At 41.8% G+C, this 288,358-nt stretch overlaps 1 protein-coding gene across 2 annotated transcripts; it reads right to left on the reverse strand.

Moving 5' to 3' along the window:
* Positions 1–19,282: 19,282 nt before the first annotated feature.
* CARMIL1 (capping protein regulator and myosin 1 linker 1) lies at positions 19,283–162,228 on the reverse strand. Of its 2 annotated transcripts, none has more exons than XM_065398768.1 (33): positions 162,125–162,228; positions 159,122–159,219; positions 158,708–158,778; positions 158,514–158,587; positions 151,214–151,289; positions 147,261–147,349; positions 143,209–143,303; positions 137,625–137,711; positions 133,203–133,306; positions 129,579–129,656; positions 129,409–129,485; positions 126,019–126,123; positions 119,367–119,436; positions 113,675–113,756; positions 112,782–112,881; positions 112,638–112,692; positions 101,399–101,571; positions 100,132–100,200; positions 96,280–96,373; positions 91,889–91,987; positions 89,365–89,493; positions 88,934–89,065; positions 83,404–83,579; positions 78,231–78,318; positions 72,383–72,532; positions 48,131–48,197; positions 47,610–47,806; positions 42,379–42,485; positions 40,303–40,732; positions 34,264–34,342; positions 30,622–30,852; positions 27,581–27,721; positions 19,283–19,419 (listed from the first exon to the last, which is right to left on the reverse strand). In XM_065398768.1, exons 1-33 carry the CDS (start codon positions 162,211–162,213, stop codon positions 19,283–19,285), a joined length of 3,849 nt encoding a protein of 1,282 aa, XP_065254840.1. In that variant the 5' UTR covers positions 162,214–162,228. The 2 variants fall into 2 exon arrangements, with proteins under 2 accessions (XP_065254840.1, XP_065254841.1); XM_065398769.1 differs by having other exon boundaries at positions 30,622–30,835; positions 34,259–34,342.
* Between the last annotated feature and the right edge of the window lie 126,130 nt (positions 162,229–288,358).

Below are 288,358 nucleotides of genomic sequence, written 5' to 3' on the forward strand. Positions count from 1 at the left end.
ACCATATAGTCAACGATGTTTTCTAACTCAATGGTCATTTGAACCTTGGCACAGTCTGTACAGTTTGAGGATGGATGGTACTCACTCTTCAGCAACATCCACCCACCCACCCTAGAGTATTATCAGTGATCTGCCTGTGGAGGAGAAAGAATGTGGACTCCCCCACCCCTTCCACATCGGGACAGACAATATTAGTATAGGAAAAACAAAGTAGTAGAGGGTAAGCTCCCTTTCCCAGTCCCCACAGCTCAGTTTGGCTCAAAGATTCAGGACTGCAATTATTCCCTCCATCTCTTAAGTCTCCTCTGTATTGCCAGGATGCTATGTTAAACGTAGGAGTAGGACTCAATTAAAAGAACATATTTCCTTGTTGTTTTCAATGTTATCCAATAGCTTTATCAGTTTCCACACCCCAGTTATCTGATCATAACATCAATTCATCACAGCTCTTGCTTGCCCCTCTCCTCCAACTTCTGAAAAATTACCTTTCTTTAGCTGTGCTCGAGGGCCCCATCCAGGATGCCACCTGGCTGGAGACCATGAGAGCAATGAGCTGGGATCTGGAAGAATAAGTCCTCTGCTGAGGGTAAGAAATGAGAGGGAGAGGTTATGACTTTTCTCCAGATTTCATAGCCCTCCTGAGACCTAGCTCAGGAGCTGCATGGTCAGTGCTACCTGTGCGCCTTGCCTTCCATTCCTGCTTGACCATCTGTTCTGCTTCCCACCCCCACAAAGTCTAACCCCTCCACCCCGGGGCTGGTCCCCTCCCGCCACCTCAGAACCATGCTTCCCTTAGCTCCTGTTGACTGGCCCAGCCCACTGCCTGAGCAGTCTGCCTGCCCCTATTCCCATTGTCAAAACTTCGATCCACACACCTGTCCATTGGTCTCACTTTTGTCTGAGATTTCAGCCTCTCTACTCAATCTGGCCAGCCATACTTGCAGCCACCCCATCCCCTTGCACTTGCAGCCACTGGAGAAGGATGTGTGGTGGGTTGGCCAACATGGAGAGAGGAGGAAGTGGGGTAGAGGCTGGCCAGGTTCATTGTACCTCAAAGAAAAGAATGGGAACGTGCCACCACACAGTAGTGGAGAGAGATGCCGTTATTCCCACCTGGAGGGAGAAGAAGCTGCAGCTGGGCACAGCTTCTAGTAAGTATAATGAAGAATAATGAAGATTTGCTGCTTCAGACCCCGTCTTTCCTCCCACTCCCCAGGCACCCTGGTGTTTAATCATTAAGAAAGAGGGGGTGGGTGGTAATTTGGCATATGTGCACACACCATCCCCAGGGCCAGTGCTGTCTCTGTGTATAGGTGGCTAATATGGTGCGTCCTTTCTTTTCCATCTCTCACTTCACAGGACCTTCCTGATCTCACCTCTGGCTGTAGCACCGGCTCTTTTACTCCATGCACTCTAGCTTCAGGTGCCATCACAACAGCATGCATGAAGTTGCTCTCCTGGGAGAGGAGCGCACCCTTGCATTTGTTACACCTCCCACATCTGCTGACTCAGCTGGTTAGTCTGTACAACCTCCCCCTAAAATATTGTCCATAAAAACTGAAAAACATGATGAAGGCTCTAGGAATATCTGAGGCTGCACCTCAAAGAAACTAATTCAAGAGAAACTAACTAAAATTGAATGGACCCATAATCCTTAAAAGCATAAACAAATCCTAATATACTGTGCAGTGCCATCAGGAGATAATTTTGTTGGCCTCGTATTTGCCCTCACATATAATGACGACACCATGCACACTGGTAAAGTAGTTAAAACTTTCCTGAACACCAAAGAGGAGGTGGCAACCCTTAAAATCAAGGCTTGCTCTGTGAAATGAGCTTGGCAGTTTTAGGGCCTGATCCAAAGCCATCTGGAGTTTTTTCAGTAACTTTCAATGAGCTTTGCTTCAGTCCCTTGGTTCAATTCCCAGTGTGAAAGCTTCCACATCACAACCCCCCCCCCCCCCCACCACCACTACAACTGGCCCTACGTGGCAGCCTCATCTCAAAGAGTACGAATGAGTTCTCAATATGAACTAACCTCTCTCTCGGGGAGATAGCCCCTCTGGATCAGAGCTCAGGCCCATTGGCAGGGCAGTAGGAGGATGCTGGCGCTGCCACTCACTCTGCTGTACCTGTTCAGTGGTAAATACGGGATACCAGTCTCCAGAGCTGTCAAACAGAAGCAGTAAAGTAACAAATACACACACAAAGGATCATCATTTGGACAGCCTGCACTCCAGACACAATCGTACCTAGGCACGCAAAGATGACAAAGACACTCCAGGAAGGTTGAGAGGGTAAAGGGAAGCAGGGGTGGCTCTATGTTTTTTGCTGCCTCAAGCACGGCAGTCAGGCGGCCTTTGGCGGCACGCCTGCGGGCGGTCCGCCGGTCACGTGGATTCGGCGGCGTTTCTGCGGGTGATCTGCCGGTCCCGTGCCTTCAGCGTACCCGCCGCCGAATTGCCACCGCGGCTTGCCACCCCAGGCATGCACTTGCTGGAGCCGCCCCTGAAGGGAAGATACACAAGAGATTTGGGAAAATATCCCACAGCAATTTCTTAAGATCTGTAATATCATGGAAGACCACATGTCAGTCATTGCAAAAACCCAAGTACTAAAGATGCTGAACAATGTATAGTGATATCAACTATAAAACTATGCTCATCATTTAAGGTGTAATTGTACAATGATTAATCCATTTGGTATAGGCTACTCAATAAGGTATGGAGTTGGAGGCCTGAAGTATTTCTTTGGGGCCAGATTCTGATATCCTTTCTCATGATGAGTAGCCACCTATTACCTGAGTAGTCTCATTGATGTCAATGGGGAGGGGAGTACTTGTGGAGTAAGTTACTACTTGCTGCAAGGAAGGCTCTCAGAATGTGGCTCTTCATTTATAGCACTATTAAACACGTATTCTAAGAGGTATGCAGTAAGGCCCAAATGCTCTTCTTACCACTCTGCCAGGATAATGCTGGTGGGCACCAGGGAATTCAATGTTGCCCCATTGAAGTGTCTTCCCTGTAACCAATGGAGTTGACTCTGTGTCCTTACCTATTGGGAAGGAAGCAGCTGAAGCAGGGCCGGCTCTGGCTTTTTTGCCGCCCCAGGCAAAAAAGCCTCCGGCCGCCCCCCCGCCCCAGCATGGCAGGGGAGGGCGCGGGGGGAGGGCGGCCGGAGCCCCGGGGGGAGGGCGGAGTGCCCGGCCAGGGCTCCGCTCTCCCTGGCGGCCAGAGCGCCGGGGGGAGGGCGGCGAGCCCCGGCCGGGGCTCCGCTCTCCCCGGCGGCCAGAGCGCCGGGGGGAGGGCGGCGAGCCCTGGCCGGGGCTCCGGTCTCCCCGGCGGCGGGAGCCGGAGTGCCGCGCCGCCCCCCTCCAGGTGCCGCCCCAAGCACAAGCTTGGTGGGCTGGTGCCTGGAGCCAGCCCTGAGCTGAAGGGTCAGAGGGTGTGTATAGGAGCAGATCTGCCAGCCATCCCCTGGCCCCAGCCCCAAAGAGCCTTAGCATTCAGGAGTGGGGGACCTTTCACGTAGGCTTTTAACATCGTGCCCTAAAACTTACACAGCAGAACACCAGTGGTTCTAAAGTGTGTGGAGTTATATGGACCAAAATAGAGGGACTCCCAACTAGTTGCATTATTTCAGCAGGGTGCTCCTCAGAATACAGTATTTTTGAAGAATAAATTGAAATGTGGATTTACCACCACCAGACTTAAAACAACAGGAGTACATCTGCCGTATATTCTGTTTCTTAATAAAGCAGGTTTTTCTTGGAGTGATTGTTTCTATGTGCAAAGCACTTCAGGTTGTGCATTCACTCCATGTACTCAGGCCCAGAGAACCTCTTTAGTAGTGTCTGTGTGGTATGCACATGTGCCCTTGCCCTGCCCGAGGGAATACAAGGGGCTGCTGGACAACCATGGTCAGCTTCAGTGCTTGTATTGACTGTCTCAGCTTCTCTCTGTAAATAGTTTTAAAACATTTTATAGGTGGCTTTAGGGATTTGTTTCATATCACTTCCATATCAGCCAAAGTATCCATCTACCTATGATTTACCATATGCCTCAATGTAGCTGGGAAGATTCGGTGTGGCATTCGCTTGACATGTGTAAGTCTCTTGCCTTTAACCTGCAAAGAATGAAATCATTTCAGAAGTTCCCTAGGCTCTGTCTCATTCATGGAACATACAAAAGGAGAGGCCATCTCCTCACAGAGGCTATTGAAATGCGTTTCAGTGTGCATCCTACTTCTGCTACAAGATGAACAATGTCTCTTTGATAGCCACGTGCAAATGCAGTCAACTTTTGCTCAAGCAGCATGGGTAGCTTCCCTTAGAGAGGTCTCTATTACGGACATCTGCAGAGCAGCAACTTGGAGTTCCATACATGCCTATACTAGATACTATGCACTAGTGCAAGCGGCTGCTTCTGATGCCTCTCTATGCAGGGCAATTCTGCAATCTGTTGTGTCATAGGACTCCAGGCACCTGCTTCCTTCAAGAAACACCACTCATGAGTCATGCACAACACAGGGACAATCACTCCTCAAAGAACGAAAGGTTACTCACCTTGTAGTAAAGTGAGTTCTTCAAGATGTGTTGCCCCTATATGTCCACTACCCATTCTCCTTTCCCCACTGCCTGGTTTCCCCTTGCTGGGAACTGCAGTAGAGAAGGAATTAAGATAGTGGCAGTCTGCAGCCCCTTTTTTCCCCCCTCAGTGGGGAGCACAAGGAGAGTGGGGGTATAGACAGATACTGCTAAGGAAAATTCTCTGTTCCAGGGTGCATGCGCATCCTGAAGTACACTACACATAGGGACAACACATCTTAAAGAACTCCAGTCACTGTAAGGTGAGTAACCCATCCTTTTTGTTTTACATTTATTTTAGACATTAACTGAAGCCATAGGATTAAAGATTTACAGCTTCTGAAACAAAACTAGGATTATTTTAGATTAAAATATTGCTCCTATAAACCTTTTTTGTGTGGTGCCATAATCTTAAAACAAAAAGGTCGTGTCCTGTCTGTGGATTACATCATAGTTGTAGAGATAAAGGATTTCAAAATAGTTGTTACTAAAACTAAGCCCAAAGGACTTGAAATAACTACATTTCATCCCATTGCATCATACTGATATATTTCTAATATTTTGAAATCTACACCATTTTTTTTACCCTTTTTTATTCAGAAATAGATGGAAAGATAATCTAATAATATTTAGCAGTATGAGATTTTTCCATTAAGTCTTCATGAGGGCAGATTGTTAGTTCAGATGTTTCTTTTATTGGTTTATTTTCAAATTATGGCAATTAAACTTCAAATCACAAAGAGCCTTTTTGGTTCTTACATAGTTCTGGGATCTAGTCTCATTTTGACCATATAGAGCAAAAGTATTTTTATGTAACCACAATTATCATTAACTTTGGAAGACCACTGCAAAAACATATGTCAATATCTGTTTTACTTAAAACTGTGAATATAAATTAATTATAAATTAATTAATAAAAAAAATTAATGACCGGGGTAATGAAACAATTAACTAAGGTGACAGCTTCCTCTGAATTGCCTATCTTGTTTTGTAGTCAAAACTGTAAACTCTCCATAACAGACTCTCTTGACCTTGTGGACTGCAAATGTTTTGTTCGCAACCATGTTTGCAAGAAGAGAAAGTGCCTCAAATACACAGTGACATCAGTAGGGTTTGGATCAGGCCCCATGCATGAGTAATTATGCTGGAAGTGTTTGCCTAGCTGTCTTGAAATCTCTTTGTGGGTATGGGAGTCTTCCAATCAGGGAACAGAAGCAATACCATGTAACTTAGGTGACCAGTCACAAAGCGCAATAGTGAATTACCAATAGCAAATTGTCAGAGTAATAATTACACTAAATAATTTGTGAACAACCCATAGGCTAAAATGTGTCTATTTAAAGGATTCATCAAGTAATTGCAGAAGACAAAATGTGCATAAAAATCCAGGTCTGTCTGTGGATAATTTTCAAACAGAATAAGGAGCTACATTTAAATAAATTGTTATTGGGCAATAGGACCCCCAGCTGTAACTATCAGCTTCATATTTTTGTGTCTCCAGAAGGAGAATTAGGGTCATCTTCAGCACATAGATTTGAGGCCAGAATTTGGCCCTTTGCTTTGCACAGAGTATCTGAAAAAGAGTAAAAGTTGCAGAGGTATGAATGAGATTAGCTTCCCAAACAAATAATTTCAGCAGCTACCCTCAGTCTTGCAGTGGTTAAAGACAATAATGATGATGCTAGCATAGGTACTCCTCAGCATAGTTGATTTTGCCTCCCCAATGAGCGTGGAGTGATTGCTGGTAATTTTTGTCAAGTGCACGTCTACCTACTTTGTGTGTATTAATAACATAAGGAGCATGAGTTTTAATTCCCAGCACTAATCGCCTCACATCATATGATTTAAATTAGAGCAGTCAGAAGTGTTTATGCCAAATGGACTGTTCCAAGCAGCTGGAGTTCGAGATGGTATGAACAAAGCATTGCAGCCAGGTAAGGGGTCTTCGAGAGTTGCAGAAAAGTAAATGCTGGCGAAGCAGATAAAAGACATCCTGAAAGGGGAACTAAATCAAAACAACAGATGAAATGCACCCCCCATGAAAATCAATTTGGAGAGAAAGCTCTATCCTGAAAAAAAGATGCTCTTTCCCCACCCCACTCTCCCCAAAAATCTAAGATGGGCACAAGCTTATTTGCAATCCTTGAGTCCCACCCTGATTCCTGTTGTGCCCCTCCAGCACAGCTCCCAATAATACAGCTAGGGTGGGCATTTTGTTTGTTTGTTTGTTTAAATGTATTATATTGAAGGTAGCAGCCGTGTTAGTCTGTGTCCGCAAAAAGAACAGGAGTACTTGTGGCACCTTAGAGACTAACAAATTTATTAGAGCATAAGCTTTCATGAGCTACAACCCACATCCGAAGAAGTGGGTTGTAGCCCACGAAAGCTTATGCTCTAATAAATTTGTTAGTCTCTAAGGTGCCACAAGTACTCCTGTTCTTTATATTGAAGGTAGACATCCAGGTACTTGGGGATGGTGACCAATACAAACCTCTAAATCATGTGCATTGAAGGGTGGAATGGAAGGGGTGATAGGGCTAATTAGTAAAAGAAATGATGATCCCATTTTGACTGTAGCCACAACTTGAGTTCCAGCAAAGGATCAACCACATATCATGTGCAGTCAACAGCATTTCCAGACATCAATTTTCATCCGCTCCACTAGGCTTTTGGACCTTCCATCCATTGGATTGTGTTACACCTTTCTCTGATAGATTAAAAAGCCCTTTATTAAATATTTGTTCCCCACGTAGACATTTATAGCCTATAATCAAGCCATCCCTTAACCTTCTCTTTGTTAAACTCTATCGATCGAGCTTTTTGATTCTATCACTATAAGGCATGTTTTATAATCCTTTAATCTTTCTCATGGTTCTTTTCTGAACCCTCTCCAATTTATCAACAACCTTCTTGAATTGTGGGCACTAGAACTGGACACAGGATTCCAGCAGTGGTCGCACCAGTGCCAAATATGAGGTACAATAACCTCTCTATTTCTACTCGTGATTCCCCTGTTTATGCGTCCCAGGATCGCATTAGCTCTTTTGATCACAGTGGGAGCTCACAATCAACACTTCAGGTTAAAGTATGGGCGATCTCCCCTCCCTCTCACTGGCTTGTGGTTAGCAGCAACCCCCTCTCGTCCTGGTTAGTGTGGGGAGGGCTCACCAGGCAGGGAAACCTGCAGAGAGAGAGAGCCAGGGCCGTCCCTAGCCATTTGGGTGCCCTACGCAGCCCCCCTGCGGGGGGTGGGGGGGCTGTGTGGGGCCCCAGGCCTCCATCCCCCGAGTCTGGGAGGCAGGAGCTGTGGGGGGCCATGTTTGGGGGCCCCACAGGCCCATGGGATTAGCGGGGGGCTGGGAGCAGCCCGCTCCGCTTCCCTCACCCCGGCCCCAGCCGAGTTGCTCGGGGTAGGAGGCTTGGGGGAAGGGCTCCACACCCCCCACCACCACGCAGCGGCGGAAAGCGGAGCAGCCTGGCCCCAGCCCGCTCTACTCCACCAGCTCCCAGCCGTGGCGCTCCGCTTCCCGCCGCCGGTGAAAGCCGGTCCTTTCCCCAACCCGAGCGAAATGGCTGGGGCTAGGGCAAGGGAAGCAGAGTAGGCTGGGGCCACGTCTCTCCGCTTCCCGCTGCCGGTGAGTGCGGGAGACGATCCTTTCCCCCAACCTCCCTGCACTCACCGGCGGCGGGAAGTGAAGTGCCGCGGCTGGGAGCTGGCGGAGTAGAGCGGGCTGGGACTGGGTTGCTCCGCTTCCCGCCGCTGCCGGGAAGAGGTGCAATGGGGGTGGGCTGGGGGAAGAGCAGGGGGGGGAAGGTAAGAAGCAGTTCGGAGGGAGTTGTCTGGGGCCCCACATCCCCCTAGGGACGGCCCTGCCCCTTGCAGGGGGGGCCGGCCGAGGGATAGGGCTGGTCACCGGGGCTGGTGCTGCCGTGTATGCAGCACGCAGTTGCCTAGGGCACCATGAAATTTGGGGCAATTTGGTGCCCCAAATTTCATGGTGCCCTACATAGCTGCGTATGCCTAAGGATGGCCCTGGAGAGAGCAGAAGGAGAAGCTTGTCTCTGACTGAGGATTTTCTGGGACTCCCAGTTTTGTACCTGAACCGTGAGCAGCACCTGACGAGGAAGTATAGGCAGCCCAACTGAGAGTCTCCTAAGTCACCTCCTTTTCTATATTGGAAAAATCTGTCCCCTATCCCCAACCATCTACCCTGGGGGAGGAGTTCCCTCCCATCACCAACAGCTCCCCCTCCCCTGATTACTTTCTGCCCAGGTTCTTGAACTTTTTGCTGTTACACTTAGGCAACTTGCAAAGCTGCAGAAAGTTGTGGGCAGTTAAGGGAAGAAAAGTCAAAAATCTTTTTGCTGACCATATGCTGATTTTTGTTACTCAGCCAAGGGCTGCCATCACAGTTATTCTTAATGACATTAATTATTTCAGCAATCTGCTAGGCTTTAACATTAATTTTAATAAGGTGGAAGCTGAAAACTTTCCATATGGTTCTCCTGCATCAACCTCCAAGTCTGTTCCATTTAAACAAGCTAAAAAAATTAAATAAAAGCCTTTAATGTTTGGCCTCTCTGTAACATCGTCTTTCAGCAGAGATTAGAGAGTTAACTTTACTCCTCTTCTAAATTAAAGCAAATTGGATTTGGCTAGGCAGCAGTCCTTTCCTGGGCAGTATCAATCTAATTAAAATGATCATTCTCCCATGCAGCTTTTATCCTCTTCAACTCAACTTGCCAAGGGGGAAAAAAAAAAAAGACTATAAAGATTTAGTGGCTGGGGTCAGGTGTTAGGGTTCATCAGATAGGAGTAAAACTCTACACTATCATTTAGGTAATATCATCTCTGCTAAGGAGAAAGGGAAGACTGGAGTGCCTAATCTTTACTGTCTTAGTTGGGTTTATCAAATGCATACACTCATAATAAGGTCCCCAGGATATTTGATGTAGAGATGTCAAAGTTGACCCCTCTGTTACTTTATTGACAAAAATTCCTTTCATGTTGGAATACAGTTCTTGTATTTGCTGGCACATCTGACTCTCTTTGCTGTAGGATATGGAATGAGACACAAGAGTAGAAGGAGCTCAGGTCCTGCTACCTTGCCTAAAAGGTGCATCTTTCCTTAGTTCCCGTAAGAGGTGACCTGGAGTTGTCTTCCCCCTGTTGGAAATGTAGGGGGATGGTATTGGTGGCACAGCCCTTTGGTGAAAATTGATGGTTGTTCCTGGAGCGCGCACAGAAAAAAATTAGTGGGTGCTTAGCACCCACTGGCAGCTAAGCTCCCACCCTCCCCCCAGAGCCCCCTGTTCACTGACAGTCCTGCTGATCAACTCCTCCCCCTCCCTCCCAGTGCCTCCTGCATGCTGCAGAACAGCTGTCCCATGGCATGCAGGAGATGCTGGGAGGGAGGGGGAGGCACGGGTACGGGGCACGCTTGGGGGATGGGGTGGGAAGAGATGGGGCAGGGGTAGAGTGGGGGCACGGCCAGGGGTGGAGCAGGGGCAGGAAGAGGCAGGGTGAAGTCTTGGGGGAAGGGGTGGAGTGGGGGCAGGGCTAGGGCAGAGCAGGGGCGGGAATAGGTGGGGCAGGGGGGCTTGGAGGAAGGGGTGGAGTGGGGAGGGGTCGAAGTCGGCACCTGCTAGAGCCCTACAGTGCTAGGTGTTGTACATCCAAATGGAGAGTCCCTGCCTAGGAACACTTACAATTTAGACAAGACAGATCAAAGACGGGACATTTTACAGCTGGGGAACTGAGGCACAGTTAGATTAAGTGACTTGCCCAAGGTCACATTCTGTGGCACAGCAGGACAGCTCACATGAGTCCAGGCCAGTGTTTTAACCCTCAGACCATCCTTCCTCTATTATTAAGCACTGGACACAGAAAACAACATGCTCTCTGGCTGTTGGAATTTTACATTGAGACTGACAGAAAACACAAAGCACAGGGAGACTCAGATGAAGGTGGATTTCCCACCCTCCCCCAATTTTGTCTCTCCCTTTGCTTTAATATTATGGGTGGTGATGGTCAGCATTTGATTACTTTGTGGAAGAAGGGACCTTTGTGGATGGATGTGGATGAAGAGAAGCCAGTGCCTGAAACACTGGGATTGAGAAGAGATCCCCATGTAGACTCCTTTAGTGACAAAAGAAATATAACATTCCCCCAAGCCCACATTTCTTTGCCTTTTCTACAGTGCAGGGATTTCTGAAATGGAAGAAGCCTCCCATTCATTTGTCCCATTGATCAGCCTCTCTCTACTGAGAATAAGTCAGCTTCATAGTTTATGTGGGGTGTCAGAGTTCTCCAGGAAACCGCTGAAGCAAAATCTAAGGCTTGGGAAAAGGACCATCATGTTAATTAATCTATATATGACTGAAGAGGTAGGCACATAGGTGTTGCTCAGACCAGTATCTTGTGATAAATGACAGCACCAGCTATTCAGGGGAAAGTGAAGAAACCCCAGAATTGGCAATTTTACACTAACCTCTGTCCATGGTAGTAGCTATTTCTGAACTGCCATAAATTGACTGACCTATGCCCGGAAGTATGAGTGTTTATATCCTTTATAGAAAAATATTCCATGCCACCTGCTTACTTTGCTGTGCATTTCAAAAAGCACAATATGAATATATAGATAAGGGCCCAACTTTTCCCTCATGCAACCCCAATAAGTCAATGAAGATAATACTGAGAGTGGCTAGGCTCATGCCCACCAGATGTCTCTAACCACTGCAGTTACATAGTGTGAGCCAGTCTTCTTTCATAAGCCATCAATCTCAGTGAAGCCATGAACCACCATTCTCATGATTCTCAAATACTCTGCTATCATTAAATGGAAAAAGTCTCTCTGGAGTAGAGCTGGGTGGGAATTTTTTGACAAAATGTATTTTCATCAGAAAATGCTGATTAATTAAAACTGATATTGTTCACGGGAAAGGGTCTGTTTTCACAAATTTCCTGTTTCAGAAAAAAATTGGAAAAAGTTGCAAAATTGACAACACATCATATTCTGATATTTTCAAAACGAAAAAAACTTCTGTTTTCCAAGGTAAACAACTTTTCATTTCCAATTTTAAGTTCATTTACTGGTTAAAAATGTAAAAAAGGAGGCAAAACATTTTTTTTTTAATTATAGGAATGAAATCTTTTGATTGACTCCTCCTCCCCCTTTCCCCCCCTTCACTTTTTGGTTTGTCAAAATTTGAGATTTTGACTTTTTGTCTCAATTCAGGATGGGAAATTTTTTTGAAATCTCAAATTCTCATGGGACAGGATAACTGTTTCCCATCCAGCTCTCTCTTGAGCTGCTGCTACAGCAAGCAGGACTAGCAGAATATGGGCAGGCAGAAAGTAGAAACCATGAGTCCAATAACAAGGTCCCAGATGAGGAATCTGATTTGGGTTGGGTAAGAAAGGAAGGAAGAACAAAGAGAGAGAGAGCAAACTCAGGCTCCACCTCCATTTCTATTATTTTTATTAAAATATATGCATACAGCAGTGTAATTGTACATGCTCTTTACAAACAGAGTAAGACACATTCCCTGCTCCAAAGAGCTTACTAAGAAAGAGGCAGAAGACAATATAGAGGAAAATAGTTCAAGTTATTAAGTGGCTGGAAAGATTGTTGGTGAAAACAAGCTAAGGAAGATTCCTTGAAGAACAGAGTTCTAAGAGATGTATGTTCAAATGCTGCTGTGACAGTCTCCATCTCAGCCAAACACATGGGGTTTGAACTGGGGACCTCCAAAGCTAAAAACTTGAGCTCAAGGGCAGGGCCGGCTCCAGGGTTTTGGCCGCCCCAAGCAGCCAAAAAAAAAAAAAAAAAAAAGCCACGATCGCGATCTGCGGCGGCAATTTGGCGGGAGGTCCTTCGCTCTGAGCGGGAGTGAGGGACCGTCCGCCGAATTGCCACTGAATAGCTGGACGTGCCGCCCCAAGCACCTGCTTGCCAGGCTGGTGCCTGGAGCCGGCGCTGCTCAAGGGCCACAGCTTTCCAGTTGGAGTGGTAAATTCTCATGTTCTGCTGATCAGGCTCAGAGGGAGACCCATCTCACACACTCACCAGTGGGTTATGCTACCCGACAGCGACACAATACATCTGAGAGACGCAGTGTAGTAATAAAACATTTAGCACTCACCTTCTTCCTAAACCCTATAGAAGCAATGGTGGCCTGAGCATAATATTAGGATCCAGGATCTCATAGACTCTAAGGCCAGAAAGGACCATCGTGATCATCTAGTCTGACCTCCTGCACATTGCAGGCCACAGAACCTCACCCACCCACTCCTGTAACAGACCCTTAACCTCTGGCAGAGTTACTGAAGTCCTCAAATCATGATTTAAAGACTTTATGTTATAGACAATCCACCGTTCACACTAGTTTAAACCTGCAAGTGACTCTGTGCAGGATGGGGCATGGAAGGCCAAAAAACTAAACAGAACTCCTCACTGAAGTCCCTGCAGGTTAAGACTCCACAGAAACTACTTTAAATTAATGGAGATATCCTATCTTCTAGAACTGGAAGGGACCTTGAAAGGTCATTGAGTCCAGCCCCCTGCCTTCACTAGCAGGACCAAGTACTGATTTTTGCCCCAGATCCCTAAGTGGCCCTCTCAAGGATTGAACTCACAACCCTGGGTTTAACAGGCCAATGCTCAAACCACTGAGCTATCCCCGCCCCCCCTCAACATGATCTTTAACATCTGCAGAAGAGTGCTGACAATAAACCTTTGAATACTGCACAAAATAACCCTAAGCATGCTCTCTGACACAAACCACCTGATTTTCACCTTGTTATAACATCACTCTAGCTGCAGGAGGAACTGCAAGCCAAAAAGTTAGCCTTCAAGTATTTTACCAGACCAGCTAAGGTTAGGTTCTGGTGCCATTCTTTTCCAGATCTGGGTCAGCCTTTCAACCACTGCCTATAACAAACTACCAATGATGAGTTTGCCAGCTGCAGATGTATACATCTACACTCCCTGCTCAATCCTGTTTCTGCTCTGTTCTCATATGCAGGAAGCCATGTGAAAATTTGCCAAACTTCTGCACTGTAAGCTGGCCTGGAGACCACAGGATATTCTCTGCACTATCATGCAGGAGAATGCATTCAGCAACTGCTGGTTTCTTGTTCTCATAAGGAGGAGAGAGGGTTGCCACGTATTGCACAGCCAAAGCCATCAACAAAACTGACCTGCTCAGAAGAGTGCTACACTACAAATAGGTTTGGAAGGATCAGATTTGTCAGCAAATGTTTTTTCATTGGTTTGTGAGTATACGATAAAATCATTTCCCTCTATAATAATAAGAATGTACAGATACACAAAGTAAGAAAAATGCTTGAGAACTTGCTAGAGTTTGATTTAAGGATATTTACCATGTACTCTTTGACATGTGATATTGACAGTTTTGGGTTTTAATAGTTGGAAAGCTTTAACGTTTTGAATCACAACATCTGTCATTAAATAATTGTCCGACCCCCATCATTTTCCAGAACACTGAAAATGTACAATCAGTAAAAAATGAAAAAAGCATACAACCTAGAGCTTTGCACAACTATGAACACTTAATACATGGAAATAAAAAATTGCTTAAAAATATTATCCATAAAAATGTTTAAAAAATAAAAAATGAATTTTGTCAGGCCTAACTATACCCCATCCTTGGCTGGAGAGTGCACTGAAGGAGTTAAAGATTTTACTAGAGGAAAAGAAGATTCCTACCAGCAGCGAGCACAGTGTTTTAACCTGCCAGTATCTAACAGTGCCTACTTAAGTAACAATGCATAAATGGCCTTAGGGGCAGGAATGCCTGGCTGCTTTGATGAGCTTATACTTCTTGGCTAGAAATAACTTACTGCATCCCCTCTCCGGTAATTCACTGTGGGAAGTTAGCTACAGGTTAGGTGTTTCTTCTGGAGGTTCAGACGTATTGCGACTAGTGAGAAGGGCAGGAGGTGGCAATGAGATGGAGAGAGAGAGAAAAGAGTAAGGGGGAAAAGAAGCACAGGGATGCAGAAAGATGGGGTTTCCAATAATAAGAGGTGAGATGAGGAAAATCATAAAAAGGAGAGGAGGACTTTTCATCTACTGAAATATGGGTTAAAATGCTGAAGTGACCATAAAAGCAAAGTTAGTGGGTGTTAATGGATACACACACACACACACACACAGGTGAAGGTATTATAAGCAATTATCCAAGTATTGTGGCCTACAAATTTGTCATCCTGCAAACCCACTGGCAACACCATTTGGGCATTTAACTGGGCTTAGGTTGCTTTTATTCAGACATAGCCATACTGTACCTCCCGGGCTCTGTTGTACTTAATCTCAGCCCAGAAGTTTGCGATTTCTTTTTTTCATATAAATGGTACAATTTAAAATGGTATTACGACTGAAGAACAACTGCATGAAGTAAATAGTCAAGGGCATTGTTTTTGACAATATTTACATTCTAAGCAAAGAGAAAGAGCTATTATCCAATTTGTACAGAAATTTTCATCCAGAAGAAACCCAAATAATTTAGCAGACTCTTCATAGGGAGCATTCAATTACCATATCACTGAAATACAGCTGTTTTCTGTGGGGTGTAAAGGACTGTCAATCCAACACCGTATATAAGCATGAGAGACTGAAGTCTTCTGTCCAGCCACATAATGGCAATGGCAGTGCAAGTTTTCCCGCCCTGCCTCACCCCTGAACAACAGGGGTTCACTCACCAGGGACAAGATGGGTTCTTTGGTCTTCATGCCCATTCAATCTTTGGCCAGTCTATTGAGACTGCTAGCAAGAGTGTAATTAGCCTGTTGCATTGGTGGTTTGTGACCTCTCAAGTTATTGGCCACTGAACCACTGTTAGCTGGTGACAACTTCTGGTCACTACTCACCTGGGCTGTATTTGTCAGTAACAATCTGTGCCACAAGTTTTTCCTTTAGGAGAAGGGAAGAACAGCTTCGCTATTTAAAAGCACAGGATACATTTTAGATAGGCAGAGTGTAATTACCAATGCCGGACTATGGTATCCCAGGGTTAACACTTCTGGTCATGTGAAAAATATTATGGAAGTTTTAATGACCAGAACTGGTCAGGACCACACTTTTATGCCTCATCTGAAAAACATTCCCAGTCTAGCAGAACTTTTGTAATGTTTTCTTGCAAAATTCTATTCAGTAGGTACTGTGCATGTAACAGGAAACAAAAATTGGATAATCTCATCAGCATTATTCAATTAATGGAGAAATAAAACAGCTCTCAGTGACAGCAAGGGCTTGTGATGTGAAAGGGGCACTCAGGCAAAGTAGAAGATTTATGTCTAATGGGCCAAATTAATCTCTGGTTCATTCTGGGATAGTGGTTTTGTGGGTCAACCAGCCTAAAAATAGGATTTCCAAATGGTCGCAGTTCTCCTTTTAGAAAGCAGATATTCACCACCGAGATCCCATCCTACATATGGGAATGTTTTAAAACACTAACAATTTATCATCTAACCTCTAACCTACTGTTTTGGGGGGCAGATCATTGAGAAAATGGTGTTGAAGCAATTCAAGTCACATCTTGATCTGATAAGTATGTTTGATCCCTCTCTGTTTTCAGATAGGGAGATGTTCTTGTTATCTGTGATCTCCGTCTAGTGATGGACACATGAATGGTGTCATTGCTGATGGTTAGACCAATCAGCAGCTTTTGCTAGCATTGACAATATGTTTTTGTTGACTTTTTTATAGAGCCTTTAAAGAATGGATTTTGGGGAGGGATCCGTAATTGGGCTCAGTCCATCCACTTTGACAGGTCTACTCAAATCATAAATGCTAAGATCACCCCTACTAATTCTATCCACTGGCTCCCTCCTTCTCTACCACATCAAAGATGAGCTTCTTGGGCTTATCTTTAAAGCCTTTCACAACTTACCCGTTCCCTACTTGTCTGCCTCTATCCTAGCATGTCACCCTCTCCCCTTTTCTACTCCGCCAGATTCCAGCATCCATCACCTACCTGTTTCCACTCACACCTTCTCCCTTTCTTCCATGTCCCCACTTATGCAGAGAACACCCTCCCAAAATCCCTCTGTAGAGCCTCTGCCCTCTTGAAGACCCACTTGTACTTCTATTATATTTTCACAATAAATCACCAGCTCTTCATTATTTCTGAATTATAGTTTAAAAAATTCTTTTGCCTTGAAATGCACACAGTCACGTTGCAACCACATGCTCCAATCACTGTGACCCTCATCTATGGTCAATCTCCCCTCCAGCTATTTATTACATCTTTATGTTGCATATTGGGTTAGATTGTAAACTCTTCAGGACCAGAACTTTCTTTTAATAGGTGTCTATACAGCATCCAGCATGATTCTTATTAGGACCTCTGCACACTTTTTAATAGTTGAGAGGCAGTGTGGCCTAGTGGATAGGGTACTGGACTTGGAGTCAGGAAACTTGAGTTCTAATTCTGGGTCTGCCACTAACCTATTGTGCAACCTAGGGCACATCATAGAGCAGGGGTGGGCAAACTATGGCCCGCGGGGCACATCTGGCCCTCCAGCCGATTTAATCCGGCCCTCAAGCTCCTGCTGCTGCGCTCCAGCCAGGAGTGGGGTCAGGGGCCACTCCGCGTGCATGTGCCCCGGCTCCCGGTAGCAGCAGCATGTCCCCCCTCTAGCTCCTACATTTAGGGGAAGCCAGGGGGCTCCACACGCTGCCCCTGCAGCTCCCATTAGCCAGGAACTGCGGCCAATGAGAGCTGCAGGCGCGGCGCCTGCGGATAGGGCAGTGCAGAGCCACCTGGTCGCGCCTCCATGTAGGAGCTGGAGGGGGGACATGCTGCTGCTTCCGGGAGCTGCTTGAGGTAAGCGCCACCCGGATCCTGCACCCCTGACCCCCTCCCATGCCCCAGCCCTGATCCCCCTCCTGCCCTCCGAACCTCTCAGTCCCAGCCCGGTGCACCCTCCTGCAGCCCAAACCCCTCATCCCCAGCCCCACCCCAGAGCCTGCACCCCCAATTGGAGCCCTCACCGCCCCCCGTGCCCCAACCCCCAGCCCTGATCCCCCTCCTGCACCCTGAACTCCTCATTTCTGGCCCCACCTCAGAGCCTGCACCTCCAGCCAGAGCCCTCAGCCGCTCCTGCACCCAACCCCAATTTTGTGTGCATTCCTGGCCACCCATACAATTTCCAAACTCAGACGTGGCCCTCAGGCCAAAAAGTTTGCCTATCCTGTTATAGAGTCATAGAAATTGAAGGTCAGAAGGGACCACTTGATCAACCAGTCTGACCTCCTGTGTACCACAGGCCACAAACATCACCCAGCACCTGCACACTAATCCAGGGCCATGGAGAATCAGACCCCCTGGAAATACAAAATATGGGCCCGATCTTACAAACACACAGGTGAGTGACTTTACTCATTGAAGCAGCCACAGGGAAGTCAGTGGAATTACTCATGTGAGTAAAGTTGCTCACATGCTTAATTCTTTGTAGAATTCAGGCCCTCTGCTTGTAATGCAGTTCAGAGTACACAAACTCGATGTAACTGGTGGCTATTTGCCTGTGTGAAAGATGATTTACCTGAAGGTCATGAGCAAAGCCATCAATGTATGTGTCCTCAAACAGTTTTATAAAGAAAACTATGAAGCATTTCATGTCCATCCTCAACAGGAAGATATCTGTTACTATGGACATTTTAAAGCATTTTTTTAAAATTGTAAGCCTGTCTATAATGACACACTAACATCATTCAAACATATGAACCGAAATATGATAAATAAAATAGCTTTATACCTAAAAACAGAGACTGATATTTCAGTTGTAAAATCATTTTTATTGGTACAAATATACATATGAATAAAATCGCTTCAACCTGTAATGCAAGTGAATGTCTGTGAAATATGCAAAAACAAGCAGAATTGTTTTTACAGGCATCAAATTATCTCTCTCTTAGAATTACACATTAAAAGTAAGCTAATATGCAGACAGAACTTAAGAAGGCCTCTAGAAAACACCAATATTAATAAAATGTCAATTGCTCTCATTCCAATCAACTATATACATTAATGTATGAATGCGGAAGCATAAGATTTCATTCAGACTCTTCTGTGTTGTGCTTTCTGACAGTACACAAATGTAAGCATTTGAGTTTTATGTACAACACAACAGGAAGAAAGAAGGTCCCTAGGGGAGAATTTAAAAACCATACTCAAGCATCTAATATATATAATTTATACAAATTATTTGATTAGTGTGCTCTGTTAATATAAATTACAATGTGCAATTTCATACCGCAAGAATATATTTATAGGTAAGTCACGTGCAGATTTGACACATTTACATTCAGCAGTACAACACATTACCTGCTGTACAGTGTATTAGTGTAAGACAGTGTCCAGTTATTTGCTTTGCTTCTAAAGGCCCTAATGCAGGGTGTTCTTTATAGCTGCTTCAGAGAAATTCAAGTAGAGTACATGATATAATTGCTGGCTTTAGCAAAGGCATGGAAGGGGAGGTCTGAAATCATACATAACAGAAGTTAAAGACCAAATCAATGCATACTGAGTGTACTGTAAATCATGATCATTTAGGTGTATACACGAAAATGCATCCAGGGTTAAACAATGGCTGGTAAGTAGAAGGGTCATTGATTGTTGTACCCAGATTGTTATGAAGGATCTTGCACTACCAAGCATTTGTAATGATAACTAAACAAAAATAAATTCTTTATCTGCTTCTTCTCCAGAGTCACTGGACTTGCTTCCCTGCTGGCCATCTTTACTTAAGGACCTCTGTTTTAGTTCTTGGTATTCATGGGTCTGGTGTCCGGGGCTTCTTTTTGGAGCTGTATAAAATATGGAAGCAGGTCTTACTAATGATTTCACAAGGGGAAAAAAACATTAGCACACTTGGGTCCTGCTCCTGCTCCCCGTGAACTCAATAGAAGCTTTACCATTTCCCTCCAGTGTGACTGGTGTGCGCCCTTTGTTATTAAAACTAGAAAGGGGAGGGAGGAAGAAAAGGAAAGGAACTTCGTACCAGTGTCAGTCTGCAAACAGGGAAGGTTTTGGTTTGAGATCTAAAACAAAGCACTATGCTGTATACAATTAAAATGATGATTTGGATAAAAGTTTCCTAAAATTTATAATTGAAACACTTAACAAGTCAATGCCATTTCAAGATTAGCACTTTCTCCAGGTGTACATGTGTCTGGCACGATGTACCCACAAGTTCTCAGGGACACTCACAATAGCCCCCAAATCAGTAGTTTGCATTATCTATCTATCTATCTATCTACACACACACACACACACACACATATATAAATTTGCCCTTCCGTTGTGTCATTGGATGACTGCATTTGCTTTCCAGTGATTCAACAGCATGAATGCATCCGAGAACAGAATTTGGCCATTAGCACTGAAGTTTAAATATCATACCATACCCAATGGAAAATATGAAGGACAAAGTTGGAGTGAAAAAAGAAGAGTGGTAAAACGAGCATACTAGATCTAGCAAAATTAGATTGAAAAGTACAACTGCTGAACTACAGCATATTGTCAATTAAGTGGTAGTGAAATCACCACATATTTAAATGGGCACTAAATGACCTCAGCTCAGCATTCTAACATCTCAAGGAGTCGGAAGTATTTCTCATAATGTATAAACAGTGAAACTGATTTGAAAAGAACTTTTTTAATGCTAGTGAAGATTTCTGATCTGACCATTAACTAAAATGGCTGTTGAAATGAATGGGAGTTTTACCATTGACCTTAAGGGGAGTGGAACTGGGGCAATGCTGAGCACTTGAAGAAAATGCCACACTTCACTTTCAAATGACATTTTAAACATTTAGGAGACCCATGGGGATGACTCCCTTTGTTGCAAGTCATCTCCTCCCACCCTATTAAACAAAACATTTTAGTTAAAATAGCTTCTACTCTTAGCATCATCAAATCTGTACATCTTGCTTATCATTTAGGCTGCTTACATTTGGTGTGAAATGTACCAAGGTACTATTATCTAGCATAACCAGAAGTCTTCCCACATATTATTCATCTAAAGCCTTATCTGAAAAATTGCCCACTTTGTCTGTACCGGTGCAGTCCCATCTGTAGTAGAGCTAGTGTAGACAAGGCACTGGTAGCTGTTCGAGTCTCCCACTCCTATGTTGTACAGACCTGCTGTGAGTAGATTTGGCCAACATAGTGCTTAAAATGCCAACAGCTGCCTGCCTACACTAGTTTTGCCAGCACTGCTAGTGGGGACGGAGCTGTATAGCCATTAGCAGCAGTGGAGAAGTTTTCAGAAAGAAGCCTAGTGTAGACAGGATGACACATGCAGAAGTGTTGTTCCAACTCCATTCAAAGGTTGTATTCTCTCCAAAGCTTTCCATGAATACCTTCCACATGATCAAACTGACCATAACAATTTGTACTCCTATTGTTTGAATGGCACCTAGGGCATGGAATCTGGGCCTGATTCACCACACTGTCCAAGCTTCATTTGGAACAGGAGTGTACAGGGGGCAAAGGTGCCTTTTAAGCAATGTTTTGCCTCCCCGTATTTTGAGGTTATCTGGGACCGGTTCACCCCTGGTGTAGCCTCAAGTCTGCTCTAAATTGTGCCAGTTTTTAAACGGCTACACTGGTTTGCTACACTGACCAATAACACCTACAGTGCAACGTGCTCCTCTCCAGTGGGACTAGGTGGTACAGAGCTGTCCTGCTAACCCCAGCAGAGGTATTCCCTGAGGTATGATTCTGCTAGAGAATACAGCCCCTTTACACTGCCACCAAGGTGCAAAGGGGTAACAGCACAACACAGAAGCTGGCCTCATGTCCTTATTCTCTCTATAAAGTTCCATGCTATAGGGTTATAAAAAATGCTAACAAATAATGACATTATTGCTTCTGTACAAGTTTATTTAGACCACCAATAGCACATTTCTGGATCTCTAGTGTGAGGGAAATTTAAAAAAAAAAAACAACCCTGCACCACTAGGTACAACTGCACGTATCTCACACAATTCCACTTACACATGCAGTGCATCTTGCCTGCCCCGCTATCAGTGTGACACTCCAAACGATGCTAGCCAAAATATGGAAATAAAAGTAAGTAGCAATTATGCAGCAATTTTCATCCACAGGGCAAACATCGTCATCCCAAGTTTGCAGATGGGGAAAGTGAGGCAAAAAGAGGGTAAGTGCCTTGCACATGGTCACACAGTGAGTCGGTGGCAGAGTTGTTATAAAATCCAAGCCTCCAACTCCCAGACTCATGATCAATCCACTAGTGCGCAGACTTCAGTAGCTGAAAAAGTCTGTTATAAAGAAATGGGCACTATGTCCCTTATTACTGTATTTCTTTTAAGACTCCAAGAACTGTCAGACTGCAAACATAAAAGTATCTCTTGATTTGCCACATCTTGCAACAACATCCTGCTCTCTCATGTAGCAAATGTCATGATAAACTGATATATAACAGTGGCTAAGTCCCATTTTCAAAAGCAACTTAAATGAGACTTATGCTTCTAAGTTTCTTTTGAAAATGGGACTTAGGCACTGTTGAAAGTTTTACCCAGACATATCCTCTCTCCTACTGTGCACTCACACCTTTGCCAAAGGCTGAAACTCAGCTTACCATAGCAGCTATTTTATTCTGTGCCATAACATTATGGGACTGGAAAATTTATCCAGAATGGTGCTGACATATTGCACCGGACATGTAAACCCGGATTCTGCAATCAGATTTGTGCAGGCAGATCCCTGCACCCTTGCAGAGTGCCACTGAAGTCAAGTCAATGTGGCTCTGCAGTGACACCGGGATACACTTGCACAGATCCCATTGCATGACTGGGCCTTGGATATTCACCATCTAAGATAACGATCTTAAAGCTGGACCTAATATCAAGAATGTGGAGAATGAAAGTTTGATTATGATGGGGACAAAAAAATATGACTCACCTAAAGGGAAAGTCTCAAATTCAAGTACATTAAGTTTGATTCCTCCCAAGAGAAAAGATCAATTTGCATGGTAAGAAAGAAAAAAAGTCTATTTTCTTTAAAGAAAAAGAAAATAGCACAAGTAGTGAAAGAAACACAGACAGGGTATGAAACGATCACACGAGATGTAGCTAAAAAAATGTAGATGAATGAAATTGTACATTAGTGTCAAAATACCTTCTTAAACCAAGTCATTTTGAATCACTTATATTAATCAGTTATGAAAGGTAATGAGAAGCACACATTTTGAGAACAATAATTACTATAAGGTATTTTAGAAATAAACTATTTTCATAACTTGCTTGAAAGCATGTATTTCAATAATTTTACAGTAAATTAAAGCTACTCCTCAGTAAAATCTTAAGCACGGAGCAGAGTTTGCTTTTCAGTTTAAGAACCAATACTCCAGTAATTCTAGTAAGGTTCTGTATCCAAATAAACAGACTACGCTCTCAAAAGGTTCAGTGAGTGATGTGCTAAAACTGGCACTAACAACATTCAATCTAAAATGGGCACAGCCATGGCTAGCCTGGGTCAGCTGATTTGGGATTGCAGGGCTCGGGCTGCGGGAGTATAAAATAGCAGTGTAAATTTTCAGGCTTGGGCTACAGCTCAGGCTGAGACCATGCAAAGGGGCAGGGACTCAGAGCCCGAACCTGAATGTCTACTCTGCTACTTTTACTCCACAGCCTGAGCCCTGCAAGCCCGAGTCAGCTGAGCAAGGCTTTGATGCTTGGTGCTGTGGGTTTTTTAATGGCAGCGTAATCCTCTCAGTCAGAGAACTTCAATGTGCATTGTGATAGCTTTCAGTGCTTGTCAATGTGGAGAGAGAATGCACACACTTTGGATAACATCTGCCTTTAGAGAAAGAGGTTCCAGTGGGAGCACAGAAATGATGGATGTCCCATTAGATTTAGCCCTCTCATTTTTTGGTGGCAAACCAAAACACCTATCAGTTTCCCTGCTGTTATTTTCTATATGCATCTTTACCTTTGTTAGTGCCAGTTGTTAAACACTGTGCCAGTGAAAAATGAGAATGGAAGGTTCTAACCAGTTGTTGGCTGTGACTTCTTGTGCCCAAGTGCATTCACTTCCTCTTCTGCACTTGTAGAGTACTGCCTTGAAGCTCTTTCCCCTCCACTGGCTGGCTTGTCAGAGTCATGATCTGTATCTCTTTTGTTATACTCTCCTGTTTGCTCTAGCAGGGAAAAGGGATTAATTTATATCCCCCAAACGTTATGTATAAGCCACATATGGAAGGTAATGGTTAATAAAAAGACAATTTTATCTTATCCACTCCATATAATCAGTAACATGCTCTGTAGTATGTTACTCCAGGGTAGTAGTCTACAGAGTCTGATGCATGTTTAACTTAATTGGCACAGTTATCTGCATTTGTTGATATTACAGAATTCAGCAGCTAATCTATGGAAATGCAATGTAAAAAGAGGTGTATTTTGTGATTACCCCAAATAGTGTAGTTGTATTCATTAACATAAGAGGATTTTATAATCTAAGTAATTTCCACCTGCCTTCTCAATGGATATAATCATGTTTACCAAGCAACAATTTGGGCAGATTTGCAGCGATTTACCAGTTTAAGGAATTAGTTAAGCATGCTAGTCTGAAAAGAGGCACAGAATAAAGAAACAGGAGTAACTGACATGAACAAGTACCGTAGTAATAAATGAAAAAGATAACTGGATAAAAAAACCAAACAGAAGCATAATTTTCTATTTTCCCCAGGCAATTCTAATTTAAATAACCGATAAATGGTCTATTTTGTGTGAGAGATAAATCACAGACTCAAGGACCGGGAAATCCTATTTTTGCAATCACAAATTATTTGTGAACAATGTTCTCTGTCTTCCATAGTTGCAATCAAAACCATCTATTAGATCATGTCTCTTGTGGAGTCAAGATCTAAGACAGCAAGGAGTGGCGAAATCATCAGCATGGCTGACTCCCTTTAAGAACAAGAATTTGTGGACTATTTTAAATAACCCTACTTATTGAAATACACAAACATACAGTAATTCAAAAACTTGACAACTGCCTTAGATAACTAAACTTTATTTAATAGTTGTAATCCTCTAGGTCTTCACTATACAGGAGTAAGTAAATACTGGGGTAACTGTATCTATTTATCTGAAGCAGAACTGGTGAGATTTTAAGGGGCACCACTGTATCTCTCAATGTTAACTTCTCTTTCTCCATATCCAAAGCCCACCGAAGTTAAAGGAAAGAGTCTCATTGACTCCATCAGGACCCATATGCATATTCCAGCACTATCAAAATGGTCAACTCAGATCCCGCTGGGTTGAGAGAAGCAGTACCTTACAATTGCCTGCTGATGTAGATAGCCAGGCACTTCTGGAGTGCAGGAGCACTCCAGACACAATTGCTTCTCTTCACTTCTCTAATGTGCCCCCTTTGCTGAGTGGGGTTGGCAAAGGAGCAGGGTATTCAGACTTCACACGAGCTGGGAGCTGTCCCACATCTTCTTACCCGATGTTATTGCTACATATATGTGGTAACAAGCTAGGGTTACATTTTCTGGCCACTTTCTCATCAATTTGTAAGCTAAAGCCTCTGTTTTATCAGGAAGTAACGCAGAGACTATCCCTACTTTCCAGTGTGAGGCAGGGACTATGATAAGCATTTCCAGGTCCCAATCCTTGGGTCCAGCGAAACTGGTCTCAGTGCAAGACCCATGGGGTATGGGGGTAGGAAGGAAGGTTTTACTATGCTACCTTTGCAATCTCCCAATTCCCAGAGCTGATGGGGGCCGATTTGGCCCTGGAGCCAGTTAGAGCAGCTCCCTAGGGTCCATTACACTACTCATGGATTGTTGCATGCTCTGGCCATGCTCCCAGCATGATGCCAACATAGAAGGAGCGCAGGGTAGGGGATGTAAAGCTAACTATGCCAGCTTTACACAACTCAGGGACTCCCCAGTTGCCCCACTGGGACAGCTTTATGGTTCCTTTGGGCTGCCAGTGTGGTACATAAGGGCTCAAGTGTGAGTCAAGATCTGGATAGAGACCCTTTATACTGGTGATGTTCTGTTTTCCTGAGCAGTGCAATATTGTGTTTAGTCCACGAGCCTCCACAAGCTATGACTGACACAAGAACATCCAGACCGCCTGGGCTGCACCTCTAGGAGGCACAACACAGAACTTACAGCCCAGGGGGATGGCGGGGAGTGGAAAAGTGATTTTAAGCCACCTTTATGTCCTCCTGATCCTGCGCTGCTTCTGGGGTTGAAACAGCACCTGGAGTATTTCAGACAGCCCTGGGGGCCTAAGCTATGGGCATTGTTCACAATCTCCATAGTACTGCCATGCCCCCTCCGGCACAACCTCTATGCCAGGATTTGTAAGGGGGTCCTTGGAAGACAGCCTGGCTGTCTTCTGCAGTGCCTGTGCCAGAGGAATTCTCTCTTAGCTGGAACTCTTGAGCCCTTTTACACTGCTCTGGCCCTTTTATCTGGTTTAAAGGTATGACTTCTGCACTGTTTCAAAGACCCTGGTTTGTATTAGCTGGTGATCTCCACAAAGATAATGAGAGTTACATGCAATTTACTGTGCTGAGCTGGATTTCTATGGATATGTTTACACTGAGACGTAAGCCAGTGCTTGAGTGCAGCTCAAACCCAACAGCCCTTGCATCTACACTGCAACTGCACTAACTCAGGTCTCAGATCCAGGGTCCCAGTAACCTGCAGGGCTGAAGAGTCCAAGCTCAAATTAAGCCAGGAGCGAGGGTCTGACCCTATCACTTTGCAGTGTAGACACAGCCCCTCTTGATTAGAGTCCTGGAAGTCAGCCAGAAGTATCACACAATTCCCTGGGAAAACTTCCTTAGTCCTGTCTCAACAACATGCAATCTACTCTGCTGAAAATGGCAGCCAACCCCCTTTTGCGAACAGCAGCAGTTCAGGTCAATGTTAACCCATTCTCTTCTGATCACCGATCTGCAAGCACACTATCAGAGAACCTTCTGGGCTTGGAACGGAGAGCAAACCAACCAAGCCTTTTGCAAAGTGAACGTGCAGGACTGGCAGTAAAGTTTTCCCACAGTGCACCATGGGCTAGAGCAGCCACATTTCAGGGGTGTGGTGGGGAGTGTTAGGGACTCTGGGATATGATTACTTTGACTCAGATCTGTGCACTGCAGTGTGGACACCAAAGCCCTAAGTTCGAGCACAGGTTAGAAAAGGCTTAATATAGGGTTAAAATATAATGTACTCAAGCCCAGGGTTCTCTAACACGGATCAGTTCTCCAACACAGTTCTCGAACGCTGCCCCATGGCTTACATTGCAGTGCAGACATACCCTGTAACTCCCTTGTCTGCCTACTCCCAGCTCCTCTAAGAGGAAGCCAATTCAGTGTGAGACACACAGCACAGCACAGCAGCAACAGCTGGAATCCAAAAAGTGAGGCAAAGAGAAGAAAGTGGTTTACGGAATCCTCTAGAAACTCTAAATGTTCAGAGTGCTTGCCCAAGCACCCTGGCATACTGAGCATGTGTTTGACATGAACTCAACAGAGTGCAATGATCCCAGAGGGGAGACAGAGCCACCAAGCAGACTAGAAAAAGAAATTTAACCACTCCAACCAGCTCACCAAGGTAGCCACATTTACCTTTTTGTGAGCAGTACACAGCCCCAGCCTGATTGTAACTGACCAAAATATAATGTAGATGACACAAGTGTCACTTACTTCATGTTTCTATTGCTGTGGTTTCACTGTGAAATGGCTACATTATATTATATTAATATTGACATTGGATTTATTTCTTCTCTTTTGATAAAACTGTATGAAATAAGACAGGAGGGGAAATACTGACCCATGAGTTATCACATACCATTTTCCTGTTTCCTATCCCAAAGTACAAGAAACCAGGAAATCATGTTTGGTTTATTTTGAAGAGGTACTCATTAACCGAGTCAGGCCAGGCAAAGAATATTGGGACAGTGACTATATCAACAATCTTACCGTCTTGAGAAAATGATCTGATAGCGGGCTGGGGGCTGCTTTGACCATCTTTTTCTTTCTCAGAAGGAACTTTCTTTAGCACAGGTGGAAGCAGAGCAACTTTAGGGGAACCAGGGCCTGATGGAGACTCTGGGATGTCCTCTGTGGAAATACCACACACACAAGCAGATACATTATATTTCTTGCTAGACAGCTTTCAAGAATACCATCCCCATAGCAGACAATTCTAATGAACGATTTAAAAAAACAATACACAACTAACATGCAGGATATATTCAGTGTTTTAGCTATGCTAGAATTTGGGGCAAACAGGAAGAAATGTTCAGGAAGTCTAAGACTCATAGATTCTAAGACCAGAAGGGACCATCTTACAAGGATAAGAGAGAATCCTTGATGGTACTCAACCCTTCTGGAAGAATTTTACTAGCTAGCAAGTTTAATCAGGAGGTATAAATTAGTGAAACTATCCACTAATATACTGTAGTTAATTGTTTTGCTACAGCTGTTGATTATCTTGTAGACCTGAATTTCAACTCCTAATGTGTTGATTTATTATTGAAGCACAAATAAAAATCTGAAAAGACCAACCTAATTTTATTGTAGGGCTAGAAGAGAATTATGCAATTAATAAAGAAAAGTTAAAGAAAATTATTCAGAAATTTCTTTCAAAACTGTTTTGTCACACTGATATTTTTAATCATCTTGACAATGTGACAAACTAATGAAGTTTAAATTATAAAAATAAAAGCAAACTGAACTTTCATAAGTAGTCTACAGAATTCTATAGTTTTGAAGGGAATACTATAGCTTCTTCAATAGACCTCTTTTTCTAAAAAAAAAAAAATCATTTCTGTTTTGAACTTTGAAGAAATCTCCATGTATTTTTAATTTTTTTAAGCGATTGGATAACTGACAGACACTCTCTCAGTGGTTTGATGTGCATTATACATGCCATATAAATACAACAGTGATGTTTTGTATGTAGACCCCGTACAGATACAATGTCTGTCATGAACTAGGTACCTTTCATTTGCATGGTAGTGAAGTACTATATACCGGCACTGTTTAGAGTCAGTATGCTTATGAAAAACACCTAATGAAGGAAATGGTGCATTGGTGGAGGTGGGAGAAGTAAGTTCTTAGGAAACATTGACTGATATTATGTGTATGTTTAGAACATGAGTTTACTGAAACAAGTATTGGAAAAGAATGGGGTTTTGTCTTACCAATGAGTGGCCATCACAAAGGAAACTGCAATTTTGGTCTAGACTAAGGAATGAGATAATCCTCCAAATGCTACTTAACATTTGAACTGACAAAGCTCGTGGGCTGTAGGTATCCCAGGGCCTTCTCTACACTAACATTTCTAGGCAAAAATTGACCCAGCCTCACCAGTGGTAGCGATGGTCGAGCACGAGTGTAAACAAGGCTCTGGTTATTGCATTACCACAACGGGGTGGTAAAAATGCCAGGAATTGCTGAAGCCTGCTGTACATTAACTTTCACATTTCTGCTATCACTAGAGGATCTGAAATAGTGGTAGCAAAGATGGGGAATATCTGCCTCTCCTTCAGGGCACAGCCTGGGACATACATCTTTTGTAGGAAACATGAGCTAGGAGGAACAGACAGCTTTGGAGCTGCAGGTAGGTTCAGACCTTCCTCCTTTGTAGGCTTTTCAGATATCTTAAACTCTACTTTAAACTTAAGCCGAAGGCTACACAAGTGATGCCTTCCTGTTGTACACATCTAGTGGTGTTTACTTGAAGGCATATCTTATTTTATGGCTGACTATAAAATAACCAATACAAATATATTAAGACAACCTAAAGGCTGGATTCAAAGTAGCAGCCGTGTTAGTCTGTATCCGTAAAAAGAACAGGAGTATTTGTGGCACCTTAGAGACTAACAAATTTATTTGAGCATAAGCTTTTGTGGCTGTAGAAAGTAAGTTCTAACCACTGGTGAGGCAGGAACAGGACTAGGCAGGTAATGGACAGAGTACACAATCAAGGGCAAGGAAGAGGCTGCAATTTCCCTCTGCAAATGGTTCTTCTCTAGGGCCAGCAGGTACCAATGCGAGCATGGGAAGAGTCTAAAGATTTGAAAGGCATTAGGGGTGGTTACAAACATGCTTTTTAGGCATTAGTAAAAAGAGTGTTTGTCATAGCTGCCAGGCGAGTCAGAGTTTCCACAGTTTAATTCTTCTCACTCTCAATGTCCATAACTTTTTGGGCAGTTGCATGCTAGTGGATAGGCAGGTAAACGTGTAGGAGACCAGCTGAATCATTAAACTTTATCTCCATTTATAGTCTTGAGATAATACCTGAACAGGAGGTTAGCAGAGAGCAGACATTATCAGAGGCTCAAGGAGCAACTCTTCATGATTATAAAAGACCAAACCAATGGATTTGGAATGAGAATAATAATTCCTCCAGTCAATAGAGGGCAAGAAAGGAAAAAGAGATAGTGGCATACGGCTTCGTAACATTTAGGAAAATAATCCAAAGACAAAAATGAAGAATCTAAGTACAGAAGAGGTTTATGTATATTATATGGTGTGATGGCTAATTGCTGAAAGGGCTGAGAGAAGCCTACAAAAGATCAAAGAATTAAACATTTTGGTATTTAGAGTCAGGGGTTTTGAGTTTAGAGAAAATACCAAGGTAATTGGTTTAGTCAGCGCCTAACACAATGGGGCTTCCATCCCCAAGTAGGGTCTCTGGATACTTTTATAATAAAATAATATCTAGCATAAAACAGCTCTATGACTTTCTGTAATCTGTCATTATTTCTATTATTTCTTCTCAGAATTTACCATTACAAATCACAGTTCTGGTCATTAAAAAAAAAAAAGTAGTTAGGATTAGAAGGGGGCGGGGGAGGGGAAAGCAATTCAAGAGCAAATGACAGAAAAATCTCTCTCTTTGTGTCCAATTTCTCTCCAGGATTTAGTTATTAGCATTTCCTTTATACTTCACACACAAACCCTGTTCACACATTTTCTTCCAATGGGATTAACGAGCCAGAACAGCTCCTCACCGTTGCGAGAGGCAGAGCGTGGCTTCTGTGGAACTGTGGGACGTCCCGTCGGGCTGGGCTTTGACTGCACTGGGGGTTTTGGACTCGTGGGCGTATTGGAAGAACATCTAGCCCTTGCACCAGCTTCAGCCTTTGGTTCAGTTTTTGGATTTTTTTCCAAGGACGCCATGACAGAGTCACCTTTACTCAAGGCAAAACGATTCTCTGGGAGGGTCTGGTGGAGTTTAGGCACTAAAATAAATAATAATAATAGTAACAACAACAACAATAATAAATAAAATGTCCTACACAAAGCAGAAAGCATGCTGTGGCAGTACCCCCACAGGGCAAAGCCTATCGTTGGCAGAAATGCACACAGTAGAAAGGCAGTGATGGGAGAACTCTCAAGACCTGGCGTTCAGCAGTGATTCAATGAGCAGCCAACAATGTGTTTGTCAGGCTGTACAACTCACTCATGAACAGGCCTGCTGTCACCACCCTCTTGGGGTATTGGGGAGGTGGCTAGCTCGCCCCACTGTCCCTCCATTGTCGGCAGGAGCTGGTGATATGGGTTGCTTCCCAGCTCCACTTTCATGGGATATTTTCTCACACTTTCTAATCCAAAGGTTTTCTCCTTCCAGTCCTTCTCTTTGGTATCCCCCATTCCTCTCTGGCAGCTATCAAATCTTCCCCTTTCCCCAGGTATCTTGCCCGCTCCTGTGGTCCCTTTCTTTTGCTCCCTTGGATGTCTCTGTCTCTCTTTCCCCCTTCTCTGTTGCCCTAAGGGTGGAATAAAGCCACGGGCCAGTGGGGGGTGGGTGGGGACTGAGGCTACCATCTCTTTCCGTGACTCTTTCTTGCACTGACATGCAGAGATGGGATTTCAGCAGGGCATCATTGCACAACAGAAGAGGAGCAGCAAAACAGGCAGTCTCTGGCTGTCCAGCATCATTGAGAACAGCGCTTCTAAGGGCCAAAGCTGAAAATCACTGCCAGGTGTTTTTTTTCCTGCTAAAGACTAACAGTGGAATCCAGGACACAGAAAAAAAATCCTGAACTGATGGTGAGTATATGTGCATGTTGCTGGTTTTTTGTTTTTAGCCCTTTTAGATCAGATTTGAAATCTGTTAGCAATGGCAACCCTATTTATACGACTCTTTATTTAGTAACTCTGCATATAGAATACACTGTTACACATTTATTAGCAAGCTTGCCAGCACATTATTTATACCAAGCAAAGACTGAATGCATTTGCACACAAATCTCACTTGCTTCCCAGGATTTAAATCGAATACAGCTAGAGCCAGCTGTGCAAGCTGGTATAAGGCTTGCAGGACACTAGTTTGCAAATAAGCAAACTGCCTGCCCTAATTTCCTTCCTTCCTCCAAACCGTGGGAGGACTCCAGGAGGCTTATATGCACATGGTTGTGCAATCAATCTTTGGATTTGTATGCGTACTGGGTGACAGCATTCTTCACCTTTAGTGATTAACAATTTGTATGCTAGGGTTGCACATAATTCTTGTTTCACCTAAATTTAGGCTGCCTTGGCTTTCTGACAAGGCAAAACATGTGCCCACAGATGCTGACTTGGCCTAGCTAACTGCTATTCCAGTTCAGAAAACTGACTTGTTACAGTAGTGCTGAGCACAGGAATTCTAAGTGCAGTGTGTGGGGAGGAAGAATGTTGATATAGTCAGTTGCAGGCCAATCTCCAAAATGTTTTTCCAGCTTACGTAGTTGTTTTTCAGCTCCGTTGGATCTGAGTTGTGGGCTAACCAAAAGGATTGCGGTGCATGCATGTGTGTGCAATAAATCTTTGCACTGTAAGCAAAACAGCAGAAGGGTTTCCACACTTTTATCCCCACACTTGTATGCGTGTGTGTGAGAAAGGGAGAGACTGGCTAACACTCAGACAGCAGTTTCTTACATGAACTAAGAGAGGAAAATATTCCGTCTCTGAATCATACACGGTCTTCTGTTTTCTCAGTAACATCCAGCAATTTCCCTTTAACTCCATTACTTGCCTTTCTAACCTCAGGCCTGTTAATATTATTAGAACACAGTAAGTTGATATAAATTAAGCAAAACAATGACAAACTGTAACTGCAACAGGAGCAGCCGGAGGGAGTTCCTTACAGTGGTGAAATGAGAACTGACAGTTAGAGGCAGGAGGGGCTGCTGTGCACACACTGCACTGGGGTTGGGGAGGGGGAAATGTGTCATTTACAGGAGTGAGCAGCAAGGAAAAATAGAGATCAACCACCCGTTAGCTCTCAGTGTGCCCACTTTCCATGGTCCTCTAACCTCAGATCTGTCTATCTTACTGGAACAGAGATAGCAAAAAAGGTTCCTCCTCCAAAAGATATTAGACTGTGATGCCAGGATGATTTAAAAGCATTGTTTCATGGGGCTCTCTCGTACAATCTCTCTCTACACTAGCTTCTAAACCACATTTAGGAATGGTTTGGAAACCATCAACTGGTTTTCAACATGACTGGTCAGCCAATGTTTTTTCGAACATGGTTTGTGAATTCTTTTCACACACTTTGGCAACACTGTATTTTATACACCTGAAATTCCCAGAATCACTGTCCAAGAATTAAAACTGGATTCTTTAGCATACGCAGAGACTTCTTCAATATTGGTTTCAGTCCAGTTCCTAGCAGTCTCTTCACATCACCTAAAACACCATCAAAACTGGCACCAGCTGGCACCCATTTTAACAGACTCAGCAGAAAGTCCAAGAACTGTACAAGTGTGGAGACTAAATTATCCTCCTCTCCCATGGTGACCAGGCATGTTTCAGGCACGGTGGCAGAGCTGTGTGGGGAACCTTGAACCGCCGCTGCCTGTGATGGATCTGCTCAGTGGATTAAGCACTTTGCTTGCATGGCTATCAATCCAGCACTTTCTTGTGAGCACTATAAACCAGTGGTTCTCAACCAGAGGTAGAAGTCTTCCAGGGGGTATGTCAACTCAGTTAGATCAGGGTTTCTCAACCTAGGGTCCATGGGTCCTAGGGGAGTCGCAGGATGGGATTAAGGGGGTTGCTAGTGCAGGGCTGGTGTTAGGGGGTGGCAAGCAGGGCAACTGCCCAGGGCCTCATGCCGGGGGGGCCCCATGAGACTAAGTGACCTGCTTGAGCCCTGAGTGGCGGGGCTCAGGTTTCCGACTCCTGAAAGGGGTAACAATAGTCTGGAAAGATGAACCACTGCCATAAACTCTGCAAAATGAACTCCTGGTTTATGACAGGAGAAAACATCCTTTTCTCTCTGTGCACATTGTACTTGCTGCCTCCTGATCTTCAGTTTCAGCTTTGCTGCCACGGTTACCAGTGAACACCCTCTTAAAGGGCCTGGGGAAGAACATGTACACGAGTTGTCGCCCCACCCGCACAGAGCAGTGTCTGAGTGAAACAACTGGCCATCAACCCAGCACTGAAACTGACTATACATGAAGTGCTGTCAAATGCAGACAGTAAATGAACTAGAAAAATGGCTCTCTCCTCTAATCACTTTTCAGTTATGCTAATCTTAACGGGTTGCTTATAAAATAGTAGGCACACAACATGCAGCTGGAAGTGTGATTTCAGGCTGAGAGTGTTCAATTTATTGGCATTACAGGAAGTGCTGTACGCAAGGAAACTCAAAAAAACTGTACCTGTACCACTGCCATCCAGCCGTTCAGAGCTCACTGTGGTATCGTGAGAATCCCTGGGAGCCACTTCGTTCCCGAGTCTCTAAAATAGAGAAAGAGAATCCCTCAAAATTATTATCTATAAATCACAAAATTCAGTGGTTCATTACAAAGAAGCTTATATCCAGAAGTTAAAAATTGCAGAAAGAAGCTCTAGTAATTATGCCTGGATGTGTTTTTATGTTTCTGGTTGCAGTTTTGGAAATCTCCTATGTGGGAAGGAGACCACAGCGATTTTGGTTACCAGTAAGGCCATAGAGCTGGCTGAGGCATGACAACATGCTCATTAAGTGACAAACCTGCCAAGGAATAATGAGAGTTGGAATCGGACAGTCCAGTTAGAAACTGTTCTTTTCTACTCAAGATGACCAAATGTATTATTGGCGTTAAATGAAATAAAATGCTGGATAAAATTAGAGAGTTTATCTGCTCTGGGCAGAAACAGAGACACCTTTCTAAAGATCCAAATTTTGAAGCAAAGATTGCTGAACTGGTCTTAGTTTAGTTAATATGAAAACCTATGTGCACTTGGGGAAATGTCTTGGAAATCTGAGCTGAATCCAAGAAGTGCCAGTTCCTTCAATATTTACAGACTGAGGTTTTTAAAAAGTTAGACTTCATAAGAGCTGCTGGGTGCTCAAAACCTTTGAAATATCAGATCACTTATTTAGGTGCCAAAGTATGGATCCTGAACCTAACTTCATGCACACATTATTAAAAATCTTAACCATGATATCTTTGCCTCAAGGGGAAAAAAGTTATAAGAGATAAATCTGTAAATTATTTGACCCATATTGTCGTCTAGAGGCCAAGTGCACTAGGAATATGCATATATCCCTTTTCAAGAGGATCCTGTTTATACAGTGGTACAAGAATCAGTCTCTGGGATTATACTGTTCCTTTCAATACCCTCCTCGCTCATATGAATAGAGCAAAGAGACCAGAAGAACCATACAGAGCACACAAGTTACCTGCAAACCAGCACCAAATAGGAAGGCTGGTACGCAGAAGACTAGGCATAAAGTGTGAATCTTAAATTCAAAAATAAAATACATTTTGCAGGTAGCTCTGATCTTGGTTTAAATTTGCCATTTGAAGACAGATCTCTAACTCTGAAAAGCAAACAAATGCTTTGCATAGTTATTACTATTTTCAGCATTATAAAACTGCCACATTCATGACATCCTATTGTCATCAGGACACCAATGTGGTATGACTGGCACTGTGCGATTATCCTGTCTTTACAGTAGCATCCAGAGGTCCCAACCAGACACTGTACAAACACATACTGAAGACAAACACTGTCCCAAAGAAATCACAATCTAAATGAAGGCCTGATGCATCATTTAGGTAGGAGAGACATAGGAGGAAAACGGAGGAAGGAAGACAAGGGTAACAGTGATAAGAACAGATAGGGAGGCTTATACTAGCTATATGAAAATTAATGGGTTTAAAGTAAACAACAAACCAAAACACAGTATTTTAGGTATAAATAAACAAACAAAAACTATTAATATCAGTTATCCCTGAAGGCCACCCTGTCTAGCCATTGTCAGGTGCAACTTACCATAGGTATCATGCTAGACGTGGCTGCTTAGGAGAGCTATAAAAGACAGTACAGTGGGCTTCATGGATTAATTGGTACTTCCATTTTGCTGATGCTCGAATCTAATGGCTCCCAAAACATTTTAATGAGGAAGTGTCTCTCATATATCGTATACAAAGGAATGGAATTATTCAACATTTACTCCACCTATTTAAGAACTGGCATGGTCATTGCATTTCCCCACATTTCCACAGAGGGCTTGCCAACACACAGTTTTTGGTTTAGAAACTGATCTAGTTAAAGCAGCACAATCCCTTAGTGAGGATACGATATATCAGTACAACTGCATCCACAATAGGGGGTTTTACGCTGCAACTATATCAGTATAAATTCACTCCCTGGCTGAAATAGTTAAATCAGTTAAAAAATTGTGCGTAGAGCAGGCCTAACCATGGACTGGTTCCAAGTGCACAAGTCCCATATAAGCTAAAAGGTCATTCAAAAAAAAGCGAAAGCCAGCCCACTGATGTAGAAGTGTTGTGCTTTGTAGCACTGTATAAGAGATCCAGATTCATTTTCCACTCCTAGTTCTCTTGATCCATGGTCTATTTTGACTAAATTCTTCCCCAAGCCACATTCTTCTTCTGTCAACGAGCCCTAAGGGTGTCTCTCTCTCTCTCTCTTTTTAAAAGGGAAAAAAACTCACCAAATTTGTGGGGAAAATTAATTTTCTTAATGTAGGCAAAGTCACTTTGCGTTCAAGAATATAATTTGCTTTTTCACCATGGATTGTGAATTTTCATTCATACTTACAAAAATATTCATTTTCCTTTGCAAGTATTGATGAAGTAAAAAAAATTGTGCATAGCTGTGTAAATGTATTATTAGATTTTGTTTTACCCTTTAGATTGACGTTTGGAGTTCACAAAGAAATCCACTTTTATGTCTTGAAATAATGCATAGATTTATTAACCTAACAAATACAAATATTTCCAAGTGGTCATTTTAATGTGTTGGTGGTCTCATTGTTTATCACCGTTTCTATGGTAACAGCACCATTTGACAGGTCCACATTATAGCTCATATTAAAGTAGACATAATAATCTTTCAAATGATGTATCATGTGCATGTGTGTAGAGAGGGTACATTAAGTTGACCAAATCAGCAGCATCTGTCTGGTGCTTACTAGGAGGGGCCGACAAATACATGAAGCATCATTTGCACCAGAGCTATGCTAGTCTTGCTGCAATCTAGGTCTGTCCAAGACTAATTACATGAATATGTCATATGTAAAATATCTACTGCACTACACACACAAATATTTATTTGGCTCCATAAAAAAGGAGGGCAAGACAGGGAAATGTAGCACTTGCACCTGAGAGTGCAAGAATTCTAATAAAAGCCTTGATAAATAAACAGGGCTGTTAAGGAGCTTGGTTGCCTGCATATCTTGCTAAAAGATATTTAAATATTCAGTTCTGCAAACACTAGATGGAGCTAGATGATCTTTATATCTGGAGAAAACCTGGAAAAAACACTGATTTCAACTCATTTATCTTGTGGCATTAGTGCCAATTCACACATCAAATTCACAGCAAAAGAAAACAAAAAAGCTTTTGCCATCTTTTCATCTACTGTGCACCTGCTCATCATTTGTAACTGTAATAAGACTGTAGAAGGTCATGAATGAAGTAGTAAATTCCTTATGGCTTTGTTTTTACTTTGGATAGATCTGAATTTAAAAAACCATCTGTATCTTTAAGAAAAAATTAATTCACTAACATCAGAATCCTGATAAATCTGAAAACTTTAAGGGAACTGGTGATCCATCATTTAAGTTATGAATAAAAATGAAAGATGGATTCTCCCATAACAAAACTAGTAGAGATCTCCTGGATTACTCCGAGTATTCAACTTTTGGTCAAAATGAAAACAAAGCTATTACATATTTCAATCCTGCATGATATACATGAACATTAACCTTCTAAACATTAACTGTTCCTTTTTTGTGCAACACAGTACAAAGACTTATTAATCTTAAACAAAGATAACTGAATTTCTTTTTTTGTACAGAAATCCTATTTTAATTCAGCTTTCTGACCACCACTTAAATTGCAGTGTGGACTTCAAGTTCATGGGCTGGTGCCTGGGCTCTAGGTGGGAGGGTCCCAGAGCTCAAGGAAGTTTACACGGCAAAGAGACAGCCCTGTAGCCCAACCCCTGGAAGTCCTAGTCAGCTGGCACCGGCTAGTCACAGGTTTTTATTTGCAGTGTAGACATACAAAATGTAAAGGTGGTAAAACCCTAGCTTTTACAAAAATCTAAAACCAATAAAAAAGTTTCAGCATTTTTTTTTTTTTGAAAATTCCAATGTAAATATTCCCTCCTACTCCCCAACGTCTCTCTGCAGTATTTACACCATTGGGCAAGTGAATGGAAACTAGAAATTAATTACAAACAAACTGAGTTGTCTATTTTCTTTTCCAAGCTGAGAGAAATACAAAGAGTAAAGAAGCAGCATAGTTGAAAGTAAATAAAAATGTTAGTACAAAAGGTGATGACCTACTCTTTGTTCAATTTTTCAACCAATGCTACCTGTGTTAACCCACTGACATGAGAAGTGCTGTTACCCAACAATTTTTCAAAAAATTACAACATGCTGGTATTCCATGACTATAATCTTTAGATTATAAAACCACTGAAGCAAGGATTCTGTTTTCAACAGCACCAAGCACACTGCTGAATTGAACATTTAACGAATAGCACCGTGGGTTATGAAAGGTTAAGGGCCAGAATGTGATACTCTGACTCACATTCTATAGTACCTTACTCCTCAAACAGTCCCTCAGAAATCAATGGAACTAGTCACAGTACAGTAAACCCTTATATAACGAACATTTATACAGCGCATTTTTGACATAACGCGGTTTTCCTTTAGTGACCCATTTTTATGTTGTGCGCACTATTCTTATATAGTGTGCGCGCTCACGGGAGGGAGTTTGGGCACGGGAGGGTGCTCGGGGTGCCGGATCCAGAGGGCGCTCACCTCAGTTGGCTCCCCGTGCCTGCTGTTCCTGGCAGAGGTGGAGGCGTGGCCAGGTGCCGCCCCCACAGTCAGCGCTCGGGGAGGGACGGGGGCAGCACACGGAGCCTCCTACCTGTGCATCCGCCAGGAACAGCAGGCACGGGAAGCTGCTTGTGGGGAGGCGCCCAAGGTGAGTGCCCCCCGGATCCGGCACCCCGAGCCTCCTCCCACGCCCCAACCCTCTGCCCTGAGCACCCTCCAACATGTACAACTTTGATGTCTGGGAACTTAACCCTATTTTTCCCATTCATTCTTCAGTTCATATAACGTTTTTTATATTACACACGATTTTCTAGGGACATAACTACTGTGTTATATAAGGGTTTACTGTACTACTCAATATGAGTCAGGATGGCAGGATCTGGACCTAGATGGGAAAGGAAATTTCTTTTGTAAAAAAATATAAGATTTTTAACTTGAGTGTCCCTTTAACAGCCCTTGGCTATTAGTGCTACAGGAATGCCTATAGATTAATGCAGAATGGCCTCATCTGACAGGCTAAGAAGATTGTTCAATGCATTACAGTTTAAATCCTAAGAAGAAAGGCAGTTTTAAAACTATTGCGCTCAGTGACAAAACTAGGTTTATATGGGACATACTTATAGGAAGGTTACATGTTAAGCTATACAAAGACACTGCTCCCTGAACAGTACTGAGAGCAGGGTTCTTTGTTCAATTCAATATACTGTGCTATTTGCTCACTAAAAAATAGAGCTGAAATCCACATTGTGACCAAATAGGTAGTTTCCATCTCTCATTTCTATTTGTATTTTAAGGGCATAAAGATAGAATAGGAATGATTAGATGTGGTACAAAAGGGTTTGTAATAGGAGTAAAGGGATGCAATTAAACAAAAGAAAATTGAAACTGAATGTCAGCAAATATTCTGAAAGGGAGAATTATTCCCCTGCACAAAGTAATTCATTTATAGTACAGTGCACATGGTGGAAGAACCATTCCTTAATAGACCCATCCCCCCTAAACAGAGGGGGCCCACCCATTTACCAACCTGGCTAACTCGTAAACTCACTCCTGACTGTAGGAAACAATCCTGCATAGGCAGGGGATAGGGACTAACTGATCTTTCCCAGCTTTAATTCTATGATACAGATTTCATTTACGTGCCAGTGAGTCACCCATCACATATAACATATGACACCTGAAGAAGAGCTCTGTGTAAGCGCAAAAGCTTACTTTCTCACCAACAGAAATTGGTCCAATAAAAGTTATCTCACCCACATTGTCTTTCTAATATAACATAGCTGATATGTTAAATGTTAACCTCTTACCCTTGTGTGCCTTTATGGGGCACAGTTCTTTCCTACTTTTCATCAATTAGAGTCACCACAAATCAAAAATAAGTCACCCTTACCTTCTGTGAAGAAGCTGCTCTCCTTTCCTGCTTGGCTTTCATTTCTGCTAGGAGTCCACTGCCCATCACTTGCACCCCATACCTACGCCCTCCCTGTGGGCTGCCCTTGTTGTCACCCCTCTCCGCTCTTGCAGCATCCTCTGGTTGTATCTCCTCTAGAGAGTCTGGTGTTTTTAGTTCCTCGGCTCGCTCTGTGCTGCCGTTCTGTTCAGCTGATTTTAGCTCCTTCTTAGTAGTGTCCACAGCTGGACTTTTGACAGCACCCTTGGGTGACGAGGGCTCTTCTGCCACCAATACAGTCTGAGGACGTTCAGATTTGGATCGAGATTTGATTAAGTTGAGAAACCCACTTTTCCGAGAATCTCTTTTTTTCCTTTCATCACCCACTTCACTGGACTCATTGGTGTCTGAACGTTTCATTGACGATCTCCTAATAAAACAGACACACAGACAAATGTTCATATGTTCTTTGTTTTTTTCCTGGAAAAATACCTGTTTTTAATAGTTTCAAAGATTTCTCTTGGGCAAAGCTAACCGTTTGCATCATCAGGAAGTTGCTCTGTGCCCAGTTATTATCCACAGCTTATAAATTAGAGATTAGTTACTATGATTGATGCTATTGGCCAAACTCCATTAAGGTCACTAAGAACTGTAGGGCTAGCATTACTCATTGTGCCACAGAGGCAGGTCAGCCACTTAGGACACATATTTCATTCATTTATTTTTAGGGATATCTCTGGCCTGACTACTCCTACCCCTAAACTGCAAGTCGCACCAGAGTGGCTCTAATTCAGTCATTCCTCCAAGCATAATTTCAATGTGTCTGCTCTTTTAAGGATATCCTCACCCCAACGAATAGCTTGTAGCTACTGCATCGTGACCCAGGTACTGGACAAAACACAGCTTTTGGGGAGCTGCCCCTTTTAGAACTCCAGAACTCTGCACCAACAACCAATGCAATTCTGATCAGCCATGCTCCCAAACCTACCCAATTCACAGCTTTTCTGGGAGAATGGTACTTCAGGTGGCAACATATGCTTGCCCTGAAAAACTGTAAAATACTGATATGTTGCTGCCCTCCATAAAACGAAATCACTGGTAACACAAGAAAAGTTGAAAGGTATACATAATTTGTATAAAAATCCCATAAATACTGCGGATAGCAGTTTTTCAAAACATTTCTTTTTTTAGCTAACATGATTTCACAGCTACTTACTGGATGTCATGTATGGTTTCATATTTGCAATCGTGAATTACTGCCATCTGCTTGTCATTTTTTATATTTATCATTCACACTTAATTTTAACACTTCCTTTCCCTCTCTCCTCCAGCCATTTACCAATTTACACTTACTATTTACTTAAACATTTTACTTTTATTTACTTAATGTCAAATATAGCAAATAGGTCATTTTAGGTAGTCTCGAACTAGCTTTTGTTTGTACATTCACACTAAAAAAATCAGAACGTCTTACTGTTGGCTCTATAAAATATCCATCTAGTTTACACCCTTGTAGGCTGGATTTCTTGCGACGTGAGATGTAGAAGGCAGACCTTTCGGATTGAGTCATACACATAAACACAGAACATTGCAATTTTGTAAAGCAAGTGTTTAATTTATATGTATCAATAAACATAAATCACTTCCCCATGTAATTTATGGAGGACAACAGTCTTGACTAAACACACAATAAAAATTCAGAGCCAGAGCCTGAGCCAGTGTGAATTGGTATAGCTCCAGTGATGTCATAATAAGTGATGTAATGAGTGATGTCATTTAAGGGTATGAAGAAGTCAGTGGAGCTATGTTAACATACATCAGATGATAATCTGGTTCATAGTGTATATTAAAAGCAATTTATTTCAAAGTAAGCTTTTTAAAATGAGTAATCAAATTCACTGATATACTGGGCTATTATGATATAGTCTGGTTTTGACAGTAGCTATGCAAATTGGAGACCTGAATATTAGAAAAAGAAGTCAAATACAATGTATTAGCTATAAATATTCTACCCTCACAAACTATCAGTAAGAAAATATGGTCTTTACCTTGACTCATTAGAGGATTTGAACTTACTTTGAATCCATTTTTGTCACTTTCTTGGTGAAAAATTCATCAACACCTTCATCCACTCTACCCATGAGGCCATTCTGTTCTCCTTCCTGAGGTGTTGCCCCACACACCTGATAAAACAAACGTAACATAAGCAACACAGCATGGCAGTAAGAAATCTCACTTTTCAAAGATGCTGTAAGGCATGAGGATAAACATGAAATTAAAGAATAGAGTTATCTTAACAGTGGTTAAGGAAATATATAAGTTGTAAAGAAAGGCCCTGACTAACAAGGAGAAGGAAGGCCTTGAAAATAATAAATTATAAGGCCATAAGGAATGAAGAAGTGAGGATGTCTGGTTCAAAAGATTAACTAATGAGATAAGGGAAAGTTTCTAAAAAAGAAGGCTTCTGACCAATACGGGTGATTGCAGATGGTTTTAAGAGAACCAGTCTTAGAATGAGCCAACCTGGCCCTTCCCAACCCATACATCAGAGTTAAAACCTTTGTGAACTCAAGTGCAATGGAAAAAACTGAGACAGCAAGAAGGAGGGGAGGAAAGGCCTTGGGAAGAAAGGAGGTTGTAAATCTTCCCTGGATTAAGACTGGAAATAAGGGTGAACTGTCTCCAATTGGTTTTTAGCTCAAGTCAGTAATTGGCAATGACATCACTTGTTTGTTCAAGGGTATGAAAAAGTAAAACTCTTAAAGGGTTCATTGCTAATACCTGCCTGATCATGTTGGAGCCAACCAATGTGGATCTAAGCACCCCTGGGTTTAGCTCATTTGTAAGTATCTTGATCAAAAACTTACACATGTTTTGTTAGTGTTTGGATGTAGTAAGTTGCTTTTTAGGCATGTTTGGAGCAATTGTACAGATATCATTTGGCCTTTGGATTTAATAAAGACATTTATGGTTAAATTAGTGTCTGGTGGCTTCCCATATTAATAATTTCACATATTATTAATAATTCCAACAAGGTCAAAGCTCAAATGCCTTTAAATTGTGTAAAAAGAGCAGTTATTTAGTATTCAAGCACACTTTTTTGTTAGCAGTTTGTCAAAATGGAACTCCTGATTTGTGTATTTACTGTAGATACTGGCAGAGACAGAATCTTTGTCAGCTGTTGTTCACCTGGTTTAGAGAGAGGTGAGAGTTCTAGTGGTCTGAACACAAAATTAGGAGCCAGAACTCTAGTGTACTAATTATGCCTCTAACAGACTGCCTCTGTGGCCTTAGGCAAGGCACTTTAGGCCAAAACTTCCAAACTGAGTGCCAGATTTAGGTGACTAACGTTAGGCACCCAGCACTGACTTTCATTGAGAGCTGAGGTCTAACTCTTCTTTGTGCCTTTGAAAAGTAGACCTTAAAGCCAAAGACAAAAGGGAGAGATTATCCAACTTGGGTGACTCTCTCACTGGAGTATTGTACAGATCAGTTAGTGTTTGTACAGCTCTCTGAAGATGAAATAAATATTATGGGAGGGATTCTCTCCCTGGCCTGGCCCCTGTATGTGCTCTTCCGTAATCCCTTTCTGCTGCCAAAGTTCCTTATGCAGGAGGGGGAGAATACCCCCAATTTAAATACTGCATAAAGCCTCTTTAGATGGCTGTAAAGAGGACCCTGAAACAGCCCCAGTATAGGGTGTGTTCTTGGCAGTGCCACCACCCACAAGGCAGCGCCTTAATTTAGATGGTCTCCCTAAGATGTCTAAATTACATCAGGGAATGCTCCGGCCCCAAAATCTGGAAAATATAAAAGGTGGCATAAAGCCACCTTAGCCCCTCTGCACCTGAGATCCAGGTTCTGTGCTTCTAAGAGGCCAGGACAGATTCTCATTGTACGGGTATGAGAGAACAATTACTGTTAATATCAAACCCTTCCTTATTAAGACAAATAAGACAGCAGCCTGAATATGAATTAATGTATTGACACATACATGAAACTTTCTGGTTCCTGAGTTGCTGAGTCATGTGATGAGCTTATTGTTCAGCTTATTAGATTACAAAAAGACAGTAACTAAAGCACTTGTATATCTCTGCTGTGGCACTGTATTCCTCATTTGAAAATATAAGTCCTTTTGGTGAAATTGCATTGTTTCCACTTAAAACAGAATGTGTTCTTTTTTAATAAGGGAAACATCTTTTTCAAAGTAGCACAGTGATGACTGTTCTTTTTCTGAGAAGGATTTGTCTAATTGGAAATGTCAGAATGTATGTAACAATACATATACTGACATCTGTTTTTGGACAACATCAATTTTTATTGTCTCTGGATGTAAATATTTACCTCATCGGTCAAAAAAAATCTTGATAGTGACTTCAAGGGAAGTCAGAATCCATTTAATGTTGGCACTGAAACTCTCCAGAGAATAAGAACAAATATTTAAGTATCAAAGCCAAGAGCGTTTCCTGAAGGAGGCAGGGATGTAACATTCTGAAAAAGAGGTAATTAATGTAGGGGGCTGGCTCTATCTGACATTGAGTCTGTCTGGTAAACTGCCAGCAGAAGATGCACACGAAACCCCCCCAAACCACAAGCCTGCAGGTGTGCACTGAAAGACAGTGAAGTGCTCAAAACAGCTCGTTATATGGCAACAAAAGTCATGGCAGAGGTAAACAAACAGAAGCGGAGGATTTAGCAGGGAAATTAGAGGGCAATTATTGGGCCCTGATCAAGACGAGAACTGCCCACCTAGGAAGGGAAGGGCTGATGATTACAATAAAGGGGAAACGCAAAAGGATTTCGATGCTCACTTCTCAGGATGTGGGGGAGGGAATGAGTGTGGTACAGCTATGCTTCTGCAGGGTGTAGTTGAGCTTCTGCTACAATAAACAGACAACTGTAACTGAAGACTCCAGTCTCCATGTATTCCTGTGTGTCCGTTGGTCGTGTCTGAAGACATAGGATACCCTAATGCATGTCCATCTGTCGTGTCTGAAGGCATGCCCCAACAACTAAAATTCCACTGAATACACTGACTGGATCACTAACAATGTACAAACCACAGGGCCTAATCACCATCAAAATAACCAAGGCACAGAACGATTTTACAGATGCATACTGTAATGCCAGTTATTGTTCAATACTGCAATAATACATTGATTTCTGCATATTTTATACTTTACTCATCTAATGCTGAGAAAATTGCATCCAATATGTAAAATATGTTCAGCAGAGAAAGTGGTCTTAGACTTGTTGGCTTGTTCTTTGTTAACACCTATAACGGGGGGGGGGGGGGGAAACGGAGGGATAGCTCAGTGGTTTGAGCATTGGCCTGCTAAACCCAGGGTTGTGAGTTCAATCCTTGAGGAGGCCACTTAGGGATCTGGGGTAAAATCAGTACTTGGTCCTGCTAGTGAAGGCAGGGGGCTGGACTCGATGACCTTTCGAGGTCCCTTCCAGTTCTAGGAGATAGGATATCTCTACAATGCCTCAGAAAAACTTGGGAGAAAAGAAGTTTTTGTTAAAAATTTAGCACTCTCACCCTTTCAGGTAAGGGGGAGGGACTGCTTACACATACGAGGCTTCAGATTCTTCTAGTAAAACCAGGGAAACGCAGACCTGTCACTCCTAATATAACTGGGGTAAACAAGCAGGAAACAGAAAACCACACTTTTCTCTAAGAACACACCTGAAAGGTGTGATGTGTCTGTCCCCACCCTCTAATAAATAATGGCAACAAAGTATCCCCTCCTCTTTTGCCAGGTTTGCGCAAGTAAGAAAAAACAAATGCCTGGTCATCCAAATGTGGTCACTGTTCCCAGAAATACCGTATTGACATAAGGAATAACACTTTCTTGTTCTTCATACATAGTGATCAAAGCTTTTCAAATACAAGATACTATCTATGCTGCGTTTCACATTTCCATGGGTAACACTGCACTAAAAAACCTCAATCCATCCTTCTCCCCTTCCCCCCCCGACTAGACAGCAGGGTCCTCCAATTCTGAAAATATATGACTTTACGGAAGCAGAAGATAATGGAACTTGACTCGGCCTGGAAATAGTGTCTGTGCTTAGTTTTCCATAACAGCAGGTATATTCTCAGTACCAGATGACCTCAATTACCCAGATGTCACAGGACACATTAAATAAGTTAAGACGACTGGTGGAAGTTTAGCAAGTGGGAGAATATGACTCAGTTTAGTATGACAGATTTGGAAAAACAAGGCTGTAGTGTACTACAGTCGAAGGGCCAGCTAAGTCTCTGTCCCCTCTGCACTGCTCTGTCAATGCAAAAGAGATGGCAAGTTGGCTTAAAAAAGACCCAAACAGCTGGCTGGGGTCTCTTTTGGCACAGGGGAACTCCTGAGTGGCATAAAACTCTACACTATCCACTCTTGGCCCTTCCCAGCATAGGGAGTATTTGGCCACAGTGATTTCTGCTCTGGCAATCCCAGAAAAAGCAGGAGGGTCTCTAGGAGCCTGTGACCAGCTAGTATAATTTGGAGCAGCAATGAGGCTGCTCCAAGTTGCAGCAGGGGCCAAATTGGCCCCTGGGCTGCCTCTTGGGTAAGGGGTGCTGACAAGTGGTATAACACCATCTCTGCCCTCCTCAAGAATCTAGCCGTATAGCTTTAGATGCAAATTCTGTCTGTAGAGGCACATGCCGGAGAAAAAGCAGAACTGTGGTTGTTTACTGAGCAAAAAGACCCACAGAGACCCCACGTGTGTGTTTAACTGTGCTCCACAGGAGCTCTATCTGCAGCAGTGAAGTATGTTGTATTTTTAGGTGCGGGCAATGCCACAGAGCGTGATCTGTTATTATTCAGATCCACTGGCTCAACCTCCGTCTCGAGTACCGGGTCACAAGTGGCTGCAGAGGTTATGGAATGGTTCTACTGAGAGCTGCTGGAGACAGGAATACATGCCAGTTTACTCAGGCTTTGTGCAGAAAAAGAAGGATTTCAGTGTCACCAAGTCTCACGATATTTAGTGTTTTTCCTGAAGTAATGTGATTATGTGAGAATCTCAGCTTTCACTTAAAAATCAAAATAAGATTTTATCCCTCATGTTACAGAGAAAAGCTTGAAAAGGTAACCTGAGTGCACCCTAAAGGCTAAAAAAACAGAGGCGAAGAAAAAATATATTTTTAAATCTCAAGATTTTAAAGACAATCTGATAATTGGGGGGGGGGGGGGGCTGACATGCTTTTTGAGTGCTTGGGGTTGGCAAAAGTGGGATTTAATCTTTATTGTAAGAAACAGCCAAGTACTTAGATCCTCAGCAATCTTTTAATTGTCACTCACTGATGCTTGGCTGGGCTGTTGTTTTTTATTCCTTTTAGGCCTTAATTTTGTAAAGTGCTCCAGTTTTCTCCCTTCCTCGGATGGCAGCTCTGAGATGAATCCAGAAGTTCGTTTATCCGGTCTGCTGGAAAGGAATGGTGGGTCTTCTATATGGATAGGTACTTCTTCCAGTGCTTTATCCAGGTCAAATTCCATTTCTAAGAGCAATCAAAACCTTTAATGAGGACTTAATATGGTATTTTAAACAGAAAGTAATGACATCATTTGCTTTAGGGCGGTAGCATGTTTGTGAAAAAGGTGGACTATACCTAATAAATGTTTATTTCTGAAGTGTCTCACCATAGAAACTTCAAAAAACAAAATAAATTCGTGGGACCACAAACTGCAGTCCAGAGTGAGAGTCTTCTGCATTTTCAAATACAGGAACACTTTTCTCACCTTCTGAATGTAAGGAAGTGGTTTTAGTAAATTATAAAAAAAAAAAGAAGGAAAAAAAAAGAAAAGAAAAGAAACCCACTTACCAAAAGCCCTAGATACAGGCCGGAGCATTCTACTGTGGATGCTTTTCCTTTTAGACTTAGGAGTCATCTATGAATAAAATAAATAAAGAGGTGCTTATTTGGATAGAAGAAATAGTTCAGTGTAATTCTTACCTTTAAAACCAACAAATCAGTTCACAAGGCATGTTTGCCTTGTAAATACAGGGAGGAACAAATTTTTTTCCTTCCTAAATACTTAAAAAAAAAAATCTGACATTTCACTGATATGAACTGATTGTACACCAATGAGGCAGGGCTAGAACTGAGCCTAAAACATCCAATTGATTTCAAGCTTGACATATAAGTATCCCTAAACTTTACAAACATTAGTAAAGTGATCCTCGGCACAAGTGAGGCAACTTTATCTCAGTTTTACATTTTGGGAAAGTGAAGTATAAGGAGTTAATTGAGTTGTCCACTACTCCACAGTAAGTCAGTGGCAAAGCCAGAAATAGATTCCAGTTGTTCTGACTTCTGTTGCAACCACAAAACCATGCTTTCGCAGTTCATTTATCAATGATACCTTATTGAAACCAATCAAAAAATTTAGGCATATAGGTCTTTTGTCACCACCCTAAGGTTCTCCATGTCCCTTACTACCACAAAAGAGTGTCTCTTTTAAAGCCAATTTCACTTCCTCGTCAGCCAGATGAATTGCTGAGTGTACTGCAGTTTTTTGTTTAGTTTGTTAAAAGCAATTATTTTTTCCTGATAGCTAAATGCTCTATTTGCACACAGCACTTTTGACATTCAGTTGCTTAATTACTACTCTGGATTATACACATGCTTGGCAGAATTCAATTTTTGTTTTTCTAATTTCAGTGATTAATCTTGATTTTTGTTTTTATTGTTACAGTTGCTGGAAACTGAGGAGTGTTGTAGGGTTGGGGTTAAGGCTGCACTGAAAGCAAGGCTGCAAGGGGCTCCCAGAACTGACATGGGGGCTGCTGCATGGCTCAGGGGCCCAAGACACTGGGGCCCAAGATGCAGGAGAAGCTGCATTCCTGGCCCCGCAGAGCGGAGACCCCCAGCCAGGACTGCGAGGACAATGACGAGCCCCATCCATGGGGTGCTGCTGAACAGTTTCGGCCCAGGGATGGCTCCCATACTCCTGGCTAATAAGGGAGCACGGCTGTAAGAGTGGGGATGCAGAGGAGACCCCCGGCTAGGACTATGAGGAGAACAATGAGCACCCTGCAGCAGGGAGTAGGGGGCACCCACAGCTGAATGTCTCCTGCTTAGGGATGGAATCAGTCAGAAGCATGGTGGCCTCCCTCACAGCCAGGGACTTGTTCTCCTCCTCACAGCTCTGGCCAGGGGTCTCTGCTCTGCCCTGACAGGACTGCAGCCTTTCCCACACCTTGTGCCTGCAGGGATTGGGTGTCACCGGCCCTGCAGCAGCAGTACAGGGTGCTCTCTCCAACCCTGCTGGTCACAAACCCACTTCTTCATTCACCATCCAGGAGCGTGGAAGACATCCCTGGGCAGGAGCCATTCAGCACTGGGGTGGCCTCCCCCGTGGCCAGGGACTTGACTGCCTTGTGGCCCTTGCCAGGCATCTCTGCTCCACTGGGCCAGGACCACAGCCTTCCCCACACCTACCGGGATTAGGTGTCACCTGCCCTGTGGCAGCACAGGGAGCTCTCTGCAGCTCTGCTGTCACGGACCTGCTCTCTTTCTCACTCCAGTGACAGCAGGACTGCAGTGGGCTCCCTGTGTTGCTGCAGGGCTGGTGGTACCTGATCCCGGCAGGTGCAGGTGGGTAGGGAGAGGCTGCGCTCTTACCAATTATATATTTTTTCCTGTCGATTTCAGTGGGTCAGGAAATTGAATCCTGCCAAGCCCAGTTCCGGATTCCCCAAGAATATGTAGTACTATTAGAAGATATAACGCCGGGACTTCTTTAAAAAGTGGAAACCTGCTTTTATCAGCTATATCTCTGGCGATGTCATGGTTTCCACAAGTATGGGTTATAGTCACAGAATATAAATTCAAAAATTTATTTATTGAATGTATACATTATTATTAGATGACTTCTTCACTCCTGGATTAAAGAAAATGTTGTGTTAAGGAAACAACTGCCAGACTTAACACTTCATGTTGTTCATTGAAAGAAAGCCACATTTATTTTGCTCTATGAAGTATCCTGAAAGTTCATATGGTAAGAAAGGCTTTTTGCAATGGATAAGGCATGTATCAGCAATTCTGAGCCTCTCATGTAATTTAATGTGGATAAAGAAACTAAACTATAAAGTGTGCTTATCTTCTGAGAAGTCACTAAAAAAATGACAACTTCTTACTCACAAATCTGTTTTCATTGAGTGTCATCTGCTTGCTTTAGTGGCATACATACATTTCTTCTACTTTTTACTCCTGTGAATAGTAGAATATCTACACAGCTGAGAGTGAGTCAGCAAGCTGGATTCTATTCTGGCTCACGCACAATCAACAGAATTGTTAATGAATTGTTAATCAGGTTCTAGCTTCAGAAATCTTTAGACGATGCTTGAGCCAGAAAGGGTGTTACCTAGGCACCAAGACTTCAGAATGAGTTTGCAACTCTTTAAAAAAAGTTTTCTAGCTTTTTAATTATAGGAAATTTAGTGAAAAATATAATTAGATAAAATAAGGACAATTCAAATGATTTATAGATGTGTGCATGCAATATATATGCACACACATACTTCAGTTGTCTGCATTAGTATTTCCATTTGAACGGCTGTAACTTTGTACTATTCAGACCTGGACAAAATTATGAGAGATTTTCATATTAGCATTAAGTGGTTTACCTACCTCCACTTGATCAAAAAATAAAAGGAGAGGCCAGAGTATATAGTAGTCTGATTGTATCTTTTGAGCAATAGAGATGTTTTCCCACTATTATTATATAAAGTATTGTCTGAAGCCAACATGCCTTTATGTGGCAGGGAGTTTCCAATTCCAGAGGATGTCATATTTGACACACATCAATAAATAGCATAGTTTCATGAGCAACCAGGAAGAAGTCATCAGCAACACCTTTTCCCTTGTCATCTGAGCACATTTAGCATTTAAGTCATGGAGTAACAATAAACGTGAAGCCCCAGAGTGCTGTTTTATTTCTGACACTTTTCAGAGTACAGCTGCACTTCAAATTGAAAAGTGCTTCTGTAATGCACCATAATACAGAGCAAGTGGAAAGAACAAGCCAGGAGCTCAGACACTACAGTGACGAGCACTATAAAATGGCTATCAATAAAATAAATACAATTTTTATATCAAGATTCATCAGCCAGGCACAGGCTCCATCAGCAGCTTGATGAAACTGTACAGAACTGCTCAGCTAAACATGTAGTAGACAAGAGTGAATGCAATTAGTGGACCAATGGACATCCCCACAGTCGTACACCAGAACAGCTGCTTGTCCACTCCAGCAGAATCTGAATGACAAGCAACATCTGCGTCCAATCCTGAAATGGTAAAAGGCATTTCAACTCTAATTATGAGAAGCTGAAGCCAGTTTAGCATTGAGTGGGGTCAGCAATTAGATCACTATTCCTAGTTCCTGGTTGTATTTGCAATTGCAGCCTATTCCTCACGATAATGTATCTGTGTGTATTTTGGTCTGATTGCTGTTCTTTGTGGTGATGTAATTGGAAATCAGATCCACAAAACGGATGAGTTCATGCACTGAAGATCAGAAACAGTGACAAAAAAACAGGTTGGTGGGGGATTCTCCAACATCTCATCAACTGACATTTGCATTCACGAGGAACGACAGACACTATTTCAGTTTGAACAGGTTTTCTTGGAATAACAGTTGGGCTCTACAAGAGCTGCGTAGCACTAGAATGCCAAATCAGGGCACCAATACATAGCTGCATAGGACAAGCACTAATATTCTTGCACGGATGCTCCCAGCCAGGCACTGGATGTCATCTTCACCGAGATGTCATTGGAAGGGGAGACTATGACCCATGATCACTCTCAGGCTGGCGATCATGTGTCAATCTGTGGACATGAACCACCACTAAAAGTTCTTTGTCAGCTAAGCAGGACCCACCAACCGCAGTGTTGCCGGGGCTGGAGGTGGAAGGGACAGCATGAGGAGTGGCTATACATACAATTTTATTTGAAAACTTTTAAGTTGTCTAAACCATTTACATTTTGTACAAGTAACAAGATGGGCTTTCTACCAAGTGATCTTTCTGGATCACATGCGCAGCAAAATGGGTCAAAGCGTTGTTTTAAACATGCCAGTGTGCTCTTTTTAGAGGTTATTATAAGACTTAATCTCAACCAGTGAGCGATATCCTCTGGCAGCCCAGGATGTTTCATTACTACTGAGGACATGTGAACTTCCGGATCGTGAGCTCTCTCCCAGCCTGAGACGGTGGGCTTGCATCCGATTTCCTAACCAGAAGCTGTTGAGACTTCCCTATGGTCAGGCCCCTTCTACCTTCTCTCAACAATTCTCTGCCTCTGGCCATGCAAACAGAGGAGCGACTCAGTTCTTCTGCCTCCTGTTACAATCCTGGCTTTTACAGCCAAATTTTGGGGCTGCAGTGAGTGACATTTCTCCCCCACATTTTACTTGAATGGGCCAATGCACTGAGCTTTTTCTGGCTCTCTCCACCCTCGCCCACTCTTCCCAAGTATGGTGCAGGTGGCTGAATGGAACAGACAAAAGGCTAAGGGTCACTCTGTCTATGAGGAGACCCACATAGAAGCCACACACAGAGAGTTTTGCTACACTTACTCCCAAGTCCACAAACCCTTGCTCCACCAGGGACAGGGGCTCAGAATCTAGATAGCATGTTCAGGTCTCTGTGTCCACCCACACCAGTTATTTCCCCTGTGGAGGTGCCCCCATATAAGTGGGTCAGCCCTCTTCAGTAGCAGGGACCCAACAAACTAAACCATGCTCACTGATTAAGGACTCTTTAATGGGAGGGTCAGATATTCCCATGAAGCTCCCCTGGTCCAATCTGCCTCTGAACTCCCAAGTCCCATGCCATTTTCTGAAGTAACTGAGTTACTTTACCAGATCCCTTGCCTTCTGACTCTAATTCTTCCCCTTCTGGAATCAGTTGGGGCTATCCCCCTACATTTCCTTTCCAATTATATAACTAAGTGTGGAGGAATGCTGGGGCTTGGGGGAAAAACAACTAGAACCACATATAAACACTCAGGGCACTTTTCTAGGTTTTAGAAAACAATGTGTGGTAAGCAGCAGAATGTTTTAATCTTTATAAAATAGTCATGCAGATTAGAACAACTGACATAACTCCCAATCAGAATACAGCACTTTCCAAATTTCCCCCGCCCCTCCAAAAGTTTTCAAATTTGATCTTGTTCCACCCACAGAAGCCCAGTGATTTGCCCTCTCTCCCTTCATGCCCATTTTACTTTTCAAAAATGTGTTTAAAAAAATCCACAAAACACCTACATATGCATTTTCCACTTGTGAAGAAGCAGAGAAAGTGACGGTGTAGGAAGTTAATTGTGAGACCAGCATTCATAAACTAGGTACTATTCAACGTAACAAAGAAAAACAAACCAGCCAAAACACGATGACCTAATGGGTCTCTTCAATCTCAGATTTCTTTGACTGGAAAATCTCAATTTCTGCTCACTGTAAGATATCATTTCATTAAGATGGACTTGGTTTCAATACCAAACTGAATGAACAGAGTTTTCTTGAGCAGTAACATTTTTGTTTGTACCTCTTTCATCAGCACTCTGCTTCATTTAGTCTTAAAGTCCAGGGCTGTTTTAAATTCATCAGATGTTATGTTATCTCAACCTTCTTGTAAAACCTAATCTCATCTCTAAATTGCTGTGTATTTCATTCAGTAACTGAAGATGGATGACACTACAATCTCCCAGGAGACTAGTAAGGCAGCACAGAAGCAAATGGAGCACAAACATAAACAAGTAGGCCAGAAAAAGCAGAGCTAAAAAAATACTTACACTTGTACAGCAGAGAGTCTCCATGCAGCAAAAAAAAGAAAGAAAAACAGAATATGAATGGAGGGAAGACAAAGCAACAGCAGTTCCCAGGGAGAGAGGCAAACTAAAAGTCACCAAAAGTAAAGAAAACTAAAGCTGAAACACTTACAAGTCTTAGCAGGAAAGGTGATTTGCAAGAATAAGATAAAATCCCTTCACACAGAGAGGCATGGCAATAGCTTTCTCTTCTCCATATTTGGATGGGATAGTTAACCAGGGATGTGGTCTCTGGCTAAATTAAGACCTGTAATTTTCAACCAATGCAGCTCCCCCAATGGTAGCAACACCTGCACTCTGTCTATGCTCAGGCTTCCCCTGTTGCTACTACTAGTGGAGTTTTACTCGTGGCAAACTGAAAATCTGATTTTTCCTCGTGCGAACAAGGCTTCCGAATTAAAGCCTTTAACTTTATCACAGAGAGAAACAGAGCAAAGAAAACACACAGATTCCCTTAAAAAATGTCATGGGATGTCATGACTACCGCGTGAATTGGATTTAAGTGAGGGAAAGCTGTGCAGAGTCACCCTCACTCTCGTGTCCAGGCCTGTCTGAATCCAGTGGCACGTCAATGTCAAGAATGTTTGGAGACAAGTTTGGATGTATGGATGGCCATCAGGTCCTACTGCACTCGAACTTATGGCCTAGGCTGTCCACACAGCTCTTGCCATCCACTTTCACAGCTGGGGAGATGGGCATATCTGCTTGGCCGCCTGGTCCACCAGAGAGGACTTTCCAGAGGGAGTCAGGAGTAGCTGTTCACTCTGGCCAACAGTCACAGGTAGTACTATCTACTGTTACTTACGGTGGCAGGCGTAGCCTGACCTGTCTTGAAAAGCTTGGACCACGCCTAGTCTGGAACCTCACCTCAGACCTGTTTGTCAAGGGTGGCCCTACCAGGAGTACAAGACTCTGGACGATGTAGTTCTGAGGGTCATTGGGACGGACAAGCCTCTCCACCACAACAAGGTAACAGTCCAATGAGAGGATGGGATGTAAATTAGGTTCACCTTAGTCTTAAATACGGACACTAACATGCAGAGTAGAGATCCAGAAGTAACACAGTTCCATAAGAGAGTTTAGAGTAAGGAAAAAGCTTCCATTTAATACCACCATGTCTTCGATTTTCACAAGAACTTCTGCTGTAATAAAGTGCCACAAATATTTTCATCTTCTTCAGACTGAAAAGTTAATACCTTCAAGCATCCTGTTTAACTGTACTATGATGAGTATTGCTTTTTAATGGTTAATATGCTGTCCTTTAGCTTGCCAAGAAAAGGTCAGCCCCGCAACAGAACGCTGTATTCTTAGTAATGTGAAGTTCATTGTTTAGGTTTTAATGGACAGAAAGGCAATTATATTATTTTTCTTTGTGTTTTTATATTTTCTGCAGTAATGATCCTCTTGTCAGGCAGTTAATTTCCTTGAAGTTACCATCAGCTACATGTCTCAAAGACAGAAGTGCTTCTGAAGGACGAGAACAAAATCTTCACATAAGCACCATGTCTTTTATCTCCTCGCTTGACTCAGAAATCCCATTTGACTGCAGTGCATGCAATCTTAGTTTTATCCTCAGCTGAATTCTTCTCCAATATTTGTCTGGGCAAACCTGCCTGTTATGATGGCTGCAACATTGGTTTTGTATGCCAGTCCTCCACACTTCTGCTGGAATCCTCTTCTGTACTTTCATTTCATCTCATCTTGACTGACTACTTTAACTTCATTCTGTAGAGTTACCCCAAAGTCCTGGTTGTCCAGAATCTACCAGGGGCAGAATCCCTCCTTCTCAGACATATATGGCCACCCCACTCTTATCCTGAAACATCTCCTCTGGGCACCAAATCATTTCACGATCCAGGTCAAACTGCCCTTTTTTTTTTTTTTTTTTTTTGGTGAAAGTGTCCATAAAACTTGCGCACCCCCCCTCACCTCCAATCCTGTTTCTTGAGCCATCTCTCTCTATTCCCCTAAATTCCCTCTGCCGGGGATTCATCTTTGTCCCTTATTAGGCTTTGTGGTGGTGGGAAAGCCTGCTCTCCCATAGTTCCTGCCTTCTGGAACAGTCTTCCTGTTCCTCTCCAAAGCACCTCTTTAAAACTCCTCTGGAAACTTGTATTTTCATACAGGGCCGGCTCTAGGATTTTTGCCGCCCAAAGCAAAAACAATTTTGCCCCCCCCCCCAGTTTTTAATTACCCCACCCCCGGCCCCGCCTCAACTCCGCCCCTTCCCTGCCTCCTCCCCCCAGGCTCTGAAGCCTAGGAGGGAGGGAGGGAGGGGGAGAAGTGGTGCCCGCGCCGCGGCCACTCGGAGTCTCCCCCTCCCTCCCAGGCTCTCAAGCCTGGGAGGGAGGGGGAGCAGCGGCGCGCGAAAGTTTCGCGCGCCGCGGCCGCTCGGGATCTCCCCCTCCCTCACAGGTTTGAGAGCCTGGGAGGGAGGGGGAGACCCCGAGCGGCCGCGGCGCGCGAAACAGCTGATTCACGCGCCGCTGCTCCCCCTCCCTCCCAGGCTTTAGAGCCTGGGAGGGAGGGCGAGTAGCGGTGCGCGAGCGGCAGCAGCAGCGGAGGTGAGCTAGGGCGGCCGGGGCACATTTTTAGGGGCGGCATTCTGGCGCCGGCCATGCCGCCCCAAGCACCAGCTTGTTTTGCTGGTGCCTAGAGCCGGCCCTGTTTTCATAGATGGCATGGGAAACATTTTAGGCTGGGGATCATGACTTGCCTTAGCTCTATAGGGTGCTAATTTAAGAGACTTTTTGATAGCGCTCTTTAGTGCACTGCTATAGGTGCTAGGCTGTTCAGGGAAATGCTGCTGTGTTAGACCTCCTTAGTGGAATGTTAACTATGTGGTCTGGGGTGCAGATGCCATGCCGCACATGGAGCCTTAAACTGGAGGAGCTGGTCCATTATATTAATAGTTGTGAATAGCGCACAGAATTGGGATGGAAGTAAAAGTTTTCTGACTGCTTTCCTCTTTTTCTTACTAATCTGTTGAAGTAATGAAAGTGCTGTTTTAAAGCATATTTATTTTATTTTCATAACTGCTAGAACGGAAAACACCCTCGCGCTTTTCCATTGTCTGTTAAATACATATTGAGTGCCTTCATTTTGTACAGACATTACCCATCACTTGTTCTGTCTGTGGTTTGACGCTTACTTGAAAAACAACATTAGAAACGCCCTACCCCCCTAACTTTTTTCAATATTTTGTCTTTTTCGCTAAAAAAACCCCCAATGAATATTACGTAGTTTGGGCCCAAAATGTTACCTGCCTTGAAAGTGTAGAATCTTTTGAGAAATATCTTTCCAAAACTAAAGACCTCTTACAATAAATCTCCCACACTGGCATTTAGAAATCAAACTACAACAAAACCCTTCTTTATAACCACTATACCTGGTAATGCTCTGCTACTGCCGCATAGGTACCTAGAGCAATCAGCTGAGATTAGCACCTCAGGAAGAGACAGCTTTCAAAGAGCCTGCAATCTAAGGCCCTGGTCCAACAAAGACTTATGCAAATACTTAACTTTCAAGGTTTGAGTACTCCCATTAAAGTTGACAGGACTACTCACACACTTAAAGTTACAGTGTACTTAACAGCTTTGTTGGATTGGGGTCTAAAGAGACAAAGCAGATAAAAAGGAACAGAGGGTCCTTCTGTTGCTTTTTACAGATTCAGACTAACACGGCTACCCCTCTGATACAGATAAAAAGGAGACATTATAATCCTCATTTGACATATGGGGAACCAAGGCACAGAGACTTGCCCAAGGTCATGGAGGAAATTGATTGCAGAACTAGGGACTGACTCCAGATCTAGAGTCCCCTGTAAAATGCCTCCCTCTTCATCTGTCAAAATAAGTACAAGTTAAAGTAACCCAACTCCTAGAGTAAGTGGAGTCACCATTACTGAAGATAGAGCACAAAAGAGCATTTAAACCTCAAGGAGCTTCATTGAAAATGAGAGTGGGAAGGAGGAGAGGGGAAATTGCTAAATGGGAATAAACTGGCAGAGAGAGAAGATTTATTTTCAAGGATTTAAGATGTTATAAACAATCAGTGAAATAACATGCATTTTTTAAAAAGGGTTTGGCAACGTCCTTTTAACAGATTATGCAAAAGAAAAGTTTAGTAAGGCATTTTACCAAAATCCCTGCACAATTCCAGTGCCCTAGGGAAAATGACCTTCAAGGCTGCAACACTATTCCATCAATCACCATTTTCCACACTTACATTATTCTTAAAAGAGCACAATGGTTAGGGACATTACACCTCTGTAAACCATGAAAAGCGTATCAGTACTCATTGGGTTGAGTAGTAAATAACTATCCTTCCTTGGACCACTGAGTCTTTGGGTGGGTAGGTGGCTAACCCATCACTATAGAAGAATCCAGAAACAAGACAAAAACAGAGTTGTGGCTAATACTTTCAACTGCCAACAATTTATATCGTATTTTAAAGAGGTAAATTCTTAGCACAAAGTGCAGGGATTTAGCCAAGCATTTCCCATTTACACTGATCATAATCCTTAAAGTCTACCCTGGAGTACCATTATCCTTGAAAGTAAAATGGAATATTACAATACATAACCGTTAACTAAATATCTGGCATAACATTCAACAGCAAAGACACTAATGCATTGTTTAGACATCAAGAGCCAGGTCCTCAGCTGGTGTAAACTGGCATAGCTCCACTGAATTCAGTGGAGTTATGCTAATTAATACCAATTCAGGATCCAGCTAATTAATACCAGTTCAGGATACAACATCAAAGTCACTTCTTGTATTTCACAACTTATTTGCTCTCTATACATAGGGTAGAATGGATTTTATGTTTGCAAAATTATATGTGTATTACAAATGTAAGGAATGTATTTGTTTTATTTTTTTCAAGAAGTCAAATTATTCTGGTGAAAGTACACGATTTGTTCATTTTAGTCTCTTCTAAACTGGGTTGACTCTTAGAATTATTTTGTATAACAATGGCCTCCAAAATAAAAGCATAGCAATGTAATAAGATAAACTTAGCAGATATGTCCTTGAGTTTAATTTAATTTTACTAACCAAGAAACCTTCACTTTGTTACTTGCTGAGATATGGCTCAAATGAACACTAAGAAATGTCAACAAAATGATAGATATGTTTTAACTAGTAATATTGCTTCTACATCTTTACTTTAAGCCACATAATGCCAGCTATTAAAGTACGTAAACGGAAAAATGCCAAAGTTTCTGTTACAAGGAAGAAAAAGCCTGTATGGAATAAATTTAACAGTTCCTGAAAGTATTTATAAGCTGACAGTTCTTCATCTTGCGTAATTATCCCAAGGAACCACGTGTGCAGAACAATTTGCATCTGGTTCAGAGCATACATCCAGTCTCATCTATTTTGTAAGGGAAAAATAGATACTGAAAAAAAAAATCCTGAAATCTCCATTTTCTACAGAATTATTCAAAAGTTTGAAATCCAGGGTGAGGCTAAGAGCCCCTTGTAAGCAGTCACCCTTCCTCACATAACTAAATAACTTCAGTATTTGCATTATGACCTAAACCGTCTCTATATTAAGTATAAGAAACTCCTAGAATACTGTAAATACTGAGCTGTTTAATTAAGGCATCATTCTAAGGCAATGTGAACATTTTGAAGGATGGCCACTGTATATTTAGAGTATTGTAGAACAATGTCATTGAAACCCCTTGTGACACTGCACCCCATATTCTTCACAGAGATATTATGATATGATTGACATAATTTTAATGTATTTTATGCAAGATAGGTCATGTGAGATATCACTGGAAAGATTATGATTTACTGAATATGACTATCCTAATTGTATGCATGTATCATTTTTGTATCTGAAGTTAGGAATATTGACTATGTATCTGTATTACAAATATGTTTACACCTGGGGAACGCTAGGGTTACCATCCGTCCGGGTTTCCCCGGACATGTCCGGCTTTTTTAGCTTTAAATGGCCGTCTGGGGGGGATTTCTAATAAGGTAGAAATGTCCGGGATTTCCCCCTTCCCCTCATGCAGAGTGCGGTGTGGCTGATTGGATGGCTGCGCCTGATTGAAAGCCGCTCGCAGCCACTGGGGCCTCTAGCAGCCAGAGTCCTTCCCCCTCCCCCGCTCCCTCCTCCCCCGCAGAGCAGCGCCTTATTTGTTTGGCTGCACCTGGAGCCCGCAGCTCTCCCTCGGCCTGGTGGGGGGGGGGGGCAGGCAAGGGACAGGGAACGGGGGTTAGATTGGTCGGGGGTTCTGGGGGGGGCTGTCAGGAGAAGGGGGTGTAGAGAGCGGTTGGGGCAGGCAGGGGAGTGGGAATGGGGGGTTAGATTGGTCGGGGGTTCTGGGGGGGGGCTGTCAGGAGAAGGGGGTATAGAGAGCAGTTCGGGCAGGCAAGGGACAGGGAACGGGGGGTTAGATTGGTCGGGGGTTCTGGGGAGGCTGTCAGGAGAAGGGGGTGTAGAGAGCGGTTGGGGCAGGCAGGGGAGTGGGAATGGGGGGTTAGATTGGTCGGGAGTTCTGGGGAGGCTGTCAGGAGAAGGGGGTGTAGAGAGCAGTTGGGGCAGGCAAGGGACAGGGAACGGGGGGGTTAGATTGGTCGGGGGTTCTGGGGGGGGGGCTGTCAGGAGAAGGGGGTGTAGAGAGCGGTTGGGGCAGGCAAGGGACAGGGAACCGGAGGGGTTAGATTGGTCGGGGGGGGGGGGGCTGTCAGTAGAAGGGGGTGTAGAGAGCGGTTGGGGCAGGTAAGGGACAGGGAACAGGGGGGTTAGATTGGTCGGGGGTTCTGGGGGGGCTGTCAGGAGAAGGGAGTGTAGAGAGTGGTTGGGGCAGGCAGGGGACAGGGAACAGGGGGGTTAGATTTGTCGAGGGTTCTGGGGGGGCTGTCGGGAGAAGGGGGTTTAGAGAGCGGTTGGGGCAGTCAGGGGACAGGGAGCAGGGAGACTTAGATGGGGGTGGGGTCCTGGGGGCAGTTAGGGTGGGGGGGGGACAGGTAGGGGGTTGGGGGATTCTGAGGGGGGCAGGAAGTGGGAGGGGGCGGGGCTAGGGCGGCACCCTGTGTCTTTTTTGATTGTTGAAATATGGTAACCCTAGGGAATGCCCAATAGGCAAAAGGGTCTCAGTCTAGATGGCTGGCTCGGAAGGGCCCATTCAGGTTGAAGGGCCATTAGGAGAAAACAATAGGCCTTAGAAGAAGCTTATTTCCCACTGGGGAGCCTTCTTGAGGACGCTACAGACAGCTCCGACTCATGGCTGCTGTAACACTACAGGGACACGGGACCAGATCACCTGGTGCTGGACTCCATCTTGGGATATCAGTGTTTTTCCACTGACTGGCGTGGGAACCATGCTTTGAAACAAACGGTTCCCGCCATTTGCAAAAGTTTTTTAAGGCGGGGAGTGACATCATGGAGGTTCTTCATTGGCTCCCTGCCCAAAGAGACTCTTGGAAACACCTAAGGAACAAAGACTGAACTGGCGGAAGTGCTGGACCCAGGGTAAAAGGATTTTTAGCCTGTGAATGGAACAGCTGGGGTTTCCAAGCTGTAAGCCAGTGCAGCTTGCCCCTTAAGAATCTACAGCCTGTTTGTATCATCACTTAGGGTGAGGATCTGCTATTCATATCCAAGGTTAGTTTGCATGTTTTGTTTATTTGTAGGTAATCTGCTTTGATCTGTTTGCTATCCCTTATAATCACTTAAAATCTATCTTTTGTAGTTAATAAACTTGTTTTTTGCTTTATTTAAAACCAGTGTGTGGGAGTCATAACTTGGGATAGAAAGCTGTTGTATATTCTTCTCCACATTGAGAGAGGGGGTGAATTTCATGAGCTTACACTGTACAGTTCCCTGTGCAGCGCAAGACGGTATAATTTTGGGTTTACACTCCAGAGGAGGGTGTGTACCTGAAAGCTGGGAAGTTCTTTAGCTGGAGCCTTCCCATGCAGAGCTGATCACAGCATCTGCATGTAACTGCAGCTGGGTGTCCCCCTTCCTGTATGTGTGCTGGTGAAAGTGCAGGCTGGACACAGCATTAAAGTGTAAAGGGAGCCCAGGCTGGTGGCACCCTGGGGGGAACCCATCACACCCCTTTCCTCATGCTTCTGAGCTCACAGGGTGAATATTAATGCTTTTAAAAAGGATCCGATTTATTTGGCCAAGTGTGTGTGGGTGGGTGGATATCATGGCAGCAGTAGATCCTGAACTGGAGAGAGAAAATTATTTTTGCGACTCTCCTTTCCATGCTCAGAATGACATAACTATGGAACTGAACAATAGTCACCAAAGCATAAACGCCAGTAATCTTCTCACCATCGGTAGAGCCTCCGAGGTTTTGTGCTCTGAATATGACATTTCAGACACAAATGAGGCTTGTGCCACTGAACCAGACCTAGATTACTTGGGGCAGTGAATGGATTAGCAGCCTCTCTGCTCAGAACATTGATTTGAGGCAGTATCCTTGAAAAAAATCACGTTAACTGAGCCATTGTGCTCTCCAAGACACAAAACGTAGCAGTCACAGTGTCTGTCAGATATATCTTCCTAGCACAAAGATAGCCCTGAATCCTTTAAGTCACTTCTAGGCCATCCTTACTAAATACACCTCTACCTCGATATAACGCTGTCCTCGGGAGCCAAAAAAAATCTTACCGCATTATAGGTGAAACCGCGTTAATCGAACTTGCTTTGATCCACTGGAGTGCACAGCCCTGCCCCCCCGGAGCACGGCTTTACCGCGTTATATCAGGGTAGAGGTGTACCAACACACATCAAAAATAAAATAAAAATCTCAATCCCTCTGAAGTCTATGCGTATGTCTACGCTGCAATTAGATGCCCACGGCTGGCCTGTGCCAGCTGACTCGGGCAGGAGAGACTCGGGCTAAGGGGTTGTTTAATTGTGGTGTAAATGTTTCTTTTTTTTTGTTTAATGCTGTTAACACTTTGTCTTAAAGAAACAAAACCACCTTCTGTTTATTCTTACTCTAAATGTTACCCAATTTCTGTTATTTTCATTTAAATTCAGTATTCTAGTCCCCTTTTTCCTTTCCAATGCATATTAATTTTTATATGGATTCTGCCACATTTACTCACATGGAGCAACATCATACTGCACCAATACCCCCACCTTTTCTAACGGGACTATACATGTAGTAAGGTTCTTCTCAACCTGAATAAGGGTGGAAGAAATGGAATATTTGCTGTTCCTGGTTTTCCTCTCTATATACACATGACTTTGTTTTAATAGAATCATGTTAATTTACCTCCACTTTAAAAAATGGCTAATTTCTTCCTCCCATTATAGACATCCTCTTTTTCCTCTTTCCCTCCTCCTCATGTGAGCTACTATTCTCTGCCCACACTGAAAAAAAGAATCAGACATCCTCCTCTCATTCCTGGCAAAGCACAATTTAAGGTAGAAAGCAAAGTGAGTTCACATGGACTACTAGGAGTAGGATAGAATTGTGTGTCTCCTATTTTTTAAAAGATACCATAGAATTCTGGGGCCAACTAGGTTGCCTTGAACAAACCAGATATATAATCTGGGCCAAAAAAATCAAGTGAGACACTAACGGAGTTAAAAAGATGTGAAAAGGCCCATGCTGCAAATCAATACAGAAAGCTCCTCAACCACTAGAAGAGGGAGAGCTTGCTAGACCGGTGGTTCTCAACCTTTTCAGACTACTGTACCCCTTTCAGGAGTCTGATTTGTCTTGCCTACCCCCAAGTTTCACCTCACTTAAAAACTACTTTCTTACAACATCAGACATAAAAATACAAAAGTGTCACAGCACACTATTACTGAAAAATTACTCACTTTCTTGTTTTTACCATATAATTATAAAATAAACCAATTGGACTATAAATATTGTACTTACATTTCAGTGTATAGTATATAGAGCAGTATAAACAAGTCATTGTCTGTATGAAATTTTAGTTTGTACTGACTTCGCTAGGGCTTTTTATGTAGCCTGTCGTAAAACTAGGCAAATATCTAGATGAGTTGACGTACCCCCAGAAGACCTCTGAGTGCCCCCAGGGATACGCGCACCCTTTGCTGAGAACCAATGTGTCAGACATTAGTTGAATCAGAATGTCCTAACTTATGAGTAAAACCCTCCACTCGAAAATATGCAGTGCAGTAAAAATCCCACAAGGAGTGAGCCAATGATGATGATCATTGGACTCGCTTAAAAAACCCACAAGAATGAGCCAACAATCAAACTGGCAATAAGTGACAGGAAGTCAATATTAATAAGCTAGATACCACCATAAAACAGACAACTACATACTCTTCTGTTACAAACCTGAGCTTTCTGGGGAAAAAGAAAGGATCAGACCTGAGGGATCACGGGCAAAGCTCATGACACTGAAGTGCCTTAAGGTAAAAAATATCCAATATCAGCACTACACGATTCATGTTCTAGACAGAAAACTGGAGGCACCTTTTTCATCAGGTGTAATTGATTATTACTAAAAACAGTTTCTTGCATTCTGACTTTATTTTATGACAGGCAAATAAGTAGCATAGATTAAGACAAGTAAGGTAGAATCTGACATAGAAATTTGAGCTAGATTTAGGAAAGCAAACAGTACCGCTGTGTACCTGAATTGTCCAATACTATGATTTTAGTGTTTCTTCTCTCAACCCCATAGAGACTGAGAACAAGATTTTAACAAGTCTTGTAACTTTGGGCTCCCAACACCTTAAAGGAGCCTGATTTTCAGAGGCTGGGTATGCAACACTTTCTGAAAGTCAGGTCTCTTTAAAGTGTCTCACGTTGGAAACCTGAAGTCATTAGTGACTTTTGAAAATTGTAGCCTAAAAATGTAATGGGTATGCAGGTCCAGCTCTAGCTGTTTTGCCCCTGAGGGTGGAAAATATTTTCAGTGCCCAACCCACACAGCAGCAGGACCAAAATAAATAAATAAAGGCTGGCCAATCAGAACAGAGAGAAAAATAGCACAGCAGTATGGTGGTGCACTCTGGAAGATGGCAACCAGGACCACCTTGCTTGCCCACCCGGTGGGTATGTGTGGCACTCTGTACCTCAAAGAAGCACCTTGGAACCCCCATATTCACCACTGTCACATACAATTATGATGTGTTTTGTACAAAGTATGCCTTGTGAGGTATCATTTTAAAAGTACTGATCTGTTGAACATGAATATCCTGTTGGATTGTATGTGCTATCATTGTATGTGCGGTTATGAAGTTTTGCTATGGGTGTGCTACTGAAATATATTGTGAGGTTGGGAACACCCACAACCAGCCTTTCAGTTACAACAATGGAGTAGCCAGACGCACTGATGGACCATTAAAGGGAATCCACTCTCCCAGTGACCATCTCAGAAGACTTCTCAGAGAAAGCACATAGAAAATGGAGTCTACTTGATCAACGCCATAGCAAAAGATCTTTCCAGCAAGCTGGAAGAAACTATAAAGAGGTGAAGTGACATCATGACTTGGCCTCACTCCCCCCACAACTCAACACCTAGAAACACATCTAGAGGACAAAGACTTTGAACTGGGGAGGGAGGTCCCAGGCTGGAAGGCAGTTCCAGCCTGTGTATTGAAGATCTGTGACCTGTTTGTACCATCTATGAGGTGAGACACTGCTTGATTCAAATCCTATTTTGTTTGTAGAACTCAAACTGGAAATTTACTTTTATTTCTTAGGTAACCATTTTGATTTCTACACTTACTACTTATAATCACTTAAAATCTGTCTCTCTGTAGTTAATAAATCTGTTTTATATTTTACCTAAAACAGTGAGTTTTGGTTAAAATGCTTGGGAAATCTCAGCTCAGTTTACAAAGGCTACTGTTTGTCCTTTCCACATCAAGGGAGGGGCGGACTGGGTAATGAACTTACACTGATCAGGCTTCTGACCAGGGCAAGACGGTATAGTTCTGGGGTGTAAGGCTGGGGAACTGACTGGAGCCTCTCTATTGTTGGTTCATGAGTGGCTGGCAAAGTATTCAAGTAACTCAGTTGGGTGTATCCCTGCCTGTGAACGTCTGTGTAAGGGCAGTACTTGCCAGAGGTTTGTAGCCTGGCAACAGCATCACAGAGTGAGAGGGAGCCCAGGTTGGTGGGACAGATGGCTCAGCAGCCCACACTGCACCCCAGGAAAAACTGTCACAGTATGTATTGGATAATCACTGACAGAGGTGTTGTAACCACTGGTGGAGTCAGAGTGCAAAGCTATATACAATGGCATCCAGTAAAAAGTAACATTAGCATAGCAGTTGTATAAAATTTATATTAGCATATTCCTAACGTTTGAAAATGAATGGGACATCTACAGGATTCTGCAAAACTGTCAACTTTCCTGCAAATTCCGACTGTCTTTTGATTTCTCAGATGGCACTGTATACCAGGGAAAAAAGCTTATAGACACAGAATCACGGATCATGAGTCCCAGGAGTGTCTCCAGAAGTTGTCCTGAATGTGGGGGAGGCAGAGGTATCATTAGCCTGCCTGCATTGTTTACATTGATCTTCCTGTGAAGTAGATTTGCTCTATCAATTCTGATCGATCCTCCCTGGATTCCAGGAATGCCCTCATATGCCATTGTGCCAGATTCTAAAGTGACTTCTTTAAAGTGCTCTGGGAATCAACACACAGGATTCTTGGGTGTATGTGCAGGGGCCTACTTGTGAGGGACTATGGGTTCACAATGTGAGAAAGATTGAGAACCCCTGGATTTAGAGTCAGTGGAAAAGTTAACCAATCCAGGACCCATAAGGAGTGGTACAAAATAATGCCATGAGACAATATACACTTTTTAAGCTTTTCTTTATCTGCGCAACTCCTTTTGAATCTGGAGAAACTGCAGAGCCAAAAGTGTCTTGCTTGAACTATACCGCCACCAAAAAAGCTAGATCTGCGATGCCTAAGCTAGAACTGGATGCACAGAAGCTCCACTTTATAAAAATAGTCTGCCTAATAGTTTTCCAAAAATTAAAATCTCAAAATCCTTCAAAACCATGCAGCCATAACCTCCAGAACAGACAATAAGGTGGGTGATAGAAATAAATGAGGGCTTGAAGCAAAGTACTAATGATGTGATAGATGCCAGATCTCATCACTGCTAGCGTATACAAACAGTAATACCATTAATTATTTCTATTGCAGTGGTACACAAGGATCCCAAGCAAGAATTAGGACTCCACTGCACAAACAGCAAAGAAAGTCCCTGCTCCAGAGAGCTCACAATGTAGGATTCAGTCAGTCACTCAGCAGGTGAATAAGCAAACAAATGGGAAGTGAGAAGCCAAGGGTGTGGGAGGACAGGTTATCAGTGGAGAGTCACGGTAAACACATTGACAGTCACTAGCTTTGTTCTTATCTGCCCCAATCAACATGGTATCACAGCATTTTCCAAAATTATACAAGATATATTGCTCATTCTTTTCCTTCCACAGTCAGAAAGGGCTGGATTTTTTATTTTTGGTGCTTTGTGAATTTTTTATTTACTGTGTCATTGTGGGAAATGTTGATTAAAGAAGTGTGTTTTATATTTGGCTCTAAAAGCAGAGAAGTATACGTTTGTTTTTATCTTCCAAGACGTCCAGGATCACAGGTCTGTTGCTGAGCGCTGAACCTATATGCTAGATCTGGGTCACAATTGCTCTTTAGCATATCCCAAAGCAAGTGCTATCTTTCCCCTAGTCTTCTGTTCCTTTATAGAAATTGTTCTTTATCTTGCAGTATCACTGAAAGACTACAATATTAAGCTATTGCTTACATTTCATTAAAGTTTCCTACCCGTCCTTCATTTTCCTATAGAGCCACCATTGTATATTTATAGTATTAAAAAAGCGGATTTGATATTCATTGAGGCAGGCCATTTTTATTAGCGGTGAATGTAACCATTTATCAGCAGGCGGGATTGAACCTGGGACCTCTGAACCTTAGTGCATTAGTCTCTACTGCATGAGCTAAAAGCCACACAGCTCTTGGCTAAGGCTGCAGCAGACTCATTGATCTCTAATTGGGCTAGGTGTCACTAGAGGGGGACAGAGCACCACACGCAGGAGGCATGGGTTACACAAACAGTGAATTCATAATTCACAGCCCAAACATTTCAGTCTTTCACAGGAACATTATTAAAAGGATTTCACAAACAGATACATATGCTACAACCTGCACTTCTTTGAAATTTTTTGAAATAATTTCCTATTAATCATTATTATTACTATTATACCTGAGGAATGTAAATAAACAGATATTTTCCCCAGAGAAATGCAGACAATCTTACACTGGCCTTGCACTCTGTATTACTGAGAGTAACACTGCTATGTTGTTGGAATGGGTATTTTCAAGATCACTAACGTGTGATAGTCTTCTAGTACAGGATATATTCCACTCATAACTTCTCTGCTTTTTAAATAATAGCTCAAAAATGGTCATTTCTTAATATTCTAGGGACAAAAAAATATTCAAATAGCTCAATAATTTTCTTTGAAATATAGCTATATTTTGTCCATTCTAAAGAAGATCAGCTTTCAAGCATCCTTTAAAAACCCCAGTCCTGAGGAAGAATAACTCCTGTGTTGAAAGAATAAAGGATGAACAAACAATGTACATAGTTCCCTTTTGTAGGGAAAGTTAATCAGTCAGTCTGCTGAAAAAATTAGATATGCAGATATGCTTGATATTCTACTTAGGTTAAAATGGGTGATTTATTTTAAGCCAGTGGTAAAATGCATCATTGCTTAAAAAGTGTCAATTTTGTCTCGCACTTCTAGAAAATTTGAAAAAAACGTATAATTTTATTAAGTTAAGTCAACCTTCATTACTGAGTCAAATCTTTCAAAAAGTCTATGCCTATTCCTTTCATCTGAGCAGACTAAGTGGCCTTTTTCATAAAACAACAAAGCTGTCACATTCAATCTTACTTACACACAACTTTGATCACAATAGGCCTTTAGATAAATACAGATCTAATTAAATTTAGACAGCTATGATAGTTGCAGATCAGGGTAGCATCGACTTACTATATTGCAACTCCGGGAGATCAGAAACTCCTAGGTCAATAATGATCAAGCTAGCCTGTTCTGTATTGGACCATTCAATCATTCCCAATGTTCTCCAGATTAGAGTGGCAAATTCTCCCGCGGCTGACAAGTCATTCAAATTATTGGTTTGTGGCCATAATGACATGTTGACTAGGAATCAAGTCTGAATAGTTTCTGTAGCATTGTAAATGTACAGTGTTAAACACTTTCTAATTCTTTACAGGCAGATACTGAAAATAAAACTCAAATCTCTATTTTTAATAGTCATTTTCAAAGCCACATTCCTTGCACTCCTTTCTATTCTGTTGTCTGATACAGAAAGTTCATAGATGAATAGCAGCTCTCTTCTCTGGACTGGGCTGGTGGAGACCTCTCCTTATCCAACCACCTTCCCTCATCCTGATTGTATCTAAATATATATCTCACAGGGCTGCCTAAACACGGCAGGAACCCATTTACAGTTGGACATCAATTAGCCCCTCTAGAACATTGGAGGTTTCAAGTTCAACACTTATATTTCCCTCTCCAACAATTCCTTGGCCTCCTCTATCACAGGTGTCTTTGGAGCTTCTTGGGGCAAAGGGATAGATGTTAGTGAAAGCCTGGGCTGAGGTTCAGGCTGAACACCAAACCCAAATTCAGCATGAATGAGTTTGAGATCTGAAGAGAGTATTTCACACAGCTCTGGTCTGCTGGAGCATTTAGGCTGTCAGCATAAAAAAAACCTACTTTAAATAGATGTTTAAGGGACAAACAAGCTAATGATCTATATAATTAACAAAGTTTTAGAAGTTGGGGTTAAGCAACTATTTCTCATTCAATGCTAATAAAATAAACTAAGTTATGGTTCATAAATCATGTGCATTTTTTATTCCCTCTTAGAACCTTTCATTAATATATTTGTTTCTTGCATTGACTAATTCCCAAAGTTTCATTGATGCATATAAAAAAGGGTCCTACAGGATGAACTTTTCTAAACTAAACATAAATGGCTTTGGGAAAACTATGAAACTGTAATATAATGGAAACCTCTCTTTCACCACATTCTATATCCACATTTTTCCAAGGGCCATGTCTGAAATATATATACAGAATTCATACAGCTAAAATAGACCCATCTGCTTAGCCATAACATAACCTGGATGGAATGAGAAGCTAAGATATCTATTCTTAGGACACTTATAACAACATCAACAAACTGACACCAGCACTATGCAAGGCTGGTATGCCCACATTACTGAGTTTGTCTCTCAGGGCCACTTCTTATACAAGTGCAATCAATACCGCAATGCACAATGAAGGCACCTGGTTTGCAAAAACAGCCCTTATATGAATTTCCCAGCTCAGGAATATATATCTGAAACTCGATACATTAATTTTTGAACAAATGGAGTTTTCAGCACCATGGGAGATCAGAGCTCCTGTATACAGTGTATTTATTTGAAATATAATTTCATTCCCCTCAAAAAGTGGATGTCAATGAGAAGCAGAACTACAAAAGGGGTTCAGCCATGTGATTAAGTTGTATGAATGGAGAGGAAGACAGGGATATTAAATACTCTTCAAAACAGCTGCTCTAGGTAAGGTGCAAACAGTTAATATTTAATATGTGACTTCATATTTTCCTTTTCTTTTTTTTTTACATGAGTAAAGAAAAAGATAAAAGACTAGCATGGTCCCCTTACATAAATTGTACGATGACAGAAACAAAGGCAATGTTTGCTTTAAAAAACCCTACCTGGAGAGCATTTTCATACTGAAAGCACAATTCTAAGAGCAGATATTTCAATTACCATAGATTTCTTCATACTAATCTGGTACGTTTAAGTTCATTTACAGGCACAATCAATATTGTGCTAAAGTGTGACGTGTCTTATGACGCTGGCCCTCAGGGCCACCATTAAGTGCAATCATTAAACACCTAAACTGATGGTTGGCTGCAGAACGCTTCTGGAATTCAAGAGGATTGGTGATGAGAATCTTTGATGACTCTTTTAAAGGCCAATGCCCCAAAGGGAGGAAAATGAGTCTAGGTCTACACTGCAGCGGGGGTCCGACCTAAGATACGCAACTTCAGCTACGTGAATACCGTAGCTGAAGTTGCGTATTTTAGGTCGGCTTACCTAGCGGTGAGGACGCGGGAAAGTCGACCGCTGCCGCCGCCTCCGCTGCCGCCTCCTGCCGAGGTGGATTTCCGGAGTCGACGGCAGAGCGATCAGGGATCGATTTTACCGCGTCTTCACTAGACGCGGTAAGTCGATCCCCGAAAAACCGATTGCTACCCGCCGGATCGGCGGGTAGTGAAGACAAAGCCTGAGATTTGTTGGTGTTTGAGATACATGCTGCCCCAAAGCAAACTTTGGTTAGGTGCCAGGCATGGGAGCGAATACTATAATTAATTTAAGTTACTGCTTCCAACGGATGTCACCTCTACAGCAAACAACACACTGAGCAAAAAATGTCCACAATGAATTGGAAAAGAAATAGGGTAAAGAATATTAATTATAGTTTGCAGCCTACTGAAGTGCATCTGTAAAGATTCAAGATATGGCATGGAGACTAGAGGTAATTTATTTAAAATGTTTATGCAAACACTCTATAAAAAGCTTCAAAGTGATTTACCAGCACTTGTCCCATTGAATTTCAATGAGATGTGCTCCTAACTCATGCAGGTGGCTTTTGAAAATCTCACGCAACACCATCATTAGTTCTACATCCTTTGTAGCCCTATTACATGTGCAAGAGCTTCAGACTTCATCCATATATATATAAAAATCATCTGCAGTTCATGGCCATCAATATAACAGAGGCAGAGAGAAGCATGTTGTAACAGGACATAATGTGCCAAAGTAGCATAGTCTGATTTATCGCTGCCATCACGGCGCCATATACTAGCACCTTTGCAGAAGAGGTATCTGTTATATTAGCAGTATTGTATGAACATGGGCAAGTGATGTTATCTTGCAAGAGAAAATATCTGAATATGAAAATAAATATGAATAAGAAAATGGATAATGGAACAAAGAAAAGGAAAGGTTTTTCCTTCCACTCATCTATACCTGGTTTGGATAATGTTTTATTCTACCTACTACAATTATTTATTTTTATTGAGCCAAATTCCTAATTTCATTCCCCTGATGTAATAAAAACTGCCCACTGAAATTTGCATAAGGACTTTTTAGATTAGATTTTTAACCAATGGACTGAAGAAAAGTGTCTTACCATACAAGTGTCTAGATCCTCCAAACGTTCTATCTCAGTCAAATCCTCTACTGTGATGGTGGAGCGCTTAGTTGGTTTCTCTTCAGCTAATTCAATCTCCAGTGACTCCTGATTTGGAAGTGGCTTACCACGTCTGGTCAAATGGTCAGCCTAGACAACAAGGATCAAGAGATGAAACTACTGATCAGAAATCTTGAGGGGGAAAAAACAAACAAACCCCACAACAACTAGCAGAATGGTTGTGCACTGCAGGTGATGATAGGTGGTGAACAATGGGTAAGCTCAACTCTTTGCATCTGGGCCCCAGCCTCCCCATCTCCCTGCAGAACTATCCCCTCATCACATAACACTGGATAGTGGGGAAGGAGGAGGGGAGAAAAGAGGGCTAATAGAGAATCACACAGTAAGAGACTCTGCTTATCTGGACTATGGAAATAAAAACACCCAAAGGAAGAAAAAAAACCTCATACCATATTGAACATTTTAAAGCCATTTCATTTAAAAGCTACTGTAACAAATGTACAAACTGCTAGTATATTCAACCGATGAAAAAAGTAGGATTAAATGTTTTTCACTAATAAATGTAGGAATCACAAGTGCTGCCTCTTTTCTAATATAAAAAAAATTTGCAGGCAAAATGGGGGTAATTATTTTGGACCTCATTATGATGGATAATGATGAATAAATCACTGGACTGGAAGCTAGTGGCTGCCTACGGCTCAGTGATCATGATCTGATTACATTCAATATGGGCAAAACAGAGGACCACACTTGGTGTTTTAAAAGGGCTAATGTCACGGCTGAGGAAAATCATGAGCAAAACTGATTGGGATGCTCTTTAAGAAGAATTCTTTAAGAAGAGTTTATTAGATGGCCAAAAGGCCATGATTCTATAAATCAAGAAAAAGGACAACTTTGGGTAAATGTAAATATTATATCTTTATAATAAATAATGATATCTAATAAATATTATATCTAATTGATGCCTTCACTTCTCCGCTGAACCAGGATGGCATTTACTCAAAGTTATCCTGTTTTTCTTTTAAACAAATGGAAAAAAGGGGAACTAGATAGCAATCAGTATAAATTAGAAATTATGAAGTGTAGAAAATTAATAAGGGAAGCTAAAGACATCAGGGATAAATCTATGTCTGGCAGGGCTAAGGAGGAGTTTTTAAAAAAAGTATACTAGGAAGAATTATTAATTATTATTATTATTATAATGGAGATATCCTATCTCCTAGAACTGGAAGGGACCTTGAAAGGTCATCGAGTCCAGCCCCCGCCTTCACTAGCAGGACCAAGTACTGATTTTGCCCCAGATCCCTAAGTGGCCCCCTCAAGGATTGAACTCACAACCCTGGGTTTAGCAGGCCAATGCTCAATCCACTGAGCTATCCCTCCCCCCCGAAATAAAGAAAATAAATCTAAAAATGGTGTAAGCCCATTACTAGAAGGAGATATTAAAATGGTTAATGATGCAGAAAAGGCAGAAGTGTTCAATAAATATTCCTGTTCTATATTTGGAAAGAAGTAGGATGATGGACTCATATCACATGAGGATGATGAAGTACTTTCCAGTCCATTAGTAACAAAGGAGGATGTTAAACAGCACCCATTCAGGATACATATTTTTAAATCAGTAGGCGAGGATCACTTGAGCCCAAGAATTCTAAGAGAGTTGGCTAAGAAGATCTCTGGCCCACTGAGGTTCAATTTTTAATGAATCTTGGAATACCAGGGAAATTCCAAAACACTGGAAGAGTATTAACATTGTGCCAATATTCAAAAAGGGTAAGTGGGACTACCAGAGTAACTATAGGCCAGCTAACCGGACATTTATCCTAGGCAAAACAATGGAAAACTTGATATGAAATTAAATTAATAAAGAATCAAAGAATGGGAATATAATTAATGCCAGTCAATATGGTTTTGAGGAAAATACATCTTGTCAACCAAACCTGAATTCGTTTTTTGATGAGATGACAAGCTAAGTTGATAAAGGTAACTGCATAAAAGTAACAAATACTTAAATGAACAGGGCAATCATACAGAGCAATCCACTCTGAGCCCATTCAAATAAAAGACATTTTACTACAGACAAATGCAAAGTCATATATTAAGGAACAAAGAGTGCTGGCAATATCTACAGAATGAGAAACTCTACCCTGGAAAACGGTGACTCTGAAAAGGACTTATGGTTCATAATGAACATGCAATTGAACATGAGCTCCCATTGTGATGCTGTGACAAAAAGGGTTAATGACATCCTTAACGACGTAAACAGGGAAGAAGTGAGTAGGAATACAGAGCTGATTTTACCTCTGTATACAGCATTGGTGAGACCGATACTGGAATACTGTCCACATTTTAAAAAGATGTTGACAAATTAGAGAGGATGCAGAAGAGATACACAAATATGAGGACTGTAGAGCAGTGCTTCTCAAAGTTGGGCCGCCACTTCAGGGAAAGCCTCTGGCGGTCCGGGCCGGTTTGTTTACCTACCATGTACGCAGGTTCGGCCGATCGCGGCTCCCACTGGCCGCAGTTCGCCGTTCCAGGCCAATGGGGGCTACGGGAAGGGCGGCCAGCACATCCCTTGGCCTGCACTGCTTCCCGCAGCCCCCATTGGCCGGAAGCAGCGAATCGCGGCCAGAGGGAGCCACGATCGGCCGAACCTGTGGACGTGGCAGGTAAACAAACTGGCCCGGACCGCCAGGGGCTTTCCCTGAACAAGCGGTGGCCCGATTTTGAGAAGCACTGCTGTAGAGAACTCCTTACAGGGACTCTGGCATGGTCTATACTCGAAACTTACATCAGGATAGCTATATTGATCAGGGGTGTGAAACCTGCAGTGTAGATGCATCTGTGCTGACAAAAGAGTGCTTCTATCAATATAGCTAACTTTGTTTGGGGAGGTGATATTCCTACATTGGCAGAAAAACTCCTTCTGTCAGTGTAAGCTGCGTTTATATTAAGGGTCTATATTCGCATGGGGTCTATAGTATAGACATAGCCTTAATCAGCTCAGTCTATTTTATCTAAAAGAAGATGGAAAACAGACTTGATTACAATATAAAAGTACCTTCAGGGGGAGAAAATACTGTGTTTTAAAGGGCTTTTTAGTTTTACAGAGAAAGGCATAACAAGAACCAATGGCTGGAAGCTGAAGTCAGACAAATTCAAATTAGGCACAAATTTTCAACGGTGGGGGTGAGTAACCATTGGAAAAAACTACCAAGGCAAGTGGTGAATTCTCCATGTCTTCAAGTCAAGACTGGATGCCTTTCTGGAAGATATGCTTTAGTCAAACACAAATCATTGGGCTCAGTACAGGGGTAACGATCTCTGAAATACAGCAGGTCAGACTAGATGATCCAACGGTCACTGTTGGCCTTAAAATGTATGAAACATAGTGCTCAAAATGTTGACCTGAAAATGTTCCCTGCTAATGTTAACACTGGGAGAAAAGTATCAGTTACAAGCAATATAAACCACAGAGGTGTATCAGTTTAAGATGTTTTTCAATACAGGATCTTATTTTGGATTTGCCTTATGATGAATTGTCAATAGAAAATGTCTAAAGTTAATATTTTACAGATTGTGAGCACATTCATATGGGAAGCATGACAAGAAGATGAGGGTGTGAAGGGAGAACACTGAACTCAGTTTCAGTCCAGGATCAGAATGGAAACTGTGTGGGTATACTCTGCCTACAAGATTCCCACCAGTTGATCGCATAGGTTTTTTATCATTGTCTTTTTCTGTGTGCTTTGCATGCAGTGGCATCTTTCCCTACTAAGAACTGATCCAATATATTTTTCTGAACCAAGCTGTCTGATTGATGGCCCAACAATGTTCATAAACATCAGTGCAGCCATCTGGGAACTGAGAGGCTGCAGTGACCAGTGCATGCTGTCACTGATGGTGCTGAATCTTCTTTCACGTTCAGCTGTGGAATAGGAATCATTCCCATCCCATTTGCAGTCTCCTTGGGTTCCTCTGATTGGCATCTGCTGGCTGCTTTCCAGTCAGGCTCTCACACAGGGTCTCTTCAGTTCAGATTTAGGGGCTTTTATCTGCTCCAAGGTCTTGTGTTGGGTTTATCTGGCAGGTCTCAGGTCTGGGGTTTCTGCTGTGGTCCTCCTCCTGCTTCTCAATTCAACCCAGCCGAGAGCTGTTGATGGTTATTTTCTAAACATTCAATCCTCATGCAGTAATGGTGACTCTGGCCCCTTTGGGGTAGCAGTAACGGTCCTCCTTGGGGCAACAGTCTGGTAAGAAATCAGATCTCTCGTTTGGGCTTCTTTCTCTGGATCCTGTCTTGGGCTTAGAAGAACTTTCAGGACGCTGCTGATGTTTGAATTTGGCAGCAAAGATCCCTGATTGGTCACTGATGTAACAGAGTCATTTCCTGACAGGCTGGCCCAAGATAGTGGCCAGCAAGTGATTAAAAAAAAATTGTGACATTGTGTTGTATGCCCACTAAACACCATAATCAGAGACCTGGTTTCAATGTAAAATGAAATGTCACACTACACTTAGTATTGTGTATGATTTTAAAGCTCTAACATAGAATGGGAGATAGGTTGACCTTGGGCTTAATTCAGGTTAGGGCCATTTGAATTTGTTTGTTCCTAAAGCATTCACACTTGAAACAAAAGTTTCTGTTTGAGACTAGCCTTTCGTAATCTCAGAAAGGACTCTACATGAATCCTCAGCTGTTTTTAATGATACTTGGTATAAAATTTCCCCTACATGTAACATTTGTTGCATATTTAATAAGCCTTAAAATTAATGTTTTTAATGATATTCTCTCTCTTAACATGCCAGTGATATAGAAAACAAGGTAGACCGAAATCTAACTGGATAGTTCCCATGTGGACCTACTGCATGTTTCTTCAAATGTCTGTACATTCAATAGCTTTATACTTTGAGCTACAAAGGAGGCATTTCACAACAGCAGGAGCACCAATAATAGTAAAGCAAATCTGTCTTATATTGATAATGATGCAATCTATTTCCCTGACAAAAACTATGGATGAGCAAAACAAAGCAGTGACAAAGATGCTGCCAATGCTGCTCCTACGCTTGGAATGTTGACTCACAGTGGAACTTCTGGAAAGTTTTGGAAATTTGTTTTTTTTTGCTATTGCTGCCACTCTTTTTAACTCTGCACAATCCAGCATTAGCTCCTCCCACCCTCATCAAACTTGGGTCTGAGTCCAAGAATCTACTTCCCTCTCCACTAAAAACAACAATTAATGTACAGGAACCCATAAGCTGATCTGTAGACATACAGCAGTATATCTTCTCTAATCTTCAGGAAGCAGGTACATCTACAGTAAGTGGTTGACAGCAGAACGTCTTCCAGTAAATAGCTGAACATTTTATCTTCTACATAGATACACCTTCCAGTCCAAGACCTCACATTTCTGAAGTAGCCTCAGAATATGCACAGGTTTGGGAAGAAAGGTCTCTACAGCTTGCTCCACAGTCTCCTAAAGAATGAAATCTGACTTTATTTCAATCGCAACGCCTAATGTCTCACTAAGACAGCCAGTAGTTGTCTCCTTAACTAGGGAATACATGTTCTTGCAAAGCCGTTTTTGGTTTCAGATCTGATAATTCATGCAAGAGATAGTAAGGCAGCTAAGTAATGCAGCTTCTTCTGTGGCTGTTTTCTCCTTAAACCAGGACTACTCACCCTATGACTATGTTTCAAATGATGCTGCTGATGAAAATTAGGCAGATTTAGAAATGCAGCTGTGAGAAGAAGTGAACAAGTCATGAATGCTGTGGTGGTGGTAAGACACCCTGAACTACTCAGAACTGTGCAAACACTCACCAGTTTATGATGACAATGTGAAAGTGCATCCAGGATTTCATCCACAATTCGGTCAGATAGGAAAGAGGCCACAGTCAGCTTCACTTCACTGTGTGAACATTGAAAATGAGAACAGAGTAACTTTCAATTCACACAAGAGAACTCTGCCATCCCTTACAGCACTAGTTCTACGGTGTGAAGATTACCTGTGAGCCTGCTACTGTCTTTGAGAATGAAACACAAGAAGGTGCAAGTAGAAGGACTGAACCCTTCAGAAATAACTCACAGATCCTGCAATACACACAAGAACTTCTGGACCATTTTCAACCTGCTTCTAACATTTTTCTAATGGCAGAAACAAAAACATCTGGCTAAGGGACAACTTAAGAACCACATGGTCAGATTTGCTTAGGAACAATACATGCGTTGATGTTAGAGAAGACAAATCTGGTCTGGAGTGAATTCAGACAGTCTTACCTGTTTAAGGCTTGTTTTACCTAACTATTAATCTTGCCTTGTCTCCTTTTTGTACCCTTCTGTCAGCTAAATGGCAACTGTATTGTTTCTGCAACCTGCCATCACCATTCCTGGGCTGCAAATTGTTTGTGCTTTTGCTTTAAATAACTAGTTCCTGCCTTACAAATTTTGTTTCAGCCAGTCCCATGTATTTAGCATTCAACAAGAAGGTGTGGAACACAGACTCGCTGCTAGACGTAACACGACATCAGCACTGTGTACACTGGGCTTGCCCCTTCACTGCAACATGTATGAGTTACTATACTCTAGTTACCCCACTCGGGCGTGCTTAGCTCAAGTTAGAGCAGCCACGCTGCCAAAACACACTCAAGTCACACATGGTTTGTCTCCCCTGCAGCTGGGAATGAGCCTCCCAGGCAGGTAGACAGACTTGAGCTGGCACGGCTCAAGCTACCGCACTAAACATAGTAGCGTGGACACTGTGGCTCAGATGACAGCTCAGGCTCTCACACCCAACCGAACCCCTGGGACTGAGCTCAGGTGCCTAGGCTGAGTCTCCGTCGGAGCCACAGCGTCCACACTGCTAGTTTTAGCATGCTAGCTCAAGCCCCTCTAGTGAGCGTCTGTTCGCCCGGGCTGGGAGACTCACTCCCAGCTGCAGTGTAGATATACCCATAGAGTGACTTGATTAGCACAGTGATTGGATTAGCAGTTGAGCTAACCTGAGCTGCAGCTGCATCCCCAATCCATTACTAGCTTGTGTGTCAGCATCCTGTCAGCTTCAAACCACCCCAGCCCCCCAGCAATGGGCCAGCTAACAAGAATTTAAAACACCACTTCATTCGACTTAGAAATGTGTGTTTGTGGCTGGGAATTGGGTTGTGGGCTTGTTATACCTCAAGCTAAGACTGCAGTGAAGACAAACCCACAGAAACCAACATTACATTAGATTTGTACTTGGTGTTGCGGTTTACCACTCTCTCTTCATGGAAATGAAACTGTTTTTTTCAGCTTTGACTGTCATCACACATCTTTAGATGGTGACCATTACGTCTACACACACAGAGAAATGTTTCACTATTTGTTTTGATGTTAGTAGCAGTAAGTATTCCCAGAGTGCAGAAGTCCCCAGAATTATACTAATTAATGGAGCCAAATCTTGAAACAAACTCTAGGTAACCAACCAACATGCTGTGGGCAAAACATGTACATCATCCCTTTCGTAGATATTAAATGGTTAACCCTTTGATGGCTTGAGTCAGAATTTCCCTAGGTTAAAGGTCTCACAAAATGCAGAATTTAAAATTGGCTGCAGCAAGGATTTATTCGATCTCTTACTCCCTTTATTTTCTTCCTTATTTTCAAGAAGAAATCTCACAGGGAGGAAGAAATACAAACTTTCTACTGTGATTAAATTTGTTTTCTGGCATGTCCTAGGTTCATTTTTACAATATAGTAATACCCTACTAAATAGAGAGATCGGATTACAATATTTACTGTATAATATTTCCTCTAACAAAAGCTCACTGTTGTAATGATTACAACTTGGTCTCTGATATATTAACATAGCAATGATTTGTAAACCTGTTAAACTTCCTAAATGAATCAATAGATTTAAAAAAAGTTTTCTGGTTGCTTTTGGTAGGTCTTGTTTACACTTAAAAATTGTATCGCTTTAAATGTGCCAGCATAGTTAAAGAGTTAACACACATCCCACTCCCTTGTGAGGATGCAGTTTAACTCGTATAAAAATGCTTCTTCTAATATTGCTTATTCTGGTTCGGCAAAACAAAATAAGTTATACCAGTATAAAGTGCCTTATAGCAGTATAGCTGCATCTACGCTAGGGCTTTACTGGCATAATGATGTCAACTTAAAAAAAAATCACCTCCTACCCGCAACTGAAATAGTTATACGAGTAAAACTTTTTAAGTGCAAGCTAGGCCTTAGCATAAACAAAGACAAAGACAAGTGTCCCAATAAAGAATTTGCTTGCTTTAGTAGATGGCTTGGCTCTTGGCTTTGTGATCTTTTCCTAATTGCATAAATCAGTATCAACCCACAAAACCGTTTAAGTTAACACACAAAGCTATGTTCCCTTTCTCTTTGTGTTCAATATGTACAAGCGATAATAGCAACAGATGGCAATGACATAATAATGGAACATAAATGTGCCTGGTATTTTCAAAGGAGCTTCTGGGAATGCGCCACCCAACTTCTATTATAATTCAATGAAGTTGGGTTCCGAGCTCCCATAAACTCCTTTTGAGAATCCAATCCAATAAGAAGAGTTTCTGGTAAGAAAACAATGAGAGGAGAATTGGTCTGTATGTCTCCCGACCCATTAGATGGGACTTCCTTGTATTATAGTGGTGCGTAGTGTTAATAATATAATGTAGAAGAACATATGGCTGATGTGCTTGAACCCCCCCACAGCTATTTACAACTTGTAACTCTAAAAAAGTCCTTTTATGGCCTTCATTAGTATAGAATCATAGAATATCAGGGTTGGAAGGGACCTCAGGAGGTCATCTAGTCCAACCCCCTGCTCAAAGCAGGACCAATCCCCCACTAAATCATCCCAGCCAGGGCTTTGTCAAGCCCGACCTTAAAAACCTCTAAGAAAGGAGATTCCACCACCTCCCTAGGTAACCCATTCCAGTGCTTCACCACCCTCCTAGTGAAAAAGTTTTTCCTAATATCCAACCTAAACCTCCCCTACTGCAACTTGAGACCATTAACTCCTTGTTCTGTCATCTGGTACCACTGAGAACAGTCTAGATCCATCCTCTTTGGAACCCCCTTTCAGGTAGTTGAAAGCAGCTATCAAATCCCCCCTCATTCTTCTCTTCCTCAGATTAAATAATCCCAGTTCCCTCAGCCTCTACGCAAAAGTCATATGCTCCAGTCCCCTAATCATTTTTGTTGCCCTCCGCTGGACACTTTCCAAGTTTTCCACATCCTTCTTGTAGTGTGGGGCCCAAAACTGGACACAATACTCCAGATGAGGCCTCACCAATGCCGAATAGAGGGGAATGATCACGTCCCTTGATCTGCTGGCAATGCTCCTACTTATATAGCCCAAAATGCCATTAGCCTTCTTGGCAACAAGGGCACACTGTTGACTCATATCCAGCTTCTCATCCACTGTAACCCCTAGGTCCTTTTCTGCAGAACTGCTGCCTAGCCACTCGGTCCCTAGTCTGTAGCAGCGAATGGGATTCTTCTGTCCTAAGTGCAGGACTCTGCACTTGTCCTTTTTGAACCTCATCAGATTTCTTTTGGCCCAATCCTCTAATTTGTCTAGGTCCCTCTGTATCCTATCCCTACCCTCCAGTGTATCTACCACTCCTCCCAGTTTAGTGTCATCTGCAAACTTGCTGAGGATGCAATCCACGCCATCCTCCAGATCATTAATGAAGACATTGAACAAAACCGGCCCCAGGACCAAGCCTTGGGGCATTCCGCTTGATACCAGCTGCCAACTAGACATGGACCAATTGATTACTATCCTAAAGTCAAGGAATCAGAAGGTGTAGCGAATTCAGCAATACCTATGTTTTCAGCTGCTCATATTTCATGACATTTCCTTGGGGGGCTGAAAATTTCCATGATTGGTCTCAAAGCAATGGTGATTTTTTTTTTTTTTTTTAAATGTGAGGGAGGGAGGGAGGATCGGAAGAGAAAGAAGTTTCATTCATCTACTCTTGAACTTGACAAGAGCAATGGGAAAAAAAGCACACGCTTCCCATTTAAAAACATAATCTAAATACACTTGTTTAGCCATGGGTATTGAAATTTTACTGCATTCTGAAAAGCTCACATACCTAAGTTTTAATGCTTTACAAATAAATTCTCTTTTCCCATTGCAAAGATACAACCATTACAATGCAAAATGACATGCTTTTGCTGTTAACCCTGCCTAGCAGAAAATTATCTCCATCGAAATGATAGCAACCATAAAGTTTTAAGTTTCCTACCTCCTGAACTTGACCATATAGTACATCTTGTATATGCTCTGGTGCACATTTAATAAAGAAGAATATAATAAAACTAACTTGGAATCTCATCTTTTGGAAATAATGAATTACAAGTAGTTTAAAGTACTATACCTGCCTCTGCATTCCCCTTCCAAATTTAGTGGCTAGAATATCCTATTTTCAAAATTTTTAAATGTGTTTGTCTGTTCCTTGTTGCTGTGCAAAACAACCCCCAACATAAAAGGGTTACAGTGACTTCTGACTAAATAGGGAGAACAACAAAACCGGTAACTCACAATGTGCCATCAAATGCCCAAAACAAAGAAAGTGGTAAAGTGGACAGTAGTATTTGTTATCTTCCAATTTTCTTCAGTTATAGTAATCTTAGGCATCAGCAGTAACAACAGTAGGTAACATTTTTCAGACATATGATTTTTAAGTTGATTGTGTCCCTTAAAGCCACAGAAATAATAATGAAAATAGGCATACCAAATACTACATATGTGCTATATGATCCAATTAACTTTGTTGTAGAAACCTAAATATTTGCATTTTCTGGACCAAACCGATTGGCCTGTATGGTGACATACCAGTTTCTATATGTATTCTTATGCGGGAATGTTCAGAAAACATACTGATATACATATACACAAGCAATACAGAAATACAACTCAATACATGGTCTTTAACTATCTTCAGAATATTTATGGACAGGTTTCACAGTGCTTTTAACATACCTAATTTTATTGAGGATATCAATTCCAGACTGCTCCAAGAGCACATTTTTAACAAAGGTACGTGGAATGGAAATCTTCTCGGTGCTGGCCTCAATCAGGTCTTGCCGAATGTGGGTCTTCTTTATCACATTCGGGCAAAGATTCTCAGCTGCGTCCACCATAGACTCAAGCAGCGCCTGTAGCACAAAGTGAGAGAAAACAATAAACAGTCCCTTAGAAAATCCACAGCATCGTGGATGGTTGCTTTAATTGAGGGAGAGATCACAGCACTGCGTACTTTCAGAGCACTATACAAGTATTTTGGAATTAATCTATTAAATTAAAATTGAAAGCATTTACAGAACAAAACTGAGAGGAACAACTTGCCTGTTTTAATAACCAAACACATTTTTTTTTAAATGTAAAAGTTACAAATAGAGAAAACTATATTTGGTTAATTACCAGAACAATACATCTGTTCCCATTGTGCACTCAGCATTACCTCTGCATTTTTAAGAAGCAAAAGAAAACTCTGCTGTAGAAGTCTAATAAACCCTCCAAAGGTCAGCTAATCTGTGCTCTGAATCACAATTTTCTTTTGCAGTCCAACCCTCCTTGTTTAAAAGGCGTCAAGAATCTCCTCAGATGGGGATGGCGAAAACTTTGAACATTTGTATGTCCCTGGAATTTCCTAGCAGCAGGAATTTCCTATTTCAGAAATAGGCAGAGGTACATTGCCTGAGAGGCGTTCAGGAATCTACCGCACGAATATATTTTCTCTCTCTCTCTCTCTCTCTCTAGACACACACACACAATATTATATATATATATATATATATATATATAAATATGCTGTCAAGAAATTAAAAAAATTAATCGCGATTAATTGCGCGACTAAAAATAATTTTATTTAAATGTTATTTAAATAGTTATTTAAATATTTTTGGATGTTTTCTACATTTTAAAATATATTGATTTCAATTACAACACAGAATACAAATTGCACAGTGCTCACTTTATATTATTTTTATTACAAATATTTGCACAGAAAAAACAAAAGAAATAGTATTTTTCAATTCACCTAATACAAGTACTGTAGTGCAATCTCTTTATCATGAAAGTTGAACTTACAAATGTAGAATTATGTACAAAAATAAAACAATGTAAAACTTCAGAGCCTACAAGTCCACTCAGTCCCACTTCTTGTTCAGCCAATCACATAGCCAAACAAGTTTGTTTACATTTGCAGGAGATAATGTGGCCCACTTCTTATTTACAACGTCACCTGAAAGTGAGAACCGGCATTCGCATGGCACTTCTGTAGCCTGCATTGCAAGATATTTACGTGCCAGATGTGCTAAAGATTCATATGTCCCTTCATCTTCAACCACCCTTCCAGAGGGCCTGCATACATACTGATGATGCTTGTTTAAAAAAAAATGCGTTAATTAAATTTGTGACTGAACTCCTTGGGGAAGAATTGAAGGTTCTCACTTTCAGGTGACATTTAAATAAGAAGCAGGCAGCATTATGTCCCGCAAATGTAAACAAACTTGTTTGTCTGAGCGATTGGCTGAACAAGAAGTAGAACTGAGTGAACTTGTAGGCTCTGAAGTTTTACATGGTTTTATTTTTGAGTGCAGTTATGTAACAAAGAAAATCTACATTTGTAAGTTACACTTTCACAATAAAGCGATTGTACAGTACTTGTATGAGGTGAACTGAAATACTATTTATTTATCATCTTTACAGTACAAATATTTGTAATAAAAAATAATATAAAGCGAGCACTGTACACTTTGTATTCTGTGTTGTAATTGAAATCAATATATTTGAAAAAGTAGAAAAACATCTAAAAATATTTAATACATTTCAATTGGTAACAGTGCAATTAAAAGTGTGAGTAATCACAATTAATATATATATTAGGGCTGTCTATTAATCACAGTTAACTCACGCAATTAACTCAAAAAAATTAATCGTAATTAAAAAAATTAAAACCTATGCCCAATTTTTTAACCCCCCGCCACCCCCCCCCCTTTTTTTTTTTTTAAAGAAAAAAGGGCTTTTGTGCTTCCCTGTTGGGAGTCTTCCTTCCACGTGGGCCTGAGAGCAAAGTCAGACGTGTGTGGACTGATCCCAACTGTTGCTAGTTCTCACAATTTTATCGCAAGTCTCAATATGTTAGGTGTTTTTCTTAAAGCCCAGCTCCTGGAATCAAGTGATTACACATGAGAATCTCAACTTTCATTAAAAAAAAAAAAAAAAAAAAAAAGTTTCTAGCCCTCGCGGTTGCAGAGAAAAGCTAGAAAATGTGAACACTAAAATTTCCAAAGGAGACAAAAAGAAACTAAAAACTTATATACATAGGGGTGTGTGTGTGTGTGTGTGTGTGTGTGTCATGATTTGTAAGCCAATCCCATGAATTTTGAGGCCTGACTCAAGACTTGTGAATGTGTGGGCCTGGCAATACCGTCACACTCCTCCAGACTCCCTCAATTTTTCCACATCCTTCCTAAAGTGGACACAGGACTCCAGCTGAACCTCACCAGTGCCTAGTAGAGTGGAACAATTCCCTCCCATGGTTTACATACAACAATCCTGTTAATATAGCCCAGAATCATATTACCCTTTTTTGAAGCTGCATTGCACTGTTGACTCATATTCAATTTGTGATCCACGATAACTCCCAGATCCTTTTTCAGCAGTACTACCACCTAGCCAGTTATTCCCCATTTTGTAGTTGATTTGATTTTCCTTCCTAAGTGAAGTACTTTGCACTTGTCTTTACTGAATTTCATCTGGTTTAATTCAGACCAATTCTCTAGTTTGTCAAGGTCACTTTGAATTGTAATCCGGTCCTCGAAAGTGCTTGCAACCCCTCCCAGTTTGATAACATCTGCAAATGTTAAAAGCATATACTTCACGCCATTATACAAATCATTAATGAAAATACTGAATTGTACCAGAGCCAGGACTGACTCTTGCGCGACCCTACTATATACGTCCTCCCAGTCTGACAGTGAACCATTGATAACTACTCCTTTGGTTGTACGCGTACCTTATAATAATTTCATCTAGGCCCCATTTCCCTAGTTTGCTTATGAGAATGTCATGCGGGACGGCGTCAAAAGCCTTACTAAAATCAAGATAAGGTCTCTTCTGGCCTTAAAATCTATGAGTCACAGGTGTTTCTGAGGAGGTTTGGACGAAGCAGTCCCCATGGCCATACAAGAGTCTCTTCTCTTGCTTCAGGATCTTGTCTCCTGCCTGAAGTCTTCATTGGCTGAATAAAAGAACTGTTGGGTTCCTTGCATCAGCAGGTGACTTTGCCTGGCAGTGATACTCTGCAGGAACTTGCAAAGTATTTTCTAGGAGCTCAGCTGTGATTTCTACTTCCCTGGCTGACTCACTAACTTCAAATTGCTTATTTTTCTTCCACTCCTCCCTTCACCTCCCCTACCTTCTGTTTCAGGGAAAAATCCCATTTGTTCAAAGGTAGGGTGATCAAATAGCAACTGTGAAAAAATGGGACAAGGGGTGGCGGGTAATAGGCGCCTATATAAGAAAAAGTTCCAAAACCGGGACTGTCCCTATAAAAATGGGACATCTGGTCACCCTATTCAAAGGTTCTTTGGTGACCTTTTCCAGCTTCCACTGGCTACTTCCTGAAAAGGTGTGCTCTTGTTGCTATGGGAACTGAAGTAAAAACCAGAACTCCAAAATACTTCTGGCACAGTTTCTGTCCTGAGGACAATATTGCCAATAAGGCTGATTTACATAAGCCTCCTATCTAGGTTCACAAACAAATGGTAAACGCCAAGAAAGTTCTTGAACCAGCAGAAACAATCCAAGAAAACAAAAAAATGATTAATCCCCTTCTCAAATTAAAGAAAAGAAAAAAAAAAAGTCTTCAGCCTGACCTGGAAGATTGACACCTAAATATATACAGAGGAACTTCATTTCATAGCTACCTATAAGGCACCTAGCAGACCCCTGGTGCTATACAAATAATAGAAATAATTGTAAAAGGATACTAAACTTGATCTAAGAAAGTGACATTTGCTTTAAAGATGTGTAAGCGTAAATGCCTCAATCTTAAACCACAATACAACCAAGCAATGCTTCTGTAAATGAAATTCTAAATGTAGCTTTTCTTTGACAAGGCTGTTTAAAATGCACAGGACTTTCTTAAATGCATCAGTCCTGCACAGAGAACAGAACAGATTATGCATATTTCAATGACTAAGCCTGGAAACTCTATAGTCAAGAACCCTGTGGAGAGATTAGCTTCACCTCTACAAGCACTTATACAAAAAGAGATTTAAAATAAAAACTGATACACAGAATCCTCACCTTATTACACATAAAGGGGAGAGGGGAACAAAATAGTCTATAATCCGCAACGTTTTCCTCCTCATTAACTTTTTTAATTTAGGAAAAGTAATTAGTAATGTGCTATTATTACTGTTCTTCATTACATTCCCACTGACTAAAGCATTTTATTTTTGTCTCAGAAGTCTAATCTGCATTTTCAGATTCTTTGATAAATTTAAATATAGTCAAACATAGCCTGGCTGCTTACTGGTGAACAGGAGTATGGTATGAATGGGTTAATCCCGCCCCCTCCCCAACAACATTCTTATACTTTTCAAATGTTCCTTCACAGAATTGCAAAAATCTTCCATCTTGCCCCTTTGCTGGACCTAATGCAGATCTCTTTTTTTAACGTCTGAACTATGTGGGATGCACATCTCTTCCTGAGCTCCTTTAACTACATCACAGGACCTAGTGTATAGTTTCAAATGATTAAACAGGTGGGAAGCTGTGACTGCAGATCGTTAGGGATTAAATCCCATTTGAAGAATTGTAGGTTTGGTAAGAACATTTAAAAGGATCCCCTTGAAAAGATGGACAGCAACTAACTAGTCGCTCCTAGAAGGAAGCCTTGTGGTAAAGACATGCAAGCCAAAAGACAAAAGTGAAATTGGTGGGACTGATTTACAGACCAAGTTTCTGCTGATAGATCTTCCCCAGCAGCGGAGTCTTCACAGCATATGCTGCTCACAACTTCCGCTCCATTGGGGGCACCCGGACTGGCAAGTACATCCTATAAAGTTGCTAGGGACCTTCTAGGGTGCCTGGGAGATTCACTCATTCAGCATAACTCTCCTGCAGTCTCAGCTGCAACCTAAAAGTTGCCCTCCTCTGGCAAAACCACAAGACAGGGTGGAGGTGCCAATAACTGGCTTGATACAAGGTGGTGTATCCCTCCTCCTTTTCTTTCTGTGCCAAACATTTAAGTTAATTTTGTACTTCTTACAAAGAAAATTTTCTTAGTGATTAGCCACCCAGGTAATAAGCACATCATATTCCAAAACTAACATCAAGAATACAACTGAAGTTTGATGGGTTTTCTAGTTCTCATAACGTGCTTGAGATATAGTCTTTTGTTCACAATAGCAATGGGAAATCTTGATGCAATTGCACACCTCTGTTTAGTTATCATTTGTATATGTAAGGTATATTAGAAAAAAACATATATGCAGACCTTAAGTTGTTCATCCACAACCCTCGTGACTTCCCCAGCCATGGATTCCAGTGTCTCCTGTATCGGATTGGATAATGAGCCATTCACTCCCGCCCAAGAAGCTCCACCGAGATGGTACAGATTTGGTAATAGCTGTAGGATAGGTATTACAACTTTTAAAGTTAGCTTTCATCCAACTACCTTCAAACCTGAACAAACTGATGGAAATGACTACATTCATTTAAATATTAAAAGTTCATTTTTTAAACAATAACCAGTTCAGGTAATCTGAAAAACACTCTCATGTGATACATTATTATAGGCCCTGGAAAAAGAGAGGGACTTTGTATGTACTTAAGTGCTTTGCTGAATCAGGGTTATAGTTCTTTTATGACGCTTTTTATACTAGCCTCCTCAGCGTAACCGACTATTAAATGCTCAGAAGGGCTTACTGTTTTGGAGTTCTTAGCATCCCGCATAAGCCTTTCTGCAGATTTCAGGTCTTCCTGTACTGCATCCACACCACAATTTCTTAAGGAGTTGAGATGATCTTGCACTTTAACACATATTCTGTCAATCATCTACTCAGAACAAAAGAAAAAAATGAAGAGGAAATAGCAGATATAAAAATAGACAAGGGGTTAAATTGCAAAGAAATGATGCTGAACAAACAAAAAGTTAAATATCGGTCTTTGTTGGATTCAGCCTAGATTCCAAATCAAAATGAACATGGTGGGAATTGCTGTTGGGATGCAAAAGCTCTAGAAATGCATGATTGGAGTCTGTGTGTACACATATGTTCCTGGTTTAAAAAATTTACATATATTTCTTACTATAGTAAAAAAAACAAACCACTGCCATATTCTTTATTAATTGTTTATTATTATTAATTTTGTTTTTCCCCACAGCTGTAAGTTATCTTTTTAGGGTTGGGGTGGGGTTGTTTTGTTTTTTGGCACGGCATAAAAACTTACTGACCGACCTTAAAACTGAACTGTTCCAAGAACTTGGACAGTAACACTAAGCTCCCCGCACAACTAATTCAAACAAAGCAATGATTTCTATTGTCTGAACAAAACATTACTGTGTAAGCATTGGGAATTTCTTTAGCAAACTAGAGATTTTCAGTCACAAAGAATACTCATTTGTGATCTATGGCTACCAAAGCAGAAAGCTGCACCAGATCTTTCACAATGCACTATATCAAGCTTTAAATATGTATTTGTATCACATGCTCAATACTTGTTTTCAATACAAAATATTCCAAGCACAGAGTGGGAAGGTAGTGTAGGTGTGCCTTTATGAGATGCGCAAGACAGACCAATATGCCTGGCAGGCACAAGCGACGACGTGTTCTGTTTAACAATCACTTGTGACTAAAGGAATTGGGGGTGGGGCTAGGAAGCACTTATAAAAGTACATGGGCAATACAGAGAGTTTAAGTGAATTCATTAAAATTGGCTATTCATCTAACATGTTGAAACCCCTACCAAGTACATGCATGATCATGTAATATTTACAGTTTGAAAAATGTTGAATCTACAACTAGTACAGCAGTGTGTCCGCAGCACCTTCCTTCTTCGCTGCTCTATAGTGCTTCTCCTCTTCAAAGGGCTTTACAAACAACTAAATAACTGTTAGACTGGGGGGAAGTTCCACTGCTTGGATAATTTAAAAACTGGACTGGACAATCAACAGAGAATATACTGGGGGAATAATCATGCAGTGACACAGGACAAACTAGATGATTTACTCCTGATCACATACCATAGAGAAGTAATTTATATATAGCATAAAAATAGTGAAAATGAACTTCCTAGAGGTTCTGTAGTTACACACATTTATATATATTGAAGAGTGTGTGCGCTTTTATTCCGGGGAAAAAAAGGGAAACGATTAAGTTGTAAAAAGATCTAAACAATGTCACAGGAAATTATTTACATGAAAAAAGATGGTAATGGAATAGATGAATGACAACTAAAATAAAATAAAAAGGCATTGCCTTTGCAATTTTTAATACCAGTACATCCTTGTGCATCATTTTCTCTGTCAAGAGAGTGGAAAATTGTTTCAGGCTCTAATAATACAATGTTGTCACATCTGCTTTGTCACATAATGGAGGGAGAAGAAAAAACGTCAGAATCAAAAGTCAGAAAAAGATTGTAAAGAGAACGTAAGGAGAGGCAATCGTTTTACTGATTTCACTAAGGATTAGAACAAGTGCCCCCCCACCCCCCTTTCCTCTAGGCTGCTCTGCTCTTCCATTTGCTTTGGAGTTTCACTGGAATACCAAGCGGCTTAGACCGTTTCAAAGTAAACACCATTTTGTCACATTCAGTTTCTGCCACCCTGCTCTGGTGGTGTATCGGGGATGTAAACAGCCTGCAAGAAGCCAGGAAAGACTTGCCCGGGGGTAGGCACTGTGTTGGGCTGCCAAGGATCACCCTACACACCCTTTGCTGGCCCTCCTGCAAACTCTAGTGTAGGAGATATGCCACGGTGGGAGGTGCCAGAATTATAGCACTTGCCATCAAAGCCACCCTAGCTTCTGTTGCACTAGAGCACCACTCATAACTTCCTAAGTTACACCTGGGCCTTTTTAGCCCATGCAGCAGCCCAGAACCTGGAGGGCACAAAAGGAGCTTAAAGTCACCCTTTTCCTCACTTCCCCTAGGCTGAACCTTCTGTGCTGCACCTCCTGGAGGCACAGCAGAGAACGCGACACTCACGCTCTCTCGCGCTCAATTTAGGTTTTTGCACAGCATGTGTCCGTGTAGTACGTAAGTGCTTCTGCAAAAACATGGTTTTTCTGCAGCGTCCATAATACAGAATTTGGCAGTGACAACCTTTTTGAAAACCAACCAGGCTGTAAAAGCCAAATGCTTCTTTCAGTTACGCTGGTGTAAATAGAACAATTTGGCCCTGAGGCAGCTGCTTAACACTGGAAGAGCTATTAGCAAAGCACAAGGCTCTCACCTGTTGTGTGGTGCTGGTGACGATGCCCTGCTGCAACCTGTATGCCTGCTCCTGTAGGTATTTTCTGGTCTCATGATTACGAAGCAAGTAGTTTTCTATCTAAAAGTAAAAGTCAGATTAGGATACTGCTTCTACTCTCCCCATCTTTCATTTTCAATAGTGTCAGTACGTTAAAAAAAACAGGATAAGAGAAATAATTGCCTTTTAATACAATTTTGCTCATAGGACTTAAACTTTATTCCATAGGGCTCAGCACTGAACAGCATGTATGGAAACATTCTCTCACTTGCAAGGCTCAGGCTACAACTATGTAATGATTTCTGACTTATTTCTCTCTTTCAAGTGAACTTTTACTATTTAGGCGCTGATTCAGAAAGGTAGTTAAGCATGTGAGTAGTCCCACTGACTTCAAATGGGATTGTTCACTAATTTAAAGTTAGGCATGTGCTTAAGTATGTTGCTGATTTGGGGGCCTTGAAGAGTTATAAAATTAAGAGTTATTAGGAGCAAATAAACAAATACACCTCTACCCCGATATAATGCGACCTGATATAACACGAATCCGGATATAACATGGTAAAGCAGCGCTCCGGGGGGGGCGGGGCTGCACGCTCCGGTGGATCAAAGCAAGTTCGATATAACGCAGTTTCACCTAAAACGCAGTAAGATTTTTTGGCTCCCGAGGACAGCGTTATATCGGGGTAGAGGAGTAATAAAACACTTAACCCTTTATCCACCTCAATATATACCTAACATTTTTCCATGCGATATATACATATTCTATGTACTCCTCTGCAACTAGGAAACAAAGTGACAACATATTTTCATATCACACAGATAAACCTAAAAAAAGCCATTGGGAAAAGTGTGAACAAATAAACTTGCAGAAAAATTAAAAAAAATACTGCTTATATAGGTACATCTTTTTATGACAGCACTTCTATGCTACCATAGCTAGGGCTCTCAGCTGTGCCATGATAAACTCCTGCTTTACAATATTGTATAAAAGTCATTGATTTCAAGTTACAAAATTTCTATCAAGCATCCTGGTGCATGAACATTTTTTTGTTTAAAAAAAACAAAGCAACAGATCATTGAAGTATCTATTTGGACCTTAATTATTGGTGTACTAAAATGTCCCTGTGATGGTGCACCCCATAATGCTTTATGGAAATATGCTTATAAATGTATATATGACATAACTGGAATATGTTTTATGCTAGATATACCATGTAACATATCTCTGCAAAGGTTATGATCTACTGGATATATTCATCCTATTTGTATGCATGTATCATTTTTGTATTCAAAATTATGAATATTGGCTGTGGACTTGTTTGATTTTAAGTAGCCTTAGTAAGGCATTTGGTCAGCCTCTAAAGAAAGGAATTTGCAAGTTAAGTGCCCCATCAAGAAACACTTAATGGACAATGGATCTTGGAAGACTCCAATCCACATAAGAAGGACATTCAAGGTAGCATGTGAACAATGGCTGCCACCTGTAAGTTCTGAGTCATGCCTGGACATGTGACTTGCCCACGTGACTCCAAAATTGCATCTTGTAGCTGGGATTCTACACAGGGGGAGGGAGGGGGACTACCCACAAGAGAAAGTCTATTTAAGCCCCTGGAAACTCTCAATTTTGTCTTCAGCTGGCTCAAGAGATAGCCTCTCCACCCCCAAAGGATACCTGAAAGAAACTGGATCAAAGAACAGTAACCAAGGAGGGGTGAGTGATTGCTGGACTCAGACTAGGAGGAGGTTAGTCTGTAAAAGAAGCTTACTGGAACATCTCTGAGGGTGAGATGTCATCTGTAATCATTGTCTTACTGTATTAGGTTTAGACTTGCGTGTTTTATTTTATTTTGTTTGGTAATTTACAATTTGGTATTGTTCTGTCTGTTACTTGGAACCACTTAAATCCTATTTTTTGTATTTAATAAAATCACTTTTTACTTATTAATTAACTCAGAGTATGTATTAATACTTGGGCGGGGGGCGCAAACAGCTGTGCATATCTCTATCAGTGTTACAGAGGGTGAACCATTTATGAGTTTATCCTCTATAAGCTTTATACAGGGTAAAATGAATTTATTTGGGGTTTGGACTCCATTGGGAGCTGGGCATCTGAGCATTGGAGACAGGAACACTTCTTAAGCTGTTTTCAGTTAAGCCTGCAGCTTTTAGGTGACGTGGTTCAGACCTGGGTCTGTGTTTGCAACAGGCAAGCGTGTCTGCCTCAAACAAGGCAAGGTTCTGGAGTCCCAAGCTGTCAGGGAAAATGGGCTCAGAGGTAGTCTCAACACATCAGATGGCAGTCCCAAGGGGTTTCTGTGATCCAACCCGTGTCAGTCCCATTTTAGGTGTTTGCTTCACAACATCTATAAGTTGTAAAATTTGCCTTGGTGTTCTCTTTACTCATTTTGTCGATGAAGTCTTCTTGATATGGCCAATTACTCATTTTTACACATTTAATGTTTGAAAGTTGTCTAAAAGGGATGAACTATCATTTTTCTCTCTCTTTAAAACATTGTCTTTAACACCATGATGATCTATACTAGAAATTAGAAGCATACAAGATACTATACACATTTCTTTTACAACTACTCAATCTACTGTGAAAGGCTCAAACGACAACTTAAAGGATAATGGATATTTTAAAGTAGAGATGGGTCAATAACTAATTTTTCAATTCACTGTCAGTTCTGAAAAAAAAAGTTCATATTCGATGAAACAAAATTCCACTATGAATGACCACAAATAGGCATTGGGCCAGGGGAAAAAAGAGCAAAATGACTCTAGCCTGGTGGTGGGAAACCCATGTTCAAGTCCCTGCTTCAACAACTAATTATTTATACAAAGTGAAATAGCTTCAACAGGAGATTGGGAGAGCCCCACTCAGTGACTTGGGAACTCTCCTGCAATGGTGGAGACTCAAGTTCAAATCCCTTCTCCACATAAGGCAGAAGTGGCAACTGAACCTGGATCTCCCGTATCTCAGGTGAGAGCTCTAACCACTGGCTAAAACTTATAAATTGGCCACCACCACCACCTTTGTTTTGTGGATGGCATCTAAGTCCCCCCAAAAAACATTTGGGCCAAAACTATTCAGTGAATTCATGTCAAATTTGCAATTAATTTTGGATCCACCAAAACAGCATTTTTCAACAAATAAACTATTGACCTAAAAAATTTCACCCAGATCTACTTTAAAGACTGTACTTTTTTGTTTCTTCATGATGTATAAAAAAAATGCCTGAAAAGTTGTTTAATAACAAAAGAAATCAAACAAACTGAAGTCTTGTATACCCTGTGAACAAATGGTTAACTGAGAAAAGAAAATACTTTATATACAGTGCATAAGTAAGCCGTACAACTTATTGCCACAAGATAACATTGAGGCCAAGAGCTTCATTAGATTTTAAAAAGATCCTTTTATCAAGAGAAAGAGAGAATATCCACTGTTATAAAAATATTATAATCTGTCTAATGTAAGGGATATAAGCCCATAAGCTTCAGGTTTTAAAAAAGCAGAATTCAGACCTCCACGTACATCATAAAGGAAAAAAGCAGTATTTTTCCTTTTGAAGGTCACTTCACTGCAAGCTTTTTGGCTCATAAGGATCACATACTTATGTTACTTAATCACAGCTTTGAGAGTTTTTATGCCCCCACCCTTATTAAAAAGTTGCAGACCATGTTTTTTTCCTGATAGACAAGATGACTCCTTTAGAGCTTGCATGACTGACTGTGTTAAAACCCAGTTGGGAGTTCTATAATCCATGAGATTTGGACAGCTACAGACAATTTTTTGCCAACATAGTCCTTATCCAAAAGATCACTTCAGTTAAATTAATTTTTGATGATGATGGTGTGTGTGTGTGTTGTGTATATGTAACATGAACACATCAAGTAAATTGCTGATATCTACCCATTAAATGAAAAACGAGTTTACATTCCACAATAGCCTCTCTCAATCTTTTATGTCTTGTACTGTGATGAGCACTCTCCACGCTTCAACAGCAATAAAATGCACATAACCATCTAAATTCATAGAAACACGCACACACGCCAATTTCTAACCACATACGCATGCACACAAACACACACACACACATATATTTACTGTTTAATCAGTATTTCCTTATTTTGTGGTTCTGTTATTAAGCCATTGCATTCTATGTCTCTCAGTTCAAATGAATCTTTTTGAAGACAGTCTTCCATGCAATTATGATTCTTGATTACCATAACCTGTCCACGTGTTCATACGTGTCCATGTAAATGAAATACTCAATGAATCTAGCAAAGAATTCTTACTCAGCCAAGCATGAATTCACAACCACTTGAAGTTATTACTCATTTTTTCTGAGAGTGAATTGTATATGCAATACCTTTTGCAGCGCCTCTTCTGTTTTTTCAGGGTTTGTTTTAAGTGCTTGAGAAGCATCATTCATAGGTATTGGCATGAACCTTAAAGTATAATTCCTAAAACAAAACAAAAAAAACAAATCTTTACTATAATGAGAGATGGTAATCTAATTACTACACATAATTATAAGGAATAAAGTAGCAAATAGAGTCAGCTCCTAGTTTTTTTGCCAATAATTTTGTCCCTGATTTTGCAAACACTTGCACATGTCTGTAACTTTACTTTCACGAGTAGCCACACTAAAGTCAAGCACATGCATATTTGCAGGAATGGAACCTTACTCTTCTTTCTAGTTAGATATAGGGGGAGATTTTCAAAGACACAAAGGGCAGTTAGGTATCTAACTGCCTCTGAAAGTCAATGGGAGCTGGGCACTTAACTTCATTTTATGCCTTTGAAAATTTTCCTCCTATATCTAATTAGAGATATAAAGATATTTATACACTAGGGAAAGATATGGACTTTCAATGGGAGTTGGATGACTACGCTGCCGTTTATGTTTTTGAAAAAACTTTCCCCACAGGGGTTAGGTTACCTTTTTTCTACTTACAAGAAAGATCAGGAATTATCAGCTCCTATTGACTGGAGATAATCAGAAAGAAAGAGAGAATTCTACAAACAGCTTTGAAATTCACGATTACTATATATGTAGCTACTTGAGCTACAACTAAATTGCTGCATTTTTCTTTAATAGCAATTGCCAAAATGTATCCAGCATCAACCACAACTCAGTAGTATTTTATTTCCTACATTTTATTGTCTTATCTTTCAAAAGAATTGTCCATACCACAAAAGCTTGTGTGTCTCCATGTGCTATAGAATAGTCAATAACTGGCCCTCCATCAGGATGAACTATTTTTAAATGTCAGAGATAACAGAGCTCAAGATGGATAGTTGCTATGGAAGCTCTCGATTGCCTGACAGGTGAAAGTACCTGGCAGGGGAAAAAATTGTCTTTTTTTAAAAAACCATGTGGATTTCGAGCAGCTGTTTGTCATTTAATATAGCATGTTCAGTGCAGTCTATAATTACTAGCTCATATGCTACAATCAATAAGCAAAGGCTTGAACCCCCTGGACAAGAAAAAGATATGAAGCACAAGGAGACTCCATGGGCATAATCATGAAGCTAAAACTTTAGATGAACAGCATCCTATGAAAAATTCTATAATCCATTTATTTCCCGACACACAAAATTGTTCTGGAATGTTAATTTATTTTCATCTCTGAATTAATCTCTAGGGGGGAAAAAGAATTTAAAGCCTGCATGAAACTTTGATCATCAGACCAACCAATATTTATCCTCACACTCTACTTTTCTTTTCTTTTCTTGGCTTCCTTTGAAGTCTCAAACATCCCTTCATGCTTGTTATTTTCCTTCTTAAAGCTCCATTTTTCTCTAATAACAAGAACAGATTTCCATAACTACTCATTAATCCAATAAAGTCCAGTTCCAGGTTTAAAACATGTGTTGCTTTGCTTATCCAGTGTATTATTACGCTCCCTACCAACAAAACATAAACAATTCTTTTAATATAGGTTTAAAGAGAAGCACTCAAAGGCCAGGAAATGCTGAAGTGAAGGATGCCCACAGAACCTTATCTCTGCCCCTTTGTATCACACGTTACAATAATCTTACATGATATCGTCATATGCTATGTTTTCTCCAGGACTCCTGCCCCATACTGCAATACTGCAGTAACATTTTAACATCTTCACTGTTTGCTCTAACAGGAATAGGTTTATGGTTAGTTTACACTTCCAGTCTTGTGATCTGAACTTGATACCACAGGCAAGGGAAGAGTTCCAGCTCCCCAGGGTACGCACAGCACTTGCTTCTCATCCTGCAATATTAGGCTTGGAAGTTGAGATATTTCTATTATAAGTTTTTATGGGAAGTCCTATAAAACTAAGTACCATACAGTTCTACAGAAATTTAGGCTCCGATTCAGCAAAGCACACAAGCCAATGCTTAAGTTCTATTAAAGCCAATGGAATGCAAGTATGGGCCTTGTTGAATGGGGATAAACAACTACATTCTTAAGTGCTTTATTGAACCAGGGCCTTAATTGAATTCTATAGAAATTACTCAACATTTTATATAAAACTTAACAGACAATGGTATCCTTTCTGAATTTCTTTTGATTGAGCCTATAGAATTGCATAGCAGAAATATCATTTTCACAGGACCTTCACATAAAAGGGGGAAAATATATGTAATTTTGATGTTTTAAAAATGCATGTGTTATATATTGCTTTCCTTCCATATCTCGTGCAATTAGACGCATGGTACTACAGAAGCATGAATTTGCCAGTGTAGGGATACAAAAATATAGTCTCAACAACATTTTTAAAAATATCTAATATTTTTACAATACATTCTGTTAAGGGTGGCATTTATCTTCTCTGAGAAAACTAGCAATGTCTCTTGTATTTCTGTGAAACATATGGAGTAAGATGTTCCCAATGTGTCTTTGAGATGGATTTGTTTAAAGGCTAATTGTTTTCAGCAAACATTGACAGAAATCCCAGTCTTCAGAGTTTCAAGCTTCACTGTTCATGAGTTGGGTTATGATACTGTCTGTGGTATTAAAACATTAGAGATGACAGATGATGACCTAAGCTTCCACGCTAAGTAAATGAGATGTAACCTCTATAAAAAGCAAGGGTACGCTATCTGCCCTGTTTATTTTTCCTGTCTAGTTCATTTCCTCTTGCTTTAAGATCCCGCTTCTGTTTATTTACTTGAGCGTATCTGAAGGGAAAAAGCACCTGATGTTAACCAGAAAATATTACATATTTTTCCTATCAGACTTCTCCTGTAAATGCATGTTGCTGCTCTATAAAGAAGAAAGGTCTGGCAAGCTGATAAATGGCCTTTCCAAGTTCTGTTAATTATTCACTAATATCGCTGGAATCACTCCAAAATTACTTTCTTAATTATAGACCATTCCTATGAATTTCCTCCATCAGTACAACTGATTCCATTTTGAAATGAAGCACAAACTGAAACAACTGAGGGAAATGAATGCATCCTATACCAATAACAGCAATCTGGTTGATGAACTCAACTGCAAGAGTTATGATTCTACAGAGGATTAAGATACTACCTCAAATAGCTGTACATTTTTGCCAGACATCCTAATATCTTCACCTTCAAAAGAAACTCTTTGTTCCCCTGTCTATATGAAACAACTCCAAACGCTGCTTAATTTAAAATCTGCATTTTTCCCTGAAAAACATAATAATCACATACAGAAAAGTGACAGAGATGGATATAGATCAAAGTGATTCAGCCTGTCATTGCTAACAGATGCCACTGCATCAGTGATCTCAATGATCCCAAAATTACACACCATCATAGGGATTATAATGAACAACTGCAGTTCCCGAGACCCTCATTATTAGCTTTTACTTGATGACTACACAGACCAAAATGCTGATTTTATGGTGATGACTACTGGACACAGTTTCATTCAGAGAACTAATTGCTTTTAAAGCACAAGTTATGACTGCTAAGAACACAGATCAATGGCGAGAAAAGAGTTTATACAACCCCCTCCACATTTTTAACATTATTACATAGTGCCTACCACTGGTGCATGGAAGAATGAATGAAAGAGCCATTTCCCTCCCTTTTGAGCTCAGTGTGAATTCATAAGCTTTACTTTAGAATTAGTCCCAACAGGCCCAAAAATGAGAGGTGCTGAGCATCCTTAAATCCCATTGTCTCCCAGGTGAATTGCAGCTGCCCAGGATTGTTAGGAGATATTTCTTCATTTCCTCTCGCATCAGTTATCTTCCTTTAAACTTACTTTTCCAATGCCACTGCTATGTCCTGGAAGCCCTGTGCGGTGATATTATTCTTATCGCATATTACAGTTCTGTTGGGAAACAAAATTATACAAAGCTCAGAGACTGAATTAATAAAAGCAGCTTCCCTTTTAAAACAAACTGAACAGAGTAGTAATCTATAATGCAGTTTTGTATTGTAAGGTTACACAGTTGTGTGTGTCCAAAAATACGCAGTAAAGGGCAAAATCATTTAGAAACATAAATTTAGCTATTCATTAAAACCTTAGAATAATAGAAATAAAGGACAGAGTTACTACGCTATTCCGTCTACCTTGCTTCCAATGTAGAATTGATCCCTGCATTATATTTTCTATTTGTAATAAATCAAAAGCAGCAACCTCACTAAAAATGACAACACACATTGATCGCTATTAATTTAAACCTACACAGTCAAGAGATTTCTCAGTTACAGTACCCCCACCATATTTAAACTTTCCTCTTTGCAGACATGCACTGCAGTAGCCTTTCATTACAGCAGTGGTTCTCAACCTTTTTCTTTTTGAGGACCCCCCCCCCAACATGCTATAAAAACTCCACGGCCCCCCTGCACTACAATAACTGGTTTTCTGCATATAAAAGCCAGGGCCAGCGTTAAGGGGAAGCAAGCAGGGCAGTTGCCTGGGGCCCCACGGCTCAGGGCACCCCCTGAAGCTGAGTTGCTCAGGCTTCTGCTTCAGCCCCGGGTGGCAGGGCTTAGACTTTCTGCCCTGGGCCCCAGCAAGTCTAACACTGGTCCTGCTTAGCGGACCCCCTGAAACCTGCTCATGGCCCCGACAGGGAAAACCAAGAGAAGCCACAGAAGAAGCAGTTCTGAAATCCTGCTAGTTCTGAACTTTAATTAAAAGGATTTAGATTTTGCTTGAGGGATCACGAAAGGATTGTATCAATTCTTATTCTGTCTAAACTGGTTCCTCCACCCCCAACTGTGATGGGTGTGGTCAAATGATTTACATTAAACTTAAGATAGCCACCTTAAAGGAGAATTTCCAGACTTTTGTGGTTTAAAATTCTCATAAATAAATGTATTTATTTGTAGAGATTTTTGCAGGGAGAAATTACTTTATTTTTATTTAAAATAAAAAGGATGGTGATTGGGAAACTGATAACCCTGCAAAGTGACTTCCCTGTCAGTTGCATAAGAGAAAACAGGAGAAAGGGAGTGCTGGAAACAGGCATTATAACATTATTAAACATACGATCTTTCTAATGCAAATAAGTTTTTCATACCTGAGCTTGGTGTTTATCTGTAGGGCTTTTGCTAGCATCTTTGCCCCCATGTCTCCCATTCCGTTTCCACTAATATCCACTTTTGTAAGAGAAGTATTGCTGCCCAATGCATTGATAATTATGGTAAGCTCAGTCTTCAGCTTGGAATCTGCCAGGGATAGTGACTGCAAAGGCTGTGGAGTATGTAAACAACAAACAAGAGCTGAGAATGCATTCTAGTATACATCAACTAAAAGACAGTTCTTAGGGCTCCCTTACAAGTTAGTGAACCTTTCAAAGGGGTGGGGTGGAGGGCAGGAGGGACACTATGTATCAGATTCATCTCTGTGTTTACTGTAGCTATTGTAACATGACATGGTAAACAAACAATAATCTGAGATCCTTGAAATACAATTAGAACTAGTCAAACAATCGGACAACTTTATTCCTGAAGTTTATTGCTTTATTGCTTACAGTACAGACCTGTTTACGCGCGGATGTCGGGAGTCAAGCCGTCACGACTGTGTGTTAATGGACCGCGGGAATAAGAGGGCAATGCTGAAAAAGTGTCTATGATTCATTTAGAAAAAAAACTCTGTTATTTTCTGCTCTTTCATGCTCGCATTTTTTTTTCTTTTTTTGAAATCTGTCATTCGCCGCAGATGAAAGATTTCGATATTTTTCATATTTTGCTCCTCCATAAGTCTTACAACAGTTCTATAGCACTAAGGGCTTCTGTGAACAAAATTTTGACCTTTTCAACAACATCCTCCTCCTCCTCGTCAGTGTCATTTAGGCCTGCTTTATTAGAATTCTTGCCATTACTTTTGCGTTCCAACGTAGCCTCGCAGCCCGTTAAAATTTCTTCCTCGGACAGAAATTCTGAAGTCGGGCAATCTTCATCCATCTCCAGCCACTCGGTAATGATTTCCGGTGACGTATCCAAACTAAAATCTTTTATCATTTGAAAGAGAAGTTTACCCTTATCCGCTTTTGTCTGCGTGCATGTTTGTATGATGTCTTCTTCCAAAAATCCTTCAAAGTCTGGCTCTGAATCAGTGCCACTGCTGGAGTTTTCCGAGTCTGAGCCGTCTTTGACAGAAAAGGCAACATCGAGAACCTTCATCCAGCAGTTTTCAATGAACTTTTGTTTTACTCCGTCCCAAGTTTTTTTTAACTAAATAAATAATTTCCTTAAGACGTGCATGACACGATCGCCGAAATCAGCTCCCGTTGATAATTGTTTTTAAAATTCTGAATAATGCCCTGGTCTAAAGGATGAATTTTTGATGTTGTGGTTGAATGGTAGGTATAGCACTCGAATTTTTCCATCTCTCAATACCAGTGATTCAGCTGGAGGATGGACTGGACAATTGTCAAGTAGCAAAAGTGCTTTGGCTTCGAGTTTCTTTGACAACAGATACTTACGAACAGCTGGAACAAAGCTGTTGTGGAACCAGTCATCGAAAATGTGTCTCGTCATCCATGCATTTTTGCTGTTAGCGTATATTACTGGCAGTTTGGCTCTATTGAGGTGATTAAAGCAACGAGGGTTATGAAAGCGGCCAATGAGAAGAGGGGTAAGCATATGGCTGCCCGTCTTATTACTACAAAAAAGAAGAGTCACATGATCTTTTATCTTTTTAAATCCAGCTGTTTTCTGTGTCTCGTAATTAAAGGCTAAAATCTTATCAGGTAACAGTTTTGCAAATCAAGCTGTTTCATCACAATTATAAAGTTGTTCTTCGTGGTAGTCTTCATTTTGTAAAATAGATTTTAACTTGGCGGGAAACGCGCTCGCGGCCAATTCATCGGCTGATTGGCTTTTTCCAGAAATCGATACCTGTGCTATGCCATGACGCTTTTTAAAATGACTTATAAACCCCTTCCTGGCTTGGAATGATTCATCCCCCTATTAAATTTCCAAATTTTGTCGCTTGGGCTTGAAGAATTGGCCCACTTAGCGGCATTCCTTTCAGCCTTTCCTGAGCAAACCACGTGCGCATGGCTTTGTCTATTATGGGTTTTGCTGAATAGCGCACACGTTTTCGCTTAAGCCCCACAGCAAAATCGATATTTTGTACAAAGCCATTCAGTTTAGATTAGTTTTTTAGCCATCCTCAAAGTAGATTTGGCAATCCCAATATCTTTTGAAACTTTGGCCTGGGTTTCTCTGCTATTTACTCGATCTATTGCAGCTAGCTTTTCTTCTACAGTGTAGGAACGCTGATGCTTGCCCTCTGCCATTATATTAGGCCTACGGTTAAAATTTTCTAACGTAGTATATATACTGTATTACTATATAACTACAGTACTACTGTATATATTATATCTCTCTCTAGCGTGACAATGACTAAGTGTGCGTCATATGTCTTTACCAATATCGGTAAAGATGTACAACACATTTCTGCTCCGCACTTCCTGTCGATTTCTATGTCAGTGAGCAAATCTGTAGCGCTACATAGCAAGTTCCTGTACCGCATGTTAACGAGTCTCGCGTGTTAAATAGGTAGCACTGGGAGGCATGGCACTACTGCGCTTTAAGCGGATTCGCGTGTAAATGGGTCTGTACTGGATATTATTTTACTACGGCAGCCTCAACATTAAGAGCTTGGGGGTGTACATCTATTCCTTTAAAAAAGACTTTGTGGGTGACAAGTCTGAAATTAAGAGATGTCTCTTGTAGACACGCATAAGATGACTAGAAAGATCACTGTGATTACTGTTCATTGCATGATTATGCTTCATTTAGATACTTTTAAAAAAACGACATGTACTACTGCAACTGCTTCTTGTGGGCCACTATGAAGCACAGGTATACTGTGGATCCTGTATATTTACTCTAAAGCCATATACTAAAAATGTCTTTTTAAAAACATACATCTAAAACACAGATTCATTTTTGTCTTCTCCCCATGGCCCCAAACAGCCAAAGGCAGTAGTTTATGAATTATAACATAAGTCTTTCCATCACCTTAACCTTGCTGAGGCATCACAACTACTAAAGACATCCAAGAACTATAATACAAAGTTGATGATGTGTGATAACTTAAAATACAGTAACTCCTCACTTAAAGTCGTCCCGGTTAACTTTGTTTCGTTGCTGATCAATTAGAGAACATGCTCGTTTAAAGTTGCGCAATGCTCCCTTATAACATTATTTGGCAGCTGCCTGCTTTGTCCACTGCTTGCAGGAAGAGCAGCCCATTGCAGCTAGCTGGTGGGGGCTTGGAACCAGGGTGGACCGGAAGCCCCCTCCATCAGCTCCCCTAAACTCCCTGTGCGGCAGCCACCCAGTAGACTATCAATTGCTGGCCAGTTCAGGTGTCCCTCCCCCCACTCCCCTGTTCTGCTCCTGCCCTCTGCCTTGGAGCTGCTCCCGGGAGCCTCCTGCTTGCGGTGCAAGGGGCGGAAGAGGGGTGCTAATGTCAGGGTGTCCCCCCTTCTTCTGCTCCTGTATCTCATCTGACACCTGAAGCCAATCAAGGACTGACTGGAACTAGTTAAAAGCCTCCCAGTTAGTCAGTGAGGTGCGTGTGTCAGGAGCTATAGGAGGGAGCCGCGCTGTTGGAGGAACGAAGCAGTACAAATCTATATCAGGTGCAAGGAAGGAGGCCCTGAGGTAATTGTGAAGAAGATATTGAGTGGAGGCTGCTGTGGGGAAGTGGCCCAGGGAATTGTACATGTCCTATTTCCAAAAAGTCAGCTTCCATAGCTGATAATTTTAGGGTCCCTGGGCTGGAGCCCGGAGTAGAGGGCGGGCCCGGGCTCCCCCTTCCCCTCCCTGATTAATCACTGATACAACAGAGACTGTGCAAGGGAGGGTTGCTTCTCCTCACCTCCCTTGCTGGCTTATGATGAAAATGGCTCAGTAGACTGTGACCCTTGCCTCTAGAGAGAGAAGGGCTAAGTGGAGGGTCACAGTGAGCCTCTGAAGCTAGCAAAATCCGTCAGGAAACGCAGGACCCACGGAGTCAAGGACAGAACTTTGTCACAATATATATATAAAAATATAGTCTTTTGTCTGGTAAAAAAAATTTCCTGAGAACCTAACCCCCTCTATTTACATTAATTCTTTTGGGGAAATTTGATTCACTTAACATCGTTTCGCTTAAAGTAGCATTTTTCAGGAACATAACTACAACGTTAAGCGAGAAGTTACTGTATTTCCCTTTATTCAACAGTCACCAAGTTTATAACCCTTCAAAAAGTGAATACCCCTTTTAGAGACCAAAATGCTTGTACAGTACCTATCACTACGTGGCCCAGGCCCCTTGTCACTACTGTATGACAAGTAACAACAAATTATAACCAAAAAGCATGTTGCATTGAGATGTATGTTTACAAAGAGAGAATGTATAAAGATTTGGAGGCATAGGGAGTTTATAATTAAAGAGCCTAACACTCACATAGCAATGCACTGATTGTTTTAAATGACAGCTATCAAATAACTGTTAATTCTCTTAGTGCTTCCCTGTTCTATTCCCTTATGCAGTCAGAAAAATATTAACTTCACATTGGAATGGTATTGGGACTGGATGCACACGTGTAATTGAGGTACAAAGTGCTTCCATGACAGAGTCACAGCAGAAAAAAAGGACACATGAACACACTAATCATTCTAGCAGTACTTGCTTAAGCTACCCCCACTGCCACCAAGTAAAACAGAAACGTAAAATGCAGGGGATCATCACTACATACAACTTTAATTATTCTTAAAAGGAGAAAATTCAATTGTTGTGGAGCTTGTTGTATAGTAAATGGACCATTTCTGAACAGTGATCGATTGGCCCAGCAGTTTTCTTGTCTTGAAAAGTTATTTTCCTTTTAAACTTTGCTTAGGACTTGTAAGCTGCATTTGTTTAATTTTATAATTAGAAAAATAACCTTTGTGAACATAAAAATGCACACTTGAACTTTTCCCAGTATAAGCCTGGAGACATTTACCTCCCATTAAATGAAATTAATACCATCACAGCATCCTTGGATTACTAAAGAATTGCTAGTCAAGCTAGAGTAGTCGTAACTCTAGTGATTTAACATATAAATTAGATTTGTTAGTGCTTGAATTATACATTTTTCAGAATAGGAGAAAAATTATTATACATTACAACCATTTTGGAGCCTGACCCTGCACAATGCTGAATGTCTCCTGGAAGGTAATGAGTAGGGCCCTACCAACTTCACGGTCCATTTTGGTGAATTTCATGGTCATAGGATTTTTAAAAATCTTAAATGTCACGATTTCAGCTATTTAAACCTGAAATTTCATGTTGTTGTAATTATAGGGGTTCTGACCCAAAAAGGAGTTGGGGGGTGAGGGTCACAAGGTTATTGTAGGGGGAGGGGGGTGTGGTACTGCTACCCTTACTTCTGTGCCGCTGCTGATCGCGGCGCTGCCTTCAGAGCTGGGCAGCTGGAGAGCGGCGGCTGCTGGCCGGGAATCCAGCTCTGAAGGCAGAGCCACTGCCAGCAGCAGTGCGGATGTAAGATGGCATGGTATGGTATTGCCACCCTTACTTCTGTGCTGCCGCTGGTGGGGTGCTGCCTTCAGAGCTGGATGCCCAGCCAACAGCTGCCGCTCTCCAGGCCACTCTGCTCTGAAGTCAGCACAGAAGTGAGGGTGGCAATACCGCAACCCCCCTAAAATAACCTTGTGACCCCCCCTGCAACTCCGTTTTGGGCCAGGAACTCCAATTTGAGAAATGCTGTTCTCCCCTGTGAAATCTGTATAGTATAGGGTAAAAGCACACAAGAGACCAGATTTCATGGTCTGTGACATGTTTTTCATGGCTGTGAATTTGGTAGGGCTCTAGTAATGAGCACTCTCAACTCCAACTGGTCAGACCGTCATCCTTCTTCGGATGTTCCCCTAGTTCCCCTTCTCTACGGCATCAACTTCAAGCTTCTTGTCCTTACTTTTAAAGTCCTACAAACTCCAACCTTTTTTGAATGGCACTGCCCTCCTTCCACCTCAATGATGCCAACGCAGATAATCCACTTCTCTACTTTTACTATAACTGTTTCTACGCTTTCTTCCTTGCCAAACTCTCAATGCATAGAACGCCTGCCCTGCGCTGATACACTCGAACATCGCTTTCTCATTTGAATCCCTTCCCCTGAGATAGTGACAAGAAATGAGCCAACCAGGACATTTAAACATCGAGTATAAAAATGCCTTTATTTCTTCATGCTAGCCAATAGCCTTGAGTGAGTAGCCGTGTGACCTTATTTCTGTTACCCTGTCTCTCCACCTGTAGCTACTCCCAACTGTCATGCTAGCCCCACATTGCTTGATGTCTGAAGTTGATTAGTTTGCCAGCTAGCTCCTCATAATGGAGTTCTTGTCTTTTATCTGCATTATGAGCAATCTGCTATACTCGAGTGCCATAAAGTAATTAATAATAATAATACTTGTGTCTCCCGCTGGCTGAGGAATGAAGCTCATAACCCGAACTGATGCCCGGTGTGGGAATGAGTGATTTCATCAAGGCTTGCAGGAACAAATCCATTCATAATGGCCCACCTCTGAAGCTGAGGCTGCTTCACTTTCACAAGCTGAGAGGGCAGTTATGCTTTCTGGTATTTTTGTTTTATTTTCCTAAACAATTATCAACGTATTCAATTTCTTCAGCATTTAGTTAGGGAGCTCACCAGTTGCTCTGAAGAGCCTGATGTTTACTTAGGCTACGCAGTCAGAACTAGAGCATGTTGGGAATTATTTTTACAAAACGTCTCACATTGGAAAATGCCAATTCACTGAACAAAACTGTTCACTGGAAAGGGTCGGCTTTGACAAATTTCCTGTTTCGACATTTTTTTGAAAAAAAATGCCATTTTGACATTTCTGAAATGAAAAATTTCTGGTTTTCAGGTAGAAACAACTATTTGTTTAGAAATTTAAGTTAATTTATAGCTTTTAAAAAGGTCAAGAATCAAAACAATTGACCCAATCTGATTTGGAGGTGGGGGGCTGGGGATTTTTGCCTGATTACAATTTTCAACATTTTTGCCATAATTTGCGATTGGAAATTTTTTCAAAATCCTCACAGGATGGGAGAACTGTTTCCTGCCTACCTCTATTTAAACACTGAAGGGAGAGTTTATAGTCTGAAACAATCCCCTGCAACATAATTCTTCAGCTATTTATACATATGGTATTGCCATGTTACAAATATAGACAGCATGTTATTTACAGCGTGTGATGCATTTAAACTCTTTCGTTTTCACACTATTGATAGAGAAGTAGGTGAATTACTAATTGGCTTTCTTGTGTCTCTCCCCACCACTACTGAATGAGTAATGAGTGAAATGCTTTCAGTGATTTGATATCATGAGTGCAGAAATTCAACCAGAAGTAAACATTATTCTACACAATCAAAAAAAAAAAAGAGATCAGGTGTTAAATATGCATGAGAATGCAATAACTGAATTGAATATTTCTTTTTTAAAAAATCCTATATAAATAGATGTGATTCTGCACAGACCATAAAAACTTTTATTCCCCAGCAGCATCCTATGATTTCAGATGCATATTGGGAGCTTGATATCAAACATACACTTTCTTCTTTCCTGCTGCAGAAAATGGATGCTGAACTGCTACATTAAACATCTTTTAAATTGATCTTATTCAGGGAGGGAATAGGGGGGAAAACATTTCTTATAGTAAAGAATGTAATTAGAGACCATATTACATTTGGTACTGCCACACACTTGCTAGGTATACTCGGAAGGTTAATTATCGAATTCAATTTATTTAATCTAAGAATACAAATGCTTTAAAAAACACAAAGGACCCAATCCTGCAAGGTGCCGAGAGTCTCCTATGAAGTGCGGAGCACCCTTCACTGCCACTGACACCAGAACTGAGGGCATTCAGCCCCTCATAGGAGGTTCAATCATCAGTTTGAGTAATGTTTAGCCAGCAGTGCAGCATCCATTTTTCTGCAGCGGGAAAGAATAAAGTATGATAATTATACAGCCTCTGAAACCATACTGCTAGGAAATAAAAGTTTTTATGGGCTGCGCAGTACAACATCTATTTATAGATTTTAAAAAATGAACAATTCATGTATTGTATTCTCATGCATCTTTAACACCTGGCATTTTGTTGTTTTTTTTAAAAATGGTATAGAAAAATGTTAGTGGCTGGTTGCATTTCTACAGTCATTATACCAAACTACTAATCATTTAAAGTATTCCATTCATTATTCATTCAGCAGGGGAGAAAAAAAAAAAACAATTCATCTCCTGCTTCTCTATCAATGGTATGAAAACAACTGAGCCTTTAAAACACTACACAACTAAGTAACATGCTCTCTATATTTCAACACAGCAATACCTCTGTTTAAAGTATGTATAAATATCTGAAGAATTATTTTGCAGGGGGTTCTTTCAGATTATAAACTCTCCTCTCAGTGTTCTTAACACCAGGAACTACAAAACAGCAGATACTTAACTAATGGTTGGAAAAGATTAACCGTTATGATTAAGAAAAACAAAAGAGCTGAAAATGAGAGGATCATTTTACAATATTGGTAAGCATGTGAAAGTGAAGATGCCTCCATTTCAGAAGTACCTCAGCATGGATGGAGAGTCATTCTTAGAGTCTATCTGAAACAACAAATTCACACACAGAACAACAGAGTTTGGGCTTATGAGCTAGATCCTTCAGATGCTAGAAGACACTTTTATTATTGTTTTCGGCACCCATGAATATACCAGGCACCTCATAATGCAGATTAATAATAAGATCCCTGCCCTGAGAAATTTACAAACCTGATGCAAAGAGAGAGAGATAATAAAACAGTAGGACGGGATTGGGGGGAGTAGACACAGGATTACAGAAATAAGATCATATGGTTCTGCAGTGAAGATTAGTGCACAACACAAAGAAGAGGTGGCATTTTTTCAAATGTCTAAATGAATGACTTCATTGGCTCACTTCCTTTGTCACTGGAAAAGGGTGTTTGAAGGCAGGAAGTGACTTAAGCAGAGCCGTCCCTTGGGTACGGTGAATCGTGGCGACTGCTCTGGGCCCCGCGCTTTGGGGCCTCACCCCCGGGCCAGTGTGACTGGCTGGCAGCTGAGACCCCGGGTGCGCGGGGCTGGGAGCCCAATGGTGCTGCAGCACCCCCTGCACCCATAGTTCCCACACCTATGGCGGGGGCTGATTTGTCCCAGGCTCTGCATCCCCCTAGGGACTGCTCTGGACTTAAGAGAGGGTGAGGGCATGTTGTGTATCAGTTCAGGAGGGACATGGAAGAAAGCCTGAAGATAGCTGTCAGATGAAGTCAGATAAGTAGGAAGGGGAGGAGCAGTTATACAAGGCCTTAAAAATGAAGACAAGGATCTTGGAGTTGATGCTGAGGAGGAGAGTGAGTCAGCACAGGGATTCAAGGAGTGTTATGCCTGGTCTACACTGGGGGGGGGGGGGGGGGGGGAAATCGATTAAGTTACACAACTTCAGCTACGTGAATACATGTAGACTACATGCGATAAATCGACCCCCGCTGGATCGATCGCTGCCTGCCAATCCGGCGGTAGTGTAGACATACCCTTAGTCTCTGCATTATGTATGAAATGGAGAGTACAGTACAGGAGCCAGGGTAGGCAGAGAGGAGAAGGCTATAACAATCAAGGCAGGAGATAGTGAGGGTGGGAATGAGAGTTTCAGTTGTGTGAACAGATATGGCCAGAAGAGCCATATAATTAGACCAGATGGACATAACACAGACCTTAGAAGGAACAAATGGCAAGATTTGGACACCATGTAGATGTGCAGAGTGAGGGAGAAAAAAAGAGTTGAAGATGAACCCCAGGTTATGGACCCCAGTGACAGGGAAGATGGTGTTATGCTCACCTGCAACAGAGTATGGGGGAGTGGATATGGTTTCAGAGGAAAGATCATGAGTTTATTTTTAGCCATGTTAAGTGTGAGTTGATGGCAAATACCTGGGAAGAGATGTTAGAGATAGAGGATGAGCCACAGGGTTAGAGGGAGGGAGGCGGGGTGGGAATGGAGAAGTAAATTTGTACAGAAATGGGCAGTGGAAGCAGCGTGAAGTGATTAAATTACCCACAGTAAGGGAGAGGAGGCGGGGGCCTAGGACAGAACCCTGTGTTACCCATATGAATAGAGGGAGTGGGAGGAGCAGCTGAGAGGTCAAGAAGGATGAGGATGGAGTAGAGGGTCCTAAGATCTGGCCGGGAAATAATCAGTCATTAGAAACCTTGGCAAAAGCAGTTTCAGTGGAGTGGAGCAGACAGATGCCAGATTGGAGTAGCCCAGAAGGAGAGGAAATAGAAATGGGAATAAAGGAGATGGGCCAGTAGCTGGAGTCAAGAGTCAGTTATTTTTGGAGGATGGAGAAAGCAGAGCATACTTGTAATCTGAGGGAGACAGAGAAGAGAAGGGACTGAAGGTGATAAACATGCTACAAAAACCTATATAGAGCAGAGCAGAGCGAGGTCAGCATCCCCAAGCAATCCCTTCTGGCCAACCCAGGTACAACTGCATATGGCAACGGGGGAGCAAAGTCCAGTCAACAAAGGTTCTTTTGGAATTGGGGGAAGGGTTGGAAAGGAAGACTGTAGGACAGGATGCCAATGGAGCACTCAATGCAAAGACACATTAAAATTACCCACTGAAGTACTGTACTGAGAGAATGGCGTTTCCCAAGAATGTGGAGAATAATAAAATATAAAGAAAAAGCTTGCTTTAATTTCTTCTAGTTTTCTTCAGTTTTTCTTGGGTGAAAGATTTTGGTGGGCGGATGCAGCAATTCTGTGTGCTATTGAGCAAAAATGTCATCATCAAGAACAGTATGAGGAAATACCCATTCTGTATTCTGCAAGTGTTACCCCTCCCCACTCCACCCCCCAAAAAACCTAGGGTTGCAATCTTCTATTGAGAAATGAAAATGTCTAAAATCTGTGCCGATAGGACTGTGTGACAAAGAAAACTAGGTTAAGAACTTCAAACATTTTGGAATAAATTATTCTTCTAATGTGCATTTCCTATTACTGTATAAAGAGAGTTTTGAGCATGCACTATGTGAAAAACAGATCCCCCCTTTAGTTATATGTAATCCCAATTACAATTTAAAGCTAATTTCTTATTTAACAAAACAAATATCAGAACAAAATGTTTTTTTATAATGTCAAAATAACAGGCAGCAAATAAATTCACAGTAGTAAACCAGGGGTAAACTGCAAGGATGGTGCTACATAAATATGCAGTAAGGTAAAGGGTACTCACTGAATCCTCATCTTGAATCATCTGTACTAAATTATCCAGTACAGGAGTAAGATTTCTGCAGGGCAAAAAGTGATGGAGACAATTAAATCAGCAGCTTTTTGCTATCAATTTTGCTAGTATTTAAAAAAATAATAAAAACCTTACTTGGATTTCATGTTGTTAAAATTTTTGCCCAACGCCAAGTGTCTTATTGATCGATTTTTACTAAGCCAGATTACAAGTGTCGAGAGATCAGATTCTAGGCCTGTGAGGAATCAGATTAAATGCAGAATTAAAAACACACTCCATTTGCTAGATGGGGTTCACCTGAGTGACTTTACACCAACACGCCAATTTAAATGACTCTGGAACACTTACTTTAAATTCTTTTATTTTTAAATCTTTTGGTCTCCTTTCATTTTCCATTGTTCCACAAGGCAACCCTATTGTTTGTGATCAAACCATTTAAAAGCTCTCCGCTAATCAGCAACTGCATACACAGCAGAAAAAGAGGACGAGGATTTAATCCCTAAACCTCAGTCCACCAGAGAAGACAAGAACAAACATTCTTCTCTTTGTTAAGCAATGGAGGTCTTTTCTGTTCCTTGGCTTTGAGAATTAGAGGAACATGCTACTTTGCCAGCCTCAACAGTTATATGTACCAAGGTGCTCTTGCAGCCTCCAGACACAAAGAGGCTAATGTAAGAAGCTTGTGAATAAACCAACCTGCTAAAACAGGCTGCATTTCATTCTGTTCTTGGGTGAGAAAATGAATATGCTGCAGCCTGCCTACCATATTGATAAAGGTAATGTTTCAGCTGATGAAACTTACTAGGCACTGGATAACTTTCCGATTCATCTATCATAAGCTTAAACAAAGCAAGGACTCATTTTGCTTGATGCCATTCTTAATAAAACCTGTTACGATATTGAAAAAAACCACACAAAGCCCTACGGCACATAAACATTATTACATCATGGGATAAAATGTTTTAAATCGCCTTTCTTAATCAGCTTCAGGGAATGCATTACCTTTCACCCCTTTTACATGTACTTACCATTGTCTGAAATGTCTAGGCTGGTGATATTGTGTATTTCTGCTATGCACCCTTCCAGAACTTGTGCACCTCCAGATCTCAACTAGAGACAGACAAAACATCTGCAACTAATTAAGGTATTTTGATAACACAGAAAATAGCAACAGGAGTTTTGTAAATATAAATGGCACCACAGAGCAAAAATAGCAGCAACATTATAACTTGTTGATATTAATGCTACAGCCTACTCAGAAATCATCTCTACGCTAATCTCTCGTGATATGCATATAATAAAAGAGTAAAAATATTGGACAGAAGCTTAACCAGGGATGGGTTTTAATGGTATTGACAAACCCCTTTTCACCCTTCAAGCTGGCAGAAACTTCGGGGTTTTGCTGCTTGCCTTATTGTAAAAATGTTTGAGTGCTTTTAAGTTCCTATTGGGAAGAATGGATATCAATCAATGTCAAAGCTAAAGATATTATGCATTCCTTTCCATCCTTGAATTCCAGAGACAGTAAGAGCCTTCTGCTACCTCTAAGCACCAAAGCAAGGTGCTCTGTTCAGCAGAGAGAAGGGAGTTGGTGATAAGGAGCAACAAGTCAAGGATCAACAGGGGTTTGGTCTTTTTGACCAATCAAGACTTTTAAAAAAAACTTTATAACAGCTATAATATTTAATAAAATCATAACAGCTAGGATTAGAAGATGAGCTTTTCCTTATTTCAAAATGGGGATGAGGAAAAACATTAAGACAGAAAGGATTACTTGTGTGGTTTAGAGTACTGCATTATTAATCTGAATTATTGCAGCATATTAAAATACAGTTTCAAGATTCAGTGAAATGTCTGAAAAGGCTTCAAAGGGAAGTACAATATCAGGGATACAAATTATTAAAACCACAGACTTTAACAGGTTATTAACTCTTGACCATTCTATGAATTGCATATTCAAGTAGTAAAGTAATGTTTTCAGGGAAGGAATAACATTTTCATATTTCTTATTAACGCAACACAATCACACCTTCCCTACATAATCACCACCCAGAGTAGGACCACTAAAAAAAAAAAAAAAAAAAAAAGGGACAGCAATGATATTTGCAAAACATTTTCCACTCCAAACAGATTTGACCAAATATCCTGAATCAAGTCAGCAGATTTTTGTAAATATTCTCTAAGCAAAAATGGTCCTTTAACCCAGCTCTAATCCAGATTCACTAATATTTTGCAGCAATATTTTTCAGTTCTAGCAATTTTTAAGAAAGGTTGTAGACTTCTCGTCGGTGGACAAAGAACTTAATGCCCCAATTTGGACTTTTATTACAGTGATTGGCCCAAGCTAAAATATTAAATATAAAATATTCCTAAACCAAGAAGGATATTTTGTACACAGCCCCTCTTTTTTCAATGGACTGAAAGAAAACCCCGGACCCAAACCCTCTCGGAACTGGTAGAGTTAAAAATCTAAATCTGGATCAAAATTTGTGCAGCTTTACTCCATCTCTAATTTACTAATAGCATTTGTAACACTTGCAGTATGCGTGCCAGAATCATTTCACTTCACTTTGGAATTTGCTCACTGACTCACACACTACTAGACAACCCTTTTACACAAGCTGCCACGTTAATTATTGTTAAGCCAGTGGAACTCACAGATTATATTGACTCAGCCTTTATTTAATTTGTCTTTTTAAAAATATGGACATTTTAGTGGCGTATTATAAATTTGGCTTTGCTCAGACTTGAACTCGTGTTAAATAAAAAAGATAAAGTATAACTTTAACAAACATTTATCTGAGTACACTTTTTATTGGCTACATTTCAACAGACTGTCAGTTTCTGTACTCACAGAATTCCTTTTTGGATTCAAAAAGCCTTATAAGAATCTCAAAAAGAGATTCTGTATCGATCAATAGTATGGTACAATTTCTCTGCACCAAAATTACATCCAAAATAGGGCTTAAATGCTAATTCTGTGCATGCTTTAAATACACACAGGAACAATTTTTCAAGGACAGCTTTTAAGTTTGCATCCACAATTTTATACACCTCTACCCCGATATAATGTGACCCGATATAACACGAATTCAGATATAACGCGGTAAAGCAGCGCTCCAGGGGGGCGGGGCTGCGCACTCCAACAGATCAAAGCAAGTTCGATATAATGCGGTTTCACCTATAACGGGATAAGATTTTTTGGCTCCCGAGGACAGCGTTATATCGGGGTAGAAGTGTATTTGCAATCTTTAGGGGACACAAATATGAGAATATTGATGTCTACTTAATGTAAGTATAAAGAAACATTTGATCCCAAAAGTCACAGAGAGTCAAAATTATATTATTTGCTCCCACAAAAGACAGGTGTACAAAAATAGAGATTAGGGTTACAGTCCTATGTAAACTTGACCCATGACAGGATATAAAAACCCACATCCTGTGTCCATACTTCTGAGATCACAAATACCAGTACATCACATATTAAGAACCAGCTCTTCAGCAATAAAAAGCAGAAAGCACAGCAGAAGCTATAATGTACCAGTATGCGGGGAGTGAAAACAAAGCTGCTTACTGATTCAACGGTTAATATGCTGAAGGTAAGGCATGGAGGGTACTTACACAGTGACCAAGCTAAGGGAAGCAGAAGGGAAAAGAGTGAAATATATCAGTGCTGAGCAGGTAAAAATAAAACTGCAGTTTTCATAATAAAATTAGCAATATAAAACAATCAAGCTCTGGATTGGAGTTACTACACCAGAAATTTGATGTGCAGGCAAATAAAAAGAGAAAAGAGAGGAAAGGAGAAATTTATCTTTCCATGCAGAATTAAGGCCCCCGGCCCTGCAGCCTGGATACAACTTTGCATGAGCAGGGAGAAGGAAGGACAAAGGTGGAAGCATCAGGGCTTCCTGCCTCTTATTGCTACACCCTCACGGGAGCTGGAGTTGGGAGAGGGGAGGAAAACTGGCTCACAGGCTTTATTGCTGGGCAAAGGCTGCGCTGATTTCATCCAGAGCGAATCAGTGGTCTAAACCAGGCCAGGGTGAGCCAGTCCCAGCTCCTGTCATGGTGCTTCCTACCCTACATTATGGATGAGATTGTTGCAAGCATAACTTTTTTTTTTTAAATGCACAAGAGGATGGATGAGGTTTAGTCATGGGGAGACAAGTCAGGGCAAGGGAGTATGGAGAAATGTCAGTTGACGGACTGGCTCAATTTTCTCTTTTACAGCTGTTTTAAGTTCAATTTGTGTTGAGGGAGGCAATCCTTCAACTAAGCCAAGCAGGAAGCCTATTTAAGTCACCAAAAGGCAGAAGAGAACATCTTCTCCTGACTGTGGCATTACTCCTGGTATATTCTGCCTCCAATGGGGCAGGAACCACAGCACCAGTACAGGCTTGGGCAGTTTAATTAAGACAGACATGGGTGAGAAAGGGGCCGGCCTCTCTGCACAAGATGTGGAAGAGGGCTCACAAGGTGATAGGTATATGCCATGATCAGACCTGGCTCAGTGTCTAACACAGCATGGCCCCCAACTGAGGGGCTTCCCTCAACCCCCAGGACCTGGTGGTTTAGCTTTCTTCTCTACTGACTGCAACAATTGCCTAATTCAATAAATTGTCCCCATTAATGCCAGTCCTTAAAGCCATGTCTGAATCTTCCTTCCTGTGAAGTCCAGGCAATTATGTATGTAATTTACAATCACGAAAGTCAACTGCTCTTCAAAAAAAAAAAAAAAACAGGACTCCATATTTTTAAAAAATGGACTTCGAAACTACATCTCCCATTCCTTCCGCCCTCCCTCTTCCTGACTTGAAAGCTATCTTATTTGCAATTTACACACTACTGCTCTTTAAAAGAAAATGGTTTCAAAAGAACACAATAGATCGAAACAAAGTACTAAATGCATTCAAAAATAGGTTGAGTTTCCCTCATCAGGAAAGCTCCTAATGTTATTCCCACTCTTTACTGTGTGATCAAAGGGGACACAACAACATAGGACAAGGATTTCTGCACTTCAATTATGTTCATCAAGTTGAGCTCTCTCCTATGTAGAGGGGAAGAGCCAGATTTGACAGGCCCAGAATTTAAGCTTTGTCAAAAATACTTTTTTATTTAAATCTTGAAAAAAAATCCACCAGTTCTCACCAAATGAGAGCTGCCAACTTCTCTTTTAGGAGACCCCCCAAAACCAGACTCTGGGTTATCTGATTATTGGATGTGCAGCTAGCGAGCTGAACCTCTGCTCTGTCAGTGTGCTTCACTCTCGAGAAGCACTTCAGAGAGCAGGATTTTTGTATATTTCAGTGCTCTGACTGCTCACAAAAAATCAGTCAGACAGATGGGGACGATGCAACGTGAATAGGCATGTCATGTGAAAACACACACAAACCGAAACAGCTCATGAGGTCTCATTTTCAAGTCAACTAGCCTCAACTTTTCCTATCCTCTTTTCTCAACAAATCTCCACGAATTAATTCCCTTTCTTCATACTGTCTACCAAGCATAGGCATAGTTTGACTTCTATATTTGGGGGGGGCAGCTCCAGTCAGCCAAACAGGACTACATATCGGGGGGGGGAGGGGGGGGAGGGAGACAAATTCCATGCCTGCCCGAGGCTTGCAGTTTGGGAAGGCAATGTCCCCTGTACCTCTCCCAAACTACACCCATGCTACCAAGACATTATGCATCTGGTCCAGAGATGCAGATATACACCTTAGTTTGAAATTGACACAAACAGCACTCCATACACATCACTATGGATGCCCCTCCGCTAGGACATTCAAGTCACCTTTACAAAAAACTGTGGGTCCTTTCCTCTGGGGTTTTCACTGCTAGGCTTAGGAGGACCAAAGTTCAAACTACTCTTTTGTTCTCATATTTGTTTGCAAAGCCCACACAGTTGTGAGTGAGTGACTCTCCTCCGTTCCCCAACTTCTTCAGTGATCTTTTAACCTATGCAGCACTCATAGGAACCATTCAGTGAATGCAACTGCGTCTTGATCCTGAGCCATGCGAAGTAGTTCTAAGAGATAGAGTGCTCAGCACACAGCAAGCTCCAGCCTGCGGAAAGGGCAGAGAACTGAAGCAAAGTAGCAAACTCTAGCTTCAAACTTCCAATGGATTATTATAAACAAGGGTGCTTTTTTTTTTTTTATTTATTGTGGAAAAATTCAAAGAACATTTGGACCATGCCTCTTAAAGTGAAAGAGATGTTTAAATAATCTCTTACCAGAGGTTCCAATTGGGACTAGAAAACCAGAGTTTTCTGAGAGTGAATCTGGGAAGGGGCGCAAGTCTCAAAGAGAAATTGGGAAGAAGAGAGTCAGACTGCAGAAAGAGCTTCAAGATATGCAGCTTGCTCCCACCCATTCAACTCAGGCTGCCTGGGGTTTAGAAAAGCCCACCTCACATTACAATACATTACAACTCCATTTTAGAGAGGCTGCCATGCCTCTAACAATGCAGTGCTCTGCGTCGTCTAGAAAAATCTTTGCAACGAGTATTACCAGACAAGCCCACTATCAGTTACTACTAATAGTTTTACTCCTATTTAGTTGGCATAATATATATAGAGCAGCTCATTTTTATAAAAAGAATGGATCCTTTCTATATCTTTTAACTATAAAAGAGGAGCAAATGGTTCCATGTATCTGAGGAAAAGAGTAATTCTAAGTAATTGCTGCTTTCCAACATGTTCTGATACATTATTCTTACCTCACAGCTACTGAGATCTAAAGACACCTCTTTCAGGTTCGGATTACAAGCCAGGCCTAATAAGAGTGCTCTGAAAAAGATCAAGATTAGAAGCATTATAAAACCCCAAATTCACAACAAAACCCAAGCAGTAACAGCTCCAATAATTCAAAGAGCCATATCAAAACAAAACACAGCAATTATGTTACTCTTAAATGGCAAAGACAGTGTAACTCATTACATTACCATTAGAGCCCAGAAGGGATTTAATGCAAATAAATACTCAGTAAAACAGATTGTGTTCATCACAGACAAATTTCCTGCCTTTTCATCAGAAGAACATTAATGATTACAACATGAGAGAGCTATCAGGGCCATACAGTGCAAACTATTTCCCCAAAACTTGCAGGAAAAATATTGTTTTGGTTTTTTTTAAAGTGTATGGTGCACTGGAATCATGCTGCGATTAACCTTAGAACAGATAAACAGTATTTTCCCTTTGAACATAGTATTTAGTTTTTAAAGTTAAATGTCAATTACTTGAAAATCTACATTTTCACTTGGCAAAGGTACACTGCATTATACAGTCTTACTTTCATCACATAAACATAGCCATCATCAGGGCATGCCAGTCATTTCCTTGGGAGTCCCCACTCACCTTAGCGCATGATGCCATTGTCAATTCACAACATGGCACAGACCAGGTGACGTCACAGCCTAAAGGCATGTGAATTAAATGACCTTCAGCTTACTCACATACATGCCACTAATGCTGCAACTCCTTTTCGCAGTTTGAACAAGCAACTGTTAGTCAGCTGTTTCTACATAAACTTCACCCATTCTGTTCCCCCTGAAGTATGGCATTTCAAAAAGTGTCAACATATAGACAATTCTCAGTTTATCCATGCTGAGAATTTCAAAGCGCTACTCAAAACAATATGGGTACACATTACCTTTAAATTGCATGATACATAGAAGCAGGACTCCAAATTGGAGGGGGAGGGGGAAAGTTATAGAATTGAAATCCTCCAGGGTGGTCTCAAATCCATCCTTAATATAGCTCCACTGTTATCAACAGAATTTCACCAGGGATGAAATTGGCCCATGTAGCTAAATGCTACTGTTTGTATTGGGACCTTAGTACTAGCAAGTATGTAAGTATGGGTGCTTCTGAGAGCACCTCAGACAACTACTAGTGGCTTTGTATGGAGGAGGCTGATGTTAATCAGTTATTCAACAGAAAGATGGAATAACTTTTTTGCCTGCCCTTCATTTCAGTCAGGGTCAAGCTAACAGAATCCGAAGTATAAGTGAGAGACAAAACCATCCTGTTCTGCTGAGCCACGTGCCTCAAAGAGACCAGGTGCACTGCAGACAATGTGTAAAGCCTGGCGTGCTGAGTACGAAAGCAACAGCGAATCAAAATTTTCATACCGGAGCCCAGACAATCCTTCATGTAAACCTTTATATCTGCCCCCCGATCTGAGCGGTAGATTCAGTCCTTTTCTATTGATTAATTCATTTATTTTCATTTTAACAGCCGAGAAAGTAACTTTGAAAAATTACTGCTGTATCAGCTCAGCAACAGCTTCCTAAAGCTTCCGTTTTCTGTCAAAGCTCCCGCTCCATAAAAACCTCTCTGAAACACGCAGTTACGTGATCGAGTGAAGGTCTGACTGAGAAACTTCCTAAATATTTTTAGATCACATACCATTAAAGTGCAGGTCTACTCTAAAAAGCTACTATGTAGACATGGCATACTGCCAGCGCTGTAAACACCCCCTCAGATCTTAGAATCAGCGTCAATTCTTTTCTTCTTGTAACTTATGAGCAGTAATAAAAGACACTGCAGGCCAAATGTTGTCCTCATTACACCTGTGCAACCCCACTGTGTTCTAATTATGCCCTCAGTAACACCTGTGCAACCACTCTCTTCAATGGAAATGCACAGGCAAAACTGAATGGCACACTGGAAAACTGCCAGAGTTCATGTTCCAGGATCTTTAGCTCCGCAGCAGAGAGCCCGCCAGCGCACAGAGTTCTGTCTGGAGCATGAGTTTTCCAAGCTGCTCGACTCCCAGCTCCATGGCAGTGCTGCCAGGATTTCTGCTGCAGAGTGGGGAGCCTAGAATTCGGAAAGCCCAGGCCCCAGCTTGAGCTGCAGGGCACATCAGGGCTGCCAGGCACCCTGCTGTGGAGCTGGGAGCATGGAAGTCCTGGCACAGGCTACAGATCCAGGGCAGTCCAGTTTGCCCAGTAGCCTGGAAGACCGTAGCAGGGCTGCCCGAAGCTGCAGACTCTGGGAGTCCAGGCAGTTGCTGAGACCATTGCTATTTAGCAGCAGTGAAACCGTCAAGCTGGTCAATTTCACATATTGCATTTTGGGATCACCATGTTTCAATGTTTCTGAAACTAAATTTTTAGGAGGGGTGTGGGGGGGAAGTTTCCTTGTTTATGGTAAGTTTAATTAACATTTGGTTTTATTCGGATTATAAACTAAAGCAAATTCTGACATACTGAAACTTCAAGCAAACTGAGAACCCTGGATGAAACTGTTACATCCAGCTCTAGTAAACATATGTTCAGTCACTAAAGCGGGCAGATATAACTGAATATGTACAAGCAGCAGATCTATTGCTTAATGTGGCACCATTTTCACAGCAACTTTTCAGAGAATGTAGTCTAGCAGTACAACAGAGGACTGGAGTCAGGACTTTAAGGCTCTATTTCAAGTTCTTCCACTGGCTTGCTGTTTGACCTTGGGCAAGTCACTTAACTTCTGTGCGCCTTAGTTTCTCATTGTAAAAAGGGAATTTTTCCCACCTTCTCAGAGCTGTTGCAAGGTCTATGTTTGCAAAGCGATTAGACATACACAGATGAAAGATGATAAAGAAATATTATTGGTATTGTATACCATGTTACTTCTCAAATTCCCTTGATTTGCCTTCATTTCCAATTTACTTAAGTAAGTTATCTTTTATTTAGAGACTTCTGTAATAATTAAAGCCCAGTAAGTCTGAAAACAGCAGTTTCAGACTTAATCTTATAGCCTCTTCATGATTTAAACCAGAATTTTAGGGCTTGTCGACATGGTGGGGTGATGTGCGCTATGGAGGTATAATTCTAAAGCAGGGGTGGGCAAACTATGGCCGTGGGCCAGATCCGGCCCATCAGGGCTTTGGATCTGGCCCGTGGGATTGCCACCCCCATGGCACTGCAGGTCCCGTGCCGTTCCTGAAAGCGGTCGGCACCATGTCCCTGCGGCCCCTGGGGTGGGGGGGCGCAGAAGGCTCCGCGCGCTGCCCTCGCCTTCAGGCACTGCCCCCCACAGCTCCAATTGGTCGGGAACGGGAAACCGCAGCCAATGGGAGCTTCGGGGGAGGTACCTGCAGGCGAGGGCAGCGCACTGAGTCCTCTGCCCTCCACCCCCACGAGCCGCAGGGACGTGGTGCCGGCCACTTCTGGGAGCAGCGCGGCACGGAGCCAGGGAGCCTGCCTTAGACTTGCTGCACACCGCTGACACCCCGGAGCCGCTCCAGGTAAGCGGCCCCAGGCCGGAGCCCATACCGCGAGCCCCTCCTGCACCCCACACCCTAGCCCACTGCCCTGAGCCCGCTGCCGCACCCCACACCCCTCCTGTGCCCCAACCCCTTGCCCTGAGCCCCTTCCTGCACACCACACCCCTCCCACACCCCACACTCCCTCCCGCACCCCAACCCCCTGCCCCAGCCCTCCGTTCATGGCCCTGCATGCAATTTCCCCACCCAGATGTGGCCCTCGGGCCAAAAAGTTTGCCCACCCCTGTTCTAAAGAGCACTAATGTGTTGTGCATTAACTGGTCTGCGCAAACACTGTTGGTTTGCATTATGTTAAAGCGCACTGGGGAACATTTAGTGCACACCAGCAAGGTCTACATGGACCAATTAATGCACAACACATTTGTGCACTTAAGAACTCAGAGCTCTGTAGTGCTCATTACCCCACAGTAGACAAGCCCTTAATTTTATGTAAGATTTTTAAAAAAATCATATTTCAGACAAAAATGCTAACAATCACACTGAAAACATACTGAGTCCGAAGTACCATCATGGCTGAAACACTTCAGCTCACACTGAGGGAAACCGGTAAACTAAACGAACAACACGATAATGAAACAGCCAAACAATTTTATTGCTTTAAATAAAACAGAAATGGGGTTGCAATAAATAGTACCATACCGCTGAAAGTAGATAATTAAATACCATGTGGTGTATTGTGAAAAGGGTTTTTTGAGAGCATCTTTAACAAATTAGGTTCCAATTCTGCAAACACTTAGGAACATGGTTAACTTTAAGCCCGTGAGTTGTCATATCCAAAGGTTAAATTTGCAGAATTGGGGCCTTTGGTCTTTTTTACTCTATAGGGACATTAAAAGGTCTCATGGCATTTTTCATAACAACAACATTTGCTCCGTGCTGATGGCTACACATCCACCATACAGTGAGCATCCCCGTGGGTTAACTATAACCAATATGTTTTTCAACACCATGCCTTTGCCTACACTAGGTGGTAAGTAGTGTTCAAGAACACTAATTAATACAACGTTTTCCCAGTCTAGGCAAAGCCTAAGACAGGATATAACAAAGGAGAACATAATAGAGGGAATGGAAAGAACAGAAGATAATGGTTACACAGTTCCTCAGGCCGGTTCATTAACCACGTCTTATTTATTTATCTCATCTACTCTTCCCTCCCCTGTATCAATTTTTATCTAAAAAACAAACTATGTTATTCTTTAGCTTATGGGTATTTGCTGTGATTCCTCCCCCCCCCTCCCCCCAGCCTTTTCTTTCTCTCCTGTGTTGATTCCATCCCAGATTTTTCCTTCAACCCTAACCCATTCACTAGCTCCAAAGCCTCCCCCTCCACCTCACTGATTTAGCCTTTAAGCTATATTAAATTCCAGTCCATTAACTAACCACCTATTAAGTTACTGCCTGCTTCCCACATCTCCCTCCACAATAGACCACGCAGGTCAACTCACGGGCTCTGATTACACTGGGATTTAGAAAATGTTAGCTAATACACACATTCAAGAAGTCTAGTGTAGACAGAGCACTGTGTAGCAATATTAGCTAGACAAGTAGAAACCTAGGGGAGAGCCTAGGCTTTGTAACAGGGTTGGCTGATACCTGAGCACCCACTCTTTATTGTGGTCTCCTGCTGCTCTTTATAGGGCAATCATTTTTGATCTCCCAGGTGTGGTTCATCCTGTACTTAGGGTTGGCCAGCCCTCCAGCCCTTAAAGGAAGAGCCACCCTGTTACATGCCTCCCCCCGATTAGAACCTTGCCCACCCCGGGGAAAGTTCTACCTGCAGCAATACTTCCCCCCCGACCATCCAATTCCACTGTTGCCGACAACATGATTGTGGGGCCTGACAGCTCAGATTCTCTAGCATAATGAGCGGGCGATCTCTCTCCTCTAGAGTCATCTGATGCTCCTCTGCTAACTGCTCCCTTTCTTGTAGGGCCTGCCACTTCTCCTTCAAGGCAACAAGTTCCTTCTGATCCTTCTCCATCAGAGAAGCCTCTCTTCCCAGTGCTGTATTGCACTCTTGGCAGCTCTAAGAGGGGCTGCCATGACTGCAATGTCCACTTTCACCGCAGCCTCCGTGTTTGTCCGCTTCTCCCAAACACTAATACAACCCTGCCGTTCTCGGGCATCCTCCCAGTTTGGTCACATTCCCAGCAGTCAACTCTGGCTTTAATTCCCCCTCTGCTCAATCACAGTTCACCATCCCAACTTGTTTCTCTCACTTCAGGCAGACAGGACTGACACGCTTCTGGGAACACACAGACTGTTCCACCCTTCGACTCTCCCTCATTCTTCCTTGGTCTGTAGGGCTTTTCCCTTCCCACAGACCACATTATTCAAGGGGAAGACCTTCTTAATGTGCTCTACCTTGCCACATCTAAAACACTGGGATGGTCCCTGCCCTCTCATGCTTGTTTTTTCTTATGCCTCTCCCGGCAGTACCAGTACTCAAATCTGTTGAGCCATGGTCTTCCACACCGGAAACACACAAAGACATTCCTCCTTCGCAGGTGGCGTTGGTCTCTCTGCAACACCTTTGGGCCCCAAACCCAACCATCTTTTCTTCCTGTTGCAAGGCCGACGGTGCCTTCTGCTGTCGCTGCCACTACTGCTGCTCCTGAAGAAGAACTACCTGAGTCCACTGTGCTGTTCAGCCAGCAGACAAATGGCTTCCTCCAGTTTCTGCATCTACTTTCCCCCAGGCCTCCTGCTTCTCTCTTTGTGAGGAGGGGGTCCCCGCAGCAGGCTATGCCAGATGTAACAGGGTTGGCTGACTCCTGAGCACTCTTCATTGCAGCCTCCTGCTGTTCTTCATATGGCAATCACCCTGATCTTTCCTAGGTGTGGCTCATTCTGTGATCAGGGTTGGCTAGCCCCAACCAGTAAGGGTCAAGCCAGGCTGTTACATTCCAACTCTGCCAGTTCAGCAGGGGTGATCATTATGAAACTCACTTTCTCAGTGACGAACTGTAAATGGCGCTCTGAATAATGTGCAGAAAAGATCTGCTTTCCTCTCCATTTTCAGGATTAGACATGTATATAAATAACCATGCAAACTGTGTCTTTAAAGTCACAGGAAAAATCAATGCAGCACTTACTTTAGAGGCTCAGGAGAGAGTTTAGTCCCCGAAAAACTGATTTGCATCAAAGCAAGTGAACTGCTGAAAAACTGTTTGAAAGACGGGGGAACTTCTTTTCCTTTCCTGTAAATTGGGGGGGGAGAGGGAAGGGGGAGAAAAAGCAACATTTGAACATCCAACAGATTGCCAATTCATGATGTCAGGGTCAGCAGCACTCTTTTTTTTAGTAATTAATGTACTTCATCTTTAACAATCATATCTAGGTAGCTTTCAATTAGCTCAAAAACAAAAAGCCGTCAAAATGGAGACAACAGCATTCATCAATGTCTCATTTCTTGTTCAGAAGGTATTACCAAGTAATGGCTCCTTGGTGACCTACATAAAATAATCAGGTGACTTCAGCCCAGTTACTAGTCGACTGGCATTCACAACACCAGGAGAGAAGCAAAGGGTCAAAATTGTTATGAGAAGGAAATAACTTTTCACCCCTAGAGATAGTTATTGTTTAACGTTTGAATGTAGTACCAAGCAATAGGTGTGCAGAAGTGATGCCTCCAGGTTAGAGTTGAGGCATATTGATCTGGAAAGACAGGGCAGCTTACACTGCTATTTCCTGGGATATAACTGCTCTCCAGAGAGAGGATTCTGCCTCCAATGCTGTCAGTCAATATCCTCAAAAGGACTACGCTCAATAAAAAAAAAGGAAAGGGGAGGGGGGGAGAATAGTCACCACTGACTTCCAATAATAATAAAAAAATACTATCTATATAATGTGAAAATTGGGTTTCAAGAGGAGCAAATGTACTTAGGCCATTCTGGTATTGATTCCTATTGTTTTTATGCTCCAATTTCAGTATTCAGTGGGCACCATTGCAGACTGAATATCTAAAGGGTAGAATATCTGCCACTCTTTTTAATAAATAGCAAAACAACACCGTGGCAGAGTCTGAATCCCCCAAAATAAAAATAAAAGCAATGCTTCATAAGAAGCTCTCAAAAGGCTTCATAAGAGTAACTTTCACAAGTCTGTAAAGTGGGCCTGTATTCTTTTTACAGAGGGAAGACTGAGGCCTGGAGAGGGCAATTGACTCTCTCAGAGTCAAAGAGCCGGTCAGGGGCAGAACTGAGTACAGAACACCACAAACCCCAATTCTCTTCTTCTAATCAGTGTTCTCTTCCTTACTAAACTATGCTTTCATCTGGATTAGGGCCTCATATTATGTCCATTAAAGTCAATAGAAGTTTTTCAGTTGATATCAGTGAATATGAGATCAGGACCCCAAAATTGAGATGGTCAGAAAGATACAGAGGAAACATTTTTTTCATCCAAATTGGTCAACACATCAAAACAAACATTTTGTAGAGACTGTTCAATTTCAACAAAGTTCCAGTGGAACCCAGGCAGGGTTCCACTGGAATTCTGCCTAGTTTTCTGCCAGCCTGCCTGGTGGGCTGATAAGGAACCGAGCCCACCTGGACACTCTAGGAGCCTCAGCTGTTCAGCAGCCTGGGCTCCCAGGGTCCCCCACACTGGGGCAGCCTGCAAGATGGACTGCCTTGGAAACAGGGACCCCAGCACTTCCAGGGTCCCTGCCTCCATTCCCTTTCACAGAGAATTTTGAACTTTTTGGTTTTTGTTTTGCATTGGAACAAAACCAGATTTAGAAATATTGAAATCCTCTGTTAAATGAAATTATCTTTTTATGCCTAGCTCTACCCTAAAAGAAAGGACTATTCTGCAATTGGGGTGGGGGGAAGAAGGGAGAGAGAGAGAGAAAAAAAAGCAGCTAAGAATGCACTGAAAATTAAATGTTTAATTTTTTAGCTAACACTGATTTTTAGTGCAGTTCTGGAATATTGTGCCTACAAGCAGATAAGTCAATTCCTTTGGTACAGTACTAATGCTTTTTGAGAACAGGAACTTTGTGTTCCTCGGTGTTTGGAAAGAGCCTAGAACAGGATGGTAACAATAGTAATGCAGGTAGACACCTACACTTAGAATTGCACAAGAATTTCAATTCAAAGGGTCATTTTCAGACAATTACAGGTGACAAAGTTTCATCTTTAGGATAAAATTTTGCATATTTGGGCTCAGCTTTCAGGAGTGGTTTTGGATTTTGTTCTGTTGATAGTTTGAGGGAAAAACTTCTGCCATTTCGGGGGGGGGAGGGTTTAAAGCAATATGCTTTGGCTATTAAATTTATATCTTGAGCAAGTGCCCAGGGTTTTTGTTTCATGATAAACTTATAGTCTGCCAACATTTCACTGGCACTGTGTGTATGTGCAAGTGTAACCTGAGTGGAGTTAATTTTCAGTGTGCATGTGGGTATGGAAAGAGTCGGGATCAGAGCGAGCATATTATGCAGGACACCTTGTTCTACTGCTGTCTAGCAAATAGCTCCACGTGAGGGAATGGAATGGAAAGAGTCAGGGCTCCAAAGGGTATGGGAAGGAACAAATAGAATGAGGCAGGACTCCACTTTATTGAGCCTATGGCCTGACTGAGGCCCCAGTCCAGCAAAGCACTTAAGCACATGCTTAACCATAAGTAAGGGAATAGTCACATTTCAAATTGCACTGCCTACCTCAGTTAAGTATGTGTATAGGTGCTTTGCTGAGTCAGGATCAAAGTGAGCATATTATCATAGAATATCAGGGTTGGAAGGGACTTCAGGAGGTCATCTAGTCCAACCCCCTGCTCAAAGCAGTATCAATCCCTAACTAAATCCCCAAATGGCCCCCTCAAGGATTGAACTCACAACCCTGGGTTTAGCAGGCCAATGCTCAAACCACTGAGCTATCCCTCCGCCCGAGGGAGGGATATTATTATATATATTATATTATATGATATGATATTAACCTATTACGTAGGTTAGCTTATTCCAGTGGCTCTCAACCAGCGGTTCAGGGGCCATGAGCAAATTTTAGGGGGTCCGCCAAGCCGGGCCAGCATTAGACTTCCTGGGGCCCAGGGCAGAAAGCCAAAGCCCCACCGCATGGTGCTGAAGCCCAGGACTCTGAGCCCTGCCACCCGGGGCAGAAGTCTGAGCAACTTAGCTTTGCAGGGCCCCCTGTGGTGTGGGGCCCTGGGCAATTGCCCTGCTTGATAACCCCTAACACCGGCCCTGACTTTTATATGCAGAAAAACAGTTGTTGCCCAGGTGGGCTGTGGAGTTTTTATAGCATGAAAGAAAAAGGTTGAGAACCCTTGGCTTATTCTACCACTGTCTAGCAAATAGCTCCATGTGAGGGAATATACTTCGGGGATAAATAACACCTCTGTCACACAGTGCTTAATTGAAAGTCTAAAGCTGCTTGAGGTCCTCATAAGAAAACTGCTGCAGAAGTGCAAAAAAAGAATAATAAAATATTTCCAGGAGTTGGAAATAACTATATTTAAACCCATACCTGTGAGAAAAAACTGTCCTGGACAGGCTGAGGACAGCTAGGTGCTGAAGGCATCCGCGGAGGAGAGCTCCACACACCTGAGAAATAAAGAGGAAGGTAGGTTTATATGCAATAAACCTGTTGGTAATACTAATGGTGTTTTTTTGAATCACCAAAAGAAACAAGATTACCATGTCTAGTGCGCACTCCGTGTTGGATAAATCCAGATGAACAATGGCATTTGGCTGGGCCAAAAAATTATACAGGCTCTTCAAATGAGAAAAAGAAAAAAATATATGAATATTAAGTTTTCTACATATTACACAGAATTATTTTTATTTTAACTCTTCACATAAACTTCAGACATTTATTTTTAATTGGACTCCAATAGTTTTGACTGAAGGTATTTTCTCTTAATGGATGTAATCTTCTAGCCCTCAAAAGTAAAACATTTCTTAAAATGACAGTAAAAGAATGCTGCCTGGATCACATTTACCACATAGTATTCTTGACATGCATAACTTGATTTATCTTGAGTAGCTGGCAATTTGCTACACATTTTTCAGAAAGCGTTAATTAATTTTAGTTCAAAATAGATTGGAATGCCATCCAGACTGCAACCATACTCCAAAAAGGCTAATCGGTTTTGAAAGTTTAAGTGAACCCTTTTTACTGCATTAGGCCAGCAGCTAATTTGTGTCTGAACCTTATAATTTTTTCTGACTAGACTTTATTAAAACACACATATTACCAGTGTCTTATGGCAATTCAGAGATATTATAAGATAGGTCTGATAACATAATATTTTAATGAATGCCGTCTATTATACTATTAAGGATATTTTACCTATGCTCTAGCCTAGGTAAAGGCACCTGTTACATCAGACATTTATTTTTAATGTCTAGGAACCATACAAATTAGAGATAAGAAAAGTTGCCCCTCCTTTACAGAAGTGCTGATCCCCCCCCAACTCAAGTGAAGTCAAGATGAGTTAAGAGTGCTCAGGACTTTTGAAAAATCAAATCCCTACAATATTAGGTCATCTAGCCCCTCTGGTACCAATGCATGAATGTTCCCGACAGTAAATTTCCCAGTGCTTTGCTCAGGGCTAGTCTACACTGGCAACGCTAAAGCGCTGCCGTGGCAGCACTTTTAAGTGGCTTGTGTGGTGCTCTAGAAAAACCACCTCCACGAGGAGAGCGGCTCCCAGTGCTGGTGCACTGTCTACACTGGCACTTTACAATGCTGAAACTTGCTGTGCTCAGGAGAGTGTTTTTTCACACCCCTGAGAAAGTTGCAGTGCCGTAAATTGCCAGTATAGACAAGCCCTCAGTTTAATTTTAAATTGCAAACAATGGAGCTTCCATCACTTCTGTTGGAAAACGATTCCATAATTTAACAGATCTGACTGTTAAAAGTATTTTCATGGTATTGCACCTAAGTTTTACATTGCTAAAATTAATTTAATTAATATACTAGATAAATCCCCTTGTGCCACTTAAAAATGTCTCTTCCTTCTGGTGTTTGCACCCTTTAAAATACTTGCAGCCAGCTATCACTTTCCCCTTAACCATTGTTTGTTTGAGCTAACACACTAATTTTATTATAAATTCTGTAAATATGTGGTTTTAAGTAAACCACTTTATTCTCATATTTTATTTTTGCTACTTCTCTAAAGGTTCTCATTTGTCAACATTCTTCTAGTTCTCCACCTGAGAGTTCTGCTCTCTTAAGCATAGGACAATGTGTTTTGTAAATGTGTCCATGAATCTCTAACAGATACCAAGGAAAATGGGGGGTGGAAATCACATAAAGCCATAAGGCATTTTAATTTGTATACTAAAAGTGTGTGTCAAATGAAGATGGACTCTTGTAATGCTTATTTTGAATTCCTTAGTCTTCATTTCTTAGGTATCCCAGCCTGGACACTGAGGATGTGTGAATAAGTGAGACTGGGATGGATGTGATGATGAAAGTCTGAATAAAATATTATTTTGAGCCTGATATCCTTCACCACACAGAAAATGAAACAGAGCTGGACCTCACTGGCGGTGACACAAAAGACCAGACCAATGGACTCTCACTAAGAGCTAATTCCTCAAAGGCTCACGAGTTTCCCCTATTCTGCCCCTAAGACTGTTTGAGATTCAGCCCACTTATTGGCAAATAGCACCACTTGTCCAAACAGCCTTTTTATAAATGAATCTGTTGCTGCTTAGCAGATAAGCGTCTGTTTCTCAGGTTCCAAAACCCATGTACGATTATTTTCAGCTTTCAAACTACCCATAAGATAGACAGAAGCTAGGTTTAATTAATTTGAATTTGATTACTTTAATGTGGTATTCAGTGGACAATTTTTGTATGTCATAAGACCACCAGAGTTTGACACAATTGACAGTTTTCTGACTGATCAGTAGAAACTGAGGACTTGGATAGGAGCAAAGTGAAGTGAATTAGTTTAGCTGCGTGGGAAGTTTAAAACTTCATTTGCCTTTATACTAGCGTGACGCTGTATAGAAGTAAAGATGACCATGTGTTACACTAAAGTATTACCACTGATGTAACACCACTGTTGCACAATTGTGATAGATGTTATGCAAAGTATGCCTTGTAAGGTATCATTGGAAAAGTTGTGATCTGTTGAACAATGTTATCCTGTTTATATGCATGTATTATCATTGTGTATGAAGTTATGAATCCTTGCTATGTGTTTGTATCTCAAACACGTTGTATCTCAAATGCCCACCAGACAGATTTACATCCAGACCAGCCAGCCATGGTTGATGGGCCATTAAGGAGAATCAACCCTTCCAGTGAGCCACTCCCAAGGATGCCTCAGAGAGCAGGAGCACGTAGACAATGGAGGCCCAGTGACTCAGCAGGACATGTAGAACATGTGATCCCTGACTCCATGTTTGAGACAGTAACTTTCCATGCACATGGACTTGGGGATAATCATCATTCCCTTAAAAAGAACAGGAGTACTTGTGGCACCTTAGGGACTAACAAATTTATTTGAGCATAAGCTTTCGTGGGCTAAAGCCCACTTCTTCAGATCATTCCCTTGCCTCTTTCCTGCTCCACATCTCTGGATTATGATTTCTAACAAAGAAAAGCTTTGAACAATGGGCTGAGGACCCCAATATTTGGGATGAACCAGAGAGACTTACTGCAAGCTGGCAGATTTAACATCATTGCTATTATACTGATCTACAAACTCTGAAATGAACTGTAATGTATACGATTCATTTTAACCTCTTAATAACACTCTTTCTTTTATATTAATAAACCTTTAGTTTTTAGTTACTAAAGGATTGGCTACCAGCGTGGTTTTGGGGTAAGAGCTGAAGTATATTTTGACCTGTGGTGCGTGTCTGGTTCTTTGGAACTAGAAGAACCAAATATATGTGATTTTTGGATTTAATAATCATTTATGACAGAAGTCTGGTTTTCTGGGTGGTACCTGAGGGGCTAGAAGTCCTGCAGGGGACTGTCTGTGGTTTCAAAACAACTAGTATAGTATTTTGGAAGCACACATTTGTTACTGGCTTGGTGAAATCTTATGATTCAATATGCCACCAGTTTGGGGTACATGCCCTGTTTTCGGCAGTCTGACCTGAGACTGGCACTCTTAGCTGTGTCCCATACCAGGCAGCATCACAACTGGAAGGCAATGTTATCACTGTGTCATTTTAATCACCACTAGAACTTGACTTAAACGAATAAAATATCACCCACAAAAAATCCCCCCTCCCCCTCCACTACATTAAAGATATACATTTTTTTCAGGAATCAGAAAAATAAGGAACACATACGGCGAGATCATCACCCCGGAGAGCATTCCCTGAGAGGTCAAGGTAGGTGAGAGTGTTAGCAATCAGCTGGTTGGCACTCAGTGACTGGGAAAGGCTATTCACCCCTGCAACAAAATGTCAATATTCAACTTAGTTTGGCTAAATAAAGAATTAGCATAAACCCTGTCAGGACAAAGTTTCAGTGAACACACTGTCAACTATCAATGATCTCCTGCTATCAGTATTGTTATGATTTATTTTTCTCCTACAGGGCCCACTCTTGCAAGGTGCCAAGCTCCCTCAACTCCCATTGACTTCACTAGGAATTCAGGGTTCCCTACATCTAGCAGGACCAGGCCCTTAACCTGTATTACCAGATCCTTAGGAACAACCTTCTGATACATTTACTGTACCATGTACTTGGCTCAATTCTAATGGGTTTTTTTACATTACTTAAAATATGGTGTGTGTGTAAACAAGGATGTTTAAATAAAAACATCCGCAGAAGGCAAATACATTAACAATTATAGTTCACTACTAATTCAAAGGCAGTTGACAAGACATAGAAGTTCAAACATTTAAATTATGTATTCACCGGTAATTTCAGAAAAATATTTGGCTAACTAAGATATCATCAAATATATATTTGAACACACTGATGTACAGTATTAAATCCTGTTCAGAACAAATAAATATTTTTGGTATTAAAATGAAAAATTATGTGTCAAGAACCAACAAATCAGCATTCCCTTCAAAGGGGTTCCTAAGCTATTTAAAACAGCGATGAAGTGGACACCTTCAGCCAGTGTAACTTGCATACTAGGCATGGTAGCTTATTACTGAACTCTTGAATCATTCTGGATGGCTGTAGGCTGCTTCCCAATCAGTAAGTACCTGAGAAAATCCATTAGACACACAAGCATCATTGCCTCCTATAATAGAAGGGTGGCTTTTATTAAGCGCTTGGTCAAAGGAACAGAGAAGACAAGTGCTTTGAACTGCTGAGCAACAGTTGGCAGCTTTCCAGACAAGACAACCATTTCATAAACACGGATTGGCAACAGATAGAAGTGCCCATCTTTCAGGTTAAAAATACGTTGAAATTCTTAATGCTAGAAAGGACATAGGTTTGCCAAGGAACATACGATGAAGAAGCTGGCAAAATCAGGAGCCACAGATGTTTAGATTTGGTGCTCTAGTTTTCCAAACACCAAAATATTAAGATGAGATCAATATTAGTAGCATGATTGTTGGCTTCAAGGATTATTTTTGGAAATGGGCCTCTCTCTGAAAAGAGTTAGTATGTGTTACTATATCTGCCAAGCTTTCAAATTTTCACTATTCCCTCTGCAATTTTATTTTATTGTTAAAGTAAGTCTTTGTTACTAAACACATTCCACCTGCAAACTGCAGGGCTGGAACACTGTACATACAAAATGCAAGTTTTTTAAATCTTTAACAGATCTACTTGGCCACAATGGGTTCTAGCCATGTGCCCATTTTAATGAGTGATAACAGCAGTTGTTACTATACGGAAGTAGAAAGGAGCAGTGCAATGCGCATGTTCACACACACACACAAACACCTTGCTATATCCCATCTGAATAGCAACAGTAGCATATGATTCAACAGCAGCAAATGATTCTGAGAACTAGGATAATGAAGCAGTGTTTGAGCTAGTTAACGTTGGGGGGCACTAGGGTAAAAAGTAGAATCTCTCCTCATTTAGGGTTTTTGTTTGTTTTTAAATGAATCAGTCTTTCATTAACTACAAAGTCACTGGTTCTGATCTAAAGCCCAATGATATCAATGGGAGCCTTTTCATTGACTTCAGTGAGCTCTGGATCAGGTTCAAAAAGCTGAGATTTAATTGAACCAAGCACATGGAATTTTCTGTTTGACTCAAAGCTCCAAGTTGCTAAACCTCTTTTAGAGCTTCCTTTATTGTATACTGTGCTATTAACTGAGATCCTACTTCAGTCTGAATGAAGCCTATAATGTTGTTTCACTGCACTCAGACCTAACAACTGTTAGGAACTACGAAACACCATATTTAAAGAAAGATCATCTGGCAAGTTGCTGCCTGCAGTTCACTTGTCAATCTCACAAAGGAATCTCAAATGAAATGTATTTGTTAAGTAGTAAGGTAAAACAATAAGGAAGAGGTGAAAAGCACTGTAAGTGCTGCTTTTTATCTCCCTAAAACAAGACTGGAAAAATCCACTTGTCCAGTTGCCCAGGACTGAATAGGAAACTTTCCCAAGTGAGTCCCAGCACTCACTTCAAAATTTAGGCTTTTATTTAAAAAATAGTTCTAACCTTTATGGTTTCAAAAATAACCTTCAAATGCAAAACAAGGTTAAATTAATGCAATGCTGTCTATCTACGTCAGGGGTCCCCAAAGCGGTGCCCGCGGACGCCATGGCGCCCACCGGGGCATCTAAGTGTGCCCACGTACTGGCCGGCGGACAAGCATCCGCCGAAATGCCGCCGACAAGCAGTGTCATCCAGAGGTGTTGCTGCCGAAATGCCGCCTCTGGATGACGCTGCTTGTCGGCGGCGACGACGCCTATTGATGTTGCCGCTTGTCAGCGGCATTTCGGCGGATGCTCGTCCGCCGCCACGGTCCTCCGTGGCTCGTCGTCTGGCGCCCGCCAGACAAAAAAGGTTGGGGACCACTGATCTAAGTCAAGGGAGGGCAGACTGATAAAAGGAGCTGTAAAGACAGCCACAAAAGCAGTGAGGAGGAGACTGTGTGGAGATATAGAGAGGCAAGAAATTCACTGTTTTGAGGGGACCGCACATATAGATAAACTCTCATGAACAGCAAGATAAGTCATATCATTAGGCTAGGCTTTTTAGTCAGAATAGCATGTTTTCAATAGGAATATTGAAGGGCTGCTCTAGCACAATATCCAGTGGTAAGGTCTTAGTCTCTGTAGATTTGAGAATCATTGCAGTGCAGTCTGCATTAGGATTCTTACTAGGTCATCATTAGGCATGAAAGATGGACTCTGCTTTTGTTTTAAGACCTTTTTAAAAATAAACCACAAAAATCCCTTTGATTTTGTTCATTGCTTCAATATTCTGTCCTTGCTGATTAGCATTTGGTTGAGCGGTCTTGACTAATCTGACAACTGTTCTTGAGATAGGTGGAAACAGATAGAATATCCCATTGACGTAAAAATCCAAAGCAATTGTAGATGCCATTGGACCAAATGATGGAACTTCAAGTGAGGAAGAGTACAGGAGGTGACTGAACATACTGGAAGCTGTGTGCACTTTTGCCAGGGCTGGATTTGGTCCAAAGACTTGAGTAAATATTCTGAGTTTTCTCCTATCCCAAGAATAAATATCAGGGTGGTCAAAATTCCAAGAACGGAGTACTAACACAATGAACGGAACTAAAGTTTTATAAGGTTTTAAAGAACCAAAAATCCAGCAATCATGCCCTGATGACTGGGCTATGGTAAGAATCATAGTGCAAAACACACTGCACAACAATAAATGTCAAATCAATTTAAAGGCTAATCGCTAGTAGCAGGTCCATTTTCAAAGGTGCAGAGTTGCCTCCACCTGCAGTAGTTTCATGAGCCATCTACTAAAATGGTATGCTGAAGAAATATGTTGGATAGAGCTTTTCTTAAAAACAGATCAACTTCTGAAAGTTAGAAACATGTGGGGCTCCCACATCAAAGAGCAACATCTAAAATGGTAACACAGCTTGGCTTACTGTTACAAGTGAAGTGACAGTTAAAGAATGTTCTGTCCCATCTCGTGGCACCAAGACCACTTGATGGAATGCATTTAATGCATTTACTCTACAGCCTTATCTAAGAGCCATATGGCTTCTAGCTCATGCATTTAGCTCCAGAGGCCCCAGGTTCGATCCCACCTGCCCATGACCAGGGTCTGTTGGTGTTACAAGTGGGGGCTCATCCGGGATTTCAACTGGGAAGTTTCTGAAGCTCAGGACATGCTTCCTCAGTAGGTATGGAATGCACACACCTCCTGCGTGTGGTGTTCTGTCCCATCTAGTGGCACTGAGACCACTTAGAGATTAATGAGTTTGCTCTACAGCCTTAGCTAGGAGCCATATGGCTTTTAGCTCATGCATTTAGTTCCAGAGGCCCCAGGTTCGATCCTGCCCGACGACGACCAGGGTCCGTCGGTGTTACATAAGTCAATGGAAAGCTTTCATCTAACTTCAGTGGGATTTGGATCATGCCCATAATTGAAGAGCCTACTATGGCTAAGAGATAAGGTTCAGATACTCTCATAATGTCAGCCATATAAGTAGGTAAGTTAGACAGAGTGTAATAATCAAGTACACAACAAATTATTTTACAATTATATAATGACAGGATCCATCAGTACCAAAAACGTTTCGTTTTACTCATTCACCAAATAGAGAAAAAGTGCAGGGTTAAGTATAAAACATACCTTTAGGTGACAATGAGGTTTTAGATAAATTTAAATGTTTCAGTCCCTTCGGGAGTTTGGCAAACTGGATACTTAGAGAGGACACACCTGTTTGGGGGGGAGGGGAAGGAGAGAAAAAGAGCATAAAAGTTTGTAGCTTTTCTGACGGAGAGTGGCTTTCAGGATTCTGAACCACGGGTAAAATCTGAGACCACACAGTGAAAGTAAATGGAGTGTAGGCTGTTCAACTCCTCACATACACAATTCAGTTTCTTCCAGGGTTGGCCCAAAGATGTAGACAACAACCACCTCCTTTTTATTTTAACATGCTTAAAGCTATGCAGTGCGTGCTTAAGTTTTTGAGGGCCAAGGGTCAAAGAGAAGGTAACATGTGCCATGATGTCAGCACATGGATAGTTTGAGAGCTTTATGGTTCCGCCACAGGAAAACAATAATGAAGCTAAATACAACAGTAGCGAATGTGCAACTTCCCAAGTAATAAGGATCTCTTTGGGTCTATTAGAAAAAAAGGTCAAGGTTCAATGGAGTTTAGCTAATATGGGTTAGCTAACCTTGACCTCTCTTCCTAACTGAGTCAAACCCTTTGTTCATTAGATAAACAGGCAAAGGCGTTGCTGAAAAGGGACTGGAGTATTTTGTACAGCTGAACTAGTACTGCAGAGCAGGATGTGTTTTTTGTATAAAATAAATTCTGATGCAGGTAACGTAACAGAGAACTTGCTCTAGGAATCTGAAGCCTCCATTCTAGTCATAATGGTCACTTATCTCATTTAATTAGACTGATAAATATACACTGGCCTTTATACAGTCTCAAAATCACATAATGGACCATTTTCCCGAATAAAAAAAGAATTAGGGTTCTGGCACCAACTACATTACTCAGCACCATTTTGCTGAAAGAAAAAACACAAAAAACAATTTCTCACTTTAACTGAGGTTCTGCATTCCATAAATTTATTTCCCATTTTAAAATGGGTGATGGAATATTTAAGGAGACACCTGCTCAGTAATGATCGAAGTAATTTATAAAATATTCATTACCAGAATAAATCTATCAACAAGAAAATTGCAGCAATGCGATGAGGTATGAAATATACTTCTCTGTACCAAATCACAGGTTATAATCCAGGTAAGCTTCCCTTGGGGGAACATATATCTCTTTAAAAAGAATAAACTTGCCTCTTGTGCCAAAACCCAAAACGGATAATTAAAAAAAAAAAAAAAAAAAAAAAAGCTAATCCTGATGTTTACTTCAATGGACATAGAAATATTTTTTCTATATTTATCATATTCTTTTATCTATCTTAAACACCTAAGTGGTTATACTTCAGACATTTGTGGAGTTTTTGTTTCAAGGTCTTTTTGTTGTTTGTAAAAGTGTGGTTGGCATGTATATTGTCGATACATGTAGCTTCCACAGACTGTCCAAAACTCCAGGCCATATTTTGTATATATGGCCAAGTTGTTGCTATGAAGATGCATTACTTTGTCTACTGTAAAAATACAATAGTAACTGGATGTATTCACCAACTTATTGCAAGAACGAAGTCAGGTTATCTTATGAGAATATGCAAGTAAGTGCACTTCACCTTTGTAGGAATTTATTGTTAGAGAAAACAAGGTGAAAAATACCTGGGATTATATTTAACAAACATTTGCTTCTGGAGAAATTTCAAGGAAGCACCAATTGACAATGTTTTAAACATTTTATTAACTAGTGAAATTTATTTTACATTTCCTTCTATTTTTGCTTGAAAAAAGAGGTGGTTATTTTTGTATGGATAAGGTGTCTATCACAGGGCTTCTAAGCAATGTACCATAGACTCAATACACCACACTAAGATCAGGAATAAAAATCAACCCCAACTGAAGGCAGAAGCAAAATATTTCACTTGACATAAAAACCCATGCAAAGAATCTCACAAACTTTGCAAAAAACTTTAAAGATGATGCAGGTGTAATTTTGGACCTGCTAACCCTGGGTCAGATTTAATTTTAGTGACTATTGGAGTGGGATCCTTGACACATTTTCTTTCCTAACTACACTTTACAAATCTCTGCAGCTCCACTGAAGTAAGAGACTCAAGTATTAAACTTTTTTAAGCTACTGCCTCAGGATTTTATGTTCTCTGGCAGGTCCTCTCCACTTCTTGGTTGTAGCTGGTTCTCTGCAGGAGGCTTAAAAGCCAAATATGATTTTGATGTCAAAAGGGCAGAGAAAAGGAGGGAAGGCAGTACGAGGAGAGTAAATACTGTTCTGTTGCACCTGACCTATTTATTGGAGAGTAGCAAATATCCTTTCCCCTTCTCTCACACTATAGCCAACAAAGTCTCTAATCCAGTCAGCACCACCCACATTAGCTGCTGAGATCTTATAGCAGGGGTGGGCAAACTACAGCCTGCGGGCCAGAGCTGTTTTAAGCCAGCCCACAAGCTTCCACTGGGGAGCAGGGTCTGGGGCTCAACCCCGCTCCGGTGCTCTGGCCGGGGCGCTGGGTCGGGGGCCACAGCATGCGGCTCAGCCCTGCTCCGGCCGGGCGCTCCGGCTCCTATGCGCTCCAATGGCCCCCTCCGGCCGCCTGGCTGCGCCTCTGCATAGGAGCTGGAGAAGGGACATGCCACTGCTTCTGGGAGCCACCTGAGGTAAGCGCAGCTCGGAACCTGTACCCCTGAGCCTCCCCCCACGCCCCAATCCCCTGCCCCAGCTCTGATCCCCCTCCCGCTCTCCAAATCCCTCGATCTCAGCCCAGAGCACCCTCCTGTACCCCAAACCTCTCATCCCCAGCCCCACCCCAGAGCCTGTAACCCCAGCCAGAACCTGCACCCCTGCCCCAGCCCTGATCCCCCTCCCGCCCTCCGAACCTCTCGGCCCCAGCCCAGAGCACCCTCCCCTACATCCCAAACTCTTCATCCCCAGCCCCACCCCAGAGCCCGCACCCCCACCCACACTCCAACCCCAATTTTATGAGCATTCATGGCCCGCCATACAATTTCTATTCCCCGATGTGGCCCTCAGGCCAAAAAGTTTGCCCACCCCTGTCTTATAGCCTCATCAGCACGAGGCCCTGGGAACCAGTGAGCTAGGACCTAGGAAAAGGTAATAGTAGAGAAAAACAAACGCAGTGGAGCCATTCAAGTCTTGGATAAGCAGGAGGCTAAATTTTTTTAATCAGTCTGCCCCTTCTGGCAACATACAACAAAACTGGTGTCAGTTCCAGTAACAGAGCAGAAGAGAAAGACCAAGCTGCAACCAGGAATACAAGGAGAGCTTAATAAAAAGACAAAGTGCAGAGATGTTTTGGAACACTAAGGTGTTTAAAAGAAACCAAGGGTGAAATCCTGGCTCCATTCAAGCCAGAAAGGCCAGGATTTCATCTCTAGACTGCCAATACACTCCACAGGTACCTCACAAAATCTAACAGTGCAGTGAAGGGAATCCAAGCATGATTTAACACATTGTTCACAGTACAAAGCCATTACACTCAGCACTGTTTTTTTAACAGAGACTAATTGTTAAATCTCAAGTAAACAAAATAATCTTTTGGCATTATCTGCACACACACACCTGTTCTGATCTTCTCTTCGAGTAATCATAATCATTACTCGTTCCCTCCCTTATCATTCACATAACTGAAAACTACTACTAGTATTGAATACTCTGGTTGTTACATAATAACCGGGGTAAACTCCCAGTTCCTGTTGATGTGACAAGTTAAAAACAGAGATGTTTTCCATATTCCTTATCTGTAATTAACTATGATTTTGCACACATCTTCCTTATGACAAAGTCATATTGTTCCTTCCATTCGCACACACAATCTCTAGTACAATTTGCACACACAAGATACCAGAACCCCTGAATTCCTGCTTAGGTCTTATTTTGAATTGAATGAAATGCAACATTTGCTTACTGAAATTATATTTAATTTCTCTGCAATTTAAAATAGCCAAGTAACTTATTTAAATTTCTGCATTTTTAAGAAAATTAAACTTTTAACTGAATGGTCAGCTGAAAAGCTTTAACTAAGAAACTAGTCAAAATCCAAGTTTGTATGTCCATAATTAACTATTGTTTTGCCTAAATTTTCTCTCGTATGTCATTACTTCTGTCTGTTTTGAACTGTTCTCTTTGTAGCATGTGAAATACCCAGCCTGACTTATAGACAAAAGATCTTCCATTATATCTAGTCTGCTTATGCTTTTGTTTTTTTAATAAGAAAGAAACATAGTGAGCTTTCCTTTTAACCTACCTAAATCCAATTCTTAAAAAACAAAAGCAACAACTTGTATAAAATGTGACAGCCTTTTTCCTCCTCATGACTATTTATTGTAAAGAAGTTAGTGTGGTTACTACAAAGAGCTTTGGCTGGTCAAAAAAGGCTTTTCAAATTATATGGAAATGTTCACGAAAAATATTCCTGTGGTTTGAAATTCTGATTTCTCAACTAAACAATTTGAAACAAAAAATGGTGTTGATTCATTCTGAAACAAACTGAGTGGAATCTAACTAAAACACTTCCAAATTTGTGGGGTGAGCCCCACACCTTTCCCACTGTATAGAGAAAGGGAGAGATGGGGAGACTACCCACCCCCATTCGTCTTCCAGTGACAAGTGAACATTTTTTGTTTTGAATTTTTTCCTCAAACACAATATGAAACAAAAGGTTTTACAGAATAGAATTCCTATTTTTCAAGCAGCCCTATAAATGATGTATTAAGGGTGTGATCGTGAGAATGCCCTGTGCATGGAATGCTTAAGTGAAGTAAATGGGAAATCCATAAGCACGGTGCTTCCAGGATCAAGCTTAGACTGAAAATTTTATTTTAATTTAAAAATACAATTTTCAGTTTTTAGGGTGGAAAGAGAAGAAAGAAGGGATGGGCGTGACTTGAGTCTAAACTGAAATCACTCAGAAATTAAGGCCTAGATTCAGCAAAGCTGAATCTTTAAGCATGTGCTTGTCTCTCATTGAAGTCAACGGGATCGTTTTGCTGAAAAGGGACAGACTTACGTAGATACTCAGTGTAAGGGCTGCACTGACTGGGATGAATTGTTTACAATATTGAGCACTAGAAGGGAGCTCAAAAATTGACAGCTTCAATGCACTTAGAAATATTTATATAAGCACAGATGAATTAAAGAGGTAGTTCTATCTGCTAGAAAACATCTGGAATACATTACCCAAGGAACAAAGTTGTGTGTCACTCTCAGACGGTCCTTAAACCAATTCTATTACTTTTTAAAATATAGTATTTGAAACCCTTTCTTCTCTCTCCACCCCAGGCACAGTGCTTCTCCACTGTCAGCTAGCTCAAAAGTGATCTCTGTGAAGCCAAACAAGCCCAACTTTAATTAAATTCATGGTTACACTAAAACCGTTCAACACCTATTGGTAAATCTCAAACTAATAGACATTTGCAAATTAAAAAAAGAAAAGCAATTCGCAGTGACCTATGAGCAACAGATATTTACGATGCAATTACACCAAGCACAATGCTCTTATTATTCAGGCAAAGGGGAATGAAGTAGCACTAATCCTCTTATTTTGACTATATAAAAGGAAAAATGTAAATGTTATAGTACCTCTGTCCTCAAGAGGGTTGCTAGCAAGGTTAATTGTATGAAGTCCTGAGTTGGGATTATGGGCTAGGGCATTGGCCAGTTTCTGTGCAAAATCTCTGCAAGAAAATAAAACAAAAGAAGATTATTATATTATCTCCTGCATTAACACCATATTCAGAGGCTTAAAATGACCCAATTACTGGAAAGAAAGGAAATGGCCAAATTTGCCAGTTGCAGACACGTACAGTATTTCCCTTAGTTTAGTCACATCTATTTGCACAATTTGTTGTCTTTCAACAGCAATCTTTTAGTTATACATTATCCAATATCACACCAAAGGATGCCCATCCATAGCTCTGAGTTCCTTTGAGATTATATATATTATAAAAAAACAAACACAGCAAAATAGGAGTTCTAAAACAAACTGTCCAAAGCAGCCCCATTTCTCCCTCCGACCACATCATTTGATCATCAGTCATGTGATCAGTACAATTTAATCACTAGCATGCTTTCCCAGAAATCCTGCCCTCATGTGCATCGGTTCTCCATTGTACCTGCTCAAACAAAGAGGCTTTGCAGCATATCCAGAAGGTCAACAAACAGGGGCTATTTCTGACCTTGTGGCATAGGTGCAGGGGGTGCTGTAGCACTCCGTAGCTTGAAGTGGTTTCCATTATATACCAGGGTTTACAGTTTGGTTCAATGGCTCTCAGCACCCCCACTATACAAATTATTCCAGCATCTCTGCCTTGTGGGAGAGGAGGGGAGATAGAATTTCAGAAGAAAGGGGCCCTTATGGACAACTCTCTGCTCGCTCTCTTTTATAATCAGGAGGGTCAAGCTCAGGGGCCTTTGCTGATCACAACTGTGGCAAAATAGCCCAGGAAGGATCTAAGCTGTTTAGGTCTCTGCAGGTCTAAACAAACTCTCTAGACTCCACCCTGAAACCAATAGGCAGCTTTTAACCACTAACTCTTGGTTTAATCTGCTCTCTTTTCCTTACAATAGAAAGCTCTTATTTCCTGTAACCAAGAATGAGAGACAACATAGCTAAATACCTCATTAATTTTGTCAAAAGACAAGAACTCACTTAAGGGCAAATCCTGCCTACAGAGCACAACCTAAGTGATTGTTCTGTCCACGAGGGGGTACATAAGAACCAATAGAGCAGGAATCCTCTCTCTGGATATGGAGTAGCAGCGGAGCCCTGAAACTGCAGTCACCTCAGCAGTGTATGGCCAATGATGGTCATGTGCACCTTTGAAACAGTGAAGTCCTGAGAGGTTTTTTTTTTTTTTAAAAATATTGGGGAGAAATGAACAAAGCGGATGTCAATAGGGAGCAAGTAACCATATCCATCAGTTTATCGCAGGCAAGACATGATCATGGGCTGACCCAAGATAGTGTCATCCTTAAAGGCAGGTGATATTTGAGCACAGACACTCACTAAGGAGAAGGTGCTGTGTATTGTCAGGGCCTATACTGTTTTGAGCTTTAAGAACTTTTTACAACTAATTTCCTCCTTCATTCGTCTCTTATCCCTTAGCCACTATTATCACCACAACATTTTTGTCTGTCTCGGGGCTTGATTCAACACTCCACCCTAATTTATGTCCCTTCCTCATACTGCCATACCCACAGACCAAAATTTCCTAACATACCCCTCCTTCCCTTTAGTGCTGGAAGGGTGGCACTGGCCAGGAAACCATCCAGCCAACTCTGCCAGATTTCTGCCAGCAGACAGGTCCCCAAGCACAAGGATTATGCTCCTGTGGCTATCTTCTGCCACACTAAGGTGACAAGCCTTAGCAAACCAGAGAATCCAGTCCTCTGATTATTATATGCACCCCATTCTTCCAATTTGGCCTACTTAGTTAGTGTACCTTATTTCAGCCAACTCACTAAGCTTCTACTGCACTGTCCTTACTCGTCATTCTTCCTTTTCAACTAAAAGTCAATATCCTTGCTGGATAAGTTCTGTCCCGATTACTCATCTAAATAGTTATCAAAATGCCACTTTCTGCTTTACATAGGGAAACTTCCCAAGGAACAAAGAGCGATCTCTCCTCATGTTTGTTAGGATTATACAGCAGCGGTTCTCAACCAGGGGTATGTGTATACTTGGAGGTACACAGAGATCTTCCAGGGGGTACCTCAACTCATCTAGATATTTGCCTAGTTTTACAACAGGCTACATATAAAGCACTAGCAAAGTCAGTACAAACTAAAATTTCATACAATGGCTTGTTTATATTGCTCTATACTGTACACTGAAATGTAAGTACAATATTTTTTTCCATTTGATTTATTTTATAATTCTATGGTAAAAATTTAAAAGTAAACAATTTTTCAGGAATAGTGTGCTGTGACACTTGTATTTTTATGTCCGATTTTGAAAGCAAGTAGTTTTTAAGTGACATGAAACTTGGGGTACACAAGACAAATCAGTCTTCTGAAAGGGGTACAGTAGTCTGGAAAGGTTAAGAGCCACTGTCTTACATATTTGGGATAAAATTTTCAAAAGCACATAGAGTGACTTGTGTCCCATTAAAAGCCAATGGGACTTAGGCACTTTTCAAATTTACCCTTAGTAGCATTTCTCAACTCGGACTATGGAAGTGGTCATAACTCCCTAAAAATGCTTTGTCTGTAGCCTATGCCAAGTGAGGATAGCCAGTATCAATGGGATGGATACATTTCTTCCCAGCAAATAGGCATTATAACCTGCAGAACTGAGAAATACACCTTTACAGGGACAGATAGCTAATGCTGATCACAGCAGAGAGAGACAAGGTCAACGTGCCAAGTACTCTGAATGTATATGATGCCACAAAATCAAAAGTCTCAGGGATGATTGTCAGTCAAGCTCTATTAAAGTCAAAACCAGACCTATATATGACACGTTAATGTAGGCAACGTGCCAGGACAGTCAATAACCTTATAATAGTATCAAATAGTTTACTGTGTAAAATGACACAAAATATGAAGAAATTAATGATACAGTCAGTTACTTGTTACATTTTGAATGATGGACATTAAGGCACTGAACTGGGGATCAGAAGATGTGTTTAATTCCAACCTCTACCACAAACTTCGAGTGACCTGGGGAAAGTCACTTACTCCCTAGTGCTTATGTTTCCTATTTGTAAAAGGAGGATAATACTTCCTTTTTCCCACCCTTCTGGTTTGTCTGTTTAGATTAGTAATTCATTGGAGCAAGGACTGTGTCTTACTATCTGAATATACAACTCCTAGCACAATGGGTTGGGGCAGCTATATGCTACTCCAACTCTAATATGGAGTACACAATGTACTTCTAAAGGGCCACAGCAAATCCTAGTTGACAAGTTTAACTTTTGGGCTAATTCCTAGAGACTGTAAGAATTTGCTGCCTCTCTCACAAGAAATGGAGGCGGTTAAGGTACTGAAGTAGTGCTGGAGTATTTAAGCATGAAATCGCATTATTTCTAAATGTCTTCATTTTTTATGACTACTGTAAGAGGTTTATTTTTTGTTTGCTTTTTAAGTACCACAAGTAAAAGTATAGAGAAGTATATTTTCTAGTTTGAATATTAGGATATATTCATTCTATCTTAACAGACAGTGTCCCCCACCAACATAAAAAAATCCATACTGCAATCTGTTGTCCAACAGTATTCCTTATTATAGCGAAGAAACTGAACATAGTGTTTTCTAAAAGAGCATCAAGTTTTTCATATCAATGTTGGCAACTAAATTTTGAGAGGAAATCATGAGTTATTTAAGGTTCAAATGACTTCTAAAACTGTCTGTTCTGCACAGCTACCAGCTGTTCAGACAGCTTCCTTGTTTGTAAAGGAACAAATAAGTATAAGTAACAACCTCATTTTCACAGGTGCTAACACATGTAGCCCCCAGAGACTCCAGTGCAGTTTGTGAACACTTACAACCTCTGAAAAATATGACCATGAGCTCTTTGGAACAGGGTGGTAATTTTTGTATTAGCTATTTTACCAGTTCTATCACACAGTCTACTTTCTATGGTCCTATGGGTAAATCATAACTAATGTAATTTTTTTTAAAAAATTACTTACGTTCTAAGCCCGGCATTCTCTAATACCAATTCTTCCAATCGATTGGATCTACTCACCACTCTCAGGATCTGCTCACAGACATCAGTGGACTGCCATGAAAATGATATAACAATATTACTAAAGCAAAAACATTCTTACATCACCGAAAATATACAGCTGTAAGCTAGGAATAGCCTCACGTAATGAAGCCTTGGCCATAACTGGATCTCCTAGTCACCACAATACAAAAAATAATAATAGTAGCAGAAGCCTCCAAAACCCAGTAAGAGGACATAAGATAGCAAAATTCATTTGGGAAAGATTCTAAGTGGGAAATTGGTATGTGAGAGGCAAACTAACAGAGACTCACTCAAGGTGTAGGCCAACAAAACAGGACAAAACCTTATTTCCGACAGAAAAACTGTGTGATTAATAATATTACTTATTTAAAAACTTTGTGTCCATGATAATCTTTTACAGAACAGACATAATTAATAAGCCTGAACTAGAATGACCACAAAACCAGAAACAGGAGTATCACAATGCAGACCCACAAGGGACACATTCTGGCTGCAGGCACTCCATGAAAGAGCTTTGTGGTTGGGGAGTGTGCTCCAGGTATTTTAGTGTGGATCCTGCTAACCCACACCGAGCCATTACAGACCCCACCATGTTTACATTAGTCATATTTTGTAATAAGTAATTTGCATGGGCAGCTGTGGGATCACGATGAGCCATAACAGAGTAAAATAAAGCTGCTTTTATGCTATTAATTTGCTAATGTTGGAGAGGATAAAGGTGAAGAGAGAAATGTTGTAGTTTTAAATTTTTACTTCAGCTGTGATCCCAAGATCAATATACAACAAATAATACTATCGCCTCACTTTTATTTTATTCTTTTGTTTTGCTTTTGAACTCTGGTCCCCCAACATACAAAATCAAGGTTCCATTAGAGGTCTGAAGCTGAGCTTTTGTCATGACCATGACAGCGAAGATGATTTTGCTCAGGCCAATAAATCATTCCCCATTAAAAGTGCCCCCACGACACTCGTATTGGGGTCTGAGAGTCTACCTGGTGTCTGACCCCACAGCTCAATCAATTTCTAAAGCTAAATTTCTTAGCCTTTTAGCTTTTCAGTCTAGTTCTCAACTCATTTAAAAAAACAACAACTCTACAACACAGAGGGGAGAAAAATCTACTTTCAGTCCTCCTTTTACACGCAGATTGTACTGGTGTTTTAAGGACTGTCACTTTTCTATCACCACAGGCATTGATCTGCACTCTTATATTTTAGTAACTGAGAATATGATCAATGTTGGTATACCAGTGTGATTACAAATGAGTGGTTTAATCTGTTTGTGAGAAAGGTACAGCGGTGTCTACCAAAGACAGTGCCATAGTGGGAGATGCAAAGAGCAGTACATAGTATTGATTCTGGATTTGTTTTTCTTAAACTGGCTCTCAGTAATGTCATTATAATGTGGATTTAGCAATCAATCAGCTTTTGTATTATCCTCCGGATATTTTTGACTGCCAGCTTGAGTGCATGGAATTAAGGAGTTACTTTAAGAAATGGGTTTATTTTAGAGCTGTACAAAACTTGCTAATTGGATTCAATCAGTTTCAGCAAATCAAAGACACTAGGTTCCGTTTGCTAAGATTGCATCTCCTGTGGTTTGTTTGAAAAGTTTTATGTTTGTACAAACACCAGAACACCAAAGAAACCTCAAGAAAATCCCAGCAAAATAAAACCATTTCCTAAAGAAACCATAGTTGTATCACGCTTTCCCTCTACATATATTCTCTAATACACCCCTCCCCAAACACGGCCCCATGTCCCTCCTCATCCCGTTGCCCCACCAGCAACCCTTCAGGTGCCTGTTTGGTGGGCCTCACTGAGCTTTACTACGTGCCCAAAGCTTTCAGGTGGTTGACTGAAACCATCACTGGCTCACTCCCAGATTTTCAAGGGATGGACATCAAATAAGCTTGTTGTTATTAAACCCCTGCACACAAAGGTCCATATTGGTGTCCTGAGAAAAGTGCAATGTCTGACAGCAACCCTAATCAGCTCCTGGAACAGGAAATTGTCCAAGCACTGCTGGTTTTGAGGTTTCCATGCTAAAAGGTTTCACACCACTGTAGTTAGCTTAGTGATCATGAAAGCAAAGGGCTAATTGTCACTCAAATTGAGAGACAAGGTGGGTGAGGTAATATCATTTTTGGACCAAGTTCTGTCAACTTCCTACCTTGTCTCTCTAATATCCTGGGACCAAAATAGATACAACTACACTGCATATTCCAATTGAGAGTCAGACAAGGCAGTACTAAGTAGAACTTGTTGAAAAATTGGATATTTTACCCCGCAGAAAATTTTGACAAAATGAAGACAAAAGCTTAGTTGTCTAAATTTTCAACATAAAATTTTGATTTTGGCAGAAATGCAAATACCCAAAGATTTCAGATAAAAAGCAAAGATTCCAATTTAAAAATGCTGCTGTAGTACCTCATGGGAGTTGTAGTTTGGATACCTTATGCTCCCACTCTCCTCTATAGGGCAGGTTCCCTAGTCAGAATACGTCTCTCGTGATGCACCACAGTCCCCCTCTTGGTGAGGGGTGCATCATTGGAGATGTAGTCCAGCTAGGAAGCCAGGCCCACAGAGCAGAATAGGGACATGAGGCACCAGAACTTCAAATCCCATTAAATACTGTAGTGACATGTCCATATCAAACTATTTGATCATTAGTAGAAATAGAGCAGTCTTTGGGTGCTTGGGTGTGGTTTTTTTGGTTTTTGTTTGATTGTTTGTTTGTTTTTAGGAAGAAAAATGGAAATTTTCCACAGAAAGCAGACACTTTTTGTGATTTTTTTTTTTTTCAAAAACCAATTTTCCATCACAAACAATTTTGATGGAAAATTTTTGATCAGCCCTAATACTGACCAAGCTTCTCTGAATAGCTTTAACAATATACTTCAATTGAGACTTGCAATACTACACTATTTCAATTTCAGTCCTGAGTCTCTGAAGCAGAGACTACCAATTGAGCCACATTCTTTGGTGGTGGTTTTATGATATGTACCTAGACCAAGATAACCCAACTCAATTCCACCTCACTTTAACGTCAGGATTTGAAACTAGGTCTCCAAAGAAGAAAGGAAAGTGCACTTTCTACATTTATTCTTAAGCCTCTTAAAGTTATTTTCAGATACCACAGCTTTCAGTACATCACTAGCAATCAGGTTTTCATGTAATGTGACACTACTGAGGGGAAAGCTACAAGCAAATTTTTGAGGTCAATAAATTTGCACCAATTCAAATTTGGTCCTTCATTTTTATGATCCACAGACTCCAATTCTCGATATGAAGAAAGATTTTTGGGCAGGCTTGAAAAACAATAACTGCATCTGGGAGAATTAACCTTAACATTTTAAATAAAAAAGTTATTTTGATTTATTAAGTTTAAAGTCATCTAATAATCAGCCATTTTTAACAGCTTCTTCCAGTCCACCTTGCTGGTTTGGGGGAACAATGTAATTATCTTACAGGATTACATATTTATTATTAAATCTGACTGTCTTCACTCCAAGAAAGTGGATGCTTCTTTTTCATCAGGATGTAATGCAGAGTGAGAGGAAAGACTACTTTCAATAGTGCAGGAGCAGTGCAAACACAATCCAAATATCCCCCACTCCCCAAAATGGTTTCTTATTTAGTCATACAATACTGCTGAAAACAGCTAAAAATAAGCAATGAAGTATTTTGTGGCATCACTATATCAAATCAACTTTGTAAACTTTATTAACTAAATGTTATTGCAAGTTGATTTTTAGAAAAAAATATTTTCCAGCAGACTGAGTCTACTCAGCTTTCCATTGATAAATAAATGCATCTTTCTGAGAACGGTTACAGTGTGCTATAAAATACAGCAAAGCCAGATAACAGTAGATGCACCTTCATTTTATTACTTACTAATTTCAGATCCTTAGAGGACAGCTTTGTAAACCACTGATTGTATTCCAGGGCAGCAACTATAGGTATTAAGTCTCTAGAAAAAGAAAAATGTTTTTAAACACTGTTCACACTTATTGTCAAGTTGGTCAGCTGAACACTTATTCTTATATACTTAATTTACTTTGACTCTTTCTTAACAGTCAATTATCAGGATTTTAGAAAGCTCTGCATTCTAAAAATACAAATAGTGGAGAGGGGAAATCAATTGGATTTGGTATGACTTGTCTTAATTTTAATATGAACTTTTTGACTGGTCAAATAATATCCATATGAATATTTAAACCAGGAAATTGTCTGAGCTGACATCCCTAGTCATACCATTACTTTTTCTTCAGCCTGTGACATATTTAAGCTTCTTAATCACCATTAATTATAGTTGAGCATGATACTAAAAGCTTTTTGGCAGCCTGATGATTTAATATAATTCTGTGACTGACTAATTCTAGTCAACATCTCCTTGTCTCTTCTCTCAAGTCATATCCCCCAAGGAAACAGGGGCCGTGCAAAAGGATAATGTAACGTTCAGCACAAACCCTCTCCTAATTGTAAAAGGGATTTCACAAATGAAATTCTAAATGATTCCTGGTTCCCTTATTCCAAGATTCTTAATTTGATCTGCTCTCCTTCTGTTAGTTTCTCCACAAATAAACACTGATAAAGGCATGCTGTTAAAAACCTTTGCATGCAACACCGGAGCAGAATAACATATCAAATATTATCATAGCATTTAGTATGCTACGTAGTAATACTCAGCAGTCAGATAATCTTCCCCTCCCCCACATTAATACATATGGGGGGGGGGGGGACACACACAAACTCACACACACAAATCACTCTATAAACCCTTGTCTTGCACAGTAGAAACTAGGACATACAGTAGAACCTCACAGTTACAAACACCTCAGGAATGGAGATTGTTCATAACTCTGAAATGTTTGCAACTCTGAAGAAAATGTTATGATTGTTCTTTCAAAAGCTTACTTTAAATGAAACAGGCCCAGAAACAGTTTCTTTACCTTGTAAAAAAAAAAAAGTTTTTTTAAACTTTCCCCTTTTTTGTACTCAGGGCCGGTTCTAGGTTTTTTGTCGCCCCAAGCAAAAATATTTTTGGCTGCCTCCCACCCACCCCACCTGCATCCCCTGCTGCCCCAGCACTGGGCTCCCCCCCAACAGTGCTGACTCCGCACGCTCCCCCCTCGCCTCCATCCGGTCCGGCGCTGGCAGGGTTGGGGTAAGCAGCGGGGCTCCTGGGCCGCGCCTCAGCCCAGGGTCCCTCCAGCCAGGGCTCCCGCCTCCAGGACCGGCCAAGACCTGGGAGAGCAGAGCCGGGGGACCGCCCCGGCAGGGGGCTGAGGAGCCGGGGCAGGGTTGCCCCAGAGGGAGCGGAGCCCCGGAGAGCGGGACGCGGGCCCCGCACGGCAGCACCCTGCCCTCTATGGCCCCGCTGCTGCTGCTGCTTCTGGCCGCCCTGCCGCAGTCCCTGGACGGCTCGGGCTGCTTCGCTCAGCCCCGGCTGCGGCGCTGGGGGGCGGCCGCCCTGCGGCATCTGCAGGCGGCTCTGTGTGCCCTGAGGGGCGGCCCCCACCCGAGTGTCCCCCTGCTTGGAGCCTGCCCGGCCCAGCCACAAGGTGCGGGTGCTGCTCCCTCGTGGCGCGAACTGCAGTGGCCCCAGGGCACGTTGCACTCCTGCTGCCAGGGGCGGCTCTAGGCTTTTGCCACCTGAAGCAAAAAAAAAAAAAAAAAAAAGATGGCCAGAATGCCGCCCTTGAAAATGTGCCGCCCCAAGCACGTGCTTGGTTTGCTGGTGCCTAGAGCCGGCCCTGTTTGTAGTAGTAGTTTACTACTAATACAGTACTTTACTGCATTTGCTTTTTTTTTTTAGTCTCTGCTACTGCCTGATTGCGTACTTCTGGTTCCAAATGAGGTGCGTGGTTGGCCAGGCAGTTCAAAACTCTGGTATTCGTATTCTGAGTATTCTGAGGTTCTACTGTAGCTACTGTATATGTAAATATTCTAAATCTACCTAGTGCTAGTGCAAACTGAACTTCAATCTTCATGGGGCACAATCTGTAAATATTAGCTTTTTTGACTGTTCTTTCCCAAGCTTTCGATCCAGGAGCATGCACTGGCAGGCATCTTCTCTGTACACACAGCTCCTCTTCCCTTTATTCCCCCCCCCCCCATTTACCTGTTTTATTTCAATCATTTTTGGTGGGGATATTTAAAAAGTGGAGACTCAGATGCACCTGTGATTCTAATGAATGTTTCAGACAAACACTGACTAGACTATATACTTTCAGGAACTGTGGCTTTCTATATTCTGAAATATAAGGCCATCTCTAAAGCAATAAGAGAATGACGATGTGCAGCAAAATAATGTTGTACACCAACTGTAAAGCTAATATACAAGGTTATTTGTATAGTCTAGTTTAGATATAGAAATATGGTACACCACAAGGAATGGGCCTATTGCCCATGTTGTTCAATATATACATGAAGCCTCTTGGTGAATTCATTTCCAAACATATAGTACAGTATTATCTGCATGATGATAATGATGATACACAAGGATTTATCTCTTGTCCAACAGCTTCTGCAATTTTGGTCTCAGCTGTGAAGTAGTATTTGAATATTGCTAGATGTATAAATCAGGACTATTTCACCTTCAAGCCTGGAAAAACAGAAGTCTTGCTTTTGAGTAGAGGTCATCTATACAAAACAAGCTTGTTTCTCCTGTGTGACTCCACTTGATGGGATTAGTATGAAGGTAATGAATCAGGTTAAGAACCTTGGTGTCTCTTTTGTCATTGCCTTGGCCTTGGAAAACTAGGCATGGGACATGGTACAAACGCAGACTTATTTTTCTGTTGTGCAATTTGTCTCAGGTACACATATTTATACCATAATGACCTCGCAACAGTAATATATGAACTTTGTGGTCAGAAGAGCAACTGTTGCAATTCCTTCTTTGCAAGGTTTTCAGTAGTGCTGCTCCATCAACCAGCTACAACTTATTCAACATGATTGCTCACTCATTTGAGCTATCGTGATCCTAAAAAAATCCATTTTTAAAAATATTGTCTGTCTATAAAGCGACGGATGACTCTAAACTGACACTGCTGATTTATAAATCCTTAATTCCTGCCCCTAATTATATTCGAGACCTACTCCTATCAACTTATATGACTGGTATCAGTACCTGCGCTCACACAACTCAGCTGTTTAGGGATCCCATCTTCCCACCCATCATGCGTGAAGATGGCAAGACAACTACTTTCTACTGTGTAGAACTTGCTCCCCAAGGAAATCTACCTAATTTCATCCTTCACATTTTGGATGAACCTTAGGGTATTTTTGTTTAATTGTATTTGAAAAGGTGCTTCTGAATGCTGTCAGCCCTACGTCTATTACTTTCCCTCATTTCCAATCCCTTCTTTGCCTGTTCTTAATTCTCTTCTCCCCCTCACTCATTCTTGAGATTTCGATTTTAAAAAAATGATATTTTATAATATTTTTATTACATTTTGTTTTGATTACATTGTGTATGCTGTACAGTGACATCAGTGCTTTTGCTGGGAAATGAGAACGAATGCTAAATAAAATGATTAATTATTGATCATTTCCAAAAATAGAGATTTTCCACAACTTTTCTTCACTAATTTATATTTAGTTACTTATATTTACAAGTTAGTGTGTTAACTACTTCGCTATTGAAAAATAAAGGGTAATTTACAAAAAGAATACTGTACACAACACAAAAGCATTAAAGGAAATGCAGAAAATCTCAGTAAGTCTCAACAATGCCAAGCTTTGCCACCACATTCATGTTTTTCAACACCTTTGTCCCCAGTCTGTTTAAAGGTGGTGAGAAATCTAAATACTGAAATATTTTTAAAACAAAGAACACAAGTTTCCAATTGAAGGTTGCTCACGCTTTCCCCAGACAATTCATAGATTTATGGGAAGTTCAAGCATACTAAAATATATGCTTTCCAAGTGAATATTCTGCTGCTAAGCTAAGCAAGCTCTTTGCACTTTTTTTTTTGTTTTTTTTTTTGGGTAGGTTAAACAATTTTCTGGTTCACAGCACAATACACCTTCGAATAAAACGTAAGAAGGAGTATTCCCATGTGGCGAACTCTGTTATACAGTGCTACTGTGTTAAACAACCTTGGTTCCCAAACTCTTATCTATAATTCATGAAATTTTATGCTGACCTCTAGCAGAAATGCGCACCTGCAAAACAGGTTTAACAGAAATATTTAACATTGCAGGAAAAATATAAAAAGCATTTGTGCAGTGCATGGAATGCATGGTAATAACATTGAGGTAGGGTCACCACTTTATTTCCTATCACCATGACATATCACTGTATTGTTACCTCACAAGACAGGGTGCTGAGCTACAATAGTTTTCATAGCATTTTAGTGATCCTGAAAGTCTGGTCTGAAGGATGTATGATAGTATTGTAAAAATCAAGACTCTCACTAACGTTGGTAAATTAATATTATTGTTGCTTATTCATAGCACCCTCAGTGTTCTAGACACATTACAAAACACATACAAATATTCTTTTTGCCCTGAAAATCTTATCGGGTCAGACTGGGATCTCGGATCTCATAACTAGTATCTTTAATTGATACTATAAGATCTTGGCTTCCCAACAGTTTGTACCAGCATTTTAGCAGGTTTCCACACACAAATTCTCTCTTATCTAATTTCCAAATCTTGGGATGCTGCAGTGGTCTTGTCCTGTGATCACAAAAGGCTTTGTGACTTGTAAATGTCCCTTAATAACTATTTGATCTTTGATCTGGAGCAGTAATAAGCCATCTGCTAGAAATTATCATCATCTTAAAATGATATTCTGATTCCCTACCTATTAATCTTTGGACCACAAAACTCAATGTTGCATTCTCTGGTGCATCTTCTGCAACACAACTGCATGTGCTCCAATAAGTCTGTTAATCAATTCTTTTCAGATCTTAGGACGCCTGTCATCCAAACCAGCTGATTTGTACCATACATGCTTCAGTTTTTCAAGTACTACTTTTATCTGCTCATCAATAGATAATACTTTTACAGGATCTTCCTTACTTACTAATGGTTCAAACTTCTTTTCTATATAAGTAAGGAAGTCATTTTTAAATAATTTTTTCATAACCTCATCTCATTTACTGATGAACCCCGACATTCTCTCTGGTATTTTTCACCTGCAATACATTTTAAACTATTATGCTTCTTTGCCTGTTTGGCTTGTATGGAATGATTCTGCTGTTTTGCTGTCCTTATCTTGCCTCAGGAAACCTTGACTGAATATTCTTATTTGCCTGCCTCCTGCTTTTCCCTTTTCCATTATAAGATTTTAAACCTCAGCTTTCTGGCAGATTCTTATTTCTTTCATGCTTCTTTCAGAGAAACTGCAGTCTGCCACACCTTAATTATAGTGTCTCAATGTTTCCCTGTTTTCTTCCAGACCGGTGGAATTTAAATTAAATATTTCTTCCCACTGCATCTTACATACTACATGTATTCAAAATTAGCTTTCCTGAAAACCACTGTCCTTATACTGCTGCATTCAGTGAACCAAATTTCATACTTAGCAGAACTCAAGCAGTTCATATTCACTGTTTCCAGGCTCCCCAATTATTCTCAATTATTATTTTTTTTCTATCAGTGAGCACATTCAGGATGACTTCCATTCCAGCTGGAGTCTCTACTTTCTGAACAACAGGTAATTTCTAAATTTTCTGCAGACTGTTGGCAAAACTAATTTCCCCTACTCTACACACAAGGGGAAGGAGACTCTGCAGGAGCAAAGGCAAAACAGTTTGACTCTTCACTTTATTTAGGAGATGTAGAAAGGAACCTTCAAGTTGTCGTGCCTCAGACAGAAAAATATCTATTGGCTAATTTCATGAGTAAGTCAAATTTAAAAAGGTGAACTCAGATGGAAAAAAACACAGACAAACTCACTGCACTGCCCTTGTGGAAAAAAAGGAAGTAAGTAAGTACGCTCCAAAATGAAGTATGCTCTGCATGGCTTTTGTGCTGATGGGGAAGAACGGTTTTGTAGAAGCTAAACTGAGGGGTAAGACCACTCCATCAGGCAACCCCCAACTGACAGCTCTCAGACTATCTCCATTTTACATGGGAAAGGATCAACCCTTTAGGAAGGACTAGTTAAGATGAAAGGAGAAAATTATGACTTTCAGAGTATTATTATTACTCCTGGGAGAATTCTGTGCCACTGCAATTCTGTGTCACTGGGTACATGCAGAATTCATGTCCTCTGCACATTTTTTTTTCTCTGCAGAAAATACATTCTGCTGGAGAGGCGCTGCAGTTATGCCTTTCGCCCACCAGGGGCTGCTGTGGTGTCAGACGGAGGGCAGTCAGCTCACCAGCTGGAGCCAGCCAGCTGTTCATAGGAAGGAGGAGAAGGTGCATTCATCACAGCACCCTACCCACAGGCACGGGACATGGGGGGGGGGGGGCAGACAGAGCAGGACACATGGGGCTGCGGGGGGGGTCACACAGACTGGGATTCAGAAGAGCTAGTGGGGGGGACAGACTGGGGCAAGGACTGAATGGGAGTGGGGATGCAGAGCCACATGGGGACTCGGGGGTGGCTGAATGGGGGTGCACAGACACATGGGGATAGGGGGAGGAAGGGTGGCTGAGTGGGGGTGCAGGGACACATGGGACGGCGCAGATGTGCCTGACTGAATGGGAAAGGCTAGGAGTCAGTCAGGGTCTGCATGGGGGAGGCTTCCTAACGACCCCTTCCTCCTTCAGCCCCCCAAAAATCCCGTTCCATGCTTTTCCCACCCACACCCAACACTACTCCAAGTTCACTCCCAGGCTCCTTCCCAGCAATTACGTCCCTCTCCTTCAGCTCCTCCATTGCTCCTGACTCCCCTAAGCCTTTGCACTGTTTCTGAGGGATGTGGGAAATCCGTTTCTGTATTGTAGTTTAAATGAATTATTACTCAGAGTTCTGTATTAATATGCCTAGTAAGGAATCTATTTGTCAAAAAACATTTCCTGAATCTTTTTTGTTTTCTGTATTATTATAGACATACTTGCTGACAGGTATTTTGAAAAAAATTACCAAAATAATTGAAACTGGGATGATTATATTGTATTATTCTGACAAATAAAATATGCAGAATTTTATAATATTGGGTGCAGAATTGTTAATATTTTGATGCAAAATTCCCCCAGAAGTATATTATACTTATTGAACATTGTTCACCTGTGGTCAAGATGGCTGAAGTCTTGCAAATTCAACTCCCTGGTATCTTGGGTCAGATAGATTGTATCCACATCCTGTTGTAAATGCACAAAAACACATCTTAGGAAAACTGTTTTTCTTGGTTTCACAGTCTGCAGCTTCTCATTTTTTGTATAGTTAGCTGAAATAAACCTCAGTGTGAGATACATACTTACCCACTGTACCTCTTCCCTATATGGAAATCCAAGCCAGTCACAAACACATGCATACATTTGTGAAAATCCCCCTGGAAACAAAATAAAAGAACACTTTTCACTACAGCAAATAACAAAAACAGTATGCACAATGTTTCAAAACTCACCCTCATTCCCTCTCAGAAACCTATCCATTATACTGCAGGCAGAAGCTGAAACAGACCAAGACTATAGTATGCTGTCTATCACATACGGCAGGTTGCAATGAAGCTTTAAAAATAGCATCTTCATCCACCAATCAGGAGTCCACTCTGTGCTAATTACACCTTAAAACTAAATTACACCTTTACTGGGTTCTGCCAGAAATAGAATGGAACTTCCTGACGCTGATGATTCCAACTTTTTTACATTTCAGCTTTAAAATTTCATTCTTACCACAAGGTCCCAGTTCTGTTACAGTCTGGCTATCCCACAGCGCCTGGAGATTAGCCAGTCTTTCTGAGGGCTCCATAGTTACTTTTTTCATGATTCTCCTACATGCAAGAGGGAAGACATGCTTGATTTTAAGAAGTTTGTACATGTGTGTCCACATATATATCACACACACAAATCTTACATGTGTTTTAAATATAATCGTATGTATTTGTCATATGTTTGTGCACATAAAGGAAAATATTAGCATCTTTAATACACCTCAAGTCTATTCCTCAAACCCAAATGTAAAGCTGCAGAAACAGTAAAGTCAGGTCTGCACTACAGACTTATATCAGTGTCACTATGTCACTCAGGGGTGTGAAAAATCCACACCCCTAGCGACAGTTATACCAACCTAACCCCTGGTGTAGACAGCGCTGTTGGTGGGACAGCTTCTCTCATCGACACAGCTACTGCCAGCTACTGCCTCTTCTGGAGATGGATTAACTAAGCTGGGGGGAGATGCTGTCCTGTTGGCGTGGGAGCATCTTCACTTAAGCACTGCAGCTGCGCCGATGCAGCATTTTAAGTGTAGACCTGCCCTAAGTATTTATTTTTCCCTTCTCCCGTCCAGTGAGCTAATCCCAGGACTCCTGGAGTGATCTATCCCATTTCCCTCACACTAGCAAGGGCAAACGACTCAAAGCCATGGCTCACTGAAACAACGTAGCCTCATGGCATCTGTCCACTAATTCAAGGCCCCCAAAACAACAGGGCTACTGTGTTTGATTATATAGTCATTACCGCCTGAGACCATGCTGCAACTGTGTCTCTTTTTTTAGACACAGTCTTCAACTGTAGTTCTTATCGTGCATAGCCCTTCTGACACCAAAGGCTCAATTATTCCTGTTCTGTACCTGGCTCATCTCTTGCTCCCATTATTTTACATCACCAATGAGAGTAATGGCCACACTTCCAATGCTGCTGTTTCTACAGAGCCACATGTGAAAGTTTCTGCTGAAATATTAAATACTGTGCCAAAGAGCACGAGGACTCCTGAAGGGCTACATGTACTCAGGGGATCACACTTTGGCTACCTTGGTTCTAACCTCTATATTCAAATAGTTTTCTTTCCTCTCCAAAAAAATTAGCCCCTTTGCCTTTATTCTTAAGAAATATCATCATGTTTGTCTGAGGGGAAGAACAGACATGTATCTTCCCTCTGTTCAGTAAAACTCTAGAATAAGTTGGCAACAGGTGCTAATGGCGTGATGCATCAATTGCTTTCCCCTACAGACCTACGAATGTCAACTTCCTTGGCATATAGGGTATGTGGTTACAAAGCCCTTTGGATGGATTCTGGTCTGACCTCAGCTTTACAACAGCAAATATTCACTGACTTGACTTTGAGAGTCTGTTGATTGACACCAGTTTGACAGCAGAATCACACCTGGCTTTCCTCCCCTCCTCCCCCCTGAACCAAGATCTCTGTATAGTTTCACAAAATGCTGCAGCAAATGTCACCAAGGCAGCCCAAGAGAAAAAGGTACAAAGTCCAAAATAATTAAATAAGATGTTGAGAGATATGCAGCTTTGAAGTCCCCTTCCTTCCATTCCCTTTCTCCATTTTGGATACAGTATCTCTAGCTGTTCCTGCCAACAAATTGCCTTATTATGAGCCTGAAGAAGAATTTTAGTCTCCATCATGGTAAACAGTAGTGATGCCTCAGAGATTTAAAATAAGAAAGGAAGAAAAAAGTACCAGTTTAAATTTAGTGACTATTTCCTACTCAACCTACAGGAAAGTTGAGTAACACAGGATGCAAAGTGGAGAGAAAACAATAAATGACTTCTGCTGTGTCATTTACATTTTTCTGGAGTGTGAGTACACCTCTACCCCGATATAACGCGACCCGATATAACATGAATTTGGATATAACACGGTAAAGCAGCGCTCCAGGGGGGCGGGGCTGCACGCTCCGGTGGATCAAAGCAAGTTCGATATAACGCGGTTTCATCTATAACGCGGTAAGATTTTTTGGCTCCCGAGGACAGCGTTATATCGGGGTAGAGGTGTATTAAAACTATTACTTGTGAAAGTGTTTGTCAAGAGGAAAACTATATTTTATAGGGAGCATATATATGTTTGTTGTTTAAACTCTTAGAAAATTAGGAGTAGAATGGAGAGTAGCAGAGTGATAAGATCTGGGAGGCACCAACTAAAATGGGGCAGGGAGAAAGACAAGGAACCAAGTGAGAACAAAGTGAAGAAAATAAAAGAAAAACTATTCAGCATTGATGTAGGATGAAAGAATGCAGGAAAGGAGCATGGCAGAGATAGGAGAAAGGAAACAGAAGGTAGGAAAGATGAAATACTGAAGCAGAGTAGAAAATACAGACAAATTTCTGAGGACAAGTGAGAAAGACAGCAGTACAGTTGTTTTGCTGAAGGTATATGATTTAACAACTGGGCTCCCAAAAGTTGACGTTTGAAAAATGATGAATGTCATAGTCCTCCCTCCACTCCCCAATTGGCTTTTAGCCATGGATAAGGGCCTGGAAAGAACTAGCCAACATCACAGTTGTTTAGGGACAACCATTAGGGAAAAGAAGTTACTGAAAACAAAGGGCTGGACCCTCAAGTGTGCCAAAGATCTGTGAAGTGAGGGGGCAAAAAAAGATGACCTTAAGGCACCATTAGGCCCTCTTCCAATCCCTGGAACTGGAGAGATGAGTCTGGCACCCAGTCTCTCAAATGGCTGTTAGGTCACTGGGAATCTCCAAAATACAGCATGCTCCAGCCATGCCTGCCTCTACGCAGACTTCACACTAGTTAACGATTCTTCCGTATTACTACAAAGGAGCTCAAGTGAGGGTCAGGCCCTGGCCCAAAACGTTTCTTACATCTAAGGTATGTTCCTAATGAAAGGTGAGGACCAGAGGGCAGGGAACAGTGGCTAGTCAGCCTACCTGAATGATCTGGTGAGCTATATGCATTACAGGTGTCCAAAAATGAGTACCTACACTGGAGACAGACCAGGGAATATTTTCCTGAGGCACGTTCCAATGTGTGCCATCACTTCATTCACATCTTCTGATGAAGCCATCTTCATGGAAATGCTGCATTTCTCTGTTTCAACAATCAGCTACATAAAATATAGATCAGAAAAAAATATAAGCACTGTAGAATTAATTTCCAGTTAAAGAAATCTTTTGAACAACAACACTGGTCTACAATTTTTGAGAAGTCGTCTGCTTCAGAGTTAAAATGTGCTATTTATTATGTATTTTGATGTGCTGAATTCAAATATGACAATTAAAACAACTGATTGGCTACTGTTTCTAAGATATTTAAGTTTTTACATTTTACGTCTATGTATATTGTGTAGATAGAGTTTTAATCAAATTGTAAACCTAGGTCTTTTCATGTGTTTATGGTTGCTTTACATGATAATATTTCACCTGTCCTGTTTATGTAACACTTTAAAAATCAGCAAAAGGGTTATATAAATAAAATTTATTATGAAACAAAAAGCAAAAAACTATTCTGTACATAGTTTAGTCCTATTCAGTGTCTACTCGGCGCTTCTTGGCTTGTCTCTTATATTCATTAAATGGAGCATCTCTTGTCACTGTCCAGCAATAGTCTGCAAGCATTGATGGGCTCCATTTGCCCTGATAGCGTTTCTCCATTGTTGCAATGTCCTGGTGAAATCGCTCGCCATGCTCGTCACTCACTGCTCCGCAGTTCGGTGGAAAAAAATCTAGATGAGAGTGCAAAAAATGTATCTTTAGTGACATGTTGCAACCAAGGCTTTTGTATGCCTTGAGGAGGTTTTCCACCAACAACCTGTAGTTGTCTGCCTTGTGGTTTCCGAGAAAATTTATTGCCACAAACTGGAAGGCTTTCCATGCCGTCTTTTCCTTGCCACGCAGTGCATGGTCAAATGCATCATCTCGAAGAAGTTCACGAATCTGAGGACCAACAAAGACACCTTCAATGGCCTTGACAAAGTTCTTCATCAGACCCAGCTTGATGTGTAAGGGTGGTAACAAAATCTTCCTTGATTCAACAAGTGGTGGATGCTGAACACTTTTCGTCCCAGGCTCCAATGACTGTCGGAGTGGCCAATCTTTCTTGATGTAGTGGGAATCTCTTGCACGACTATCCCATTCGCAGAGAAAACAGCAGTACTTTGTGTATCCAGTCTGCAGACCAAGCAAGAGAGCAACAACCTTCAAATCGCCACAAAGCTGCCACTGATGTTGGTCATAGTTTATGCACCTCAAAAGTTGTTTCATGTTGTCATAGGTTTCCTTCATATGGACTGCATGACCAACTGGAATTGATGGCAAAACATTGCCATTATGCAGTAAAACAGCTTTAAGACTCGTCTTCGATGAATCAATGAACAGTCTCCACTCATCTGGATCGTGAACGATGTTGAGGGCTGCCATCACACCATCGATGTTGTTGCAGGCTACAAGATCACCTTCCATGAAGAAGAATGGGACAAGATCCTTTTGACGGTCACGGAACATGGAAACCCTAACATCACCTGCCAGGAGATTCCACTGCTGTAGTCTGGAGCCCAACAGCTCTGCCTTACTCTTGGGTAGTTCCAAATCCCCGACAAGGTCATTCAGTTCACCTTGTGTTATGAGGTGTGGTTCAGAGGAGGAGGATGGGAGAAAATGTGGGTCCTGTGACATTGATGGTTCAGGACCAGAAGTTTCATCCTCTTCCTCGTCTGACTCAAGTGAGAATGATTCTGGTGCATCAGGAACCGGCAGTCCTTCTCCGTGGGGTACTGGGCGTATAGCTGATGGAATGTTTGGATAATGCACAGTCCACTTTTTCTTCTTTGACACACCTTTCCCAACTGGAGGCACCATGCAGAAGTAACAATTGCTGGTATGATCTGTTGGCTCTCTCCAAATCATTGGCACTGCAAAAGGCAAAAGGCATAGATTTCCTTTTCCTGTTCAACCACTGGCGAAGATTTGTTGCACAAGTGTTGCAGCATATGTGTGGGGCCCACCTCTTGTCCTGATCTCCAATTTTGCACCCAAAATAAAGGTGATAGGCTTTCTTAACCATAGTGGTTATACTGCGCTTTTGTGATGCAAAAGTCACTTCACCACAAACATAGCAGAAGTTATCTGCACTGTTCACACAAGTACGAGGCATCTCTGCTCACTCTGGCTAAACAGAAATGTGTCCCTTTGCAAAATCAAACACTGACAAATAAGAGAGCACGACACTATGATTTCTAGAGCTGATATAGGGCAATTTGTTCAGCAGAGTGATGTAAGCTTCGTTATGATTGCATCATCCATGACTTCTAGGAATAACATGATGCAATTCATATCATGTACGATGCAATACCAGCTTCAGATTGCATCATTCATTGTTTTGCCTAAAAAGCAAGTACTGTCCAAACCCAGTCATAGATTTATTCATAGATCCAGTCAAAGATGTATTTTGGTCATTTCTGGTTTAAATTGAGATCCCTTCCCTTTATAACTCACTTATCCTCCGCCATTCCCAAGTCAAGGGTCGTATATACTGACCCAATAGCATATCTTGAAAACTAGAGCCAATCAACAATTTTAAGCATCATTTTCATTCTCAGTGACCCAGAATTAGTAAAGTTTGACTACATTTATTTCAGAAGCATTTTGGCTGTAGAGCAGTGTAATGGTTGAATGTTAAACATATGCTTATATACACATTGATTATTACAATGATGTGACAAATGCTCCAAGTAAGAACTACTCTCCAATACAGGAAGGAAGTTTATATTCAAAGTTTTCTTTTTCTTTAAGCCAAATATCTTCCACCATCACAGCATGAAAGTTTTAAAATGACCTGATCTCAACTGACAGGTTTCAGAGTGGTAGCCATGTTAGTCTGTATCCACAAAAAGAACAGGAGTGCTTGTGGCACCTTAGAGACTAACAAATTTATTTGAGCATAAACTTTTGTGGGCTAAAACCCACTTCATCGAATGCATGCAGTGGAAAATACAGTAGAAAGATATATATATATATATATACACACACAGAGAGAACATGAAACAATGGGTGTTACCATACACACTATAACAAGAGTGATCAGTAAGGTGAGCTATTACCAGAAGGAGAGAGAAAAAAACTTTTTGTAGTGGTAATCAAAATGGCCCATTTCCAGCAGTTGACAAGAAGGTGTGAGGAACAGTAGGGGGGAAAAATAAACATGAGGAAATAGTTTTACCTTTCCAGCACATCATCAAGGATCTACAACCTATACTGAAGGATGATCCATCACTCTCACAGATCTTGGGAAACAGGCCAGTCCTTGCTTACAGATAGTGAGTATTTGCTTCAGGATGGGGGGCTAACAACCACACACCACACAACAAAAACACTAACCCAGTCACCTATCCTAGCAACAAAGCCCATTGCCAACTCTGTCCACATATCTATTCAGGGGATACCATCATAGGACCTAATCACATCAGCCACACTATCAGAGGCTTGTTCTCCTGCACATCTACCAATGTGATATATGCCATCATGTGCCAGCAATGCCCCTCTGCCATGTACATTGGCCAAACCGGACAGTCTCTACGTAAAAGAATAAATGGACACAAATCAGACGTCAAGAATTATAACATTCAAAAACCAGTTGGAGAACACTTCAATCTCCTTGGCCACTCGATTACAGACCTAAAAGTCGCAATATTACAACAAAAAAACTTCAAAAACAGACTCCAGCGAGAGACTGCTGAATTGGAATTAATTTGCAAACTGGACACCATTAAATTAGGCTTGAATAAAGACTGGGAGTGGATGGGTCATTACACAAAGTAAAACTATTTCCCCATGTTTCCCCCCCCCCCCCCCCCCGCTACTGTTCCTCACACCTTCTTGTCAACTGCTGGAAATGGGCCATTTTGATTACCACTACAAAAAGTTTTTTTTTTCTCCTGCTGGTAATAGCTCACCTTAACTGATCAGACTCGTTATAGTGGGTAACACCCATTGATTCATGTTCTCTGTGTATATATATATATATATATATATATATATATATATATATATATATATATATATATCTTCCTACTGTATTTTCCACTGCATGCATCCAATGAAGTGGGTTTTAGCCCACGAAAGCTTATGCTCAAATAAATTTGTTAGTCTCTAAGGTGCCACAAGCACTCCTGTTCTTTTTTTATCTCAAATGAGACTTCCAAGCCAAAACTGAAAACTTTAGCAGGTGCTCTCTCCAATTTTAAAATGTGTTTCAGAGCTTAAGAAAAGTACAGCAAGGCAGAAAAATATGCAATACACGAAGCTTGCCTTCTTGAGCTTAAACAATAACTAAGTAATCAACGAGTATGATCCTCTGGAGACACTCAAGGATTCTGATCTGTGCCATTTACGTCTAACGTTAAGATAGTACCCTGACAGGAAGAAAATATCTTTGGCAGGCATAACAAACTGTATTATCGTGAGTTCAAACGATGTAGTGACTTGTTTAACCTAATAGCACTGTTGCATAGGAGATGTGGTGGGGGTGTTTTAAAACAAAAATGTGGTCTTCCTATTGAACTGTTTAAATCAGATAATGGCATTACCGACACATGAACTATTCAACAGCCTTTGGCTTTACCATTTGGCACCACATTATATCTTCCTCTACACAAGATAATCTTAGAAGATGTAATAATAGTCTAATGTGTATATGGTGACCCTCAAGCACTTTTTTCTACATTATTTTTTAATTCCTTTACAGGGATTTTAGACAACTGCTCTCAGGAGATGAGCAAATGGACAACTTGTTTCCCTATTATGCATACTATTCGCAGGGAGATTCATAGCCTCTGCTTTTGCTCCACAGGAAGCTGTCATTGAGTCAGCCAGTCTTCATCTACAGATCTAAATGCTTAAACATAATTAATGTAAGTATTGCTTAAACATATCAAAAGATTTAGGTAGCATGATATGCTGGATGAAAGCTAAATTTCCTCCCCCTCTTTCTGCCATTGAAGAGAGGCACTTTACTTGTGAACCCTGCATAAATGCCCCCCCCCCCACCCACACACACACAATCAGTTATCTGTTCTCTCATCATCTGCTCCTATTATAAATAGGATGGCACTTTTTCAAAAATACTGCTATTACATTTTAGCATCTTTCAAAAAAAACCTCAATCCCCCCAAAATAAAAACAACACAACATACACAGTTTGATAAGTGCCTCCTGATATCTACTTAAAGAAAAACATCTGCAGTTTTCCAAGAAAATGAGTACATAGAGAACTCAAAAAGCTAGATTGAAAACATCAAATGTTAAATATACAGTTCTACGGTGTTCAAATAAAAAGTCAGTAGCACCCTTTTCTAACAACCTCTTCAAAAACCAACACACAGAGGTATGATATTGTAACTTACATAGACTTTGATACAATTAGATTTGAGAACTCTGGACAAGATGCTCAACTTCCCTGCTGAAATTAAACTAATTCTGTGTATGCAGGTAGTTGTAGCTGTGTTGGTCCCAGGAAATTAGAGAAACAAGATGGCTGAGGTAATATATTTTATTGGACCAACTTCTGCTGGTGAGCGAGACAAGCTTTTGAGCCAAACAGAGCTCTTCAAGTCTTGTGTGTAATTTAAGCACCACTATTTGCCAGTGTTTCCCATAAAAATCCATAGACTTGCAGGGTATGATGGGATGAATAACCTCAGAACATCAATGTTCTTCGTTATTGCTGAGAAAAATATCACATTTTTATTACAAATGAAAACTTACATCCAATTAGTTCTGTTCCAGCTGAGTTATGAAAGGGATGCGTTTCTTATCTTCATCCCACCCACACATTTCATTCCTACACTTGACTTTTTAAATTACTATTATTATTGCTAGGCTTTACAAGCAGTGAGAACATAAGAATTCAAATGTTCACTGTGCTTACTAGATGAAAACCTCTACATTCAATAGTATTATCTGCTTGATCAGAATGAAGGTTTAAAACGAAGTAGAAAGTAAACGATTTCATTCTAATTAGAATACTCCTGGCACTACAGATCAGAACTTCACAATACTAAATCCTTTAGGTCTTGAAAGCACTCACCTGGCCTGGTTTACTGGAGGTTACTCCTTGGATTTCTAAGTAGCTGAAAGTTAGTTCTAGCTGTAATATACAACAAGTGCAGAACATAAATACCTTGTTTTCATTTTTAAACATTAACCAAAACATATGAAAATGCCACATTATTCACAAGTTAAGCAAGAGGAATGCATCCGGACTGATTAAACAAGAATGTTAATAGTAATTGTGTCTCAACTGTAATAACTTTATTGTGTACAGGTAAATATTTAGTACAGTATATTTGATTACATTTTATATTAAGGGTGTATTTCTAAATAACTTTTTATGGGTTAAAAATGACTAGTAGAAGTTTCAAGTCTGTTACCTGACTGAGTAGTATGCGTTATAAATAGTTCTAAGCGCATTAGTACAAAATGTTATCGATGTTTATAAGCAACTTCTTGACCTATTGTACTCTAACAGGTTAACCATTTATTAATCATTAATTAAACCTTTAGGAGCTATTTATAAAAGCACTCTTCATAAATGTGACCATTTATTTTATGGAAATAATACCTACACAGGCCTATAATAGCACATAAGACACTTTTTATCTAGAGTAATCTTCCTCACAGACTATCATGTTATAGTTTTCACCAGTGAGTAGATGGGCAGCACAGTTTAAAGCCATTCTGCTCTCACTCAGGATTTTAGGGTTAAAGGCTAAAATCCAATGAAAGTTTCTAATTATAACTCATCGCTTCTGTCCTCCAAAGACATGAGCAATAACCAAAAAAAGTTTGTACACCTCTACCCCGATATAACGCTGTCCTCGGGAGCCAAAAACATCTTACTGCGTTATAGGTGAAACCGCGTTATATCGAACTTGCTTTGATCCACCAGAGCGCGCAGCCCTGCCCCCCACCCCCCTCCCCGGAGCACTGCTTTACTGCCTTATATCCGAATTCGTGTTATATCGGGTCACATTATATCGGGGTAGAGGTGTATTCAGTTTAGTGAAAAAAAAATTTCCCCGTTTTTTGTTTTGTTTTGTTAAAAGTGATTTTTTGCAAAAGGGTGAACTTTCTTTCCAATCATTTAGCTGAAGAGAGGGACAAAGAATATACACCAAATTAGGAAACAATGTACAGCAGCATCATAGCATGAAGCAGCCTGGAAAACTACACTTACTGTTCATGAAAGGTACTCCTCAACCAGCAATGGAAATGTCCTTTATTTAGCCACAGAACAGATGCAGCCCAGGCAGTGGCAGTGCAAGCATTTCCTCATTGCTCACACCAAAGTATCTCATTTTGGCATGGAGAGATCACCTTGTAAGAAATTCATTCATTTTCGTGCCTATTCAGTTACTTCTCATCTGAGATTGCCAGTTAATATCAGTTTTTGTGATGTGGACATCTATCTACTGTATCTTCCTCTACATTCACATAGGTCAGCCAGTCATCAGTGATCACTAGTGACATACACTATATTCAAACCACACATTTAGAAGTGAAAGTCTCCATATCCCATTGCCAGTCCAATACCGAGTCACCCAGTTCCCTAGAACCTAGGAACATTTTAAGGGTCTATTTAACACATTTCACAGTCAGGAGCAGAGTGTACATCTATTTACCCAACAGACCATTATGGATCTTTTAGGAGCTACATCTAAGTTGTTCCTACTTTGCACATTATTTATCCAGCAGTCTCTGATGGCCCCAGTACAAGTATGTGTTGCATGTGTGTTAACTTAGTATATTCACACTAACCTAAAACAGCTCTTCAAAACAAACAAAAAGCTATACAGAAGCAACAGATTCAAAAAGCTGGTCCTGCAAAGAACGCTTTTTGAATATCAGTGTGCAATAGCTAGGTGTGGCAACACCTCTATAATTAAGATTGGGTTATTTTTTTTTCCACTTCAAAAAGGAATTCAATGGCGCGCACTTGGTGTGCGCGCGCACTTGGTGTGTGTGGGTGTGCGCGCGCGTGTGTGTGTGTGTAATACAATAAATCTTTCCAAAATGTATAACAAATAATTTGAGAGTCGAATTTTCCCAGATTGTCAAGTATACATGTTAACTTATGAATTAAAAATCATTAAAAGAGTTATTCGGTTAGCTAGCGGTATCCTATGAAGGATAAACACTATTCTGAGTGTTTCGCCTTTTTAGGATATCACTGGCTACCAGCCATCTGGGTTTGTTCACTTTCAAACTTTCCACATAGCTAAAACTCACTGCAAACTAGTACCAAATGTACATTTGGAATCTTGAACCATCAAACATATCAGACACCAGATACTTAATCTGTGCATTTATGTCAACATTCAATATTTGCTAATGTTGCTAAGTTTGTAATACAGAGTGTGTATGTGGTGTGTTTCCTTCTCTATTAGAGGGAAAAGACAGCTCCTTGTGAATGTGTGGAGTCTGTCACTATGTGTGGAAGTGTGCTGTGCTGCAAAGAGGAGTCCATAAAGACTACTGCAAAGAGGAGTCCATAACTTAACTTTTTTTGTGTTAGGCAAATGTCACATTTAACCAATCTTCATCTCTTTAATTATATTCATGTGCATAGAATAAAATTTCAATGTCAATTTTGTGAGCTGTTCAAGACGAGTTAATGCTTGGAATTCCATACAAAAGTAATACAGTAACCTCAATACTGAAGTTCTCAGGACATAGTAGATTTCACAAAGTTCCTTGAAGGAACCACGGCGTTGAGTGTTTGTAACCTTTCAATTCCTCTTTCAGAAGGTCTGTGTAAGGGAGAGATGTCTTCATATAGCAAAAATAAAGTCTTTTGCATCATTTGAGGAGTGGAGGGAAGGAAATATTTGATCAGCCATAAATAAAAGAAAAAGATTATAGCAATAAACTTAAACTGAAAATACAAATCAATTACATCCTCCTCCAGTCCACATTGCACTTTTCAGGACAAGTAAATTATCTACCACTTGCTCATAGTTATTGTATTAAATAATCACAGGTTATAATACTATCCCAGAAAAATGTCATATGTTCTCTTGATTTCATCTAGCAAAGGAGCATTGAGAGAGATGGAGTCACTGAGCTCATCAGCAACGTTAAGATCCTGTGCAGCTTTTAAAACTTTCTACGTTTTATGCTAGTAAAGAAAGATGCTCTCAACAAGCATACTGGCTATTGAAACAGAAAGAATCCAAATTCCAAAAGAAATTGTGTCTGTGAAGAGCTGCTTTCATTTGAAAACTATTTATCCATTTCACTTATCATCGATGCCACCACTTTCATTAGCCTAGAATACAGATTTTAGGCTTTGATTTATTTAAAAAAAAAAAAAAAAAAAGATACAGCACAATAAACCTCACAAGATATTATGAAATAAAGCCACCAAAAAGACATTTTTAAAAATGTTTCCAGTGCTAAATTAATACTATGGCTATTTCCATTGATTTTTTTTTGCCATTTCCATTCTCAGAACATTAACTGACACCGTTTCCACTTGACATGAAAATTTGCAGCCCTCATTTCTTTCCATAAACATTGGGGACACCAAAAGGAGAGTCTTAGCCTTCAGTACATGTTTTCAACCTGGATATGAGGGAGAGGAACACTTTCCAGCACCAGTGATTATCATTTGTTAATCTTTCTGTGTATATGTGCATAACTCAGCAGAACATGAACATCTGCCAAAAGAATGTTAATGGACTCTGGATGGGAGGAGAGATTATCTCCTGATTCAAAATCATCCTGCTCCACACAGAAATGTTTTGTTCCTCTGCCATGACAATCATTCCAAATTGTCATGGGACTGAAATAAGTATTTCATGGCCTTTATAAGGTAGGTTGGCAAAATGCCTCTCATAGCAAACTATGGTCTCCATGGAAAACAACAGCAACTGAAAACAGTAGGATTCAGATATCAGGGGTAGCCGTGTTAGTCTGTATCTACAAAAACAACAAGGAGTCTGGTGGCACCTTAAAGACTAACAGATTTATTTGGGCATAAGCTTTCGTGGGTAAAAACCTCACTTCTTCGGATGCATCCGAAGAAGTGAGGTTTTTACCCACGAAAGCTTATGCCCAAATAAATCTGTTAGTCTTTAAGGTGCCACCAGTAGGATTCAGAACACTCCAAACTCCAAATTAGAAATGATGTGGAGTGTTCTGAATCCTACTGGTGGCACCTTAAAGACTAACAGATTTATTTGGGCATAAGCTTTCGTGGGTAAAAACCTCACTTCTTCGGATGCATCCGAAGAAGTGAGGTTTTTACCCACGAAAGCTTATGCCCAAATAAATCTGTTAGTCTTTAAGGTGCCACCAGTAGGATTCAGAACACTCCACATCATTTCTAATTTGGAGTTTGAAATATAATCCCTTTTGAGATCAGAGAGACAACAATTTAGAATATGTCTATACTGTAATCAGAAGTATGATTGCAGTGTGGGTAGGCATACCTACACATTAGCTTAAATCTAGCAAGGATAGCTAAAATACAGTTAAGATGCAGTGACACAGGCTTCAGTGTGGGCTATACAAGCAAGTACTTGCGTTGATAGCCCATGCTGCCACACTTTCACTGATATTTTTTAGCCACACCAGCTAGATCAAACCTAGAGCAGGTATGTCTCCCCTAATTGCAATCTCACCCATCAACTGCAGTGTAGGCAATACCGATAGAGTAATGCCATCAACTTGTCTGGGAACTAACTCACCTAGATCCCATTAGGAGTCTTATGAACTGTGCAGTTACAACACCTCAAGTTATTTGTAATGCAATTCTTCACCCATGCACATTTTAAAAAGTCTAAGTTCTCCTTAATGTTTCATCTATGTGCTGACAAAACCATTAAAGAAGGCCATTATTGAAAAAGCATTTCTAACAACTTTACATAAAAATTACTACTCCAATCCTCAATCTCTTTTCAGATGTATAAGCACTGTCACCAGTAAGTTTACATCACTGCAATGCATGAATATGATGGCAAAACAGGTACTGAAATAAAACAAACTTACCTTGGTGGGAATGCGGGATGTCAACAAGAAGGCCCGACATGATGTAAGCACCTAAAAAATGGAGAGCAAAAGCAGTGTTTCACATCTACAGGGACAGCACTCAGAAATATTAGTGTCTTTGGTAAGAATCTTTCTTTACGAAGACTTTTACTGCTTCTCATAACTAAGTAATCCAAGGCATCAGATGAACAAGTGACTTGCACAAAGTCACACTGAGTCAGTGGTTGACTGTTTAAAAGACAGGCTTATATTTTCCAACAGATAAAAATGAGCAGAACTGAACAAGATAACTTCACAGACAATAAGGACACTAATTTCGGTCTTCTTTGGTGTCCCAGGGCCTGATCTTACAAACACTTACTACCCAGATGTAGTACTTATCTAAGTCAAATAATCCCATTGAAGCTTATGATAAGGATTGTTTGCAGGATCAGGCCATATAGACCTGATCCAGCTCTCACTGCAGTCAGTAAGAGTCTTTCCGTTGACTTAGATGGGAGCTGGATTAGTCTCTAATCTAGTAGACCAGTGCGAGGAGAATTCTGTGATCTGGTTTTCTGTAAATAGGCTACTATAGGAATCTTAATACCAGCTAGACAGAATATATTTAACTAAATTGAACAGTAACATCTGAATAATTCCATTCTTATGAAATTTTAAAAAGAAATCAATTTGAAAAGTGAAAACACCAGGAATGTAAAAATGCCAGTATTTGAGTGGAACACAAATAAGTCCAATGTATATAAAATATTAGCATTATGAGAGATTATGGACAAACATTTCCCTTCAGATAAACCCAGTGGATCTCTAAAGTAACAATGCATGTGTCTCCCACCGATGTCAATGGGAAAGAATTTCTGTGCAGGTAGGTAAAACGGAAAATTGGAGTTGAGATTGAACAGACAGATCAGAGAGAACACTAGCTTCGAGAGAAGATTCAATGTTAGTAAAGTTTTTAGACATTACCTCAAGGAGAAATACTATAGTATGAGCAACAAAAATACTTTCAAATTCCAATAGCACTTTCCATCCAATCGACCTTCAAGCACTTTACATAAACAGCAATAAGTTCGGCCTCACAATACGCCTATAGACGTAGGTAAGTCAAATGTACCAGATTTCTGTATTCATTTTCATTTCAGATGGAGAAACTGACCCACCTTGGGTCCAATGACTTGACCAAAGCCCCACCTCCAGTGAGTGGCAGAGCTAGTTATAGAATCCACATTTCTTAGATACAGTCTTGTACTTAAACCATTAGACTGGCATCTAACTTCAGATGAATAGCTTTAATAAAAACAAATAAAAAACCCCATTTTCTATGCATATTATGCTAGCATCAGCATGAGAGATGAACCAAATATCCAGAGCCAAACACCCCCCGAACTTTGAGAGTTTGAAATCCAGATCTGAACTTGGATCTATCTCTAGTGCAGCTAAGGTTGCCAACTAGGGATGTAAATAGTGGCTAAAAAAAGAAACCATTTAACCTATTGAAATTCAATCCATTAAATGGTTAAATGTTTAACGGGAAACTAGGGTGTGGGGGCGCTGCAGCCCCCCCCCGCCCCCCGACATTTTACATGGGGCACCACTGCCCTCGCCCCTCCCCCCCTCGTGTGCCCGGGATCCCGCTCCATCCAGGGGCGGCAGCGGAGTTTAATCATTAACTAGAACCGATAAGAATCAAGTTTATCAGTTAATCGGTTAAACTTTTACATCCCTATTGTCAACCCTCCAGGATTGTCCTGGAGTCTCCAGGAATTAAAGATTAAATCTTTAATTAAACATTGTGTCATGTGATGAAATCTCCAGGAATTCATTCAACCAAAGTTGGCAACTGTAAGCGCAGACCATGTGTGGAAGGCACTCATAGCAAGTGGCGGTAGACTCCAAATTATGCCAATTTACAGTAATCTACTACTTTTGACCATAGCAGACTGTACAACTCAGAGATATGAAGATAACTAACTTCATATAGCTCTCACAAAAACAACGAGGAGTCCTTGTGGCACCTTAGAGACTAACATTTATTTGGGCGTAAGCTTTCGTGGGCTAAACCCCACTTCATCAGATGCATGGAGTGGAAAATACAGAGGCAGGTATAAATACACAGCATATGAAAAGATGGGAGTTGTCTTACCAAGTGGAGAGTCAGTGCTAACAAGCCAATTGAATTAAGGTGGAAGTGGGCTATTCTCAACAGTTGACAAGAAGAGAGGAAAAATCACTTTGGTAGTACTAATGAGTTCAATGTAGTCAAGGTGGCCCATTTCAAACAGTTGACAAGAAGGTGTGAGTATCAGCAGGGGGAAATTAGTTTTTGTAGTGACCTATCCACTCCCAGTCTTTATTCAGGCCTAATTTGATGGTGTCCAGTTTGCAAATTAATTCCAGTTCTGTAGTTTCTCATTGGAGTCGGTTTCTGAAGATTTTTTGTTGAAGAATTGCCACTTTTAAGTCTCCTTTTGAGTGTGCAGGGAGGTTGAAGTGTTCTCCTACTGGTTTTTGAATGTTATAATTCTTGATGTAGGATTTGTGTCCATTTATTATTTGAGTAGAGACTGTCCGGTTTGGTCAATGTACATGGCAGAGGGGCATTGCTGGCACATGATGGCATATATCACATTGGAATAAATGGACACAAATCTGACATCAAGAATTATAACATTCTAAAACCAGTAGAACACTACTTCAATCTCCCTGGACACTCAAAGTGGCAATTCTTCAACAAAAAAACTTCAAAAACAGACTCCAAGGAGAAACTGCAGAACTGGAATTATTTTGCAAACTGGACACCATCAAATTAGGCCTGAATAAAGACTGGAGAGGGGATGAGTCACTACAAAAACTAATTTCTCCCTGCTGATACTCACACCTTCTTGTCAACTGTTGAGAATAGCCCACTTGCTCCTTAATTGAATTGGCTTGTTAGCACTGACCCCCCACCCACTTGGTAAGGCAACTCCCATATTTTCAAATGCTGTGTATTTATACCTACCTACTGTATTTTCCACTCCATGCATCTAATGAAGTGGGTTTTAGCCCATGAACGCTTATGCCCAAATACATTTTTTAGTCTCTAAGGTGCCACAAGGACTCCTCGTTGTTTTTGCTGATACAGACTAACACGGCTACCACTCTGAAACATATAGCTCTCAATCTCACATAATCTGAATTGTTGAGCAGCATTAGTCATGTCCATTCTGTAAGAGACACTCATCAGTTGACTAAACACCTACAGATCCTGTCTGGAACACCTTTGCTGTGGCTTGATTGAAGGATTCCAGACTTCAAAAGGAAAACCTGCCTTGTCCACTATAGTTCATTTCTGAACAGAGAAAACCTCTGTCCCCCTCTGTGCTAAGTGCACGGACTGTGAGCACACCTCCAATATCTGAGACAGAATAGGTACATCTCATCCATATCCCCCAGTGAACGACCCTACTTACCAAAGAGCTCCACTGGCAATTCTGGTACTGCAGAGAAGATATGGCATTAGGAGATGTTTGACTACCTTCAATAGCTAGACGCAGCAGGGGTTGCTGTAGGAGCACCCAGTTGGGGATGAAAGGCCAGCCTCACCGCTGCTCACCAGCAACAGCTCAACTAGAAAAATGCCTCAGGAGTGGAGCGGGCACCGGGGGGTGGGGGTGGGGGTGGGGAGGGAGCTCTTGGCTATGGCAACTTCCCTGCCTCCTTTTCTCTGCCCCTGGCTATCTAGTCTCGGGGTTAGAGTTCGGAAAGTAACTGGAGCAGGGCAGCTCTTGGACAGCTGCTTCCTTTACTTACATTCTAGCTACTGGCCTACAAATCATGTAGATACTGTCAACACATTTATAAGCACACGGGGACACCTCAGTTAAAACAAGGTTGTGGGGCACAATTTTAATGTAACAGGTTTGCCTGCACAGATGGACCCAAGCTGTGTTATAACTAGATAGCATGGTTTCTTTAATGTGGTTATAACATACCGCAATTCTACCTATGCAGGCAAACCCAAGCCATGCTATAACAAGGTTGGAGCACAACTGAGTTGTAAATGGATGCCACAACTCAGCTATAACTGTAGTGCAGGACACAATGCTTGCCCCCAGAATGTAGTCAGTCTTTAAATGTACCCAGATCTCAGACTGAAATACCTGTAAAAGTCACCCTGCCAGAGTGCCTGCTTGACTTAAGGAGCTCCTATTAAAGGCATCACTTCAAAAGGGTACTTACTCCCAGACTGCTCAAAAACCCTTCTACTTGAAGGGTAACATAGTACTGAGAAAGAGATTTCCCTTCCGCCAAAGTTCAGAATTCCACATTTCTTACTGGTGAAACTGTTACAAATGTAATTACAAACTAATAAAAGAATTTGATTGCTTTTAAATTACTGTTATACAAAAAGGTCAATTCTGTTACTTTAAAATGAATACTCTAACTTAACTATAGCAGAGCAGGTAATAACCAATAACCACTGTAATAACCAACTTGAGGAGAACAGTGTTGACATTTATCACAATTGTGGCCTTTTGAATCCATGAGTATGCAACCTGACCTTTCATATAGCTGACTTGAGTTTAGGGCTTTCTGACATTTTTTTAAACATTTCAAAATTTTGTGTGACATCATCTAAATTCCTTTTAAGTAATATTGTTAACACTTAAAAATATACTAACATCTTCCTTAAGACAACTTAAAAGAGTTCAAAAATGTATGAAGACAATCTTAGAAACACCAATTTTTACCCTTCTCTTATTCCTTGAAGGTAAGGCCATAGCGAAGAAAAAATTAGATGATGTATGGGCTAATCGTTGTTCTGTGGAGAAGGTTCTGTAGAGTTGGTACTGATTTTAAAAAGGACAATATAAAAAGGGTATTTTGTTGTTTGTTATTTGTTTTTCAAAATCACAGTCAATGGGTGGCTGGTCCTTTAAGGGGAGATGGGCCTAGGCTCACCAGTGACTGCTCAGCTAGCTCCCCGCTGAGGCTAATCAAGTGATTAGAGAAACCTGCAAGTGGCTCAGTTGGAAGAGGGAGGTTGGCTTCAGTGGCAGGCCCTGGAGCGAGACAGGGAAGAGACACAAAAGGGGAAAGGACTCCGGACCCATGCAAAGATCCTGGTTCAGGGGAAAAGACCAGATTCATGTGTACAACTTATGTTGAACTGTTTTACTGTGTTTGAAGAATAAACTGGGTCCTGAAGGAAGGGTTTTAAAAGACTTTGGGCATGGCGTTAGTCTTTCCTGGGGAGACAAGCCATCTGCCCTACACGCATGTACAAAATATGTTTGTACAGTGCCTACCACAATGGGGCCCCAGCCTCTAGGAATATGTCTATACTGCAGTGTAAGCCCCGGGTCTGTAGAACTCAAGTTAGCAGACCCTAAATTTGTTAACCTAGGGCTTGAGTGTCTAAACTCATTTGTAACCCCAGGTTAGGAATTGTTGAACCCAGGATCCTGACCTGGGGCTCCAGCATCTACACTATATTATGCTGGCCTCAGTCCAACCACACATATCCCAGACTTCCTAGCACCTTCCCAAAATGTGACAGTTCTAGTCCTTTGTTCGTGATGCAGTGTTTCAGAACTTGACTGTCCACCAATCTTGACTGTTCAGAGAACAAAGAAAGTCCATCCGTGGGATTTTGGGATGCTTTTGGCAGATTCCCAGAGCACAAGTCCAATGTGGCTGTGTCTACACTGCAAAGCAACAGGGCCTGAACTCTGGGTCCCAGCTTGACTCAAACTCAGATCCTCTACTCTAGGGGGTTCTGGGACCGTGGGGCAAAGCCCTGGATTAGTGTGATTTGTGTAGACAGAAGAGGAGTTAGGCTTGAGCCTCAGTTTGAACCTTAGGCTTATACTGAAATGTAGACATATCCGATATGCTACCATAATACAATAATGGTAATCAATATATATTTCAATTGTGTAATTGAACATTTCTTTAATATGTATGAAATACTGATTTTTGCATGAACTAATGGAATTTAGATGATATGGTTATTGAATTATTTTTATTTTTCTAATGTAAAAGATGTTGCAATTATGAAGAGACACCTGAAAATAATGTGCACTATTTTTAATTTAGCATCCTGCTAAAATGCATGCCTTTCAGAATACTGTAAATCTGTTAAAAATGCCAGTGAAGTTGAGTTTGTGCCTCACATTAATATCAGATAACAAAATGTTCACATATTCCACTAAATTAGCCAAAACATGTATATTTAATTTATCTGTAACCAATTCAATTTGTTCTGTCACAAATTCATTAATAAAGTAAAAGGTATTAAATCATCTTTTCAAGAGAAAAGCGCACACTAGATAGGGATATAGAGTACCGTAGATGTAATGACTAGTAGGATAAAGCACATAAGATCACTGTGTGAGGATGTGTGTAATTTACATGATAGAGAGCAAAGGAAGTAGATCATGAGACAGGATGTTATGCAAAGCACATAACTAGACTCTTGCTCTAGGGGCATCCAACTCACTATACTCTATCATCTTACTCTGCTTTTTCCAAAGCCATATTTGTAGACAAGAAAGGATTATTATTTAAATTTTAACGTCACCATCCCCACACAAATGATTTCTAAAATGTATTTATTATCCTTAATTCCATAGCTTTCCCTAACTAACGTCCAGATACACACACAGTCCAAAATCATTGTGTATCTAGAAAAGATCTGCAACTGCAGTTGCACAATAAGCAGACGTTTTAAGATATGTTATAATGTATATTATACATCTGAGATTAAGTCTGGCTCCAACGCACTAAAATTGGTTTAATGGGTATTTTCATGATTAGGATCCTCAGAGAGACAATTTTAACCAATGATTTGCTAAAAAATAGTTATTTTATTTGATTGATTTATTTACATTTATAACAAAAATAGAGTATATAAACAATGAAATAGATTTCTGGGATAGCCTAAAGAAGATTTAGGGAGTTTTCTGGTTTTAGCACCGCTTCGGAGCCCCTCAACCCTGCAGGGGATGAAGCCCTGCCACCCAGGGCCCCAAGCCCTGCCATTTGGGGCTGAAGCCAAAGCCTGAGCAACTGAGCTTCACAGGGCCTTCTGTGGTGTGGGGCCCCGGGCAGTTGCCCTGCTTGCTACCCCCGAACACCGGCCCTGGATTTTATATGCAGAAAAACAGTTGTTGTGGCACAGGTGGGCCGTGGAGCTTTTAATAGCGTATGTGTGTTGGGAGGGTGCTCAGAAAGAAAAAAGGCTGCAGGCTAAGGGGAACAATTCTTCTTCTTAACCTAGGTCTAGTATTTCCCAATTTATGTAACATTTAATCGCATTTTTCAGCTTCTTTAATCAGTTTAGTCTGAATAAGTGTACAGGGAGTCCTCGGACTTATGACACAACTGGTTCCTTACAATTGCGTCGTAAGTCAGAACGTCATAATTCAGAACTGCAATCTACTCCATTGCGGGACCGAGAGTCGTAAACTTAAAACCTATAGTCACAAGTCGAATCGGGTTGTCAATGTAGAAGCGTTGTAAGTCGAACGTTGTAAAGTCGAGGACTGCCTGTACTGTAGCTCAATTCAGGGTATGTCTACACTATGAAGACTATACTTGCATTGCCAGTTTGCTGTAGCTATGCCGGCATAACGCCATAGAGTAGTGCAACCTGCACCAACAGAAGAGGCTTTTCCATCAGTGTAGAAACACCCCCGCCCCCTCTACCTCCCCCCACCCCCAGCCACAATAGCTACATCGATGGAGGAATCCATCCATCAGCATAGCCGCCCTGGGGGTCTGGTTGGTATAGCTATCACACTCAGGGGTGTGTTTTTCCACACCCCTGACCAATGAAGGTATGTCGGCCTAACTTAAGTGTAGATCAGGCCTTATAAAAGGCCACCTACTTAGTATAGAAATAAATTCAAATGAGAAAATTAATTTGGAAATATTTACAAAAAACAGTTATTTCTGTACAGATTCATGCTCTGCAGAGGTCACTGCCTATTTACCAAAATTAAATGATTTTGCCCCAGTAACTAACAACAACACTGATGACAGACACCCTCCCTCCCCCAAACTAGTACATCAACAAAACAATAATATACAGATGCATCTTGTGTTATGTTTTCTTTCTAGGTTTATTACCCATTTTTGCAATCTTGTCAGATATTGAAATTTGCATTTATGAGCCCCGCTAATGTTATTGTATCAAATTAACATAACACACTGCATCTATCAGTCTTGGACAGATTATTAGTGTAGCACGGTTTTACACTAATTTTGCATTTTTATCTAATAATCCACATCAACTCAGGCCACCGAATTTATTGTATACTTAAATGGTTTGTAATTTACAAGCAAATTAAATACATAATTCTTTTAACAATCTTTTCCCTCTGGAGAAAACCTGAGACAAACTTTACAAAACAATCTGTGTATTACTTAAGGACAAAAATAAAACAAGTAAAAAACCTATGAAGATTAAAATAGGAACACAAAAAGGTTAGACTATATGTTGATTCCAGTTGATATGCACCCTTTGAACCTTCTGTATTTTGAAATATGGATGCAATAAATTACAATGGACTAGGCTAATGTTTTTGTTTCACTGAGATAGAGTGATTTCAAAAGAAAATGAGCACAAAATAAGCTATATAATAAATATGTAGTGGTCAAATTTTGTAGTTTACCATTTCAGATTCTCTACCTCTTACCCTTTCATACGAACTCTACTCTTACCCCACTCCTGCCATTAATTCAGCATTAACTAGTTTCAATCACTTTCACTACATTTTATTTGAAGGAAGAAGAAGGGGGGTGTATTTGTGATGTGCTTCCTTATTTAGACTCTTTGTAGTAAAACGCCTACACAAATTTGTTTCATGTCCTCCAATATTTGTATTTTTTTTTTAAAAATAAGCTTTTTAAAAAAACGTAACTACTCTATTGTTTTACCTTGAACTCATCCTCAGTAGTTTCCCTGCAGGATCTAAACCAAACAGCAATGTAAACAGTCTTTGTTCTGCTAATAAGTACTGTACTTTAGATCTAACGATTCACATCATCTAGCCTTACTAAGCCACCTACTCTCCCCTCTGAGAATCCACCCAGGATTTTTGATTATGGTAAATTTGATTGCATTCCTAATTTTGTAAATACCTAAATACCAAAGTGACTGGGGCTAGATTAGGTTTAGAGTGTGTAAGTGGTTACAAGTCCCAGTTGTGCCAAGGCTGAATTTGGCTCGCATCATTTAGTCCAGTGTAGCGCTAAAGCAACACAAGTGATGAAGCTTTCACGTCTTCCTTTGGGAGAATATTCAGCAGAACACCACTTCTTCCCATCAGAAAGTTTCCCTTCATTTACCCTTTACTTTTGAATGAATTTATAGTAATCTACTCCTTTTATTGAGTTAAATAATTCCTTTCCCTCCTTAGTGTTTGCCCTCTTCAAATATTAGAATGACGTCTCCTCCTCCCCTCCCATGCTACTTACTTGGCACTTAGCCAACCTACAGATACAGGCCTTATCTAGACAGAGTTTGCCCAGATTACTGTCATTACTGGTCAATTACCAACATAGCTACACCAATGCAAGCCCCTGGCATGGGTAGGCAAAGCAACTTTTTGCACCAATGCAAATAACTCCTGCGTGAAACTGCGGTAAGCTCCGCAGACCATGTCTGTCCACATCAGAGATTGCAAAGGTGCGGTTACACTGATGGCTGCAGTCAGTGCAAAAGCCCATTACAGACAAAGCCTAATTCCTCTTCTTTCCCATAGGAAATTCCATGTTGCCTTCTCCCTTGCCCCAATTATTCCCATAACTCTTTTCTGAAATCCCTTAAACTCAAGCATAATATTCCTGGCATGGATCGCTGGAGAGTTGTATGGAGAGCAACTAACCTCTCTCTGCATTTTTGCAGGCCACCTGTGGATGCCATTCAAACTTGCATCACCCTTTATTATTGCCATATCTCATTACGATTTGACATCTAATTTTCTGTCTGCTCTCGCCGCTTGATCTCTTTCTGTATTGCTACATTTTCTTAATGGGAGGGAGAAGTGAGAGGGGAATAGTTTCAGAGGAAACTGATTTTTGCATATTTGCTATGCAGAAGTGAGGTTAAATATCAGTCTGTGGGGGATCACATTTAAACAAAGAAAAGACAGAAGCGTCGTAAGAACTCTTTTAATGGATGTGACAAGGAGCACCACAAGGTGGCACCCTGGTGTTCCTTAAGGGCCTGATTACACATGCACAGCGCAGAAGCAGGGCTGATGTTCTGCTGAATTGGGCCACCCCTGAGAATGCTCATTCACAATTTAAAAGGGATCTGCAAAGCATTTTAAAAAACAAAAGTTCAGTCTGGAGGGTGAACATTTGACAAAGTTATCAGCAACTGAAAAATGGCCCTTTAGAATGGAAATGCTTATTAAACAAACAAACTACTGCACAGTCGTTCCTTCGTGCTCCAGCTGTAAGAACACCTTGCGCTTTATAAACATTAATGAACGAATCCTCACAATATCCCTGTGAGGTAGCTAGAAAGAACTGTCACCATTTTAGAACTGGGAAAACTGAAGCACAGATGTTCAGTGATTTGTCCAATATCAAAACTCGAGTGAGTGCCAAAGCAAGGAATGGAACCTAGATTTCCTGACATCCAGTTCTGAAGTAATAACCTTCAGACTATGTTATTTCCCAATGGCAGTGACCTACACTTGAGAACAGTTTTCAACAACCCTGTTAATCAAATTGTGTCCTGTTTACACTTGGTACAAAGAAGTGTTAGTTAAAAAGTTTTTTTAAAAATGTAAAACATTTCCCCCCCCAATATGGGCTTATGTTACCAACAAGACCTTACTATGCTGTACCAGTAAGGATTCAGATGTCTCTAGGGCCTTAGCTACACAAGAAAAGCTAGGACCCATATTATAGCACTTCCACCAATGGCACAGCTGCTTCACTGGTAACAAAAGCTAGAGCTCAGGTGTTTTTACCACCATATCATGAACTACTGAGGAGATTTCATGACACAGCAACCAAGATGACCGAGACAGGTCTACTATAGTAATTTAGCACTGTGCAGCCACACTACAGGGCCTTGTCAACATTAGCATTTTTTCTTAAAATTTCTTCACCATTCCTGCCACCTGTGTGAGATAAATTACAAGCTATCACTTGACGTTTGTAAGGATTTTCCTGGTCCCACTTGCAGGCGAGGGGGTTCTGTATGCGATCTGGATCTTCTTGTGTGGTTAGTCTACAGAGATCCTGCCTAAAGAAAAGATGGGATGAGTTGTGCTTCTCATCCTTAGGGAGCGGCCTGCTTTGTCTCTCTCTAGTTTTGGTTCTTGTGTGCTAGGGTTCTGGATTCTAAGACGTTAAAGTAGTGTTACATTGCAATCTTCCAGCAAGAGCATTCTACATTTTTTATCTAACTTTTCGGTGTATGCTGTGAACACAACCCTGTGCAGTTCCAAGGTTTTGTAACCTGATGAGGGTTAGATGACAAAATAGTTAGAACACAGAGCAGCAGCTGGGATTTTGTCTACACTGGTACTCCCGCTATTGCTTTTACTGGTGGAGCTTGCCCTTAGGTAACAACGGTGGGAGGGGAAAAGCCTAGTGTAGACTTGGACAAAGTCTTCCTCTGAACAGATCAATGAGGTACACAATTACAGAAATATTTTCCCCTCACATAGCCCTGCAGGATGTATAAGATAGCTTGCTACTGTATTCTTGATAGTATGTGTTTATTTCTGCTTGTGAGCAGCCTAAAAACATATTCAATCACAAAACTAAAAATGTCTACCCCTCCCATTCTTTGGCATTCTCATCATCTTCCCTCTCTATATATACCAGGAGTTCTCAAACTGGGGGTCGGGACCACTCAGGGGGTCACAAGGTTATTACATGGGGGGTCGCGAGCTGTCAACCTCCACCACAAGCCCAAATTTGCATCCAGCATTTATAATGGTGTTAAATATATAAAAAAGTGTTTTTAATTTATAAGGGGGGAGTCACACTCAGAGACTTGCTATGTGAAAGGGGTCACCAGTAAAAAAAAGTTTGAGAGCCACTGATATATATATATATATATATTACACACATATATATACACACACACACACACTCTCTCTACAAATTCTTGTCTTTTGTACTACTGCCAAAGTTGTAGAAATAAATGGCATTACACAGGTGTGAGAGTTTCCCATGTATTAGCCTTTTTTATAGTCCATTCCCTGAAGCTTAATTACATAACAAGGCTGGAAGTGTGGTACTGACTTGCAATTCTAAAAACCCCAGCCTCTTGCCCTTACAGCTTTTTATGCTTCAGCTTTATTTTTCATGATCATATACATATATGCTCTTTTATAGAAAAAAATCATCATCATCCCCAGCTTCATTTGTGGTATGGGTGATAACATTTTCTTATGCAGAGGTGGCACACTTTCCCACTTTTGAATTAAGCCGCTGCAGGTATTAACGTTGGAATGACATGTACACTGAGCCTCTCTCCAGGTTTATGGGCAATTGACAGCCTCTCCAGCTCATCAGACTAGAAGCAGCCTGGTGTGCTATATAATGTTGCTGTTTCTACACTGAGATGGCTGGAAATAGATTTTGCTTTTTGCAGTGTTTTTCTCCCCCATTCTACTTTCATCATTTTAAGAAATGTCAGATTTAGTACTTTGTACATGACACTTTCTCTCCTCAGTGAGAAAGGGTTTACACACACATGCGTATGGTATAGTACGCACACAGCTGTTATGCAGAGTTGCTAAAAACAAAAAACAAAACCCTTCACCCTGCAGAGGAGTTAATGAGAATTGTATTTGTTCCATAATGAAAGAGTTTTAGAAAGTAACTCTTCTACACCCATTCCTGTTTGCTTTTTGTAATCAATAATTAAATGTCTAGGAGTTTAGTGTTTTTGAAGATGCCAGGTTAATAATCCTGGAGAATTAAATACTTCATTTCATTTTCTCCACAGCATAGGCCAATTGAAATGCAAAGAAGAGTTTATGGGTGATGAACTATGGAAATCCCCAGACCCTCAGGACTCTCCCCTAAAGCAGACAACATCTATAGCCAATGTTACAGGTGTAAATCAAGATCTTCTAGCTCCCTTGACTCTTTCTCCCCAGCCCAGAGGGAGCCATTCAAGTCCCACTACACCCAACCTTCTCCCTTCCTCATATGGGGAACAACAGGAAGGAGCCTTCCTAGCCTTCTGACATTATAACCACTTACCTAACTTGGGTTCTGGATATTTTTCCTTTCATGTATTGTATTGCCATTGATTACTGGTCCCCCTCCACTGTGTGCGTACATCCCCTCAGTTGCCCAGCTGCACTCTCCTACTTTTGCTCTTCTGCTGCCTCCTTTCCCATTTCCACACAATGTAACAAAACAACACAAACTAACACGGCACTTGTCATTCACCTGCCTCAATCATTTTGTGGGTAACGTTATACTCCTTCTCCCTCCAATCTTTCATCTTTTTTTGTCTGTTTTGATAGTGAGCTCTTCCGGGGAGGAATTTTCTCTTCTATTTGAAGTGTCTAGCACTAGAGCTGGTTGAAATTTTTATTCAAAACATTTTTTAAATAGCTTTCTTTTAGTCAAAATGAACATTTCCAAGGCTGCTTCAATTACATTTTTCAGACTTTTCTTCAAAAACAAACAAAAAATTATTTTTTTCCAGTTTTTTCAATAAAAAAGGGGGGTGCGACGTGAATGCTAATCTGTGCCGACTGCCTCTCTGCTGAGACTGCCTGAGAGAGTCCCAGCTAGTGCACATTGTGATGGATCTTTTTCCACTATGAACTGGAATAGGACTACCAATTTTTTTCTCCTAGCTAGTGAACAGTTATCAGATGGTAACCGCTACAGCTGGACAACAAATTTCCATCACACTATTTTTTCAACAGAGAACAGATTTTTTATATAAAGGAATTTTCCATGAAAAAAATTCTGCTTTCATCAAAGGAGTTAAGGTTTTCAAACAAACCAAACTTTTTTTATTTTCTTTAATTTATTTATTTTGGCAAAAACCTGAAAAATGTCAAAGAAAGTATTCTAGAAAAAAGGGGAAAATGAAAAAAAAATTACAGGCTAAAAATATAATTTCCCCACGAGCTCTAATGGCAATTTTCACTCACTGTTGACCTGGGTTGAATGTGAACTGGCAACACATGTTTAATGATTTTTAAACCTGTCACCAGCTCTGCATTCCCTTCCTGAACAGCCAGATTTAGGTTGATTTTCATAACCAGAAATTTAAATGAATATTTACAATATGAAGAACCATCTCGACTGTGTGAAAAACAAGTCTCCCCTCCTTTGAACGGGTACGCTTCTCTCCTCTATCAGAAGGGGAGGAGCACACAGCAGAATGCACCTGCACAAGAAGGACAAAAATGGGACCACCCCCATCCAGGACTTTTAAGATGTTACTTCCCCACTCTCCTCAGTCCAAGTTATTTATCCTTCCTCTCCCTGGTAGAGGAAGGGGGGCAGTAAACTTTCCTAGTGGCTCTGCTGGGTTCATAACCTGAGCCTTTGTTGAATTCCCTCCTCCCTCCAACCCCCAATACAGTTTCACATTTCATCTGGAAAACTATGCTTTTAGCACCGTCCCTCCTGGAGCTGTGCTGGGGCACTGGATCAACTCTGATTCTAAGGGGTGAGTAGCAGCTACTGAGTCAAACACAACCATCTCATGCAGCCCTTATACTATACATTGGAGGTCTCCCATTCAAGTACTGACACAGCCTATCTTTGCTTAGGTTATGAGCTTTAATGGGAGCACAGGGTGGGTATGACTGGATGAAACCCCTTTGGATACGTCCTTCAATTTATAGGAATAAAATGGCTGGAATATCACATATTCCCCCTCTGCAGAACACACACTTTTCTTTGAGGGCTCAAACATCACCTCTTCCACAGAGTGGAAGAAAAAGAACAAACTACACTGTCTCTCTCTGGTAATTATGTACCCCGAAATTTCTTACTTGATTAACAGTGAGAACTGAAGATCGCTTAGATAGCCCTCCAATGGCTCAACCAGTGCTGACCCCACCCCCCACCGCAGTTTAGTAATAAGTAGCAGCACCTCCCATGGAAAACATACAATAGATTCTTTGTCAGGCATTTTATTCCTATATACCATGAAGGTCAAAACAATGAGGCTTCAACAATGGACCTATTCCCCCATGTAGGGTAAACACTACATGTTGAATAGACGCCTTCTGTTATCTGACTGACACAGAATTTTACCAGATTATCTCAGTATACACACTACATCTACCTGGTCAAGCTTTTTATACTGTTGGGAGAAATCTTTGTGCGTAACTTTATTAGGCCAATTTCAAATATTCGGACGGTACCACTGATGGCTGAATTACTTAAGTCCCCTTTTTTCTAATATCTAGCTAAAAGGAATTCCAGTGTTCAGGAACCCCTACATTTGAGAAAATCACTTGGGTGTTTAATGCCCAGGCCAAGCCAAAACAAACAAACAAACACACAAAAAACCTTTCAACTCACGCCCCACCTCTCACACATTTTCTTGTCTGCCTGTGTAGCTTGAGCTTCCTACAGGGAAAAATGTCAATTTATTTACAGGATAAATATTATATTGTAATTATTTTTCTTGAACAGCGACGTATTATTTGTCTAGCATTGTTTCATCCAAAAATGAGACTAGCCACACCAAAACTGAACAATATTCCATCTAGTATGGTCATCTATGACAGCAGTCGATACTGGAGACTTCTAAGGAAGGCATAACATTGCAGTAATGCTCCTAACTGTGCAGTAACTTCCAGACCCCAGCTTGTATGATCAGTTGAAATAAGAGTATTGATATGTCTTGTAATTGCAACTTCAAATGACATTTATATAAACTGTAAATTTATATAAATTACTAAACTGTTTTGCCTGAATTTCAGCCTATAGCAGTGAGTTCCAAATTTATATATTCTATCTTTTTTCCCTTAAATATTGCATTGCAAAAAACCTAAAAGTTGCACAGTAAAACACTCCAAAGTCAAGAAATGAAAGGCTGTACATGCCACCTTGTGCCTTATATTAGTCTTTAGTTACAAAGCCATCTACTTTTTTTATTCATAACATTTTTGACCCAAGCTGTGCCTATTCAATGTGCACCACACAAAACACACACCTAGCAAAATGCACAGTGAATATGACCAAGCCCCCATGGAAGTTCATAGATTCAAAGATTCACAGATTCTAGGACTGGAAGGGACCTCGAGAGGTCATCGAGTCCAGTCCCCTGCCCGCATGGCAGGACCAAATACTGTCTAGACCATCCCTGATAGACATTTATCTAACCTACTCTTAAATATCTCCAGAGATGGAGATTCCACAACCTCCCTAGGCAATTTATTCCAGTGTTTAACCACCCTGACAGTTAGGAACTTTTTCCTAATGTCCAACCTAGACCTCCCTTGCTGCAGTTTAAGCCCATTGCTTCTTGTTCTATCCTCAGAGGCTAAGGTGAACAAGTTTTCTCCCTCCTCCTTATGACACCCTTTTAGATACCTGAAAACTGCTATCATGTCCCCTCTCAGTCTTCTCTTTTCCAAACTAAACAAACCCAAACATCCATTTCCAACAACCTAAATGCAGGTCAAACTTTCAAGAAAATGGCAGACTCTGCTTCATTATAAAAGGGAAATCACAGTCCCTTAAATCTAAGAGCAGCAGAGAATTCTGCTCTGGAACTTTAAGTCAGATGCAGGGTATAAAAGCATATGTACTTTACCTGATGCTCGGGACCTGACTATTTTCTCAGTGTGATCACCATTTGGAAGGCTCAAATGTTTTATTAACTGCTCTTGCCTTTGACAAACTAGTTTGAATTGAGTTTTCTTTCAATATAACCTTCAGATAATCATTGTGTGAACTCTGCACAGCCCATGATGACAAAGTGGTTTCCCAGGCCAATTCTGGGGATGACATCTGTTTTCACAAGCATTAAGCCAGATGTCCTTAAAGCTTCCTAACTGTAGCCCATTTAAACATTGGACAGCACCATCAATTTATTTGTTTCATATTAATTTCTCATTACACTGAACTTGAATCAGAAGCCCTCTAATTCAGCTTACCTGATATACCTACATAAACTACAAAAGGGTAAAGCTAGCTGGGTCTTCCTGGAACTTTACTGTTTACTATCATTCCATATTTTATTTTTAAAAGGAATTTCATAGAGGAGAGGTCCATCAATGGCTTTTAGCCAGGACAGGCAGGATGGTGACCCTAGCCTCTGTTTGCCAGATGCTGGGAATGGGCAACAGGCAGTGTATCACTTGATTACCTATTCTGTTCATTCCCTCTGAAGCACCTATCGGAAGACAGGATACTGGGCTAGATGGACCTTTGGTCTGACCCAATATGGCCATTCTTATGTTAATTTCTAGAGGAGGAAAAGCCAAGGCCTCAAGGAGGGTGGCTTCATGACCTACGTTTGGTCTGTAAGAGAACTAATGGCCTTGTTCGATTAGGATATTAGTGGGTTTGCAATGTTTGGCGCATCTCCTTGTTGGCCAAGTGGTAGTTCAGATTGTTTGTGGATGAAGCTATTGATGTTACATCAGCTAGGAACCGTGGTCCGGTCCAGGCATGTGTAAGGATAGGTCTACGCTGAAATTGGAAGATGAGACTGCAGCATGTGTAGCCATACCTGAGCTAGCTTTGATCGAGCTAGTTCACTAAAAATAGCAGCGTGGCCATGGTGGCACATGCAGCAGCACGGGCTAGCCAGCCGAATGCATGCCCAAAGTCCCAGGTGGGATCGTACTTGGGCAGCTTGCCCATGCCACCAACCGTGCCACCATGGCCACACTGATATTTTTAACTAGCCTGCTCAATCAGAGCTAGCATGCATATGCATACATATGCTGTCCCAATTGCAGTATCCACTAGGCTTTTTTCTGAAAAATGCCCCACTGTTACTAGTGTAGCTCCACCAATTGTAGAAGAGGAGCGAGAGCTAACACAGATAAAAGCTCCAGGAAGCCCCTAAATCTGCTCCTCACAATATACGCAACATGATGGTTAAAAACACTGGCACCCCCATCCATTAGAGCTGCACCACTGTTGGAAATGTTGGGAACATTTTCAGGGAAAAAAAGCTTGTTGTAGACAAGGCTGAGGGCCTTATATATTCAAGGACTGCCCTATGATGCAGGATATTCACACACAGATTTTCTTCACATTTGCTCAAAGGACAGTAAGTTACTATTTAAACAAAACCAAAAAACCCCAAACCATCAGCCCCTTCTAGAAGGGCTCTTAAACACAGCTTTATCCAAACAGATTATCATCATGATGGTTTGGGCATTAAACAAGAATGGGGCTAAACAATGTTAGAATTATCATATTCCAGTTTAGACAAGGATTGCTGTACTTTTTAAAAATTACAGTTTCTTTGGTTTTTAATTCTGTTTTAAGATGCTCTGACCCCATTCACTCCTGATAACAATCATTTACTATTCTATATATAGCACTTTCCATCCAAATTGCTTTAAAAACTTTTAGCTAGAACTCCATCTAGCTGCAACTTTGGCCTTGTCTACACCCACACACACACCCACACCCACACACACACACACACACACGTTTATTTAAAGGTGTGATTTTAAAGCGATTTAGCTAAAAAAAGTACAATCCCACATGAACACTTACTTTAATTTAAATATGGTTTATATTCATTTAACTTCTTCTGGTAAATTTACAGGGGCAAGTTGAATGGATAAGCAGTTGTAAAGGATCTACGTGTATTCACACATGGATTTGCACTGGTTTAGCTATACTGGTTTTTAATATGACTATTTCCCCTAGTCTAAATCTTCCTATCGTGACTTGTCATTGCTAGAACTCATCAAGTACTACTGGTATACAATCAATAAATATATAATCAATGAATAATGGTGGTATGATTTACCAAATTATCTTATCCAGTATTTGATCTTTTTTTTTACTAATGCTCAAGAACAAGCTGTCACGGAGTGTGGGGGAGTCATGGCCCTGCACCCCTCTCTTCCTGAGATTCACCGTGACTCTCAGCCAGCCAGTAAAACAGAAGGTTTATTAGATGACAGGAACACAGTCCCAAGCAGAGCATGTAGGTACAACCAGAACCCCTCAATCAAGTCCTTCTGGGGGGTTTAGGGAGCTTAGACCCCAGCTTGGGGATCCCTGCGTTGCACCACCCAGCCCAAACTGAAACCAAACCAAAACTCCTCCAGCAGCTTTCTCCCCCCTCACCTCTGCTCCTCCTCTCCTTTGTTCAGTCTCCCGGGCAGAAGGAGTTATTTCTCCCAACCCCCCTCCTGGCTCAGGTTACAGCTCAGGTAGCTTCCTTCAAGGAAAGTCCCCCATCCCCAATGCAACCCCCCTGCAACATTCCCAGGTCAAATCTGCTCCACTCCCTGCTCCGGATCGATCAAAATTCATTCTTCATTCAATGTCTGAACTGCCAATAATTAACATTTTAAAAATCATGACCTGTTTGTGAGTAATTCGCTACAAGAAAGCAGGCTACATTTATCACCTGTAATGAATAACTGACCAGTTCTAGAGCAGTGGCTCTCAACCTTTCCAGACTACTGTACCCCTTTCAGATGTCTGATTTGTCTTGCGTACCCCCAAGTCTCACCTCACTTAAAAACTACCTGCTTACAAAATCAGTCATAAAAATATAAAAGTGGCACAGTGCACTATTGCTGAAAAATTACTTACTTTCTCACTGTTACCATATAATTATAAAATAAATCAACTGGACTATAAATATTGTACTTATATTTCAGTCTATAGAGCAGTATATACAAGTCATTGTATGAAATTTTAGTTTGTACTGACTTCACTAGTGCTTTTTATGTAGCCTGTTGTACAACTAGGCAAATATCTATATCAGGGTTCTCAAACTGGGGGTCGTGACCCCTCAGGGGATCACAAGGTTATTACGCGGGGGGTCGCGAGCTGTCAGCCTCCACCCCAAACCCCATTTTGCCTCCAGCATTTATAATGATGTTAAATATATTTAAAAGTGTTTTTAATTTATAAGGGGGGTTCGCACTCAGAGGCATGCTGTGTGAAACAGGGTCACCAGTACAAAAGTTTGAGAACAACTGATCTATACAAGTTGATGTACCCCCAGAGGTACACATTCCCCTGGTTGAGAACCACTGCTCTAGAGCAGGGGCCCCAACGCGGTGCCCGCGGGCGCCATGCCACCCGCCGGTGCGTCTAAGTGTGCCTGTGTACTGGCCGGCAGACGACCATCAGCCGAAATGCCGCTGACAAGCAGCAACGTCAATAGGCATCGCCGCCGAAATGCTGCCGAAAATCGGCGGCATTTCGGCGGCGACGCCACCTCTGGATGACGCTGTTTGCCGACAATTGATGTTGCCACTTGTCGGCGGCATTTTGGCGGATGCTCGTCTGCCGCCACGGTCCTCCATGGCTCGTCGTCTGGCGCCCGCCAGACAAAAAAGGTTGGGGACCAATGCTCTAGAGAATCATTCCGTACTGAAATCTACCTCAATTGCTCCAAAGTCCAAATTTATTTTATTGTACTCATCTCGCATATACAATCATTAATGTCTACGTACATGTGGTTCATATACGATGTAAGTTTTTAAAACAGAATTCCTAAGAATTCTCATTACAAGAATAAGAATCGAGCTTTCACTACGTAAGCGAATGTAGCATTGTCTTGTTAACAGCCTTGCAGAAAACTGGCTCCAACTGAACAATGGCAGCATTAAAGAACTGAATTCTACCCACCCCCAGCCAGTCACATCAATGGATTGTTAACTTCATAATTTAAATGAGACCATTAAAATGTTGTTATTAAGCACAGCAATCAAGAGACAGACACTCAAACATAGTTACCACACTTTTTAACAACAGTGGGTTTTCTGCCCTATCCCATTTTTTCCCCCTACGGTGAGCTCTTTGACTATTAAGTCTTCAAATGCATCATCTTCTCGTCCCTTTCTTGAGCCTAGAAACAGACTATTTTTTCTTCTTCTTAAATCAGAGTCCCTCCTACAGAAGTAGGAGTCCATATCGAAGTGTTGGGATGAAATCCTGGTCCCATTAAACTCAACTACAAAGCATCCATTAACATCAATGGTACCAGCACAGGTAGGGTTGCCAACTTGCTAATTGCACAAAACCGAACACCACTGCCCGTCCCCCCCGTCCCCACCCCTTCCCTCAGGCCCCGCCCCCACTCACTCCAGACCCCCTCCCTTGCTCTCCTCCACCCTCACTCACTTTCACTGGGCTAGGGCAGGGGGTTGGGATGCAGGAGGGGGTGAGAGCTCCAGCTGGGGGGTGCAGGCTCCAGGCTGGGGCCAGAAATGAGGGGTTCAGTGCGCGGGAGGGGGCTCAGGGCTGGGGCACAGGAGGGGATGCGGGCTCCAGCCGGACAGCGCTTACCTCAGGCGGTCCCAGAAGGCGGTGTAGCGGGGCTAAGGCAGGGGCTAAGGCATGTTCGGCCCCTATGCGGAGGCGTGGCCAGATGGCTCTGTGCGGTGCATGCTGCCCACATCCGCAGGTGCCTCCCCCGCAGCTCCCATTGGCGCTCAGGGCAGGGCCAGCACATGGAGCCTCCCTGGCCCCTGCACCTAGGGACTGCAGGGACATGTCACCGCTTCCGGAAGCTGCGCGGAGCCAGGACAGGCAGGGAGCCTGCCTTAGCCCCGCTGCACCGCCGACCTGACTTTTAACAGTGACCGGAGTCACCAGGGTACCTTTTTGACCAGGCATTCTGGTCAAAAACCGGACGCCTGACAACCGTAAGCGCAGGTCAGAAGAAGAACTCTGTGTAAGCTCGAAAGCTTCTCTCTCTCACTGATAGAAATTGGTCCAATAAAAGTTATTATCTCAACATCTTGTCTCTCTAATTTTTAGACTGTATGCTTTTGGGAGCAGACACTGCATATTCCTTTATTTCTGTGCAGCACTTAGCACTATTTGGGCACTACGGTAAAATGAATAATGAAGCAATTTGCTTTAGGTAAGCGTGGGGCAGTACATGAGCTATCACATGTTGCAATGTCTTGTTAGGACAGTAGCAGTGTTGCCAACTCTCACGATTATGTCGTGAGTCTCAGAATAATTATTGTTGTCCTTAAAGCCCCGGCTCCTGGAGTCAAGTGGATATGTGATGATTTCAGCCTTCATCCTTAAAGAAAAAGAAAGTTTCTAGCCCTTGTGGCTGATGAGAAAGCTTCAAAATGTGACCCCCCCCAGTGGACCCTAAAGGCTCAAAGAGCAGAAGGCAAATAAAAAGAACACCCAATCTATTCTTTTTACATAATCTCAAGATTTTTGGTGAACCTGACTCATGATCTTTGAACATTTGGGGTTGGCAATAAAGGGTCTGGTCAAAGGAGATTGAAGCAGTAAGAAGAGTTCTCATGACACCATCCAAGGAGGACAGGGGACCTGCCAAAGCCAGCAACAGGAGGGGGCACTCCCTTCTTTCTGAGTTTAGCAGAAGAAGGGGAACTGTGCTCCCCACCTCCCTCCTTTACTTAAACCCTTTCGTAAAGGGCTGGTCAAAAGCCCACTGAAACTACCATTCAATGGAATCTCTTCATCATCTTGAATAGGTTTTCTGATCAGGTTCTAAAATAACTAATTCCCACTCTCCTGCATGCACACTAAGTGCAGGAAGGTGGAAGGAGGGTGAGGGTGTAAAACTTCCAGCCAGTGAAGTCAGATTAATAGATTTTAAGGCCAGAAGGGATTATGATGATCATCCAGTCTGACCTCCTACAGAACATAGGCCAGAGAATTTCAGCATCAAGCCCATAACTTCTGGCCCCTAAATGAAAAGTGTCCCGATTTTCAGGAAATGAGCACTGGCAGTTCTCATGACCATACATGGAAATTGTGGGTGCTCTGCATCTCTGAAAAAAATCAGGACACTTATTTAGGTGACTAAATATGGATTTTGTGCTTAACTTTAGGCACCCAAATTGAAAAAAAATTGCCAAAATAAATATTGCAAATATTACTGTACTATTGGGTTTATCACTCAAATGTGAGGTGTATGCTTGAAGGGTTCCCTTTCAAACTGATAAAATTGAGAAAAAATTGCACATTTTAACTTTCCTAGGAATCACATGAAAATCCACCCCTACCCCAACTCCTTTCATAGTAATGTCACAACCCACTTCAGTAGAATAAATCAATATCCTGTGAAGGCCATGAATCACAATTATTAGCAAGAACAGTACTGCATCCCCTCAAGTTCTGCAGTTCACAGTATGACCCTTGAGGCCATAAAATTTCTTTTATCCTGAATTTATAGTGAATGAAATTCAAGAGAAAATGCCAATAATTCTGAAATGCCTCCAAAGAAGCATTTTGAGACTTGTAGACCTGAGGCTCCATGGAGACTTACTTGTCTGGGACCATTTCTGCTACAGCCATGAAGTGGTAGAACAAAACTTAACAGGTGCTGCAATCTTTTGGAGATCTTGTGTGTGACAGAGAGGTCAGCAAATGGAAATATACCAACTTTTTTTTTTTTTTTTTTTTTTTTTTTTAAATTAAAGAGAGGGTGGGTCACAAAGCCACATTTTCCTTTCCAAGTCACATTTAATAGCAGCAGAAGAATCCTCCCTTAAAGCACTTTCAGAAATCACATCCTGAATTCACTTTCTTGCTATTACAAAAAACACACTCCCTGTGAGTTTTATACATACACATAGGATGACAACTTTCTTAACAAACAAAGCACTACACTATACTAGACTACAGGCCCAAGTATTACATCTTACAATAGCAATACTGCAGTGGTTTGTGTGATTACTGTACAATATTGTAGGGTTTTTTGTAATAATGCTAGTATTAACTTCAAATATTATTTGCTTTAGTCCTTCATAACAGGTATTGTGGAAAGATCACACGTGGCAGGGAACTGTATATTTTAAACTGTAATGGAAAAGTGGGGATTTTTTTTTTTAAATCTGACAATACATAGGGCCCGATCCTCAGCTATTGTAAATTGATGTTGCTCCTTTGAAGTCAATGGAGCTATGCTGATTCACACCAGGTGAGGATCTGGCCCATGACTTCAAGTGTCGATGTAATGACAAGAGTTAATGATATCACTAACACCTAAATCAGTGTGTTTCTGACACTGCTTTGGAAGTGAGTGATATTATCACGTGAAAGTGAACCCTGAGTTCTGTGTTAAGTAAAGGAGATTGTCTAAGTATTTTCTGTTACTGATTTGGGATCTTAAACAGCTTTCATTTTACCTTTAGAAAAGGGTTTTTCCATACTTTCCATTAGAAAGTGATCACAATGTAAGTCATTATAGAGTCGTCCAGATAACACAGCCATGCAGAAAACTGTCTCAAGCCACCCAACAGCACCACCAATGGTGGGATCTACTTCCTCTTTCCGTCTTGATCACCGGAATTAATTGATACCTTTCAAAATTCAGTTGGAACCAATAAACCGTGACTAAGCAGCAGAAATCCACACAACAATCCAACATGAATCAAAACGCTTTTCATAAAAAGACTGAGTAAAATGCATGCCTTATGTAATTCTATTATTATTATTAAACTATTTTTATTACAATGGCACCTACAGCATCTCTATCAGGTGTTCTTAAAACTACAATACCCACCTGGGGAAGTGAAGAAAAACAGACTGACAGAGCCAGAAGGGTACCCAGAAGTCACCTACTACAGAACAGGCCCAACAAAGAAAGGAACAGAACATCATGAGCCATCACCTACAGCCCCCCAAGTAAAACCTCTCCAGCACATCATCAAGGATCTACAACCTATCCTGAAGGACGATCCCACACTCTCACAGACCTTGGGAGACAGGCCAGTCCTCGCTTACAGACAGCCCCCCAACCTGAAGCAAATACTCACCAGCAACTACACACCACACAACAGAAACACTAACCCAGGAACCAACCCCTGCAACAAACCCCATTGCCAATACTGTCCACATATCTATTCAAGGGACACCATCATAGGACCCAACCACATCAGCCACACCATCAAGGGCTCATTCACCTGCACATCTACCAATGTGATATATGCCATCATGTGCCAGCAATGCCCCTCTGCCATGTACATTGGCCAAACTGGACAGTCTCTATGCAAAAGAATAAACGGACACAAATCAAACATCAAGAATTGTAACATTCAAAAACCAGTAGGAGAGCACTTCAGTCTCCCTGGACACTCAATAACAGACTTAAAAGTCACCATTCTTCAACAAATAAACTTCAATGAGAAACTGCAGAACTGGAATTAATTTGCAAACTTGACACCATCAAATTAGGCCTGAATAAAGACTGGGCGTGGCTGGGTCACTACAAAAAATAAATTTTCCCTCTGTTAATACTCACACCTTCTTGTCAACTTCTGGAAATAGGCCACATCCACTTTGATTGAATTGGCCTCGTTAGCACTACAAAAAAGTAATTTTCCCTCTGTTGATATTCACCCCTTCTTGTCAACTGTTGGGAATGGACCACATCCACCCTAATTGAATTGGCCTCATTAGCACTGACCCCCCACTTGGTAAGGCAACTCCCATCTTTTCATGTGCTGTATACTTATACCTGATTACTGTATTTTCCACTCCGTGCATCTGATGAAGTAGGTTATATCCCACGAAAGCTTATTCCCAAATAAATGTGTTAGTCTCTAAGGTGCCACAAGGACTCCTTGTTGTTTTTACTGATACAGACTAACACAGCTACCCCTCTGAAATCTGTCAGCAGTCAAAAGGGAGATTATGACCATAAAAACAATTTTTTTTGGGTTTGCAAATTAAAAAAAGTCACCTATACCATCCACTGTTTCATGAAAGGAGGTCTTGTGCATATTGGATAAAAAGACTTATGAAACAATAAGAGGAGTACAAAATTAGGCACTCAGCGGTAACATGAAGGGGAGAATAATATGGGAACGCAAGGCTTGATATTCTGGGTATTTCTCAGGGAAAAACATGCAAGAGAAAAACCAAAACACCACCTCACACCTTTCAGGCCTTCTTTATATAACAGAAACCAAAAAAGGGCACAAATCCATATTTTCCTTTGTGGTTTGCCTTTAGCTTTATAATTAAAAAAAACACTATAAAGCACTTCTGTATTTTTCGTCATTTACAAAGCAGGCAGCAGTCCATATGACATTTATTTGCAGCACTTCCAATCAAATTTCCTAGAGAAAGCTGTAGCAAATATTAGTAGTAGCTGCCTTTGGACAGTGTAAAAAGCTAGTACAATGTGTCACTATGGTGTTTACTTGGGTTAATCAAAGTATTAAATGTTTGACAGTTATACCTGTAGTTTTATTCACCTTTCCATGAAAACAACATATAGCTTCTTCCTCAGTAATGATATGTTAATAATAATGTTGCATTTAATAAAGCCATTCCCTTTCACAGAACAAAAACTGTAAATGTTCTTTTCAGCAAGAAGGTCTACTAAATTACTATTTTAATAAGACAACTTAACAGAAAAACAATCTGCTCAAGGCAGGGCCTATGTTTTATACATCTGTACAGCACCATGTACAGCTATGGTTCTACAGCAAATAAAAATAATAGACCATGTTGCCACAGTTATAGGGCTAGCTGCACTTGTGCTCTGTCTGGTCTCTTCAGTGCACGCCTTCAGATGTACCAATTTCACAGTCCATTTTGGTCAATTTCACGGTCATAGGATTTTTAAAATAGTAAATTTCATGATTTCAGCTATTTAAATCTGAAATTTCAGTGTTGTAATTGTAGGGGTCCTGACCCACAGAGGAGTTGTGGGGGGGTCACAAGGTTATTGTGGGGGGAGGAGGTTTACGGTATTGCTACCCTTCCTTCTGCACTGCTGCAGGCGGTGGCGCTGCCTTCAGAGCTGGGCAGATGAGAGCGCTGGCTGCTGGCCAGGAGCCCAGCTCTGAAGGCAGCGCCCCGCCAGCAGCAGCACAGAAGGAAGGATGGCACGGTATGGTATTGCCACCCTTAATTCTGTGCTGCTGCCTGCAGAGCTGGGCCCTCACTCAGCAGCCGCCGCTCTCTGGCTGCCCAGCTCAGAAGGCAGCAGCACAGAATTAAGGATGGCAATACCATACCATGCCATCCTTACTTCTGTGCTGCTACTGGCAGGGAACTGCCTTCAGAGCTAGGCACCCGGCCAACAGCTGTCGCTCTCCGGGCGCTCAGCGCTGAAATAAGGGTGGCAATACCACAACGCTAAAATAACCTTGCAACCCCTCATGCAACTCCCTTTTGGGTCAGGACCCCCAATTTGAGAAATGCTGGTCTCCCCCGTGAAATCTGTATAGTATAGGGTAAAAGCACACAAGACCAGATTTCATGGTCCGTGAGGCGTTTTTCATGGCCGTAAATTTGGTATGGCCCTACCTATGATGGAGAGACAGATAGTCCTAGCTCCTTCAGACATCTTCAGTGCCGTCTGTGAATCTCAACAACTTCTCAGCAACAACTGCCTGACCTCTGCACAGAGAGGGAGTGTTTTTATCTGTTTATAGTCCTTTTAATCTGCTGCCCCCCATCACTGGCAAAACAAGCTGTGTAACTTGGCTGGAGCCTGGAGGTAAGATCTTGACAGTTAATAGTTCAGGCATAGTCTCTTAACCACCCTGAAGTATTTACTGGGCAGTAGCTTATCTCAAACTATTGTTTCTATTCATTTTTCCAACAGCCTGCTATTAAACCAACATATTCATACAATAAATATCCCATCATTTAACCCAACACAGTCATGCAATAAATATCTCAATAACCTGGTCTACATACAGAATTCATAAATTATTACAGGGCAGCTCCACATCCATCACACATCAAAAATCCAGACTTTATAATTTTGAGAAAACATCCTTAACAGGAACCTTCGGTCCAGCTTATTTGTTTTAAAATTGTACCACCTGGGATAACCCTATGAGCTACATAGTAAGGTTCTATACACCGTGAAGGAGTGGGATGGAGACAAACGGGAAAATTCCAGACCAAGCTTTGATCATTAGAACCATGATAATCAGAGCACTAGACCCATAGGCTACAGCCACTATCAGACATCACAAGACTGAACTATAGTACATGCTCTAGGCTATTTTGAGCATTCAGATATTTTTCTGACAGATAAGGATAATGCAAGTTAATGAGCCTATCAAATAAAACACAGTGATGGTACACCAGCTAAACAAAATACACCTCTACCCCGATATAATGTGACCCGATATAACGCGGTAAAGCAGTGCTCCGGGGGAGCGGGGCTGCGCACTCCGGTGGATCAAAGCAAGTTCAATATAACACGGTTTCACCCATAACGCGGTAAGATTTTTTGGCTCCCGAGGACAAGCGTTATATCGAGGTAGAGGTGTACCTTGTTACATTACCTTTTCATCAATGTAAAGTAGTTAGGGAGATTCAGTGATGAACATCTCTCAGTCTCGAGCACTTGAATAAAGCTGAAGAATATTATGACTAAGGCTATGATTTAATCATGAGTATTTTTAGTAAAAGCCATGGACAGGTCACGGGCAAAAAACAAAAAATCACAGCCCCATGACCTGTCCATGACTTTTACTAAAAATACGCATGATTGAATCTCGGGGCGAGGGCCACTGCTCCAGCCCCCGCCAAAGGGGGAGTCCCGGGGGGCCCACCGCTGCTCCAGCCCCCGCCAAAGGGGGAGTCCCGGGGGGCCCGCCGCTGCTCCAGCCCCCGCCAAAGGGGGAGTCCCGGGGGGCCCGCCGCTGCTCCAGCCCCCGCCAAAGGGGGAGTCCCGGGGGGCCCGCCGCTGCTCCAGCCCCGGCTGAGGTGGCAGCCCTGGGGGGCCCACTGCGGCTTCGGCCCTCGCAAAAGGGAGAGCCCCGGGGGGACCTGCAGCCGCTCCCACCGCTGGTGGGGGGGGGAGCCCCAGGGCCAGCCGCATTGGCAGCTGCTCAGGCAGTCCCCGGGGCCAGCTGCCTGGGGCTGCCAGAGTAGTGGCCAGTGCCACTCGCTGCGAAACAGCCCAAGCAGCTGGCTGCAGAGCCACTCTAGCAGCAGCTGGTGTGGCTGTCCCCAGGGCTGCCTGAACAGCTGGCTCCAGGGCCAGCTGCTTGGGCAGCCCTGGGTCAGCCACACTGGCCGCTGCAGAAGTCACGGAGGTCGCAGGAAGTCACCGAATCCGTGACTTCCACAACCTCCATGACAGACACGGAGCCCTAATTATGACCTATGTCAAGCCAATCACACTAATCCTTTTCTGTTCTGACCTGAAGAAATGCTCTGTGTAAGCTCAAAAGCTTGTCTCTTTCACCAATCGAAGTTGGTCCAATAAAAGATATTACCTCCCCCACCTCATCCCTCTGTTCTGTAGTCAGTTATGGTGGTGAACTACTTATCTCTGATCTGCAACATTATGGGCAGAGGGGTGGAGTCCATACGGAATTCCGCTTCATTCCACCCTCTTAGCATTTTCAAATGCATGCCTGCAGGGCATGGGGACTTCAATGTTACCATTGATCTTGCTGTACCAAGAACAATGAACTATTTGTACTTAGGAGGCTGGTTAAATTCAACATTATAGTTAGTCACAGTTTGTTTACTCAGTGCCTATTGCCATGGGCGGATGATAGCTTGCTCTCCTCAAAGAAGGAGTTACCAGTGCTTATCAATTATGGACCCCACTCCTATTCCCTAAGAACCAGCCATGAAGTACTCAGGCCCACCCTACAGGTGGCTGAGCACAACACTAGATATCACCCAAAATCTGAGCAAGAGTAACTGGGTGAAAACCAACTAACAAGGGCAGTGTGTATATCATCTCTTGCCTTCAGAAAACCACGACAGAAGCAGTCGTGTCCACATTTGAATGATCTTATGCAGAAAATAAAGTTAACTCTTCCACACTTGGCTCTCTACAGAACAAAGGCAGCCCAGTTTAATGACACTGCTTACAACTCAGAAAATATCAGCAGGTCAAGATTTTGCACATGCAATGAGAACAAAACTTCTCCACCTCAACCATTGCTACAGCATAAGAAGAAAACACATTCTATGGCCTTGTCTTCACTGCTAAGAAAAGGTGTAAGTTACCCAGAAGTGAAAATACATGTGTGAGATATCCCAAGGTAAAAACACAATGAAGACCAGGCACTCAGTTTTACCACAAAGTAAACTAAGCGAGGTCATCATTATGCCTCCACCCGCATTTGACCTTGCCTAATTAACCTTGTGGTAAAACTGAAGTGCCTTGTCTTCATAATGGTTTTATCTGGGGATAGCTCACACGTGCCAGTTACCCAGAGGTAAAAATACACCTTTTCTTAGCAGTAAAGACAAGGCTTATGGCACAGTCTGTCATTCTCAGATGAAGTTTTCAAGACACCATTACTCCAGTAATACAGTGAAGAGGGTGTCTTCACTGAAGAGTTAACGCAGACTCTTACGCGGGTGTTGCCCCAATCCAGCTCCTGTCCACAAAGAAAAACGTTTTCATCTGAGTGTGGTGATGCTTTACAACTGAGCTACCTGGCCCATCCTGGGGTGTAGGTAAAAGCCCAGGCACTGCTTATACTCTGGTTGGTAACACACCCAAATTGCTGTGAGGATGCAGGCTAAACCACTTGAGTGCTGACTTTCCTCCAGTGCCTTCCCATACTTTCCCCTGTATGCCAGGAGGACAGACAAGTTCTCCTACAATTTACTGGGAGGGAATCCTAGAGTGGCTCAGTTTATTGCAGCACTAAGAACCATGGAATATGACCCCAAAAGTCCTATTGACACTCACAGGGGAGTGCTGCGGTAGTGTGGACACAGTCAAATGGACACACTTGGGTAGGAATTTGTAGTGTGGCCACTCACATCTGGGTACCAATCACTTGAGTTAACATTGCAGTAAAGCCATACCCTGAATGAACATGAATTTTGCTTCATTCAGAATACTAAACTCACTTCATTTGACCTAGCTTTCTGATTGATAAATACATACCTACATATCTGTGCGGAAGGAGGAGGAAGGAAAATTTAAGATACGTAAAACACTTGTACAGAAATCTTTTTAAAAGATGGATTAAGGTGTTCCAACACCGGTTTGGTGAGCATTTAAAAAAAAAAAAAAAAGCCACACAGATGGTTTTCTCCCCTGCCATTTCATCTGTCACAGGCCATTTGTAAACTATGTCAGTCTGTGAGCATGATGCAGAGGGAGAAGGTTTCTGGGTGCTATGACAACACATGGTTATAATGTTCCATTATATCACCAGCTGTGTGACCCAGTCACTGAACAGCAATATCTTCCAAAGCTTAATGGAAGGATGGTCTTATAATTAAAGCACTAGCCTAGGATTCAGAAGCTATGTGCTCAATTCCCAGCTGTGCCACAGACTGTTTGACTTTGAGCAAGTCACAATTCCAGTGTGCGTCTATTACTCATCTTTAACACATGAATCATAATACTTCCTTTCCCACACCTTTTGTCTTGGGTATTTAGATAAGGTCGTTGGAGCAAGAATTCTCTCTAACTATGGCCTAGTCTACACTCGGGGTGGGGGTGGAGGGCTGGACGGAAATCCATCTAAGTTACGCAACTTCAGCTACGTGAATAATGTAGCTGAAGTCGACGTACTTAGATCTACTTACCGCGGTGTCTTCACTGCGGTAAGTCGACCACTGACACTCTCCCGTCAAATCCACCTGCACCTCTTGCCCTGGTGGAGTACCGGAGTCGACGGGAGAGCTTATCGCATCTAGTTAAATCGACCCCCACTGGATCGATCGCTGCCCGTCGATCCAGCGGGTAATGTAGACAAGCCCGTAGCGTTTATACAGCACCTACCACAATGCGGCCTTTAGGCAGTACTGTAATACCACTCATAATAATAATACTACTAATAATAATACAACTAATACTTCTTGTAGCTTAATTGGGACCATTATTTTCTAAGGGTAGATCATGGAAATGGGTCTAGCAGGCAAGTAAAGAGCCTGATCTCAATCTAGAGAAGATGACAGAACCCCAACAACAGTTTAACTTCTACTATCTTCAGTATTATATCGTGCCCACCAAAAAAAAACATGATCAGGTCAAGATGAAGAATGCTGAACAAGTAGATGGAGCTGCTGAGCTTTTTGCTTGTCCCTCCAAGAAAGAAGAGAAAGGAGTAAGTAGGAGAGAGAGGAATAACCCCACTGGGTGGAGGAAGATGAGAGAAAGCAAATTGCTTTGAACAACATCAAAAAGAGACACATACTAATCAATCTGCAATAGTCTGATGTGATGAATTTGTTTCATGACTTGCACCTATATGGTGATAGAACACTATACCTCAAAACAGTAAAATGTCAGGGTGTCGCCAATTATTTTATGGTTCTCATACACCATTTACAGACCAAGCGTGTCTTTCCAGCTCTGCATATTTGAGTGCCATTGGTATTTGTTATTTTCTGTGTCCTAGACTTTTCACATTAAAGCCTGGTCCTTTCCAGTTCCCACCTTCAGCCAGTGAGTGCTATTAAAACTCAACATTTGCCACCCTCCACCATATTCAGGAACCTGGTGTTACTTATGCTGAATTTTTACTAGTAGGCACATACCTCATTGCAACAGGACAAATGCTCAGTTCCAGCTATGTAGAAAAGCTTTCCAGAACTGTGTGTGTGTAGAGTGATAGAAGATACAGGTACAATGTCAAAGGCTATAGCTCACTGCAAAACAGTTACCTATATCATTTAACAAACATGACACCCTTAATAGTACATTTCTCAAAATCATGGTTTATTTTCGTGAATAGCCTACCTACAGTATCTGAGCCTGATTCAATAACACCTTAACCAGCCTCAGTAACATCTATTTAGCCATCCTCCTGTAACCAAATTTGTGACACTACATAGTCTGCATGCTCACATAATTACACGTACGTACTGCACTCCCAGAAAAGAGCACACACAATCCTTATTCCTTTTATCTACACCAGCAGTAACTTGTCTTTTCTTAAGCATCTCATCTGGCTCCCATCATTACAGATAGAGGTATTGACTTCAACACAACCTCTTCCACTTATCAAGATGTCAATTCAAGTGCCTCTAATACTGTGGTACATTTGTTTCATAAAGCATTGGGGAGAAAGAAACAGAGCACAAAGGTCCAATACCAAGGATGATCTATTATGTCTCTCAGACTTGACAAAAAAACAGCTAATTTAAAGCGAACTCAGAACGGGTACTTTTTTTTTTTTCTTTTCTTTTTTTCAACAAACATGGATCAGTCAGAAATCTCACCGACGTACATTTAACAGTTCCCCAAATTTATAGTACAGGATTAAGAGAGACTATCCATTGTAAATTATCTCTATCCTACTTTGCAAACATGAAATGGTTAGCAAAATTTGAGAATCTTCACATTTCAGAGCCTGGTAAAATAAACATTGTGAATCTAAATTTTAGAACAAATATGCACTAACTGAATTACCGTTGTACAATGTTCATAATTAGTCATTTGTACTCCATCCCTCTCGCTGTTCTGAGATTCCATCAAGTGAAATGTCAGAGAAATGCCGCAAATCTACATACAGTCGATAGAGGATTCCTGCAATGCATCTTCTGTGAACTTGTGTTTATTACAAGTATAAGAGAAGGAATATCTCACCTTGACTAACCAATGAAAAATAATTTACCCCAAAAAAATTCATTTCCTAATATGCAATATTAAATTTGTCATGTGACAGTTTACATGGACATGTAATATCCGAACACTCAGTTACGGTACTGCTTAAAAATATACCAATAGAATATTAAGATACTTACTCCTGACAGAATTCTGCACCAAAAAATTAAAAATTTTGTGCCAAAAAAATTAAAATTCTGTGCACAATATTTTAAAATTCTGCAAGATTTTGCATATTTTGTCAATAAATAAATGTGGGGGCTCCAGCATGGCAGTGGGGAGCACAGGCCACTGGCTGCATGGAGGTGGGCAATCACCCTGCAGCCTCTCCTCCCCCAGGATACAGACTCAGCAGTGAGGCTGCATCTGACCCTGACACAGCGCAAGGGTCAGGCATACCCCAGAAACCTCCCAGGGCCCTTCCCCTCTGCACTGGCTGTACCACCATAGCAAGTGAGAGGGACAACATGCTGCATGCACGCCCAATTTAGCCCCCAATCCGGATGTGGGGCAGGTAGGCTGAGCCGAGCACAATCCAAGCGTGAAGGAACTTAGTGTGGGGAGATCCAGATGGGGGGTGAGAGGGTTGTGTGTGGGGCAATCTGGGTGCGGATGGCCTGGTGGGGAGTCCGGGCGTGGATCTGGATGTACAGGGTCTCGTTGGGGGGGTTCTGGGTGCAGGTGGAATAGGAATCTGCAGGGGAGTCTGAGTGTAGGAGGTGTGACACGTTCCCCCTGGTGTGCCACCTGAAACTGGGGTACCACTGAGCCCCTCTAACCCACCAGCCTAGGATCCCTTTACACTGTACTGCTGTGTCCAGCCTGCCAAGCCCTCTCCCAGGCTCCAACCTGCACTTTCACCAGCACATATACAGGTAGGGACACACCCAGCTGCAGTTACATGCATATGCTGTGATCAGTTCTGCATGGGGAGGCTTCAGCTAAGGGACTTCCCAGCTACTCGGGCATGCACCCCTCTCTGGAGTGTAAACCCAAACTTATACCGTCTTGCGCTGCACAGGGAACTGTACAGCATAATTCATGATATTCGCCCTCTCCCTCAATGTGGAGAGGAAACATACAACAGCTTTCTATCCCAAGTTATGACTCCCACTCACACTGGTTTTAGATAAAGCAAAAACAAGTTTATTAACTACAAAAAGATAGATTTTAAGTGATTATAAGAGATAGCAAATGGATCAAAGCAGATTACCTAGCAAATAAACAAAACACACAAACTAAGCTTAATATACTAAAGAGATTGGATATGAATAACAAATCCTCACCCTAAGTGATGATACAAGCAGGTTGCAGATTCTTAAGGGGCAAGCAGCACTTGCTTACAGCTTAAAATCCCCAGGTGTTCCATTCACAGGCTAAAAATCCCTTTAGCCTGGGTCCAGCACTTCCCCCAGTTCAGTCACTGTTCCCTAGGTGTTTCCAAGAGTCTCTTTGGGTGGGAAGTCAATGAAGAACCACGATGGTATCACTCCCCTGCCTTAAATAGCTTTTGCATATGGCGGGAATCCTTTGTTTCAAAGCTTGGTTCCCATGACAGTCAGTGGAAAAATACTGCTATTCCAAGATGGAGTCCAGGACCAGGTGACCTGGTCACATGTCCCTGTACTGTTGCAGCAGCCATGAGTCGAAGCTGTCTGTAGTGTCCTCAGGAAGGCTCCCCAGTGGGAAATAAGCTTCTTCTAAGGCCTATTGTTTTCTCCTAATGGCCCTTCAACCTGAATGGGCCCTTCCCAGCCAGCCATCTAGACTGAGAGCCTTTTGCCTAGTGGGCGTTACACATATGTAATACTGATACACATAGTTAATATTCCTAATTTCAGATACAAAAATGATACATGCATACAAATAGGATAATCATATTTAGTAAATCAATCTTTCCAATGATATCTCACATGACCTATCTTGCAAAAATACATTAGAATTATGTCAATCATATCATAATATTTCTATGAAGAATATGGGGTCCAGTGTTACAGGGGGTGGGGATTCAAGTATGGGGGGATTAATGGGGAGGGTGGTCTAGGTGCAGGCTTGGGGGTCCAGATGCAGGGGGGAGGGGCTAGGCAGGGATCTGGATGCAAGGGGGTAGGATTTGGTGGGGGGCGGGTCCGGGTGCAGGCGGGTTGGGTGAACTGGTAAGCAGCACCTCATACAGTAACTCTTCCCCCCACGGCTAAGGAGTGATGGGGGCAGAAAGCTGGGGGCAGGGGGAGAGGTGTGCAGAGCCTCCTGCAGCTGAGGGAGGTTTCTGAGAGTGGGTCTGACCCAGACCCAGCCACTCCTTGCAGAGGAAGAGGAAGTCCCATCCTTCCCCACACCCATCCCAGCTGGGACTAGCAACTGAGCCCGGCGCAGGGTAGGAGCCACTGGCCAGCCCCCCAACTCCCCTCCTTCCCCCACAGTGATTTACCTCTCCACCAGCTGCTAATAATGTGAGTCTTATTAAAAAATAATTTAGCACTATTTCATTAATACTGTTTATCAGCAAAACTTTACCCGTTTCCTAACATGGAGGGAAGGGTAGCACAGATGGGGTCAAGGGCCTGTGGTAGAATTTGAAACCTTTTTCAGACACTTACAATCTTACACGGACGTGTGGTTTGCGTCAACATCCGACAGTTGCCAACTAAATTTGTGTTGGATAGGGATAGATTGGGATGGGGGCAGGGTGCTGTACCTTTATGCAATTCCTAATAGAGTAGTTTTAAAGAGAGTCTCAATTTTTTTTGCTTGTCTCTCTCTACCACATGTTGTCTACATTAGAAATTCAGGTCTTGACTACCTGGGTACTTTAGGGTTAACTGAAAAAGTGGGGTTTTTGATCTCACAAGAGACTGAAAAAGTGAGAAAGTACATGGAAGAGGGAGCTTAAGTGATTAAATACTAATTATCAGGGTGGATAAAAATCAATGATTTTTTTTAAATTAAAAAATCAGATTTTTTTATTTAAATTGGATTTTTTTGATAAAATGCTTTTTGAGGAAAAAACCTAAAGTTTTAATTAAGCTACATTATAGCTCAAAGATATCTCATCATGGAATAGGGATTATAAATTCTAATTCTATAGTACGAGACAATATATTCATGTAATGTTTAAGAAAAGTTTTGTAAATGAGTTCCAATAATTCATCCATTAGGGACCCAATCTTATCGGGTTCCAGGGGCTTCTGTATAGATAATTTAGGTTAATTTTTTTTATCTACTCAATGGGACTCAGTGCTCAGCCTAGAAGATACCATCAGAGATGCTTAGTTTTGCAGTTCTCAAACTGTGGATTTGTGTCTCCAGAGATAACATGCTTGTTAACAGCAAAAACGTTTTTAAATAAATAAATAATATATAGAGGTGAGAAATAACTGACCTCAATCCTATTGTCCCTCTGCAAATTTGTGTACACAGAGTCAATCCCTTACATCTCTCTAAAAGTGCAAAGTTCCAAAAAAGTTCAATGAATAGAAGATTGTTGGGGGTGGAATAGATCTGGACAAGGAGAAGTCTGGAGATAAATGTGAGAAGGGAAGGACAGGCAGTACAAACAAAAGTGAAACTGTTTGAGCAGCATATTCCAGAAGTCTTGAGGTCTTTCTGAGTGTAGCCTTCATTGATTTGAGCACTACCATACCATTCTCTCACTAGAAGGGAAAACCTATAATGGCAGCAGGCCGTAAAAGAGACACACTTTGGGAATATTTTAATGAAGTTCCTCTACCTGTGGGTAAGACAGGGATGTGTGCAAAATGCAAACAGCGCAACAAAGAAATGCAAGGCCTGGTTGCCCGAATGAAACAACATCATGAGAAGTGTTTCTTCACAGGAGGAAGCTGCCTTGAAGATGATGAAAGGAACATGTCTGAACATGCAGGATGCTCAGGTTGGTAAACTTTTTTATTTCATACTCCTTCTTAAGGACTGCCTATCTTCTTTCTGGACTATTCTTGAATTCTCATGTTTGAGCAAAAAACATAGTTGTTACTCTATGGTACTATCATTTTAGATGCAGTTGTGATAAAAAATAAATAGCTGAAATAGGCAGATCTTCTTTTTACAATTTCACCTTTAAAGTAGTACTGAGTGTCAGTGAATGCAATTAGTAATACTAAATGAACAGTATGGTAAAAATTAAATAACAGCATTGACTTAAAAAGAACAGGAGTACTTGTGGCACCTTAGAGACTAACAAATTTATTAGAGCATAAGCTTTCGTGGGCTACAGCCCCCTTCTTCGGATGTAGCCCACGAAAGCTTATGCTCTAATAAATTTGTTAGTCTCTAAGGTGCCACAAGTACTCCTGTGCTTTTTGCGGATACAGACTAACACGGCTGCTACTCTGAAACCTAGCATTGACTTATATTGTTTAGGAGAATCCATCCTCAACATACAGGATTCTGAACACTATCCACCTTCAAGATCACCATCATTTTCTATAGTTTCAGAGTTATTTGCAATGATAGTGTTTCAGTCAAATCATGTATATCGCATAGCCAGAGTATATCAACTGTAGCAAAAAAAAAAAAAAAAAAATCTCCATAATCCAGAAACAGCCATAGATAAGTTTGTAATAAGAACCAGCAGATTACAAAAAGAGGTAATTGATGAAAAAAATTGCCCGGTTTGTTTATGCAACAAACTCTCCTTTCCCCATGATGGAGAACGCACACTTCATTAGCATGGTTCAGTCATTAAGACCAGGATACAGTCCACCCAACAGAGCAAATGTCGCAAGCAAATTGCTGGATAAAATGTATGAAAGAGAAATTGAGCAGTGTGCAAAAGGTCTAGAGGATAAAATTGTTAACCTGAGTCTTGATGGGTGGAGCAATGTCCACAATGATCCTGTTGTATGTGCTTGTGTGACAACAGAAGAAGGGAAATGTCTTCCTTACAGAAACAATTGATACATCAGGAAATGCACACACAGCAGAATACTTACAAGAAGTAGCAGTAAAAGCTATAACAAACTGTGAAAAAAAATTCAAATGTCTAGTACGCAGCTTGGTCACAGACAATGCTGCAAATGTATCCAAGATGAGAAGAAATTATTTAGAAGAGAGTGAAGAGAGTCACAAGCTAACAACATATGGTTGCTGTGCTCATTTGATGTACCTCCTAGCCAAAGGCTTCAGTGTTCCAGAAATAAAGGCTAATGTTGGTGAAATTGCAAAATACTTCCGTAACAACCACTTTGCAGCAGCTGCTCTGAAAAAAGTGGGAGGAACCAAGCTAACACTCCCACAAGACGTGCGCTGGAACTCAGTAGTGGACTGTTTTGAGCACTATATCAAGAACTGGCCTAATCTGATGACAGTTTGTGAACAAAATCGTGAAAAAATAGATGGCACTGTCACAGCCAAAGTTCTCAACTTAAGAGAAATGCTGAATACCCTGAAGCCTATTTCTGTAGCCTTGAACAAAATGCAGGGAAATAGCTGTTTTATTGCTGACGCTGTTGAAATTTGGAAGGAACTGAGTGAGATCTTAAAAAGATAAATATGCAATGACAGAGTTAAATTACAAGCATTAAAAAAACGAATGGGACAAGCACTATCTCCAGTTCATTTTCTTGCAAATATTCTCAATACTTGGTACCAGGGTCAAACCTTAACTGCTGAAGAAGAGAAGTTGGCTATGACATGGGCATCCAGCAATCATCCCTCCATATTGCCAACTATAATAAACTTCAGAGCTAAGAGTGAACCATTCAAGAAATATATGTTTGCTAATGATGTTTTAAGGAAAGTCATACCAGTGAACTGGTTGGTGGAAGTCACTTAAGCCCTTGGATTCAGAGACTGTTGAAGTGATAATCTCTCTTTTAACAGAAGTAGCTTCTTCTGCCGGTGTAGAAAGACTATTTTCTTCCTTTGGACTAATTCATTCCAAATTGAGAAATTGTTTGGGACCTGAAAAAGCAGGAAAACTTGTTTTTCTTTTCCAGATTATGAACAAACAGTAAAATGAAGGTGAAGACGACTGAGTTAGCTGCAGAAGCCAATATTTTAAGTTTCTCATGTTGACCTGGCTGACACAGTCGGTTACATTTTTGTTTTTTATATATATATATATATATATATATATATATATATATGCATATATGCATATATTATATATATATATGCATATGCATATGCATATGCATCCGAAGAAGTGGGTATATGCATATGCATCCGAAGAAGTGGGTTGTAGCCCACGAAAGCTTATGCTCTAATAAATTTGTTAGTCTCTAAGGTGCCACAAGTACTCCTGTTCTTTTTGCAAATATTAATGATTAACCTGTTGAATTGGAGATACACCTCTACCCCGATATAACGCGACCTGATACAACACGAATTCGGATACAACGCGGTAAAGCAGCGCTCTGGGGGGCTGGGGCTGCGCACTCCGGCGGATCAAAGCAAGTTTGATATAACACAGTTTCACCTATAACGCGATAAGATTTTTTGGCTCCCGAGGACAGCGTTATATCGGGGTAGAGGTGTATTTATGAAGTCATTGGGAGCTGAACTATCTACTTCAATTACCTTTGGTAAATGAAATAACCAATCATTCATTTTCTGATATAGCTGTAAAACTAATCTGAAAAGTTTTCAAAATAAATCACTTTAAAAATGTTTAGTGTGTACCTTCTAAAAATGAAACCTACATCTATCTCTGAGTTGTGAAGAATATGCATTAAGGTTATAACAACCAACAAGAATGCACTTTTAGGTAGAAATCCATGATTAAATCGAGTCTTCCTGACTAGTGATTTAAATCAAATCCACCCTGCTAATTCTTATAATCATTTATTTAACTGCAATACTTAACACACATTTAGGTGAAAGCACATCTTTCTTAAAGATTCGTTTCAATTAACATGTTAGAAAGCTTGTAGTACACATTTCAGATTTCCAACAAAACTAAGCAAAAGCAGACTTGACATTCCTGATATTTCCAAGGTAAAAAACACAAGTGAGAGCTTCCCTTTTTCTTTACTTCTTTATATTTCATGAGGTAAGAAAAGACACAAATCTATTTTTCTCCTATGTCATCTTTACATAAATAAAAATTACTCTAAGATGTTAAATCACACCACATACATTTAAAGCTCTATTTTACCAAAACCAAATAACTTTTAAAATGTTAATAAAAAACCATTTGAAACCTTGCAGCAATGTCAGGAGTGAATACCTAAAAATCGACCTTCAGTGCAGGACTGGCTCAACGTGTAATGCGAAGGGCATGATTGCAACATGTGCCAGCCTTGTTCTGAGTGGGTGGGGCTCCTCAAGGCACATGTTTATTCAGCCTGCTTTCAATTTCACAGGCCTCTAAGAGGTCTCTGATCTCAGCTGGGGCCTCTAAAGCACTACTGTAATGCAGATAAATAAGTGATACTCAGATCTCAGTGGTTCAGGAGCAAAATTAGCTATCAACATTACCCAAAAGAGCCACAGTACAATATACCAATTGTAGATGAGAAAATAATAATACCTGGTCAGTCATTGTGCTGTGAGAATAATGTAATACAGTAAAAGCATCCTGACTGGTTAATAACTAAATCATAGATTGTTTTAATATCATGTCCTGCCAAAAAAAAAAAAACAAAAAAAAAAAGCTGCAGGAGACACATTAAAGAGCCACTTGTGGCTTGCGAGCCTCAGTCTGAGTATCACTGAAATAAACACTAACAAAGAAGGAGATCTCATTGAAATGTCTTGTTGTTTGAAAGCCCTAGTCAGGCTGCAGCTCAGTGAAGTATCTAACTCTTGTTTTCATCTATCTAGGCAATGTCCACAGACTATGCACTGTCTGCTCATTCCACGGAGCTCTTCAGATCACAATTTTGAAAATGTGTGCCATGACTCCTGATCACCCGTTCCAAGTAAACTGCTGCAGACACAAATTATTTTCCATTAAACTGAAATAGAACAATCTCCATCAGTCAGCACAGAGCAATACTGTACAGTTACATGATAGTTTTCATTAACCATACAATCTCTGCACTTTCATTTACCACTACTACCTCAGAACTCACGATGCAGAGGCCCACAGACATAGCTCCCTCAACAACTCAGCATTAATTCCACTTAGTAAATAAATATTTTAAGGTGATCTACAAAGAAAAAAATGTGGACCTGGGTCTTTATTGCTTTTATAGGATGGATGTTTAAAAGGCAGCTTGAAGGTTTTTTGTTAACTCTTCTTTCCTCTCTTGTTTTACGTTAACATAATAAATTCAAGTGTTGTCTACTTGGTTTTTCCTAGAAGACACTATACTTTACTGTAGAATTGGTAGGATATCAAAGATGCCATATACATTAAATATGCTTAAAAGAGGAAAAGCAATTTTTATCCAGACGATTTAATACTCTGATTTTAGTCAACACCTATTTAACTCAAACACCTGAATACCTGGGAGAAAAGCGGTCTTTGCTAAAAGTTCAGGACACATGTCCCATTACAGGCTAACAAATTCACATTTGACACCTTATTATTTAAAATTTATATTGCATTAACAACTAGAAACCACAATCAGGACCACAGCCACACTAGCTAGCACTGTACAAACAACCGTTTAGACACAATCCAGCCCAAAGAGCTTAGAATATGTCACTTGTCTTCTTAGATTGTAAGCTCCTTGAGCATGGATCGTGTCTAAACGTATTTGTACAGTCAAGTCTATAACAAATTTTATATGGATGTTTTATTTTATTTGACATTCCTTGTATTTGTGAGATAAAAAACAAGCAAAAAAGCGCTTTCCATCACTCATTTGAAAACCAAAAGAAAAAAAAGAACACACACACACACGGGGCTTCTTTACACATCATAAAGATGCCAAGAAGGACACAAACCCAAATTTCTCCTCTTTAATGCAACTATACCTTAAAAAAAGGTTTGCTCATGAGATCTTTCAGCATAATTCTGCTAAGCACTTATACTGAACTTCACATTTTTCAAAGCTTGATTCAAATATTACTACACTCATATTCAAATCCCCTCTGGGGAAGAAAAACATTATTATCCCATTTTATAGATGAGGAAACTGATATGAAAGCTAAGTCACAACTGCCACTAGAATTTGAATGTCTGACTTCCAGCCCTACGCCTAACTCTAGAATCAGTGCAGCCTGTTTATTTAACCCAGAATATAGTTTGCATAAACAGGAAAATACACAAGTTATTTTCTAAATACACCCTACTTCCCCCTTGCATGCTTTTATAGTCCCATTCTGCTGACCATTTTCTCCTCTCCGATTTTCACAAAAAGCCTTGTTTGTGGTTGCCTATTTACTCCTTCCTAAATTATAAAGCAAGAACATCATTGCTCTACAGGCTTGTCTGCACACAAACGGGAACCAAAATAACTAAAGCAGTTTTAATTCACACACTAGTTATTTTGTACCCTGCGGGTGGGAGGGTCCCAGAGCTTGGGCTGGCCCGAGCCCAAACATCTACACAGCAATACAACAGCCCCTTAAGCCCAAGCCCTGTGAACCTCAGGCAGCTGACCTGGGGAAGGCGTGGGTTTTTAATTGCAGCGTAGACATACCCTTAGACCAAAGGTCTTCAATCTGTGGGGGGCACCCCCCAGAGGGGTGCGGAGTAACATTCGGGGGGGCATGGCTGGGGCCTGGACCAGTCCCCACAGGGGGCGGGGAGGGAGCACTGCCCAGCTCTGCTTCTGGCCCCAGCCGCCAGCCCCACCCCTCCCCCCAGCTGTGGCCCCAGCCTCAACCCCCTTACCCCTGTCCACGGCCCCCCCCTCCCGGAGTCGCAGCCCCACTTCCGGCTCGGGGGAGGATTGGAAAGAATAGGTGTAAGGAGGGGGCGGGGGGTAAAAACTTTGGGGACCACTGCCTTAAGACATTTAGGATATGTCTACATTGTGATAAGAGACCTGTGGCTGGTCCAGGTCAGCTGACTTGAGCTTAAGGGGATATAAAATTGCTGTTTAGAGCAGTGGTTCTCAAACTATGGGTCAGGACCTCAAAGTGGGGTCGCCACAGCTGGCTTAGACTTGCTGGGGGCATCATCCCTGGGCGACAGGGCTCAGGTTACAAGACCCCTACTTGGGGCTGAAGCTCTTGGGCTTCAGCTTTGGCCCTCCTGCCTGGGGTGTTGGGGCTCAGGCTCTGCCCACCACCCCACCTAGGGCAGCAGGGCTCGGGCGGACTCAGGCTTTGGTTCCCCCTCCCCCTCAGTTGTGTAATAATTTTTGTTGTCAGAAGGGGGTTGCAGTGGAATGAAGTTTGAGAACCCCTGGTGTAGAGGTTTGGGCTGGAGCCTGGGCTCTGGGACCCTCCAGGGAAAAACTGAAAAAAATTGTTTTAATAATACAGTAACTCCTCACTTAAAGTTGTCCCGGTTAACGTTGTTACGTTGCTGATCAATTAGAAAACATGCTTGTTTAAAGTTGGGCAATGCTCCCTTATACGTTGTTTGGCAGCTGCCTGCTTTGTCCACTGCTTGCAGGAAGAGCAGCCCGCTGGACCTAGCTGGTGGGGGTTTGGAACTAGGGTGGACCAGAAGCCCCCCTATCAGCTCCCCGCTAGTTCCCTGTGCAGCAGCTACCCAGCAAGCTATCAATTGCCAGCAGTTCAGCTGTCCCTCCCCCCACTGCCATGTGCTGCTCATGCCCTCTGCCTTGGAGCTCCTCCCGGGAGCTCCTGCTTGCTGTGCAGGGGCGGGTGGAAAGGGGGAAGAAGGGAAGAGTGTGTTCCCCTCCCCCCCTGCTCACCCCATCTCCATAGAGCAAGAGGGGACACGACAGGGCTCAGGACGGCGGGAGCTTACTAGCAGTAGCTGCTGTCTCAACTTGCTGATCTACTTAAAAGGGCAGTGGACTTTCAGTCGGTCAGCGTACTTAAAGGGGCAATGAGCGTCTCACTCACACACATGGTGTATGTCTCTGTCTCTCTCTGCCATGCTGTCTCCCCTCCCTCCTTGCGTGCTGCCTTGTAGAGTGTGAGGCTACATTAACAATAACGGGTTAACCATTGAGGGCTCAGCCGAGTGCTAGTTCATCATTTAGCAGTAAGGTATTCCCTGGGAAATATCCCAGCCTCTTCTACCCTCTGACTTCACCACCTCAACCAAGCTTCACAATCATCGTCACTGTGTACAGTATTAAATTGTTTGTTTAAAACTTTGTGTGGGGGAGGGGGGGGGGAAGAGAGAGAGTAAGTCAGTCTCTTGTGTGGTGAAAAAAATTTCCCTGACCCTAACCTCCCACCTATCTACATTAATTCTTATGGGGAAAATGGATTTGCTTAACATCGTTTCACTTAAAGTAGTATTTTTCAGGAACATAACTACAACGTTAAGTGAGGAGTTACTGTATTGAAATGTTTCATCTCAACTTTTATATAAAAATATTTGACTATATTTGATATTTATAATTTTATATCTATATGAAGTCAAATCTAAATATTTTGACACTCAAAATATTTCAGTGGTCCCGAACCCACATTTTTCAGCGTTTTGTTTTGTGAGAAATTTCTAAATTTCCGCTTTTCATTCTAAATCAGAATGAAAGTTAGTTTTAAGAAATGTTGGCATTTCCCATGACATGGAAATTCTGGTTCCCGACCGGCTCTATGCACAACCCTCATTATGAGTCAATGTTTTATACCTTGGAGAGTAACTATCATTCACCTGTTTCACAGATAACATAGGATTTGCCAGTGTTGCCAATTTTCACAATTTTATGTCTCAGGACACATGGTGTTTTTCTTAAAGCCCCAGCTCCTACAGTCAAGCGATTACATCCGAATTTCAGTTTTGTTTTTTAAAAGTTTCTAGCTGTCATGGTTGCAGAGAACTTGATATGACCCAAGTTCACCCTTTAGGCTCAGAAACCTGAAGGTGAGGAATCCAATGCTGTTTTGTTTTTTAAATCTCATTAATTCTAAGGCCAATTTCAAGATTGTGGGACCTGCCCCATGACTTCTGAAAGCTTGCTCTTGGCAATACCGAGAACCCACATCCCTAATATAACTTCATCCACTTTGCCACAGTATTTTAGAAATAATATGCCAAATTAGGTACTTCTGTAACCCATACTAACTCCATGTGGCTGTGCGTCATCCTTTGGCAGCTAGACCACATATAGAAATTTATCTCTCTGCTTTTGCTTCCATACTATGAGCTCTGGATCTTTAGCTCAAGGGATAACAAGCTCATAGTTTCACATTCAGAGGATCCCTCAGACAATCCAAACAGGATATTATTACATTTGGCTATGCTAACTGTAACCACTAGACCACAAACTGGTTCCACAGCCAGGAACAGAAACCCAGAATCCAGATAACCAGTCTTCAACTGCTATGTGACAAATATTTGTCTAACCAATTGGCAGTGTGTGTGTTGGATCTCCTTTTATGGGCTAGTCCACACAAAAGAGAACAGCATGCTTTCCACTACAGCTTACTTTCATCTGTGAAGTAGAAGAGGAATCTTCTGTAGATCTGAAGGTTGTGGGTTCAAACCCTGAAGATAACATATATATGGGGGGGGGGGGGGAACCTACCACCACCTTATTTAGACGTCTGTGTAAGGCCACTGGAGCAATGGCTAGAATTATTTTATATTGCAGGACACTGTATTTAGAAGTGACTCTAGACTTTGCATTAATATTGGTTTTACTGTTGTATTTCTAGAGTGAGGAGATTTAGCTAGAGCGTGCAGAAAGTTTAAGATTCTGACTGTGTAAACTCCAAGAAGGTCAGAATTTCACATAATCAACTTTTTTTCCCACAAAGTAAGCCTCATTCTCAAGTACTTATTTGGGGACAGGCCTATTAGTGCCTGAAGGGAGCAGGGAGAGTTCAAAAATCAGAAGACAGACCCAACAGATTTATTTTTCTAATCTCACTTATGATTTTTGAACTTTTGAGATTGGCAATACTACCTTCAGTCTGGGGATTCTTTAAAAAAAAAAAAAAAGTATTAATATTCGTTCACATTTCTGGTACTTAAAATGGAATAGTCACCGAATTTAAATCTTCAGTAACATACATTCACTCTGACAAGATTTGAGCCAAAAAATTGACAAAAGATAAACAACACCCTCCCCACAACTGTCCTGAAACCTTCAAATTAAAGCTTCCTCAATACATGACTATACAAGGGAGCAGATCCATTTAGTCAGCTGTTACCTTTTTCCTCTGCCACCTTTTTGTCCATACTGGCAGTTTAAAAAAACAAATGCATTGTTCAGCTTGAAGCTGGACATCTACAAGCACAGCCAAGTTTAAAATTCCTTAATTTAAGGCTGAAAATGCTGGTGTGCAGTAGAAAGAGCAGCTCTGCTTTAATATATGAATGATGCAGGGTGAAGCCAACATTATAGAGCTTTCTTGAGCTCAGGTTAAAAATTATCCAATAACCTCTCTGCATATTCCAGTGATGAAAGCTCCGCAGTAGTGCTGAAGTGCACAGCTTCCAGCCTTTTATGTTTCAGAAGTATGCTATTTTAATTTAAGTGTGTGCACTATTCAGCTGGATACAAATGTTTAATTATTGTAATTATATGCATACGTACTTTATCACTGGTTTTTCTAATGAGGCTGGCAGTGTGATAGAAGCTTGGCATTTTATTCACTGTTTAATTTCCTTTTTTATGCTTACTGTAACAGCTTGCTGAATGAGTACTGAAGCAAGACTCTGATAAACAACAAAGGAAGTGGCACAGAAACACAGATCCTAATGGGCATTACACATATCCAAAAAAGCCTTGCTTGGTGCAGCTATCCGTGGGAGGGTGGAGGTGGGTGGAATACAAGCAGGGGATCCCAGGGTAACCTATTGGTCCATGAACAGATACACGTTTATCCACTCTACTTACATTTCCCCTGCTATAGGAAGCTTTCCCTTTTGGAACTGCCTCTTTGCTGGCTGTCCTGGGCACCCGCAAAATACTGCTGTGGAGGGTCGCATGACCGCTCTTGTGGCTTCCCTTTGCTTCCCCGTCAGAAAGTCATTTTTCAGCAGGGAAGCAAAGAAATCCATGGGGGACAAATTCTGTGCATCCGCAGTGGCACAGAATTCCCCCAGGAGTACATATAGTATAAATGGCTTGAAAGTCTAAATAATTTCTGGCTTGAAAGTCTAAATAATTTCTAGGAGGTTAAATTTGGCACAGGATCAAGGTTATCCCACATATATATCCACATTTCAAAAATTCCGTTCAGGGAGGATTTTACACAGGGCAGGATCAAGACTCTCTCAATATTCCTGCAAAACCTGTTAATGAGTGGCAGCAACAGGGCAGCAGCAGAATGAAAACATGCAGTCCTGCAACTAGCCAGAACTTCATGCTTTTTTACTCTGTAGCTCCTACTAGATTTATAGGACACAAACTCTCAGAAGGACATGTCAAACTAATTCCTCCCACTTCCCCAAACAACACTTCTAGGAACAAGTACCTACCCCATAATCCTCACCAGGCCTGCCAGACTGAAAGTGACTTTCTGTTTCACTCTGTTCCTGCAGCTTTCAGCAAACACTGAATGCCAGTGTCACAAGTAAACTAGAACAGAATAAATGTCTCGCTTGCTAACATTTGTTTTTCCAACTTGAAGTGGAAGTAAAATGTACCCAGGAAGTCTTCATTAAATAAGACTCCACTAAAAAAATACTCTCTAAAACAGGCATCAAGTTGGAAGGAAAGAAGGCTAGTTTTATACGTAAAAAGACTCTTCCCATGCTGACCAGGCACTATGCTTTCACAGCCTCCCATTCACTAATGAAATCCTGGCAAAAAGTTTCCTGCTAAAAATAAGGTCTGCTCACTATCATTTTCACTGCCTGCCTGGAAAGCACAACTTAATTACTAATTTATTAATTCAGCTCACCACACGGACTCAGCAGCCGAATGCCTAATTAATTGAAAAATGAAAAGCACCAGTGCTGATGTGTCAGCTTTAGCAATCTTGAGGCAAGATTGCTGGAGGGCAAAGAGTTAGCAGAGCTGTCATAGGAGACAGACTAGGCTGACATTCATGGACTGTGTGACACTCAAACTTTTCATAGTACAAACTTATTCTAGATTAATTTTTTATTTTTACCACAGCTATCTGGTGCAGACTACACGTAACAGAAAAACTTCCCCCCTTCATATCACCTGTGACATTTTTTGCCAGATTTTAATTTACCTAAGACATTGAACATTGCAATAGTCACAGGACAAAACCCATCTACCAAATGCAAAATGCAGGCAATGAGATTGCTTGGAGAAGAAGGAAGGTCCTGTGGTTAAATCACTGGATTGGGACTCAGAAGAGAGATTCTGTACAACCTTGTGCTGAGATTGTGACTTGCCCATCAGTAAAGAGTCCTTTCCTTACAGGGATGTTGAGAGGATAAATTCATTAATGTTTCTGAGGCACTCAGATATGATGGTAATAAGCACCATAGAAAAGCCTATACATTAAACGAAATATGCTGGCAAAATTTACAGGCTTATTTAAAAATTAAGATGGACCCACTACATCCCTCTAAATAACTCTGTTCCATTATATGATAGATTGATTTATGCTCCCAACTCCTGAGGAAAAGAGAACTCAGTTAAATAGGTCAACAGGAAGTTTAAAAGGCAAGGCACAAAATATCCCGAGGTCCTAGAAGAAGTGCAGCCATGAGAAAGTGCTCATGAGGAAATAAAAACTTCAATTTTGTGAACAAATGGAGAACAGAACTATCATTGATAACATGCTGTGTACTGATAGAAGAGGTTGAGAGAGGAAGGCTTAGTTACCCCTTCCAGTTGGGGTATGTATGAAGACAACTTCTATTTTCTTAATTTTTTAATCCTTCAATTCCTGCTGCCTCTCTGTATCAGTGACTTTTGCAGCACTATGCCTCTACTTGAAAGGCTGGGCGGCAGCCTTATATGACATTATTCTAAACACAAAAAGAATGAGGATTACTTGTGTCACCTTAGAGACTAACAAATTTATTTGAGCATAAGCTTTCGTGGGCTAAAGCCCACCTTCATCAGATACATGCAGTAGAAAATATTGTAGGAAGATATATATATATATCGTGTGTGTGTGTATACACACACACAGAGAGAGAACATGAAAAAATGGGTGTTGCCATACCAACTCTAATCGAGACTAATCGAATAAGGTGGGCTATTAGCAGGAGACAAAAAACTTTTGTAGTGATAATCAGGATGGCCCATTTCAAACAGTTGACAAGAAGGTGTGAGTAATGCTCAAATAAATTCGTTAGTCTCTAAGGTGCCACAAGTACTCCTGTTCTTTTTGCTGATACAGACTAACATGGCTACCACTCTGGAACCTGAATTCTAAACAGTTTCACAGAATGTTCCAGTTCTAACAGGGAGGAAAATTAACAAAGTGGTCAGTTGCAAAAGAGGATTAAAATGGGGGCAGAAATAAAAGCTGTTTCAGACCCAAAAGGTAGGCAAGAAGGATCTTAAAACCATCTGATGAGACTGACTTTGTGGCTGCAAACCTGACTACACTTCAAGTTCAAGGAGTCATGGGAAGGGATAGGAGAATTTATATGGAAACGAAGGGAAAAACTGAAATTCCGCAACCAACTGACATTGGTTTATTTTTGTTTCCAAAGAGCAATATTCAGTGTATTACAGAAGCCAGCAGCACAGCTCCACTACCTTCTTATATATTTAAGCAACATTTACTTAGCATTTTTTAAAATTTTCCACTATAACAGACTGTGTTGATTCATTGCTTAGTCATAAGGAAACAGCTTTTTTAAAAAACAAAATTTGCAACCTTTGATGTTTTATCAGTTACATGTAAAGGTTTGATGCCTCTATTCAGTGCTTCTGTTACTGATGCGTCTTATTCTTTCTTTTCTTTTAAAGTCTTACCTTAAACTTTAGCTTATTTTTTTCTTTTCTATATCATTGACTAAACTATCTATATTTTTTGGTTTATAGAAATTAATTCCTTACTGCAATTACAGCATTAAATCTTCTACAGTAGACTTAAGCTATACAAGATTTGTTGATCTCATTCTGTGTCTTCTATAAGAACATATTAATCAGTTCAGAAAGACCTTTCTGAAAAGTTTTCCATTTTAAAAAAGCTTCCAGTAACTGCTAATAATGTAGCAATGGCTATAAAATTATCAGTTCCATAATATAATCAGCAGAGCACTTAATTCTGAGTGTCTTTCAACTGATTTTTAATAATGAGTTGCATAATTCTCCCATCCCCAGCACACAGCTTGGAAATATTTAGCAGCTGGATTTTCTTTTTAGGAATGCTAAACTGTAATGGATAGCATGAGGATGAAAACAGGTAAATTTCCCAACCCAACCACTTTTAATGCAGGAGTTAAAGATGAACTGCAAAATGTACATACAAAATTGTACCTACTTTAGCAACAAGTGAACCACCACTAAAAGGGTAAGAAGGGTATTCAAAAGAGACAACTGGAAACTCATTTCTGCCTCACTTTAGGTCCCCAGGATGTATCAGGATATGAAATAGCTACCACAGAACCACCCTGCAGACAGTTGGTGAGAGGTTGGGAATCCAATATTTTTTTTTTATTATATTATCAATCTTTGTAAGTTTTGTTTTCTATTGATCTATACTAGATAGATAGATAGATAGATAGATAGATAGATAGATAGATAGATAGATAGATAGATAGATAGATAGATAGATAGATAGATAGATAGATAGATAGATGCAAGTGATTTTTAAACTTGTTTATTGTGTGAATGCTCATTTTAGCCTTGGTCACAGAGGGATTTAAAACATGCTGCTGAAGTGAGTAAAAATCTATCATTGCTATCTCTTTCCCAGAAGATGGACTTTCCCAGAAGAGGGAGAGGATTCACTTACTATATTCAGTGTTCCTTCTAGACCCAGATGAATCCTCAACTAAATAGAGACAGGAACCAGTTTAAACTAGATTTGAAGGAAATAATCAATTTTGGTTCAGTGTACTAAAAGGAACTAAAAGGGAAGTGGTCAAGGGTGAAACAGTTACCAGCAAGAGGCCTACCCATTTTGCCTGGAAGGCATGCTGCTTAATCAGAAGTGACTCAGCAGCAACAGGAAAGATAAAAGGATCCGTGATATCATTTCATGCAATGGGAACAATTTTTAGCAAACTTGTAAAAATCTCACAGCTAATTCCTCTTATTCAGCTTTTAGAACAAGAACTAAATCGTGCCCAACTGCAATGAACTTTTACAGCCAGCTTTTTGAGTTTTGTTATCAGCATTACCATACTCATAAAACATGGGTTCAAACAGTAAACTTCACAGAAAAATGATTAATGTGCTTATATTTAGAAATCATGTTTGTATTTGCATAGAAGTATCACTGGTAAATGTTCTTGAACACACAAGGAAGGCCCAACCCTGCTGTCGCTAAAATCATTGGGAATTTTACCATTGATTTAAGTGGAAGCAGTACTGTGCCTCTAGCATGCAATCATATTGCAAAAAGAACAATTATTCAAATTTCCCTCAGGCATTGCACAGCCATTAAAAAGTGTTTGGTTTGGAACATCTGTCATAATGTCATATAAGAAAGCAGCAAATGAAACTTGCAATTTTTTCCAAAAACTGAGGAAACTGAAAATGCCAATATCTTTACCCAGTCAATCATTGTGTCAAGTTTTAGATTAAAAACAAAGTTTTAGATTAACAACAAAACTAAACCAAAAAACCATACACATGTAAGGAAAGAGGACAGGTTAGAGAAGATTAGATAGCTCAGAGGGGACCTGGCTTCATCTTTTGCTGGCGTACAGAAGAACTCTCCAACTCCTGAGCCAATTTCTCCTTAACAGCTGCATGCTCTGTTTCCTCTCTTCTATTCCACCTTTCCCAGGTTCCTGGAAATGACCTCTTGAGCCTTGCTCGACTGTTCCAAACAATTTCTAGCCTCTCAATGAGTGAAGGGGAAGCAGGGGGGAGGGATAGCTGTGGGGGGGGAGGGATAGCTCAGTGGTTTGAGCATTGGCCTGCTAAACCCAGGGTTGTGAGTTCAATCCTTGAGGGGGCCACTTAGGGATCTGGGGCAAAAATCAGTACTTGGTCCTGCTAGTGAAGGCAGGGGGCTGGACTCGATGACCTTTCAAGGTCCCTTCCAGTTCTAGGAGATGGGATATCTCCATTAATTTATTTATTTATTTATTTTAGGATTGAGACAACAGGTTCGTTATTACAATATTGAAATATTGGAACCCCTACCCTGACCACAGATTTAACTGTTTTAAACAGATTGCTACCCCTCCCTATTCTTCCTGGCTTTCGGGACTGTCTCTCTCTTTCATCCAAGTGCAGGGCCGGCTCCAGGCACCAGCTGAGCAAGCTGGTGCTTGGGGCGGCAGATTGTTCGAGGCGGCATTCTGCCCAATCCTAGGGCGGCACGGCCGCTTATTTTTTTTTTTGTTCCGCTCCGGCCGCCCTGTAGGGGGTGGCGGCGCGGAGAACCAGAGCGCCCTGCAGGGCAGTCCTCTTCCTTCCCTCCCCGCCGACCGGAGTGGAGCCCTCGCGGCAGGCGGCAGCACAGCGGGAGGGGCCGCGTGGCACCGCCCCTGCTGTAGCCCTGGCCGCCCCGTTTTTTGTTTTTTTTTTGCTTGGGGCGGCCAAAAAGCCAGATCCGGCCCTGGCCAAGTGGATATTTACTTTGCTCTTTGGGACAGTACTTCACCTAGCTCCTTATGCAAAGGGACATTAATGTTTCTTAATCTATCCAAAACATATAATCTGCAAACATTGGTGCATCATTGTAAGGAATGTATGGATATACTCATTTTTGTAACGTGAGTCAAAGATTAAAGTGAATAGCAAACAAAAATTCAACAAGCTTCAGCACTACATGTTTAGCGTCTCAGGGCACCAACTCCTTCCCCATAGCTGCAATACTAGCAGTTGCCTCTTCCAAAGAGTGCCACGCAGGCTATCTCAGCAAACTAGGGTGTATATAGCTTAGTATTCTAAAAACAAAATTGTCCATCACATAACTTTGCATGTAAGATGTACCCTCTTTTCTTGGGGCCGAAAAGAAGAAACAAAAATGGGTGAATGCAGGCCTCTGGCTGCTCCGCTTTCTTCAAGCTCCCGTCATGAGACTGAAATTTTCAAGAGTGATACCAGAAGCCATATAATCCAGCAAAATATTCCCATCAGTTGATACCTCAGCCTGACTGAAGTGTGTAGCTTTCTGCACTAGACCACGAACAAACAGTTTATTGAAGCAACTATCCAAAGACTGGACTTGGGAATTTGTTCCAGCAGAAACAAAGTTCTTAAAAGTATGAGTGGAAAGGAAACTGATTCCCAAACAGCATCCAGGGGCTAGGAGCAGCACTCTCATAGGAAGACTGGAATGCTTTCTTTCAGAGGTGCATTGGTTGCCCACCACGACAACATTCCTGGACAACACTTATCCATCTTGGCTGATAAAAAAACATGGAAAAGGACTTGTATTCACCTGCATTAACTTTAGCTACTTTACATAGTTCATGGCACCCATCCTCTTTGTGTATGTGTGTTGCAGTTTTCAAACTACAGTAATATAAAAGCATAAACATCAATGTTCTTATGTGCATTAAAAACTTCCTTCTCCACTCTGTAAGTTAGCTAAGTGGTTTACGGGCTGCTGTGGTTACTAGTACAGTAGCAATCATGTCAGAAAATATGATGCAATGGTCTGTTTACTTCTGTTTTCCAGGCGCTGAACTAGGCCACACGGAATTCTAAGAAAGCTTGTGAATGCTAGTAATGTGCAAAATTACTATTACTCTACAGCTATGCTTTATGGAAAAAAACATTTCATTGGAGAACTCCACCTCACACTTAGTTTATTTTTTTAATCTGTCTTTCAATAAGCATAAAGAGCCATTTCTCTACTGTACAGATTTGTTCAAAGCTCTCCTAGCATGACTTGATCAATGTTAAACCCTTTCATGTAAATTCTCATGCAATTGGTTTTAACTGCTAATCATTTACAAACATGTGATGTATACCACCAAAAGTAAAGATTTTTGAAGCAAAGAATGACAGTTGGATCAATATCTGAAGTTACAGTAAAATGAGAACCAAAGTGCTGCAAAAACAACATATTACATCTTATATTTTTATCATACTTTACAACCTGATTTACAAATTATGGACCAGATCCTACAAGCACTCCATCACTTAACAATTATCTTCAAGAACTCATGGAAGATGGATGTGATCCAGGAGGACTAGAATAGGGCAAATATAGTACCCATCTTCAAAGAGGGGGAAAAAGGAAGACCTGCATATGACAATCAGGGTGCGACATCTCAAGGGGAGAACAGAAGATTTAAGCCCCCAAAACAAGCAGCCTAGCCAACTGACTGCACACTGTATTAGCAAATTTTAAAAGTATATCAAGTAAGCTCTTCTAAGAAAGGTTGTAATGGACTTTACTAGATTTTCCAGAAAAAGGTGCATACACTATAGGCATAAGATTTGGTGGTTCGTTATGGTAGGGAGAGAAAGTAGAGCAATTACTAAACCCCTAAGGGTTTGTCTACACAGCTTTTTAGAGCGAGTGGGAGTGAGCCTCCCAGCCCTGGTCAACATACTTAGGCTTGCCCTAGTGTTCTAAAAATAGCTGTGTAGAAACACTTTGAAGTTGTGGCTTGGGCTGGGGGCTTGCTCTTGCTCACTCCAAAATGTTATATAGACACCCCTTAAGGACTTAGTAATTACCCTACTTTTTCTCCTTCCCTCCCACCCTGCCCTGTAACCAGCCACTAAATCTAATATCTGAAGAACATGCATCCCCCTTCCCCCCGCCCTTTTTTTCCCCCTGGCAGCTCTAGTAAAGAACCCACACACACGGCTAGGGCATATATGCAGCCTAGTGTTTGATTTGTCTCTAATGTTTATAGTGTTTTATCAGAAGAAGGGAACAGTATCTTCCAGAAAAGAATAGACAAATTAGAAAGTCAATGTCATCTTGTGGATTTAAATCAAGCTGGGAAGTAGGAATTCCTAAATTCTAATTCTGTTGGACCTTGGGCAAATCTTTTAACCCCTCAGCTTTAGTTTACTCATCTGTAAAGTATACTTCATACTTTCCTACCTCCCAGGAGAACTGTGCAAATTCATTAGCTAATGTTTGTACAAATATTTTATTAATTTATTTAGTCTCTCTGTGCCTCAGTTTCCCATTGTAAAATGAAGGTAACGGCATTGCCTACCTCACAAGGGTGTTGCAAGGAGAAATCCATTAAGACTGAGGCACTGCAGACTATATGAGTGAATGAGAGAGAGACAGACAGACAGTCCAACATACTGTAACTCACATAACTAAAATCACCTCTCCACTCCACTGAAAAATATACAGGCACTCTCAGTGTTATCCCTCAGGCAATGGTGCTCTTAAAGGGCTCACACCTCACTGTGATGGTGCAACTGCTGGGAGATGTTGGGCAACAATGATGCCTGAAAATAGTGATCCCAAGGTGGAGAACCTTAGGACATTATTTAAACCACCCTTTGGGACAGCTACAGATACATCTGCAAAGGAGAATGTACTCTTTGGAGCATCACCACATCACTAAATTCCATTTTGAAAAAGTCTACATATTAAAAGGGATTCACATGTCCCAAAATAACCAACTGACAGCATCATCCTAAATCCCAACAGTTTTGTCAGACAAATTAATTTAGGGCTAGTCTACACTGGCAACGCTAGTGTGCTTTAACATGCCTTGTGTGGTCGGGGCGCAGCGGTGGGAGAGAGCTCTCCCAGTGCTCTTAAAAAAAAACACTTCAACGAGGGGCGCAGCTCCCAGCGCTGGTCCATTGACTACACTGGCACTTTACAGCGCTGAAACTTGCTGAGCTCAGGGGTGTGTTTTTCCACAACCCTGAGCTAGAAAGTTGCAGCGTTGTAAATTGCCAGTGTAGACAAGCCCTTATAGTGAACTGACAGTTTTTACTTTCACTAAGAAAAGTTTTGTTACTGAAGTTGTGCGACACATTTGATTGTAAGGGTAATGCTATCTAGTTAACAATAAGCACAACACAAGTCTCTAGAACACATTGCCTTTTGGATGTTTTATGAAAGTATCACACAAAACAGCTTAATCTTATTTTCTAGAGAACACAGTTTATGATAAGACCTCATTTAGTATTCATAATACTATTAATTTATCCTGGTTATAAATCCATTGAACCAAAGTCAATATAATTGGTTTAATCTTACAACTGGAGAAACAAAACAAAAAAATCAATGGACATTCAGCATGCCAAGCAGATTTCTCTATAACATCTTCCTAAATTATGAAAAATCTAGACAATTTAGGGATTAGCATTCTGATTTTTAATACAGTATAGAAGTAAAGGAGATAGGGGAAAGCACAGCTCTCTGCAACCACTAAAAGTCCAGCCTATCTGTCATTACTAGTTAGAGCTTATTCTTTCCTCAGAGGCATACTTCTCCGATGTGATCATAATGTGACCATCTGATGATACGCTGACAAATGACTTTACCTAACGTATGAATGCACTGAGTGAATAGGCTGGATATTTATAGCTTCTCTCTCAACAAATTTTCTAAAGAGAGATCCGTAATGAAGCATATCTTTATAACAGCATATGGTTTTTTGTCAACAGCATTAGAGAAATGTGCAAAAACTATACTTCTACAAAGATTTTCTTTGTGATAGGGTGACCATGTATCCACTGAGCAGTTACATGGGTGAAGATTTGTATTTACTAGCGTGTACATTAATAACTCGGTTGACAGTATTTTTATATTGATAAATGCAATCTTCATATATAAATTATTACATTGTGGGGATTCCTGCCAGAACTGGAGAGAATTAAAATTAATTAACTGCCAAGTGAGCATGTAACAGGAAAACTAAAAGATAAACTAGGTACTTAACATTGCAGAAATTCTCCCATCTCCTCTTACACTTATTTCTACACTTTAAGTACCGTACTTTCTTTTGGTGGTAGGAGTGTGTAATCTAGTGTTTGTAAAACAGAACTATTAATTCGAGGCACAGTGTATGCTGGCAATATTCCTCCATACAGCTCCACCAAAAGCATGGCAACCCATAACTCTCAGACCTTAGGCCTTATCTACACTACACAATTTTGTCAACAAAACAGAGGAGGTGCACATATTGAAATGCTCCTCCTGCTGATGTAATTCCCCTGCTATGCCGACATAATAAAACCACCTCAACGAGAGGCGTAAGGCTTATGTTGGTGTAGTTAGAGCAAGGCAATGTCCCTGTAGAGACATTGCATTCCTTACATAGGTTGTTGGTGATCATTCTTGTCTATTTCATGGCTCGTGAAATTGACAAGAAAGCCGCCTCTCGACTCCCAAGCCAGGCTGCCACCCAGGCTCCCCGCAGGGAGCCCTGCTGCCCCCAGGGTCCCAGCTCCCCACTGGGAGCATGGCAGCTGACTAGACTCTGAGCATGGATTTCCCCACCAGAGGCAAGAAGCCCCGGGGTGGCTTCCCGTCAGCTGGGAGCACGGGGGCGAGAGGCACTGTTGGGGAGGGGGGCAGCTGGATTCCCGGTGGGTAGCTGCGTAGTGCTGAGAGCTCAGTCCCCCACATTGCCCCTCTTCAGTCGGTAGAAGCACTCCTGGTTAGGATGTGCACCATCAAGAGAAGGAGGGTAGTGTGGACATCAGCCATCGCAGCAATTAATGTGGTGGCTGTAAGTCGACCTAACGTAGGTCAAATTATCTTTGTACTGTAGACAGACTTACTGTTCAGCCTCTCTTGACACAGACTGACAGTTATGCAAAAGAAATTTGTTTTCCTTAATTTTGCTTACTTCAGTCATGATTGCAAATTCTGCTTCACAGGTTAGGAAACATTTTCATTTCCATGTTTAGTGAATGAACTCCTAAAACTTGCGTCTGATGAAGTGGGCATTCACCCACGAAAGCTTACGCTCCAATACTTCTGTTAGTCTTAAAGGTGCCACAGGACCCTCTGTTGCTTTTTACAGATTCAGACTAACACGGCTACCCCTCTAATATTCCTAAAACTTGACAACTTAATAAGATAAGGATGAAGAGAATCTGGTATGTGGCCTCACTGATTACTTCTGAAATAACTAGTAGAGGATCAATAGTCAGGACATTTTACTTCCCCATTTTTAACTACGTATGTCAAGAAAACAACCCAATATTTCTTCAAGACATTTTCCCCACAACGTAGGATAAAGTGATTCAGAAAATACTACTCCGTCCACAAAGACCTTCTTATTTTTGATCCTCGAAGATAGAAAGGCAAACCACTCATCTGTACTAACATCCTAGCATTAGATATTATGGGCCAGATTATCAAAGGTACATAAGTATCTAAAGATGCAGAGAAGTGCCCAGTGGAATTTTTAGACGCATCTAAGCAGGGTAGGCCCCTAAATACCATTGAGTTCAATGGGCACTAGGTGCATTAAGTAAATCTGGTCCTATATGAAAGCATAATACCTATGGATAGGTAACCTATATAATTCTAAATCTCAAAGTCACAGCTCTATATAGTGACATAGTGCTAAATTTTATAGCACAGGAGCCCTGCAGAAGTTCTCAAGTTGGTAATTCTCTCATGTGCGAGGTAAGTCTCCAAAATCTATCTTGTGTGTGACATCACCATAAAATAAAGCGCCCGTACTCAAAACACAACTAACATTTTACCAGGAAATTGTATCTAATTGAAAATCTGTGCAATAGCTATTATGAGACTTCACACATTAGTATTAACTTCACACATCGTATCAACATAAAATGCGCATAAATCTGGGTTTATATGCCAAACTTTAAACGAACTCACAAGGCGCATCCAAAGCACATATGTACTTCATCAAAACGCCCATTGGCAGTGCATGTAAAATACTGTTTTTTACAATATTTATATTCTGTGCAAACTTCAAATAAAGGCAAGAGTTCAGTGGCATAATCCAGATGCTCTTGGGTCACCCTATAAACCCACTTTAACTGACTGACCAGACCAGGCTGACAATGGTTATCCACCAGACCCTACTTACTCTGAAAGTCCCCACATGCACCCCAGCAGCCCTGACATACTGCCCACTCACTGCAACTCAGCCCCACAGGCCATAGCCCCCAACATGCCCCACTCACCCAAACCTCCTGGCCCCCAACCCTCACTGCCCCCAACACTCCTCACTCACCGCACAGCCCACCAACAACTTGCCCCCCCAGCCAGTCATCCACTGCCCCCACAATCTTCCTGGCCACTCACTGGCCCACACCCGACTCCAGCTCAGAGTTCCACTTCCATCCTGCTCCTGCTGATCTCAGCCATCCAGCAACTCTGCTCACTCCCATCGCCTGCCCCACACTCTCACACCACAGGCCAAATTTGAGTGACAAATGAGATTGCAACCTGGCTCATGAGGTCCCAGCACCACTTAGGATTCGCCAGGGAGACAGCCCCTTCATCATGCAGAGAGGAAGCCAGGCCAAATCTGAGCGAAGCTGCAACCCTATAACCCGGGTCACAACACCACTTATTTAAATTGGGCCCAGCTGCTGCTCCCACCCCCATCAGGACAGAGAGGCAGCTGGGCCAAACTTGAGTGGTATTGTGACCCCATGAGCCAGGTGAAGTGCTGGAGTGCAACTCTGTCCTGGATTTCAGGTGCTGGAGCGACGCTCTCGACTGCTCCAGCAGTACACCCCTGGCTCTATACAGTTTCCCACATGGTCTAAAATATCCGTGTTTGGTTAGACATGAAGTAACAGGGTCTTCTTACCGTAGAAGGAAAGCGTTCATAATTTGTTGTACGAGGCTACATACGCCCCTCTGATGTGAGCATCCTCAGAGAGAGAAAAAAGTGTTGAGAATAAAAAGTGTTGAGAATTAGGAAGAGGTTATGATAAATTGAGATTTCATACTGTTCAGAGTCAAGATACTATACAGGAGAATACTCTAAAGACTGCAGTGTCTTTTAAAAGCTCTTTCCTAAGGCAGTATGTCAATGAGTTAACTGAGGGGACATTATAAAACATTAAACCTGCTCTTGGTGGTATTACTCTGTTCCTTCCTAACAGCGCTTTTCCCAGAACACAGACACAGTTCTCCCCTGCAGGACCCTGCATGGGTCGTTTTAAAGACTATGAGAGAAGAAGACAGGGTTACCAAACTCCTGTGCCACGTTTAAAAATGCTGATCTTACTCTCTAACTTCAATGAAGGCTCAATCCTATGCCATTGAAGTCAATAAGAATTTGGCCATTGCCTTAAAAGGGGCTAGAATCAGACACCACGCTAAGGTACCAAGTAGGCTGGTAAGCATTGCCCACACGTTCCACATGGGTTGCTTTAACATTCTGGTTCTGTACCAGCACTACTCCTTGTTTTGAATTCTATTCCTTTGCTAATACAACCTACTGTATCATCCGTGTTAGGCCTGGTCTACACTTACCCCCCAAGTCGAAGTAAGGTACGCAAATTCAGCTACGTGAATAACGTAGCTGAATTCGACATACCTTACTTCGAATTTACCGCGGTCCACACGCGGCAGGCAGGCTCCCCCGTCGACTTCGCGGTACTCCTCTCGCCGAGCTGGAGTACCGCAGTCGACGGGGATCACTTCCTGGTTCGATTTATCGCGTCCACACCAGACGCGATAAATCGAACTCGGAACTTCGATCCGCAGCCGTCGAACTACCGGGTAAGTGTAGACTAGCCCTTAGTGTGGTTGCTGGGCATTTAATGGTTGTGATGGCTTTTTCTGCAATAACACTGGCTCCTTTTCCTGATTGCTATGGTGAATGACACTTTCATTTTACACATACTCCCCAATTTGATCCCTTGCTCCCAAATTAATTATTGGCTGCGATGTGTGATAGTACAGGTCAGCCCTCGGTTTTGCTTTCTGCAGCACTGTTTATACAGTGTGACTCATCTAATAAATGCTTTCTGTGTTGGTGTTCTTCCATGTCGGAATGAATTTTGCCCTCTATTTACACCCTGTATAAACCTACTCATTCTAACGGGAGTTGCACCCACGTATGTAAGGGCAGCATAGAGCCCACAATCTTCAGAATGAAAAGAAGGATGTGGAAGGACCACAGGGTGGATGAGAACAATTTCCTTATTTCACATTTCCCACGTCATGCAAACAGTGCAAAGCCTTTCCTGCCAGAGATGCTTTAACACACAAATAGACTTTTGAGGAGCAAAATTTGACACCTCTGAATGAACCCAGTGGCAAGAAGCTCTGAAAATATACCAGGGGTGTATACCCCTAGCCCTGCCCCATAAGGGCTTGAAAACTGCCCACTGCAAGTTACCAATTTTAGATGCTTCTTCCACCTTCTGATCTTTTTTCCCCTATTATAATACTTTAACAGCATGCAAATATAAAATACTCAAAGATTCACTACAACATCTCTTATTAAATCACAACAAATACTGCTTGCAACTGATATCTAATCAGAACAAGAAAAGAAGCCAGGTTGTTCAGGAAGTACTGAAAGGGGAAAAAAGATCCTCTTCTTTCGAGAGAGAGAGAGAGAGAGAGAGAGCGCGAGAGCGAGCGCTGAACAGGTCACAAGGGTCCTCCCACCACAATCCCGCCATCTCCAGGAGAGAGGGAAGATGTTGGTCACCACTAGCCTGCCTCCAAAAGGCAAAGAAACAACCAACCAACAGCTCAGCTCTCCATTCCTTGATAATCCTGTTGGGTCACAGGCAGGGGAGGATGGAAGAAAATAGCAACAACTTAAAGACTAGAACCTGGCAACAGACATCACCTCACATGTATATTGTTTTACATTTCTCTTCAATTAACTATTTCTGATACTTGTTGGCTCTATTACCTCTTTGGATCAAATCCTTTAAAATCTGTGAGACAGTAGGTGCCATTCACTGAGAAACCATATTTGAGAAATATTCTAATTGCTGAGAAACAGGAAACAATCGGAAAATCCAGGAACTTTAAGGCTAAGACTAAGAAGGAAATAGCCCATTGTCTGGCAATTTAGGGAAAAATAGTTTTGGGGAATCATTAAAACACCATTAACATGCAACTAGCAGACGGAAAGGAGGAGAGTAACAGTAATAAATCCAAATTTTTTGTGCACAGTATGGAAAAATAATTATATTTCTTGAGGGGAGCTTCCACAAAATAAGGTATACAATGACTATTATATTTACAATAGATTACTACATCTCCCAGGATATTGCACCTGAACAAACATTCTGTGACTACAAATTAGGATTCCATGGCTTAATATGGTAATGCCAGACTCACACCTTGGACTTTCAAAACGGCCAAGTGTATTAAGTAGGAGTGGGTAAGTCACTGATTCAGTTGCTGGCCTCCAAGGGTATGTCTACATTGCAATTAAAAACCTGCAGCTCGGCCATGTTAGTTGACTTAGGCTTTCAGGGCTCAAGCTAAGGGGCTGTTTAATTGCAGCATAGATGTTCGGGCTTGGGCTGGACGCCGGATTCTGGGATGCTGCCAAGTGGGAGGGTCCCAGAGCCCAAACATCTGCACTGCAATTAAACAGCCTGTTAGCCTGAGCCCCAGGAACCTAAGTCGGCTGGCACAGGCCAGCCGCGGGTGTCTAACTGCAGTGTAGACATACCCCAAGAGACTATGGTGCTAAGCAACATGCAAGAACTCACAGCATGAGAAGAATACAGAACATACGTTTAAATCATTTCAGGGAACAAAATAACCATTCCCACAAGATCATTCCTATCTAGTTAAGCTGTTACTTAGAGTGAGATTAGATACGATTTTACATGGTTTTGGACATTTGGGGGAATAATTTGCTGTGTTCTGTTCTCAGAGACAAAGCAAACCTTCTGCTTATGGGGGAATAATAAAAGAACTAAGAGGTACCTAGCCTGGGGCACTTAGTCCAAGGAAGAGGGCAAAATAATGCTTCCCACCATCCAAGGGGCTTTGATAAGATGTTGTCTGTGATTATTAAGGAACAGGATGAAGCATGGTGACCACCACAAAAAAAGGAGGGGAACAAAGGTCACAGACTGGTTGCATTTATCCCACTTTATTTGCAAGCCATTGTTTACAATAACCTCGTCAAACTTTGTTTCCAGCTCTTCAGCCAGATTTCCCACACAGAACTATACTTTACTTCTCATTCTATGACTGGCAATTAATCTCTGATGTAGAACCTTGTCAAATGCCTTTACATCACTGAATCTCTTTTCTCTCTACTATGGCAGAGAGAGACTCAGGGCTTTTCTACACTTACTGGGGGGATCGAGGAGCAGCGATCGATGCATCGGCAGATGATTTAGACCCACTAAATCGACCGCAGATCACTCTCCCGTCGACTCCTGTACTCCACCAGATTGAGAAGCGCAAGGGGAGTCGATGGGAGAGCGTCTCCCATCGACATCGCATAATGTGGACCCCACGGTAAGTAGATCTAAGCTATGGCGATTTGAGTTACGCTATTCACGTAACTCAAATTGCGTAGCTTAGATCAAATTTTCCCTGTAGTGTAGACGAGGCCTCAGACATGTAAACACTGGCTTTCCCCTCTACTAAAGAATACAAAAAAGGGGCTTGTCTTCACATACAGCAGTGCGGCTGTGCCACTGTGGTACTTCAGTGAAGATGCTCTCCTGTAGACATAGCGCTATCTATACTGGGGATGAGGTCGGTATAACTATGTCGTTCAGGGGTGTGGATTTTTCACACCCCTGAGAGATGCAGTTATGCCGATATAAGTTTGTAGCGTACACCTGGCCCAAGTGGCCACTCGCTTTCTTCGCCAATGCCTTCACATTCCAGGAATGAATTCTGTACTGGAAAGTTATACAGCAGGGTGGCCCTGATGAGTAAAAAGCTCAATTTCTATTTCCTGACATCTAAATCCTCCCATCCCTGATGGTAATTTAATGTGCTATATCCACTGGTGGTTTTTTTTTTTGGGGGGGGGGGGGAGAGGGAAGGGAGAGAGAGAGAGGCATCTTCTGAAGCTGAAGCATTGCTCCACAGCCAGCTTCTTGGCAATGAGGCCTCTTCCCTGTCTTTACAACCAGCCAAAACAGAAAAGAACTACTTAAGGGGGTTCCTGGCTCTCAGCACTTCATCCTAGAGAAGAACAACTCCCAAAGTTTATCTCAAACCAATAGGCCTCTCCAGTGAAGCACAGAGTGCTACCAACCAAGATGTTTAGATCACAAATCTCTATTTTCACAAATTCAGTTTCAGGAAGATGGAGCTTACAAAAGTAAAAGACAGGATTCGTGCCCTGTAGCCATTTTTTTAAAAGGCTACATTGAAGTTAATATAGTAAAATGATTTCATATGCATCTTTCAAGGCCACTTTTGAGAAACAAGACCTGCAATATTACAAATAAAGTTCTTGTTGTTTTAACAAAAACACAAGTTGGAATAAGTAAGCTAAGTATCTAGCTTGCCTTATAATTAAATGTCTACCTCACTGCCTAGCAACAAATCGGTATAGAGGTTCGCTTGGCGACAGAATTTGAATTCAAAGTTACAGGTAATATTCACAGCAGCAGAAGATGTTGCAGCCATCCATTCTTCATTTTAAATATGCTCACTTCTTTTATTCATTTTTAAAAAGAGCCATCACAACGATTACCAGATTTGTCCTTTTTTTATAATCTCACACTGCATTATATTTCTTTAAAATTATCATTTTGAAAGCAGGAACTACAGATTATATGTCTACAGCTTCTATAATAAAACATGCAGTCTTATGGAGTATACACTTATGTTTACAATCAATACTTTTTTTTTTTTTTTTAATTCTGACAATACAACAGCAAACTGAAAAACAGGATCCTTTCTGAAAATTACTCTTCAGGCATTCTATGGAAATTGTCATTATGCTCAAACTCCTTTCATACTCAACACAAAAAGATTTGAGCGTCTTACTCACTGACACAGTCCTGTGGTTTATGTCAACAGTTCGACTCTGCACTTGATTTGACTTTCTCTTTGCAAAATAAAGGGGGGAAAAAAGAAATATGCCCAGAGCTCAAGCACTCCCTCTGGTCCAAAGCGTACCTCTTTCAATGGAGAATCACAATTCAAACAAATCCATAACCACCCATCCTGCTGAGTCTGCGCCACCTCTACTGAAATGCTAGAGCAATCACATCTTAGATCTTTTCTACTTGAAAAACTGGGCTGCCAAAGGAAAAAAAAAAAATCGAATTGCACCACAGTTTTTGTTCTAAACTTGTGACAGGCTGCTGCAGCTAGGAGGTAGGATCCCTCTTGTTACGAGAAAGGTGGCTGCAGGTAGAGGGCCTCAGGATGCTGGAACTTGCACCCCTCATTTGGTCTCACTAAATCCAAACTTGATGATCTTCTAACCATGCTGCAAAAGCCACTTATTTGATAGGAGCTTGGGGAAATGAGAGGATGTTCCTGGATACAATGGGGGTGAGGGGATTTATTAGCTGGCTGAGATAAATTGCTGTCTCCATTTGATTGTTTCATGCTGGTGGAATTTACTTACTATTTAATGTTGTTGAACAGTTACCGTTACCGCAAGGGGCTCAGAGCTTCTGTATGGGCCTCTTTTATTATTAATATTGTTAAATCCAAACAAACAAAAGTCTTAGGAGATGTGGCTATCAACAAGAAGGGATTATGGAAAGGGGAGCCATTTGTACACAGTGGATTGTCCTTTTACTCCCTTGTCACTAGAAGAGCCAATACAATGAGTTCCTCCAGTTACCAGTAATTCTGAACAATCACCTTCCCTCTCACCCCCCACCTCATCCATTCTTGTAGGAGAATGCACTTCATTAAACCAACCTTTATCTACTCTGGGATTAACACCACTCTGTCAGAAGCCAGACTTACAAAGAAATAACATGGTCTAAGCCCTTCCAACAAAGATAGGGCCACTTGCTTAGGAAACACTCCCATCCAGAAGAGTTGCAGAAAAGCAGTAGAAAGCCCAATAAAACTCCTAACCACTCATTTTCAAAATGTGTTGTTGCTAAAACTACTGAAAAAGAAAGCAAAAACAAAACACACTTCCACATGTCCACAACCTTTCACTTGAATATTTTAATGATTTCCCTTCGGAAATGCTCAGGCCCCTTGCGTGTTTGCTTTCAACGCATATTTAAGAAACAGCGTTTTGTTGACAAGAACATTCCTATAAATAATTTTCATAGTCACATGCATGAGTCTTCACTGAAACTGAATTTGAAGTTCAGACAAGCAAGCATTTGTGCCAGTGTTGCTTGCACTTTAATCCTTGTTGGTTATAGAAATACTACTATCTGAATTAGCAGACCACATAAAATGAAGCATTTGACTAATGAACAATGCACACTTGCAGTGAACTATTCACTCTTGGTCCTTAAAATTTTAAGGAAAGAAGTATCAAATCACACTGAAGAATGAATACATTTATAGATATTTCAATCTGTTGGCAGGGATTCTATGAGCAGGGAGAGGAGCCAAAATCATCAGATAACTTATTAGTTGCAAATTATTCACAACTATCATTGTAACTTATGCATTAATTTATCTGTGACAGGTTCGGTCACAGAGACCCCCTTGGGACTGTTACCTGATGTGCTGAGACTACCTCTGAGCCTGTTTTCTCTGCCAGTTTGGGCCTCCAGAACCCTGCCTTGTTGAGCCAGACACGCAAGCCTGCTGCAACATAGATCCAGGGTCTGAACCACGCCCCAAAGCTGCAGATTTAACTGAAAACAGCTTTAGAAGTGCTCCTGTCTCCAGCACCCAGACTCCCAGCTCCGAATGGGATCTAAACCCCAAAGTAATCCATTTTACTCTGTATAAAGCTTATACAAGGTAAACTCATAAATTGTCTGATAGAGAGATATGCACAGCTGTTTGCTCCCCCAGGTATTAATCACTTATTCTGGGTTAATTAATCATAGAATATCAGGGTTGGAAGGGACCTCAGGAGGTCATCTAGTCCAACCCCCTGCTCAAAGCAGGACCAATCCCCAGACAGATTTTTGCCCCAGATCCCTAAATGGCCCCCTCAAGGATTGAACTCACAACCCTGGGGTTAGCAGGCCACTGAGCTATCCCATAAACAAAAGTGATTTTATTAAGTATAAAAAGTAGAATTTAAGTGGTTCCAAGTAATAACAGACAGAACAAAGTAAGTTACTAACCAAAATAAAACAAAACACGCAAGTCTAAGCCTAATACATTAAGAAACTGAATACAGGTAAATCTCACTCTTAGAGATGTTCCAATAAGCTTCTTTCACAGACTAGACTCCTTCAGAGTTTGGGCCCAATCTTTTCCCCTCATACAGACCTTGTTAGTTTCAGCAGGCATCTTAGGTGAAAAGCAGGGGATTGGACATGACCAGGGCCGCCGAGGACGGGTTCGGGCCCCGGTGAAAAAAAATTTTCGGGCCCCCCAGCAAGGGCGGACCGGCTAAACAGGGCTGACGAGAGGGGGGGGGAAGCCGGGCCCCCTTCCGGAGCGCCGGGCCCCGGTAATTTGTACCGGCTTTCGCCCCCCCCCCCCTCGTCGGCCCTGGACCTGACTGGGACCCCTTTGTTCTGTTCCACCCCCTTTTATAGCTTTGGCACAAGTCAGAAATCCTTTGTCTCTCTCTGGGTTCCCCCTCTCCTTCTAAATGGGAAAGCACCAGGTTAAAGATGGATTCCAGTATCATGTGGCATGTTCACATGTCCTGTGAAACTTCATTACCCACTCGCTGGCACACACTACACAGGAAGGCTTACAAATAAACAGAGCCTTCTACAACCAATTGTCCTAGTTAATGGAGGCCATCAAGATTCCAAACCATCATTAATAGCCCACATTTTGCATAACTACAATATGACGTTAGAATTATATTTCATATTCCTAATTTCAGATACAAGATAGATACATTCATACAAATGGGATGAACATACTCAGTAGATTATACACTTTGTAATGATACCTTACAAAAGACCTTTTGTATGAAGCATATTCCAGTTACATCATATTTACACTTATAAACATATTTCCATCAACATGTGGAGTGCAATGTCACATTATCATTCAGCAGTATCTGCACCACTAAAACTAAACATGCATCTTCTTTATCCTAAGCTGCTGTAGTTTTAGGCCCATTGTTGGTGGAGAGGAACAACATGCACCTGATCCACCGTGCATACAGCACTGAAAAGGTATCCCTTAATTTTAAATGGAGTAGTAGCTTCTACTAGATAATGAACACTGATTACAGAGTTACTGGAACCACAGTCTTTAGATACATGTTGGTCATGGGATCCAATGATTTATTTCTGATTTATTTTAAATATTTCAGCTTTTGGACACCGTCCCTGTTTTATAAGGAGACATCCCAACCCTGCTGGGATTTGCCCACAATTTCACCACTAGGGCACAGCAGTACCTGAGTACGTAGAGGATACTGTTTCTGACACCCTGAGGGGATTGACAGTGTCTGCCATGTATACACCTTACCCCCTTTATATCAGTCACGGGAGCTAGGCAGTGGTGTCGTCCTGAAGCTGAAGGTACTGGAATGTCACTAGAAGGGGCAGAGAGCAGGGGATGAGGTGGGGAGCGGAGGGTTTACAGGACTGGGAAGGGTAAGGCGTGGGGGCTGCCTAGGGCTCAGGCTACCCGTTTCCAGCACGGTGGGGTGGGGGCGATAGGGAGAATAAGGGCCAGGGCACAGGCAGGCGGAGCAGGGGTGTGGAGGTACAACTAGCCCAAGCTGGTCTGAGTCGCATCCCCCTGGGCGGTTAACCTAGCAGGGCCTGGAATCTCAGGAAAGTTTCTCCTGTTCACTCCTGGCAAACGGCACCTCCAGCTCCAATTTCAGCCGCTGCCCAGGAGACAATCCCCCCACTTGGGGGCTGTAAATAGCAACTGCCCCCACTGTATGTGCCACCATCCACCCTGCTGTCCTGCAGGATCCGGTCTGTCCCTGGCCACCTGCCCCAGTGCCTCTGTTCACCTAACTGACCCGCTCTTGCGCCCCCACCTTGCTCGTCCTCCATGCCTGTTGTCCTGCTCATCTGTTCTTCGGTCTCAGCTGGTTTGTCCCTTTGCCTCTCCCTCTCCCCCTTTACCTGTCCCTTAGTAAAAGTTTCCTGGCCAGAAGCGTGGAGCAATCAGGGCCCAGCCTTCTACTGCTGCTGCTCAGTGCTCCCGCACGCAGCAGCCTCCCACCCTGGGAGCGTTCAATCTGCCCTGCAGCCACTGCCACCACCACTGCCGAGCGGCCACTTTATATAAGAACATAAGACTAGCCATACTAGTGCTCAGCAAGCTGCTGCCGGCTGCACTGCTGGGCATGCTCTTCCGGCATGGCCAGGGCTTCCACATGCCTGCCCGGCTGCCTTTGCTGCCGCCGGTACCACCCTGCGCGTGCCTAAGACTAAGAGCCCTGCGGCCCGCTTGGGCAATTTAAAAGGGCCCGGGGCTCCTGGCTGCCGGGCCCTTTTAAGTTGCTCGGGCCCCGTGGCAATTGCCCCCTTTGCCTCCTCCCCCCACACCCACATAGGCAGGCCTAAATAAGCCTAAGGCCACAACTTCAACTCTTTCCTGACTACATCAGCCTTTTGATTGGTCTCCAGAAGGGAACCCAAGCTCTGTCACTCCCTTATCAGCCTCATCTCACCCATTTAGAGAGAAACTGTCTAACCTCAAGGCCAGTGCTACAGTCTGCTATACAAAAGCTAAGGAGCAAGAAAGAGTTCAGCAGGCTGGGCAGCTCTTCACAGGCCTGAACTCCCAGGAGACGATGCTTCTCCAAACAGGCTTTCAACTATGTTTTTGAGGAAGGGCCAATTATTCCCCTATCATAAGGCAGCTCCCATAGTAAATATCCTTGGTGTCGTGACAGCCATTGGAACCAGAAGCCAGAGCATGTCTTCAGGCAGCCTCTGTTGCTCTATGCACTGCTGCTGACCCAAGAAAAAGGAGAAGGGCCCCAAATCAGATATATTTAAAAACCAAAGAAAAATTAAAATATAGACCAAGGTCAGCCTATTATTTACCATGATGCTCGTTTACCAAGAAGCAGGATGAGCCAAAAGAAAAAAAAAATAGTTGGTTAAATTTGGAAGGGGAAAAAAGCAGGTTCAGTGAAGAACAATTTTTCCCCCCCAAGAAGAATAAAGCATGGCCTTTTCTATCACCTATTGTGATTGTAGTAGAGATACAAATATGATTGACATAAATACATATACAGTGATGGACAGCTGATCCAACAAAGCAAAAGAAAGATAAATACAAGGAACTTCTACAACAGTAATAAAAGGGAGGCAGAAGATACCTAATCTCAATTAAGGGAACTAACAATGCAATGGGCAATTCAATGCTTAAACAGGGTGGAACTCAGGAAGGAGACAAGAATCCTTGATTTATTTGTAATTTTCACTGTTTACAAATGAAAAAGACTACTAAGACCAAAAACTTTGCCAACTTGGGTGCCTAATAAGTTGGGCACCTTAAAAGAAAAGAAAAAAAAAAGTGAGCTGGTTTTCAGAGTGGCTGAACACCTATGGCGGCAAGTCACAACTAAATCGGGCCATTTATCATCACTTAGAACACAAACCTATATTTTGCATATTGTCTACTTTTGCTTTTAGCTTTAAGCTGCTAACAGGGGACGCCACGAGACGGTAGTAGACAAGTCTCACATACGTATCTTGTTGATTCAGAACTGAATACAGCCAACCATATAGTTAGTGGTTGCCTTAACCACACATTAGCCAAGGCTACAAAAAGGGCTCAAACATGAAGGGAAGAAACAGTGGCGTCCAGGCAAGGATCTTTGCACTGAATCCAAGAGCTTTCTTCATGCCTTGTGACTGCCATTCCCACAGCCTGGTTGTGTCAGATGCAGCGTCATCTTCTTTAGATTCAGTATCTCTCTTCAGAATACTGCAAAGGATATACGTCCTGTTTTCAGCAACAACTATCAGGTGGAAGATCCTCACGGACAATATTAATCTGACCGTGAAGCCGCTAAGTAACACTCACTGGGAGAGCCGCACTGACAGCATAAGGTGACTTGAGGTTTACGATGCCCTGATGGAACAGGCGCGGTCGAGTAAAGCCTAAGGCGGAATCAGACACAAGGCACAAAGCCTGGCAAACCAGAACACTTTCTTCAAATTTCGGGTCTCAACTGTGGTTTTGCACGATATCCTGTTCCAAATAAACATTGTAAGCAAGGCATTACAAACTCAGTCGATGGACATCGCAATTGCTACTACTTTGATGAAAAACTGCCTTGGGGCCTACAGAGACAACGGATTTGAAGATGCCATCACTTCTGCCAAAGAAATGGCAGAAAACTTAGGAGTTGAGCCTGTCTTCAAGGAAACTCGTATTCATCGGAAGAAGAGACAGTTTGGTTACAATGGCAGAGATGAGATGATAGGAAGCTTGAAAGAAAAATTCAAGAGGTCAGGTTTTTTTGCTCGCTCGTTGACACTGCTCAAGTGTCCACCAAGAAAAGTATGGACAAATGAAGCACCATGAAAAGACCTCAAGGGTTTTGTATGACCTTAGTAAGATGCCGGGGGACAGAAATTGTGCTCTTGAACAATTGTACGGACTTTCAGCGGACGCTGACACATGGGGAATGTTCACACGTCAATGATAAAGACTTCTGTGTTGAATGGGACAATATCTGTCACATTCTGCCACACAGGAAGCACTCTCCATTCCAAGATCTCCAATTCATTCATGATGCAGAGCTGAAGGACAATTTTCATAATGTGTGGATAGCTTGGAGGATTCTGCTCACACTGCCAGTCACAGTAGTGAGTGGTGAGCACAGCTTTTCAAAGCTCAGACTCATTAAAACATATCTTCGATCGATGATGGCTGACCAGAGACTGACATTACTTGCTATTTTATCGCTTGAAAATCCCATTGTCCAGTCTCTGGATCTCTCTGATGCTGTGCTTCAGTTCATGAGGGCAAAGGCGAGAAAAGCGACTATAGAACTAAAGGACTCGGGTTAACATTCTAAGGCTGGTCACCTACTGTAGCACTATTTAATACTGGTGTACCCAATGTTGGTGCACAGTTCAATTTCTTGATGTTAGTACACTTCAGTTATTCTTAAAAATTAAAAAAAGTTTCTATAAGCTTAGAGGAAATGAATTTTGTATTTGCCTATATATAGCACCAATAAATACAGATTTTCAGATCCTAGCATGCACATTTGTCATCCAATATGTCCGGGATAAATCATGCATGCAAATCGTGCATCAAAATTGTGAAATGGGCTACAAATGCAATAAAAAAATAAGGTATTTTAAATTTTAACAAATCGGGAGGGGGGGGGGAGAGAAAACAAAGATGCTCCTCACCTGGGATGCCATTTGGTCTAGGGCCAGCCCTAACTGCAACACCATGCCACCCTTGATGATGCAGCAGTTAGAGGTCTGAACAATCTAGCTATTGATTTCTGACAACTGAAAGAAGAAGGCGACCATTTATTTAGGCATCAAAATTTGGATTTGTGTCCCTAGTTTAATCACCCAAGCTTGAAAATTAGGACAAACATGGACTTTATACAGACCTCATTAAATAAACAATTGAATCTTTGTGGCACACACAAAATACCTAACTTTATGTATGGAGTAATATCAGTGCTCAGGACCTAAGATGTATGCAGGATCATAGAGTTTCTCACACTTAGTCTCCATGTGTTTACGTACTCCAATGCCCAAGGGATCAAGTAGAGCAGGGGTAGGCAACCTATGGCACGCGTGCCGAAGGCGGCACGCGAGCTGATTTTCAGTGGCACTCACACTGCCCGGGTCCTGGCCACTGGTCCAGGGGGCTCTGCATTTTAATTTAATTTTAAATGAAGCTTCTTAAACATTTTAAAAACCTTATTTACTTTACATACAACAATAGTTTGGTTATTTATTATAGACTTATAGAAAGAGACCTTCTAAAAATGTTAAATGTATTACTGGCACGCGAAACCTTAAATTAGAGTGAATAAATGAAGACTCGACACACCACTTCTGAAAGGTTGCCGACCCCTGAAGTAGAGAGAATCCACAATATTTTTAAGTTGACTGTATTGATAATGTAGAATTGAATTCGGGAACAGTATCTGACATTATTAAAAAAATTAATCCTTCCAAACTATCTAGATGGTGTGTTCCTAGCTGGCTGCAATACAGTGAAAAGGATTTTATAGCACTTTTCAACCAGAAAGAAGTGTGTTTAATAATGAATAAATGAAACAGATAAACCTACAAGGGCTATAGCATTTCAAACAGTGAGCAACAACAGGAGAACGTGCTCAGACTGAAACAAATCAGCATACCAAAATCTAGAGATATGCGTGTTGTCTAGGGAAACCACACATTTAGCAAATGAACTGCATCTTGATTCAAGAGACAACATGCTGGGTTCAGAAGATTTGATTTCGCTGCCTCTTCTTGTTTCAGCTACTACATTGCCCTTATAGTGAAATAATTTCAGAGTTTAGTGATCTCTGTCGCTTATTTTTTTTAAAGGGTGTAACAAACTGGATCTTTAAAAATCAGTGTGATTCAAAGCACTGCAAGCTGAATACATTATATATTGTATATGTTGCTACACTTTGAGTTTATTTTATACATATATATACACATAGATATCACCAAAACCTTCAATGTACACATGGACCTTATCTATATGAAAAAAACCCCAATAGTATCCATATTACAGCAACTGGTAGCAAGAGCGCAGTTGTACAGTGGTAACAACCATGTAAGTACAAGTGTAGACAGGGTTCAGGAGTTCTTACTACTATGTAAGGATATAATCTGCTCGGGACAGGTTTTCATGACATGGTGATAAAAAATAATTAATTGAATAAAAAACGAACCCTTTCTACACAAGCAATTTAACACTATTGCTAGCTGTTGCTGTAATCCAGGTACTAAATTTTCTTGTTTAGATGCACCTAGGATGGCCCAACCCTTAAACCTAACACCCAGCCCAAATAATAAAGATCCATGTAGCAACAGATTCTCTAATCTTGCCCCTCTCTCTGCCTGCACCTGGCTGCAGAGGAAACTCAGAGCAACCCACATCCATTCCTCTCCCCCCAGTGTGCACAGCAAACAATACGTAGGAAACCTCTTCTTTCATAGAAAGGGCTAGATTTGACCATTACAGGACAAAATCAACTTTCAGTCACATAAGTATGAATCCAAATCAATTTCATTTAACTGATAGTTACTCTCAATTTGTACTGCTGTAACAAAACAGAATTTGACTACTACAAATATTTTTGTTTGTTGGTCATAAGAGAAGCATAACATTTATGTACCAAATTACAACTACAGACAAAGTTTCGATTCTGCCTTCCTAATACAATAGTCAGATTACCCAAAGCTCTATTATGCATAACTTCCTCTACCCAAGGGAGGGTCAGATTCCCCCGACATCCATTAAATTACACTGAAAATTCCCTTGATTATTCAGAACCTTGATTATCCAAACCTATTCAGTGTCCCTTAAGTCACATGGATAATGAAGACTGCAATGTACTATAACAATACAATTAAGAAGGCTTCCCAAAGATGGATCTAGCCCAGTGGCTCTCAAACTTTTTTTACTGGTGACCCCTTTCACATAACAAGCCTCTGAGTGCGACCACCCCTTATAAATTAAGAACACTTTTTAATATATTTAACACCATTATAAATGCTGGAGGCAAAGCGGGGTTTGGGGTGGAGGTTGACAGCTCGTGACCCCCCATGTAATAACCTCGTGACCCCCTGAGGGGTCCCAACCCCCAGTTTGAGAACCCCTGATCTAGCCTCTACATATTTTATGTATTTCTGCAGCACCTTTCATTATATTATTAAAAGCCTCAACTCAGAGATTGGGATCAAAGCATTAATATCCAATCTGAAACGCATCTACAAACCTAGACTATCACTGACAAATGTTTAAGAATGGGTTAGAGACACATTTGTCAGGGATGGTTCTAGGTCTAGGAGGTATATTTGATGCCTCCTCAGTGCGAGGGGAAAGGTGTAGATGACCTTGTGGCCCCCTCCAGTCCTACATTTCTATAATGTCTTGTGCTATCCCTGCATCATCAGGTCTCCCAAATATTTTACTTCTCAGCAACTTCTCTCCTGGAAACTTCCCAGAATTATAATATTCCTCCTGCAAAAATACTAAAAAGCCTGTCGAGATCAGTGGTCATATTCTGATTTTTTTCTAAGGGTACGTCTACACTACGGGATTAATCCGAATTTATATAATTCGAATTTGGGAAACAGATTGTATAAAGTCGAATGTATGGGGCCACACTAAGCACATTAATTCGGCGGTGTGCGTCCATGTACCGGGGCTAGCGTCGATTTCTGGAGCGTTGCACTGTGGGTAGCTATCCCATAGCTATCCCATAGTTCCCGCAGTCTCCCCCGCCCATTGGAATTCTGGGTTGAGATCCCAGTGCCTGATGGGACAAAAAACATTGTCGCAGGTGGTTCTGGGTACAGCCTCACCCCTCCCTCCCTGCATGAAAGCAACGGACAGCAGACAACCATTTCGCGCCTTTTTTCCTGGGTGAACACTGCAGACTCCATACCACGGCAAGCATGGAGCCCGCTCAGCTCCAGACACCAGTCATGAACATTGTAAACACCTCGCGCGTTCTCGTGGAGTTTATGCTGAGCCAGGACCAGAAAAACGAGGCGAGGAGGCGGCGGCGCGAGCGCAGCGACAAGCGTGATGAGGACATGGACATGGACACAGACACAGAATTCTCTCAAACTGCGGGCCCCGGTGCTTTGGAGATCATGTTGTTAATGGGGCAGGTTCTATCCATGGAACGCCGATTCTGGGCAAGGGAAACAAGCACAGACTGGTGGGACCGCATAGTGTTGCAGGTGTGGGATGATTCCCAGTGGCTGCGGAACTTTCGCATGCGTAAGGGCACTTTCATGGAACTTTGTGACTTGCTGTCCCCTGCCCTGAAGCGCCACAATACCAAGATGAGAGCAGCCCTCACAGTTGAGAAGCGAGTGGCGATAGCCCTGTGGAAGATTGCAACGCCAGACAGCTACCGGTCAGTCGGGAATCAATTTGGAGTGGGCAAATCTACTGTGGGGGCTGCTGTGATGCAAGTAGCCAAAGCAATCATTGAGGTGCTGCTACGAAAGGTAGTGACTCTGGGAAATGTGCAGGTCATAGTGGATGGCTTTGCTGCAATGGGATTCCCTAACTGTGGTGGGGCGATAGATGGAATCCATATCCCTATCTTGGCACCGGAGCACCAGGGTACCCAGTACATAAACCGCAAGGGGTACTTTTCAATGGTGCTGCAAGCACTTGTGGATCACAAGGGACGTTTCACCAACATCAACGCGGGCTGGCCGGGAAGGGTTCATAATGCTCGCGTCTTCAGGAACACTATTCTGTTTAAAGGGCTGCAGCAAGGGACTTACTTCCCGGACCAGAAAATAACCGTTGGGGATGTTGAAATGCCAATAGTTATTCTTGGGGACCCAGCCTACCCCTTAATGCCATGGCTCATGAAGCCATACACAGGCAGCCTGGACAGGAGTCAGGAGCTGTTTAACTACAGGCTGAGCAAGTGCAGAATGGTGGTAGAATGTGCATTTGGCCGTTTAAAAGGTTGCTGGCGATCGCTACTGACTCGCTCTGACCTCAGCCAAAGAAATCTCCCCATTGTTATTTCTGCTTGCTGTGTGCTCCACAATCTCTGTGAAAGTAAGGGGGAGACCTTTATGGCAGGGTGGGAGGCTGAGGCAAATCGCCTGGCTGCTGATTACGCGCAGCCAGACACCAGGGCGATTAGAAGAGCAAACCAGGAAGCAGTGTGCATCAGAGAAGCTTTGAAAACCAGTTTCATGACTGGCCAAGCTACAGTGTGACATTTCTGTTTGTTTCTCCTTCATGAAAACCCGCCCCCTTTATTGACTCATTCTCTGTAAGGAACCCACCCTCCCCCTTCCCCCAGCTTGCTTTCAAACCAAATAAAGTCACTATCGTTTAAAAATCATTTATTTTTTATTCATAGATTATAAAAAGAGGGAGGGAACCCGGGTGGGGTTTGGGAGGAGGGAAGGAAAAGGCCATTAAAAAATGGTTAAAAAAATGACAGCCTTTTGCTTGGGCTGTCCACTGGGGTGGAATGGGAAGGTGTACGGAGCCTCCCCCCCCCCCCCCCCCCGCGTTCTTACACGTCTGGGTGAGGAAGCTATGGAACATGGTGAGGGGGGAGGGGGGTTATACAGGGGCTGTAGCAGCAGTCTGTGATCCTGCTGCCGTTCCTGAAGCTCCACCAGACGCCGGAGCATGTCTGTTTGCTCACGCAGCAGCCCAGCGTTGCATCCTGCCTCCTCTGATCTTCCTGCCGCCACCTCTCATCTCAAGCGTCCCTCCTGTCCTCACGTTGGTCCCTCCTGTCCTCACGTTCACTGGCTTCTTTCCTATACTTTGAAACCGTGTCTTTCCACTCATTCAGATGAGCTCTGTCACTGCGGGTGGATTCCATGATTTCTGCGAACATGTCGTCTCGCGTCTTCTTCTTCCGACGCCTTATCTGTGATAGCCTTCAGGATGGAGGAGGGAGGCTTGAAGAATTTGCAGCTGCTGGAGGGAGGGAAAAAAGGAGAGAATTTTTTAAAAAGATACATTTTGCAGAACAATGCTTATACTCTTTCACGGTGACCAACACTATTCACATTACATAGCACATGTGATTTCTGTGCAAGGTCGCATTTTGCCTCTTAATATTGAGTGCCTGTGGCTTTGCTGCTAGAGATCACAGACGCAGGTCCGGGCAACAGAATTCGGCTTGCATGCAGCCATGGTAAGCCATTGTCTTTCGGCTTCTGCGCCCTCCTTTCCCACATACCAAGCAAAGCCCGTTGAGTGCTGCGGTTTTCCTGTTAACCTTCAGCAGCAGAAAACAAACTAATCCCCCCCCCCATCCAATTCTCTGGACGATCGCTTTATCCCTCCCCCCACCGCGTGGCTGGTATCAGGGAAGATCCCTGCAGGAACCAAACTAACACCCCCCACCCCGCCATGAATTCTCTGGGATGATCGCTTTATCCCTCCCCCCACCGCGTGGCTGGTATCAGGGAAGATCCCTGCAGGAACCAAACTAACACCCCCCACCCCGCCATGAATTCTCTGGGATGATCGCTTTACCCCTCCCCCCACCGCGTGGCTGGTATCAGGGAAGATCCCTGCTAGCCAAACGCGAAAAGCTCTGGGCCAATCCCACCCCCCCGCGCGCTCGCCTAACTGCAGGGAAGGATTTCTTTTCAGCCACAGGCAAACAGCCCAGTAGGAACGGCCACCTCTGTCCCCTTAATTAAGTTCCCGTATTTCAACCAGGTTACCATGAGTGATATCACTCTCCTGAGGATTACACAGCAAGATAAAGAACGGATGTTGCTTGAATGCCAGCAAACACCGGGACCATACGCTGCCAGGCTTTGTCATGCAATGATACCAGATTACTTGCTGCAAGCATGGCGCGGTCAAGTGTCCTACCATGGAGGACGGAATAAGGCTGCACTGCCCAGAAACCTTGTGGCAAGGCTTTTGGAGTACCTCCAGGAGAGCTTCATGGAGATGTCCCTGGAGGATTTCCTCTCCATCCCCAGACACGTTAACAGACTTTTCCAGTAGCTGTACTGGCTGCGAATGCATCCCAAGTCCTCAGGGCAAAGTAATCATTAAAAAACCTTGCTTTTAAAACAAGTTTTATATTTTAAAAGGTAAACTCACCTGAGGTCCCTTCCATGGGGTCGTGGTCTTGGATACTGGCTTGGGAGGGTTGGGAGGGTACTTCAGTCAGGCTGAGAAAAAGATCCTGGCTGTTGGGGAGAACGGAGTGCTGGGTGCTCTCCGCAAGCTCGTCCTCCTCCTCCTCTTCCCACTCCGCAGAATCCTCAGGTGTAGCTGATGAGATTATCCCCGCCTCGGAATCCACGGTCAGAGGTGGGGTAGTGGTGGCGGCCCCCCCCTAGAATTGCATGCAGCTCGGCGTAGAAGCGGCATGTCCGCAGCTCTGACCCGGAGCGACCGTTTGCCTCCTTTGTTTTTTGATAGGCTTGTCTGAGCTCCTTGACTTTCACGCGGCACTGATCTGAGTCCCTATTGTGGCCTCTCTCCATCATGCCCTTGGAGATTTTTTCAAAAGTTTTGGCATTTCGTCTCTTTGAACGAAGTTCTGCTAGCACTGAATCCTCTCCCCATATAGCAATCAGATCCATTACCTCTCGTACGGTCCATGCTGGTGCTCTTTTTCGATTATCGGCCTGCATGGTTACCTGTGCTGATGAGCTATCTGTGGTCACCTGTGCTCTCCACGCTGGGCAAACAGGAAATGAAATTCAAATGTTCGCGGGGCTTTTCCTGTCTACCTGGCCAGTGCATCCGAGGTCAGATTGCTGTCCAGAGCGGTCACAATGGTGCACTGTGGGATAGCTCCCGGAGGCCAATACCATCGAATTGCGGCCACACTACCCCTAATTCGAAATGACAAAATCGATTTTGGCGCTACTCCGCTCGTCGGGGTGGAGTACAGAAAGCGATTTTAAGCGCCCTTTATTTCGAACTAAATGGCTCCGTTGTGTGGACGGGTGCAGGGTTAATTCGATTTAACGCTGCTAAATCCGAATTAAAGTCGTAGTGTAGACCAGGCCTAAGACAGCCATATCTGAACAAGAAATAATTCGCTTTCACTTCCATAGCAACTTTACCCAACGATATCAAATTACTTTACAAACAATTAAGCCACACAACAGCCCTGTTAGATTGGTAAAATGTTCAGACTAGTCCCTTCTGCTTGATCCATAGAAAATATATTGGGGGGGGGGGGGGAGAAGAGAAAGCAAAGCACTATTGAGGCAGCTTGTTTAATTCCTGTCAGGCTTCCGAGTGAAAGTCTAGTGGCTGAGCCAGCTCTTCCTGTCTCGGCTCCAGGAAAGGCAGCTCGAACAGTGCACCGCTTCAGAAACAGGGATGTGTAAAAAGTTATTTCTCTTCTTATTGTCAATTCTGGTAAGCCTGTGTGTGTCCCTCTCTTGCAAATGCTGACGCACTTTAAAAGTGATGCCGTTAACATCCAAAAATAACCAGGTAGGCAAAAGCCCTATGGTTAAGGCAGAGAATGCTATTCAGAAAAACGGTGCCACTTCCGGCATCCTCCAGTGCTCTTACAAATCCAAAAGGCTGGTCAAAAGAAAGGGCTTCTTTTCACAGAGCAATCTTTTATTCTCCTCTTTCTCCAAATTGCTATAGAACTAAGCCAATTAATATGGTTTCTAATCAAATTTTAAAACTAAGCAGTGCCATGCAAACTTTTATATTTTGCAAGATGGAGGCCTAGAAATTCAGAAAGAAATGTGCAAGTAGGTCCCTATCCTCCTTCAGAACTGCTCAGTCTACACCCTAGATCTTCAAGCAGCCAGGCCCAATTCCCCTATGAGGAGAGGGGGAAATAGTCGTCTGCCTCATTCTGTTAGCAGAACCCACTAAACCCTTTCTAAGCAGGCTTTACACCCGCCAAAAGACAGGAAGGGGTTGTTTCAAGCAAATACTGCCAATATGTTACAGACAGCATCACTTTTCTTTCCCCCCTATGGGGAGTGTTGCAAATCTGGAACACTTACAAAGACGAAGGTGGTATGCTGAGGAGCGGAACTGCCAGCTGTTTCCTTAAATAATGCATATCTCCTGGAGATCAGTTTTCACTTCAAACAATTGTTTACAATATTTTCTGGGAGGCAGGAGTAAATCAGAACGCATACCTTAAAAAGACTAAGTCATTCACTGAAGCAATTCCAGTATTAAATGAAGAAAAAAATTAAAAATATATTTTAAAAAGGATACAAATTTTGGGCAGGTTTAGTTAGTACCCTTTAGGCTATAAAACTGATAAGGCTCAGAACCTCTCCCACCAAACACACACATCCAGATATTGACCTCTGATGGTATGTCTACAGTGCAATTAGACACCTTCGGCTGGCCCATGCCAGCTGACTTGGGCTCTGGCAAAGGGGCTGTTTAACTGAGGTGCACAGGTTCAAGCTTGGGTTGGAGTCCGGGCTCCGCAGGGTCCTAGAGTCTGGGCTCCAGACCAAGCCCAAACGTCTACACCAGTGGCTCTCAACCTTTCCAGACTACTGTACCCGTTTCAGGGGTCTGATTTGTCTTGAGTACCCCCAAGTTTCACCTCACTTAAAAACTACTTGCTTACAAAATCAGACATAAAAATACAAAAGTCTCACAGCATACTATTACTGAAATATTGCTTCCTTTCTCATTTTTACTATGTAATTATAAAATAAATCTATTGGAATATAAATATTGTACTTACATTTCAGTGTATAGTATATAGAGCAGTATAAACAAGTCATTATCTGTATGAAATTTTAGTTTGTACTGACTTTTCTAGCGGTTTTATGTAGCCTGTTGTAAAACTAGGCAAATATCTAGATGAATTGATGTACCCCCTGGAAGATCTCTGTGTACCCCCAGGGGTACGCATAGCCCTGGTTGAGAACCATTGGTCTACACCACAATTAAATAGCCCTTTTGGCCGAGCCATACAAGCCTGACTCAGTCACGAGTTTTTAACTGCACTGTAGACATTCCCTGAGAGACCATAGTGCCCTGTCAACTTCCATGGTTCACTCACCCCCAGGTCCTCAAAGGACAGACCCCCAAATGAATCTGAAAGACTTTCCTTCAGGAAGAGTGCCAGATTTCCTCACAAAAACCACTCAAAAAGGTCTACCACACCGGAGACCCTCCATCTAAAGCAGCTTTAAGCAACATTCATGAAAGCAGCACACAAAAATCCATAACATTTTGATTTAACAGACCTTCTAAAATATACAAACCACAGGAGCTCAATTTAATGGCCTATATGGGATAGATTTCAAAAGACAATATTCCATTTGGAATATTTAGAGATAGTTTACCAAAAGTACAAACTGTAATGCTGAGTGACTATGTGTTTCAGAGGAAAAAAATACACACCCTAGAGAGGCCTGCAATGAAGTATTTACTTGGTTAAACAACTCCTTTATATATGTAAATTATTGCTAAAGGCTGCTTCCTGGACTAGGAAAGTGCATGTTCCAGCTAATGTATTAGCAGAGGTCATATCTGAACAATGGATTAAACAGAAAAGTAGATTCAATGTTAGAGTTAATCTTACAGGCACCTAAAAGCTTTCAAACTTCCATGTACAAATGACAACATTTAAAGTTGAGAAATAGCAGTGTTAGCATTTTTAATGTTTTACATTAGAGAAAAAAAGCCACTCTCTTCTCTTCAAACCAAAAAAGCTTCCTCCCTGAATCAAAGCCAAGGTTAAATACTTTTCTTGTCAGTCAGTTACAGATTAAAGCATGCTTTCCAAGACAATCAGCTGTTCAGACTTCATATTGGGCACAAATATAAAAGTGTGAAAAAGAATACTAACACAAAACCCAAATTTAGCCAAGCAAGCATTAAAAATGAAGACACCGAATCCTTTCTGAGGGGTGATACACAGACTACATGTGATAAGGGTCACAATTATATTCATTCTGGGAAAAGAAACTAGATGTCCCACATTCATCATATCCAAGACCCTGTTCTCACTGTAGGAGACGATGATGCATGTGAAAATAGGGGTAGAACATGACTTCCCAAACCAGTTGCTCAGATAGCAGACTGGACAAACTGACATTATAAAATGGTTCCAAAAGCACATACAGGTTCTGAGAGTCTTAAACAAAATGTTTTAAATTGCTTTGGCCCCATCCAGATCAGCCAGCTGTATTTGAAGTCAGTTTATGGTAGCAACATGTTTTAATGTAGTTTTCAAAACTATCTATCCGGCAAAAAATGTTTACATGCGCGCGCACACACACACACACAATTTGTATCAGCTCTGAGCCTCGCTTACGCAGGAGTATTGTCAAGATTAATCAATGTTTGCAAGACACTCTGAAGAGTAACAGCACTATATAAGCACTAAGCATTTTTATATTAGAGTAGGAAAGGAGAGTCAATGTCTCCCCCTTGCTCGCATCCCTCCCGTGCATCACTCTTCCAGAACCGTCTGCCCAAGTCTCTATGACATTACTGTGACTTTGCTTGCTGCATTCCAAGCTCCTCTCAATATGAAGTGATTTTACTACACATTTGTGAACAGGAAAGCCTGTTCTCTTCCTGTCTTCTGTACAGGGACGGCTCCAGCTTTTTTGCCGCCCCAAGCGGCAAAGAAAAACCTGATTGAGCTGCCGCTGAAGAGGAGAGAGGGAGTGAAGGACCCGCCGCCGAATTGCCGCCAAAGACCCAGACATGCCGCCCCTTTCAATTGGCCGCCCCAAGCACCTGCTTCCTTCCCTGGTGCCTGGAGCCAGCCCTGCTTCTGTAGCTTCACTCATAGGCACAGCCACTTGCATGTTAAGCTCCCCGATCTTTGCACTAACCTATTGATTCTCACCTCATTTTGTTGTCATTGAAATCAAAAGATTAATGAATTTTCCATCTGTCTTCCTTTTGGACCATATTCAGATACCCTTACCGTGAGAAGTATCTTACTCAGCAACTGATTTCACTGAGACTACTTGAGGAATAAGGTACTTCCGAAGGTGAGTATAAGGTCATCAGAGTCTGGCCCTTATTTTTCAACTTTAGTAATCCTTTGCCAATTTAAAAGTTACAAAGGAATCCAAAAGCTCTTACTAATAGGGGACACTAGTAGCACCTACAGGGACAGGTACTTTAAAAATGTAGAGAGATTAGACAGACTCTACAAGAGCAGAAATCAGCTTGGGGACTTCTACTATCAGTATGAAGAACATTTAGCAGCATCAATTATATTTAAGAACTACTTTTAATATCCTTGGCATTTAATTACTTCATACGGCATTAAAATACCACCATCACTAGAGAAAATGGATAAGAACAGCAGGCAATGTACAGTAAATATTTTACTAAAAACTAGACCATTGAGTGCCCCTCCCTCATTTTTCCTGTCACAATGACTGAAGAGAGTGTCTCAGAGCAACAAAAGGCATTTTTCATGGTATGCTGCACTAACTTGTTCAATTAGTGAACCTAGTGGCCTAGTTCAAGCTTACTGTGTCCTCCACATCCCTTTCAGTAAAGTGCACCACCACTTCATGCAAGGAAAGTACAGGTTTTTACATTAAGTAGTTTCAGGGCAGATAACAAGTGCAAGGCCCATTAAAAAAAAGCTTTAAAAAAAACCAACCAACTACTAGTGGGGAGAGAGATAGAGAGAAGAAACTGGCAATAAAATTCTGTTTTCTACTCCATCCTCTGGCTTTTATGCAATCGTGTTGCAACATTCACTGTGAGCTCAATTCAGCCACCCTTATTCACAGATATCAATGCAGCTGTTTGCTTGGTAAGATGCTATTGAAAGGTGTCAGAATCAGGCACTCTAGAAACAACAGATCAATATTCAGATCCTGTCACCTGACTTTCCAACAGTCAGGTTCCAAAGGTAACTATTTGCCGTAGGGTACTGAGATTTGGGATAACAGTTAATTATTTAATCTCATCCTACAGTTTGGAGGAACATTATGTGCTCTGTGTGAATATTAACCAATAAAATGGAATGCTGGAACAGTTGGAGGTGTCTCTCAGAAACACCACTACCTCTGCTTCTAATTAAATCCCATGAACAACACTGTTCATTATTTATGGTGTGGCATCAGAGAGACTCCAACACATGCTGCAATGACTAGGAACAACAGAGTTGTGTTGAAGCCTATTCGTGTTACTCAGAAAACTGGCAGCCTGAATCAGGGTTTCAGAGCTTTTACACACGTTCATTCTCCTGCTGGAAGTGTGATGTCAGACAATATATACCAGCTTTTATTTCCCTTTAATAATAAAGGGTCTTTTGAATATTGTTATCAACTGAAGATATTACAGTCCAAGGGCTGGTCCACACCGTTTTTGCATACCATTTCAGTTTAGAAACCATTATAGCTAGTAATCGATGTTAGACAATATAAGTGACTAAAAGAAGAGATATTAAAAGTAAACACTTTATATAGATATAAATGTGTCCACACTAAGGGTTTACAACAATTTAACTATTTCCATTGCTATTATAGTTAAATTGGTACAAAAACAGTATGTAGCCCAGTCCTGGCAAGCTAGAAGTTGAACCAATTTGCCTGAGTTTCTCTGTAGACGGCTAACGAGAGGAAAGGAAGAATTGGACTGAAATGCCATGACACAGACGTTTTTAAAGGGTCGTCCTACCAATTCCTTGGCCCTGGACTAGGCAGAGCAAGGAGCAGAGCAGCCAGCATCTCAGAAAAATGGTAAGGAAATTCAGCTAGTATAAACTGATGTACCTCTATTACAGTCAGAGGAGCTATGCCAATTAACACCAGCTGAAGGCTGGTCAAAGCGTTAACCAGGAATCCCTCCCCTTCTTATTCGGAGGGGGGGGGGTTAAGAGAGGCAAAGTTGTGTTACTCCTCTCCTAGAAATAGGGCTGGGTTGGAAAGAGATGCAAGGAGGCTGCCTGTACACATGTGTCAGCAAGTAGAAAAGAGCAATATCCCCCACAGCATCCAGGAAGAGGAAGGCAATCTGAGTTCCCCATAACGTAGTGTCCCCTGGACTTCACAGGGAAAGCACCAACAATTTGATATAGGGCTCAGTTAGTGGCCAAACTTCAAGCAGATAATTAAAAAAAAAAACCCATCATTCAGTATTTATGGCAAGATTCAATGGAAATTGACCAGCATCACCTAACATACCACAGACTTTCAGTTAGCTCCTCCGAAGATGAGTTTCAAGAGAAAAGCCAATGGGGGGTGGGGGGGAAATCTTCCCAAAAATAATAAAAGGGAGGGAAACACATTACCAGTGCTTAGGTCCACTATTGGAGGGGTGGGGGGCAGTGAGAGCCAGGTACCACCCAGACATTACAAATCCATTATGATTCACCTAAAGAAAACGCAGAACCAAATATGGGATATCTTAATTTTGAAAATAAATATATAAACAAAAGCATATAGACTATTTTAAAATGCCATAAACCACAACACAGATCTTGGCTATGTGATATCCACTGAAGAATAATGCACTACCAGAAATGGAACAGTCACATAACTGCACTATGTTGGCAACTTTTAAGAACCTTGTAAGGCTTATTTATTGTGAACACCAATGAGAGAAGGAATTATTTAGGGGTGGAATTATTTACATCAGGATATAATTTCATTCAATTGTTCTTCGTTAAAAAAAGGTTTTTCTAGTATTTACCCTACATGTTCCTAATAGTAATGAAATAGTCTTCCTGTGAAATGATGGAAGCCTATTGCTTAGAATATTTAAAAGTAGACTCCTGGGGGGGGGGGGGGGAATAAAAACAAAAAACCACTAAGCAATGGACTCTAGGAAACAATACAGCATGGGGACCCAGGAGAGGGACAAGATGAGCTTCAAGGTCATTCCCATCTCTATCATCTATGATCCCTATACAACAATACAAAGATGTTAAGTTTGATTTATTTGATTGTGTTGTTTGGAACACTTAGGCTATGCCTACACTATAAGCGCTCTAGTGTAGACATAGCCTTAGACACAAGATGAAGCTATACCCTTTACTCTTGGATACATTAATACACTCAGTACAGTATGCGGGAAGAGGGCATGATTGTTTAAAAAGGATAGTGTTATTGTAGAGACAAGGTGGGCGAAGTAATAGCTTTTATTGGACCAACTTCTGTTGGTGAAAGAGAAAAGCTTTCAAGCTTACACAGAGCTCTTCTTCAGGTTTGGGAAAGAATGAGTGTCACAACTAAATACAAGGTGGAATAGATTGTTTAGCGTAAGTAGTTAACATGTATTATAAGAAACCATTCAAGGCGAAGTGGTCAGTTAACATCTCCGCAGTCACAGACACAAAAAAAGTAGTTAGTGAGTTACAGATTGTTGTAATAAGCCATAAGTCAAGTGTCTTTATTAAGTCCAGGATTTTTAGATGAGTTACCAAAGCTCCCAGGCTCATCTTTTGAAGGTTTCCTTTGAAAATGAGGACTGAGAGGGCCGACAGAGTGATCACTTTGTGAAAAGTGTTCACCCATGGATATGGTTTGTTTGTTTTTTTCTTTTAGCATTTTCCTGTGAGAGTTCATTCAAGAGCATAGTGATTGTCTCGTTTCACCCACAGTTGTTATTGCAGGATTTAGTGTCTGGATGAGATACACCACATGTTGTGAAGGCATACGTAGAACTCATGGATCTTGAAAAGTGTGTTGTGGGGTGTATTGACCTTCATAGCAGTGGATGTATGTCTACAGATCTCCCACCTGTTATGGCAAGGACTGGGGCCACTTCGAGTTAGTGTCCTGGTCTGTGGGGAACTTGTTTCTGATGCTGAGCTTGGTGAGGCTGGGGATGTTGTCTGAAGGCCAAAAGAGGGGGTCCGGGAAAGATTTATTTCAGGATGGGGTTCCCATCGAGTAAGGGTTGTAATTGTTTAATGATACCCTATATAGGTTCAAATGTGGGGTGGCAGATAACTAGAGGTGTAGTCAGAGGTGTGTTATTTTCCATACTTCCGAAGTAGGTACTCTCAGAGTATTTGGGTGGCCCAACATGATGCAATCTACTTCTCTGGTGGAGTATCCTTGTTTGGTGAAGGTAGTTTTAAATCTATTAAAGTGTCTGTCCCAGACTTTCTCCTCAGAACAAATACTGTAGTATCTGAGTGCCTGGCTGGATAACAGATTTATTGGTGTGTTTGAGGTGATTACAGGATGTATGGGGTGATTGTGGTGATCCATGGGTTTCCTGTATATAGTTGTCTGTAGGGTTCCATTGCTCATTGTGGTGTCCAGGAAGTTGATACTGAGTGTTCTAGAGAAAGTTTGATGGATGGGTGGTGGTTGCTGAAGTTGTGGTGGAAATCTATGAGAGTGTTTAGGGCGTCTGGCCAGAGGATTAAAATATCATGAATGTATCTTAGGTCTATAATTGGTTTTGTGGTGCATTTGAGTTTTCTGTGTTGAGAAAAACCAAGAGAGAGATTTTATGAACCATTTGGACACAGACTGAATTCCTACCTATCTTTATTCCTAACAGCTTTTAAAACAGTAAAATGAGGCACTAGAGATCAGCTTGTGTTTACATTTTTCACTCTCCAGAACACAGACAGGAGTGTGTGCAAGTCTGAGTGATAGCACAGAAGTAGATACTTGGTGTGCGTTAAGGAGAATAAATGAGTGCTAATTGCTCACTCTCACTTATGTCTGGTGCCCACAACCAGAAGAAAGAAAATGCAAATGAGCTGCTATTCTGGTGTAATCATAACGCTATGCTCTCAAATTGCTCATGCAATTGTCTATTCTTGAGTCAAATATCCAAAATACAAAAACCAAACAAAAACCAACCAAAAACCCCAATGACCACAACCACCAAAACACAACACACCAAAAACAACCAACTAATCACAGCCACAAAACCAACAAAACACAAAACTGACAAACAAAAACAAACAAAAAACAAACTGACTCCTACTTTCCTTTCATCCTCATAGGCATGCACTAACATAGCTGTCATAAGGCTCAGTTCCAGGGAAACCGAGAGGAAGCAGTATTATCCTAAAAGAACCTTCACATTTAACATAATTATCACAGTCATTATTATGTGACTTGAGAAAGACAAGGTGGGTGAGGTAATATCTTTTGTTGGACCAACTTCTGTTGGTGAAAGAGACAAGCTATCAAGCTCCCCTAAGCTCTAGAAGAGTGTGCTAATAAAATTTGCAGATGACACAAACTTAGGAGGATTGCCAATATGAAGGATGATCAGAACATCATACGAAAAAGATTTGGACAATCTTGATAACTGAAGTAACAGAAATGGGATGACATTTAATAGTGCAAAGTCATGCACTTAGGGCCTAACAATTTTTTGCTATAAGCTTGCAATGTATCAGTTGAAAACAAGAGAGGAGGAGAAAGACTTGGGTGTACTGGTCAATTTCAGGATGACTATAAGTCACCAATGTGATGTGGCCATGAAAAAGGCTAATACAATCCTAAAATGCATCAGGTGAGGTATTTCCAGTACGGTCAGGGAAGTGTTAGTACCATTGTACAAAGGACTGGTGAGATCTCATCTGGAACACTGTGCGCAATTCTGGCCTCCCATGCTTAAGAAAGATGAATTCAAAACTAGAACAGGTGCAGAGAAGGTCTATTGGGATAATCAGAGGAATGGAGAAGCCACCTTCCAGAGGAGACTTAAGAATCTTGGCTTGTTTAGATTAACCAAACGAAGGCTGATGGGAGTATGATTGCTCTCTATAAATACATCACAGAGAGAAACACCAGGGAGGGAGAGGAGTTATTTAAGGTAAGGGCCAATGCTGATACAAAAACAAATGGATATAAACTGGCAATCAAGGATAGGCTTGAAACTAGACAAAGGTTTCCTCCACATCAGAGGAGTGAAGTTCTGGAGCAGCCTTCGAAGAAGAGTAGTAGGGGCAAAAAACTAACATGTTTCAAGACTGAACTTATAAATTTATGGATGGGGTGGTCTTACGAGATTGCCTACAATGGCATATGCCCATCTGCGACTGCTATTAGCAAATGTCTCCAACAATGACAGTAGATAGGGAGGGCTCTGAGTTACTACAGAGAATGCTTTCCCAGGTATCTGGCTGGTGGGTCTCACCCACATGCTCATGATCTAACTGACCGCCATATTTGGGGTCAGGAAGGAATTTTACCCCAGGTCGGATTGGCAGAGACCCTGTGGGTTTTTTGCCTACCTCTGCAGTGTGGTGCATGGGTCACTTGCTGATTTGAACTAGAATAAATGGTGGATTCTCTGTAACTTGAAGTCTTTAAATCAAGATTTGAGGACTTCAGTAATTCAGCCAGAGGTTATGGGCCTATTACAGGAGTGGGTGGGTGAGATTCTGTGGCCTGTGATGTGCAGGAGGTCAGACTACTAGATGATCATGATGGTCCCTTCTGGCCTTAAAGTCTATGAGTCTATATTCAAATGTGGATTCACTGTGGATAAGAAAAGCCTTATCTGACGGCACATCTGAAGGAGTGCCATACTTGCTGCCGCAACAGTCACAGTTCTACAAATGGCACCACAATGTTTTACTACAAAGGAAATACCCTCAGCTCCTTTAAATTGCAGGACCCAGGGAGTGTATCTGCATAAGACAGATACCTGAATGGAATTTCTTAGTAAAGTCCTTCTAGTTACTAATTCACATCAAGCTATTTTGACCTGGAGGTTAGGAAAACAAAACAGACCAGCTATGTAAAGTGACCACAGTCATTTGTGATTAGCATGAGATATAAATAGTTTCATTTCCTTAGTTCTAATATGCAGAACACAATTTCACTTCTGTATTAAAACTATGGCTAGAAGAGCCTCACTTCTTTTTCTGTTTTTCATATTCTAAAAACAATTAAATTAAAAAAATTGAACCCCCATATTTTTAGCATGGTACTAAGAGATTTAAACTGTATTTGAACAAATTGGTGTTTTATACGCTTATGACCACATTAGTCTATGTATAGTTTTTACCTAATGATTTTTTCAGTCTCTAAATGATCAAGTCCTAACTAGTTACGTTAAGTCTAATAAAGACTTATAGATCTGAAAAAAAATCAAGAGTATGCAAATAACTGGATTTTAAAAACAAATTTAAAAAATCTCCCAACTTGAATACAAAATGTTCATGCTACTCTTTTTAATCCCAATAAGACTAAGCCCTTGCATACACTGGCAAGTTTCTGCACAGTAAAGCAGCTTTCTGCATTGTAACTCCCGAGGTGTACACACTGCCAAGCCACTTAGTGCACAGAAAATGCACAGTTGCAGTGCTGTAAAAAAAACAAAACACCCCGACAAGAGGCGTACAGCTTTCTGTGCCGGGGCTACAGCGCTGTGGTGCCACTGTAGACACCCTGGTCAATTACAGCGCTGCAATTGGCCTCCAGGAGGTGTCCCACAATGCCTGTTCTCGCCTCTCTGGTCATCTGTTTGAACTCTACTGCCCTGCCCTCAGGTCCAACCGTGAGCCCCATCCCTTAAATTCCTTGAGAATTTTGAAAGTCCCCTTCCTGTTTGCTCGGTGATGCGTGCAGTGGTCTCAGCGCAACTTTCCAGGTGGCCATGCCTGCTCCACGCACCAGGCGATCCCCCCACTTGGAGGAATGCCAAGCTGCTGGACCTCATCAGCATTTGGGGAGAGGCGGCTGTCCAGTCCCAGCTGTGCTCCAGCAGTAGGAATTATGATACCTATGGACAGATTTCATGATGCATGACAAAGGTCCCATGATCGGGACACACTGCAGTACAGGGTCAAAGTGAAGGAGCTGCAGAACGCAAACCGCCACACTGGTGGTGTGCCCACGAACTGCTAGTTCTACAAAGAGCTGGACGCGATACTTGGTGTTGGCTCCCCCATCTCCATTGCGAAGGCCACTGTAGATACTTCAATGGCTCGCGTGCCAGTCGAGAGTGGACCGAGCCAGGAGGAGGAAATATTGGACGAGGATGTGGAGCGGGTGGGAGACCCAGAGGCAGAGGACGACTCGGAGGTCAGAGGTGCATGCAGCCAGGAGCTCTTCTCTACCCCGGAGGAGGCTAGCCAGTCCTTTTGAGGAGCTTGGCGAAACGCAAACAGGAGAGGAGGCCCCTGGTAAGTGGCTCTGATTTTGGGAATTGCTGAAGCGAGTTGTTGAGAGCAGGAGGGTTGCAGAAAGCAGGTTTGTGTCTGTATAATGCATGTACCACCACATGCCTAGACTGAGCGGCAGGACAGGGAGTTGATTGACTCCCTCAGTTCATGGGAATCTGCCTCAGAAATCTCCACGAAACTCTCATGAAGAGACTGGGCAGGTTCTTTGGCAGAGTTGCTTTGTTTCTTGCCCCATTAAGGGTAACTTTCCCATGCCACTCTGCTGTCACTGGGGTAGGGGAGGACAACACGGGACCACTGCTGCACACAGGCAATCCGCATAAGGGCCAGGGCAGAAGCCTCAGTCTTGGAGAAGACCCTCCCTTGAATTCCTGCTCACCCTCAGCAGCGAGATATTTTCCATAATGAACACAGCCTGTGGAAAATGGGGGAATGATTATAAGGCCCCGCTACAGTGCTGGCTCTCCCCAAGAGCCACGTGCCCAATGTACAGTACAAGCCTGGAACACTGATTTCCCCTGCCCCTGAGGTTACTTACCATTTTGGGGGTCTTGTGGCTCATGTGTGCTTGCCTGGGGTCAGCCAGTTAGTGACAGGTATGTGAATAGCGGCTGTGTTTTAAATCAGTGGTCTGTCTGTTGCAAACAATACTGCTTCTGTAAAATGTTGCATTTTGGCTTCACAGATATGATCTTGGGAGCCCAACATCCCTCTTTGTTATCGCCAGCTGAACGGCTGTGTAGAATTAGAAAGCGGCCATGAAGAACTAAAGAGGACTTTCTGCCCGATGTCATGATGCACTGCGTGGCCGAAAAACAAGAACTGAAGGAGTGGCAGGACAGCGAGAAGAGGGACCAAAAGGAGAACGCGGTGTGTCAGAACGAAGCCATGGAGCGGCTCTTAAAAGTTATGGAGCGCCAAGTGGACACACTCCAGGCACTACTAGCACTACAAACCGAGCAGCTCCGCGGCCGCCCTCCCCTGCAGCCGCTGTCTCAAAACTCTTTCCCATGCACCCCCCCCCAGACACCGCCAACGCACTCTTATCAACCTCCTGGCTCCAGTCTGTACTGGCTGCATTCCACTCCTCCCCCGTCACAGTCCAGTCCTGCAGACTCCCAACACCCGCCCCTCTGCAGTTTGGCCCTGCTGAAGTACAGTACCCGCTGCACTGTACTCCAAAGGAGAATGTTGGATATGATACCTGGACATACACAAATCTTTAACCGTCCCGGGACCCCACCTCCTCCTGGGACCCTCCCTTCCCCCATCCCCCTCAGTGCTGATGTATTTTTTTTGTTTGTCTCTCTCCTCCGGTGGTTCTTTTTTAATCAAAGAATTATGTTGGTTTGAAAGCAATCTTTATTCCATTAATTGAAAGCAAACAGAGCCCTGCAAAGCAAGAGGCAATTTTCTTAAAGCTTTATAGTGAATCATCTGCACCAATCACTATCACCTCCTAGCATTACAAGCACTGCACTCCCGAGCATAGCAACAAATATTAGTGGTTTTCAGCTTCAAATTGCTGCCTCAAGGCATCCCTGATCCTTATGGCCCCGCGCTGCGCCCCTCTAATAGCCCTGGTCTCTGGCTGTTCAAATTCAGCCTCCAGGCGCTGAGCAGGAGCGGTCCAGCCCTGAGTGAAGCTTTCACCCTTCCCTTCACAAATATTATGGACCATATAGCTATAAGCATAGGAATATCGTCAATGGCTAGGTCCAGCCTCCCATATAGGCAGCACCAGCGGGCCTTTAAACGGCCAAAAGCACACTCAACAGGCACACTCTGCACTTGCTCAACCTGTTGTTGAACCGCTGTCAAGGTGCCCAGTGTATGGCTTCATAAGCCACAGCATTAAGGGGTAGGCAGGGTCTCCCAGGATCACAATGGGCATTTCGACTTCCCCTTTGGTGATTTTCTGGTCCGGGAAGAAAGTCCCTGGTTGCAGCTTCCTGAATAGGCCAATGTTCCAAAAGATGCGTGCATCATGCACCTTTCTGGACCAGCCTGCGTTAATGGCCGTGAAACGCCTACAATGATCCACAAGCGCCTAGAAAACCATTGAGAAATACCCCTTGCGATTAATGTATTCAGTGGCTAGGTGGTCTGGGGCCAGAATTGGAATATGCATGCCATGTATTGCCCCTCCACAGTTAGGGAAGCCCATTGTGCATCCACAATCTCACGCACGTTGCCCAGAGTCATGGCCTTTCAGAGCAGGATGCGATTAATGGTCCTGCACACTTCCGTCAACACAAGTCCAACAGTCAACTTTCCTACTCCGAACTGGTTAGTGACCAATCGGTAGCAGTCTGGAGTAGCCAGCTTCCACAGTGCAATCGCCACACGCTTCTCCAGCGACAGGACAGCTCTCTTTCTCGTGTCCTTGTGCCACAGGCTGGGGCGAGCTCATCACACAGGGCTGGTCTACACTGGGGGGGGAAAGGGGGATCTAAGATATGCAACTTCAGCTACGAGAATAGCGTAGCTGAAGTCGACATATCTTAGATCGACTTACCTTGCGTCCTCACAGCGCGGGATCGATGGGCATGGCTCCCCCGTCGACTCCGCTTCCGCCTCTCGCCCTGGTGGAGTTCTGGAGTCGACGGGGAGCGCATTCAGGGATCGATTTGTCGTGAGAGCGATTACTACCTGCCGATCCGGCGGGTAGTGAAGACGTACCCACAGTCCCATGAATGTGGCTTTCCTCATCCAAAAGTTCTGCAGCCACTGCTTGTCATCCCAGACGATGTGATCCTACCACTCAGTGCTTGTTTCCCGAGCCTAAAAGTGGCATTCCACTGTGGTCAGCACCTCCGTGAACACCACAAGCCATCTCATATCATAGCTACTACGCGTGGCAAGATCAATGTCACACTCCTCTTGCCTTTGTAGCTTAAGGAATAACTCCACTGCCACTCGTGACGTGTTAGTGAGAGCGAGCAGCATATTGGTCAACAGTGCAGGATCCATTCCTGCAGACCAAAGAGGCAGAGCAGAGTACGCAGTACACAAACCGTTGAAAGACGGTGCCAAATGCAGACGGAAGCACAGGGATTGCTGGGATGTGAAGCAATGCATCACGGGGCATTGGGACAGAACCCAGGATGCCCCACGACCCCCTCCGCCTTCCCACAACTCTTAGCGGCAGAAGAGGAAGAGATGCTCTGTGGGATGGCTGCCCAGAGTGTACCACTCCGAATACCGATGCAAGTGCCGCAAGTGTGAACACGCTATTGCGCAGGCAGCTGATAGTGGGAACACACAACGTCGATTTCCCTTCAGCGCTCTCTGAGCGGCGATGTATCTCTGCCAATGTAGACATACCCTAAATCTGTATGTATTCAGATAAAGGGAAACAACAAAGGCCAGATCCTCAAGTGTGCTAGCCATCTTTCCACCACAAACAACCCTGGTCAGAGCAGCCTCAGGTCTGTTTTGAGTTGCACTGGCTTGTAATAACCCTTTTGGAGGCAGGGTGGGGTGGTATGCTGACGGTGCTCAATAGAACACAGCACACTCAAGCCATGCACCCACCCTCCAGAATCACCTCACACACCAGAGAAAAAGAGGGGCTGGGACGGGGTGGGATTCCTCCAGGATGGGGGAATTTCCAGTGTCTCACTTAGGGCAGCTGTAGGTGCACCTTGCTCTGTCAGAATAGCCCAAGGGGGACTTAGGGCTGAGGTTCTGGCCCTAAATTCTCGAGAGATGATCCTACTCTCATTGAAGTAATTTTGGGGTTCTTGTAGCTGACTGACAGTTTGCAGGCTGCAAGCTAGAGATCAGCATTTAAGGTATAGTAGAACTTCAGAGTTACAAACACCTCGGTAATGGAAGTTGCTCATAAATCTGCAATGTTCATAACTGAACAAAACGTTAAGGTTGTTCTTTCAAAAGTTTACAACTGAACATTGATTTAATACAGCTTTGAAACTTTACTCTGCAGAAGAAAACTACTGCTTTCCCTTTTTTTTTTTTAGTAGTTTATGTTTAACATAGTACTGTACTGTTGCTTCTTTTTTTTTTCCATCTTTGCTGCTGCCTGATTGTGTACTTCCGGTTCCAAATGAGGTGTGTGGTTGACTGGTCAGTTCGTAACTCTGGTGTTCGCAACTCTGGGGTTCTACTGTAAGTCACATTCACCATGTTTATTGCTCACATCATTATGACAAATTGAAAATAATGGCAAGTGGAAACTACGGAAGCAAAAAGCTTACTGTAAAAAGTGAAAAATATGCGACAAGCTAAGTCACAACTTCACAAGATCACAGCTTTCAAACTTCAGTGCCTAACGTTATGCTCCTAAATCCACCGTACTTTGAATATATTTTCCATTGCAAGGCCATAGGTCTTGTGCATTTAGCCACCTGCAAAGTAAAGTAATTTTTAAATAATTTCATTTTCTTGAAGAGTTGGGTATTTTTGTATTATTTTACTGTCAAGGAAGGATAAAAGGTCTTGTAATTAAAACACTGCTTTGGGAGACAGAAGACCTGGGTTCTATTCCCAGCTTTATGACACACTTCATCTGTGATCTTGAGCACATCACTTAACCTCTCTGGACTGGTATAGACTGTGAAAATGAGTGGTGTTTCAAAATGTTAACCCTTGGCTAATATATTTTTAAACATCACTGTTTTAATGCACACAGACCTATGCTAAGAGAGCGCTAAGGTTGCAAAGTCAAGCACTCCAAAGTTAGGAAATGCCAGAATTAAGTGCACCCTTAAATCAGCCCCCTTGTACCTATATATTATGATACAGTTTTAATTTCATGATTACATATTTTTTCCCACTGGACTCTGCCTCATCCAGTGCACGGGATGGATGGTGCTCAATTAATGAGCAGCTATTCAATATTTTGTTTTCTCCTCATTGCACACTATTAGAACTGAAACATAAAGAGATTAAGGTATAAAATGTCCATTAATTTTGGATGCCCAATTTGAGGTGGCTAATACTGATTTTTTAGAGTACTTAGCATTATATAGCGATTTTTATATTCAAGGTACAGCTCTCATTGATTTCGGTTGCAGAGTGATCAGAATTTCTGCAAATGAAATCTTAGAAAGAAGAACATCGTTAGTTATCACCTGGGGAAAATTTGGTTTTAGTAACTTGCCCAGCATCACACAGCAACTCGGTGGCTGAGGAAGGGATAGAATCCAGTTTCCCCGGGCAGCAAACTGCCCAAACCACAAGACCATCTTTTCTCTTTTTGCAAGCCTCTGCCTATACAATCCTGATCGCTGTGGGCCTTCCAGGCCACCGCTGACATGCAACCTAAGTCAGCTGAATGACAAACAGCCAGTCCACCTCCGAACCACGTCCAGGAAACATCTGTATGCACTCATGCTTCATACTATTCACTTTATCCCCCTCAGGACCTGCCCTGATACCAAGTAGCATGTTGCCACCTAAGGAGGGCAAAGAACCCCAGGGGACCCAGTCTGTACTCAACTCTGGTCCCACAGCCCACCAGTGACATCACGTGGTGGCTCCTTCACAGAACAGGGGCATGTACTTGGCACGGTTCATAAACTCCTGACACTTTACTTTCTGCGGCAAGAGGGACACCCCCGCACAGTGCGTCAGGTTACAGCCCCTCGTCCAGCTCCTCCAGAACTGCTTACTGAGGTTCTGACCGTTTTTCTCCCCACAGCTCCTGTCCTAGCACACTCCATCCATGGCCCCACAAAGTCACAAGACCTCCTCGTCAACCTCCTTCTCATACTGGCCAAGTCAGCCATCCATCATACCAGGAGGAGGAAGCTGGACGGGGGAGGAGAGGTGCTCTGTGGGGCCTATTTCTATTCCCTTGTCCATTCATGCCTCCACACAGAGTCCACTGACTCCTTAGACACCTATGAGGAGCAGTGGGTGCTGTCTGGGATTCTCTGCTTGGTGTCCCCCTCTGGAGCCCTCATTAATAACCTTTGACCTCACTCCCGATGATGCTGTATTTTTATTTGTTGTCCTGAGAAGTCACTAGTAGCCTGGTATCAGTTGTTCCGCCCCCTTGGCTGAGGAAGCAGGCTTTTAGTTTTGGATGGACCTATCCCTGATTTATACCTTATGATCTTCACTCCCATTACTGTTTTTTCATTTGTTGTCCCCAGTATTCCGTTGTCGCCTGAGTTCACTGGCACCTCCTCACTGGTTAAAGGGGAGGGTCTTTAGCTATGGGTGGGCTTAGGCCCACTGTCTCCCAGAAACCACAACAGATACATAACCCTGATCCCCATGAGCCTCCTCTGCCACCCACGATAAGTAATAAGTCGGCTGAATGACATCCAGACAGACTATCTCCGAACCACGCCTAGGAAACACCTGTACGTGTTCATGCTTCCTACCATCCACTTCCTTGCCCCTCATGTCCCACCCTCACACCAAAGTGGCGGGACCTGCAGCCACCTGAGGAGGGAGAAGAACTCCAGTGGGCCAGCCTGTACTCCACTGTGGTTCCACGGCCCACCAGGGATATTAGTTGGCGGCTCCTCTTTGTAGCCACGATCTTGGGCATGTACCTGGCATAGTTCATAAACTCCCCCAACACCTATTCTTTCTGCAGCAAGAGGGAGACTCTGGCATACCCTACCTAGATTTATGTCAGACTGAAGGCCCTCTTCCAGCTCCTCCAGAATTTCTTATGCAGTTCTGGCTGCCTTTCTCCCCCCACCTCCTCATTTATGCATACCCCATCGTAACCCTACCACGTCGCAAGACCTCCTTATCAGCTCCTTTTTCTGTTCATGCCTTTGAGCAGAGTTCCTCTAGGCAGTGTGCAATAGGTACACACCTTCCAAATTCTGCGACAAGCGAGGCAGGGGTCCTACAGACAACAGCTTCCTTCAGTGGTTCATCCCCAGAGCACAGTCCATCTTGTGCAGTGAATGAGACATTTTCATATAAATGTTCATACACTTGTGTAACTCATAAAAGAGGTAGATGTAGCCAGTCATAAAACATTAAAATCACCAGCGGAGAGCTTAGGAGACTAGATTTCAAAAGAGACAAAATTATCTGAGTCATCACATTTTTAGAAGTTTTACTCATGTCCTTTCAAAATTTCCCTTACAGCTGAAAGCCTGACATTCTTTTCCTGCCATGTACTTTGTGTAGGTGGATAAAAATGGTCACTGTGCAGACATGACACGATTTAAGTTTATACATTTAAAATAAAAAAAATTCATACATGAAGTCACAAAACTTGGAAAAAGAAATATAAAACCTGCTTTACGCAGACCCAGGCAAATCTTAACACTATTATTTTTAAGAGTATTTTCCATTAATCCTGAACAGTAGGACAATATTTCCACAGTATATTCTGCTATTGATATCAATAATTATTCTATGTAAATCAAAAGTCAATCAAATGTTACTGCTTCAGAGAATCTGTCAGCCTGCTCTGTAAACATGGCTTTCAAATAAACAGTGGCTATCAATCAACATTCACATTCCCAACCTAATAGAATTGTAGGCCCTAGAGTTGCATATAAAAAGATCCTTGGACAGATGTTACGCAGAAGATATTTCAAATTCCTTAAGTAGTAGTTCTCACAGAAAAGTGGACTATTATCAACATCAATACTGCCCAGGAATAACCAACATACTTTATGAAGACAGAATGCAAACTATTCACACATTTAGATTTAAGAAATACTTGTTTCCAAAACACAAATAATACCAACTCAGTGCCTCCTGTCACAGAACTATAAGAACCTGCTCTTGGCAACAAAACTTCCAAATCTATGCCAGCTTTACTGATACAATGCAACCTGTTTCAAAATATCCTGTAAAATATTATAGTAGTAAAGCGCAGTCAGGAAAGTAACAAATACTTTCCTCATGGATTGTATTTTCTAAATGGACAACCTACCTAATTCTCAATTACTGAGGGACAATTTCCTCTCATTGATATATTTTGCTTTCCACAACCAAATATCTGTACAACTTTTCATGAGTGATGTACCCGAGTATTCGGATTCTAATATCTAAACTGTATTGTTAAATCTATTCACCTAAATTTGGGTTATTGCTGATTATGTACTCTATGTATCATATGACTTTTGAAAACTAACTTTATATTTGTGGATAATCTAAGCACTATACCCAGATGTACAGACACTCTTTTCCCAACCTATGTATTATATATTTTTTTTAACATTAGCTTTAATAAAATTGTTAAATCTGTTCTTACAGTCCTTTGTATTTCGTTATCCTTCTCTGCTTCTCCCCACATACATGTATCAAACACACTGGCAAATGAAGGCCCAGGGGTTGTGATGGGTGGTTGTTGTTGTTTTTTTAAATACACATCCAAGTATGCAAGAGGAGAATATGTACCAGTACCATCACATTACTACAGTTCTCTGCTTATCTAAAAGGACAGACATATTAGCCTTGAGAAAACAGGAAAATATATTTGAATGAGATTAACTTTACTTTTTCCTCCTGGACAGTTTTAGAAATAATAATAGGGTCACATACAAAGAACATTTACTTTTAACTATAATATCCTCAACCTATGCAAAACAAACAAATACAAATAATAGATTAGTCTCTTAAAAGACTAGACAGTGTTAGTGTTACACTCTTTGGCAGTGTAGTAGCCTCAAGAGAAACAGGGTGTTTGACACAGTTTAAAAATTCTTAAAAGAGATACAATTCTTTATAGGTTTGATCTTGTGTTTCTTGCTCACTCAGAATTCCCACTGATGTCCACAAGAGTCTAAGGAACACAAGGAATCCACAAACGGTCCCCTTTATTTTGAGATATGTTCACACAATAGTTTGTCAGACCACAACAAGAATGACTTATTGGAAGTTCTGACCAATAACCTAGAGATATATGCACAGTTTTCAAACACACAAGGCAAGAAAATAGAGAAAACAAGTGACACATAGTTCAGAGTACACGTGGACAAATTTTCCATGGGGAGAATTAGTTTCTTAACAATAGCTGAAATGAGCTTCTCCTAAATGTTTGTCTACTTTAATTAGAGTTACTATACTGTACTTACCAATATTTTGTTATCCACTTTATCTCCCTTGGTTTCTAGCTTTACTTTTTTCTTCACTGAAATTTTAATCTTCCTCCCAATAACATCCTTGATACTTTCTGAAATAATGGAGAACACCTTAATCAATATTTCCATTGTCAAGTACAGATTAAAAAAACAAGCAATATTTTCAAACTTTCAGGGAAAATTCCTCACAGTCTTATTGTATTAACTGTCATTTTTCTACCCTGCACTTCTCTGTTGCACTCATTTAATAGAGGTTATACACGCATCAATCTGACTCCAATAAAAAAAATAAAGCCACATTTAATTTATGAGAAGTTTGTCATATACTCAGCTATTTAATGAACAAGTCTGTTGTCCTGAGATTAGACTTGTACTGAAGTCTTACTCTGCACACAGCAGTAATGTCATTTCATATTTCTCTACACCAGAGGTTCTCAAACTGTGGTCCATGGTCTGCGAGCTCCATTCAGGTTGTCTGCGGTTAGTTCCCTCTAAGGTGCGCGCCTGGGCGGCCGCACGCAGAACAATGAAGGGCCACCCACCTCATTAGTTGAGACACACAGGCGTGGCTCCACTAATTAGGTGCCTGGACACTGGAGAAGACGCACATGTAAGGTGAGGTGGTGGCCTTGGGGGGAATAAGGTGTAGGTGGGAGGGGGCAGTGGGGGGGGGGAAATGGGGGGGGGGATTTGGGGAATGCAGGGCAGTGGCAGTCAGAGAAAGAGGCGACTTTCCCCAGCTTCAGGGCTGCGGCTGCTGGGGAGAGATGGCCCTCCTTCCCAGCCCCAGCTCGGGGACTGCCACGATGGGGGAGAGAGGGCACATCCATCACATTAGAAAGCTAAGACTACTGATATTAAAATAGGAGTTGTGTGCTTTTATTTGTAGTACAAAAAAATGTTAGTAATTATGAGTATATAAATAAAATACACACACACACACACACACAGTGCTTTTATCCAAAGCGCTTTACAATAGTTAGCTAACGGTACAAACAACATTTGGAAAGATCATTAAGTGGTCCATCAAGACCCTCAGCAATTTTCAGGTGGTCTGCGAAAAATAAGTTTGAGAACCAGTGCTCTACATTCTATTGAGATACTAAAAATATCCCCAAGACAAGTCACTTTGGGAGCACCACTTATTACCTGGCTGAACCAACTATGTGAAAAACCAAATAGCTCATTCTTCATTACTTTAAAACACTATGAACAAACTTATACTCTCACTTCATCTGAAAACCCTGTAGAAGTCAATGGACACGCTGTAGCAGCACAATTCAGACTTTTATTGTTAATATTTTGGTGGTCAGATGGCTCTAATAATAGAATACAGAGTTTACCACACCTAATTTATGATGGGAATCCAGCCCAGTTCCACATGTTAACCCCTGACCACTGTACAGAGGCTCTGTGAAATGCAGTACTGGTTTCAGTCCAAGGCCTAGTGGTTACATATGCACCTCATGGAACCAACACCCAACCTTAAATAATTTACATCATTTTTGACATTCTCAGCATAGCAACCAAGTACTGAATGAACAAAGACCAAACTAACCTCTCTTCTCTTAAGGCCTCAACCCTGTCCATGAAGTGGTGTCAGGAAGCTTACACTATTACTGTCATGGGTGGACAAAGAGAGGAATTCAGCCACAAGGGCAGTCAACTATCACCTCTTATAAGTATTACATTCACTTTTCTTTTTTGAGAGATAGAAAAAATGGTACGTGGGGGGGGGTTGTGAGAAAGCCTTTCAAACATACATAACTGGTACTTTTTAAAGGGGAAATTATCAACAAACATGTGGACAAGGGAGATACAGTGGACATAGTGTACTTAGATTTCCAGAAAGCCTTTGACAAGGTCCCTCACCAAAGGCTCTTACGTAAATTAAGCTGTCATGGGATAAGAGGGAAGATAGTTTCATGGATTGAGAACTGGTTAAAAGAACGGAACGAAGGGTAGGAATAAATGGTAAATTTTCAGAATGGAGAGGGGTAACTAGTGGTGTTCCCAAAGGGTCAGTCCTAGGACCAATCCTATTCAACTTATTCATAAATGATCTGGAGAAAGGGGTAACAGTGAGGTGGCAACGTTTGCAGATGATACTAAACTGCTCAAGATAGTTAAGACCAAAGCAGACTGTGAAGAACTTCAAAAAGATCTCACAAAACTAAGTGATTGGGCAACAAAATAGCAAATTAAATGTTATGTGGATAAATGTAAAGTAATGCACATTGGAAAAAAATAACCCCAACTATACATACAATATGATGGGGGCTAATTTAGCTACAACTAATCAGGAAAGAGATCTTGGAGTCATCATGGATAGTTCTTTGAAGAAGTCTATGCAGTGGCAGTCAAAAAAGCAAACAATGTTAGGAATCATTAAAAAGGGATAGAGAATAAGATGGAGAATAGCTTATTGCCCTTATATAAATCCATGGTATGCCCACATCTTGAATACTGCGTACAGATGTGGTCTCCTCATCTCAAAAAAGTTATACTGGCATTAGAAAAGGTTCAGAGAAGGGCAACTAAAATGATTAGGGGGTTGGAACGGGTCCCATATGAGAAGAGATTAAAGAGGCTAGGACTTTTCATCTTGGAAAACAGGAGACTAAGGGGGGACATGATAGAGGTATATTAAATCATGAGTGGTATGGAGAAAGTGAATAAGGAAAAGTTATTTACTTGTTCCTATAATATAAGAACTAGGGGCCACCAAATGAAATTAATGGGCAGCAGGTTTAAAACAAATAAAAGGAAGTTCTTCTTCACACAGCGCACAGTCAACCTATGGAACTCCTTTCCTGAGGAGGTTGTAAAAGCTAGGACTATAACAGGGTTTAAAGGAGAACTAGATAAATTCATGGAGGTTAAATCCATTAATGGCTATTAGCCAGGATGGGTAAGGAATGGTGTCCCTAGCCTCTGTTTGTCAGAGGGTGGAGATGGATGGCAGGAGAGAGATCACTTGATCATTGCGGGATAGCTCAGTGGTTTGAGCATTGGCCTGCTAACCCCAGGGTTGTGAGTTCAATCCTTGAGGGGACCATTTAGGGATCTGGGGCAAAAATCTGTCTGGGGATTGGTCCTGCTTTGAGCAGGGGGTTGGACTAGATGACCTCCTGAGGTCCCTTCCAACCCTGATATTCTATGAATTGCCTGTTAGGTTCACTCCCTCTGGGGCACCTGGCATTGGCCACTGTCGGTAGACAGGATACTGGGCTGGATGGACCTTTGGTCTGACCCAGTATGGCCAGTCTTATGTTTCATTCACTTTACCCTTACTTATGTTAAGATTTAAAGGAGTGGTGTTAGAAGCCAAAACATAGGCTTCCCAACTAGGCTCTAACTCAATCAGTTTAAACACATGTAAAGGCATTGTCCCCTGTCTACATTACATTTTTCAAGTATTAGTTAGAATCTAACAACACACCTTTCATACTTGCCTAGACAAAGCCAGATTTCTGCAAGCAGGAAGCAGTAGTATGATAATGAGTCAGAAACAGAACTTGTCAGGAATTTTCTGCTGGAATGATTTTCTGATGGGAAATGCCATTTCCAGACAATCTAAATTTTTTTGAGAGAATATTTCAATTTTCCATCAGAAAATCCTGAGAGCTCCTAGGCTCCCCATGTGGCTGGCCAGGCAGCCTGCCCCCAAGCTGGCTGATTGACAGGTTACTGGGATCCCTGGATCTGTGGCAGTCCACCTGGTAGACTCCCAGGGGCTAGGACTTCCTGACTGGCTTGCTCGCTCACTCCCCAGGGAGTTGGGCAAGCCCAGGGAGAAAGCTGAAAAATGTCATTTCAGTTCTCCTGAAAAAAGGAATTAGAGACTTTCTCTCCCATGAAACATTTCAAATTTTTGTCTTTTTATCCCAATTTGCAGGGTGGATAAAAATCAATGATTTCAACAACAACAACAAAAATTTTTAATTGGATTTTTTAAATAAAATTCTCTGAGGAAAAAACCTATCTAAAGATAGTTTTAATTAAGATACATTATAGCTCAGATATCTCATCACGGAATAGGGATTATAAATTCTAATTCTATAGTATGAGACAATATATTCATGTAATGTTTAGGAAGAGTTTTGTAAATGAGTTCCAATAGATCATGGATTAGGGACCCAATCTTATGGGGCTTCAGGGGCTTCTGTATAGATTATTTAGGTTAATCTTTCTATCTACCCAATGGGACTCAGTGCTCAGTCTAGATACCACCATCAGAGATGTTTAGTTTTGCAGTTCTCAAACTGTGGATTTGTGTCTGCAGAGATAACATGCCTGTTAACAGCAAAAATGTTTTTAAAAAAATAGAGAGGTGAGAAATAACTAACCTCAACCCTATTGTCCCTCTGCAAATTTGTGTACACAGAGTCAATCCCTTACCGCTCTTTAAAAGTGCAAAGTTTCAAAAAGTTCAATGAATAGAAGACTGTTGGGGGCGGAATAGATCTGACAAGGAGAAGAAGTCTGGAGATAAATGTGAGAAGGGAGGGACAGGCAGTAGAAACAAAAGTGAAACTGTTTAAGCAACATATTCCAGAAGTCTTGAGGTCTTTCTGAGTGTAGCCTTCATTGATTTGAGATCTACCATACCATTCTCTCACTAGAAGGGAAAACCTATAATGGCAGCAGGCCATAAAAGAGACCCACTTTGGGAATATTTTAATGAAGTTCCTCTACCTGTGGGTAAGCAGGGATGCGTGCAAAATGCAAACAGCGCAACAAAGAAATGCAAGGCCTGGTTGCCCGAATGAAACAACATCATGAGAAGTGTTCCTTCTCAGGAGGAAGCTGCCTTGAAGATGATGAAAGGAACATGTCTGAACATGCAGGATCTTCAGGTTGGTAAACTTTTTTATTTCATACTCCTTCTAAGGACTGCCTGTCTTCCTTCTCGACTACTCTTGAATTCTCATGTTTGAGCAAAAAATATAGTTGTTACTCTATGGTACTATCATTTTAGATGCAGTTGTGATAAAAAATAAATAGCTGAAATAGGCAGATCTTCCTTTTACAATTTCACCTTTAAAGTAGTACTGAGTGTCAGTGAATGCAATGAGTAATACTAAATGAACTGTATGGTAATTATAATTAAATAACTGCTCTGACTTATTTTGTTTAGGAGAATCCATCCTCAACATACAGGATTCTGAAGACTATCCACCTTCAAGATCATCATCATTTTCTATAGTTTCAGAGTTATCTTCCAATGACAGTGTTTCAGTCACATCATGTATATCACATAGCCACAGTATATCACCTGTAGCAAAAAGAAAAAAAACTCCATCATCCAGAAACAACCATAGATAAGTTTGTGATAAGAACCAGCAGATTACAAAAAGAGGCAATTGATAAAAAAAATTGCCCGTTTTGTTCATGCAACAAACTCTCCTTTTCCTATGATTGAGAACCCACACTTCATTAACATGGTTCAGACATTAAGATCAGGATACAGTCCACCCAACAGAGCATATGTCGCAGGCAAATTGCTGGATAAAATGTATGAAAGAGAAATTGAGCAGTGTGCAAAAGGTCTAGAGGGTAAAATTGTTAACCTGAGTCTTGATGGGTGGAGCAATGTCCACAATGATCCTGTTGTATGTGCTTGTGTGACAACAGAAGAAGGGAAATGTCTTCCTTACAGAAACAATTGATACATCAGGAAATGCACACACACAGCAGAATACTTACAAGTAGCAGCAGTAAAAGCTATAACAAACTGTGAAAAAAAATTCAAATGTCTAGTACGCAGCTTGGTCACAGACAACGCTGCAAATGCATCCAAGATGAGAAGAAATTATTTAGAAGAGAGTGAAGAGAGTCACAAGCTAATAACATATGGTTGCTGTGCTCATTTGATGCACCTGCTAGCCAAAGACTTCAGTGTTCCAGAAATAAAGGCTAATGTTGGTGAAATTGCAAAATACTTTCATAACAACCACTTTGCAGCAGCTGCTCTGAAAAGAGTGGGAGGAACCAAGCAAACTCTCCCACAAGACATGCGCTGGAACTCAGTAGTGGACTGTTTTGAGCACTATATCAAGAACTGGCCTAATCTGATGACAGTTTGTGAACAAAATCGTGAAAAAATAGATGGCACTGTCACAGCCAAAGAGAAATGTTGAACACATGCTGAGTACCCTGAAACCTATTTCTGTAGCCTTGAACAAAATGCAGGGAAATAGCTGTTTTATTGCTGATGCTGTTGAAATTTGGAAGGAACTGAGTGAGATTTTAAGAAGAGAAATATGCAATGACAGAGTTAAATTACAAGCATTAAAAAAACGAATGGGACAAGCACTATCTCCAGCTCATTTTCTTGCAAATAGTCTCAATACTCGGTACCTGGGTCAAACTTTAACTGCTGAAGAAGAGGAGTTGGCTATGACAAGCAATCATTCCTCCATAATGCCAACTATAATAAACTTCAGAACTAAGAGTGAACCATTCAAGAAATACATGTTTGCTGATGATGTTTTAAAGGAAGTCACACCAGTGAACTGGTGGAAGTCACTTAAGTACTTGGATTCAGAGACTGTTCAAGTGAATCTCACATTTAACAGAAGTAGCTTCTTCTGCCGGTGTAGAAAGACTATTTTCTTCCTTTGGACTAATTCATTCCAAATTGAGAAATCGTTTGGGACCTGAAAAAGCAGGAAAACTTGTTTTTCTTTTCCAGATTATGAACAAACAGGAAAATGAAGGTGAAGATGACTGAGTTAGCTGCAGAAGCCAATATTTTAAGTTTCTCGTGTTTACCTGGCTGACATAGTCGGTTACATTTTTGATATTTTTTTTTTTAATATTTCATTTAACTATTTTAGTTAAAAACAATTTTAACAAAAACAAACCCAATTTTAAAAAACTTGAATGTTTAATTAAATTCAAAATTTCATATGCTTGTTTTGTTAAAATATTATATGCTGTTGAAGAAAAAAAAAAAATCCAGAATACATAACATTGTTGTTTTAGTTAAATAAAACAATTTAAATGTCTGTCTGGTGATGTTCTCCTCCTAATACAGCATGGCAAGAAAATCCTCCAGATATTAATGATTAACCTGTTGAATTGGAGATATTTATGAAGTCATTGGGAGCTGAACTATCTGCTTCAATTACCTTTGGTAAATTAAATAACCAAACAATCATTCATTTTCTGATATAGCTGTAAAACTAATCTGAAAATTTTCAAAATAAATCACTTTAAAAATGTATAGTGTGTACCTTCTAAAAATTAAACCTACATCTATCTCTGGGTTGTGAAGAATATGTATTATGGTTATAACAACCAACAAGAATGCACTTTTATGTAGAAATCCATGATTAAATCAAGTCTTCCTGACTAGTGATTTAAATCATGATTTATATCATTTTGATTTAAATCAAATCCACCCTGCCAATTTGGGATGAACATTTTTTCAAAACACGTGACATTTTTTTCAGGAGGGGAATTCTGTTTTCCAGACAGCGGTAGTCAGAAACTCAGTCCCTCCAGGCCACATGGCTGCTGTGAGAGGAATATTGGTGGTATCTCTACAAGTTTACCCAGCCTCACCCCAGCCTTATCTTTTGATTCCTCCTCCCCAGTTAATAGCTCCAAATGCTTCTGCCACTGTTCACAGCTTTCTCAAGCAGCAGCAGACTGAAGTTGACTTGATTCTTGTCTGTTTCACACAGGGTTTTAAAGAGCAACAGTGAAACTGATTTACAAACTTGTCCATTTTACAGGCTGTTGACTGGGAAAGCTATAAAGGACCATCAGAGGCACTGGAGTAGAGACTCAGGAAAAATTCACAGCACCAATTCACACTAAGGTTATCTTTGTAACTAAGAGCTAGAAACTTGTTTCAAATACAACATTTTACAGAATTCCCCACATAAAGAAAGTTTCCTACTCACCACTAGCAAGTGCATTTTTCAAGTCATTTTACAGACCAGAAATCTGTGGCAACAGGAAGCTAAGGCCCAAATTTTCAAGTACTCACTTATTTTGATTGTCTCCATTTCTAGGTGCCCAACCTGAGACACAAGTACCTCTTAAACCAGGCTGCAAGTGTTTCAAAATTAGCACAGACACTTTTGAATATTGTGTCCCAAGTGACCTGCTGAAGGTCACATAGAAAGCATGTGGCAAAACTGGGACTAGAATTCAAGCTTCCAGATTCCCAGTTTAGCCATTGTGTTTTACCCATTAAGTTTTGCTCAGTGTCCTTTTCACAGAGCTCTCAGATCACTAGGGAATCCTGATGGTCTACCAAGAAAATTAATTTTTCCTCCTTATGAAATACTCCACTATGACCAGAGTGTTCTCTTCATCATAAATTACGTAAGCAAACAAAAATACGAATTAGACAGGCACTAAGGCCCCCAATACTATATGCTGATCTGTGTGAACAGAACCCTGGACCCATGCAGAGCCCCATTGCAGTATATTTGGCTCTCAGTGAGGGGGTGGCAAGCAGGCCAGTTGCCCAGGGCCTCACACCACAGGGGGCTCTGCAAGGGTAAGTTACATGCTTCAGCCCTGGGTGATGGGGCTCGGGCTTCAGCTCTGCAGATAAGGATCACAAGTGAAAAACAGGAAGACAAATCAGCCTCCTGAAAGTAGTACAGTAGTCTGGAAACTACCTGAAAGCAGTACAGTAGTCTTGAGAACCACTGACATACACTGTGTCAAGGTTACTATATATAAACGGCAAGCCTTGAAAGGAGTAGCCTGTAGATTCAGCATGGAAAGCAAGTGATTAAAGGACTGTTGTTTTTATTTAACTTGCAATAGCAAGTCTGCCTATGTAGATAAGCTTGCAAGATTAGAGCAAAATTCTGAAATCTGACTCAAGTTAGTAACAGATGTTGGTACTTTATGGTACAATCTAATGTCTTATTTGTGGAAGTGGGGTCATAATGACTCAGCTTTGCTCCATGGGTCTCTTAGCATAGGTGACACACCTTAACCCATCACGTATTAATTTATAGTGGAAATCCATTTACAACATTAAACACATGCTAGCTGCTCAATAGTTAAATACATTTGGCTGTTTTAAAGGCAGACCAAAAAAAAGCTGATGGTTCAAAATGTTCTCTGTCTACACCTAGCCCCACCACCTACTATACTTATAATTCATGGCGTAGAAGCTCCCAAGTAGCTTTAGCACCACTTGTGATGAGTTGTGATTTGTGGAGAGTAAAAAACATTAAATACTCTTTCTTTGTACACTACCTTATGCATTGCATTCCCAGAGAACTGAATTACAAAAAGATATATACGCTGGAATAAAATGAAGTGTGTGCTCTAACATGTCAAAAGCTAAGAAAATGTCAAAGTTAAGGCTCTCTGAAATATCCTCCCTCACTCATACCTCTACGCACAGGTATTTCAAAGGGCTCCAAACAATTGCATATGGCACCGTAACTATGCATAAGGGCATAGAAGGAGATGGAGAGGTTAAGAGTAGTTTTAAACTATAAATTTTCTTGCTCTTGCAAGTTAAATAAAAACAACAGACCTTTAACCACTTGCTTTCCATGCTGAATCTATAGGCTACTCCTTTCAAGGATTGCCGTTTATATATAGCAACCTTGACACAGTGTATGCCAGTGGTTCTCAAGACTACTGTACCGCTTTCAGGTAGTTTCCAGACTACTGTACTACTTTCAGGAGGCTGATTTGTCTTCCTGTTTTTCACTTGTGAGCCTTGTCTGAAGCCTATGCCCTGCGTAGCAGGGCTGAAGCCAGAGCCACATCACCTGGGGCTGAAGCATGTAACTTGCCCTTGCAGAGCCTCTCTCTGGTGTGGGGCCCTGGACAACTGGCTTGCTTGCCACCCCCTAACGCAACCCCTCTAAACCCATCCCGTGACCCCTCTGGGAGTCACAACCCCCAGGTTTAGAAACACTGATCCAGAGGAGTTGAGTACCCCCTGGAAGAGCTCGGTGTACCCCGGTCGAGAACCACTGCTGTACGCTGTGCTGTCATGAAGGCCCATGTATAATGTCACTATACGTTTCCAGGGTGGGGACATGCACGGTCTACTTTTCAGCCACTGAAATGGTTAATGCGGTGTTTTCACTCCGGTTTTTGTTGACTTACAGCTGCTGAACGCACGGGACTGGGCTGCTATTTCTAGGGCTTCAAAGGCTGTAATCCCCCCCGTAGCAAATCTCTCCAGCAGCAATGCCAAAAAACAGGAGCCGCAGCATGGCTTTCCCTCGCTGACTTCCCCACCCTACCTTCGCCCTCGCGGCACCTTCCCCACCACGCCTCCCCACGGCACGGCTGGGGCGGGCAATGACCAGCGCCACCCGCCCGATGGCCTCAAAACTTCCCCACCTCCAACAGGCTCAGACCCCAAACAGACCCCCCCCCCCCGCCGCCATGCCTTCCCCCCACCCTAACAAACAGACGTGCCCCCCCCACACCCACACCCCCACACCCGGAGGGGAGAAACGCGGGGCTCACCTAGCAGCTCCCGGGGCACCTCGGAGCTCTCGTCGCTCATCGTGGCCCGGGCGAGGGGCGGCGGCGCTGCGGCTGGCTGGCGAAACTACTTCGCTCCCTCTTCCCCGCGCCAGCAAAATGGGGGCGAGAGCGGCTGGTTTGCGGGGGAAACAAGTGGCTGCGCTGGACGAGCTCAATGGGTTATTGCTACATGGCTCCTTCTGGCTCCGGTGCCGGGGTCTTTCCAGGGGCTGGTCAGCCGGGAACGCCGGGCGGATACAGCGCTTAGCCCCGCGGCTCCTTCCTTCTTCGCTCCCCTGCAGTCCCCTCCTCCTGCCGCCCTCTGTTCCCGGCTCCCCCCCTTCCCTCCCCGCCAGGCGGGCACCTACTGGCCCCGAGGTGCCAGCGGAAGGCGTGGGCGGAGGTGGAAATGCCTCGCTCCCGGCCGGTCCCGCACGGCTCGCAGCGCAGCGCAGCGCAGCCCAGCCCCGGGGAGGGCTCTACGCAGCCCCAGCCAGAGCCGCTCGCCTCACCTCGCGAGAGCGATCAGCGGCCAGGAAGCTCCCGCACTCCCACCCGCGAGGTGCCGGGGGAGAGGGAGCCACACGCGCACGCCTGCCAGCCGCCAAGAGCATCTCCTTCAGGGAGACATGTTGGCAGTCCTGCCCGCCGCAGGGAGAGTTTCTCTGCACACACCATGCGCAGAGGGAGAGAGGACAGATTAGGGGCATTAAGCAGCCCCTCCTTGCTTTCGCTAGAGTCACATAACCTGTAGAGAGAGAGACCAAGGGGGCCATCTGCTGGTTGGGAATGGAGGAAGGCGTTTGGAGGGATTCCTGTTTCCCAGCCTCCTTCCTCTCTTCCAGAAAGCTGAAACAGGGGGCAGATGCGGGAAAAGGACCACCAGATGACACAATCACATGCCCTGCAGGGGTCCTAGACTGCCAGTCACTTGGGAGGCGGAAGACCACCTCACCAGAGATCTAATTGTGAAGCAGTTTGAATTTTGAAAGCCTCTCCCGCCTCTAAAAAATGATTTTGCAAAGGTGTGTTGCAATCAGACATTTCCCATATTGCTCATACACAATGTCACACTCCTAGATGGATCATGTGGCTTGCATAGTTCTTTAATCAAATTTGGGTGCTTCTCACTCTAGTGACCAGTTTCCTGTCCTATGACTTTGGGTGAGTCACTCATGCCTCTCTTTCCTCCCCTCTTAGCCTTAATCTATCTTGCCTATTTGGATCCTAAACTCTTTGGGGCCTGGGCTGTCTCTTACTATGTGTTTGTACAGCACCTAGTACAACAGGGTCACAGTCTAGGTTGGGTTCTCTACCATAACACAGATAATAAAAGTGATAATTTGGAGTAAATATACCCAAATAAATAAGTGGAGATATCCTTTCTCCTAGAACTGGAAGGGACCTTGAAAGGTCATTGAGTCCAGCCCCCTGCCTTCACTAGCAGGACCAAGAACTGATTTTGCCCCAGATCCCTAAGTGGCCCCCTCAAGGATTGAACTCACAACCCTGGGTTTAGCAGGACAATACTCAAACCACTGAGCTATCTCTCCCTGTTAATCATAACCCACCATCATAACTTGCACCCTGGCACTGTCAGCCTCAGCAGAGAGTAAAAAGAGTAATGAAATTGCTTTTGCTCATGTACTCTCTGGATTTGTATTCCAGGAACTTTGCTTTTGTTTGTTTCTTTAAGGTTTATATGATAGAGTGACTGTGATCATGAAGTCAGTTTTTCTTGTCTGCTGCCTGGGAAAGTGATTGCCAAACCTGGATCAGTTTAAACCTTTAAATGAATTGGATAACCTTTGATCCAAAGTTCATCTCTCTCTTTCTCATTCCCATCCCTTATCTCTCTAGGGAAAGTCAGTTGGTTTTGCACCTGTTCTAAAGATAAAGAAGGGATGTCATTATGGTGGGTTGTTTCCCAGTCTCGGAGAGAAGAAGGAAAAGCAAAAGTTTTCCAGTTTGTAGTAGACAGAAAGGAACCAAACATCCCTCCTTTCCTAGTACTAAATAGATAACATCTTAAGATATTTTTCTCATTACACATTTATGTTAAGAATTTTGTGAGTGCATACCAATCAAATTACAAAAATATAGCCCTTGAATAACCTAATTATACATATAATTGTGTATACATATGAAAACAAGGACAGAAGATTATATGGGGTGGGAGGGAGGAGGTAAAACAGCAATGGGAATACTGTAACACTTTTAGAGTAGCTTCTAGTGGAAGCCTGTAATTTCATTGAAAGGATCATTTTCACTGCAGCAGGATCCTGATTGGCTGTCCCACATCCTGAAGGGGTGGATTAATACATAAAGCTCATGTTTCAAACACTCTGAAAGTAAGTGACAGGTTTTGGAGATCAAAGTTATTTATGTCTAATGAGGAAAACTGAAATACATTTCACAAGAGCAACAGCAGCATAACTCCAAGAAGCTTATGTTTAACAATATAACACAGCAAATAAGGATTACTGCATGCCTTGGTCTTTAGGAGAAACAGAACTTGCTATTTGAAATAGTGAGTATTGGTTAATCTGTGACCACACATTTCCTCACCCCTACAACACCCACCAGTTATCCAAATAATTTTTGAGGTAGCCATACTACAAAACAAATATGCTCACTAGCATAATGGATGGAATTAGCTATATGTATCTCTCAGAAAAATAGCCAATGCAAATCTGTAAAGTACAAGAAAAAGTAAACTAGAAGGACATCTACCAATAGCAAATGAGGAAAACATCTGAAGAAAATATAAAGCAAATAAATTTCATTTATCATCCTCCACCTCCTCCCCTAGCATCATATACCCCACTCATTCCAATTTTATTTATTAGATATGCATTTTGTATAGTTTCTGAATAATATATTTAGATCTATTGCACCCCATGCATGTTAGAGTGAGCATGCATATGCAGCACCAGGGTACACAGGCACCATTAGGCAGAAGAATGAAAAAGAATTCATAGTTTCAGACATTTTAAGGCCAGAAGGGATCATTAGATCATCTAGTCTGACCCCCTATGTAATATAGGCCACATAATTTCACCCATTTACTGCAATAGATCTAAATATATTATTGGAAATAGTGACCATAATACAATAGCATTCAACATCCCTGTGGTGGGAAGAACATCTCAACAGCCCAACACTGTGGCATTTAATTTCAAAAGGGGGAACTATGCAAAAATGAGGGGGTTAGTTAAACAGAAGTTAAAAAGTACAGTGACTAAAGTGAAATCCCTGCAAGCTGCGTGGGCGCTTTTTAAAGA

Source organism: Emys orbicularis, chromosome 2 (assembly GCF_028017835.1).
Source record: "Emys orbicularis isolate rEmyOrb1 chromosome 2, rEmyOrb1.hap1, whole genome shotgun sequence".
Taxonomy (NCBI): Eukaryota; Metazoa; Chordata; order Testudines; family Emydidae; genus Emys; species Emys orbicularis.

What these genes read in the sequence shown, in the direction of transcription:
- CARMIL1 (XM_065398768.1), bottom strand. Translation starts at nt 162,213, where the DNA reads ATGAAGATGGCTTCATCAGAAGATGTGAATGAAGTGATGGCACACATT. An exon ending in GAGAATGCCGGGCTTAGAAC is followed by an intron (nt 143,304 to 147,260) that starts GTAAGTAATTTT and finishes ATTTTCTTGCAG; the next exon opens with AGATTTTGCACAGAAACTGG. An exon ending in ATGCTAAGAACTCCAAAACA is followed by an intron (nt 89,066 to 89,364) that starts GTAAGCCCTTCT and finishes CCTATCCTACAG; the next exon opens with CTATTACCAAATCTGTACCA.